At 44.7% G+C, this 288,358-nt stretch overlaps 1 protein-coding gene across 2 annotated transcripts; it reads right to left on the minus strand.

The window, feature by feature from the left end:
• Window positions 1-17,281: 17,281 nt before the first annotated feature.
• Dok5 (docking protein 5) lies at window positions 17,282-167,607 on the minus strand. Of its 2 annotated transcripts, XM_087910945.1 has the most exons (8): window positions 167,275-167,594; window positions 96,209-96,316; window positions 65,161-65,275; window positions 64,946-65,065; window positions 62,112-62,301; window positions 53,450-53,585; window positions 23,630-23,750; window positions 17,282-17,775 (listed from the first exon to the last, which is right to left on the minus strand). In XM_087910945.1, exons 1-8 carry the CDS (start codon window positions 167,338-167,340, stop codon window positions 17,711-17,713), a joined length of 921 nt encoding a protein of 306 aa, XP_087767071.1. In that variant the 5' UTR covers window positions 167,341-167,594; the 3' UTR covers window positions 17,282-17,710. The 2 variants fall into 2 exon arrangements, with proteins under 2 accessions (XP_087767071.1, XP_085553084.1); XM_085696958.2 differs by lacking the exons at window positions 17,282-17,775; window positions 23,630-23,750; window positions 53,450-53,585; window positions 62,112-62,301 and adding an exon at window positions 63,692-64,050 and having other exon boundaries at window positions 167,275-167,607.
• Window positions 167,608-288,358: the final 120,751 nt, after the last annotated feature.

Below are 288,358 nucleotides of genomic sequence, written 5' to 3' on the forward strand. Positions count from 1 at the left end.
TTGGAGTAGGTGTGGACTTGTTGGAGGAAGTGTGTCACTGGAAGTAGGCTTTGAGGTTTCAGAAGCTCAAGCCAGGTCCAATATCACTCTCTCTTCCTGCTGCCTGCTGATCCAGATGCAAAACTCTTGGCTCCTTCTCCAGCACCATGTCTACCTGCTTCCTGCCATGCTTCCTGCCATAACAATAATGGACTAAGCTTCTGAACCTGTAAGCCACCTAATTAAATGTTTTCCTTTATAAGCGTTGTTGTGGTGAGATCCAGACAGGATGAGTAACAAAGAGGGCTATAGTAGTTTGAATGCAATTAGCCCACATAAACTCATAGGGAGTGGCACTATTAAGGGGTATGACTTTGTTGGAGTAAGTATGGCCTTGTTGGAGGAACTGTGTTGCTGTACAGGAAGGTTTTAAAGTCTCTTGTGCTCAAGCTACACCCAGTATCAGTTTGCTTTCTATTACCTTCTCCAGCACCATGTCTGCCTGTGCATGCCACCATGTTCCACCATGATGATAATGGACTGAACCTCTGAACCTAATTAAATGTTTTCCTGTGGTCATAGTGTCTCTTCACAGCAATAATAAGACCTTAACCCTAAGGTTAAGGGTACATACAAGGATCTCCCTGGAGAATTTATGGGTAGACTTGGAGTGGGTGGGGTTGGGAAAAGGAAGATCAGGTAGGTGCTGGAGGGAATTGGGAGGCTTTTCAGGGGTGAGATGGAAAGCTAGTACAATGGAAATGCCATGAAATCTGAGAGGAACCCTAACGATAGGGGATACAGAGCCTGAACCAGTCATCTCTGTAACCAGGCATGGCCTCAAGTAAAGGGGTAGGACATCAACTCAGCCACAGAACCTTAGAGCTACAGTTAGTCCTGCCTGCAGAGTGTTCTGGGACTGGAGTTAGCAGAATTGCTATCAAAGAGACCAGAGAGACTTCATCCAGCAACTGATGGGCACAGATGCAGTCTTACAGCCAAACATTAGGTAGAGTTCAGGGAGTCCTGTGGATGAAGGGGAGGGAGGATTAGAGGAACCAAAAGGATAAGGGAGCCTGTAGGGGTCTGTTTTAGGTCCTCTGCATATGTGTTAATGACTGAGTAGCTTGGTGTTCTTGTGGAATTCCTAATGGTGGAGGCAGGCACTGTCTCTGACTCTTTTGCCTGCTTGCAAGACCCTTTTCCTCATCCTGCTGGGTTGTCTCATCCAGCCTTGATGTGATGGTATGTGCCTGGTCTTACTGTAGTTTCTTATGCTGTGTTTGGTTGATGTCCCGGGGAGATCTGTTGTTTTCTGAGGGGAGATGGGGGATGGATCTGGGGAAAAGGGGAAGTTGTGGGGGAGAGACTTGTGGGAGGGGAAGGAGGAGGATCTGTGGTTTGGATGCAATATAAGAAAGAAGAATATAAAGAAAAGAAAAAGAAAAAAAGAGTTGTTGTGGCTGTGGTGTCTCCTCACAGCAATAGAACTCTGACTAAGACAGTTACAGAGGACGTAGTTCAGTTGGTAGAGTGTTTACCTAGCATGCATGAAGCCCTGCATGCAATCCCCAGATCTGTACAAACTGGGCATAATCACACATGCCTATAACCCCAACACTGGGGAGGTAGAAGAAGGAGGGTCATAAGTTCAAGGTCATTGTCAACTTCATAGTGAGTCTAAGGGAAACCTGGTCTAAATGAGACCATCCTCCCTTCAAATGAATAAACAAACAAGAACAAGATTATGCTTTGTGGTGGTTTGCATGATATAGGCTGATATTGGTGGAACTGTCTAGGAAGGTGTGGCCTTGCTGTAGGAGGCGTGTTGCTAAGACATGAGCTTTAAGGTTTCTAAAGCCCATACTATCCCTAGTTCTCTTACTTTCTCTCTGTCTTGTGCTTATGAATCAGATGTAAACTTTCAGCTACTGCTCCGATGCTGTGCTTGCCTCTCTGCTGTGATGCTTCCTGCCATGACGGTCATGGACTCTAACCCTCTGAAACTGTCAGCTCAATAACTCTTTTCTATAAGTTGCCTTGGTTGTTGTGTCTTAGCATAGCAATAGAACAGTAACTAAGATGTGTACTAGAGAAAACTTACAATAATCTAACCAAAGACATCTTGTTCTTTTTCTATTTTAATGTGTGTATGTATGTAGGGTATACAGTGTGTGTATGTGTGTTTTTACATGTATTGGGTGTGCATGCACATGGAGGGCCAAGGTTGGTGTTGGGCATTGTCTTCAATTGCTCTTCTATTTTTTTCAATGAGGTAGGATCTCTAAGTCCAACTGAGAGCACACTGACATTAGCTACAATCTGCTTTGAGGAGCTCCCATATCATGCCTTCTGATGCTGGAATTGCAGGTGGGCCGCCACACTTACCCAACATTCACATGGGTTTTGGGGATCTCAGTTCTGGTCTTCATGCTTATACAGCCATCTCCCAAGAGCAAGAAGATCTTTTACACAATAAGTCCTTACCTAGGCATGCGTATTGGCATAGCTACTCATGGGCAGTCATGAAGGATCCAAGGTTCTTCTAACTTTCTCTCTGGCATCTTTACCAAGGACCTTTGTGCCCTGTAAAAACAAGAGGGCAACTCCACTTCCAGACATCTACCTGCATCCTACACAAGATGAAGGAGAGTGTGTCAAGGATGATCCTCCTGAATCTTAAGCAACATGAAGCAGAATGTGACAGGGAAGATCTCTCTGCATCCTATACAAGATGAAGGAGAACGAAAGATAGATGTCTCTGCCTCTAGAGGTTCATTTTACTGAGGAGGCTTCTTCAGGGACTTCTGCACACATCTCATTGGTCATAACTATCTCCATTACACTTCAAAGAATCTAGCAAACTATTTTCAAATAGAATCATTGCTTTCCCAAAACAAAATTGGGGTGATTTCTAAGGAAAAAAATCTAAGGAGAAGATGGAGTTAATGCAGACAGTAACGGCTATCTGCTCCAACCTCACTGTAAGTTCGACAAGACAAAATGAATCTCTGTTTCCAAGGCAGGATTGAAACTATCACAGAACCACTTAAGGTCAGGTCATTTTCAGGCTAGCAGGAGACAGAGAGAACTCAAGTGAACCTATTGAGATCATTCAGGCCATTCTGACCACTGGAAAAACTGGAAGACAAACATGACATCATCCACTTGATAAGAAAACCCTATCCACAGTGTCTACTTCTGCAGGCCATGTTTATTTATATAAATTACTTATTGTCTAGCACAAGAATCTGAAACTCTGTTTTCTAGGTCAATTTTAAAAAGGTATGTGGTTTACATCTCCTTTGGCTAAATCTTATCAGCTGGCTAAGCTTGACCTTAAGTCTTTGTCTCTCAACAGAAAGCCTTGTGCAAGTTTGACCCCAGGCTGAGCATACCTCTTGGTGCTGGGCTGGACCTGGAGCCCAGCTCACGGCTGCTTCTCACACTGCAGGATCGGCTTGGCTAAAACGCTTTCTACTGAGAAGTATTGTTAGTAATAAAAGGGAGTTGTCAGGGGATGGGGAGATACTTTACTCTGTAACGTGCTTACCTTTCGAGCTTGGGGAACTGAGAACACCAGGGCCCATCTTTAAAAAAAAAATGCCAGACATGATATGTACTTGAACCATCAGGACCCCTGGGGCTCACTAACCAACTAGCCAGCTTAGTCTGCTTTCTCAAAATAAGGTAGACAACACCTGAGGAGCAACACCCAAAGTTGTTCCTGCTCCCATCTTAACAGCACATGCACACACAGTCCCACACATACTCACCTGCACAGACACACACACACACACACAGCACAAACACACCAAGGCTAGAGCCAATGTTTATCACATGCCAACTATGGACTGTGTCACTGACAAACTCAGACAGCCACCACTCTGCTAGGCTCCGTGGTGTGTGGCTGGTGGTACCAGTTAGCCTAGGACTGAGTGTTTTATGGGATTTTTCCATACTAAACCAAGAGCTGCAGAGTGAATGGATCATAGTGAGGCTTACACTCACAGCATTGGCTCAAGGCCTATTTAAATCAGTATCCGTGTTGTGAAGCAAGACTCACACTTCCCTAGGTGGTAACGGCTCCAGGCATGGCCCTCAGCACTCCGTGTGTTATGCTACCGTCTTCACAAAGCTCTGAAATAGACGGATAGTTTCTATTCTTGTTTTCTAAATTAGCAAACAGGGCCAGGGTGTTTGCATAACTCATTATGGAATACTGAGTTAGAAGGGGCGCAGCACAGAGTCAACACCAGCAGTCTGGCTGCAGGACACAAGTTTAGTTCTGAGATTCAACATTACTTCTTCAGTCTGCCCTGAGGGTGCTGGAGCTACACACTGAGGCCCTTCAGCTGCTTGAACTGACGCTGCCCACCCCATCCCTCAACGGCTATGTTTCCTCTACAGCTATGGGAGGAGGATGCCATTTATGGGCAGGGACATTTTCTTTTATGCGTGTCCCCCAAAACACAGACCATCTGACAATGACTGGGCACACTCCTGGTTGTCCCTGTAGGAGGAAAAATTGTCACTAGCGTCTGGTAGCAAAAAGACCAGAGAGTCTGCTAACACCTTACCAAGCACAGGACAGCCGCCACCACAGAGAGAAGCCAGGCCAAATTGCCAGTACTGGCTGAGTAGAGGGACCCTGCTTTACTGAGACTCTGTGAAGCTGGAATCATGGTTAGTACTGACTGAAGTGGAATTTGGCCATCAGAGAGGTCAGGAGTCCAGGTTAAATAAGGTCAAGGAGCCTAAATAATGGGTTGGGAACTAGAATCTGGGTGTGACGCCAAAGCCACTTTCTTAGCCACATTACTTGGGTGCCTTCACATCCAACTGTAGCTTTCAGTCTCCTCTGACTTTCAATGTCCCACATAGGGCTGACGTCAAGTACTTAATATTAGCAGCAAGTTAGTCGAGGAGGGGTTGCTTGGTTACTCTTCTCCCTATACTTTCTCTTCCCATTCTTACCAACAGTCTAAGCTCATTCATGTCGAAGACTATTCCAGAATTACAGTGTGTGGATATGAAATGTCTCCTATAGGTTTCTTTGCCTGAGCATGAGATTTCCAGCAGGTGGGCTGTCTGGGGAGGCAGTTGAAGCCTCAGGAGACAGAGGAAGTAGGTCACTATGGGCAGGTAGGACTTGAGGTTCGACAGTCTGGCCGTGTTTCCTGTTTACTTTCTGCTTCCTTCAGCAAGACGTGAGTAGGTAGGGGATCCCAGTGACCTCACACACCACTGTAGGGCAGGTTGTGGTAATTAATGCCTTATCCCTACAGTAGATCCCCCCCAAAAAAACTATGAACCAAAATAGACCTTTTTTCCCTGAAGTTGTTCCTTTTCAGGTATATCATCACAGAACTAAGACCATCAATTGACAATGTGGTCAACAGGGGCACTGGAGCTCTTTCCAAAATGTATAACGTATAATAAGAAATACAGAATGCTTCCAGAAACACATACACTCACCTAGGACCAAAATGCTACAAAGAATACTCATCTTCAAAGTGTGACTCACTCTGGTACTTTTTGTCTTATCTCAGTGTGTGTGTGTGTGTGTGTGTGTGTGTGATTACAACCCATAATTTCTTCTCACCCATGGCTTAAAGAATCACTGAATGTCTCATGCCAGAAATGTTCATCATGTGGGGGTCACAACCACTCAAATTGGCTTATAGACTTTAAGGAAGAGAGAGTCAAGGTACAAATGCTTGGGGTTCCTTGTTAGAGCTATGCAATACAAGCAGCAGAAGGTAAGATTCAACCAGACACACTGCCCACTTGACCCAAAGTCTGCGACTGCACAGCCTAGAATCTGTGAGTGCATGACCCATAGTCTGTGACTGCAAGGCCCAGTCTGTGATTGCATAGCCTGAGCCTGTGAGGGCATAGACCACAGTCTATGACAGTATAACACCTAGCCTGTGGCTGCATGGCCCACAGCCTGTGACTGCATAGTCCAGAACCTGTGACTCCATGAGACATGGGCCACAGAATGTGACTACACGGCCCATCGCCCGTCTATAAAATCCCATAGTCTATGGCTGCATGGGCCTCCAGGGAAGAGACTCACACCAAGGAAAGTGTTTTTCCATTCCCCTTGAAGTTCATTCTCTCTCTCTCTCTCTCTCCCTCTCTCTCTCTCTCTCTCTCTCTCTCTCTCTCTCTCTCTCATTCTGAGTCGCCTGTCACCCACAGTTACTTGTCAGGGCTTAAGTGTTGGATCCAATCTGCCTCTACCACCTGAATATATCTTGCAGGTTTTGACAGATATTAGAGATTACATATCAAATAATGTTACAGCACAAAAGCAATTTCATATTAGTTTGGGTTTCTGTATGAAGGGTGATGAATAAGAAAAAAACAGAAACTGATTAAAGGGACCTTCACGAAGAGACCAAGGTTGCGGAATGTTCGGCGCATCCAGATAGCCACAGTCAAGTTCCATCTCATCTTCCATTTATTCATAAAATCCGGCAAAGGCATTTACTGGACTGTCAGGTCTATGATAAAACTTCCCACGCTGTCAGCTAAGGAGATGAATTCAGGCCCCGGCACTTTAAAGTCTCAGAGTAGATCAGTGAAGGTGGGGGATGGATGCAAAATATGAATTAATGAAAAGAGCAAAAAAAATTGAAGAAAGATTCCACCACCCCTCCCCCCATCCCAGGAGTCATGGGAGCCCTGGGTGCCACCTCTCCCAGTCTCTCAATGACATTAATGACAATGTACAATCTGTATAACCAATGGTCTTGGTAACAACTCAATTTAACCTGCGAGGTTTAATGTAGGGCCTCCCATCAACTTTGCTCCCAGACATAATTTTTCCTGTCCTTGGGTCTCCAAAAATTTACAGCTTCACAAGATTCTCTTTATATCTGCTTCTAACACTTAAAAGGGGGGAAATGCCGCACATCCCGAGTTCTTATACCTAATAAAACAGAAACACAAAAGCAAAAGCCATGAAAATCTGGGGACCCTTGGACCCACAGTTCCAGGTGTTAACAATGGTCTAGGTTTAAATAAATTCCCTAGCTAGACAAATGATATCTCCCCAGTGTCTGTGGACTCCCGTTTCCCTGATTCAACCTTTAGATTCCCAGACACCTTTTTTCCCCACACACACAGCTGGGAGTTCCCCCCTCCCCCAACTAAAGCTGCTGCCATGAACTGGAGACTTACCTGGGTCCTTGGGAGAGAGAGACAGCCTAAAGTTAGGCTCACTCCTCTAGAGCACCCTCTCAACGGAAGGGTGAGGGATAGCTATAAACTATGGATGTTTTACAAAGTTACACCTTGGAGGGTCCAAGTGAGGACACTGGAAGAGAAACCCCAAAACAGGGGCCTCCAATCTTGGTTCACTGAGGAGCACGTGAAAGGCGTTCTGCCCAGCAGGATGTAAACCTTGGCTGCGGCAATTGTGTTTCTCCTTCCTGGATGATAGAGCAAGAAATAATCAACCATATTTCATTACTGTTCGTCTTCACTTCAGGCCAGCTAAAATTGTTTCTTGTAGCCGCAAACTCGGGATGGATGTTCCAGGCGGTAGAGAGCTAGGCAGATTTATGATCCCAGGCTTACCATTTAGCTTTCGTTAGCCTTTGCTCTGGAAGGGATGGCTAGCAGTGTGGACAGTCCTCCATCTATGTTTTAGCTTGCCGTTCAGCTTGAAGCTTCAGCCCCTCTGTTTCACTTTCGTGCCAAGGACTGGGTGTGGTTCAAAGATGCTGAAATGCTCGTATCTGAAAGTTTAAAGTTGCCACTTCTGTCCCCTCTCCTAAGGCCTTCACACCTTGCCTCCCTCAGAGAGCCTCAGCTGTATCTCAGTACTAGAATATTCCCGGGTTGCCTCAAGAAAACCTCCCCTGCACGTTATGAGCAGAAGATGGGGAGGCAGTGAGCTCCCTGCTATTGCCACTGCTTCTGTGAGCGCTGCCTGAGGGCAGTTAGCAAGCATGAGGTAATTAAGGCAAAGGGATCCATCCCTAACTCGTTAAAGCTATTGATTCAACAGCAATCACCACCAAGCACTTGGCTTCCGGAAACTGCAAATAGAGCTGAGCAGCCTTTGTCAGGTACCGCGTGGTTCACACACTGTGAGGCTCCAAGGCCACTAAGCAAAGGGTGGGTGGACAGAAGCACACTGCATCAGCCTGAGGAGTTCCTCGAATCTTTTAGTGCCCCCCCACAACTAGGCTAAACCCACATCCCTGGCTTTAAGACAGAAAAGAATTTAGGGATGAGTCTGTAAGAACTGGAGTCAGAACCAGCTGGAGAGATGGCTCAGGGGTTAAGAGCATTGGCTTTTCCAAAGGACCTGGGCTCAATTCCCAGCACCCACATGGCAGCCCACAACTGTCTGTAACTCCAGCTCCAGAGGACCTGAGGATACGTTCACATAGACACACATTCAGGCAATACACCAATGTGTATATAAAAATAAATAAATCTTTAAAAGAAGAAGGAGAAGCAGAGTTGTCAGGGTTCATTAGAAAGAGATAATGTTCTGATCCTTAGTCTAAGGGGAAGTGGAGTATGCCCACTGGGGCATAGGGTGGCTCTAGTTTGCTAAAGATGTTTTAAACACAGGTTTGAAGCAGGAGGAGTCAGTGAGAGATAGGGTAGAGGGTGCAACTGGAAAGGAAGAGAGGCTTTAAGGGGACATTGTTAATTGTGCTGGGATTCTTGATTAGCTGGCAAGAGAGGATTCAGCCAAATTATACAGTGAGGGGCTCATTTTTCTTCTCATCCCCATAACCCTATTTTTCTATTCCGCCTCAGTTTGACTCAACATATATCAAAACGTGCACGCGTGTGCGCATACCCCCCCCACACACACACACGCACACCCCAAAAACCTTAAAGGACATCTAGAATGCATCAAGGGAAATCTCAACTGGTCCCTGTCTGACCTGCCTGCTCCTAACCTATGTTTTCCCCTGGCAAGAGAGGACCCGAGTTAGCAGCTGGCTTTTAAGCCTTGAGAGAGAGACTTCTGCTATCCTAAACTGCTCTTTCCTTCCTTGGCCTGTAAACCATAGAGTCCTCGGAAGTCCCATTGAAGCCTCCCGTGGGAGTCTGTGATTCTTATCTTCAAAGTGTCCTGGGCCTCAAACTGGAAATTTGCATGACAGCTAAAGTTGGGGGCCAGCTCCCTTTCATCACCAAAGCTCCTCTCCCTTTCTCTGCTTCCCAGGGCTCTCAAAGAGGCCCAGTGAGGAAGGAAATGAGTGCTTTGAGGAGCGCTGTGTAATTGCTTCAGCTGGTTTGAGGCACCTCCGAAAAATAGGAGCTACCCGGTTTCTGTCATCAGCTGAGGTCAATTAATAAATGGTTGGGCAGAAAATGATAAGAAGTGAAGACGGGTCCCAGGTGGGACACTCCCACAGGGGCACGAAAATGATTGACTAAGAAGAAGAAACAGGGCCCGTTCTTCCCTGGAACTTGCTTTAGCCTTAAGGAGCCAGTCTATCCCGGGACTGTTCAGGACTGCTGAGACCCAGCCCAGACACCGCTTAAGGGAAATCTGGGCTCTGAAACCTGCACTTACCTGGAAAATCCACTCCTGTGTTGAAGATTCTGTAGGCGGCTTGACTAGACTGCCAGGGTGGTAGAGCCTTGGACTATTGGAGATCCGGAAGCAAATGTGTCTTGAGCTCCCCATAGTCTGCCACTGCCTTGTATTAGCCACACCATATCTGGTGTAGCATCCTTTCCAGTGCCAATTAACTCCGCTGGGTCATATTCTATTACTTTTGTTTTACTTTTGAGATAACGCAGTCACGTCATTTCTCCCTTCCTATTTTCTCTCTCCAAACCTTTCCAGATACTCCTCCTTGCTCTCTTTCATATTCATGGCACCTTTTCCCACTAATTGTTGTTAATGCATACATACATACGCATTCCTAAATAAATGCAACCTGCTCAGTCTATATAAAGTTACTTACATGTGTGCTCTGAGGGCTGACCATCAGTACTGGGTAACCAGTTGGTGTGCTCTTGCCTAGGAAAGACTATTTCTCTGGCTCTCAGCATTTCTTGGTTACCTGTGGTTCTCTGTGTGGGACGGAGGCCTCATGAGCTTACCCTGTTCACAAGTCTACCGTTGTCCTAATTCAGCTCAGGTTTAGTCAGTGCTGCTGCTGAAACCTTATGGTGTAGTCTGACATCACTAGGAGATACAGTCTCACAGAAAGCTTCCTGGTCTCTTACAATCTTTCCACCCTCTTCTGCAATGTTCCCTGAGCCTTAGGTGCAGGGGTGTTTTGTAAATATATGCATTGTGACTGAGCTCTACAATTCTGATTTTGATTGTGTTTTTCTGTAATGGTTTCCATCTGTTGCAAAAAGAAGCTTCCATAATGAGAGGCTAGGAGTATACTTATCTGTGGATATAAGATCAAATATTTATAGTTCGGGTTGATATGGGAGTCCCCTCTGTATGCTGTCATTATCATTAACGAATAAAGAAACTGCCTGGCCTGTTGATAGGGCAGAACTTAGATAGGCAGGGAAAACTAAACTGAATGCTGGGCGAAAGGAGGTGGAGTCAAAGAGAAGCCATGTAGCCACTGGAGACAGACACACTGAAACTTTGCTGGTAGGCCACGACCTTGTGGTGATGCGCAGATTAATGGAGATGGGTTAAATTAAGATATAAAAGTTAGACAATAAGAAGGTAGAGCTAATGGGCCAAACAGTGATTTAAATAAAATACTTTCTGTGTGATTATTTCAGGTCTAAGCTGCTGGGTGGCCAGGAAACAAGTGGTGTTCCCTCCAACAGGAATTATGCTGCCTTCGGATGCTGAGGAGTGTAGAATCTCCTTTAAGACCCATGACTTCACTCTCTCTGGGCATTTTGCTAGGTTTCCAGTGCCAGACATGATTTTCCTCTTGGCGATTATGTCTCAAGTCCTAGCGGAGAGCTGCTAGCTACCCCCCAGGTATGAATGCCAGTATTACACATTCACAGTTGTCAAGTCATGCTGGTCTGGAGTTATCCTTAGCAGATCACTAGCCACTTTGGAAAAAAATAGATGAAGATAAGAATTTTGTAGGCAAAGGAAAGAACTAGGGCCTCTACCGTGAGCAGCAGAGAACCAGGCTAAAGTACAAAGGCATCCTGCTGCAGCTTTCTACGCACAGTGTCTAAATAAGCAACCATGGCTGTGTGCCAATACAACTTTTATTCGGAAAGCAGAGTGCAGGCTGGCCTAGGACCAGAGTTTGCAGATCTTTCCTATTGGGACCTCTGTTGGGTACAGATGGTCACAGGGACAAGTTTATGTTTAGACAACATGGTACGGATTTGAGTATCAGGCATGAGTCAGCTAAAACATGACTGCCATTGAACATCAGGTATGAGTCAGCTAAAACTGTTATGCCCAGATCACAGAGTCCCCCCTAAACCAACCAGGCAACTGAGTCCTGTATGTAAAAGCAAAGAGCCTTCATTCTTACACAGGTTTGCAAACTCGGACTCTCTGTGTGTCCAATGTACTGGAGTGACCAGAGACCCCGATCTCAGTTAGAGTTGGGTTTGTACAGTAGCAAAGGTGGGGGTGAGGGATTTCTAAGGTTCAGGACCCCTGATTGGCTGACATTTGTCTAGGGGTGTCCTGGTGAAAAACCATGGGTGTGTGCTGGCAGGTGATCCTATCTACAACGGTTAGAACATTAGAAATTTCCTTTAGATGGTCTGTTCCTAGATAGTACAGGTGTATGGCTTTTCCTGGAACCCAGTGCTGCCTGGCTGCCCTGGGCTCCACATGGCCTGGGCCCCATTATGTGTGGCCAGGCTGCCCTCGGCCCCACAAAAACATGACTGGCATGGAACATCATGTCAGCACAAAACAGCTGAGGCTGACTGTCCAGGGACCCACAAGGTCTACTGTGATGAAATCTGTTGCATAATTATTCTGGCAAAATGAAGTTTTGTAAATTTCTCTGTACAAATATGACTTTAAGGTCAGATGACTTAGCCTGTGTGTGGTTGTGTATGAATGTATGTGTGTGCCTTTAAGGTCAGGAGACACAGCCTGTGCGTGGTTGTGTGTGTGTATGTATGCGTGTATGTATCTTTAAGGTCTGTGGACTCAGCCTGTGTGTGGTTTCATGTGTGTGTGTGTGTTTGTGTGTGTGTATGTCTTTAATGTCAGGGAACTCATCCTGTGTGTGGTTCTGTGCATGTGTGTGTGTGTGTCCTTAAGGTCAGGGGACTCAGCCTGTGTGTGATTTTGTGTGTGATTGTGTGTGTGATTGTGTGTGTGTGTGTTTAAGATCAAGGGACTGAGCGTGTGTGTGTGTGTGTGTGTGTGTGAGAGAGAGAGAGAGAGAGAGAGAGAGAGAGAGAGAGAGAGAGAGAGACTGACTCACATATGTCAATGGGTATTTTCTGACTGCTGGTGAATAAAGTATGCCTTCATTCTCCTTAGCTTCTGGGAATCTCTTCAAACCCCAGTTCTTTTTTGATCCTCCTCCTTTCCTGGCACTGGAGCTTGGACCTCACAAACTCCATACCTCATCCGCACTCCTGTCGGGCCTAGGGAGTAAATACTGAAAAAATAAATGCTCAACCAGTTGATGAAGCAGGGTCCTTGACCCTGTAGGGTTTCTAATGTGAGCAACGCAAACATGAAAACGCCATAGATCTTCAAGCAGGACCAGTGAAGTCTTGTCAACACGTGGAGCAAAAATACTGTCCCGCAGTATCAGTGAACCTCAGCTACACCCGCTCTGGGAAGCGGAGGAAGCCGGCACCACCAAGAACCAAAGGCAAAGAGCTTGCTGCTGCGTTCAGGAGTGGGAGAAGGGAGGGGACCTCAGGCTTTGATGGCTGGTGGAGGCTCAGCACCTTCCTTAGCAGCAGTGCGATCCTCACCTCCTTCCCAGCCCTGCCTTTCCCAGCTAAGCGGTGCTTTCTCCAGAAGCTTCTCCTGGGTTTTCTCTTTCAGAAAAGAGCAGCGCAGGCAGCTTTGCACTTCAGGCATCTCGGGGCATCAAAGAGAGCCAAAGCAAGGCTCCTTATTAGTTGTTATGGCAACAAACACTGCAGAGGTACCGAAAATGCCATGCAGGTGACGCTTGGAGAGCCCGAGCCGTAGTCGCCACACATCTTCCTTGCCTGTGTGCGGCTGTGTACACTGTCTTCCCGGGACCTGGGTGAGGAAATTCTCAGCGCTCATGGCTAGAGAGGAATCCGGGGGCTCTTCCCTGAGTCCTCAGATCAGACTTGGTGTATCCAGCTGATACCCCCCCACAAACCCCCATAAGCATCTTGAATGGAACTTCAAGCTGGTGGCCTTTGAGGCTAAGTTTATCTGATGCTGACGGGCCCTCTCTATTTCAGTCGCCCATTCAGGTTCCTTAGAGTAGGGTTTGGTAACATTTACCAAGTGCATTGGGATTCTCTGGAGATGGGAGTCCAAAGGGTAGATTTGGGTTCCACCTCCATCCACGGAATGAATGTCCTAGCAATGGAGACAGTGTGAACGACAGCACCTACCTTCCTTTCTCACAGATTCAGCTAAGTGGTCAGCAGCTGGACCAAATCAGAGCAAGTGATTCAAGGAGGTTGCGTTGAAATGAGCTGGCACGAATGGTCAGACCTCACCCCAAAATTCAATCTACAGATCCCAGCACCTCATTAGGAAAGGGAAATAAACGTGTGTATGTGCTCTGGCTGTAAGGGAAGATTTCTCTAAGAGTTGGAACCTTGGGGGTGAGGAGATGACCCAGCTGGCAGAAGTGCTTGGTCTACAAATGTGAAGACCTGAGTTTGAACCCCTAGAACACATATAAAAAGCAAGGTGTAGTTGTGTGTGCCTGTAAGCCAGCACTGGGGTCAGAGAAGATAGGTCACTAGGGTCAGAGAAGATAGGTCACTGGGGTCAGAGAAGATAGGTCACTGGGGTCAGAGAAGATAGGTCACTGGGGTCAGAGAAGATAGGTCACTGGGGTCAGAGAAGATAGGTCACTGGGGTCAGAGAAGATAGGTCACTGGGGTCAGAGAAGATAGGTCCCACAAGCTTCTGCTAGAGTGAGAGATCCCATCTCAAGGCAGTAAAGTCATAATGGTGGGAGAAGATACCAACCCGTTCTGACCTCACCATCTGTGTCCACGAACCCCACTTGTATCACACACATGCACAAACACACATGCACATACACACATACACACACACATATGCACAAATTGTATCTCCTCTCTCAGTGAAATGTGCTTCCCCAGTAGCAGACTATCCCTTCATACAAATGAACATTAGTTCTAGTGTCTTTTCTTGGTTTCCTGAACAACTGATTTAAATACTGAATTCAGGAGCACAATGCGCCTAGTAACCCAGTGTGTGTAACATGGCGTGCCCACCAGTGAGTCTAAACTAACACTTAGTACCCGACTGAAGTCCAGAAATGCAATCCATTCCGTCTAGTACTTCGTTTTTGTCTGTGTGTCTCTGCTTTCAAGTGGATAAAAGATCTTTGCGACCATAGGCTGAGCATGCGAAGGAGAACAGCTCACCCTCCTGGCCTCCAGTTCTCACTCCAATAAACAACCCCTATGCTGCTTGCCCCGCTGGATGAGGAAAACACCGGAGGATCCCCTGGTGGTAGTCGCCAGATCCCAGATTATTGGCAGCACTGATGTGTGACTTTGAATTCAGTTTTAATTGTTTTTAAGCCTAGTGTTGCTCCTGCAACCATTTGCACTTGTGTACTCACTCTGGAGTGAGAGGTTCACCAAAACAAAATTCACTTCAAACCAACATTCCACTGGCAGAAGGGCAGACAGCAGAATGCTAACTGTCCCACGGCATGGTCTGAAAATCTAAAACTAATAAAAGACAATGTGGGGCTCCTGTTATCCAGCGTGGGTACAGAGGACAGCAGCCACAGAGCAGATGAATAAATTGCCCCCTGTGCTTAAGAATAAAACTTTATTGGAACAGCCATTCCTATGCATCGTTGCTGGATTTTGAACAGAAGGGCCTAATGCGCAAAGCCTAAAATATTTACATCCTAATCCTTTCTGGAAGTTGCCTCCAGGCTCCCTGTCGTGAGAGCTCACAGCACAGTTTGGGAATTTGGTGGCCTAAATCCTAATGTGAGGAGTCTCCCACCTAGTAGGTAGGTGATCGCGGATCTGGTTAGTTTAAGGATGCTGCTTGAGACGGGCAGGAGGCAGAAAGTGGGGATGCTGACTATATGGACTTCACTGAGCTGCTGGAGGAAGTAAACAACCCCAAAGGACTGAAATGCTCACAATGGGAGCCAGGCCAGAGTGCCCTAACCAAAGTCTCTTTCTTATCCACAGTTCTTTCCCTAAAAATCTCCAAAGAGACCCCGCTTGCTGCTAACGGTTCAGTAACACTTCTCTGCACGTCATTAGCTTGAGACTTGCTTTGGCAATTTCGACTTCATTAAAATTATAATTATTTCTTCAATTCCCTTTCCTTTATCTGCTTCTCAACTTAATCTCCTCATTGTCTGCCAAGGCCAAGGGAATCTGGGAGAATCGCTTATGAGACCGGCTGAAAAGCAAAGGAAAAGAAAAGCAAAGCCAGGTATAGTCAGAAAAAAAAAGAGAGCAATAAGAGAGGCACTAAATGTGCATGGCAAACCACATTCTCCAGGGATGAAAATGGATACATCCGGGAAAAGGAAGTGCACACATGACATGAAAAAGGCTAGGTAGAACCCAGAGAACATGCAGAGAACACAGAGAATGTGCAGAGAACACCAAGAGCGTGCAGAAAACATGCAGAGAACCCAGAGAACATGTGGAGAACCCAGAAAAAGTGCAGAGAACCCAGAGAGCGTGCAGAGAACACGGAGAATGTGCAGATGCATTCTGGGGAGGCCCTTAGCACCAAGCGACCTCTGTGATCCTGATCCACACATTAATTGTTAGCTGAACTCAATACTCTCTCCTGAGATCTCTCAACCCCCGAGAAAAGCCCAGACCAGTTGTGTCCTTGGGATCCCAGCTCTGTCCCTCACAGCAGGTTTAGCTGAGCAGAGCTGTATTTATAGCAAGGTCAAAGACACTGAGTTATAATTGGCGTCTGTCTCCCCTTTGCGCCCTTCTAGAAAGGCTCGAACATTAATGGGATTTTTAAGGCTCCTGGGGGCCTCTACAACTTTCTTTTCTGATATTCTAGTCCGTTATTTTTTCCCACGAAAAATAATAACTTCAGAGGGTCCTGATGTGGAATAGCATGCATGTGAGGTAAATACTCCTCCCTTATAGAAAGAATCCCATCCCCAGGTATTCCAAGCTTCTATTTTCTTCTGTCCTTCTCTTTCCATCTGTCCATCTGACACACATCTATCAGGGGTGCAGGCTGTGTGCCAGGCTCAGCTCGAGGACTGGACATTGTAGCTGTCAGACTCGGAGAAGGAACACACAGACCATCAAGGTCAATTTGAATTTTAGATATAAAATGGACACTGTCAAACATAACCCTGTCCCATGTGATATTTGGACCCCACTTCCAGCATAAAACCAGAAGCCCTGCTTACCTGAAGTTTAAATGTAATTAGGAATCTTGCCTTGTATTTTACTGGCAACTGCTATTGGATAGAGCGGTGGTGGTGGGGTGTCCCTGCTTGCTTGTCCAGCCTTGCGGGAACATAACCTCAAATACTTACAAGACTCAATTCCCCTCTGGTATCTCCCCAGTGACACAGCCTGGGGAATAGGATGACCTTTTCTCTAGAAGCCCATCGCCCTCAGAGGCCCCGGAGGAGGGGTCACTTAGTGCTCTAATTGCATCTTTATTTCCTTGATGCCCTCCTAGGGAAGTAAAGTTCCTGACAACAGAGCCTGAGTCCTGGTGCACATATCCCCGGAGTCCAGCAGAGCCCTGGGAACTAGTAGATTCTAGATCAGCTTAATGAATGAGCGAACAGATGTGCCCACCTGCATCAAACACAGCGCAGAACTCAGTCCCCAGGGCACCCACTCTCCAGAACCCTCCAGAAACACCAAGGACAGAGAAATTATCACCAGGACCCAAGGACCACATGCATAGCAATGGTTGCTTATTTTAAAATGCCTTAAACCAACATTCTACTCCAAAGAAAGGCTTTTGAGTGGAGAGGGGGCATTGAGGAATATGAGGGACTGTCGTCTTAGGAAGGATGCTAAAGGGTCCTTCGAAAGGACTCTTCAGCAAGAAGAATCAGTGAAGATGTTGATTTAACTCATTGGAAATACAGCCAAGAGGAGTTCACGGGTGCACCGGAGCCACACACTTTAGTCACTGAGGGATGGTGTGGAAAGAGACAGCAACTGATGAAGAGGCATTTTATTGTCAACATCGACTGTCATACAGCTGAAACATTTACAAAGGAAAAAGCACAACTCCACAAAAGGACAGACTCCGAGATGCGCAAGGGTGGGGGGCTTGTCTCCAGTAGAAAATCAGTCTGCAGCAGTGGCGCTGACTCCTTCCGTCCAGCTGTAAACACGGGGTGGGTCAATATTATCCAGCATGTTTTGGCGAGGCTAGGACTGTGTCTTTTAAAAAAAAGAAAAACAGAAGGGGAAAAATATATATCTACATATGTTGTATCGTAGCATTTCCCATGGCCACACACATCAGCAGGACGCAAAGCTGCTCTCCTTCATTCTGCTCTCTCCCGGGCTGTCCCTCTGTGTCCTCCTGCAGGGTCTACGGCTGGTGCTGCACAGACGTACTAACAGCTCTTGGCAGTTGCTGTCAGTGCTCAGACCGGTAGGTGGGAAAAGTCTCTGTCCGGTGAAGCTTCAGAGGGCTGGTGACATCTTTTACAAAAAAAAAATTAGAACAAAAAAAGAAACCGTTATTGCTCAAGAAAGCCCGTGATCATATTGGCTAGTAACACAATTGATTCTGTTTACCAGAATTCTTTCGGGGGGGGGGGGGGGGGGGGAGGCAGTATTCCCAAGGTCGCTTATAGTGATATGCAAATAAGCATCACCAGGGTGTGTGTGTGATTAACATGTCATTTGCATTTGGCCTTTGCAGCCAGCCGCCCTGGCAGTCTGTTAGCAGCTGTGCTAGTCCTGAAATTTTGGTCTGCAGTAGCGTCCTGGTCATAGTTCTCAGCGGGAATGAGAGAGAAACGCCGAGACTGGGGGGACTTTTGATGCGGGTGCTTTTTGCAAACCTGACTCAAAATGAGACGGTATCATGCTTTTTCTAAGGTCATTGTTAAGCAGAAGACTTTTTTTTTTTTAAAAAAAAAAAAAAACTTTCTTTACTTCAAGTTTAGTTTCCAGCCAAGTGTACAAGTCAAAATGCCCCTTTTTCCAGCTAACACAGGAATTGGCCCAGTTCTTCTATACAGGGCAGAGAGGAAGACTAACTACATGCCAACAGCACCAACGCAACCACAACGGAACACAGTGAGCGAGCCTAGGAATTACCATGGCAGTGATAAAGAAAATCAGGGATCAGGCTGGGCTGGAAGGGACCTGGGAGGAACCAAAGTTTATCCAGCCTGATAGCCACGCCCCTTTGATTATAGAAAACCAAGATGCTTTGCTGCCACCTGCTGGCGACAAGTGGCACAATGGAGCATTTCACATGGCTAAGCAGGTGGTCACAGAGAGGGGGACACAAAAAGAGGTGCGTGGATGTTCCATACACACATTCAAAACCACATTGTCCTAAACCGCGGAGCCAAGAAGACAAGGTTGCCAGTGCCAGGCGGCTCCAAGGCTTTCAGCTGACAAACAGCCCTGCCTGAGTCCTTAGGCCTCACCCCTCCCCTCACCCTGTCCCCTCGGACCTTGTACCCGAGTAGAAACACAGGTAATGACACGCATAAATGGTTTCCCTCTCCTACAAGATGAAAGGGAACACATTTGTTCCACCCGGTTCTACTGAGAATTAAGGGAACTGCCAAGGTCTTTGTGACTGTAAAAGTTTGCCGAGTTACCCGAATCACAGCCCCAAATTAAAACAGATCCAAAGAGAACCAAGGACCTGAGTCCAGTGAAGTGGCTCCGTGGGCAACTACCTCCAAGCCTGAGGATCTGGGTTAAACCCTCAGAACCCACATGGTGGAACAACAGAGAAAAACGCCAAAAGCTGTCCTCTGACCTCCTCATATTCATGCTGCCGTTGCAAATGTCACACACACACACACACACACACACACACACACACACGCACACACACACGCACACACACAAACATACACACATGCGCACACACAGGCACAACACACAAATACACGTATACATACACACACATACACACACACACACACACACAAATGTTTAATCAAAAAGAGATACAACGGTTTGGACACTTACAAGCCTCAAATCTGAACCCAAACCCAATCCCCAACCCACAGTAGTAATGTGGATGTTAAACTCTCCTAAGAGACCAGGAATCCCCTCTCTGTTCCCAGGCAATTTTCTAGTCTCTTTCTGATGCCCATACTGCAATAAGAAAGCATAGTATCCGTAGGAGGTTCTACAACTAAACATTCCGGCATGTCTTTATTACGATTTGGTATCTATTTCCTGCAGGGAGCAGACAGGCTGGACATGGTATCCAGGGAAAATTTGCATCTTGAGTCAAGTGTGAGGCCCTTACCAAGCAACTCCTTAAACTCCAGAAGCTTCCAGAAAAACTGACTGTTGCCAACCACAACTGGCAAGGGAAAGCCAGTGGCTAAATGGGCTTGAAATCTGGGTTTGGCTGAGGGACAGGAAATAAACTGGGGAGCTTTCTACCCCCCCTGTGCACGTGCAGCCCATGAGAGACTACAGAAAGGTAGCACCGGGCCTAGAGTCCACACCCAAGCCCCAGGACGCTCTGCACCCCCACAACATGGCTGACTGGGGTGGCCTCAGACAGCTCTCAGATGAATTTCTTACCTCATGTGACCTTGACAAAAGTCCCACCTTCTATTTTGTCCCGCCTCACTCACTTCAGGTCCCCCACAATCCTGAAGACATGAGTTGGAAGCCTGGCTTGTCATCTGTCCCCAGAACACAGGACCTAGTCTGTGGCATCTCTCCTAGCTGCGCACACCATGTCTGTACGAGGGTCGGCACACGCGTGCAGAAGACAACACAGATTCCCCGGCCTAGCCCCGGCTCCAACAATCTACCCTCCTGAGAATGGATAGGAACCTGAACAGGCTGGGCTCAGGCCCACTGGACACTCTGATCTCTGCATCGGGGCCTCTGACTCACACTGGGCCAGGCTCTCCTCTCACTGCTAAGGATCCTGTAATGAAACTGCCAGGAGCTCAGAACACGGGTCCCTTGCCCATTGCTCCACTACCAGTCCCAGGATCCTCAGCAGGAATTGATTGCCATGGGTCCCCAACCCTCAATTCTTTACAACAGAGAGGGTGAGGGTGAGGATGGACCACTCTCGTCACCTCCAGCCATGGAGGTCCCTGACAGAAGAATGAAAATAAGGCTATATGGTAGATTCCAACAGAGACACACCCACGACGCCATGATCTGGTTTACGGTCTGGGGAGTGACCACAGCCCTCTGTGTCTCCTCCAAATTGTTTTTCTGTCTCCAAATTAGTTCTGGTGGAGGCGGGGGGTTCTGAAAAATCCGGGAGCAACAGAAAGGCTTTGACGCGGCGGTGAGGGTGGACATAGTGGAAAGTCTTTGATGCTGGAAGGGTGGAGATGGTAAATGTGAATAATAGAAAGGGAACCGGGGCAGTGAGAGAGAGAGAGGCACCGAGCCGAGGCCAGACACCCTGCAGCTCGGAGTGAAGCCTTCAGGCTGCTTCTCTGTGCTCCTGTTTCTCTGCAGTATTAGAATTAGAACAGCAGTTGAGTCCAACACTGCTGTGCTCAGCACCCTCAACTCCCCATGTGCGGGCAAATCTTGATCACTGGCTCCCATCATCTGAGCCCTTTCTTCATGTGCCACCCCCCAACACCTGCTCATTTCTGTCTCGGGACCTTTGCATTTGCTGATCTGTCTAGGAAGAAGTTCTTTTCTTTATCCTCTAACCCTCCATTTGACTGCCTCTTCTGGGTTTAAAATTTTGGGGTAAATGCTGTGGACTCCGACAGCTCCCAATCTAAAGACCCTCACACGGCCAATAACTGTGCCTCTCGTTGTGTGAAAGGCTCTGTATAAAAACTGTAAACACGTTCTCTGTTACACCCACGTGCGTCAGCTTTGAAACCAGTGTCTACTGAGTTGTCATTCATGACGTTTCATTAGATGGCAAGCTGCCTGAGGAAAGATACACACCTGGGCAGGGGCCCCGGGCACCCTTGCCACCCAGCATGGCGCTAGCATAAAGTATGTGCTCAATAAACAGCTACTGGGTCAGTGAGTGGATAAGAAGCCAGAATGCCAGCTCCTTGCTGGGCAGCTGAGCTTGGAGACATCACTGACCCCTCTCATGACTGATTTCTTAGTAGCAGAAGAAAAGGGTGGCTTCCTAGGATGTTGGTTTAAAATCCAAGTGTGTTTAGGTGCCTCCTGGGCAGTAACTTTTTGTTTTACATTTTATTTATTTACTCCGTGTGACTGTTTGCCGTGTGTGCACATGTCACTACACACACGCTGATGTCTGAGGGAGTGAGTATTCTCTTCCCTCGTGTGGGTCCTAGGACACCTTGAATTCTGGGTCAGGTGTATTTACCCGCTGAGGTGCCTCGCTGGCCTGAGCACGGAACTGTCTTTGCAGGGGTGCAATTGTGAGCACTCTGCCAGTGTTCATATTGTGAAATCGCTGACACTGTCTACGACGTGAAATATTGTTATTAATGGTTTTATCTGTTGCGTTGTAGAGAGGCTCCTCTGGATACGTGGGCCAGCAAAATTTTGTGGACTGCTTCTCTTTCACGGCTTTCTCCCAGATTGTATGTTAAAGGGGCTTCTACGCATTGGCTTTGTATTCTCCTAATCATAGAAGGCTGTTCCTAGAGGAAAACTGGAAACTGTGGGAGGAGCTGAGAAGATGAATGGCATATACCTCCATGAATGTAGCACACAAGTCAAAGCTAACACTCCCAGATGATGGAGCCTCTGATAATAAAATTCTATTCCCAGGCTTACCAGCAGGGGGCACTCTAGGCCTAAATTTTAGAAAGTGAGGCTTATTTTTCCCAAACCAGATAGATAAATTCTTCAGAGATCTGTGTGATTCTCAGATTGACCACTAGAGATGCCAGGAAACTTCAGCTTGAACTCCATCGATGTGGGTGATTTGAGCAGTCAGCCCCTCCCCCGTCTGCTCATTCAGGCACTCAGGTCCCTGCTAGTGAACACAGCATGGAGAACACGGAGTCCTGAAGACTGGACAGGGCTGGGGAAGTGGTTCAATTCTCAGGCTGCTTGCCCGTCATACACAAAACCCTGGGTCCCATCCCTCAGGCATGGGTATCCCAATCCCAGAAATGAGGCTAGGGAGCCAACAGCATCAGAAGTTCAAGGTCCTTCGTGACGACACAAGGAGCTTGAAGCCAGCCTGGGCTACATGAGACCCTGCCTCAGGAAGAAGAAGACTCCCAAGCTTTCTCACATCCCACCTTTCAATAATGATGGTGACCCTATGCAAGATACAGAAGACAATAGGCAGACCAGCTATGACGAGACCAGCTATGACATGCCTGCCCTTCTGAACACAGTGCTTCCCAGAAGCGCAGTCAATACTAACAACGTAGCTACATGATTAAACAATGAAATTCAAAGTGTGATCACTGAGTCCTGTCTCTGCTCTGTGCTGACCAGGTACTTGAGTTCCTGCCTTTACTTCCCCTAAGTAGACTACAGCTTGCAACTGTCATTGACAATGACACCCCGCCCCCATGTTTCTCTTGATTACGGTATTTGTCACAGAAACAGAGATGGATCCAGGAACCGAGGATCAGTCCAGCATGAGACCCCTCCAGGGTAGGGGCTGACATATATCCAAGCCCTGCAGCCAGGGTGCCCCACACCGGTTTCTTAATTGGCTTAAATATCAGTCAGAGATGAGCAAGCTAATTTCCTCACTGTAAAATGTCAGAGGGCATATTTACAGGGATAAGAAAGGTCTTAAATCCAGTGTTAAACTGGGAAATCTCGTGATCTTCTGGTGAGCAGACCAATGCCTTACTTCACAGGATTTGCCTGGCTTCCCTGCCCTGCTCGAGGGTCCTGGAGCAATGGTCCCTACCAAGAATGTTCAGGAGAAGCACCTGGGTCTTGTGCAAGCACTGTAGCCTAGGGGAGCCCACCCCTCCCATTTTAGAATGTCGGAACAAAGTCCTGGAAGTCTGTACTGGTGATTCCCTAGTAACGCTGACCATTAGTCTTGATCCCAGAAGGTTGTTTCCAGGCCCTGGCCTCTAGCCCTTGGCCAGACTTTCCATGGGGGTCTCAAAATAGACGGGTTGCTGAGCCACTTTCTGGTACCTCAAGTCCCAGGACTGTTGTGGCCAGGGGCCCAAGAATCGACATTTTAGACAAATCCGTGAGGACATCGTAATAGATGCAAACCTGTGAGACTCCGGAATCCAGAAAGATGAACTATCCAGCATCCTGAGGCCTCCGAGGAGGTCCTCAGCTTGGGAGGGGACATAATAGCAGACCACAGCATAACCAGCCCCTTCTCTGAGCAGTCAGGCAGACTCCAGGCTCCACCCCCGCCGCAGGGGATGTGCCCGCTTACCTTGCAGGTGGTACAGCTGCCCTGTGCTATGCTGCCTCATGATGTGCTGCCAGTAGGCGCTGCGGGGCAGGGGTACCACGGTGTTCAGTGAGGCGGCCCGCTCACTCATCTTCATCTGGAGCTGAGAGCAAAGAGAAAAGAGAGGAGACCTGAGTGAGGGTGAGGGAGACGCGTGGCAGAACCAGCTGTCCACACGCCGAGGATCCATTCACAGTAGTGGAGTCTCCGGCTTTGCCTGCTTCACAGCTCCGCGCTCCATCCTGTTGGCAACACCCACTTCCCTTTGGGGGCCACACTCCCGCTCAGCTCAACCCCTCTAGTTCTCAGCAGGTGACCTTCTCACCCATTCTGGGGCTAGTGGGTCACCCAAGCCAGGCAGCCAAAATGACATAGTCCCCTGGGCTTTTAAATTTAAAATTTTATTTTTAAAATTTAGTCTATTAAATTTTTTATGGAACGATCAATAGAAGTAAGCTAAGGATTTGCGGCAATTATTTTAGTTGCTTGATCCTCTGGGTGGAGAATAATTCCCGACACATAGTAGGTGTGCAAGGAATAGCTGCTGGCGGAAGGCACCTTCTCGAGGAGGGAGGAAGAGAAGCAGAGACTGTCTGGGAGGAAAGAAGGAGGTGAGGGTGAACAGATGCAGAGGAAGGGAGGGAGGGCTAGACAAGCCTCACCATGTCCCAGAGGCCAACCCCAGACGGCTCTCTCGCCTGAGCCTGCCCAGTTTCTTGACTCAAGCTGGTTTGAGTCGGATGATCCAGTGCCAGTGTAAGAAAACAAAAGCAACCCATTTGCTTGTCCAAGGCACCTTCGCTCAACTGTCCCCTGTTCTAGGTACAGAAAGGTCAACACAGCACAAGAGTCCAGGATCTTAGGAGAAACTTAGTCCGCTCTGGCTCTGCCACAGCAGGGGGCCGGCCACGCAGGAGGGAAATTTCAGAGAACAGCAGCTAGCGCCACATGCACAAGAAGAGGTGCATGATGTGAAGCCATCCTCACACGCCTTCCCATCCGAGTGCTGGCCTCAGGCATCCGCAACGGAGCTGTCCCAAGCCAGAGCACAGGTGGCTCTTCTCTAACTCAACACCCCAGTGCCTGGGCACTGGGAAACCCAGTGTAGCTCTTTAAAACAGAGAAAATATTTATGAAGACGTGGGTTTGTCTGGGATATTTACCAGTGTATGTTTGCTTGCTTTCTTTCTTTCTTTCTTTCTTTCTTTCTTTCTTTCTCTCTTTTCTATCTTTTTGGTTTTTTTGAGACAGGGTTTCTCTGTGTGAGAGCCCTGATTGTCCTGGAACTAGTTCTTGTAGACCAGGCTGGCCTTGAACTCACAGAGATCCACCTGCTTCTGCCTCCTGAGTGCTGGAAATTAAAGGCATCCACCACCACCGCCCAGCCAGTGACCAGCAAAGCCTGGAGGTGAATGAAGCATCTCTCAGTCAAGGACTGAGTCGTTGCTCACAGACACAATAGGATACTTGATAACAGCTTTACCTGCAAAGAATTCAGCAACAGAAAAGGAAATGGGTGTATGTGTTGTACCATGAAGGAAGCACAGCAGATCACTGGGTGTCACATGTGGCCATGAGCCCCTGCCCTGCTGAGCCGCACAAGAATTTGATGAGAGGACACACACTTACCCTTGCCTAGGAAAACTAAGCATCGGGAGAGAGGTAGAGAGGACGGTGATAATGATGATGGCGGTGGTAGTGGTGGTGGTGGTGGTGATGGCGGTGGTGGTGGTGATGGAGTTGATGGTAGTGGTGATGGTGGTGGCGGTAGTGGTGTGGTAGTGATGATGGTGGTGGTGGTGGTGGTGGTGGTGGTGGCGGCAACAGTAATGACAATGATGGTGATGAAGAGTGGCAGTGAAGACTGTGACGACAGTGAGACAGTGATGATAGTGATAATGATGGCAGTGGTCATAATGATGGTGTTGGTCATGAAGATGGTGGTCATGAAGACGGTGGTTATATGATGGTGGTCATGAAGACGGTGGTCATGGAGACAGTGGTCATATGGTGGTGGTCATGAAGACGGTGGTCATGGAGACAGTGGTCATATGATGGTGGTCATGAAGATGGTGGTCATGGAGACAGTGGTCATATGATGGTGGTCATGAAAATGGTGGTCATAATGATGGCGGTCATGAAGACGACAGTGGTCATATGATGGTGGTCACGAAGAGAGTGGTAATGGTAATTATGATGGTGGTACCAATGATGTCAGCCTGCTGCTGAGAGTGATGGTTATCTGCATTTTTTTAAGAAGGTACTCTCTGTATGTATGCCTTCAGCCTAAGTGACTTCAAACATAATGTCAGTACATTCAATAAAACCAAATTATATTAAGTTTCACACCCAGGAGATCAAAACTCATTGCAGCTGATGAGACTTAACTTGCAATAAAGATAAGCAATCACTCAAAGATAATTTAATTTATATATGTTGCTTTACCGTTGCTGGATTGAATTTCTGGTCCCTGTCATAACTGCATAGTTACCAAAATATGTCCCCACATGACATTAGAAAGCACAGGCTTTCATGGGGGCAGTTTTCCCTAAAAATGGACTCTGAGATCAAAAGGTGAAAAGGGTGAGCACTGAACCCGGAAGAAGCCTCTGTGGCCTTTTCGAACCTCAACAGAAGTCCCCCAGAAAGAAAAGACAAAGAAAACTCAACTGCTGACCAGTGGCATCTGGTGACATTCAACCTCATTTGCATGCAAACTGAGAGATGAAGAAAGAAAAAAGATGAATGGAGAGGACACCCTGGTGATTTGATTGTCTAACATAAGATTATATTTAATATAATAAAAATTTTAATATAAAAGAAAACCTTGGGAAATAGCAGTCATTTCAAATTATTTGCCACAGTACTGCAAATCTGTTTAGATGGCCCAGCACACACAATCTGGTGGTATTTTTAGAAAGCTTATTTATTTAACAGCAAGAATGAAGTGACACCACTATTATGTTTTGTGGAGAACAGCACAAAGCCTGGCTTCTTATTCCCCCATTGACCCTTTAGAAGAATATCCAATTCTATGAAAGGATCATTTTTTAAAAAACTGACCTTGGAGAAAAATGACAAGAAAGGGTTTGTGTGCTGGACAATGTAAAATGACTGAATGGTCTTTTAAAGAGGAGAAGATTCTGGAGTCACTTAGAGACCGTTTGAGAGGGGAAGGCTCCCTTGTTCCTCCATGCTTCTGCCAGTCACTGTAGCTCACGGAGGCAGACTTCCCACATCAGGTGTCAATAACCATGTGCATGATTGACAGGAATATCAATTAGCAGCCATAGTGCAGGGTTGCTTTTGGGTGGATGGAGAAAATTAGAGCCTTCTCCTTTATAAGACACTCCCATACTCCTGTATTGTGCGGCTGCTTTTGACCGTCTCTCTAATATTTGCACATTAAAGAGTAAGAATCACCTCCAGCATTTCCAAACAAAGAGAATTTCTGCTAGGATGGGACAATGGCATTCCCAGAAAACATCCATACACAAAAACATGGAAGCATCAGATTAGAGGAAGGCCACTCAGAACCAAATGCTCATGTGCAGACAGAGTCACTGTACAGAGAGGCCCAGCTTGGGCAGTCCATGAAGGCTGTACTAGGTTTACAAGGTTCTGTACTACAGAACATGCAGAAAAAAAGCATTGCTTGAAATGACAGGTCTTAGTTGGTTTTCTTGTTGCCGTGATACAAATACACAGCTTAAGGAAGAAAGTGTTTACTTTAGCTCATAATGCAAGGTATACACCAAGAGTGTAGAGAAGTCAAGGAGGCAGGACTTGACATGACTGGTCACATCAAACTCACAGTGGGGAAGCAGGGTTATGAATGCTGCTGCGGCTTGGCTCACATTCTCCTTTTTATATTCTCCAGGATCCTTGCCCAGGGAATGGTGTCGCCCACAGTGGGCAGACCCTCCCACCTCAATACAACAAAGTTAACACTCCAGTAGACATGACCAGAGGGCCAATTCCCAAGTGATTTTAGAGTGTCAGCTTGACACTAGCCACCACAGCTGGCACCAGGAGGTCCAGATGATAGTGACAGAAGAAGCAATATCTCCAAAGGCAGGCACCAGCGGATGGGTGCTGTTCCTGAATGCCGAACTCATGAGGCACACTGGTTCAGGTTAAATGAAAAGAGTTGTCACTGGCTAGGGTGGGGACACCACACTCACGCTCTACTTTATTTTGCCATTCAGGTGAGCATGCATGCAGTCATTTAGGGCAGGCTGGTAGAAGGCAACTTCAGCTCTGCACATCTGTTCATCAGAGTTAGCACAAGATCCCACCAGGCCAGCGAGAGAAAGCTTCATAAAGTCAATCATGCGCCAGCCTGGTACTCCCACGCCCCAGCATCCCTTTATACCACAGTAAAGCAGGCAGGGCTCTTTCTAAACCAGCAGAAGAGAGCTCTGATGATGGGCGGTGCTATGAACTACTCAAGGCAACCAACCAACCTGTACAACCCATGGGGTTTTGAACGTACTAAAGGTACCAAGCTGCCAGGAAGTGTCCCCAAATCACTTGTCCCAGGTCCCATGCAGTCAATAAACCATAAACAAAATAACAAAAATATCAGTGGAGGCTGAAGGGGTGTCTCAGTGGTTAAGAGCACAGGCTGCTCTTGTAGAGAATCTGGTTTCAGTTCCCAGTACACATGAGAACTATCTGTAACTCCAGTACTGTGGGATATGGTGCCCTCTTCTGGCTTCCATGGGCACTGCATGCACATGCTGAATATACAGGCAGGCGAAGCACCCACACACATAAAATAAAATAAAATAAATAAAACTTTAAATTATCAGATTGTCATTAAAAAAACAAAAGCAGACCTGATACAGATGATCACATGTGTGAACCCAAAATAACTGCATTTGATGAAAGAAACAACTAAAAATCACATCATATTTCTGTGTTTCCATTTGTATGAAATTCTCAGGAAAGGTGAGTCCCTGGGGGAGGTACATATACCTGGTACACAAAGGACACAGGGTTTCCTTAGGAGGCAGGGGAAATATTTTGGAATTAATAACAGTTGTGAATATAAAGTGACTAACTACCTAGCTTTAAGGGGTGTGTATACAGAGATGATAAGGTAAGTTCCCGTCTCAAGGAAGCTGCCACCAAAGTCACAAAATCAATCAGCTGTGCCTACCATACAAGTTGCTAAAGAAGCAGAAGACTGTGGGTCAGTGCTTAGCTTCCCATCAAGCAGCATCAAAGACACCAAGAGCCTCGACACTGTCCCACCATCTGACACCATGACATGACCTTGCGATCTGCAACATTCAGACTAGAGTACAGTAAATCAAGTTACCGCTATGAAAAGAAAGCTGCAGAAATACAATCTCACAAAGTTTTACAGATGTTTACTGTATGCGCCCCACAGGCCCTGGGTTAGACACATCTTCTCTGGAGACCTGAGTGGCTGTTGGTCAGGTTATGTAAGGTTAGTGATAATGCCTTAGCGAAGTCATTAAGAATCCTCCCAATGCTTACAGTCAAGAAGGGGCTGTCTCCCAAGGTCCCCTCCTCTACTAAGAAAATCCTATCAGCCTCCTGGGAGAGAAAATGTTCTAACGATCAGGCTACTCAGCACCTGTACGACCCGGAAGGTAATGGCAGCTGACCTCCCCACTCCACAACCCACCAACATTTATGGACTCTGGATTCTTCCTTCCATCTTACTGACAGGAACTCGATCCCCTTGCCTTTTGTGAATCTGAGCCCAGAGGTGAACAGTGGCAGGGGCCTTAGCTGTAATCCTGCCCCATGTTGCCCTGCTCCCCAATCCCTCTGCTTATACAGTAGAGCTGTATTTGGTGAACGAAACGCTGTAAGATAATCCTTCTGTACGCTGTGAATATGCACTGCTCTCACTGGTTGAAGATAAAGCTGATTTGGCCTATAGTCAGACAGAATATAGATAGTGGGGAAGCCAAGCGGGGATACAGGGAGAAAGAAGGGCAGAGTCGAGAAGACACAAGCCAGCAAAATGCAAGCAGACCAGTGAAAGCTCTAGCCACACGGCAATACGTAGACTAATAGATATGGATTAATTGTAAGAGCCAGTTAGTAATAAGTCTAAGTTATCAGCCAAACAGTCTGAAATTAATAATAAGCCTCTGTGTAATTATTTTAAAGTGTCTGCAAAATGGGGCCAGACAGAGAAACCTCCATGGATAATGGAACAGCCGAGTCCTTACCTGCTTCAGTCAGTCCAAGGGAACAAACAAGTCAGTCCATGTCATGTTGTAACCTAGTTCTGAGCCTACGCAGATGCAAATGTGTGTCATCACCTTGGTGACTTCTTCTGACTCAAAGTCCTGAAATCATCCTTATTATATTAACTGACTTCCCTTGGTTGTGGCCAGAAGTAACCCAAGCAGGACTCTGGCAGTGACCAATGTATGTGCAAACAATATTAATATCATCATTGTCCATCTGTTCAACCTGGTCCTGGAAGGATGGCACCTGGATACTGTTCGACAGGAGGACTCAAATGAGTCAGGAGCCGTGTCTGTACCTGTGCATGTTTTCCAACTAAGAGGCCCCCAAAGTTTACATAATTCTTTTCCCTCTTTTCGTTCTTTCTCTCATTCTTTCTTTCTTACCTCCTTTGCTCACTCCATTTCTTCTTTTAAGACAGGGTCTCATGTAACTGATGGTGGCCTCAAACTCACTATGTAGTTAAGCATGACCTTGAATTCCTGGTCCTCTTGCCTCTACCTCCTAAGTGCCAAGGTTACAGGCATGTGCTACCTACCACACCTGGTTAATATGGTGCTGGAGATCAAGCCCATGGCTTTCTTCATGCTCAACAAGTACCCTGCCAACTGAGCTACAGCGTTATCCAAGCCTATGCAATGCTGGTTACACCCTCAGTTATGATTGTGTGCATATGTGTGTGCGTGCATGCTTGTGTGTACACGTGAATATGTGCATACATGTGTGTGTGTGTGTATGCTGTGCAGGTATGTGTGTGTACCATGTGTGTATGTGGGTTTATAACAAAGTTCCAGGATGTTTTAAACATAAACTATGGCAAAGTAGAGTAAGATGAGACAACAGTCTGAGAGAGAGAGGGGGAGGGAAAGGGGAGGAAAAGGGAGAGGGGATGGAGGAGGAAGGGAGAGAAGAACAACTCTCAGGTATCCCCTTTTCTTCGTCCATACTTATCTGTACAGATCTCTGGGCACCCCCTGTCCTGGCCATTGGCATCTCTATTTCCATGCATTTTCCTATACAGGACACAATGAGATTTCCTCCCATTTCTTCCGCTAACTCCATTCCCTCTGCCCTGTTAGTTCTGTTGTCAAACTGAAAAAAACTGTCCAGGGACAGGGAACCTCAGCTGAGTAATTGCCTCCATCAAATTAGCCTGTATATAATTTTTGGATTGCTGATTGACATAGCAGGGCCCAGCCTACTGTGGGTGTTGCAATCCCTAGGCAGGTGACCTGAACTGTATAAGAAAAAGTAGCTAAATATGAGCCAGGTGTGCCCAGGTAAACCTTGCTCTTTCGTGGCCGCTGCTTCAACAACTGCCTGCCAATCCCTGCTCCAAGTTTCCCTCAGTGATGGATTATAACCTGTAAGCCAAATAAACCTTCTCTTCCCCCAAGTTACTTTTGATTAGGATTCAGCCAGAGCAACAGACAGACACACGCTACGTAAACAGAACAGGACAGATAGACTAAAACGTTTCCGAAGCTCTTGGTGTACTTACAGAACAATTGCCGAAACGGAAGTGAACTTAAGACATTGCAGTATGCTTAGCTTCCATTCCTACCCCGAAAAGTCTTTATACACTCAAAGACAACTCAGTCTTTGGATGGGAAAATATTCCAATATCTGTGATATTTATGACCTGTTCCTAAGACTTGCAATATATTGTGCTCTCTCACACAATTGCTCTATTTCTGTCATGTTTAGGAAGTTCAGGAACACATCTAAGACAGATTTTAAATCACCTTCAAGCGAACAACAAAAAGAGACAAATAAAGGCTGTGAACATGCAGGTTTATTATTGTCTATCTTTTAAAAAGGTGCATATATAAGAGCTAAGGAGATGGCTCTGGTTGCTCTTCCAGAGGTTCTGAGCTCAATTCCCAGCACCCACGTGGCAATTCATAACTGCCCTACTCTAGACCCAGGGGCTATGATGCCCTCTTCTGGCCTCTCCGGGCACTGCACACACAGCATACAAACACATCCAGTCACAACTCATATACATATGAAGTTCTATATCCAGCACCCGCCATTAAGCAGCCAACGACTGCCTATAACTCCAGCTCCAGGGGATCCAAAACTTTCTTCTGGCTTCCCCGGTCACCTGCAAGTGCCTGTGCATACTGCACACAGACATACATGCATACATATGATTAAGAGTAAAATGAAACAAGCATGCATAGCATATCTGTGATACGAAACAGATGATAAAGAGGTGCAGTGAGGACAGCCTCTCTTCCCATGTTATTCAGCACAGACTTTGGAACACCTTTGTGTCCTGTGCTTACACCACAGCCCACACCCAGCACAGTAAATCATGCTGCTGTTGTATAACCATTTTTATTTAGCAGATGAGACACTGGGTTTTCACATGACCCGCTGTCCTTTCTAGCACCTCTTTTCTTGCTGATTTCCCCCACCTCCAGTTTTCATTCGGAGAGTCAATATAGAGATGATTGTTCCAATGACCGATTTTCAAACGGGTTTAAACTTTAATTTTAATCAGTACATTAAAATGGTTTTCAGCTGACTCAAAAATTACTTTTAAATGTTGCCGCTATATCACAAAAGCAATGAGTTGGTGATTTCATTTTTGTTCTTAAAGAGCTCACCTTCGGGTTATTGTGTAATAGACGAATCTATAATCACCAACAAGAAAAGAGGTGAGTCTTCAGGAAATTATAGAAAATGAATTTGAAGGTAAGGAGTAGTAAATTACTACCTAGGCTACAAGCGACAGCTTGTCACCGGGATGAATTTAAATACCATATAGCCATACTCTGTGCTTCCTAAATGCTAAATGTGTGTTCATAACTGCAATCTATCTATCTGTCTATCTATCTATCTATCTATCTATCTATCTATCTATCTATCTATTATCTAGCTATACACACATGTACATATATAGAACGCATATATATACATACATATATGCGTGTATACACACAACACACACACACACACACACATATATATATATATATATATATATATATATAGAGAGAGAGAGAGAGAGAGAGAGAGAGAGTTAGTCCCTGGCAATGACATCAGACACCTCTCTTAGGGAATCTTAGACTCTTTGAATGTATCCCCTGCAGGTACTCAGACAGTCTCATATTTGTGAGATGAATTCATTTATTAAGAAACATAAGGCAAATAATGGGGTGTGTGAGATAACTAAACATGGGAGAGATGCAAGGAGAAAAACTGGAGGGGCGTGGTCTTTCACACCATCCATATTTTACACGTGTCTGAACTGAAATGAATGTATCTTGGAATAAATCCTGCCCTGCCCACATGTACGCCATCCGGTTCCCTGGCTGAAAGAACTTGATAACCCTGAATAACACACTGAGGGCCCGGTGGGGATTGTCTCTCTCCCAGGAACAAGAAGGTAAGGTGGGTGGTCCTGTTCCCAGGAAAAGGCTTCAGCAGACAAGATGCCTTTGCATCCCACATAGCACAGCAGTGTGACAACCTCCCCATCCATGCCATTTCTGTCCCAGACATCCACTCTCCTCTACAGGACACTAGCAAATAAAACCAGAAGTTCAAAAGCTGCTACAACCGGGCTCTCAAGGAATCCAAACATATTCTCAAGCCTAATCGGGAAGGGGAGCCTCACTTATCTCTGGGTTTGAAACTGGATCTTAAATATCAGTTTACTTCTGCAGAATCCAGACCAAATGGACAACCTCAAATAAGACCAAGAGTCTTACACAAGGGGTTTTCTTTAAAAGGCACTGGAAACCAAGTGTGTGCTCTTGTAGTATATCTGACAAACTTGCATTTCTGATGCTCGCCCGATTCCCTAGCAGATTCTCACTCACGCATGCCATAGGCTCTCACTAGTGCCTCTCATAGAGTTGGGTCTGGCATTGTGGGCTGAGATAAACACCCTTACTGCTTTCTTCCAGGTTCTTCCCCCTGAAGAGGCAGGGTCATTCATACAGACGTTACCTGCTGGCCTAAGCGACAGCAAGCAATTCTGGAACCCAGGAGATGCAGATAATGCTAAACAATCTTCCCGTGATCTTTGTGTGGCAACCACATGGTGGTTGAGAATGGGGGTCAGTGGAGAGATAGCGAGAGGCACAGAGATCAGCGTCCCAACTCTTCGGTGCTCTCTCCTCCCTATGACGGCTTAGGTGCTAAGGGGCATTAGCAGGAAGGACCTAGTGCTTTGCAATGAGAAAACGCCCAACCTGCTCTTGATTCCCTAAGCACACAAAACATCATGAACATTGACGATCAGTATGCTGGCAAACACTGGCAGGTATCACTGTATTTAACCAAGTAGGAAACTGCCCAAGTTGGCACTCTGCCGCCTACTCAATGATGTGTGCACAGAAGGAATCCTGCGGCTTCCTGTGGGCTTTCATCCCTGGAAAGTGTATCAACGCGTGAAGGCCAAGCTCTCTGCAGCGCCCCTTAAACTCTCCGTGTTTGAGGCAATCTGCTTGAGAGCACATTTTCCCTTCTCTCCCAAGAAGTTGGGGCTACAATCCTGTGCCATCGAGCCTGGCTACATGCGTGTTCCTTAACAAGATTCAGAAGTTTCTAATCAAGAAAGAGTGTGGAAAACGAGACCCACCCAAATAACAGGAAGAAAGAAACGCAGGACTGAACGTGCATACGATCATAATTTTGCAGTTAGTTGAATTTTACATGCATGTGTTTGTGTAAACTACATTAAATGGGATTTAAAAACCAGCCCCTCACTCAGAGAAGGGTTGAGAAAATGGAGAGAGGGAGAAGGCGTGCAAACTCGCAGCAAAGAACCAGCTGCAACTGTTCGCTCCGGCTCTAATTACCACTCTGGCCAATCAAGTTGTCCAGCCCAGTGTTCTGCCCACTGCTCCCTCCCCCAGTCCCAGCTCTATGCATGGATTCTGCACTCTGAGAGCCACAGTTCATTCACCCACTCAATGCACGAGGGCTGGAAGCCTGACTTTCAATAAAAGACCATTTCTCTGCTCCTCTGTGCATGACAGGAGGCTGCAAGCCCAGCGTCAGCCGTGCCATGGTCTGTTTCCACAGAGGCAGGCACTGCTTTCTCTACAAAGGACAGCATGTTCTCTTCGGAGCAGCACTCTCCTTCCAGAGAGCAAAGGTCTCTTAGGTACGCTTTTAAACCTAGTGCCTTCAGGAATCCAGGCACATAGTAGGCACTTAATATAAAGGAAGTGGATGTTGAGTGCTTGAAGAAGGAACTGACCACATGTGAACGCTTCAGTAATCTGAAGAGAAATATCGTTTGCTTTCTCAGCATGCCCAGTCTTAGGTAGTGCTGGGAGTTGAGCACAGGGCTCCTATATGCTGGGCAAGCATTCTACCCACTAGCTACCCCCCGCCCCAGATGAGGAGATAGAATAATGGGGTATTATTATTCAGTGTGGACAGCTTAGCGTGCTTTTCTCTTTACTAGGACTTGGATAGCACTACCCAGAGAATCATCGCACCTAACCAGGTACATACTGACGTCGCTCGTACCCTTTGCGTTTCTCGTCATTGTGACAGTCGGTGAGTCTATTTATCACAGCACAGAGGCATGGTGGCAGAAGTGACTCAATCCATGGCAGGAAAACCGTATGGTGGACCACCTCACATGCTGGGTGGATCAGAGAGTGGGGAATAAGACTGAGAACAAGACTGAGTTATTCCCTTCAAAGACACTAAGCCTAGTGAGATTACCTTCACTACGCAGGCTCCCAACCCGCTGAAGATTTCAAAACCTATCAAACAGGGGCCTCAGCTGGGACCAAACAGTCAAACATGTGAGCCTTTGGGGACATTTCACATCAAAGCACTTACTTTACGAAGGGGGAGGCAAGTACAGGGGAATAACTTGTTTAAAGATGTCACAATGGGTAGATGAGGGTACAGGCAGGATTGAAGGGCTGGCCCCTGATACCAGAGCTGCAGTTCATCACATAATCTTGTCCTTCCTTCATAGATCCTGAAACTGGACCGGGGAGATGCCCTTGTCAGTAAAGTACATATCTCAAGTGCACGGAGACCTGAGTTTGATCCACAGAATCCATGCAAACTGTGGGGTGTGGTGGCTCATAGTGCTTGAGGGAGGATGACAGGAACATCACTGACCAACTAGTCTTGCCTAGTGAGCGCCAGGCTAATGAGAGACCCTATCTCAAAGGAGGTGGGCGGCAGCATTACTGAGGATGTCACCTGAGGTTGTCCTGCTGTATACACACACACTACACACACACTGCACACATACTACACATACACTACATACACATTGCACACATACTACACACACACTGCACACATACTATACACACTGCACACATACTACAAACACACTGCACACACTCTGCACACATACTACACACACACTACATACACACTACACACACACTGCACACATAGTACATAACACTGCACACATACTACACACACACTACATACACACTGCATACACTACGTACACTGAACACAAACACACACACAATGCACACACACACTATCCTGAGGATATCATGAAGACCCTAAAAGATGATTGCACAACAGGAATCTGAATTTCATTTTCAAAGCTTAGAGAAATGGCAACTAGCCAACAGGGTCAGCTGCTGAGAGATCGGACTATTTCTTCTGTCTTAGGAACAAGTCATGAGGACTCTGTCCAGACTTACGTGCCTCATTGCCTAGGGAACCTGCTTCCAGCCTGAAACTCTGTATCTGCAAACACAGGCTCTTCACTGGCTCCTAATGGGATCACGCTCACCTCACAGAGTACTGAATCCCGATTACACCTCTGACCATGCTTAGTGGAAACCACCAGAGGAGATGCCTTCGCGCCTCTTGCAGCACTTGAAGTGAAAACAACGGATGTTCTTATCATCAAGAGGCTCCAAAGATGGCATAAGCTCTTATTGAACTGCCTAGAAAACACAGTGTTTGGAAGGAGGGAAGGGAAGGAGGGGAGGAGAGGCAAAGGAGGGAGAATTGGAGAGGGCTGGAGAGACATCAGCCTTTAAAGCATGGACTCACATGCATGTAGATGAGCTTGATCCCAGAACTTAACTGAAAAAGAAAGTCATGAAAAAGAAAATAGCATGGTGGGGCATGCCTTTACTCTCAGCGCTGGAGAGGAAGGAGCAGGCAGATCCCAGGCAACTGGACAACCCAGGCTGGACTGAGGAGCTCCAGGCCAATGAAGAGGTCTCACCTGAACAAAACAACAACAAAAATAACCAAGGTGGCCAGTGCCTGAGGAAGGGTAGTCGAGACTGACATCTGGGCCTCCACACATATGCTCCCACACATGCCGCCCAGGCCTATGGATATATATGCCCACAAAGGCACAGAAAAGTAAAGAAGGAAAGGGAGAAAAAAAAGAAAGGAGGGAAGGAAAGGAAGAGAAGATGAGGATTGAAGGAAGCAAGAAAGGAAGGAGGGAGGGAGGAAGGAGGAAGGAGGAAGGAAGAAGGAAGGTTGGTTTCTTTCCTGCTTTAAAAGAAAGAAAAGATAAACCTTGCCCAGAACACAGGACCTGGTGAGCAGGAAGCTGACGGAGACAAAGCCCCCATTGTGGCTTACAGCTTTGACCAGCAGACTGCTTGTGAAATCAACCATTTTGGGCCAAATTGCCAAGTGGCGCTCTCTGCCACGCACCAGATGCGCTCCAATGGTTATTTTCATGGGAAACGAAAGTGATTCACATCAATTTATTCAGAACCATATGAGTCCTCAACCACATGCATAAAACACAGCCATTGCTCCCTTCGTTTCGGGAAACTGTTTGCCTGCTGACTGAAGAAACTCTCTCCACCTGCCCTTTGGAGGAGGCGCCCTTAGGAACTGGGCATCCCATGCCTTTTAAAGCAGACCTGCCTGAAGCCTCACCCTTTCAGGGGCATTGGGAGGAAGTAAATTTGGTATCTAGCTTTATTTAGAGGGGTTGTTTATTCTTCTTCCTTCCTTTCTTCTTTTTCTGTTTCTAATGTAATATTTTGCCCATCCAACAAAACACTGAGTCTTAAGGCATACACCGAGTTCATTACAGAGAAATGGGACCTTGTCCTTGGCAATCAGAAGTTTGTGGATTTGTGCATCAGCTACTGTTTTTAACAGAAGGCTTCTAAAGTTAGCACATCTACGAAGACTGGAAGGATTGCACAGTTGTTAAAAGTGGGTACATCTTTGGGGAAGACCCAAGTTCATTTCTCAGCACCTGTGGCTCACAACCACCTGGAGTTCTATCTTCAGGGGAAACAATCTTGGGCACTTGGAACCAGGTTCTTCTCTCTGTGTGCATTGGAGGACATCAACAGCAACCCAGGCACGCTCTCTGCAGGCTGTGCTTTGGATCACAAGTACTGACAAGCAAAATTGATCTCCAGTTATTGTGACGTGTCTCCTAGTAAATAAACCAGGTACTCAAAAGAACCCACAGTTTGGAGTAACTGCACATTCCAGTTTGTCCAGCTACGTCCTCTTTTTGTGCACTTTATTGTATAGGCAGCGCTTTGACTGAGGTCAACTTTGTGCACACACGAGGTACAGAGTCCCAGGATGGATTTGATGCTCAGAAGCTGCAATCATGAAAATCTTCATAGCTTATTAACAAGGACCTTCATTTCCATTTAGGTCCTATTCACTACTTGGCCAAGCATTATTCTTTTTTTCATATGTACATACATGCTGTCATGTGTGTGGTCGCATGTATATGTATATGCACTTGCATATGGAAGCATGTAATTGAAACTGAGTGGCTTTCTTGACCACCTCATATATTGAGACAGAGTCTTCCAGAGAACTTGGAACTTGGCAACTCTGTCTAGTCCAGCTAGCCAGAATGTTTTAAGGATCCGCTCCTCTGCCTTCTGCGTACTGGGATCACAGGCAGGCCACCATGCCCACCTGGCTTTTCCATGGGTCCTGACCATCTGCAGTGTGGTCCTCACACTTATGTGGTAAGTGCTTCATCACTGAGCCATCTCCTCAGCCTACCTTGTTATTTTTAAATACATTTTTAAGATTATTTCATTTATGTGTGCGAATGCTTTGCTTGCATGTATGTCTGTGCACTGTGTGTGCCGCCCTGATGTCTGTGTAGGTCAGAAGATGGTATCAGGTCCCTTGGAACTAGAGTATAGATGGCTATAAACCACTGTATGGGTTTATAAAAGAACAAAAGAGAACAAATGCTCTTAACCACTGAGCCACCTCTCCAACCCCACTCCTAATCCTTTTCTTGATGGCGTCAATTCTCAAAAGTATTTCCATTTAGAACTCAATTTCTATGGTCATCATTTTGATCAGACCTAACAGGACCTTTAGAAGATTATCATACTGTTTTGTATTGTGAGTTGAAGACTACAAAAGTCCTGCTTTTTCTCTCAAAGAAGAGCACCCAGCTAACTGCTGTCAGTGATTAAGCTACTATTCACACACACACACACACACACACACACACACACACACACATACACACACACAGAGGCACACATGCACGCACACACTTCTTGAGGTCTCGCGTAAATTCTTGATATAATCTGACACTTCCCAGAAAGAACGAGCCTGCGCTAGTAAATTAATAACCACAATCTTCAATGCAAAAAGATATTAAGAAAATGAACAAGCTGCAAAAAAAACCCCACAAAGGACAAAAAAGATATGATTTATTCCCTTTAAACGGGGATTGTAAATTTGAATGAGGGATTATCCATGCTGCTTATGTGAGCAAAAGGTCAAGGCTACTGAAGCAAAAATAAATAATAATAGTGAGAAGCTGAAGATCGCCCACCATTTCAATGGTAGTTAAAGATACTCTTAAGTCGTAGCTCTGACAGACCCAGTGTTCATCAGACATTTTGACTTCGTAAAACATAGCGATCTCTGTTTCTTGTGGATTTCTCCAGTCTAAACACTGATGACAATACTAGTAAAAATTAGCATTATCTGAGCCAACCCTTGGTGAATCAAACAAAAACTGGCCTGTATATGGCAGCTCAGAGCGCTCTGCCCAAGCTTCAGCATCCAGTCGGCCACTGGAGACATCAATCAGTGTTTCCTTGCTGCCTGCACTGGAGCCAGATGAGAACATTTCACCTTCCAGGATGGTTTCCCAGTGGAACAGAACTTGCATTTCATGCTTGGACAGATTGGTAAATACTTGGCTAGAAAACCATTACATGGCCAATTTCCAGTTCTGCAGATGCCCTGAACTGGATCACCCCCAGAACGTGAAATCTTGATAGCTGGAGACAGCCAACTGAGCTCGAACTCCAAAGGCCTCATCCATGGTGTTCTGGCAATCAGTTGCTGGTCGTGTCCCCAAGCTGTGAAAGACAAAGCCTTTTCCCATCGGGGCATCCGTAAGCGAGGACTTCTTCTGAATGGAAAGTCTAAAATGATACCTTTAGTATCTCTACAATGAGGGATTCTGATTAAGTCCTCCGGGGCCTCAGATTTAACTACCAGGTACTTGAGATGTTTACTTTTGCCTTTGGAAAACCCTTAGCAGGGGAAACATGGGTTGGAGAGGAAGGATTTACTAAATAAGCACATTTTTATTTAATGGCCAAGAACCAAGGCTCAGAGCTGGGGTCAGGTCAGGGATTTATAGCCTGCTAGTGAAATCTCAGTATTTTAAGAATAGATTTTATGTGTTTAAAATTTAAAAGGGAGGAACTAGAGGGCTCAGTGGGTAAAGGCACTTGCCACCTCTCTTAGGGTTTTGATTGCTGTGAACAGAGACCATGACCATGACAACTCTTGTAAAGAAAACATTTAATTAAGGGAAGCTCACGTACTGTCTCAGAGGTTAGTTCATTGTGATCATGAAGGGGAGCCCGTTGGCATGCACACACATGCTGCCGAAGCTGAGAGTGCTACATCTCGCAGGCAATAGGAAACTGACTGATTGTCATACTGAGGGAAGCTTGAGGAAAAGAGACCTCAAATCCCTCCCTCAGAGTAACACACTTCCTTCAACAAGGCCACACTTCTTAATAGTGACACTCCCTTTGGAGGCCATTTTCTTTCAAGCCACCACACCACCAAACCCAGTGACCTAAGTCTGATCCCTGCGATGTATATGGTAGGGAAAGAAAAACAACTCCAGTAACTTGACCTCCACAAGAATGATGTAGCAAGTGCATTTTTGCATACTCAATAAATAAACTAACTTAGAATAAAGTAAAAAAGGAAAGGAGGGACTAGACAAGGGACAGCAACAAGAGACGGCACTCACCACTCTCAAGACCTGAGATATTTTTACTATTTAGCCCTTTAGAGAGGAGTGCAAAGAAATTGTTTATTATTGATGTCTCAAAATAGATGAAGAACTACAAGGAGATGATTCCATTCATCCTTACTGTGTCCTCATCACCATTCCCATCTTGAATTTTACTGTGATTGACATTAGAAAAGCCACATTACAGGTCTGTCTGGGGTATCTATCCACGGCACCCACAAGTCTCTGCTCTCGGGTGAACAAATTCAAAAGAGCAAGGGTACGGCATAGGACCTGTGTTTGTCTTATCGTCCTCAGGCCTCCTGAATAGCACCTGCCTATGGAGACACCTCGTAAGTGCTGAGAGCCAGCTTTTGAGTCTAAGGACAAAGATATAAGCTACTGTTAACTGTTTCTTTTGCTAGAGAAGTATATACATGAGATGAACAAGGACATGGTGGTGGGTACTTACAGTTGTGGGACACCATTGTGTGTGTTCCAAGTACTTATGATGCTGAGGGGGCTGAAGAATAAATGTTCACACAATGGGGCATATATGTGTGTGTGTGTGTGTGTGTGTATGAGACAAGGGTCACAGTAAATTTAAGCAAGAACCTTAAGTTTCATCAACATCTACCATATCTGAATTAATTCATCTGTCTTAACTATTTACTTAAAAAGAAAGATTCATTGATTTTTATTTTATGTGTATGAGTGTTTGCCTGCATGTGTATCTATGTACCATGTGTGTGCAGTACCCATGGAGGCCAGAAGAGGGCACAGGCTCCCCTGAAACTGGAGTTATGGAGGTTGTAAGCCACCATGTGAGTACAGGGAACTGAACCCAGATCCTCCCCAAGAGCAGTCAGTGTTCTGAACTATCACTGCAGACCCTTAAATATTTATTTTTAAAGATGGAGTAAATCCATATATCTTCTATTGATTTCTAAGGAATTCATGTTGAACTCGTATGTCTCGATTCTATTTTTTTTTTTTAACTTTAGCTGAGCATGCATGAAGCAGGGCCTCAAGTGTGTGTTGGAGACTGTAGTCACTCAGTTTAAATTAGGGTTCCGTCACTGCCAAGATGTGTGTCCACCCTTCAAACCCCAAGACCTAAGAGCATATGGTACTGCACATACCTATGATCAGGGAGAACGTTAAATGTTAATAGATGTCTATTTCTTGGAACAGTTCCTCACACACTATAATTCTCAATGAATGTCACAGATGCCACCATTCCCACCAGCAGTCAAGGAATGAAGCTAACCTTCTAAAACGCAGCTCAGGCTTACCGTGCTTCAGGAAGATGCTCTTGGCCCCTCACGGAGCACCACACCCTGAACAACTTCCCTCTGAATCTTAGGCCAATGATACTTTGTTGTCTTTCTGCTGCTGTGATAAAACACTTGGACCTAGAGCATTTGTAGAGAGGAAAGGGGATATTTGACTTATACTTCAGGGTCGCAGTCCATCACTGTGGGAAGCCAGGGCAGAAGCCACAGAGGACCACTGCCTGCTGGCTACCTCCCCTGCTCCTGCTTAGGTAGCTTCCTAATGCAGCCCAGGGCCACCTGCCTGCCTCACATAGTTCTAATGTTTCCAATAGTAGCACCTTTTCTAAATTTCAAACTGTTTAAAGATGGGAAACAATTTTTGTTTGTTGAAACAAGATCTCACTATGAAGCACAGTCCGGTTTTGAACTCACTAGGTAGCCCCAGGTTGACCTCAAACTCATGACCCTCTTTCATCAGCCTCCCCAGTGTTGAATTACACACACGAGCCACGGCATCCAGATATAGATGCAGAAGATTTTTCTTTTCAGTTTAGTTTTAGGGTATGTTCTTCTTAAGACATATCTGTCACACTGCTCTGCAGGTAGTTGGCAGAAATTTTATACAGTTTTTTTGTATAATTAGTATGTCAGGATATAAAAAGATTTTAATTTGGGAGAGAAAAAAAAGGTGATAATTGCTTTAAGCAGCATGTTAAAGTTAACACGCTTAACCAGAATCCATAAATAGAAGAGGTAAATCTGATCTGGGGAGGGGAGGGCAAGGCGAGGACAGCAGGGGGTGCAGAGTATGAGAAAGGGGTTCACACATAGAAAATCCACCCCAACATCTACTTCAGTGTCTGCAATGTCAACCAAGCTGATTGCATCAGTTTTTAAAATCCCCTTGCTCCCCTCTCTCTCTATATGCCTATTGTATATATACATATTAGGTATATATGTGTATATATAATATGTAACAAAATGTTTTTACAATTATACTAAATATAAATTGATTTGGTTTCAAGAGTTGAAGGAGATATCACTTACATTCTATAAATTCATTAGAAAATTTTACCTGAGAAACTACATTTGCCCATAAATCAATCCATTAAACAACAACAACCAAAAACAAAGTGTGAAAAGCCATTTCCAATTTTAGGTTCAAGCCTGCGTGTCATGAAGGATTCAGCTTGTGTGGGAGAGGCCATCAGAAGACTTTAATGCCACCCTGAACAGAGCCCATTCTGTGGTCCCTAAAAAGCTCTGCTAAGTAGCGGGCCATTTCCACCCTGGGGCTCACGGCCTGAAGAGAATTCTGGAATGACAGGTCTCCTTATGGAATGAGGAGCCTTCCACAGGCTGCCACTCCTCATTCCAAAATTAGACTTTATCACAGACACAGATCTCAGAGGTGGCAAAAATATCTGACTGCGGCAGGGAGGTCCCCAGTTGCTCACAAGTGCTCTGCTCTGTCCCCATCAAGGCAGCTGGAGGCTAAGAGCGACGTCATTCAGTCATCCTGGTCTAACCACCTCAGATGACGGGCAAGAATGCACTGACTTTGAAAAACATGAAGGTGCGGAAGGATTATAAGGCATATGGCCCCCAAGTTCGTAAAAATATATTCGGATTTTTTTAAACCCACTTTGTGTGTATGAACTCATGTGTGTGTGAGGGGGCGTGTGTGAGTCCAAGGACACCATGCTTGTACATGCACCTGTGTGGAGGTCAGAGTGTCATTCTATGGTACAACCCACCTTTTTAAAAGGATAGGTTCTTTCCCTGGCCTGGACTTTGCTAAAAATGCTAGGCTGGCTGGCCACCAAGGCCTAGGATCCACCTGTCCCTGTCTCCCCACGGGGGGTTCTGCACTTGTCCCAGTACACTGGGATTCTGTTTCTGAATGTGGGCTTTGGAGATGAACCTCCAGTCCTCAAGCTTGCAAGTCAAGCATTTTGCAGCCCGAGGCGTCTCCCCGGACCTCTTCCCCCCCCCCCCCCCCCCCCGTTATGTGCAGTTGTTTGGGGGAGGTGCTGTAATATTAAGGGAGATTTGGACATGACATGATTCAGATATGCAAACACCAGCTGGAGTTTAAATACTTCAAGATAGTGAAGAGGGAGCACAGGGGAGTTGGAATCACACAAAACTTCCCAGAATGCCTGGTTCCGACAACACCCAGCCTCCACTGCTGCAGGGGAGTGATTCTCGGTAGGCTTAAACTTCTTTCATATACGCAGCAGTAGGGGGTAATTTATTTCTTTCAGGATGAATAAATGAAGCGATCTCATCTAGTGTTGGTTCCAAGGGACCATGGGGCTCACTGACTATCTAACCTCATAATCTGTAGGACACAACACCACATAGTAAGTCCTCAATAAACATTTATGAATAAACAAGTGACTGGGAATGAACGAATGATTTACTGAGGTGCTTAGGGAAGGCAGGTCCAGGCCCTGGCTTGCTGCAGAAGGCTTAATAAATGGTAGTAACGATTTTCCTACTGACCTAAGCACCAGGCAGTTCCTCACTAAGTGAATGGAGTTACTACCAAACAGAATAGGAATCATACTAGGAAAGCAGCATCAAATCATTAAATAAATAGTGGTCTAAGAAGCAGATGCTAAGGTAGGTCTATTGTCCCCACTTCCTGAAGTCCCGTGTAGTTGTATAGTTAATCTCTGCGTGACTGTGGCTAGGAGTTGGAATTTGAAACAGAGTATGTAAAAAAAAAAATGAGGTGGCATTTTTATTATTGTCCCCAGTGGGATTGTGGCATCCACCTTGCAAGAAGACTCTGTTGCTGAATTTGATGAAGGAAGTGCCTACATTGTAGAGATCCATGTGTCAAAGAGCTGGACACTGCCTCACGAGCAGGAAACTGAGGCTCCAAATTCTACAGCCACCAGGAGACACCATTCCCCAATAAGCACGTGGCCGTCGGGAGTCACTGCTTCCCCAATCTCACCTGCAGATGTGACTGTTGCTCCAGCTGATGTCACACAGCAGGGAAGACACTGAGGCCCAGGGATCCAGCTAACTGAGCCCTAAGTCCACTCACACTGAGATGGTACATGTGTGCCCTGTGTCCCATCCCCGGCAACCCCGATGAACACGTATGTGTGCTGTTTCATGGCACCTGCACACTGGCATCTTGTTAGGCGGCCATGGAAGACGACTCACTTACTAATCCAGATTAGAGAGCACCTGGCCACAGTGGGGGCAGAAAGTCTCCTGGCCGAGGGTGACGACCGAGAGCAGGGCCACTTCAGAGAACAGAAGGTCCTGAATCTGCTGCAGATGGCAGGCACAATTGGCCACTGTTTGTCATTTTGAGCTGCGTGGTCACGGTGGCTTGAGCCTTTCCCTGTCCCTCATAATGCAGAGAATGGAGTTTGGGGTGAGACCTTTTCATTTTTACATATCGGCCCTTCATTTGGAATGTTCAGAACCACGGTCACCTCAATCCCTACAGAGCAAGCAAACGTGCCTAGAGTTTGGCCACGGGACTGTACAGTACAAGGTGGGAGCATCCCATAAGCCTGTTCCAACTCAGAACCTTAATACTTTTTATTAATTCTCAGAGAATTTCAATGTCATTTTATCATTTTCACCTTGTCATCCAACTCCTCCCAGACCCACCCCCTTTTCTCTACCCACCCTATTTTATGTCCTCTTTAATCGTTAAAAACACATCAGGTCCGTTGTGCACTGCCCAAGTTCTCTTGGCTATGTAGCTATCCTCTGGAACATGGGTGACCTCGCCTTCTAGGTCACACTCTTAAAAACAGTAATAATAATAACAGAGTAATAATGGTAATAATAACTCCCCCATCCCAGTGTCTTATCAGTGGCCAATAATTCCTCACTGAGGGTGGATCTTTGAGTCTCTGCCCTCTCTCTATGCTGGAATTTGCTCTAGGCTGTGCATGCTCTCGCAACTGCCCCCATGCTTCCTGAAAACATCACCATTTTCTTATAGTCACCACTGTCTCTGGCTCTGGTGATCTTCCTGGACCTCTCCCATAACGATTCCCAAGCCTTGGGAGGGGCAGGTGTAAGCAAGATGCCCATTTAGGGCTGAGCACTCCACGGCCGCTTGTCCCCTGCACCTTGTTCAGTTGTGGGCCTCTGCCTTAATCACCACTGACCGCAAAGAGAGGCTTCCCTGATGAGGGTTGAGAGATGTGCCCGTCTATGTGCACAGGATGAGTCATTCTGAGACAGTTTATTCTTCTAAACTGCTGACCCTGTGCCTTCAATCCAGGGGTCATTTGGAGGGTTCAAATATACACACAATTCTCCTGAAACGGGTTACAGAATAGAATACACCATCCTTCTATCCTCAGTGATGTCATTAGGCATCCGAATTTTGTGGCTGTGGTAACCAACTGACACAAATTGATGCTTCAAAAATCATTTCTATTCTGGAGGCCTAAGACTGAAGTCAACTTCTCCAGGTGAAATTCAAGATTTTTTTGTAGGGGAATGTGTCACAGCTCTGGAATTGCAAGGATATCTTGACTTATCAGGAAGCCAGGCTATACTTAGAGCCGCAATAGGACTGCTCTGGAGGCTGGAACGTGCAATAGGACCACTCAGCCCTAGAGGAAAGGTGTCCTGACTTCAGCAAGCCAGGCTACCTGAAGCTGGGGTGCGGTGGGGGATGGTCTCCCCACAGGATATAGCAATCCTGCTCTTCTTCTGGAGAGCAGCTACAGCTGAGCTCTGCTCTGTTCCCTAAAGGGAACGCCCTAGCAGAGCTATTGGCTTCTTCTCAGGCCCAGGATGTTACTTCTTTTGCTAATCTTCTGCTAAAAGGGAAACCCCTGCAGAAATGTAGCAATCTCCTCCAGCTCCGGGGAAAAGTTGTTAACTTTCTCTGCTCAGCCTTGCTCAGCCCGACTCCCCAACCCCTGTAGTGAGCAACCAAGGTTCTTCTGTTCTGCTCCTCCACCTTGTTCAGCCCCACTAAGGGAGTATCTCTGCAAGGTTCTACAGTTCCGTCCCTAAGGGATGGCCCAGCCAGGTTCTTTTCTGCGAATGAAGACTGTCACCCAAGACTCTTTTGAGAAAGATTTATTTGGGAAGGAGGAGTTCAGGGAAATGGCTAGCCTCTAATTGAACAGACAGAGAGGCTTACATAGGGCTTCTTAGGGGTGGAGTTTTCCCATGGAGAAGGGATTGGTCAGTTTTCCCTGCTTAGGGAAAACTGGTTAGTTTAGTTAGGGGCAGAGATGACTCTGATTTCATGGCCAAACTGTATTTCTTTCACTGGTCCTTTTTTAGTCTTTTGACTCTAATCTTCGGACCAGGGCACATTTCTTTCACTGGCTCTAACTCTAGAGACAAAGTGTGTTTCTTTGGCACTGGTTTCAGAGTCGGAGCATGTTACTTTGGTCCTGGGTCCAGGGATAAAGATGTTTCTTTCCCTGGCTTGAGTCTCAGACCCAGGGTGTATTTCTCTCACTGGCTCTGGGTTCAGAGTCAGCGTGCTCAGTGGCTGAATGGTTTCCTGCTCCAGTTGTCCCTTTTACCCTACAGTTGTCATGGTTGGTTCTTCTGTAAGCTGTGAGGACAGTCTCCGTGCTTTCTCCAGCTTCCAGAACACTCCCACGCCCTTAGTCATGCCCTGGCTGCCACTTTAAAGTCAACAAAGTACCATCTTGAGTTTCTTTGTTCCCCTCTGCTGTTCCCATTGCCACCCGCGACTGGATGTCTATTTTTCTTTCACCAGCTCCTTGAGATGACTTTGGCCCCATTTGGCTACTCCAAGCACTCTTCCCATCTCAAGGTCCTTAACCTGGCCATCACTGAGAAGCCCCTTCCCCTCTAAGACACTAGAGATAGGCTGGTTAAATGACCAGTTGGGGGTTTTAAAGAGTGGATATCACTGGAGTGTCATAAGTCAGTGTACCACAAAAGCTGTTACTGCTGTCCCACCCACAGTCTCCTCTTGACAAACTCTGGGGTCTGGGGTCACTGAGATGACCCAGACACTCTCTCAAGGATATAGTTTCCAACTAGAGTGGGTCTCTACTAGCCCTATGGTGAAGCATCCCTCTGGGTTTAGTTGCTGGGGCTTTACAACAGCAACCATGAACAGAGAGTTAGGATTTCCGAGCAAAGAGGCTATGGCGAGAGGTGACTGTCACCACCCCTTCCAGTTAAAACCGTGGTTTCTTCAGAAGCAGACCAGCAGTGGGGGCAAAGGTCACCGCTAATAGAGAAAAGTGTTGGTTCTGTGCGGCTCCACCCTCAGGCCAGGTGTGGTCTCTCTCTGGTTCACTGTATCACGGGTGTCTTTCCTCCCCGAATAGGGTTCTGATTAAAATATGCTAGTGTTTGGCTTTCCACAGTCCCCAGCGTAACTGCAATGTCACTCCGCTCCCATTTGGACACTTACTCATTTCATCTGCAACAGGAAGCGCCTGCTTTAAAACAGCACGTCTTTCCTAGAACTCGCGAAGCGCGCCGCAAATTAAGGGCAAATGACATTATTTTCTAGTTAAATTTTCTGAGGGATGATCTGAATGAATTACTCATATCCCTGATTAATTTTAGTGGAAATAATGAGGAGACAGAAAATGAGGAAACATGTACGCGCACATCCCTGCCTGCCTTTCCAGAACCAATTTATGCTAATTAAGGCTTTTCAAATAAGGTAATCTCACCAAAACTTCCTTAGGACCTGACAAGCCTCTAATGGGAAGGCAGCCAAGTGCGGGGCAGGGGCATGCTCCCCACTTGGGCTGAAGCAACTTGAGTTCTGCTTTGCTGCTACCAGTTTCTCCATCTGTCATTTATCCTTCTGTCCATCCGCTGAATTATCCTTACTGCCACACATAGAATTTGTAAGTATAAAAATAGACAGATATACTATGAGACTGTATGTGTCAAAAGAAAGTTGTGTTGGAAGGTCTTTTGGAACCCAAATCAAGTCTGTTAAAAGATCTGTAGCCTCTGATTCAATATTTAGACTTTAAGAGTCGACACTAAGTGATCCCCAGTGCAGACGGATTGAGCACTGCACTAAACCATGGCTTTAAATATGTTTATTTTATTTTATGTGGACAGGGTTTTTACCTGTGTGGATGTCTGTGCACCATTTGCATGCCTGGTACCCATAAAGGCCAGAAGAGGTATCAAATTCCTTAGAACTGGAGTTTCAGATAGTTGTGGCCACCGTGTGGGTTTCAGGAATTGAAACCAGGTCCGCTACAAGAGCAGCCGGTACTCTTAACTATTGAGCCATCTCACCAGTCCCTAAAGCATAGTTCTAGAAATTAATGGAATATCCCATATAGTGCAGCACTATGCAACTGTGCAACAGGTGTTTGCTATATAAAAACATGGATGCTGTTTAAGGCCTTTTCAAAAAGATAGCTGTGGGCCAGGGAGATAGTTCAGTGAGCACTTGTTCTGTTAATACTCACAAAGACCTGAGTTTGGTTCCCCCAGACTCCATGGAAAGTCGTGTGTAGTGAAGAAAGTCTGTCATCCCAGTGTCCTTACAGGAATAGGGAACTGGAGACAGGAGACTGCCTCAGAAGTTCCCAGTCCAGCTATCCCGATGCATGCATCCACAAACAAGAAACCCTACCTCAAGCAAGACGGTGAGGCCCAAACAACACTCAAAGGTTTTCTCTTTTTAAAAGCAAACTGTAAGTCATATATTCAATACAATTCTGCTTGTTATACCTACAAGCTAAAACACCAGAAGCTCCACATCCAAAAGTTGGCAATGGGTATCTGCTGTGTGGCTGGAGCAAGAGGCCTTGCTGTCTCTGGTCAATGTGCCTTTGTCTGAAGCTCTTCACCAATGCATGGTTTTTGTAGCAAACGTGGCTCTTCCTGAAAATTTTTCCAATCGTCTGTGATCTAAACCATCACACTTCATCACTCTCTGTTCCTTCCAAATGCCATCTTTAGGTTGCCTCGACTCAGACACAGACAGATAGACAGACAGATGGACAGATGAATGGTGTAAGATGCAGCTGTTGTTGAGAACAGCCTGAAGCAATGGATCTACTCAGCAGTGGGCTGTGTTCAAATACGCTGTGAGCAGATTGCTGTGGGACAATGATCTGAACCCTGTCAATTATATTTTAAATAAATGCTGATTTGTCAGGCAGGAAATATAGGCGGGGTGACCAGGCAGGAAGCAGAGGTGAGGCAATGAGAACAGAAGAATTCTGGGAAGAGGACTGCAGTCTGCAGTCATGATCCAGACACAGAGGAAGCCAGATGTGACTGTCTCACCGAATAAGGTACCAAGCCACGTGGCTAATATAGACAAGAATAGTAAGTTATAAGAGTTAATAAGAAAAGCCTGAGCTAATGGGCCGATCGGTTTATAGCTAATGTAGACCTCTGTGTGATTTATTTGGGACTTAATGTCTGCAAGACTGGGCAGGACAGAAACCTCGGTCAACACAGATCTCATGGAACGTAACTTTTTACTGCTCTTCTCATTCTGGGAAGCAGAAAACTGGAGCTTAGGAGAAGCTAGAACTTTGCTCCGCTCCACAGAGCTGGGATGGTGTAGTGCTGGTGTTGGAACCAGGCTTGGCTACCAGGCAGCACCCATGAGCACAATGACAGTGGTGGCCTGTGTCTGCATTATCTGTGCCTACCCCATGCTGGTTTGATTAGGCAGGGAGAGATGAAGAGAGAGGGGGCGGGGAGAGGGAGAGAAGGAGAAGGAAGGAGGGAGGGGAAGAGGAAAGGGAAGGGGGGAGGGGAGAATAAGGAGAGAGGAGGGAGAGAAGGGGTGGGGAGGAGAGATGGGAAGGGAGAGTAGAAGAGGGAGAAAGATCATGAGAAAGGTGAAGGGGTCTCGAGCTGTCATATGAAGGCCTGGCATCCAGAAGCACTGATGGTGTGGCTTCAAGTCTGACTTTGAGGACAGCAGATCAGAGTGCACGCTCAAGACCATCACGCAAAGAGAGGAGACTCTTTCTCCTTTGGGCTGTCCAGGACTTCATCCAGTAGAATGAAGCTCTCTAACACCCCAGAATGCAAATTTGCTTCCTCAAATTACCAATTAAAATATCATCTCATGCAGAAACATCCTCACAGCTACACCAGAAAAATGTTTAATCAAGTGCCTGGCAAATCATCTCCTGCACAGGCTGGCTCTCCCACCCCCTTCATTCCCACCAGGCCCCACAGCGTGTACATCCCCAACCACCCCTGAAACGCACTTGTACTCATACATCCAACTCTGCTCCAGAAGGTGCAACTCAGCCCTGACTCTCCCCTCTTTCCACAGTGAACTCTGGCCCCAGGAAGGCCACTCTGAAAACAAAGTTACATCCACATTTCAAACTGTAATCAAATTCCCTGAATCTTATCATACCAAATGAGCTTCTCCTCATGTTACTGGTGTCTCCAAGGCATATTTTATAATATTTTGTGTTTCTATTTAAGATTTCTTGATATTTGGGTCTGGAGAGACGACTCAGCAGTAAGACGGCATACTGCTCTTGTAGGGGACTGGGATTCAGTTCTCAACATCCAATACCTATGTTGGACTATTCATATTGCCCATAACTCCAGCTCCAGGGTACCTGATGCCCTCTTCCGGTATCCATGGATACCTGCTATGATCATACACATGTACCCACATGCAGAAATACATATGTACACACATAATTTACAAATAAAAACAAAAGAGCCAGGCTTTGCCCTTAATCCCAGCACTTGGAAGACACGGGCAGGTAGATCTCTGTCAGTTGGAGGCTAGCCTGGTCTACATAGTGAGCTCCAGGATAGGCAGGGCTTCATAGAGAGACCTTGTCTCAAATTAAAAAAAATACAACCAAACACATAAATAGATATCTTAAAGATTTCTAGAAATGCTTCTCCTTCTATAAGATACTGAAGAGTCATGATAGTTTCTTTAAGTCAGAGTCCCTAGCAGCGTGCAATGCAAAAAAGAGGTGTTTCAAACACATAAATGTAACTCACGTCATGGCATCTTCATATGATAGCGGATGCGTGGCTATGTCTCGGACTTTGACTCAGAAAGCATTTTAGTTACACTGTAACTCGTTGCCTGTAGTTATTCACTACACGTTATCACGCGGTGGCTCAAACCCTTCATTCGAGCCTGGAATATTCCTCCCCAGGTTCCCTTCGGCCTTCTTCCATTTGTATTTTCTAGGCTGGAAATAGTCCCATCTGCTAAAGATGTGCACAGATATGCAGAGGCAGGCAGGCAAGCCACACAGCCGAGTCTATAGATGTTGATACACAACCCGTGTCAGTGTTGATGCTGTAACGTACACGGCATCAATGAACTGTCCCCTGCTGCTTATGCTTACGGAGAAGTCCCATCCTCGTCAGTCCCAAGCATGTTTATCTCCAAGTGTCCTCTAAAACACCCTGTCTGGTGCCCGCGCCCCCATTCTCTTATGGAGAGAGGGAAAGAACAAGCAGCTAATGGTTCATTGTGTTCTTGGGAACAGTTAAAAGGCAAACCATACCCGACAGACATCGCGACTGTTTATTATTCCTGGGTGTAAAAATGCCAGAGGTAGAAATAGGAACAGAAACTCATCCACGGAGAGAAAAGGCTCAGCTGGACGCCCCAAATGGGATTTCCCAAGTGATTTCTGCTGCCTGTAGCATACTTCAGTTTGATGTTCTTACCTTTGCTGAGCAGCGCAGTTACCCAGTCTTCTCTGGGATGTTCTATGTACCTGACGTGACAGTTTGCCTTTTGTCTGCGCTTCTCTCTACCTGCTTCTCTCTGTTTGCTTTCTCCTTACCTATGCTTACGACACGCTTGATAAACTCACCCACTTGAAATTGGAAGGGCAGCTGTCAGTGAGCATCCTCCAGACCATAAACGACAATACAAATACCCATGTGTAAAGGCTAACGATAAAGCAGATGGCTTATCAGTTGTTCACATTGAGCATTCTAGGGACAGCGTTCAATCCGTGTCCTACGATGTTAAGTAAAGAAACAATCCGACTGCCTGTGTAAAGTGGGCCATGTTGTTCGGCACGCACATTCCCAGACCACACTCTGTAGTAGCATGTGCTAGGCAGCAAGAAGACATTCCCAACGTACCATTGAATTTTTCACGCTCTGTAGCAAGCGCTCATGCTGCTCAGCTATGGCCAAGGCCGCAGAGTGGACCTTCTGGTAGATGGCCTCGCCGTCTCGAGTTTGAAAGATAAATAGCCCTTCGCCAGTCTCACACATCCTGTGAAGACAAAAACAAAGAACTTCTGGAAACCCAGCTCTCAGAACATCGGCCTGCCAAGATTTCCCTCATTTATTTTTGACAAGGGGGTCTTGCTATGCGGCCCTGGCTGGTCTAGAATCTAGGGAGCCCACGTTGACCTCAAAGTTGCAACAGCCCCTCTGTGTGTTGTCTCCTGAGTGCTGGGATTACAGGAATGCCACCACACCTGGCAATGTCCCAAGAGCTTGGGTCCTTTTATTCTCAGTGTCATTAGAGCACCTGTTCACATTGGCTACATAAAATTAACCTGACCAAAATGGTCAGTGTCCAGTGAATTATTATAATAGTGGGGAGGGAAGCAACACTCCTGGTTGATAAGGACTGAATGGTATTTTGTTTGGTTTTTTATTACGATTAAGGTAGGAGGTAAGTACTGTTTCTCCATCCTCAGTATAACGCTGCACTCCAAAGGGGACCGTGTGGCACTGATCCCTCCTCCACCCCATCTTCCAGCAGAAACTCACCACGTGGGCTGTGAGCTCCAGGGTGAGAATGGGGCTCTGTCTTTCTTCAATGCTACTCCAAATCCCTCCACAAGTGACAGCCCTAAGGATTCTTTCATTTCCAAAGCCCCATATCAAATGTTGATCCGGGTTCCTGCCAACGTGCTGGATACAACCCATCACCCTTCCTTAAGGAGCAGGACTCTGCTGAGTTAATGTATGAGGCACATGGAAAATTCTTCAAGGAAAACAATGTTTGTAGGTTTGGGAACCAAGGTCAAACAATGAAAAGAGGGATATATCCACCCCAGATCACAAAAATCTAGAAAGTAACTGATAAGGGGAGCTGCCAGGCACCATTAGACAAGCACAAAACAAATTCTTTTTAGTTGTATACATTTTTATATGTGTGTATATACAGATATATTTAATTAATACAAGTATTTTTAATTTTAAAATATTTTCATGTGTGTAAGTGTTTTGCTTATAAGTATATCTGTGCATCACATGCATGACCCTTGGAGGTCAGAAGAGGACACCAAATCCCCTGGAACTGGAGTTAAGACCTGTTATGAGCCATCGTGTTTGTTCTCAGAATCAAACCTGAGTCTTCTGTAAGAGCAGCCAGTACTTCTAACTGCTGAGCCATCCCTCTAGCCACTGCTACCGATATTTTTAAGAGTTTGGATAAGAGCAAGCACAGCAACCCTGAAAAGTTCTTGTATGCATACATGAGAACAGTAGGAGCTGTATATGTTTGATTGTTCTGAAGGCACTATCTAAAATCCTCTCTTTCTGCTTCAGAATTTCTTGCTTTTAGCATGAACACTGCATTACTTAGTGCCTGAGTTTTGCTCATGTCTGAAAAACTATACAACACAATAAAGAAGCTAAGGAAGTTTCCAGCCCAAGCTATTGTTGCTTTATATTCTTGTCCAGTAGGTACAATTAATGCCATAAAACAAGAAAGATGTACCCCAGTTTAATTTTTCATAGTTGGCCCAGTACCACAAACATATCGTGGGGCCAAAATAATGCCTGACATGGCTTAGCTTAAATTTCATCCAAAAAAGTACTAAAGCTAAGATTCAAAACATTCTTCAATTAAGTTTATTTCATGAAGACATCTTATGCCATTTCAAACCCGGCTCTTACCTCTTTTAAATGTATGTCACCAGACAATCATGAAACCACCTTTTGCTACAAGGCTTTGTGATTTTTCCACATCTTTTCTCTAACAAATTACATGAATTTATTAAGATGAAGAATGAACCTTAACCGATTCTTTGAGGGGAAAAAAAATCACCTGCTGTTTCTCTTATGATCGAGGTCATTGCTCATTGACTTACTTAAATGACTGCCCTGTCCCTTGAGGCCAAGAAGTCCCCTGTTACTCAGAACTGTCCAGAGGGTGCTGAGGAGCAGCCAAGTTTGAAGGCACACTTCTTAATCCTGGTGCTCCTAGGGCCCTTAAAGGCTTGTTTTGTTTTGACTAAAACTCACAGTAAGAAGTATAGTTTAGATTCTGACCAAATGCATTCATCTATTGCTATATGGGTTGATCACATATATATTAACATGACAATGCTGTCCTCCCTCTCTCAGCATGTGATGGTTGCATGGCAGTGCTTCCTGTACATCATGACTCACTAACTAGCAAGAACAACTCCTAACAAAATCGCCCTTTGGACAATGCCTGGAGTTTTACTTGTTTTGAGATAGGATGTCTTCATCCTATTTGGTCCTTCAACCCAATATGTACCTGAGGAAGGGCTTAAACCGCTGACCTACCTGCCTGGACCACCTGACTGCTGGGTCTACAGCTGTGTGTCATGATGAGCGCTGGGTCTACAGCTGTGTGTCATGATGTTTGGTTTAAACAGTGGTTGGAGTCAAACCCAAGGCTTTGTGTATGACGGGCAAGCCTTCTACCAACTGTGCTATGTCCCCCACCAGCCCCCAATGTCTCCTTTTAAAAAGGAAAATGCAGATCCTTTCTTTAATGACATCATTTAGATCCCTCAACTACTATGATCAAAAACAAAGGAAATCAAATTGGCTATAGCATCAAGCATTCTCTCCCAACACTCACCTGAAGCCAATGATTTCAGAGACACACACAGATGATACACAGATACACACACACACACGCACACACACCCACCACTGCCACAGACACCATCACAGCCACCACTTACCACCTATAGAAAGAAACAGGGGTCACATCCCTACCATCACAGCTCAGGGAAAGAAACAGACTTTCTAGTTGGACCCCCTTGGGCACACAGAGGGGCAAAACATGACTAATAGGAAGGAAATTTCTTTTTTAAAGATTTTTCGCCTGCAGTAGGCTAGTTAGGTATTTATATATACAGGGGAATCCAGTGTATTCGTTGCTTCTCATCATCTAAGACAAGTAAGAAATTTTGAGTAAGGCTGATATTAGATGTCAGCAACCTGTTCCATTATTTATAGTTTGTGCCATGAGAGTCAAAATGGCTTGATCTACCAGAGATGGCCAACAGGTTTCCCACTGTGCAATAAAGAGATAAGATCCATGAAAGAACTCTCAGTAGAACAGGCATAAGGCCTCTGGTTTAAATGTTGGGATTGTCTTGTGTTTTCTCCCCTCCACACATCCTCCCCACAGAGGGGAGGATGGACAAAACCTGGCCTTCTCATGCAATTCCCTTCAGCCTCTTCTAAACCTGGCACACAAGCCCTTCCATCCTACTTGCTTTGCCTGACTGATTGGCTCCGAACTGTTTCATGAGCGTCTCAACATTAAAATGTTACTATCGGCCTTGACAAACAGTATAATGGTGAAAGGCCCGAGGCAATAAAAATAAAAACACATCAAACTGACTAATGGCTTTATATAAATCAGCAGGAAGTGCAGGCTGGTCAGCTCTTTCGAAAACACAAGAGAAAAACTTCCTCAGGGGTTCACACGTGGAAGAACAGGAAGGCATTTTTGTATATTGTGACCCCCCCTTCCTTCTCTCTCTTTTCTTTATCCATTGTTTTTACTTTGGATGCTCTTTGAAGGATGTCTCGGATTGCATCTTCATCTCAGAGGAAAGGTGGAGACCACATCCCAGAACAACATCAAGGATGTGAGTATGACTGGAGATGGTGGAGATGGAACATGTCTCGGGGAGAACAAGACACCAGACCTTGGCCTGAACTCACACTTGGGATCCGAAGTAAGGGAAGTCTCGGGGACAACTTTTGGTCAGAGCATTTTACCATGACAGAAGGAAAACTAGGACACCACCTTTTCCATTTTCTGGTGGAAGAAGAGGAATTCCTATCTATCTCCTGAGAGTCTGTGCAAGACCCAGCATTCTGTGTGAATTTCTTTACTCAGTATAGTGAGAAAGGAGATACTCTGCCTAAATTCTTTTTTTTAAAAAAAAAAACTTTTTTAATGATTTGTTTTTATTTTATGTGCATTGGTGTTTTTGACTGCCTGTATGTCTGTGTGCGGGTATCAGATTCTCTGAAACTGGAAATACAAACGTTTGTGAGCTGCCATGTGGATGCTGTGAATTGAACCCGAGTCCTCTGGATGAGCAACCAGTGCTCTTAACTACTGAGCCACCTCTCCAATACTTTCCTTCCTTGAGAATAAAGAAGGAACTGTTCCTGAAAGATTCAGATTTTAGAGACTGTGCAGTAGCTGGAAGCAAGAACACAAGTCGGGTATCTGCAGGAGACAGCAGCTCGGCTTCCACTTTACTTGCGGACTCCAGGTAGAAGAGAGTCCAGCCTCCTGGCTGGAAAGCCACCTTACCAGCTCGGCTGCATTTAGTGTGAACTACGTTAAAAGCTACCGTTTCTTTTCCAAGTCTGTATAGATGGCCTTACAACCCAAGCGAAAACTCTTCGCATAAATTTACAGGAAGCATTTGTGTGTGGAAGTCAAGCTTCCGCCTTTCTTGGCAGACCCAAAATTTCTTTGCAAATGATGCCAAAGGCACGAGAGAGACTCGCCCTCTCTGGTCAGTAAAGAAAGGCATTCATGTGTGGAAATAATTTAGCAGGTTCTGCCAAAGGTCTCCCGAGCCTCTCTCACTCCTGCAGAGGCAAAGCCCAGGGTATTAATTTAAATCAGTCGGAGGTGAGGCAGAGTTACACTGAGGTATGTGAACCCGGCAGCCAGCTTGAAACATAAAAGCGAAGCTCACTGGACACCTGCCACCTTCTCCACACAATAGCCCTTCTGGAAAGGCTCCATGGGAAGGTAGCTGCCTGGAGAACGCCCTGCCTGTTGGATCTTCCCATGGAAAACTCTTTGACAGGTTGATCTGCACGAGTGAGATGTAAGGGCTCCGAAGGAGAAACCAACAGCAGGCTGAAGACAGACACCTCAGACCAAAGAAGCGACGCATCTCTAGGTCTCCAGAATAAGTCAATTATTGCTTTTTATCCCCAGGGACAAACCTTTGTACAGTTGCAGTTTATTACAAGTTTTATGTTTCGGCTCTGAATCTCTTCAAGGGAGAGAAACAACAACAACAAAAAAATGGCTGTAGAGTTAGACCTACTTATCCCAGGAGATGAAAGCCAGAAACACACATAGACGGTCCTACCAGGCTAATCCCCACCCCCACAGCTGCCTGAGAAAAGGTAGAAGCCTCTGGTTCCATGTGCCCAGACTACAAAAGAAAACAAATAGGGGTTCTCAAAACTGAATTCAAGCTAAGAAGTTTACACACGAGCACGTAGCTTAGGAAGAATACCAAATTAGCAGTATCTTCATAAATCCATGACTTCTGGTGGAGGCTATTCTTAAACATGACACCGAGGTAGCCTCATAAGCAAGGTCTGGCATGCTGACAAGAGTGCATGATACGTGGGCTGCAGAGATGCCACAAAAGTTCAGAACGCTTGCTGCTCCTTAAGAGGACAGGAGGTTGGCTCTTTGTGTCCACATCAGGTGGCTCATAACCACCTGTTACTCTAGTTCCAGGGGATCTGGTGCCCTCTTCTGGCTTCCAAATGCATCTATTAACACACACACACACACACACACACACACACACACGCGTACGCGCACACGCACACGCACACATGCGCGCGCGCACAAACACACACACACACACACTAATCCCTCTTGGCCTTTATTACTTGGAGCAAGTATATGCTATGATGGACACACTCTGTTGTTTTGAAACCTCCTATCTTTCCCCGTTTCAAAGGCAACAAGTCCCACTCTGTGCTTTGGGGGACTTTTCCCATTCCTCTCTCGTCCCGTGAGCTTTGTATGATGTGCTCAGTAGAGAGCCAGGGTCTCACATTGCCTAAAACAGGCAACATACTGCATTATCATCCAACCATCTTCCGTTGACTGATGTATGGGAAGGCTTTAAAGATCCCAGAAGTCACCAAAACATCCAGCGAGTAGACAAGCTAGAAGAAGCAAGATTCTCTGAGTTTTGTCAGCTGAGCACTGAATCAAGCCATGTATGAAGCCATCGCTACTTCCAGTCTAAGTCATGACAGACAGTGAATGTCTTTGCCTTGCCATTTTGGGCTACTTCAACTGCCTACTGTTTGCCAGGCTCTGCCCCAGGTTTCTCCCATGTGTCTTTATTTACTCTTAATAATGCTCCAATAGATGAGGTTTATGTAATCCAATGAGCAGGCAGCCATAGAAGCTTAGGTCCCATTGTTCTCAGATCCAGTACAAAGAAGAAATGAAATTTTATTTCATAACCTCCAATTTGTAGTGTGAAAACAGTGTGCCTGGTGGGAGCCTCACTCCTGCTTGCTTCTGCAAGAGAGTGAGCATGCTATACTATCAGTTACTATGAAACTGCCTTGTTTTGAAGACATCCAAAAATAACCGTGAAGGAAATTATCTTTACTAATAAAATAAGGCAGATATGAAAGCGTCACACTTGGGGGAACACAAATGATCTTATTATCCAGCATCCTGATGGTAATGATAAGAATCCATCTTTATTTGCATTTCGGAGAAAACATGAAGTAGTATAGCATTACCTTGTGTCTCACTTTCTGTGTTCTGCAGGCCCTCACCCTGCTCCACACATCCTAACAGAAGCTCAGAAGTCTCAAAGGAGGAAGCACATCTATCCAACCAAGCAACCTCTGAGTTTTCCATAAGGATTTTCCTTTAAACATAGTAGACTGGTCATTGAGATAAAGGAGGAACACACACCTGGATGTGAAGGTTTTATCTATTAATGATGTGAAGGTTTTATCTATTAATGCTAGGACCTTTGCTGTCCAGGAGAGTAGCCAACTCCCTTCTCTATCTTTGAAAGTAAAAAAGCCTAGGTCTGTGGTACACATCTGTCTTCCTATTACTTAGGAGTTGGAGGCAGGAGGATCAAGAGTTCAAGTGTGAGGATAGCTTGGGTTACATGACACACCATTTCAAAATCAAGAAAACTAACCACAAAACAAAAACCAAAAGAAAGAAATCAAGAAAGGAAGGGAGGAAGGGAGGAAGGGAGGAAGGGAGGAAGGGAGGGAGGGAGGAAAGGAGGGAGGGAAGAAGGGAGGGAGGGAGGGAGGGAAGGAAAGAGGGAGGAGATAATTAATTAACTAAAAGACTATATGTGGAAGAAAAACACTTTTTCAATTTTTTTAGAGTGTTGTGAAAACATTAAATTGATCATATTCCCCAAAAGTACCTGCGAAATACTCAGGCTCTGATTAAAATGAGGTAAACTGACTGACTGGAAGGGAGCGTGATTCTCCATCTATTGACTTGAGTTAGAGGCTTGGGCAGTGTTCAGAACTTCTGTCTCCCCCTTTAAATCAATATCACCCCCTGTAAAAGAGCTATCAGATTTAACCCACGACCTTCAATACTCTAACCTGGCTGTTAGAACTGCAGTGTAATTTTAAGGCCCACACAGACGGCCTTATACTCCATTTTTAATATAACGCTTTTATCAGTTCTTTGAGAATTCCATTCATGCATTTTGATCACGTTAGCTTCCACTCCTCTGGATACACCCCAGCTCCCTCTCTCCCAACCTACCGTTCAACTTTGTGTCTTCACCCTGGTTTTCTGTTGTTGTTGTTTCTGGTTTTGCATAGCAATTAACCCACCACCCAATGTGTGCTCTTTAGATGCTCCTGGGCGTTAGGGGTCTCCCTACCGGAAGCCATGCCCTGAGAGAAAACTGACTCTCCCTCCTCCAGAAGTCATCTATCACCGCAGCTCTTCAGCGAGGATCACGGTTTGTGAAGCCCTCTCCATTCTGTGCTAGAATGTTGGTAAGTTTGATGGGCTTCTAGTTCTTAAAACTTGAGTCATTTGAAATTTTAAAATACAAAAAGGGGATTGGCTTTTTGTTTGTTTGTTTGTTTAGTTTGGGGGACTGGGGAGATTTTGCTTTGCTTTGTTTCGTTTTGCCTTTAAAAGGAACCTAAACTCAGGGAGGAAGCGCTGTGGGCGGGCAGGTAAAATGTGGCACTGCCCAAAGGGATCTCTTTGTAGGCCATGATGCCCCCCAACTGGCACCTGTATCCCCTTCACTCCCACATCTGCCTCTAATGGAAGCACGGGGACCCTGAAAGGGCTCAGTGGGGTAGCAACAAGCAAGCTTTAGAACAGAACACTTCCAGCATGTCTGCCATTTGTTAAATAGTAAGCAGACTGCAACCTGGAAAGTGTCGAGGGTCCGTCCTCACATGTACAATCTACCCTGTCAGTTCACAAAGAGCAGTGAACCTTAAATTACAGCAAGGAAGCTGCTCACATGACAGGGAGCAGGCCTCTATTCAGCTTAACCCGGTCCATGGTACAGTTTACCAGCTCAGCTTCAGTTTGGTATATGCCATCAAATCAAGGAATGAAAGTTCACGTCATATCTGTGAAGTGTTAGAGTCCTGCCTAGGAGTGAGGGCATTCTGGCTGCCCGAACACCATGCTATCATCTTTCCATAAGACCAGAGTTTATGAATTTTCTGAAGCAAACTTCCGGTCCAGTTCCATGACCTGAACCTGGAGAAGGGAAGCAGACGCCGGACAAAGATGTATGAAGAGCCACACACTTACCTCCCTGCCTCAAAAGTGAACCACGTGGTGTCACGTCCATACCGCCGCAGGGCACTTAGCGGCCAAGAGATGAGTTTGACTCTGGGATTCTGGATGTCCCAAAGACAGATGTACTCATATGTTATCTGCAAGGCACATTCGCCATGTACATCTAAGTTAGGAGATGGCATCAAATACACATTGAATCTCTCTGGGAGAGAAACAGAAGGTTAGTCTAAAATCCCCAGGAATAAAACAGCAAACACATCGTAGGAATACAGAAGCATTTAAAAAATATGGACATGCTACGGTTTGGTGGAACATTCAGGGAGATAAAGGTTATAAATGAGATTTTAAATGCAGATGCTATTATATAGCATAATGATAGACGCTGCGTGTTGACACACACTCAACACTACTGACGTGAGCGAAGATCAGTTTTAGACATTTTCAATTTTTATCATTAAAATAAAATGTATACCAATAAAAGGCCAGAGCAAGGAAAGCACCCAAAGCAGTGTTTCCCTGCTGAGCACACGTTAATTACACCTACACCTCTGTATGCAAAAAAGGTACAGGAGTGTAAGGATGGGCCTAGGATGTGGGATCCTAAAGAGCATTAACCAGTCTGCAGTTTCGATAATCAACCGAATAAAGCTGTACTCCGAATTTTTGAAACCACACTTCACAGTAACAGCGTACAATTAGCTGACCAACAGCTGTGAAGATGCCAAGGGAGATACTTAAAAAGAGTTTGAACAAAGAACTTTGTTTAGTCAACTCTGGGAAGAGATAGCCATTTGTTTCCTGGAGTGACTGTTGACAACGTCACCAAGATTATGGAAACTAGCTGGTCACTATAGGGAAGATCTCCCCTGAACAGTTACACTGTTTTTATTATTACAACTTAGAAAATTCATTAACAAAAGAGTTAGCAGAGTCAAACATCTCTACGTGAAATATGAACAAAACTATTATGACATTTGCTAGAACAATTGTATCTATCCATCCTAGAGTGGATTCCAAACATCTAACAAGACAGTATGATGCTAACAATTTTCTATTAGGAATGGTCTAGGTTAGACATAATAAAAAAATCATCAAAACGTCCATATTTTATTTGAATTCAGCAAATAATAATATTAAGGCTGTATACATAAATGGGCTTAGGCCCTTGCGATTTAAGTCTTTTGAATCTATTTTGAACTGTCAATAGTCAGATGCTGAGTGCTTTCTAGAAACTACCATGAAACAGCTATGCCCCTCGAGAGTTTTGGACCACGGATTAAACTGTTTTCAGTAAGTAAGAGGTAAAAGAGACCATCGTTAATGGATTCTGTTAGAGCCAAATTGATTCGCTATAAAAATAAATTAGTGGGGGCGGGAGAGAGGTCGGCGGTAGAGTGCTTGCCTCACATGCATTTGGTGGAGAAACCATTGTAAGTGCACGGATTTGAACTCCTCAAAAATCAGATTATAAAGTGCTTGCAAAGAACGGTGGAGGTTTGTAAGAGCATGTAACAGGAGAAAACCCGAGCACACAAAGCTGGCAGGCAAAAAGGAAACCTTAGGCACCGTTCTCAGTTTGACTCACAACCCTGTGCGTTTCTACTGTGTCACAAACACAAACGTGTGAAGGCCAAGGGCTGATCCAGCCATTCTAAAGGATAGCAGCCATCAATCCCCGCCATGCTTTCCGTGCCCTGGCCTGTACCCCCAAGGCCCTGGCTACCTCTTCTCTGCCTGAGTGAACCACAGAAGGAAGGTCCAGGCTGGGGTGAATGGCCTTGGTAAATGGTTTCACCCTGTGTTGCTCCAGTTCCCAACCTCACTAGAGGCTGCTCCGCCCTAGCCAGCGCTTCCAGGTCCTGATCAACAACAGCTGGTATGGTGACATATCTTGGTCGGTACCATCCATTCAACACCGGCAAGACCATAAATGTGTCATGAAGACATAGCTCTGCTGGGAGGGAGAAGAGTCTTAACTCGCAGCTAGATGGCTCGCAGAGTGCAGTTCCAACTCTGCTATGTCTGCTATCAATCCAGGCAACCCAGACTCGGACAAGTGCTCGTAGGTCAAGTCGGGCTTTGAAGCAGAACCCTGCGATCCAATCAACCCAGTCGCTAGGTTCAGCTATTTGAAGATGGAGCGATTCTTCTAGGCTCACACTATGAATCAACATTGATTTTTGCTAAAATGTTCATGAATATTTTGGTCATTATTATTTTAAAGGATTTATTCCTAGATGGTGTGTTGAGCTGAGTTGGCTCAAGGGTTGAATTTTTCTCATCACAGATTTTTAAGTGGGTTTAAACTCGATGAAATATTCAGGGGGATTAAATTCTATTAAAAACACTGGAAAGTGTTCAAACATACTTTAAGTGGAAAGGCAACGGGGAAGTCATCCCACTTTAAGGCTCGTGCATTATAAATAGAGACCTGTGATCATAGTCTGGATTCAAACACTAACTACTTACTACATTTGGAACAAGAACTTTAGCTCTCTGAGGTTCTGGCTTTCCCTGTCTATAAAATGGGGGAATGTCCTAATACTTATGGGGTGGGGCTCCTCCGCAAATGTCACAGTTGGATATTCACAAATCACCTTCCATCCAGCAGATGCACAGCGTGGTTCTTAAAATTGCTGACTGAAATCATTAGTGTGGGTTCTTTTCTACATCCCAGAACTTTGGAGGACGCCATTCACTCAAATAGTAATGTTGAGGGCTACTAGAACTCACTTCTTCCTAGTTTTCATAACTCACAGTTACGTAGAGTGAAGACGCCTTGTGCTTTCTCACAAGGGAGCGAAACAGGCTATGAGAGAGACAAGAGGTGAGGAGCGCCCACGTACCACTCTGCTCCCGTTCCACCCCCGTAGCCAGTAAATCAGGCTCTCCGAGGCTGATGTCATTGATTCTGGTCCCCACACACTCCATCTGGAGAACTTTGCACCACTCGTCGGCCTCAAGATCTGCGGAAGTGGCAACGACCACGAAAAAGATATATACATATATACATATAGGTATCGAAGGCCAAAGACCCCTCCCCCACTTGCCGCAAGCAAACCTGATTCACAAGCAAAGGTCTTGGAGGTGTCGTCATTGAAGTAGATCCCTATGGCGTGTTTCTTGGTGCCCTTTGGCAATCGGGCAACATTTTTCACATTGTTGAGTTCTGTAACCTGAAAAAAAAAATTAAGATTTGGAAGTCTGGTCACATGATCTGCATGAACACTTCCTACCTACATCCCCAGAGGTGAGACCCAGAGTGCAGTGAGCCCATGGCCTGCGAGCCTCGCTTCACAGAACAGATCTGCGGAAATGAAGGCTCAGCATGAATCAGAAGGATGGGGGGTAAGGAAAGGTTCTCCAATCCATCACTAAATTATCACATCCAAGGGGAAAGGTCTGGAATCTCAAAAATTGTCCCCATGTTCAAGAGTCAAGCTATATATCACAATTCAGAGAGACCCCGTCACAAACTTGGTTTCATCCTCTCTGACTCACCTTGAGCTCCTCAGAGAACATGGGTCTTGGTCTTAGAGTATGAGAACACCGCACAGTACCACCCCATTCACATCAGTAGCAAAGCTGTCCCATTATACATTGTGCCCCTCCCTGTATCACAGTCTTAGCTATTGGCCCTTACAGAAATCCCTCCCTGCCATAGAGGATGCTAATTCGTGGTGCTTCTACAAGGGAAGTTCTGCCGGGATGAGGTCCTGTCATCCTGGAGGGGCCTGCAAAGAGGAAGGCTTACATGGCTTCCTGGTAAGTATTTATTTACAAGATAAATAAGCCTTTCACAGTGGCAAGCTTAAACTCCCCTTAACACCCCCTTAAATGTTATACAAAAGAATAAGCCTCCCATCAATCTTAGCCTGTAGTGATGCTGGACCACCTCTCCCATCCATTACCCTAAATTCAATAAATGCCTGACTTAAGAAATACCCAGGAAGAAAAATAAACACCCTCCATGGGCACATTAATCTGATCATTTCATTTCCCGGCTTCTTAACCTCCAGTGGCCCTTCTTATAGTATAAATGCAAATTTATCAGCATGAAATGCCACACAGAGATCCTCGGAGGCTTGCCAAACCAGTATCTCCAGAGATTCTGCAGGATATGGCTTATCCTCCATCAGCAACAACCCTCGGCACTCACTACACACAACTGCTGATCTGGTGTGTGTGTTTATTTTTGTGCCAGAACCTAACATAAACCACTGACATCTTTCTATAATTATTTATTTGTCTCCCTACTTCCCCTTTAAACCCCAGGAATTCGCTGTGCAAACAGTGCATGGTCTCTGGACCCTCAAGGTTTCATTCTGGCATTTTTATGCAGGAAAGTCAATACCACTAAGATTTCCAGTTACATTTGGCACGAAAACCCAAATCCTGGTGTGCAAATGGACATGACAGCCCTCCATGCCTCCTCCACACTTAACTCTCCAATACACTTCCACCATGTCACCAAGCTTTCTATGGCCTAGCCAAACTGGACCCCACTCTGTTCAAGAACAAATCATGCGGCTTCCAAGGCCCAGAGCATTGCCTCCTCTGCAGTTACTGCCCTCCAATCACCCCCAAATCTTAATTTAGATCTCAGTTACTCACTGGTTCCCTCCTGGAAACACCACCCCAATATTCAAACTCCCAAGCTACTCAATTCCATGGCTTCCCTCTTGACCCTCCACCGGCTACATGACCGATTGGTTTAGTTTTTCTCTTGCCTAAGGAGAGTCAGTTCCATATGGCAGGCACTGCACTTACGTTCATCATTGGTTCCCAGGTCTAACACAGAGCTCATCCCAAGGAACTGAGCAAGACCTAAGTGAGCTAAGATCCCAGGGAATGTATACCATTGACATGAGCACAACCATGCCCAGAATGAATGTCACGGCCTCCGACTCATGGGACATTTGCAAAGTCAGTTCCCTATATGGGCCAGGCTCCTGGGGGTTGCTGCAGTTCTCAGGGGTCCCATTATGAATGTTTATAAAGGAGTGACCATTGTACACAAAGACTAGCAACTGTAGCTAGTTCCTCCTCCCAGATGTTTGCAGCCTGAGACTGCTCCCCTAAAGAGACCTTCAGACCAACTTGTTGCCTTCTCCAATGATGTGTTATTAGACACAATGAGGCTGTAGGTGCTGAGGTAGTCAGAACCCCTACCTGATCCCACACAGTCTGTGCATCTGTGTGCAATTTCTTGACTCCCTCACTGCCCCTATTGAGGGTTTTATGACACAGATCTTGTCCTCTGTGGGTAGTCACTCAATATACGGGCTCTATGAGCAAAAGACCAAGCTTACCCACAGATATATCTTGGAAGTCTACTTTTCCTGGGAAGACTACCCTGACCCCCATGTGAGTTTGTTATTCCCTTCCCTAAGCTGCCATACATGGGACTTGAAGCTCTACCTGATTTTCTGCTGTCATAATCTGTCATAATTCCTATCTCTCTAACTCCCAGAGAGACCTGAGTCACTTGACAATGACTTCTTGACAGATGGAATCAAAGAAAAAGGACCAGATCATGGGGCAGCACATACTGAACCTCCCCATAAGTCAAATTCTGGCTTGAGCATTTCCGGATAGCATGCCCATTCGAAGCATCATCAAAGTCTCAGAGATAGGAGTCAGTATTATCAGCAATTTTTAAAGGTAGAAACTAAGGCTGAAAAAGATTAAAATCATGCAACCAAGTTTGTGGCTAAAACTGGCAGAACTGAGACATGGGGCAAGCAGATGTGGACTCTCATCTCACCTCGAACACGGGCCAACACTTGAAAGCCTTGAGTCTCCAGAAGTCACCTCCAGCCTGCAAGTATTTGTCTTTTTAACACGGCTTCTTGCCTTGGGGAACCAGGTAGGGCATGCATGTGCCAGCCTTGAGACTGGCCCTCCACTGAGACATTACTTAAGGGAAGTCTGAAACACAGCCATGACTTTGAAATATGTTGCTTCATTACATATCCATTAAGGAGCCAAGAGGAAGACATAAGTCACCGGAAGCAGCCAGGAAATGCAAGGGAACTGCATGAGTCAGAACACAATTACCCATTCTGGAAATTGGTTTTGGTAATAAGGAAAATGACACCGCCCCCGCTCACGGCTCCAGGGAAGAGGGTGAGTGTTCGCGGGGCAGGCAGGGTCAGGACAGCGCGTGACAAAGGACAACTGGCTTCCAAGGCAGTCGCGTATGCCAAGCTCAGAGCCACACTTTACTGGGCATGTACACACCCCCACGCACACCCCCATGCACACCCCCACCACATACATAGATGCCTTACTTTCAAAAGAGCTGCAATCTAGACAAATTCATGACCGACCCTTGCTCAACATACATGCTAAAGACTATGATATCTACCATCCACAGACACCTTTCTGTCACATGAGACTTTCAGAAATGCATTTATTTCTGAAAATCTTCCTCAACAAATGACAACACTGAGGCAAAAGGGACAAATGCGGTCCCTTTGACAAAAAAACTCTTTGCAAGTATGTAGCTCTATTGGCAGAATGTTTACCAACATGCCTGAAGCCATGCATATGATCCTTCGTCATGATAGAACCCGAATGTGGTGGCATATGCCTGTAATTACAGCACTTAGGAGGTAGACATCAGATAATCAAAAATTTTTAATGCATATCAAGCTTATGGCCTTCCTTGGCATGATGAGATCTTATGACAAAATAAATGTATACTTAGGAAATAGATAACATAAGATATTGTTCATATAGTTTCTCAGGAGTGCGTTAGAAAGAAAATGTAATTTATAAAGAATCAGAGAAATGTTATGGCTTGCTGGACACAGAGATCACTGTAGAAGGATGATAGGCCAGTATCAGAAGACAATGATCGTGCAAATGTAAAAATGAACACACTGGTGCCTCCATGAAACTTACAAGATTGATATGTGCCTGTTTTGGGAAAATTTGAATCAAAAAAAGGGGAGGCATTACAGTGAAATATTCAGAGAGCACAGAGGGATTGATTATGAGGACAGAGTAGTGATGGCATGTGGGGGTTAATTAATGATTCTTGATTCATTTCACTGGTAAGCCTCACAGTATATTCAAAGCAAGAAAATATTATAAGCCTGAAATAAAACTTGACAATAAACATTCTCATCACAGTTGCATTTAAAAAAAAAAACTCTTTGCGCTGAATGAATCAGTTTTTTGCCGCAAGGATGGGTTTTGATAAGGTCGCAGGGTATTATTGGATATAACTGCTATTTGACAATGGAGCTCCAGACCTGTTCCTAAACAGCCAAGGTTACTGCACAGAGTCATAAGTCACCTCAGGGAAGACTGGCCACAGAGCCTAGACTAGTGATGTGACTCATTCCACTAGCCTTCAGGGTGACTTTCTTCACTGTCTGTATTAGCTTCCTTTCTGTTGCTATGACAAATTGCCCTGACAGAAGCAATTGAAGGGAGAAAGGCTTATTCTGGCTCCTGGTTGCAGAAAGGTTACTGTCTACCATGGTAGACAGGGATGATGGAGCCTGAGGCCAGCTCACAACATTGCTTTAGCAGCTCAAAGTCAGAGAAAGAACAGGAAGTACAGTCTGTCTGTCAAACTCCAAAGCCCACCCGAGAGTGAACTTCCTCCAGGCAGACTCATCTTCTAAATGTCTGTAACCTTTCCAAATGACACCGTCAGCCAGGGACTGAATGTCAAAGCACATGAGCCTATGGAGCATTTTCACATTCAAACCACAGCCCAGTCATTCAAAGTCTCAGGAGCTGTGGATCTCATTCTTTTGCAGCAGAAAAGAACTTTCATATTAATCGAGTTCTCTGCTGAATTAACTATGTGTGTGGTATAGCCTTTGTGTATTGATCGTTAGATAAAATAATTTCTTCAGCATGTAACAGTATCAAGGAAGACACCACTCAGTTTAGCTGAAGAAGAAACATGGCCCTTCCCTAAGCATCTTCCTGGCACCCATCCATGACCCACACTATCTGATCTTTGGTTGTCTCCTATCCATCTGCTCATTCATTATTTTTAGTTCTTAGCACTTATTCTGAGTCAAATTTTGGTGGCAGGTAACATTATTCCCCTCCTGGAACTTAATCTTCCATAAGTAAAGAAACATGGCAGCTCCTAAGGATGAAAATACGCTCTAAGGACACGGGCTACCAAGTTGTGATCTGTGCTCAGGAAGCTTCTTTTGTTCTTTTCCCTTTTTAACCTTTTATTGGTTCTTTGTGGATGTCACATCATGCATCCCAATCCCACTCCTCTCTCCATCCCCTCCCTTCTACCCTTTGTCCCTGCAACACCCACAAAACAAAATTTAAAAGTAAAAACAAACAAAACAACAACAAAAGTAAATAAATAAGTACGAGGATAAAATCTAGGCAAGAAAGCTGTCGTGCAGCCCAGGAGCCCCTTTGGTCCACACGCCTTTACCTCTCCACATCCACCGCAGTGAGTCATCTGTCTGGTTCAAGGCTTCCGGCTTCTGCCGCACTCTCTACACTGGGCCCTCACTGGGACTCCTCTTGAATTCCCTACTGTTGCCTGTGTCATGGAACTTTGCACCTGCATTTCCGGCCCCTTCACATGCTCCAGAAGTTCACAAATGAGGTGGGTGTTGGGATGAGCTACCTGGCGGGCTCCCGGAGGATACACAGAGCCCTGCCCCAGGTCTAGAGACCTGGAGTGGGAAGACTTCACCCATGAACAACTCAGTGTTTTGTCTACTCTTCTTTTATAAGGAGTTAAAGATTTCTCTCTCTCTCTCTCTCTCTCTCTCTCTCTCTCTCTCTCTCTCTCTCTCTCTCTCTCTCATTTATTTATTGATTGATTTAAGAAGAAAATACTGAAACAGGGACCCAAAGACCTCATGAGATGGCTCTCATGGATGGTTGAGGCCAGGCAGGCAGAAGATAAGAAACAGCCAGTTTCCCTGAGGTAGGAACCAACTTATTTGGCAAGAATAATCCAACCTCACAGACACCCTGCATGTGCCCGCAGAACTTCCTCAGAGGGCAATGCAAAACCAGCAGCTCGGACAACATCTCACACCCTTGTCCCCTATCCAGTCAAGACTCCTGTGGTCACATCCTTTTGTGTCACGTGGTAGGAAAACATAGCATGCAAATAAATGTTCAGTGTAAAGCCGCCTGGATGTGGTCCTGTTTAGGAAAGGTATGGAAATTTGCATGCATGTATAGACTAATATATTTATTCCTAAAATAGGAGTGAATCCTATACCACAATGATTCAACAAAAATAAGTGTGAAGAGGGGGTGGAGTAGGTCTATCTTGATCATGGACATTGAGCATTTTATATTCCATTTAATGTTTTAATTCATTTTGATCAAGGTAAGCCTGATATACAAGCGTCAGATAAATGCACTCTAAACAGGTATGTGTGTCCTTTAAAATTACTGCATAAATTAGCTGTTGTTCTCCTACATGTGGAGTAAACCCATGCCACGGAGTTCTGAAGTCCCCTGTCAGCTAACAGCTTAGACCCCTCCCCCTTCTAATCACACCCGCACTCTGGTGCTTCTGTCATGGCTGCCACAATCCATGTCCAATTCTTGTGAAATAGCGCCCTGATTTCTAGTTGTCGCGTGTCCTTTCCACGTTGTGTGTGGTACACACAATTGGCACAGCTGCCAGTAAAGCCTCCCACTTTCCCCTACACATCTGAGAATGAGACTCTTGCCTGGGGCTTTAGACACAAGTAAAAAAATAACCTGATTCATATTGCAGCCCTGAAACGAGGGGAAAAACCAACAGTTGTCATTAGATGGGTTCTCAGCCGAAGGTCCCCAAACCAGACACCGGGCTCCCCCACAGAGTATCTTCTCACTCTAGGTAACCAGCGCCAGCCTCTCTAGACTATGAGCAAGTCAGAAATGCCCAGCATCCTTAGGCTATGACCACAGGTAAGCCACATGTCCCCTCTGGAATCGCAGTAGGAAGAGCATTTCCCCATGACTGCTTCTCATCCCCTCCTGCCCACAGCACCATGACTAAGCCTAAGAGCTAGTCCCAGAGTTATCTCCCACTTCATTCTCCACACTTCTCGTTGATTCCGAAGCCATACTGTTTATCCTAACAATCTTCCCTAACAGAATTCTAGCTTAAATCTGCCAAAACCTTCACAAACTCCTAAGGCTGTGAACACTCATTTCTGATACACTCCTTGTTCTAACTGATGTGTAATTATTCCCAGTGGAGACGGAAGAAAAGTTTAAAGGACAAAGCCACTCTGTATGCTTGTGTTCTGTGGTGTGGTCTCCACTCAGTCCGCTTGATTCTGTTTTTCTCTCACTTTTCAATGACACTACAAGTTAGGGTCAGGGGATCCAAGGCGATTCTCAATGCAGGAGAGACATCCTGAGGTCATCTGCTAATGCCTTATTCCTCAGGGGGAAGGAGACTTACTCTCAATTGGAAACGACTAAATTATGTTTGCATGCAGGAAAGATTCCCAGTCACATATCCAGCCACTTCTTAAGGCAATAGAGAAGATATTGAGAGCTGTTGAGAGTGAAGTAGATAAGCAGCGAAGCCCTGCAGGCCCTTTTCTTTGTGACACACCAGGTCTAGAGGTTACAAGACAGCCCCATTCCCCAATCAAAGAACACCAGGTCCAGAGGTTACAAGACAACCCCATTTTCCAATCAAAAAAATACCAGGTCCAGAGGTTATAAGCCAACCCCATTCTCCAAATCAAAAAGCACCAGGTCCAGAAGTTACAAGACAACTCCATTCCCCAATCAAAGAACACCAGGTCCAGAGGTTACAAGACAACCCCATTTTCCAATCAAAAAAACACCAGGTCCAGAGGTTACAAGACAACCCCATTCTCCAATCAAAGAACACGAGGTCCAGAGGTTACAAGACAACCCCATTTCCCAATCAAAAAACACCAGTTCCAGAGGTTACAAGCCAACCCCATTCTCCAGAAATTAAGAAACCAAGCAAAGGCTCCCAGGTCTCAAAAGAGTGCAGACCCCACATACACACTGAGGCTAGCAGGAGCGTGCACGGTATTTCTTCACCATATCCTTTCCCACAGCTCAGCAGAGAGTGACAGAAAAAAAAAAAACAACAACAACAATTCCAAGCACCCACTTCCCCTTGAGCAAGAAGACAGAAGGCTGCATGAAACACAGACAAGACATTCAGACTTTGGTAAGGGAAACAGGAGAGACTAACTGCTGATTGTAGGGTCCGAGGAAACACGGAAGGAAACTCCAGACTCAAATAGTATGGAATAGCAAAGAGCGTTTATTATACCACACGTGTGTAACGTCGTTCACCTGTACAAAGTGGCGAGGACGATGAGAGGAACGTGCAGGATCCTTTGAAACATAGCTAAGGGAGTTTTAGGAGCAATCTGGTCATCTCAAACTTAAATGGTTAAGCAAGCAGCAGTTGCATATTTCTATCTGGTTGAGGTTTAGTCTTATCATTTTGGACACATCTGCATAAGCTTAGATGTGACCCAAAAGGGGGCTACTGGGTTCCATGAGATACTGTGAGGCTGACTCAGGCCCCCTTTTTTATCCCTGGCCCCTGAATGTGAAGTCTTTGTTGGAAAAGACACCTGTGTGTCCTTCTCAGAGAGCTGCAACTTGAATTCAGTTGTAAAAGGTGGAGAGTTTTTTCTGTTCACTGATGCCTGGCCCACTCCACTCCCTAACAGGGTCTTGCACACTCTCAGAGTGCGGAGGCCAGAGAAAGCGTGAGCAGGAGAATGGAGTGGCTCACCCATTTCAAAGCACCTTCAGTGTGGCCATCAGACACCAGCAGGTGTGAACAGGTGCACAGGTGCAGGCGCCGGAAAGGTTGAGCACTTCTCAGGCTGGAATCTGCACATACAAGTTCACAGGAGAGGAACCCACGGAGAAGGTCGGAAAGATCCTCAGGATTTCTAGACTGGCTGCCTGAAAATCATTCCCTATCTGAAGGCTGATTGTCAAGACGCAGGGAGGCGGCTGCTTTCTCCAAGGTGCTGAGCCCAACACGAAGTTCCCAGGCAAGGAAAGAAATAGACCCCAGTCAGAGGTACACATTACATCCCTGCAAATGAATGCTAAAGAAACAGAGGTATATGAATCACCTGCTAAGTTACTAAAAATAAATACCTTACATGTGTTCAATGTTCTGCTGCAGGGGATTCATGAGCCAAAATAAAAATAACAATAAAATAACAAGGAATGGATAGAAATGTTGGAAACTTGGAAAATAATCATTGAATGGAGACATTCACCAGTGAAGATAGGACAGTTAACTTTTGTCACCTTGAGCCAAACTACAGTCACCTGGGGAGTAAGAACCCCATCAATTGAATTGCCTCCATGAGACTGACCTGTGGGTGAATCTGTTGGGGTGATTTCCTAATGAATGATTAATATGGGGGTGGTGTCACCCCTGGACAGGTAGCCTGTGCTGTATAAGGAAGCAAGATAAGTAAGCCAGGAAACAATACTCTCTATGGCCTCTACTTAAGTCTCAACCTTCAAGTTCCTGCTTTGAGTCTTGCCCTGTCTTCTTTTGGTGGTGGAGTGTAAACCTGAAGCCAAGAAAACATTTTCCTCAGTCAGGTTGCTTTGGCCAGTGAGACAAAGCCACAGCCACAGAGACTCAGACTGGAACAGAAGTTCAACACAAACTTGATGGAGAAGACAGAATAATTAATCTTAACACAGGTCATTTGAAATTATCCAATTCGACTTGAGAGACACCATCACTCAGCCCAACTTGTTCAGTGAAGAAAGTTCCAGAAAGCAAGAAGGGAAGAACTGAAAATTTATCTGAAGAAAGATTGACCAAATCCCCTCAGTATAAGGAGAAGGAAATGAACATCCAGAGCAAGTAAGGTCAATGGATGTTAACTAGCCTAGATACAAGCAATGCACAGCGGGACACTTTACAACAGAAAGCCCTATTATAATCTCAAGGGCTAATGGAAAAAAGAAAATTTTGAAGTCAATAAGAGAAAAATAAGCTGGACCACTCCAAGATCACAGGTTTCCTCAACCTCGAAAAAGAATGGAATGATACAGCCCAAGATGAAAAGAATAAATAAACTATTAAACAACAATTTGGTATCTGGCAAAACCATCCTCCAAAATTAAAGGGGGTATAAAGCTTATATAAAAGCTGAAGAGTTAACTGCTAATTACCTTGCTAAAGGGGTTTTCCAATCGAAAGAAAACTAAACAAAACATAAATGTATGAAATTTGCTGATAAAGGTATAGATAGACAAATATATACTGCTCCAATAATGCAAGAGTGCATTAATAATTAATTCTAGTGTAGAAGCAAAAAAGCAGAGAACACTATAACCATAAAATACATTAATGTGTACACAATATAAAAACATGTATTTTTAAACATTAGTTTTATAAAACAGAAGTTGAAGAATATAAGAGTTACATGGTAATATAATTGAAGTTATTGAGTAAAACATAGAGATTGCAGCCAAAATACTTTAAGCCCCATCATCATCACACATGCACACACACCCATAGGAGATACACAAAAGACAGAAAGAAGTATGTCGTAGCAGCAACAACAAAGAACTTCTCAACAAATGACAGAGACAGCAGAAGTTAGCCAGGACAAAAGAGTCACAAGACAGACACAAAGTGATGATTAAGCCTCACGTGTTGGCAGTGACTTTGAATGTAAATATGTTAAACTCCCTGATCAAAAGCACACAGTGTGGCCTAAAAGACAAAGTCCAAATTAAAGAGTCACTTCAGACTCAAGGACACAGACAAACTGAGATTGAAAACTGCATTCCATAAAGAGGAATGTGCAAAAGGAAGGGAGGATGGCCGTACTTACATCCTATAAAACAGACTTTGACTCAGAAAAATTGCAAAACACAAAAGACACTGTATGATGGATGATAAAGGATCGGTCCCCCAAACACATCACTATCGTAGATACAGGTACCTCACAGTGGAGAGTGCAATATCGGGAGTACCCCACTTTCAACAATGGGCAGAGTATTCCTAAGGGAGCAGAGTGCTTGTGTGTCACTGAAGAACAAATGGCACCAACAGATATCAGCAGAGGCTTCCACCAAACACATCTCACATTAAGCAGAACGTTCTCCAGAACAGGCCATGAGTTAAGGATTAATACCCGCAACTGGGAGGGGTGAGGCGGGAGGATCACTAGGGGCTTGAGGTCAGCATAGATGACAGAAAGCTTAGGAATAAAAATTCCCAAACAGGTAGAAATGAAACACTGCTCTTAAACAAATAATTATTCGAAAATGAAATCAAAAGGAAAATTTAAAAGTGTCTTTTTAGATAAATTAAAATGGGAGCACAGCACGCCACATGTGTGTGCTACAGCCACGACATATGTGTGTGCTACAGCCACGACATATGTGTGTGTTACAGCCACGACATATGTGTGTGCTACAGCCACGACATATGTGTGTGCTACAGCCACGTCACACGTGTGTGCTACAGCCACGTCACACGTGTGTGCTACAGCCACGACACACGTGTGTGCTATAGCCACGACACACGTGTGTGCTTCAGCCACGACACACGTGTGTGCTACAGCCATGACACACGTGTGTGCTACAGCCACGACAGCACTGAGAGGACAGAGGGCAGTGGCAGAGCCGCCATTCAAAGAGACATTGCCATGCACACCAACATTTACCATAAGGAGCCAAAAAAAGAAACGGAAAAACTAAGCCCAAACTAAGCAGATGGAAGCTATAAAAATTATGGTAGAAATAAATTCAGTAGTAAGTAGAAAAGCAATTTAAAAATCAATGAAACTAAGAGTTGATTTTTAAGAAAATGTCAACAAAATTGAAGATTCTTAAACACAGGGGAAAAAAAACGGCTAAAATAAATAAGGCCAGAAATGAAAGGAGACACTACACCTGGTAAGCAGAAATAGAAGGGACTTTAAGTGTTCCAATAAACAGTTAAATACAAAACTGATTACAAAGGTTAATTATGAAAAAGTAGAAAATCTGAGGACATATAATTAGTACAGAAATATAACCACTGGTAATGATGAGAAAAAAAAAGAAAATGTTTCAAAAACTAACGTCCAGCACCAGATTACTATACTGGTAAATTTTATAAAATATTTAAGTGAGATGTAAATTTTCAAGATCTTTCAAAAGCTGTAGAGGAAGGAACAATCAGAGTACATTTTATGAGACCTAACCCTGAAGCTACACAAAAGTATTACAAGGAGACAGACATATAAGTCAATGTACTTGGTTGGTATAGATATAAAAATTTCGACAAAATACTAGCAAACCTTTAGCAGCATAATAAAAATATCACAACTCACACATTCATTATTCAAATGGGATTTATTTCTGAAATTCAAGGAAGACTCATCATAAGAAAACAAATCAATAATAAACAAAAAATCATCACAATAAATAATTGAATATTTGATAAATAATGGAAGCATTTGTTAAAACGAATATATCCTCACAATAGGTAAGAAGAGAAGTGAACAAGCTAAGAAAGGAAAGAAATCATCTCAACGTAATTAAAATAGAATATGAGAACCCGTATCCAGCAGTATGCCCTGTGGTAAAAACCTGAGAGCTTTACCTGTAGGTTCAGAAACATCCCCAGATTCCTCAGACTCAACTTTTAATGTGGTAGAAAGTATGTGTGAACTATCTACCGGACAAGGGATGAGTGTCTAAAACACATGAAGAACATCGACAACCCAATAACAACAACAATAGAAGTCATGTTAAAAGTGGGCAAAAGGCAAAGAAGGAATTTAGTGGAGAAAAGATAAATCCTCTCAACATCACTAATCATCCTGGAAATACAAATTAATTGAATAAACAATGAGATGCCATGCTCATTAGAATGGCTGTCATTTAAAAAGTTAAAGCTGAAAGGTTTTTGATAGCGATGGGTTCAATGGTAGAAATGCAAAATTGTTCAGCCACATATGGAAGACATAGGGACCCTTCAAATATTGAAAATTGAATTTCCATATCCAGCACACCTACTTTGGGGTGTCTATCCAAAGGAGTTAAAGATAGAATTGTTGAGTTTGGATGTCTAGTGTCAAACAGACTGATAACCTTCAACACCTGCCCCACAGTAACCAGCATCCCGTTGGGGCTCACTTCCTTAAGGTTCACACAATTCCCTCAAATCACTACCAGCTGGGGACCAAGCATTCAAATGAACAAACCTGTGGGGGACTTTCTGCCTTCAAACCACAGCGATCAGGAAGCAGCATTGCCATTTCTATGCCCAGGATACCACTGCACCAAACAGCCAAGTGCAGACCGTGTCTTTCGAGAGATGAATGGACAGAGAATATGTGGTGTATACATAAAACGCTACTCACTCCGAAGAAAGGGGCAAACCTTGTCCAGTGACACAAAGAGACTGAACGTGTTATACTGTCCTATGTGAAAGGAGCTCATCACAGCAGACAAATGCGACCTGGTTCTTCCTGTCTGAGGAGTCTACAACAGCCACAGGTAAATGCAGAGTGGTGGTTGAATGGGGCGAAGGGAAAGTGGGAAATGACTGTTTCATGGGCCGACTTCCAGGCACACGCAGACAACTATAGCAATCTGCAGTACAATATAATTTACACGCAATTAACCACAGTGCCCTGCACATCTTAAAGCCAGGTTAGCAGCACAACATATGTGAGTCTTTGAGTTTGGTCTCTAACACCCTAAGAAGAGGGGAAACACTGAGAGGATACTTAACATTTTATGTCTGTGCAAACCTACGCCTGTTTTACCACATATGCATTCCAAACAATACTGTCGCTACAAAAAATTGAGAAGCCATAACTGAAAATCGTGCTTTTCACTGCATGTTTTAAGATTTAAATTTCATTTGATATGTGTATGAGTGTCATGCTTGCATGTATGTCTGTGCGTGTGCTACATGTGTGTGCCAGAATAGGGCATCAGAGTCCCTGGAACTGGAGTTACAGACTGCCACGTTGGTGCTGGGAACAAGACCCAGGACCTTCAGAAGAGCAGCTAGTGCTCTTAATCTCTGACCCATCTCTCTAACCCTTCATTTTACTTTTAATGCTTATTTCGGTTCGTTGCAAATGACACTGATTTTCAATTAATGGCCGTAATATTTTTTTTCTTTTATAAAAGTTATCGAAAAGGCTTTGGCTATCTAAAGCATAGCGTGACACAAATAAGCATCAAAGTGACACAGATGTGCAAAAAAAAAAAAAAATTCAATCAACCACAAGTGATAAAACTTGAAGGGAAACATCCCCAAACGGCCCCTGCTAGTCTTGCTCAGCCATTACAAAACTGATCTGTGTCATTTATGTTCCCCTGAGTCAACAACCCAAGGGGTGACCCCCGAGATGCGATCACCACTCAGAGCCGTTCTCCTTGGCAGATGGAAACCAGCAGGTTTCCACAGGCACATGGCAACAATCCAGTTCCCGCTCGGTACCCCAAGGGTCACCACTCAATGGGACCATTTGTTTGGTGACATTGTGTCCATTTCATAACTGTATTTCCCTTGTGAGAAAGACAATAAGATACATCAAGTTTCATGCCCCAAATCTGAAATATCTGGTAAGTGTGGCTTACAAGACAAAGCAATTACAGAAAGGGGACACTAAAGTGACCGCACAGTGCTGTCATTACTGCGAGGGATGGGGGGGGAGCGGAAATAGTAGCAGACTTTGAGATCAATGTCACATAAACACATTTATAGACTTTAAGTAGTCTTCAGATTAAAACAATAACTGGCAGCAATGAGAACCCTTAAGTAACTTCTGCTTAGTTTTTGGGTTGTTACTGCCTGGTTGGTCTTTGCATTTAATAATGAGACACCATTGATACCTTAAGTTTCTCTCCTTTTTCCAAAATATATTTGAGGTCATCAACTCCAGAGATACTTCTCTGGAAATGGAGCCAAAATCTATAGCAATCAAGGAAGACCAGAACCATCTATGCTACTTACTGGAGACATCAATATGAAGACATTTGAAAAGTTTGATTTTCTCTGTAAATTCGGAGTTTCCTTTAAAATGTCCTACATTTGGTTTGATTTTGGATAACCTGGGGGTGAATGACCAGGAACTAAATTGGAATTCACAGAAGACAGAGGTTTGTTGAAAATTCAGTTGAAATCTGTGTAGGAAGTTTTCCTATGCGTAAAGTATTTTCCTGAATGTGGAGGTTGTGCAAGAAAGGGCTAAGATATGGTTGTGCAAAAATAATTTTCTCTCTCTCTGACATTGGGAGGCATTCAAACCAAACCAAAGGCACATTTTTGCAGCTCACATAAAACTTTATCTTCAGGCACAGATTGGGTTATTTATCAATAATGGTTGACTTCTTCTAAACCCTTCCAACTGGTTTCCAATGGCTTTAGACTTGGCCACCCAATGTGCATTAATCAACAGCATGCGAGCTAAGCCACATGTGAGAGGACCTTTGCATGTCTGTGTAATTAGTTATCTTCCTTCTGGAGTTCCAGCTCTCCAACACAGGGAAAACCTTCTCCTCCTCCTCCCTAGGTCTCAGCAGGCTGTTGATTCAAATCTGAGTCAATCTATGCTAGCGTTCTCATGCTACCCACAGCCAACCAGATCCCTGGCCAGATCCCTGATGGGACCAAAGCAAAAGATAAACACACACTGCAAGCCACCCAGAGTTTGAATTATCACTATAGCAGATGTGGCTAATATGGCCTCTATTTGGTTTCCTTGTTGCCAAGACTTTTCAGAATTTTATTCTCAAATATCATACCAATATTCTGTAATGCCATTGCTTCTTCTGTTTAGAAGGCTGGATTCCCTACTCAAATAAAAAAAAATCAGGGGCTGTATTAAAACTTTGGTTATCAGTTCTATTTTAGACGTTGAATAATTTAATAAGATTTTTCCCAAAAGAAATTTCAGTGTGCTGAAGAGCTATTCTAACTCAATGAAGACATGAATCCCACCCTACTGCTTAATCTCAATAGTGACAATCCTATATCTGTAACATGAGGGCCAGCTTGTTGGGGTATCTGTCCTGCCCAGTACCCCACAGCCGGCAAGCCCCAAAGAAAATTACACACAGGACTCCATAAGATTATAAACTGATTGGCCCATTAGGTCAGGCTTCTAATTAGTCCTGTAACTTACACTAATCCATTATCATTATCTATGTTAGCCACATGGCTCAGTACCTTTCTCAGTGTGACAGCTCACATATTGCCTCTTCGGTGGTCTGGGCTCCCATTCTCTTTGCTTCACCTCAACTTCCTGTCTGGTTTTCCTGCCTATACTTCCTGCCTGGCCAATCAGCATTTATTTAAAATATGATTGACAGAATACAGACAATCTCCCGCACCATATATCTACTTCCCAGAACGAAGTCTAGTCATTCAACCACCCCCCAGAGCGCTGGATGATTGCCACGGGACTCTCCATTCTCTCAGGGATGTAGCATCCTTAGTACCACTGATAAACAAGATACAGAGATAGGTGTATTGAGAACCTAGAAGTAATGTAGATAGAATTTCACAGGCAGAGGCAGGTCTGAACTCAGACTGGAGCTTCTGGCTTGGAAATGGCCGTTTCTCAGAACTGCAGACCAACAGCATCCACTTCTTACAAACAGTGAGTGGGTAACAGAGTGAACATCTGAAGATGTCAGCAGCTAGACACAAGCGAGAGTGCGGATGCTTTTGGAGACAGGGTGGTAAAAGGAATGCCTTCACGCTCTAAGATGCATCTTCAGAAAGGTTCACTCCAGTTCAGGATATAGCTCAGTAGCAGACAGCAGGCTGACTTGCAGAGGCGGGGCACATGCAGAGAACCATCCTCTGAAGCATGGTCAGTCTGAAGAGATCACACCCCTAAAACAAAACCCACTCTCCACCCCCAGAAGCCACCAACAGTGAACCCAGTGAGAAAATAACTGAAACACATTGCCCAGGAGTAGGGAAGTTTAAGAACAAATGTGTCAGCTTGATCCACCTCCTTAAAGTACGCAAGAGAGTTTGTTCTCTCAACGGCCTTTTCTTTGATGTGCACACACTCAGCAGTGTGGTTTTAAAGCTCTGGCCACCACAAACATCACATCCTCCCTGTCAGGTCTAGCAAAGGCCCATGGACCAATCACAATTTGGGTGGGGGACCTCAAGACTGCAATCCTTTGAGTCTTCACCTGTGTGCACACATACCTAGATAGGCACCACCCAGACCAATGGATGAACATAATCACCGTTCCCTGGCCAGAACTTCCCACCGACCTTAACACCATCCATTGGTCTGCCTTTTAAAACAGTAAATAAACAAGGAAACAAACAAAACGCTCCTACAAGTAAATGCAATCGATCACACCATGTGTACTCTTTGGCTTCTGCAATCTTTCATCTCTTAAAAGTCTTGTGGTCAAATGCATAAGAAGCTTTGGTGATTATTTTCCAAACGCAGAACTTATTTTTACATACAATTTTATTAAGAATTTATTAAGAATCTCACGCATGTCTACATTTTTATCACATGTGCCTGCCATTCTCCTTGCTCCAATTCATCTTAACTCTTTCCTCATGACTTCTCCCAATTTAATGTCCTTTATCAAAGCGTTATTATAACCCACGAAGTACTATCAGCACACCCATTTCTATAGAACTGGGGCCATCCACTGACACATGGCCTAATCCATACCCCTAAAGAAACCTTAATCTCCACCCTGGGCATCCATCAACAGTCAGTCATCTTCAGTTAGGAGCGCAGTCTCATGAGCCATTTCCCCACCCCACCCCCATCCTCTGCTAGATGTCCGCTGGCCTGATCTTGTCCAGGTCTTACGCAAGCCGCCATGGCTGTTCTGAGTTCATAACTACAGTGGTCCTCTCTTGTCCAAAAGACACTGTATTGTCTCTCTCCTCCCCAGCCCCTGGCTTTATCAGGCCTTAGACCCCTCGTTGTAGGTACAAGGGATGATACAGATGTCCTGTTTATGGTTGAGCATTCCACCCACACTTGTTTTCTGTATCTTGAGCCTGTTATAAAGTCTCATAGTACAGGTTTTTAAGAAACATACAGTTGCACTGTATTTAGGCCACACCTAAGGCATTCACCTTACTATAGCTGTTAAATGTATTTAAAGTGGTGCTTTCAACAGCTGTTTGAGGAATTACATCCTCGTGAAGTCTGTCTCCCTTAAGTCCTTTACTTAAAAATGTGGCTGGCATGGTGGTGCACAGCTTTACGACAACACTCGGGATCCAGAGGCAGGGGGATCTCTGTGAGTTTGAGGCCAGCCTGGTCTACAGAGCGAGAGAAATGTCTCCTCTGCTTTCTGCCATCTGGTATTTTTTTTTCCACTTTTCTGGGATTTTTCATTTACAGTTTCTTTTGCAGAGATTTATTTCGAATATTTCAACAAGCACGCTGAAAGACAAACATGGTCATGTGTCCTCCACCTCAAATCAGCATTAACCTTTCCCACCTGGATTTTATTTGCGTCATCTCTTTCTTCGCAGGCAGATGTGAGGCGAGTTTGTGTGCAGATACTCATACAAACAGCCACTGGCGGCTGGCAGCTCTGAAGGTAAATTATAGCTATTCACAGGATCCTCTCTGCAACTCCAATAAGAATTCCGTACAAATAACAAGGTTCGCATCCCTGAACTGTTATCTTCACAGTTAACACAGCAGACAAGAGCTCCTCGGGCTATTTCATTTCTATTGTGTGTAGAAAGCTCCCGAAAGTCCTGACTGCTGCTTCTCAGTGCAGCGTCTATGCCCACATGCATCACCCCAGTGTCGGACCCAGGAAGGTTTTGAAAAGGGCATTTGTTCTTGTATCTCTGGGCCTCTCAGTTTCAAAGAGTCTCCCACATTTAGTAAATGATGCCTGCCTTCAGAAAAGATCATGTCAGACCTCTTATGGAATGTTTCATGCGCTAGACTTTTTTGTTTGTCCCACAATGCCTCTCTTCTTTTATAATGGAAGCTACACCTAAAAGTTTAGGACAGGCACTGGAGATGTAGCTCTGTGGTAGAGCACTTGCTTCGTGTGTACAAAATGTTATACTCTGTTTCCAGAACACAGGTCAACAGGTAGGTTGGTAGGAAGGTAGGTAGGTAGGAAGGTAGGTAGGAAGGTAGGTAGGAAGGTAGGTAGGTAGGAAGGTAGGTAGGTAGGAAGGTAGGAAGGTAGGTAGGTAGGTAGGTAGGAAGGTAGGTAGGTAGGAAAGTAGGTAGGTAGGTAGGTAGGAAGGTAGGAAGGTAGGTAGGTAGGTAGGTAGGAAGGTAGGTAGGTAGGTAGGAAGGTAGGTAGGTAGGTAGGAAGGTAGGTAGGTAGGAAGGTAGGAAGGTAGGTAGGTAGGTAGGTAGGAAGGTAGGTAGGTAGGAAAGTAGGTAGGTAGGTAGGTAGGTAGGAAGGTAGGTAGGTAGGTAGGAAGGTAGGTAGGTAGGAAGGTAGGAAGGTAGGTAGGTAGGTAGGTAGGTAGGTAGGAAGGTAGGTAGGTAGGTAGGAAGGTAGGTAGGTAGGAAGGTAGGAAGGTAGGTAGGTAGGTAGGTAGGTAGGAAGGTAGGTAGCAGATAGATAGATAGATAGATAGATAGATAGATAGATAGATAGATAGATAGACAGATAGATAATAGATGGGTGTACATGCTTGAGATAACATATCCATCATGGGTCTTTGTACAAAGCACAGGCAAGAAACAACAGAATGCGTTCTAATGTGGTCCAGCTGAATCCACAGACTCAGAAAACACATGTGTGGAAGAAAGCCACATATTCCTACATGAGAAAGTCACATGTTAATCATGTGGGAAAAGCCGCCCTTCGTCTCCACACTAACACACTTTTTTAATTGCAATTGGATCTGGGAGATGCTCCCCCATCACTCAGTCATCTATTTCCAAACACATTGCCACAAATGTTCTCAGTCTCCACTGAAGGCCTCTGCAGTCAGATGCTGTTCTTTTAACCCCATTGGCTTGTCCTGCTAACTTAAATGATAGAGCTGTGATTGACGCATTCTAGACAAATACTGAGCCAATCTACTTTTCCTGTTCCCACATCACAATGCTTTTTGTTAAGTTAGTTTGGAAACTTAGATTCCAATTTTTGCAAGTCTCACTGGAAAACCATGCATAGCTAATGAATTTTATCAGGTAAGCAAGTTCCCTTGTCTGCGTGTACACTGGCATAAATGCCCATCACACAATCTTCTCTACACATGGGCATCCTCCTCAGGCTTTTGCTGGTATGTTCTCAAGTGATGTGTGTGTGTGTGTGTGTGTGTGTGTGTGTGTGTGTCGGTGGGTGGGTGGCTGCATGCATGCACAAATAGCCTGCTGAGGATGGGGACCATATTTGTGGATTCTAAGCTACCACGAACCTCTTATGGCCATCCCAGCCAGCATAGCCCAAGCAGATCACAACCGTAAACTGTTCTCTGTAGAACAAATATTGATAAGCTGGTACAGGTGGATAGGAGGGTCCCTTTAGCTTACATTTCTGATGAGATGGAAACAGGTAATTCTCTGCCTCTCAAATCATTGGATAAGTCTTGTACTCCAGCACGAGCCAGGCCCTGTATCACCGCATCTTCCCTTCACCAGACTCTGGGCAGATGGTGTGGGCTGGCCAGCTTGCCTTTCCTGAAGCAATGTAGGAAATAACAGAAGGCTGCCTTGTCGGTGGCACGCTTTCTGGCTCCACTGTCTGATCATGCTGGAAGGTACTGCCTGAAAAGCCACTGAGGAAAAAAATCCGATTCCCTCATTTCAAGACCTATCCCACCAGCAGGCTTTCCTCCCACACTCCCCGGATACCTCTCAGAGGAACGGCTGGCTCTCCTTTCACTGCTGGCAGTGGCAAAGCTGCACCTGAGGACTGCCTAATGGGCAGTCCCTGGAACTTCCAGAACATTCTTACACACCTCTCTACAACCCAGCCGTATTGTCAGAGATAATTGTCTTGAAGAGACCTAACTCCAGCTAAATGAAATCAACACCATGGCTTTCATCATTTGAAAGCATAACCTTATCTCGAAAACAGAACTAACTGGTATCATTCAAGGCACCTCCAATGACCAGCCTATGCCCTCTGCTTCTGTCTGTTCCTCACGTGACCCAGCACACTCCCATGCCCCCTCCGTTTGTACGCAGGGTCTCCTCAATAGCACCATCACTGATTGCCCCACTTAAAACCATGGTCCAGCTCTCCTAGAGATAGAGACACAGGGGCTCGCTCTCCTTTGTGAGGCGGGGCCAGATGTCCAGCTATAGCAGTCAGCAAGGGGCAGAGCCAGGTCTCTCAGGGCCATCAAAGGGTGGGGCCAGCACCTGGCCCTCAGATTTCAACACGCATGATTCACATCCCTCCTCCCCCCACTGCCATGGATCCAGCCCTAGACACCAACATAGCCTCAGATGGCAGCCCATTCTCTGGCATCCACATGACCTTTGGTGGTAACAGGAGCCACATGCATCCCCACCCCTCACCACAGACACAGGAGAGCTAACCCCAATGGTAGAGGGGTTCAGGAGAACTAGCTCTGACCCTTGTCTGATGGTGGTGGTTCCAGGAGAGGCCCAAATTGACCAACTCAGCTACCACCCAGGTCCATGTCCAGTTCTTCAAGTTGGCCCACCTCAACATCTACCCTATCTATGATCTACTGGAGCTCATGAAGGGACGGGACTGGCCCTGTGGAACCAGAGCTGCAGGATCTCCATGACTTGAGGCAATAGCAGGATACCTAAGAGGAGTTTTAGTGAGAGTATACCAAAAGCCAGAGGCCTTGAATCAGACCAACAACTCCTTACAATGAACAAATGCAAGTCAAGCTCTTTGGACAAGAAAGCAGACTGTGCAACACACTGCTGATGTGGGATTCCCCTCTGTATGCGGTGAATACCATTGGTTAATTAAGGAACTGCTTTGGGCCTGTAGCAGAGCTATAGGGGAACAGAGCTAGGTGGGGGAAACCTAAACAGAATGCTGGGAGAAAGGGGGCAGAGTCAGAGAGAAATCATGGAGCCTCTGCCGGAGACAGACGTGCCGAAACTTTGCTGGTAGGCCAGGACCTCATGGTGATGCACAGATTAATAGAGATGGGTTACATTAAGATGTAAGAGTTCGCCAATAAGAAGCTAGAGCTAATGGGCCAAGCAGTGATTTAACTAATACAGTTTCTGTATGATTATTTCGGGGCTAAGCAGCCGGAAACTAACTAGTGACTTCCTTCAACACACTGCAGCTTCCTAGGCCACTAAGATGAATGAAGAGATGACGGAGAGTGGAAAGATGGAAGAATGAAGTAGATTTTTGTTTTCTTTTTGTTAATTAATTTGTTAAATTTTCATTTGTGGGCAGACACTGTGAGGATGAAGGGCAGATATCAAGGGACTAAGAAATGAGTGGGGTTGAGGTGTGTGATGTGAAATTCCCAAAGAATCAATAAAAAATATATTTTAAACAAACAAACAAAAAGGTCATGGTCCTCTTTGCCCATCCTTGCCACTCCCTTTCTTGACTACTTTCTCTCTGGCATTTACCATGTACGCCAACACTGAGGTAATTTTCTTTATAGATTTCTTTGCATCCTCTCCCTCACTAGAGCAGTGACAGGGTCATCCACCCGGTTTAGCTTTGTAATATCAGTGCTGAACACTAACTAGGACCGGTATGAAATAGAACGTACTGAAGGACTCATGGGGTGGGAACTGTCCTTGGATCCTGCGAACACAAGCAGAATGACAGCCATCTCAAAAATGTGCTCATGAATGGATAAAGAAAATGCAGTACATTTATATAATGGAACACTACTCAGCAGTAAAAAGTAATGACATCTTGATATTTGCAGGCAAATGGGTGGATCTAAAAAAACCATATTGAGTGAGATAACCCAGACTCAGAAGGACAAATATAATGTATACTCACTCATAAGTGGCTTTAAAACACTACAATCCATAATTGCAGAGAACCTAGATAACAAAGAGGACCATAAGAGAGACATACATGGATCTACATAGAAAGGAGAAAAATATAAGATCTCCTGAGTAAATTGGGAGCGTGGGAAACATATGGGAGAACAGAAGTGGAGAAGGGAAGAAGGGAGGGGAGGGGAGGAGAGGGGAGAGGAGGGGAGGGAAGGGGAGAGGAGGGGAGAAAAATGTATTTTGCAAGAAAAACAATTTTTAAAAAGGTGCTCAGGGTTAGACTATTCCTAACCAGTGGTGGCGACACTGGACTGTGCTCCAGGCAGGCAGACGCCCAAGAACTACATAGATCAAGTCTACGTGAATAAAAGTCGAGGCGGAGGGTGTCCAGAAGTGTACCTACAAAGATCCCAAAGCTCCCAAAGTAAGGAATGGACTCTCAACCTTGACTGGGGCCACCTATTATGTATTGTAAGGGACAATATAATGAAGTCTTAGTAACAATGTCTGTGCCTACATTTATCTGATTCCCACTTAATACACCAAGTATTGAGTTATAACTACTTCATATCAATATAGCCGTCAATTCTTTCATCATTTTTATATTGACTAGATAAGAAAGTTGAGCCTTAGGATGTTAACTGGTCTCCACACTGGTAAAGAACAGACAAATTCAAATGCTGATGAGTAGCCCACTCTGCTAAGCTCCCCATACCATCTGATGAATGTAAAGCATCAGAGAAGCAACCGTTCTTCAGTTAGGACTAGGGGATCCCATGGTGGAGTTTGAGGATGGGCAGGGGTTCAACAGGCAAAGAAAACAGGTGGATTTCCAAGCAAAATAAATTAGTCAGTCTTGCACTATAACCTGTAAGCTGAGGTTAACTTTTTCTTCCTTCAAGTTGCTTTTGGGCAGTGTTTTATCACAGAAGCTGAAAGACAGTGTGTGTATGTTGGGGAGGGGGAAAATCTGTGTGTGTGAGTGCATGTGTGTGTTGTTTGTCTCTGTGTGTATATGGTGTGGGGTCCATTTATGTGTGTATGTATGTATTGTGTGTTTGTGTATGTGTCTGTAAATGTGTATATGTTGTATGTCTGTAGAAGAATCTGCGTGTGTATGTGTCTGTGTGTCTGTGTATGTGTGTGTTGTGTGTCTGGGGGGGAATCTGTGTGTATGTGTCTCTGTGTGTGTGTGTGTGTGTTATGTGTCTGAGGCAGAGTCTGTATGTGTATGTATGTGTGTCTGTATATGTGTGTGTGTATTGTGTGTCTGTGGGGGCTCTGTGTGTGTATGTGTCTGTGTATGTGTGTGTCTGTGTGTGTTATGTGTCTAAGGTAGAGTCTGTATGTATTGTGTGTCTGTGTATATGTCTGTATATGTGTGTGGGTGGTGTATGTGTGTCTGTGTGTATATTATAGGCGTATCTGTGTGTATGTGTGTATTATAATGGTTATTGTATGAGTCAGGGGTTTCCAATGCAATGAGCCTGCAGGACCATTGGAATCTATGACAAATGGCATGAGATGGGAGCTGTGTGTGGTTGTAATGACCATAATCCATTTATTGTGGCCTTCATCTCAGGGAGGGCAGGAATCAGAGCAGAGGACAAGAAATGCCACCAGGAGAGCCCAGCAGGCACTGGGCCAATGAGTGATTGAGATCTCCACTTGAGCTGGAGTGGTCTAGGGAACAGACAGGAAGAGACTTAAGAAACAATTGATGAGTATCCACATTACTATAGGTCCATGGAAAGAAACACCAAACTCTCCCAAAGCCCTGACAAATCTTTAAGTATGCCACCGACTTAAAATAACCCAACATAGACTGCAAATTAATTTGTCTGTTTCAAAGTTACAGGCCAGATGTCTTATTCATCATAAATGATGGCATTCATTGAAATAAATGTTTAACAGACAGCAATTAGCAAAGTGGCCATACTTTCCAAGTTTAATTTGCTGCTAAGAGGGTTTTGCAATAGCAACTTGGAAAACAATCGCAAATTGCACAATTCAATTTTCCAAATGGATTATTTTGCAACTAGATGAAGAAACGGTTGAAATTTCATCTAGCGTTTCAACAGGAGATTCACTCAATTGGATGTTCAAAGGCATAGTCCCTTGAGGAACAGGGATATGCATGCCGGAATTATGCTATTGGTGGACACTGACTGGGAAGAGCCAGCCCTGCCCTGGTGTGTGTGTGTGTGTGTGTGTGTGTGTGTGTGTGTGTGTGTGCTGCAGAGTCTGAAGCCATTTAGAAAACCAGAACCTGACTTCCAATCTCGCCTGTTTTCTGCTCATGGTAATTTACAGACGATGATTTATTTATGTTTACCAAGTGAAAATGAGACCACTGCCTAAAAGGCATTTTTCTGCCTTGCCTTTGTTGGCTGAATCCTAATTATTTTTTCCCTTGTGGGACCGAATGAATTAAGTGAGCAATTCACTTTGTGTATGCAAATTGCAAATCTCTGCAGAAGCCTCAAATTCCTTCATTCCTGGGAAAAATGAAGGCCATTATCCTGCTGAAAATGGAGAGGCACAAACCCCCTTTGCTTTTGTAGGTCATCTTTAAAATGAAGACAGTATGAACCACCCCTTTCTTAACCCATCACATGCCCTGAAGTATTACTAAGTAACCCACCAAATTAAATTATAGTTAATATTACTACATAATTATGGTGCTTCAAATTTTAGGGTACTCTTATAAACAATTCTATTTAAAAAATTTCAAAAGAGTTTCATGTAACGTGTTCTAAAACTTTTTAACTTTTTCCTACTGCCTTTTCTATAGGAATAAGAATGGCTGAAAGGCAGAGACAGTGTTTAGAAAGGACCCAACACATCACGGCATGCTCAAGTTGAATGCAAAGTCCCGAGGACAAAGCATTGTGTTCATTCACGGGTCTCTGCTCGCAGCCTCTGAACACAGTGGTTTTAGGCAAACGCTTTCTAAAAAGCTTCTGAAGAAAGAACAAGTCTAGACAGTTGCAGCCCAACCCCTGTATTAGTGGGTTTTCTGTCTCTCCAAAAATACCCCTGTGCCCTTGGTCATTTAAAATAAACTGGACTTGGGCCTGTCTGAGTGACAGATTTGAACTGTCGCCCCCAGTGTGGTCTTTGTGTGCACTGTGAAATAGCAGGAATAAATGCATTTGTTCTGTGTGTCTCTTTTTACAGAGGTTTCTGAACTGTGGGTGCGACGGGCATCTGATGCTTGGAGAAGAGATTCTGGGTGCAGGCAGGTGCATGAGCAGATTCTGCAGTGCAGGTTAGCTGCATCAGTTGGCTGTGGTTGGGAGGAGATTCTGGGTGCAGGGTACCTCATAAGCCGGCAGTGGTTGTGTGACCCCAGATAACCTTTCTAGAAATGAATGAAGCAGTTAGCATGGTTTTCATACCAAGGAGATGCAAGTTCTTCATGAGGATGGAATTCTTCTCAACGAAATGTCAGAAACCCTTCTGTGTATCAATTTGTTGAAGGAATTGCGGTGGAATAAGAGTAGTTTATACTCCGGAGTTTATTAATGAAGTTTAACTATAAAGTACCGGCTTAGCATTGTATTCAAGAGACAGGGAAAGGAGGACTGGTGTGGCCAATGCTGCCATACTACTTACGTCACAAGCCAGAATATTCTGAATATCAGAAGAATTGTCAGTACAACTTAAACACAACACGCTAAGAGCATGAGAAAACCTGGGTTTGGAGTCTTCCTACACACAATGCCAGGGAAGAGACGTGCTCTATTTTCCATTGGAAATTACAATCTACATGTGTATGCAAATGTGCTTCTATACGTTTTATAGGGCAAATGGTCGGAAAGGCATTTCTTATTAATCTGTTAGCCATTTTTATGAAGACAGAGACTCAGGCCCAAGGTCAGATTTTGCTTCTTGTTTTATTATAAACTTTTCAGAATTGTTGACACTTATTCCAAGGAAGATGTGCGATTTTACAAAAACCTTAAAGCATAACTTCAAGAATTGTGAAGAGTAAGGGATGGAAGCAACGTCTCCCAACACAACAGCATGGGTCAGTGTAGCAGGGCCTCCGTGCAAACTGACCCCAACAGACTAACTCAGCCTGGATGCAGAGAGCCACAGGGAAGGAGCCCACAAAGCACAGATTGTGAGAGACCATCCCTTTTCTCCATGTGGACCAGGAAAGGCAGGGCTTCTGCACAGAGGGAAGACTGAAAATTTGACCAGAGGCTGGGAGTGGAGGGGAGAAAGAAGAGAGAATCCTGGGAGCTTTGATGCCTCTGCTGTGAACAGCGGCATGGACCTAGGTGCCAAACCACAAGTCAGAAGGCCACAGAATGGAATCCAGCTCAGGTGGAGAGAGAATTCATTCGGTTCAAGCATGCTCTAGGGAATGTCAGAACATGTATCCCCTTGCCTACAAAATCAGTAAAATGAGGGGCTGTACCCCAGTTAACTTTCTCTCCAACTCTCCCTACACCCAGAGCTGTGAGTCAGGAAGGGCTTCCAGCTGTAGAACACATCTACACACGTGGATAATTCAGTTTGTGGAGATGTGAAGTCACACTCTCTTTCATGAAAGGAAACTTCCAGAATATGACCTGGGAGGTAATTTCCTGTATGACCATAGGACAGCTACACTGGGAATACCTGACTTTTGAAAGAAAAGGTTAGGATATTGTCTGAGATTTCGAAAAGACACTGTAGCCGGCTACATCAAAAGAGGAAGTATTTAGAAGAAGAAAAACTAAGTGAAAATAAATGGATCAATTCATTACCACAGAAATAATTCTGACACAAATATGTACACAGAAGATTGGGGAGGGGCATGGAAACAGAGAGCAAAAGAGGGAGAGAAGGAGACAGAGAGGGAGAGCAAGAGATTAGACTGGTTGCAGAGAAGTGATTTTTAGAACGTTAGCCATTAGGTCACTATGGAGAACCTAGAGGCCCATTTTCTCAAACGCCAAGAACAGAGTCTGACTTGAGTCTAGTGAAACACAAGAGTCAAGTCAGTAACGAGGATGGAGGCAGAACAGTATGCCTACAGGGGTTTGATAAAATGGCAAAGCCATGCAATCAGGAGGTCATGGTTCTTAAACATTCACGTGTGTGGCTGCAGTGGGGCCGTCAGCCCTCACTGTTCTCCGTTGACCCAGCAGTGAGTCCAGAGGACACTGGAAAATGAGGACACACATAAGAGCAGCATGTTCCGGCGGGGTTGGGAGAATTAGATTTATTTGTTGTATGAAATTCTTGGAATGGAGAAGAGCGACGAGGACAGGTAAAGAACATGGGAGGTGTAGAAAAGGGAAGAAGAGAGAGAGAGAGAGAGAGAGAGAGAGAGAGAGGAGGAAGGAGGGAGGGGAGGAGCGAGAAAGGGGGGAAGGGGGGAGGGGAGGAGCGAGAAAGGGGGGAAGGGGGGAAGGAAGGAAGGAAGGAGGGAGAGCAGGAGAGGGGAAGTAGGGATCCAAGAAGTAAGGGGGTGGAGGGGAAGGAGAGGCTAACAACTACATATGAGATGTACAGCATGGCAGACACAGAGGCAAAGCCAGAACAGGACCCAGGCCTCCCAAACAAGCAGGTGACCTGTCCCTTCCACCCTAGGGTCTGTCCTGGTCACTCCCCACCCCCACAAAGTGAAGCATGGAAAGAAACCCTGTGTCCTGCTGGCCAATGCCAGCCACTTTCCTTCCTGAATAAAGACAGGAAGTTGGCATTTCAGAAGCAGGACAGGGACCCTGTCAGAAGCCACTTGAGTCTTCACATTGTCACAATTACAGTTAATCAATTTCATGGCTTCTCTGGCAGCTCGGGATGCTTGAGGGGAATGTCAGGAAGGAGACTAAGACGTGAAAGATGATTTCTTCCCTGTGTGTCTTGTAGTCATACATTTCTTTTTCGTTAACACCTTTAGCTATGTGCTCAGTGAAGCATGCACTGAGGTTTAAAATTCTACAGTCAACTTTTATGTTCAAACGCCAAAAGGATTCAGACACTCGAATCTGGCATTTTGAGAAATAACATTCTAGACAGTGAAATGCACACTCGCAAACACCATAGGCTTCCTACCAGACTCCATGCCGTGTCTGTGTGGATCAAAGAGCACAACACACATTTGCTGGTGTCGCTTAGAGATCTCTTTATTTATATCGGAATAGATTCTGAAAACTGATCACGGGGTGCTACTTGTAACCTTGGTATTTTATTATCAGGATTCATAAATTACCAGCCTTTAGATAAAAAATGCACGTCTCAGAATTACTTATATGCCCTCAAGAGATTAATATTAAACACGTCAGATTTCAAAGAGTAAAGAGAAAGAATGGGCAACAGTAAGTCATCAAGGGCTTGGAGGCTTAATGGAGATAATTCCTCCTCGGTGCCAGGCTTTGAACTTGGGTTAATGATGATTACAGATGAAAGAGAACTCAGCTTACCCAGTTCCCCAAAGATTTGCACATTAAATCACATACCAGCAGGTAGAAGTCCAAAGTAGGGCAAGCAAGTGTGTCCTCAGCCTCCCTGTCCCCTGTCACGTTCAAGGGAGCCTTTTTAGTCCAGGCACATGGAGTTCAAATCTGTTCTAAAACTTCCAAGTCTTGAAATTTTCTGGTCCCATCGCCATGCCCACCCATGTCTTCCAAATCAAAATTCCTTTTCCTGGCTTCAGATGTTTCTTTTGATCAGTCTTTTTCTTAACACTTAAAAAGTAAGTGTTAGGAAACTTAAGGACTAAGTTTCCTGTCCTTTCTTAGACACTAATCATTGAGACACATGCCCTCCTGTGCCTGCAATCATCCACACAAAGCCTATTGTCGCTGCGGGCCTCGGTTTATGTGGAAGGGGGAAGCACCAAGTCAGAACATCACAGTAGTGAGCGCTAAGGAAATGGAGGAAGAAGAACGGGAAAGGAGTGCTGCCGTGATGGGTTTCACTAGATAACCGGGTTGAGGAGAACTATTACCTACAAGAAATTTGAATAATGCCTGAAGCAAGTAAAGAAGTGGGCTGTGTAGGAGTAACAGACTTCCAGGAAAAAGGGAAAGTACAGACAAAGAGATGTGTAAAGACGTCAGGAAGCCAAGGGCCCCGGAGCACGAGAAGATGAGATTGCACAAACTGACCTAGGAGGCTGCACAGGAATGCAAAAGCTGAGATCCTACAAGCTGCTGTAAGGACTGGCTAAGGGAAGTGGTGTCAGACCCCACTGGTCCATCAATAGGTGGCCCAGCCACTTGGTCCCCAGAAGTGTCAGTAGTGGCTGTGAGAAGTTTCTGGAGTCTCCACACACTTCAAACACAGAGCTTTCACCGTGCGCTGATGGACAGGATTGGGAAGATCCCTACAGAGTTGTCCTCACTTGTCTCCTGTTAGGTGCACTCATGCCTTCCAGAAAAAAATACATCCTATTAGTCTCTTTCTCTTGGATTTTCCTACACCCAGAAAGGTAGTGCAGGGGCTCGTAAAGAATGAATTATTCCTGGAAATACTTGGAGCTTTATACACCCAAGGAAGGATAGAAGGGCATGGGTGGTCACATACAATGATCAGATAGGACAGATATCTGCTGAATTATAAAGCAGAGCCTGGCTGAGATTCTGAAGAGGTCCCTAGGTAACAGATGCTGACAGATATAAAAATCTGTGGGGGTACACACCCCTACCCCTCATAATCAACATCTTAGGAAACCAGGAATTAAATTACAGACCTATGGTGGCAGTCAACAGAAGGGGAGTTTGCCCAAGAGACATGGCCTCCAGCATGATGGAGAAGGTCACAGGAATACTGGCTAGTGTAGGTTTTACAGTAAAGAGCAAAGGCGGCCAGTCTCTCTCTCTTAAGAGTTTGTTCTTCATCTGCAGCTGACAATCTAATTCCCTGTACACGAAAGCCTCCTTCAGGGAGCCCTGACAGTTCTGGAGGCTTTGGAAACAGTATAAGCCCTGCCTTTGATGTAAACCATGACAGTGGTCCCTCAAGCTCAGAGATCCACCTGCCTCTGCCTCCCAAGTGCTGGGATTAAAGGCACGCACCACTACCAGAATTAATCATTTTTTAAAAAATAAGCAGTAAGTATATTACATTACTGATATTTTGTTCACATAAAAAACACAATCAGGACCTGGGTCAATATTCTAGATGTTTGCCCAGTAAGTGCAAGTTACCTCCTTCCAAGCCAAGGTCTGGCGCGGTGCGGCCACAAGCTCTTACCTTGTGGTAACACCTGAAGTAAGCAGCACGCTCATCTGAGAACTTCTCCAGTCTCTTTGGACCCTTGCTTGAAGCTTTCTTGAACACCAACCAGCATCGTTGATAAATCTAGGAGGAAATGCAGCAACAGTTCAGCATTTCAGACTTGGTAGCTCCTGATATTGGCACTTCAACCTTTCCTCTTGGGGTTTTCACCTGAGCAATGCTCACACGCCGGAAATGAATGGTAGTTCCGGAAAGTAAGAGTCTCGGGGAAATGGGCAAACTATATCCTTCTGACAATTACTGGAATCAAATACACAAGTACATGAGGGCAGACTTCCCCATGTTTTGATATGGACCATGAGTACATTTCAGGAAAAATTCCAGAAATAAAAATCCACTAGTACCTGGCAGAAGAATGAGCAATCTGGGCTTACTACTAACTGTCAGGAATCTTGCTATATACCGTTTATCCATCTGTCCCAGGGGCTTAACTACATCATTGTCTCATTTCAGGTGGGATGCTGAGATGATTCCTCCCTTCCCCGAAACTTAGAGCAGGACATAGAGTCAAGTTGGGTCTGATGCCACTGGATACACAGAAGGACACTGCTAAGTGGGGTCTATGCCACTGGATACACAGAAGGACACTGCTAAGCGGGGTCTATGCCACTGGATACACAGAAGGACATTGCTAAGCGGGGTCTATGCCACTGGATACACAGTAGGATGTTGTTACTCGTAACAGCAAGAATTAGAAACTATCTGATATTTGATAATAAGGAGTGCCAAAGTTATGACGCTTCCCTTTTGGATAATTTAACCCAACTTATTCAGGTAGATACAATGGACTCTGGGAGAGAAGCTCTGCTGATGTTTTCCTAAATGGTCATGTTGTCAAAGTGCTTTCAAATGTATTTGTACTCAGATCTGGGCTTCTCTCAACCTTGGCAAGAGAAGTGTCTCTCCGCAGTGAACAGCAATGCAGCAATAAGAGACTACTGTATCTTCAGTTTCAAATAAGACATCTCTATCAATTGCCCTGCCCCCACAAGGTTCAGGAGACATCACAGAAGAGGGGGTGGAAAGGTTGAGCATAGAAGAGCGCGGCGAAATGCTGTCCTGTGGACACAACGTGGCTGAGGCACTCATGAGTTCACAGCAACTGTGGTCACCTGCATGAGACCTGCCCACAATCAAGCCAGCAAGACCTGTCAACAGTCTAGCATGCAGCACTAATTGGGCTCGGAGAGTGACAAAATGAAGAGGCATGAAGGTGAGTGGTGAGGATATCTTTGAGACACAGTTTCTAAATGGCCCAAAACTCATAGATTGTGCTAGAGTGGATAAACAATGGGTCTTGGGAATCTGCCTCTCTCTGTCCTCCACCCCGCCCCAGACACTGTGATTATAAGCACCTCTTTGAGCACAGGATGTGAGGAATTTGATGGCCACATCACAATTTTTACACCAGCTGGGGATGGAACTCACACCGTTACCCTTGAACAGCAAGTGCTCGGTTGGTGGAATTCCCACCAGTCCTACAAATTCCCTCCTGCTTAAATACCCAGAAGGCTTAGCACAGCCAAAGCCAGTTCTATTAGCTGTCATCTTGCATAGTTGCTGAATCTTCTAAGTAATATAAGAAGGCGAAGATAAATTGGAACAGCAACTTGACAAAGTAAAAATCACCTTTCAACAAACCGTATGGACCATTTGGACATACACAGAGAGAGAGGAGAGTGGAGGGAGAAAGTGCAGGAAGGGGAGAGGGTGGGAGAGCGTACAGGATGTATATGCATGATTGTATGTCGTGTGTGTGCTGGTGTCTGAAGAGGAGTGAGAAGAGAGCACTGAACCCCCTGGAGTTGGAGGTACAGCCAGCTGTGAGTCATCTCTCTAGCCCAGAACTTTTACAAAACTGAAATGCTTGGGAATCCAGGTCTGTGCCGAGGACTCGCAGTTGACGTCAGAGGCTTGGTGCATACAAAGATGGAAGACTGGGCTTCGTCAAAATTAAAACTGTTTGCTCTATGAAGTCCATTAAAGGAGGAAAACAGAAGCCAAAGACTGGGAAAAGAATGTGCATGGCATGCATTTGATCAAGGAAGAGATCAATAATTTATTGCTTAACAAGAAAATATCCAATGATCTAATGACACAAAAACAAAATCCAAATGAGCAGAGGACATATAAAGATGTCGTTAGAGTAGATACTCAGGCAGTGCAGAAGAACCATCCCTGCACCCATCAGACAGCCCAGACGGACCATCCCTGCACCCATCAGACAGCCCAGGACCATCCCTGCACCCATCAGACAGCCCAGGACCATCCCTGCACCCATCAGACAGCCCAGGACCATCCCTGCACCCATCAGACAGCCCAGGAGGACCATCCCTGCACCCATCAGACAGCCCAGGACCATCCCTGCACCCATCAGACAGCCCAGGACCATCCCTGCACCTATCAGACAGCCCAGGACCATCCCTGCACCCATCAAACAGCCCAGGACCATCCCTGCACCTATCAGACAGCCCAGGACCATCCCTGCACACCCATCAGACAGCCCAGGAGGACCATCCCTGCACCCATCAGACAGCCCAGGACCATCCCTGCACCCATCAGACAGCCCAGGACCATCCCTGCACCCATCAGACAGCCCAGGACCATCCCTGCACCTATCAGACAGCCCAGGACCATCCCTGCACCCATCAGACAGCCCAGGACCATCCCTGCACCCATCAGACAGCCCAGGACCATCCCTGCACACCCATCAGGCAGCCCAGGACCATCCCTGCACCCATCAGACAGCCCAAGACCATCCCTGCACACCCATCAGGCAGCCCAGACGGACCATCCCTGCACCCATCAGACAGCCCAGGACCATCCGTGCGCACCCATCAGGCAGCCCAGGACCATCCCTGCACCCATCAGACAGCCCGGGACCATCCGTGCGCACCCATCAGACAGCCCAGAAGGACCACCACTGTACACACATCAGGCAGCTCAGAAGGACCATCCCTGCACACACATCAGGCTGGCTGAAGGAAGACAATGAGGACGACAAAAGCAAACAACAAAACATCCCCATCGAATCCTCAACAGGATGTGAAGAATTTGCTTAAGCAATACACTGCTGATGTTTACAATGAGATTAAAATGGCCCAGTCACTGTGTAAGAGAAAGGGGTATTGTCTTTAAAAACCACAAATAAAAAATGACCAACACCTGTACTCTTGCTCCATTTCTCTCTCTCTCTCTCTCTCTCTCTCTCTCTCTCTCTGTGTGTGTGTGTGTGTGTGTGTGTGTGTATACATGCACAGGAACACATACACACGTGTGCTGGGATACACATGTGGAGGTCATGGGACCTGCAGAAATTGGTTCTCTCCTCCATTATTGAAGCTCCAGAAATTGAACGCAGGTTCTTAAGCATGGCAACAACTGCCTCTGCCCCTAAGACACATTTCCAGTTCAAAACAAAAACAAAAAAACAACCAAAAAAAACCACCATTTTTTACTCATTTTGAACTCTTGTACTGTTAGGAATTTATCACACAGATATGCACTTATATATTCACAAAAAATAAGCTGCAATGTACATTCACAGCAGTTCTGTTTAGAACAGCTGGAGTCTAGGATGAACCCCACAGACTTCGGTGGGCAGCTGGTTAAACCACAATACACCCAGAACATGGAGTACTGCTTAGCCATAAAAACAACGACCTCATGTTGTGTGCAACAACCTAAGTCACTCTCCAGAGGAGGAGGCTGGGTAAACGAAACAAAGCAGACTGGGAAGGTGGCTCATTGGGCAAGGGCACTTTCACACTTCCAGTGTAAGGATGAGGGTCAGCGTTCAAATCCCCAACATCCTGTAAAATGTGAGTGTGGCATCAGGGGTATCTGAAATACCAGTCCTGTTGGGGGTGAGGAGAAGAGGATTCTGGAGCTTGCTGGCTGCTTGCCTCGCCACTACTTGAGTGAAAAACTCTTCCTCAAGGGTATAAGGCAGGGATAGATAAGGAGCCCCAACTCTGATCTCTGGCTTTAGACATGCACATCTGTACACACACACATGTGCATACACTATGCACGTGCACACATACACAGAGAAAACACAAGTTATACCACAACATTTTATACTCAGCTGAAACTGACACCTTGTGCATGCCGAGGAAATATCCCACCAGCAAGTTATGTCTTGCTATCCACATCCTTACCAGGACAAAACTATAGGACCTGGGGACAGCTTTGGGGGTTGTTGGAAGTAGACACAGGAGGTGAAAGGAAATCTGTGTGGCCCCGTAGAGTCTGGTAGTAAGGAACCGCCCTGAATTTTCATCGTATCAATGGCAGCAGTTTGTTTTTATTTTCCTGTATTTTAGGAAGAGACTTAGCCAGGAAAACTAGGCAAAAGATAGCGAATCTTAGTGCAGTATAAATCTACAACTGAATGTATATATATCCTTACCGCAAAAAATGTTGATAGGCCTGCTAGCACACACCTTTGATCCCAGTGCTGGGGAGGCAGAGGTAGCAGATCTCTGTGAGTTCAGTGTGTGTGTGTGTGTGTGTGTGTATACAAACATACATGTATATATACATATATATTATATACATTGATCAATCAAGGGAGTACTAGGCCAAAGGGGGGTACAGAGTGAGACCCTGAGTCAAAACAAAATGTTTAATTGCTAAATGAGCAGTGTAAGAATGTTTATAGCCCAGTCTAAATCTAATGGCTGCCATCTACATTTTTTTCCAGTTCCCCCCTTGCCCTCACTCCTGCACCCTCTCCTTCTGGTCATTAAATCACAATCTAACAAAACACCAAATAAGCATAAAAAAGACAATTTAAAGCGACAGGTAAGATTTATGCACAAAAGTCCTTTTCGGGATGAAGACTCCCCTATGAAAATTAGCATTCTGGGTGCTTCTGTTGGCAGAAGAGCCTCATCAACATCCCAGCTAAGTCTGAAGAGCAGAGGAGGTGACTGGCTCCCGAAAATTGTCCTGCCACGAAGGACTATAATTACAGCGGCAACGACTGTCACTTGCTCGTTCAAATCAAGTGTGTGGAAAAGGTTTCTTACTTATTATCAGCAACCTCCTGTTTCTGCACATGCCTCTGAAATGGGCTCAGAAATGGAACATTCTAGAGGTACGTAAAAATAAAAATAAAAATAAAATACCCCGGCTGCAAGAAAACGATACTTTCCCAAAGAAGGATATTTCAAATTTCCTAATTATATCTCCACTTTTCAGGCCCACTTGTTTTTAATGAGAGCATTTTTAACTTTGGAGATCTGTTCACTTTCTTCCCAGGCAAACTAGGGCTTGCCTGGCTCCTCTCCAGAAGCTGTTGCAAGCAAGCTAAAGAGCTCTCCGCTTCAGCACCTCTAATGAGCGCCATCTTTGACCCATCTGTATGAAGCTTAGTGGGCTTTTGTTTCTCACTCTGTGCCTCTCTCTTCGTTTTACTAAACACTAAGGCACAAAAGTGCAATGCTATATCAATATGACAGCAAAAATAATGTTGTATAAGTTATACACAGGAGCTGGAGCAACAGCTCAGTGGTTAAGAGCACCTGCTGCTCTTGCAGAGGGGCTGAGTTTGGTTCCCAGCACCCACATCAGGTGGCTCACAACTGTCTAGAACTCCTGCCCCAAGGGATTCAACACCTTTCTTTGGTGTCCTTGGGAACTGAACTCATACACACATACCCAACACAGAGACATATATATATATATCTTTTTTTAAAATGAAAACTTAAACAGAAAATAAACTCAATACAGCCTGGACGTAGGCTCACTGTGAAGGAGATTGAAACACACTTGTCATTCAGGAAATGAGAACAGTCTGACTTGGCATAAGAAAGAGCAGGTTGGAATGACAAATTTCACTGTGCAAACACCTGATACGTAACCAAACAGTACAGAACGTCAACAGGATTAGGGCATAACATATCCTTCCTCTGTTTCATTATCCATCAGTGGCTCCAAGTGTGGTCTAGCCTCCCTCATGAGAATCCCTCACTATGTGGAATCCTAGGGAGAAGACTTATGTCTACTAAATCAGTACCTCCTGGGATCGGGCCATATAAAGTCACTCTTCAGGGTAATGCTCTTTCAGACAGTGCAGGGTTTACTCCCCTGGGACTGACAACATGGAATTTCCCAGTAAGGGTTAGTGCTGACAGGATGCTGGTTCACTGGATAAAGGCCCTTGCTGCTGAGTCTAACAACCTGAGTTTGACTCCTGGGACCCACACAGTGGAAGAAGAGAACCGAGTCCTGCAAGGCTTCCTCTGGCATCCTCACCCATGAAAAAAATTAAATTAATAAATGCAATAACAAATTTTACAAAAAGAGAATTGTCCAATCATGATGAGACGCTGAGATGAAGGGAGGTTGGAACAAGGGGCAGTCTATGATGTTTAATACAACATGTTAGTTGTCATCTTGAGTTCCAGAGAAAGACACTGAGCTGAAATATGATATGTGAGGGCTATTAAAAAGCTGAGCTTCCATTTTCAACTGCTGCCCTCACTCTGTCCAGAGAACATGACACTTACCTGAGTAGGTTCACTGGCCATAAACAGTTAGTAGTTAGGGATAAATGTATTATTAGCAGAGAATCTGGGGTCGGAGATTTCATGTTGAGATTGAGATATCTAATATCAATGTTTTGGGTTGCAGGAGTTCTCACCATGTGTCTCTGGCTGATCTCAAACTTCTGAAAAGTCTTCCTACCTCTGCCTCTTAAGGGTACATTGTTGACTGAGATTTCTGTCCCACCTGGTCCCGCAGCCATTCAGTCCCAAAGAAACACACAAAGATCTACATTAATCATAAAATGGCTAGCCTATTTGCTCAGGTTTCTTATTAACTAATTCTTACATTTTAAATTAGCCCATTATTCTTGTCTATGCTAGCCACGTGGCTTGGTACCTTTTATTAGTGAGGCATTCTCATCTTGCTTCCGCAGGGTCTGGATGACAACTGCACACTGCACCTTTCCTCTTCTCCGAATTTTCCTGTTCTTGTTGCCTCGCCTATACTTCCTGCTTGGTCACCCTACCTATACTTCCTGCCTGGCTACTGGCCAATCAGTATTTTATTAAAATACAAGTGACAAATCTTAACAGGGTACAAGACCATTGTCCCACAGCAGTAGATAAGTCATTTTATTTATTTATTTTTAAGGAGGGGACTATCTGTGCTATGTAAGATAGCTACCAACAGTTCTGGTCTCCATCTACCAAATGTCATGGTGGCAGCCTCCCTCATCCTGGACAACAACTAGAGTTGTCAGCAGGCATTACCAAACTTCTTCAAAAGGAAAAAGATGGGAGTCGACATGTTACAGACGGAATATGAAGTGTGCTTCACGTGCTTGCACACTGGGCCCTTGGTTACCAGCCAATGGGCTTCTGGGAAATGACTGACACATCAGGACTTGGCCTCCATTAGTGAATTAAGCCCTGTGGATTCTCCATTTGATGCCGTCATTCAGAGATGTTGGAAACATTCACAGGTTGGCCTGGACTACAAGAAGTGAGACCTTAAAGATTATATCTTGCCTCAGCTTCAGCCTTTTAGAGATCTACCATGCTTCTGTTCACCATGATATGAGCATCTCTGAATTCCCTGCCTTCTGGCCCCATAAGGTGAACATCCTCTGTGACACCATCCCACTGCAGTAATGCTCTGTTCTCACCACAGACAGAGACAGAGAGTTAAGCACTCATGGATGGAGCCCTCCAGAACCATGATCAAGATCAGCCATTCTTTTACATTCTTTTAGGCACCTTTCACCACAACTACAGTAATGGAGATTAACGGGCCCGCTAAGATTCCAGATGTGAAGACGACAAACCTTTGGAAGTGTCTTCAAAGCCCCTAATTTGGAGGTGATCATTTGTAAACTGCACAGCATGGGCGCTGACAACCAAAGGCAGGTTCTCTGGAAGAGCAGCAAGTGCTTTTAACTTCTGAGCCTCAACTCCAGCCCCAACTTCCAGACTTAAGCCGTGAGCCACATTTGGGTTGTAAGCGGCCTGATTTACTAATCTCTCCGTGATAGAACTTTTCAAGTCTTAGCTCTGGGCCATCTTTGATGAACATAAAAAGCTATCTGACAAGTTCCTGCTTGGGGACACAGTGGGGCGGATAAGCCTCATCTAAGAATCCCATTTATTCCCCCTTTTGCCAAAAGGAAAATCTTACTTCACTAAACTTATATTAAAATGTTAGCCTGAGGCTTCTTAAATCCCTTCTGCCAAATTTCTAGTGTCCATACTAAGGCTAGAATTGCTGTCCCATACTCAGTGTAGATGCCATTGAAAATAGCCTTCTTCAGAATGTGGGCATTACTCTTTAACCTTGGGATGGTATTGAATTTTTCATAACTCTCCTGTTCTAGGAGGCTAAGCACCCACCGCATGTAGGGAAGGGGGTAGGTCATGGATGCCTTCCATCTTACCAGCACATATTTCTTACATGCACATTGACTCTCTCTTCCCCAGGCAGTATCCTCACTATAATCTCAGCCATGTACTCTTGACTTAAGTCTCTTTTCTCCTACCCTTTCCCAATCTTCTGAAAGTTCCCCAAAACAAACCAAATAATTTTCCCCATCAGAGTATGAATACCAACAGCTAGCAGGTGATGTAGGAGGATCATCTGTCTATGTGTTACTTTCGTTGGTTAATAAAGAAACTACCTTGGCCTTTGATAGGACAGCAGCTTAGATAGGTGGAGTAGACAGAACAGAATGCTGGGAGAAAGAAGCAGAGTCAGGCAGAGTCAGAGAGCCGCCTGCCATGAAGCTGCCAGGTCAGACATGCTGAATCTTTCCCAGTAAGCCACGACCTCATGGTGACACACAGATTATTAGAAATGGGTTGAGTCAAGATGTGAGAGTTAGCTAATAAGAGGCTAGAACTAATGGGCCAGGCAGTGTTTAAAAGAATACAGTTTCCACGTAATTATGTCGGGGGTAAGCTAGCCGGGATCCGGGCAGGAACGCAGTCCGCTGCTCCTCACTACAAGCAGGCTCTGAATTTCTCCTCTTCCTATTGCAGGAAGCTGAGCCTTCTGAATGCATTATTTCGATGACTCCCCAGCAAAGCTGAGGCATGAGAAGTATCCCACTGCATTACGAAGACAGAGACACAGCAATAGTGAGCTTAGGCATCTACCTGAGTCCTGGAGCTACCCAAAACAATCCAGAAGCCAACTTCATTTGCCATGCTCTGGAAAATGAACTGTTAACATGGGCATCAGAATTTCCCTAGAAAAGTTAAACCCCCGTGGATGCACAAACTGGTGTGAAGGGTCAAAGTCCCTGTAGGAAGTGAGCATCTTGTTTACGGGCTCTGAACAGAGACATCTCGCTGTAATAGTGTGTGCTTTCATCTGGACCACTGCTTCCCAGCTCATCTATTTCAGTGTGCAGTTCAAGTTTTGATTTTAATTCACTGGCATCAACTTTAGTCTTATGAGAGTGTTTCTGAAATCAAGGTCCTGAGGACACTAATCCAGGACTCTAGAGTGTGTAAGAAGTGTTTGCGCTGACAAGGCTCTCTACTCTAGCTCGCTCTCCTTCAGTCCTCCAGGATTCTTGGCAGAAATCTCAAAGTCCAAGCATGCATCGCTAATGACTTGGGAAGTACCACAGGCAAGTCCTCCACTTTCCATATCCTCTCTCACCTAACTCTCAACTGGCAACAAATTTTGGGTCCAGGCTGACAGACTCCTGGCACACTGATCACTTGGGCTGGCCGTGAGTGGCCTGCCCTCCACTCTAGCTGACTCTACCCTCCCAAAGTCGGGTCCTCTGTCCCTCTGAGACAGATAAAATGCCGAAGTCTAACGATTCCCCAACATTTATAGAAGGTGTCATTGGCCCATACAATGCAGAAATCAAGAGAGAAGAGTGTAAGCCGGCCGGCACAAGGATAGGGTGAGCGAAGCAATGGGTCCTTTCCGTCCTGCTGGCTGGTAACTGCACATTCTCGTGTGACAGCAGAATAGCACTGGCCTGGCACACATCTGAGAGTAGGACAGGTAAGTGTCCAGGCCTGTGAGGACTGCAGAACGTTGGGCCTTGGGAGTATGCTATCTCAACTCCTCCCAACTCGCCAGTGAGGAGCCTCAGAAGCTGGTACCTGAAGCTTACCAGAGGGGGCTCTTCAGCATTCCCCCAGTCCTAACTTTTTGGCAGCTACCAACACCACTTTACAGAACAACGAGCTAGTTCAGAAAGTTGTATGTGGTAGTTTGAAAGAAAATGGCCCTGAAAGGGAGTACACTATTAGGAGGTGTGGCCTTGTTCAAGTAAGTGTGGGCTTGTTGGAGAAAATGTGTCACTGTGGAGACAGGCTTTGAGGTCTCATATATGCTCAAGTCACACCCATTGAGACATTCTATTTCCTGTTGCCAGCAAGCCAAGATGTAGGACTCTCAGCTCCTTCTCCAGCACCATGTCTGCCTGCATGCCACCATGTCCCACCATGATGATAACGGACTAAACCTCTGAAAATGTACACCAGCCCAATTAAATGTTTTTCTTTTATAAGAGTTTCTATGGCCATGGTGTCTCTTCACAGTGACAGAAACCCTAACCAAGACAGTGTATTTTATGAAGGAAAAAATTATTACAGAAACAACAGGATTTCTCTTCATCTATATGTACCATTTGGGTTTTAAAGGAAAATCTAAATTTGGAGAAAACTGCAGTGTGGGTATCAAGGTATTAAGCTCACTGCAAAGAAAAATACCAGCAAAATAATAGGGTAGTTAATCATAAAGCAAAGTGTGTAAAGAGAATTTGAAAAACTTAAAAAGAATCCATAGGCAATAAATTAGCAGTGGCACCACAGCCCAATGATATAAATTAACACAGCCGTTCTAGATGCACATTGATGCCTATGCTTTGACCCCAAAATGAAACTTCTGGGACACCCCAGCCCCTAGAAAATAATTCAAGAAACATGCAAACACATAGGCACGGAGTTCTCTGAAGTAACCAGTAGCAACACACAGATGATGCAGGTGGCTGCTTCAGCCATGTCCTCCCTACAAACTGAAAACAATCCATCGTTATAATGATAACGTCCAGCAGTACCGAAGCAATGATTAAGTGAAAAAAACTAGTCACCCAAAAATAAAATCACTGTTTTTTTACTCCCAAATTACATACTCATATGTTATCATATATATTAAGTTAGTAAATAGGTTTAATTCGGCTATTCATGCAAACTCCTAAGCTCTCTGATTCTTTCACACACACACATGTAAAATAAACCTTTAAAAATAAGGTAGACAATACAAGAAGACACACAACATAGACCTCGACCATGCACAGACACATGTACTCACACATACACACACACATACACACACACACACCACTTTCTTTTCTCAAAAAGAGAAAATGCTGTCTTTAACACAATACACAAACTCTATGCACTTTGCTCTGTAAGCCAAGCCCAGGTTGTCTTTATTTCTCTGCGGGAGTCGGCCACTCTCACCTACACCAGCGGTGTCTGCAGTTCTGAGTTCTCTGTTTTCGGTGTAACCTCTTTAATCTGCTTTCTGCCTAAGCGCTGGGGCATCTTTAGACGCTCACGTGACCACATCTTTGTTCTGTCTAAAGCCCCTGCCACGTATTCCTAGTTCCTTTAAGGAAAAGCCAAAGATGTAACAAGGCATAACAAACCTGCAAAAACTGGCCTTCCCTATCATGTGACATATTTCTCAGCCTTTTTCATTGCATAGTCTCCACTTATGACTATGTATCTAAGTGTGGAGCTGTTCATACAACCCAAGGAAGCATGTAGCACACCTGTCTACCGCACAGAGGTGAGACCCTAGGCTGGATCCCCAGTCCCATCAAAGCAGAAAGCTAATAATGACAGTCAGATGTTGTCTGAAAAGAGCTTTTATGGCATTAATATCCACCATGAACTGCTCTGCTCACTCTTGCTGACAGAGGAAGCCGTTCTCTGGTGGGTGCACAGCAGACCAGTAAGAAGAAAGCAAACCATTGTTATGTACATTTTCCAGCTTGTTCTTTCCTTTCTGTTCTCAGACATACAGAGTGGAAAAGGAGGCGCATGGGGGGAATTGCAAAGGGGAAACACAGGATGAGTCAGAGAGGAGAGACTGGGACAGCTTGATCAAGACATGGGACATGTGTGGGGCTGGAGAGATGGCTCAGGGGTCAAAAGCACTGGTTGCTCTTCCAGAGGACCCGGGTTTGATTCCCTGCACCCACACGACAGCTATAACAACCATCCTTAAATCCAGTTCTAGATAATCTGGTGTCCTTTTTTGTCAACAGTGGGGCATTCCCCCCGCCTCGACACTAACAATCACACAAAAAATTTATATATATATATATATATATATATATATATACATATTACATTGTCAAAATCATCAAATAAAATAAAAAATCTTTCTTTTCTAAAAATTATATAAGCTGGATTAATCTAGCTTCTATTTTTAATGAGTTGCATAGCAACAACAACAACAAAACAAGACAAGGAGAATCTAAACAGTTGGGTAGGCTCTGAATTCAAACACTGACTTCAAGCTGATGCCATTCATTAATTTATTCAACAAATCTTCATCAGGTCCCTGTCAGATATTAGACACTCTCTAAGCACAAAGGATATAAACATAAATAAAACGGAGAGAATCTAATGCATTCACTGGGCTCCGGTTACCATGACCCATGTGTCTATGTGAGCATGTTTGTTCATGGATGTGTTATTCATCTTCTACAAACACTACGGCCTATGGGGTTAGGGGCCATGAAGAAATGTCAGCCCAGGAAGTGACTTGTTCCAGGTACGGAGACCGGGAAGAGCTGTCAAAGTAGCTCTTAGAAGAAGGTGGCAGCTGGACAAGGGGCTGGCAGAGATGAGCACAGCAAAGGGAGGTGCTGGGCATGGGTTGCCCTGGGCATCCTTGGCCTTTTTGAATGAGAAAGAACGTGAGTAGAGAAGTTTAGATTGGGCATGACAAACCAACACACTAAATGCACCACAGTGTGGGGACTAGCAGAAGTAGAACGGCTAGTTAGGACGCTGCTGCAGACATCACACGAGACCCAAGGGTAAGTCTTACAGTTCGGATGCGAAATGTCCCTCACAGACTCTTGTACTTGAACATTTAACTCCCCCAGTTCATGACTCTACTTTGGGAAGTTGAGAAACATTTAGGAGGTGGGACCTAGATGGAGGAAGTGATTTCCCGAGAAGCAGGAAGAATTTTGTGGTTACACCACAGGTCCACTTCCAGGTCAATCCCATTCTGCTTCCTGATCCACCACAATGGAAGCAAGTAGAGGCATTCTCCTGCCAGCAGCTGCTCGTACTGTCGTATCTCCCTTGCCAGGGAAAGTTGTGCCTTCAAACAATGGCATAAAACAAATTCTCCCCTGCTTCAGATGTTCTCTGTAAGAAAAGCAATGGGTAAAGTGACTTCAGCCAGGGTGGATGGAGGTAGAGGAGGGCACAGGCTTGCTGAGAATGTGGAGATGTCATCAAAAAGTAAGCAGCAGGATTGGTTGATGGAATGGGAGATGACGTGTGAGCAAAGAAAGAGTCAAGGATGATTCTAAGATGCTTACTCCTAGCTGGGTGGTGGTGTTGCATGCCTTTACTCACAACACCTGGGAGGCAGAAGAAGGTGGATCTCTGTGAGTTCAAGGCCAGTCTGGTCTACAAAGTGAATTCTAGGAAAGCCATGACTGTTTCACAGAGAAACAATCTCTCTCTAAAATAAATAAATAAATAAATAAATAAATAAATAAATAAATAAATAAATAAAGGAGAGAGAAATGGTTTTCGCCAACAAAGGGAAAGATGAAATTACCAACAATGTGCATTATTGGTGGAATACCAAGTACACTATGAGGGATAAGCTGAGTTTGTATTTGCCATACCTATTAGCCATCTAATTTTAATTTTATATAAACTTAATCTTACGAGTTACAAGTAGGAAGTTATGTATACCTTGCATAGATGAGTCAATATATACAAGATGTTACTTGACTATTGCTCTAGCTTGCTTACAGCTACTGTGATGAATGCTCTCACCAGAAGCAACTTGGGGAAAAAATTGGAGAGGGGTCTAGAGGCAGGACCCATAGAATAATACTGCTTGCTTGATCGCTCTCTGGCTCTCTCATCCTTGTGCTCAGCTAGCTTCCTCAGAGCCCAGGCCCATCTGCCTAGCTGGGCCCTCTTACTGCATTTAAAAATCAAGACAATCCCCCACAGACCTGTCAACAGGACAACCTGATAAAGACAATTAACCAACCAAGACTCTTTTTCCCCCATGGGATTCTAGGTAGCAAAGTGATGATCATAGGACAACTTTTTAGAATATATTGATAATACTATCTCCCCTATATGCAGGAATTTAGCACCTTTTAAGTATTAATAACACAGCTCAGTATGCAGCAAGTGATCCATAAGTGTTAGCAGCTTGGACTATCCATGAGGGAGGTGACCTCACGCATGCAAAGACAGCATATACATTTTCTTTCATTCCTTCAGTTCGGCAAGTGTTTCTAAGAATCAGCCATATGGTAGGCACCATACCCCTGGAGAAATCACAGTATACAAAGCAAAGCCCACAGATTTCACTTTCTTGTGTGCAGAGACAGAACCCCAGTTACCCAGGATGCATCAATAACCCTAGTACATGAGGATGACTGTAGATGTCTTCTGAGGACACAGTCCTTTGGTATAACTCATCCAGTGAGGATGGTAGCATTTAAAAAGAAAATGATCAGACTGGGATGTAGCTTGATGTTGGAGCACTTTCTAGACTCAATGCTCCTTGGCTTGAATCATAAGGATTGTAAGTTCAAGGCTGACTACAAAGTGAGGTCAAGACCAGCCCAAGCAATTTAGTGAGGGCCTGTCTCAAAATACAAAGATGAAAGGAAGACCAGGGCTGTAGTTTAGTGAGAGAGTGCTTGCCTAACAAGCATACATTCACAGTTTAAATCCCAGCAACCCCCTGTAGACACAAAGATATACCTCTCAAAATGTTCTGTTCCATAACCAAGGATGAAAGAATATACCACCAGACTGTCTTCCCTATTAGTTCTTATGTCTGATACCTTCCTATTCTTTGGGTCATAGATAGAATTTCTACAACAGTTAGTTAACTACTGCTGTATAACAAATCACCCCAAATCTTGGCAACTTCAAACAACAAATGCCATCACTTCTCTCAATACCGACAATGATTGCAATTTGGTGGTCAGTTGTTTTAGTCTGAACTGGCTCCATTGATTACGGTTGGGGTCATTCACGCATGAAGAGGAAAGCCATGGGTTATTTTGTGATCACACAATAGTATGATCTAATGACTACAAGAGGCTGTTCTCTTGAAACAAGCAAGATCCCAAGAGAGCAAAACATTTAATTAGTCATTTTTAATGTGCATGTGTGTAATGTGCAGGTTTATGTGTTCACATATGTGGGGCGCACTTATACATATGTAAACATATGAATGAACATGCATGTGGAAGCCTGAGGTTGATATCAGGAGTACATCATGATTGCCCTCCACCTTATTCATTGAGGCAGGGTCTCTCACCAAACCCAGAGCACGCCAATAAAGCTCCAGGGATTCCCAGTCTCTGCCTTGGCAGCGATGAAATCACAGGCAGTAGCCGTGTCCACCAGGTCTTTTCCTTGGGCTCTGGGGATCCAAGCTCCAGTCCTCCAGAGCTTTCATGGCAAGTTCCCATCTTTCCATGCCTAAGTAACCATTTTCATTGAAGAAAATGAAGGACTTTATATACAACAGTAGAAAATACCCTGGAGGAATCCTGCATAGCCTTCACTAATATCTCTTAGAAAGAATACCTTGCAAATCTGAGACCAGAGGCTGGGGTGGTTGAGGATATTCAAACTGAGTTTGGTTCCCAGCACCCACATCAGGCAGCTCACAACTACGTGTGACTCCAGCTCCAGAGGCTCACACTCCATGCTCTCTGATGCCATCATCTGGCCTCCATGTATCTGCATATACATGGTGGACACACACTCACAAGGGCACACACATACAAAAGCAAACAAACAAACCCTTAGCAGAATATCCCAGCCAGGAGACACAGCGCCATGTGGGGTTCCCATCACTACAGCAGCCCTCACCGGCCCTTCATGGCCATCCTCTCATCCTCCAGGCTCCATGGTTTTGTGGTTCCTCAGCAATCACTCATCCCTTCACCTATCAAGCAATTGCTACATTTTGTGCCTCTTGTATAAGCACAGTTACACAGCAGGCGTCCTTTGGGCTTGACGATTTGACTCAGCCTAATCCCCTGTGGTGGCTTTCCAGGTGTCAGTGTGTCACAGTTTGCTGTCGTTCAGTACCCCAAGGACCTCTGGCTTCTCTCCAGTTTCTAGATGCTATGAAAAAAGCTTCTGTCAACATTCACATACAGATAGTTTTTATGAAAGTAAGTCATGGTCTGCCTGGGATAAGCGTCACGACCTTGAATGGCATTTTACTTCAACTGTTTACGTGTGCCTTAAATAATCCCGATGTAAACATTTAGAACTACATCAGGGAATGTTATGGTTTTTTCTTCAATCGTCAAAGATAACTTTCAAAACTTCAGAAAAGAAAAATCAGTTCAATCCACCCATCTATTTCCTTACTGAGGTCTTCTCCTTTGATGTGCCCAGCCCTCCTTAAACTGTTTCTTTTCTAGTTAGAAAGCTTCCATTAATTATTCTTTTGAGGGAGATCTGCTGCTGGCAAGTTCTCATTTGCCCCATCTGCCAAAATCTTAACTTTCCCTTTGTTCCTGGAGGTTGTCTTCCCTAGACATGAAATTCTGCACCGATGGCTCATTTTCTTTTAGTATGTGAAGGGTAAATTTCTTCACAGTCTCCAGGTTTCGTGGGTACCCTGTCCAGCCATTTCCTCTCCTTGGTAGTCTAATATTATGAATTTTTTATAGCCCTGAGCACAGTGAGATTTTTTTAGATCTGTGTTCTCTTTGTTTCAACTGTTCTATAATTTCTGTTTTCTGTGCTTCTTCCACTCACCCACCCTGCTGTTAGCGCATCCATTAGCTTTTCCATCCCAAGCACTTATTTTTCCAGTCTAAACTTTTCTTTGGTTCCTCTTTATGTCTCAATTCCCTGAGAGAAATTTCCACTTCCTTACTGAGATTATTGATTTTTCCCCCGTGTGTTTAAGGTATGATTGCAATTTCTCTCTGGGTCATTTTTATCGTTGTTTTTTAAATGTCTGTCAGGTATTCTATCACCTCTGTTCTCTCTCTCTCTCTCTCTCTCTCTCTCTCTCTCTCTCTCTCTCTCTCTCTTTCTTCTTCTTCTTCTTCTTCTTCTTCTTCTTCTTCTCCTTCTTCTTCTTTTGTTTGTTTGTTTGTTTATTTTTCAAGACAGGGCTTCTCTATGTAGCCCTGGCTGTCCTGGAACTTGCTCTGCAGACCAGACTGTCCTTGAATTCACAGAGATCTGCCTGCCTCTGCCTCTGACTCCTGAGTGCTGGGATTAAAGGCGTGTTCCACCACCACCCATCTCGGTCATCTCAATGTTGATAACCTTTTGGGTTTCTGAGACAGGATCTCAGGTAGCTCAGAATGACCTTAAAATCACTATGTAATTTGTGATTTGACCTTCTGACCCCTCAGCCTGCACCTCTGCAGTACTGGGCATACAAGAATGCACCTCCACACTTGGTGCTTGTTAAGATCTTTATATAAAGACCAGGTTTTGTACTGGGACATCAGTGTGGGATTCTGGATCTTAATTAAACTGGTTTCAGTCAGATCTCTCTAAAACTGCTGCAACGGGCATGGTTAGAAAACATGTCTCTCCATGACATGATAGAAAGTGTGTGTGTCCCTCACAGCTGATGGAGAAATGCAGATTTTTCTCTTAGAATCAGTGATGCTTAAGGAGGCCCTTCTGACTGCTGTGGAGGGGGAGGGAGTTCCTTCTGACCTTATAGTGTTTGCTCTACCAGTTCCTCACTGTGGGGAACTGTCATCATTTTGGGGTGATGCCGACACCACTGTGTCTTCTCTCACACACCCCTCCCTGTAGGAGAGTGCTTCTTTGGTTTGGGTTGGGGAGAAATCCAGATTCCAATGCTGTGTCTAGAACCACTACAGTAGGGAAGGCTCATCACTAACTGGAGGAGATGACAGCCCCAGGTCCCTACATGGCCCTCATGGACCCTACCTTGGAGGGATGCTGGAAAAATTCATCATTGTCTCACAGAGATTGAAGACCAGGTTCTTGGTCCGCTATCACAGGTCACAGTCGGTTTTGGTCAGCTGGATCAGATCAGTTCCTACCTTTTCTGTCTTGCTTGGCTTCTTGTTCCCTTATCAGTACACATTTGTTGGTACATCCTTTCTGTCTGTTCCTATTTTTGAGTTGTTGGTGTCTTCAGCAACATGGACGAACCAGCTTCTCCATTCTCTCCATGTTTCCGGGACCTCTCCGTTTGACTTATGCACAACGTCCTTGGTACAGCCATAAGGAAGATCCAGGAGAGCACATTACTGTCCCTGCCCGCCAGTGGAAGTCTGAAGTGCTTTCATGGGCCTTTTCTTGTGTAACCTTTGCCTACGTTTGTCTCACGGAGCTATGCCTGGAGCTAGATCGGATGATTCTAGAAGTAGCTGAATCTAAAGCAGCAGTTCTCAACCTGTGGGTTGTGACTTCTTAGGGGGCCTAACAACCCTTTCACAAGGGTCACCTAAGGCCATCCTGCATATAAGATATTTAAATTGCAGTCATGAAGTAACAATGAAAATAATTTTATAGTTGGGGGTCAGCACAACATGAGGAACCATGTTAAAGGGTCATAGCATTAGGAGGGTTGAGAACCACTGGCCTTAAAGCATCTCCATTGTCCACAGTGTCACCTTCTCAGAAACACTGCCCCAACCTCATCTACAACCACCCCAGGTCTAAACACCGTGACTTCAGATCAACATCGGGAGTCATGGTTACTGGTCCAACTGCAGCCTCATTATCCAACCCCTTCTTAGAGGATAAAACACACATCATCCTCTCTTAATCATGTCAAACGCTTTGAGGCCTCAAGAGGTTCCCGCTCTCATTTCTCTATATCTGAGTGGCTAAGTAAACGAACCAACCAACAAATAAATGAATCATGAAATACCATATTACAAACTCACAAAACTCCCAGAATCTCATAAACGATGCTTGCAGATGTCAAAGAGCCTCGGGATGCAGCTGGCGTTTCCAAGCAAGCCTTGATATAATTACAAAAATGGGGGCAGAGAAAGCAAGCAGCCGGGAGAAGTCTGAGACGCAAAGAAAGCGAACGTTCAATCACACGGAGAGACATGAACCAAAAAGAACATCATCTCAAATGACCATATAATACATTTTTCCTTTAAAAGTTCCCTTCATGGAATGCCCTAAGACCATGGAGAAAGGCTTCTATACTGTGGAAATATCCCTCCTCGATGGCAGCCATTTGTCATACTAGTATTCCCAAACATTGGTTGGTTTTGTTCTAAAGCTAGGGAACGTCCACCTGAACAAAACCCCAGTTATGCTGAACAAGCATATTGGGGTAATTAGGAACAAGTTCTAACAACGCTGGAAGCACCTGTCTGCTGTGGCAAAATGTTAAAATCCCAAGTCGGAGATATTTCATTTGAAAAGGCCTTCTCTAACGCAAACGGCTGTGGGGATCTCAGAGGGAAGAAGTGTCACCGGGGCTTAGATTCTAGGCGTCCACATTACTGGAGCAGCTCCGAGGAACAGCCATTCTGTGTGAGGGCTCGGTATAGAAAATTAGAATGTCACTCTCCCACAAAGGAAGAGAAATGAATTCCACGGTTGAGAAAACACTGTTTAAATAAATAAATAAATAAACTCCCCAAGGAACAGATGTCGCTGGGAAAGGGCAGGAAGCTAAAAAGGTAATAGGTTGCAAAGATTCAGGAGAACAAAACCTGCCCGATCACAGAGAACAGCTGGGTTCTCACGGACAGTTTACAGGGAGGAAACCTGCAAAACTCCATTCTTAGGTGAGCAAGACGGTCCGGTAGACTGCCAAGGCTGATAGTCTGTGCTCTCGATTTCCGGAACACACGTGGTTGTCCTCTGACCTCACACATGTACACAAAAGTAAGCAATGTAACTTTTAAAATAAACAATTGTTTTCCTAAAGAAATTTACACATGCATCAAAGGAATGGGGAAGGACAGCATCTTCAAGGTGATTCTGTTTTGCTCGTTAAGGATGAAAGCAATTAAAATATGTGGACACATTAATTATTAATGCTGTCAATATTCCGTCATCATCATCAGGAGCTCCCCCTGGCTCCTAAGCGGCAGTCAGTCAGCTGTGTGCAGCACATGTACTTCCTCATTTACGACTCTCCCAAGACTTGTAAGCTCACAACATTTTATGTCCTTGGGACATGAGTGGCAAAGAGACAGAATTATCACACTATGAAGTCAAGCCCTGATCCCTAAGGTTGTGTCGCCAACATTTAGTCCAAGGAAAGTCTTTGTGACCATGGGTTTTCAAAGTTAATCCTCTAGCTACTGGTTATTCATGTGCAAGTACAGTGTGTAAGCAGAGATCATGCTTTGGTTTCCCAGCCACGCAGACCTGAATAATCACACAGAAACTCTATTAATTGCAACATTGTTTGGTTGATGACTCAGGCATATTCCTAGATAGCTTTTACATCTTAAATAAGCCCATTTTTATTAATCTATATATCGCCACAAGGCTTGGCCTACTGGTAAGTTTCCAGCATCTTTCTCCTTCAGCAGCTATATGGTTTATCTCTGACTACAACTTCTTTCTCCCTGCATTCAGTTTAATTTTTCCACCTGACTCTATTCTGCCCTGCCATAGGCCAAAGCAGCTTCTTTATTAACCAATGGTAATAAAACATATAAACAGCATACAGAGGGGAATCCTTCATCAGTGGTGTACTTGTGTTAACACATGTTGGAGAGTACGTGTTCATGTATGTTTGCTTATGTGAGCAGAGGCTGATGGAGGATGTCTTCCTCAGTCATGTACTACCTTATGCTTCTTAGTCAGGGTCTCTCACTGAACCTGGAACTTGCTAACTAAACGAGACTGGCTGGCCACCAAGCCCAGAGAACCTCTTTACTTTTCCTCCATAGCGCTAGAATTACAGGCTCCTGCAACCAGGCTTAGCTTCTCCATAGGAACAAGGGGATCTGGACTCACTCTTGTACTGCAGGCATTTTAGCAAGTGAAGCATCTCTCTAGCCCTGCAAACTGGTCCTTTTCTCTCTCAATTCCTTCGTTTTTGACAGTAAAAGAAAGTTTCACCAAGTTATTTGTGGAACAGATGAAACGAGACAGAAATCAAAAAGGCAATAGCCGACCACTGTATGTGCCCATCACTGCCTGCAAATAGCCGTCAGCATTTGGGGAGAATATTTTATCTAAAATTACAATAGTAATCAAAGAATACAATTTTCTTCTTTTGTTGTTGGCTTTTATGTGAGAAAAACAACCACATACCTTGTAGAGTCAACTGAATAATAATCTTCAAAATATAAAAATTCAGTTTTCTACAACACAAATTTAATATTAAGAGAGATACAGCTCAAAAGCTGGAGTTTTATTCAGTTGGTACAGTGCCGGCCCGGAATATATGATGCTCCAGATGCTAACTCCAGCACCAAATCAGCCAGGTGTGTTGGCATGCACCTGTAATCTCAGCACTCAGCAGGTCAAGGCCAAAAGATCAGTTCAAGACATCCTCAGGTACACAGGAAGTTCAAGTACAGCCCAGGACACATGAGACCGTGTCTCAGAAAAACAAAAGGCAGAGGGAATGAACGGGGGAGGAAGAAGGAAGGAGAACAAGAAGAGGAGGAGGAGGAGGATGAAGGGCTCTTACAAAGATCATTGTTTTACCAGTTACTATTTGTCTCTTACTTGAACGCTTTATTATTATTACTACTGGTACAGCGAGATCACAGTACAGACACAGCAAGTACAATCCCGAATCCCTGAAATGCTACCGAATGTCTTTGTTGTTACATCATCCAGGTCATTGTTAAACCAGGTTAGGTGGCGCACCTTTAATCCCATCGCTTTAGAGGCAGAGGAGTGGAGCTCTGTGAACTCAGTGCAAGCCAGGACTACCCAGGAAGACTGCCTCAAAAGACTGCCTCAAAACTCAAGAGACAAAAGACCTCCTGAGGCCCCAACTGTGCGTGTGGAGGGTCACATTTCAGACTCTTAGCGGATGTCAGCAACCACAGATGGTACAAAATCTCGGTGGTTAGGAGCACTTGCTGCCCTTCCCCAGGACTGGAGTTCAGTTCTAGAACCTGTCAGGTGGTTTACAACCTCCTATAGCTCCAACTCCAGGAGATGCATCATCCTCTTCAGGATTCCATAAGCACCACACTCCCATGTGTGCAAATACACACAGAGACACATACACACATACATAAAAACAAATCTTTTCTTAAAAAAGATTTTAGAGTGTTCTACCGTTCTGCACAATGTGAGATGATGCCTAAGGAAAGCACCTGACAGCTTCCCTTTGGCAGGTCTCACACCAACATCACTGCCCTTGTTCTCGGGGCTCTGATTAAGGGAACAAGGGTGATGTGAGCGCAGGAAATCCCATACCATGACATACATCTGCTACCCCTATGGCTCGTCTCCACCATCAACTTGAAAGCATCTAGAATTTTCTGGAAGACAGGTCTCTGAGCATGTCTTATGTTCATTGGTGTGGAGAGGTGTGCCCACTATGGAGGGGGCACCATTCCCTAGACAGGGATCCTATATTCATGAAGAAGAAATGAATAGCACTGTATTCATCTCCCTCTGGTCTTCATTGTCGATGTGATGTGACAGACCACCTTGGCTTCCCCCTGACCCAGGAACTAAAATACACCCTCTCTCCATTCAGCTGCTTTGCCAGGGGTTTTCTGTACAACAATAGAAAAGAAAGCTTAAGACAGCGCCTATGTGAATGAAGTGGCTCATAAGTGTGCCGTGTGTTCATCATGGATATGTTCAACCAAGGGAAGATACGTGCTCTGGGCAGCAACAGAGTAGATCCACTGGCCTTGCAAGATCTTGTTCATTACTGGGGTCAGTGCACAATTTAAAATTCATGAATTATTTATTTCTGTGACGTGGGATTCCCCTCTGTATGCTATGAATATGTTTTATTACCATTGGCTAATAAAGAAGCTGCATCAGCCTATGGCAGGGCATAATATTGCCAGGCTGGAAGTGATAGAGAGAGTGGGCCGAGTCAAGGAGATGCTATGTAGCTGCCAAAGGGGAAGGTTGCCTGAATGCCGGAACCTTACCACAGCCTCGTGGCAATATACAGATGAATAGAAATGGGTTAATTTAAGATGTAAGAGTCAGTTAATAAGAAACCTGAGTTAATAGGCCAATCAGTGTTGCAATTAATATAATTTATGTATGATTATTGGGGTCTAGGCAGCTGGGAATGAAAGAGTGGTCTTGGTTACATTTCTGGAATTTTCATCGAATGTTTTAGAATGGAGGCACAGAAATAGCGAGCCACCATACATATGAATGGCACAGAGCTGATGACAAATGCTTTCTTGTGACTGGATCAGAAGTTCTAAGTAGCAGAAGATGCTGCCCTCCAGGGCCAAGAGACAATGTCTAAATACACATTTGCATGTGACAACGAGGGAGGTACTGCAGACACCTGGTATGAATGGGGGACAGGAATGTTGTTAAATATACTGGCAGCCACAGGGCAACCCTCATTACAGAAACGAACCACCGTAATTTAGGGCTTAAAATTGAGGCTAAGAAGATGATGAACAAAAGCAGCCGCCTCTCAATTAAAGCCTGCAACCCAGATGGAAGAGGAATCACTGACGACAGGTGTGTCTACCTGGGGAGGCACTAGCAACAGACTCCTCTCCTTGGAAAAGAAGCAAGAGGATGAAGGAGCACTTCCGACAAGGCCAGGGCTGCTTGAAGGTCAGGCTCATGCAGACACCAGCTCGCTTTCCGAGTCCAGACTTGCCTGCTGTCCCCAGAGAAAATATTCACAACTTCAAAGACTTTTCAAACTCAAGTGGCAGCAATTAGTTTGGGCCAGGGGGTTCCAACAAAGCTAAAGGAAATGCCATCCAAGCCTCAGGTCTCAGCATCTGCTGGCATCTTGCCCGAACTGGAAAATGGCTAGAAAAGTCAATGCCAGCCACCAAGATGTAACACCTGTGTTACTCTCTATGATACAGTTCATGCTACTGTACTGTCTGCAAGCCGGGCAAGGGCCTGGAGATGAAAGGAACACATAAGAGACGTGGGTCATTCATGAGGAGAGAATGTCGAATGTCATTTATTTAAACTAAGGAAAAACCTTACATGCTTAGCTGCTGCCAATGGCAATCCCCCCAGGCAGGTGGAAAATTACCAGGCCCAAGATGGAGTAAACAACAGACCTATAGCTAACCACCATGAGGGCAGAGAGAGCATAGGGACAAACAGGATGTTTAGCCGGAAATTGCAACAAGATGTTTGGCCAGAAACTGTCCTCAAGATGAACCCCAGAAAGGGGTGTAGACCTGTGAGCCCTACAGGTCCCCCCCCCCTTTATATAAATTACATGACTAGGCCTGTCTTGAGTGAAATTGGATGTTAGGTAACACCCTTACTCATCATGGGAAAGTGTCCAGGTCAAAACACATTTTTGTTTTAGGTTGGGGCAGTCCCCCAAAAACCTTTTTTGTTATTGGTTCACTAGTCACCCACCACTAAGTTTAGCCAGATTTGGAATACAAGAGAGAAAGCAGCAGGGTCAGGGGCAGTCAGTAGGAAAGGAAATGGCAGATTGGAGTTGCGGGTATATGAAGGCTCAGGTCTGCATGCAACTCAAAGGCTTCGACAGGTTGTGACCCAGACCCACATGGAACCTCCAGTCCTATCAGGTTCCTCCTCTTCCCTCCTCAGTCTCCTCCTCCTCCTTCTTTTTCCCCTCCTTCTCTTGAGGAGATAAGGTCACAGGTCTCCTACAAATGGCTATCAACTCACTCCATAGAAAAGATGACCTTGAACTTTTGACCCTCCCTGCTCCACCTCCCGTGTTCTCAGATTACACATAAATGGCATTATGCCCAGTTTATGCAATGCTAAAGATCAACCACAGGTTGCCTGCTTGCTAGGCAAAACTCTACCCAAGTAAGCTGCATCTTCATCCCCCTGAAGACGGGACTTTCTGCCTGTCACACCTACGTCAACATATGTCCAAGCACACAGAGAAGACACATAATACAAGCCAAGAGCCTAGCATGCCTCACCTCAAAGGTTGGTAAAATCCACGTGCTGGAGCTCAAGAGATAGCTGAGAGCCACACAAACGTGAGGACTGGAGCGCAGATCCCCACGCCAGGTGGTTGCTCCCCAGTGCTGAAGAAGTAGAGACAGAGCATGCCCAGGACGAGCTGGTGAGCTAAAACAGTGGAGCCACCAAGCTCTGGGCTCACGGAGAGAGACCCTATCAGTAAATAGAGCGGGTAACAACTGAAGAAGACGTCGGCCATCAACTGGCCTCGACACACTGATGCACAGAGGCCTGCACACATGCAAACACATACATCATACACATATACACGGGCAATGAAATAAAATAAGTGGTGGCGCACGCCTTTAATCCCAGTGCTCAGGAGGCAGAGACAGGCGGATCTCTGTGAGTTCGAGGCCAGTCTGGTCTACAGAGCTAGTTCCAGGATGGCCAGGGCTACACAAAGAAATTCTGTCTTGAATAACCAAAAGTAAATAAATAAAAATAAAATAAAAATCCTGTGTGGACCTCACAGGTTATCTAACCTCTCTATCTTTTCTGGGCCAGCTATGATAGTACCTGCCTCCTTGGCTGGGAGACTCAAAGGAGCCCCAATAGGTACAACATCTTAGAACAATGTCAGGTGACTGACTAATTCAATACAGCTGCCGTGACTGTACAGGGAATAAAGACTGTTTGTCTATATTCCTCATTGCCCTCTCCCCAGCTCAAGCCTAGTGCCGCTCATACTGTAGGCAGTCAATAAATATTTGCTGTAGAGATTGCGTATGTGGGAGGCCCCTGAGTCTGCACTTGGAGAACACTGACGCTTACCCCCATCGTAAAGAAGCCATGCCCCCACAGTGACTGCGTAACAGCCTCTCTGGAGACTTGGTGCTGCCAGGGGTGAGGCCTGCCACAGGCTCTACTCCCTCATAGTAACTGAGTGGTGTTGGATAGGCAGAGACGTAGCTCCCGAGTGGCGTGGAGACACAAAGGAGAAAGTGCGCTTGAGCAGAGCCAGCAGCCTCCATATAAATCCCTTCTTTGTGCTTTCTTGGAAACTAGTCTCCACAAAGTCTAGCTGGAGCTGCCCTTGCCTCCAGAAGGGCTGTGAAGAAGGCAGGAGCTTTTTTGCCAGACACTAATTGGACCATGGTCCCCGGTGACTTTGTAGGAGAGAGGGAGCCGAGTGCTCAGCCTCTTCCATCCCCCAGCCGTGGGGTGAGAAGCAGGCAGCTGAGCAGGAAGCTATTGAATGTCGCTGGACCCTGAACGCATCAGTACTCCGGTGTGTCATGAAACAAAGAAAAGCCGGCTCTTTCTGCCCACCCTCGTATCAGCTTATCCTTCGGAATCTCACGACTGTGTCAAATGTTGCTCTCACTTCAACCAGAATTCAAAGCTTCCCTGGCTGGCATCCAAGCTGTAGCGCAGTTAAAATCTTCTGGTCCTCTGGAACGTGAAGGTCCTACAGCTTAGACGGGAGTGCATTCAAGATTCATCTGAACCCAAGCATTCTGCTTCAGTGTGAGGTTTATACAGTATGACTCCGCGAGCATTCGTGGAGTGAGACTAACATAGACACCAGTAATACCATTTTAAATACTTATTCATGGTGGGCCACAAGCGTGGCTGTAAGCAAACAGCAACATACAGACCTGATGAGATATGAGTCATGTTTTCCATACAATAAAAATAAGCTAATTACAGGGGGGAGGTCACTACATTCGCTAGACTCGGACTGGAAAGAAAGTAACCTCAGGGTTTTCAGAAGAGATGAAAATGTGGTTTAGACCACCTCCATGGGGACAACTGGAGACCTAATCAAGCTGTTCTACTTAGGGAAACTGAAGTTTTCTCGAGCACAACAGAAGGGCCATGTCCATTCTAGGGCTATCTGAAATAGGAAAAGAGGCGATGCAATTGAAATATTTACTACTAGGGGACAATTGAGGTAAAGCCGGGTCATCTTTGACTATGCAGGGGTCAGGAGACTGGAGGGCTCTGTATCTGTGAAAAGGCCCCACTCTCCCCAAGGAAAACAACCACATACAGAAGGAAGCAAAGAAGAGCCTGTGCGGCCCTGAATCCTGCACACAGCACAAATCCGAATATGCACATATACAAAATAACTTGATTCCACAGTCCACAAAAGGTGGAAAGTAGTTGCCCTGCTTTGAATGTGAAAGGTCCCCCAGGGTTGGTGCCCAACTGGCTAGGGTTGGTGGTCTATAAAACCACTGCCTTCATAGAACAAGAAATACATGACTGTGTCTCCTGTTAGGCCCAGGAGCAGCTTAGTCCATGGTACTTTCAAAAGCGACCAATCTCAATAAAGCTGACCTCAGTCTCCTCTTGAATTCCCACCCAAGTCTCCCAAGGGGCCACTGGGCACTGCAGCAGGTCAGTATTCCCTACTCCCTCCCCTGAAAGCCCTCTTGTTCTCAGGTCTTTCTTAATTTTCCTTAATAAATCTATAGTCATTCTGCTGAATCTTGGTCTATGCTTATTCTTCTTCAGGGAGAGACCACCTACTCAGAAGCCACTGCTTGGGGTGGGTGGCTTTGGTGACTGTCAGTCATCTGGCAGACTGGCTCCCCAAGATAAGCTAGCTCTCCAAGAGCTGAGAAAGATTCTTCTTCTTTAAAAACAAAATACACAGATGTCATATCATACACAATGTGTCAGTCTGAAAGTGATTTAATTTTGTACTTACACTTAGCATAGCTACTGTGATAACCAAGACAAGAGTGAGTAGCTGGGGGGGGGGTGTTTCCTGAGAGCAATGAAAGAACTGTGAGACCCAAAATGCATTGCAAGGACTTGAAAGATGACTCAGTGGTTAAGAAAACAGGTATGCAAGCAGAACACCCATACGTGCGTGTGTGTGTGTGTGTGTGTGTGTGTGTGTGTGTGTGCGCGCGTGTGTGTTATGTATTCAACAACAAAGACCTCTTGTGGCTAGGGAGGTGACTCAGTGATTCAAGTGTTTGCCAGGCATCCAAGAGTTACAATACCCAGATCCCACAAACAGCACGAGCGTCCAGCAGCCCAACTATAATTTTGGCCTCAAAAGGTGGAGACAGAAGATCCCAGAGCGATCTAGCAATGGAGAGTAGCCATATTTGTGAGCTCTGCCTTCAACTGTGAGACTCTACCTCTAAGAATAAGATGCAGAGTGACCAAGAAAGATGCCCCTAGTCAATCCCAAGCCTTCGCTGGAATGTGCACACATATCAACATGCACATGTGTGTCCAGGCATGCACAGGCACACACCTCATACAAATGCACATGAAAAGAAGAAAATACACAATACAACAAGAAATAAGCAAAACAAAGAGATGAGAGATGTTAAAGCGAATATCCAGGGGTTGCCCATTAAAACCAGGGCAGCAATTGTTTAGATAAGAAAGCCTTCATCTATCACACGCAGGCCAAAGGCATGTCTTCCTTCAAGCCATGACGGCCTTCCACTTTACAGAGAAATATTAATAAGAGAAGCCCCATGGGTTCTTCCTCCGCTTAAAGTTCAATTATGTTATTGTCCTTATCAGACCAATACAGAAGCCTTAACTATTGTGAGCCACCGCTCGGCAAAACAATAAACCAGGCAGACTGGGCCTCAGTAAACACTGTCTATGTCCCATCAAATCTCATTATTTCATAGACATTACCTGTTTGTGGCAAGCAATTGATCCTAACGCGCCTCTGCTTCTGAATACAGAATTGCCCTGGCCTTTCAGGATAGCGTTTAACAAAGAAAAGGGAGGACAAGCCGCTTTCCCATAACAGACAACCCTACTGGGTGCTTTTCTTTTTCTCTGGGAGTTTAGACATAGTTTTGCGTGAGGGGGAAAAAAACCTGTCTATTATTGGAAGATGGAGCCGCTCCAGGTATTTCTGGAAAACACAATTTAATTTAATTACCCAGCTCTAGGGAACTTCCAGCAATTGGGTGTCGTTTTTGTATTCTCAAGTTGGTTTTCTGTGTGCTTTATAACCATGCATTCTTGCTCTCTGCCAGGCATTTATTTGGTTCATAATGAAATCAGAAGTCCTTAGTAAGAAAGTTTGAATTCTGAGGAGACAACTGTGATTTCTAAGGTCTTTTTCAGGGGACTCCTGCCCTCCAAGTTTCCTTTCAGTCTGCAGCCAGCACCCCAGGTGGCCAGCTCCGGATCAAAGGCACATATAGAATTCTGCCCTGAATATTCACTAGTTAAGAGTGTTCTGTGGATCTGGTGCCAAGCTGTCCCAAACCCATCACAATGCAGAGAAAAGCCCCTCAGAGGCAAGGTTCTGTCTAAACAGCTAGTCTCTCTCTGGCAGCCTTAGGCGAGGAGAGAGAAAAGGGAAGGAGGCGATCCTGGCAATCCTGAAATCTGACTCGAGTCAAGCCTAGTGGAGAGGAATGCAGGGGAAAGGTTAAAAATGAGCCCCGTTTTGTTTTCATGCAGGAGACAGATGGGGCAGAGCGAACCTTAGTGAAAGAAACAATAGAACTGGTGGGGGAGGGGGACTTAAAACCTGGATTGATGATGCTTGCAGGCAGGATTCGCTCCGAATGGAGAAATCACTCAGTGTCTTAAAAGTTGATTTAATTTGTAACCTGCAGATAAATCATCAACACACATCGAGTCAGAAAGTCTGAATGCAACATCTGATGTACACTTTTGTAATTTCAGCAGAAATGAAATCATGGCCTTCGTGGCCTTCTTTTGAAAAAAAATGGAAAACCCTTTCAGATTTGTGGGGAAATTTTTTTAAGGAGGCTGGCAAAGGGAAAAAAGACATCATGGGTGAGAACTCCGAGTGGACATCAGGAGCAGCCCTGCCCTTCCCCAAGGAACATGGAGTCACTCATGTCCACCTCTCCATGCATTTGCTGATGTCATCTATTCCCTTATTTAGGGACCTGTTAACTGAGCAACACACAGATGTTCTGGGCGGTGAACACTCAAGAAGCGATCCGTTTCTCTGGGGTTTAATTAGAAGGTGCAGAAAGATGACCTAGTATAGACACCTAGACACCTCAGTATAATGAGAGTCAGGTAGACTGGGGTGATGTGGTAAGAGCTGCGTAACCCACTTTGTCCCCAACTCCTGGTTCAGAGCTCCTAAAACTCCTGGAACTTCCTGAGTGGCAGGAGATTTAAAAGCATCCCTCATTGCCGATAACAAGCCCCTTCTAACCTCATCTGACACTTGGTGATCAGGGAACCCAGCTCTATCATTTGAGGGGTGGCACCCTCAGCCCCAGCCACGCCTTTCTGGGTGAGAAGAGATGGAGATCGAATTCATCACCAATGAGCAATGACACAATCACTCGAGCCACTACTGTGATACCTCCACAAAACTCTTAAGTGACGGGATTTGAGAAGCTTCTGGGCTAGTGAACACACGAGGTGGAACCCCAAAAAGGACTTGGGACGTCTTCTATAAGCCCCTTCTTCAGACCTCGCCCTGAGCATTGATTCCACTCAGCCACTCTCGAGTTGTGACCTTCCTAAGCATCCAGGAACTGAAAAGGAAGAGTGTGTCTCCTGAGCCTAAAATGGGGGAGACCAAGAGATACCCCTCCCCCATTTGAAGGAAGCCGAGCAGCTACATGGGCAGCCTGGAAGCCCCTTTGGTTGTTGCCATCTGATACAGTTTGGACAGAACTGTTTGTTTGCAAGATCTTCCCGGGAAGCCAGAGTCGGAATCAGAACAGAGCTAGGGCTCCAGGGGTTTCAGAGGGTTTACCTGTTACAGACAGCATGTGTTTATCACTGGAAGTCACGTGCTTGAGAAGGAAACAACAGGCGATAAGTGACATGAAGTCAGATGACAGAGAACAGGGGCCAGGAGAGGACTCACACACCGTTTCAGAGAGAGTCCATAGAGGTTCTCTGCTAGGTATTAGTCAACCAGGCAGCCAGGTGACTGAAGGAAAAACAGAGCCCTAAATAGGAGAAAAGTTTGTAACGAGGCACCAGAGACAAATGCACCTGCTATGACAGGAAGAGGTGAAACAGACCAGAAGGGGAGCCGTATAGGAGAGGAGCCCTAAGAAGCAGCCCACAGACCCCACACTTTACTCTAAATAGGATACCAAGTGTGTGTCATCTTGAGCAGAGGACTGGACTCGAAGGGTTTCAAACAACATCTTGACCAAAACTGAGCAATGGTGAAAGCAAGGGAACAAGACAAGCTGATGTCCAACCTTGTCCAGGTGACAACTCATGAAGCCATGGCCCAGTGCAGCAGTGAAGAGCTGTCCTTGGCTCAGATGGAAAGAACATACGTGTTTAAGAAGAGGGGTTGGGAATTCCACGGAGATGTCATTGGTCCAAACGACTGCTTCAGGAAGAGGAGAGGCCCAATGACCCACGCACAGAGATGAAAACTCAAATGTACAATGACAGGACTGGCCAAGTAGCTGCAGAGGGCAGGTCTGTGTACCACACTAGTGCAAGGACGCTGGGTCCAAGACAAAAATGTTCAACGAGGCTGTCTCCTGGGAACATGGAATGGGGGTGTTACTGATGCTCCGGGTCAGGCTCGCTGTAGGTAATCTGTAGTTCTGGAGGTACCGCATCTCCCTGAAGCCAAAACAAGTATTCATTCCAAAGGAAAAGAGAAATTGGTTATTTAACAGCATTGGGGCAAATTCTCGACTACGATTACAAACCTATCATTTATTTGAGTCCCATAAGGGTGTTGCAGACTTAATGACATCTTTTCAAAGTGCAAACGAATTGTCTGAAAAGTCTGCCAACAGGGTTACACTCAACCTTGAGCCCTGACCCAAGCAAGGAGTGTGCGTCTGCCTAAGAGAATGCTAAAGAGTATCATCATTCCCTTATGTTTGCAACATAGTAACCAGCAAATTTTGTATCCTATAGAGAAGAGTGGATCATTTCATAAATTCTGGGCCATGATATGTGTGTGTGTGTGTGTGTGTGTGTGTGTAAATTTTAAAGAAAATATTAGAAACAGAATCATTTAAAATGATGATTGATCGATAAAAAGGGCATAAATCTAATACTAAATGTCCAGTAGTTTTTCCAACATTTGCTGTGAAACAGACACTAAACATCCAATATCTATCGTCTCCACTTCAAACAGATGAGTTTGCTTATTCGTTTGAGGGCACCACAGCATCGTTGTGCAGGTCAGAGGAAAACTTGTGGAAGTAAGTTTTCTCCTTCCGCTACGTGAGTCCCAAGGACTGAAGCCGGGTTATCAGGCTTGGAGGCGAGAGCCTCCCCCCCTGGGCCGTCTCACTGCTGAACCCCATTGTATCTCTTTTAATTGTTGGAACGTCCATCTCCTCCATATAGGGGAATGAAGGCTGGCGTACACAAGAACAACAAAAGCTCTAGCTAATGTATGACATCTTTGAAAACCTGTCAGGTTACTCTGGAGACCTAGGGAGGTTGACTCCTACCTGGGTGAACTTGAACTAGATCCCAAATTCCTCACGGTGAAGTGGGATTCTGGTAGCAGCCATCACAGAGGGCCACCAAGAACATCAGGAGGACAGTCACACGGACAGCCTACTGGAGGACCTGCTCCACACGAATATCGGGGAGGGGGCCCTTGTCTCCTCAGGCAGCCATACCAGAAGCCACTGACTGAGCAGCTTACTGTTTACTTCTCGCAGTTCCAGGGACTGGCAAGTGTGACACAGGTAAGGAAGAGTCCCTGGCCTCCTTCATGAGGACTGACGTGTTTCCAAAGGCCCTTCTGTTCTAGGAACCATCCGACAGCCCCGTATCCCAACACCATCGTCTTGATGATCAGGATTGCAGCATACACATTAGGGAGTGGGAGGGTGCGTTACAATTATCACAGAGCCATCTGGACCACCAGGGGCATCCCAATGCCAGCCCCACATACTCAGTCCTGTACAGGAAAGTTTATGATTGCTCCATCTTACCAGCAAAGAGATTAAAGCTCAGAGATTCAACATGAATACTGAAATACCCACAGAAGCTTCTGAATGGCCAAGCCAGAATTTAGGCGACGCCCATGTAACTATGAGATATTCTCTCTCGTGCTGCCTAAACCATGCCAAAACACCAACCTTCTATTTTGTGTATAAACAAAGTAACATCTGATACCTATCAGGACCCATACCTCTTACCTCTTGTTTCAAGTAAGGAAATGGAGTCCAAATTAGCTCCAGTGAGTTAATACAGTGCCAGCAGGTGATGGCGAGAGACAGAAGGGTCAGGACGCCAATCTCCACACTCATGGGCAGACAATGTACATGGCTGGGAATTCAAATTTTAATCAAGTACATGCTGCTAACTCCTTAGGGATTTTATACTCTATAATATTGTTTTGGAATTCTCAAGTATGAAGAACTTGGAAGACTATTATAAACATATGATTCCAGAGGTGCGGTAGGATTTAGAACTGATAAAAGGTTAGAAAATAGGAAGGACCTTCAAGACCAGGAGAGAATTAGGGGGAAAAGAGCCACCTCTGAGGAAAAATGGTTTTAAATGCAACGGTACAGAATGGTGCAAGAATGCTAAAGACATCATTGTTAAGTAGGACATGGAGACTTACTCTCAGTACTTAGGAAACTGAGGTAGTAGGGTCATAAATTCAAGGCCAGCCTGAGCTATATATTGGCTTGGGCTATGTGAGACCCTGTTTCAAAACTAACAATAAAGATCTTGGTGAGCCGGGTGGTGGTGGCGGAGGCAGAGGCAGGTGGATCTCTGTGAGTTCGAGGCCAGTCTGGTCTACAAGAGCTAGTTCCAGGACAGGCTCCAAAGCTACAGAGAAACCCTGTCTCGAAAAAACCAAATAAAAAAATAAATAAAAATAAAAAAATAAGATTTTGGTGTTAGATAAGATGTGGGTCTACTCTAGGCCACGCCTTCTTTGAGAGTAGTCTATATGTTCCAGTCTAGTAAAAAATATTGACTTGCAGAATGTATAACTTGACTGAATAAGTGGATAAATATCTCTATTAATGTTCGCATCATTTACTGCTCAGCTACACGTTAAATTAGTGTGAACACACACTGAGCAACAAACCATCTTAGCCGGATAGTATCTCATCTCTTGGAGGGACTTGAATTTTTGTGAGGCTGAAGACTGCCTTAATGATAATGTTAGAAAAGCAAGATCAGCCTGCAGGACAACTGCACATTCTCCGTAAGATGTAAGAAAATCAGAACGCGCCCAGAGAAGCTGAGTGTTTCCAAGGGGTTAAATTTAAACCCAGCTCCTTCCCTTACTGGTGTAGCTCCATCTGCTGCAGAGGCCTCTATAAATATGACAGAGCTGCAGAACACAGCCATACTATCTCCTAAGATGCAAGCATTGAAACAACACTGCTCAGTTGTTCTTAAGACTGAATTAAAATCCCGATTTGAACAAAACCAGCCCCCGCATCATCACCACATCCGTCGATATTCCTACCGCAAAGAAATATGTATTCATGGCTGACAATGGTGCCCTGCACGCATATTTAAGTGTAGCTCCCTCCTCTCCTCGCTCCAACGGGATTATATAACCACATACACTTCCACCCTCTCAAAGAGTCGCACACAGGGAAATGCGGAGATGAGAGCCGCATCCTGAGGTGCTGTCACCTTTAGCCTACAGGTGCATGGCACATCACAGTGGACGTTTTACTATGGTGTCCACATCTCCCCATGCGTTCCCTGTCTGCATGGAGGGTGAGGGGTGAGAAGAGTCGGGAAGATGAGTTGCATTGGGAGCTGCTAGCAGCCAAAGCAGTCCCCAAGGAGTTCAGCACCACGGGACAGCAACAAGCCTGCTCTGGACAAACCCAGAAGCTAGCGATCCTTGGGGCTAGCCTGGACGTGGGGGAAGCTAGGTCTACCCTAGAGACACTGATCATGCTCGAGTTTACCTTGCTGTACATCCTCTTTTGTGGACTCTCATCCTTGTCTGCTGCCAATCAAGAGATGACTGTTTTTCTTAGTGAGGAAACTAACTTTCTGAAAGGTCAAGCAAGAATCCTTGCTTACAGCTTTCTTAAGTTGGTCTCTGAAGTGTAACTGGCAGGAGACTTTCTGTGATAAGATCTCAAAGGACAGTTGAGTCATGAATGTGCTGTGTGGTCGTGGGCAAGAAAAGGTTCTCCTCAAAGACATCCATGTTCTAATTCTAGACGGGGTGAAGGTGGTACTCCATCTGTTATTAACCAAAGTTCCCTGGAAAAGCCACTTCTGTGTTGAACATTCTGCGGACAAACGGGCTGACTTGAGCCTCATGACTCTTAGTCCCTCAATAACCATTTATCACCCACCCCCGCATCTGACCTAAATCTTTGTGACTACTTAGGTAAATTTTTGGAATGTATTAACTTAATGGACAGCTAGGTTCCTTCTACCAATCCCAATGCTAAGGATCCCAACAGATAGTGTCAACAGTGGAAGGAAGCCTTCAAGACAACTTGAGTCTGTTCCCAGGCTATTGTCAACTCATATCTGGCTCTGACTTGGAGCAAGAGCTGTGTCTTACAATGACAATGATAAAAGATGCTCCACAGGTGGGATTTGGTTGAGGGTCATGAGGTGGAGACTGTTCAGGGTTGTCTGGTCAGGTCCCCTGTAACCACAAGTGCTCTAGGAAGGAGGAGAGAGACAAAATGAGCAAAAGACACCAGACTGTGAAAATCATTGAGCTACGCCAAGATGAGGAAATGCCTTGATGTCAGTTTAACTGATGGTCATTTAACAACTCCTCTTTAACAGATGGTTCCAGTTGCTTTTCTGTGTCCGTGACAAACACCATGACCAAAAACAACACAGGGGAGAAAAAGATTTATTTGGCTGAGGGAAGCCAAGGCAAGGTGGTGTGGGAGGTCCTTCTGCCTATGTGCTGCTTTTATTGGTTAATGAATAAAGAAACTGCCTTGGCCTGTTGATAGGGCAGAACTTAGGTAGGTGGGGAAAACAGAACTGAACACTAGGAGAAGGAAGGCAGAAAAAGAGACGCCATGGAGCCACCGCTGGAGATAGACGTGCTGAAACTTTGCTGGTAGGCCATGACCTCGTGGTGATATACAGATTAATAGAAATGGGTTAAATTAAGATGTAAGAGTTACCCAATAAAAAGCTAGAGCTAATGGGCCAAGCAGTGTTTTAATTAATATAGTTTCTGTGTGATTGTTTTGGTTCTTGGCAGCCGGAATGAACAAGCAGCTCACCCCAGCAGCAGGGACTCAAGGAAGGGCAAGCAGAAACCATAGAGGAAGGCTGCTTTCTTGTTTGTGATCAGGTTCAAGCTAGCTTTCTTATATAAAGATCACCTGCTTAGGGGTGACATCACTCACAGCGGTCTGGGCATTGTTATATTAACCAGTAATCAAGACAATCCCCCCAGATATGCCTGCAGATCAATCTGATCCAGACAGTTCTCTAATTCCCAATCAGATGGATCTCAACTGTGTCAAGTTGACGATTAGAGCTAACGGGGTCACAGACTTGTACACTGTTTTGAATTTCTCATTAGTACAGTCACACAGTAGTTACCCTAGTATAGAGCATACATGTAATTTCCCTCTATAAGTAAAAAGACAAACACAAAACAAAGAGAAAAAAAATCTTCTGGAACATTCTAGAAAGGATGTCTCTTACAAAAAGAATGCACATACCAATCCAGGAGTGTGGATGTGGACTTACAGTCCTAGCACACAGGAGTCTAAGGCAGGATTTCACATTCTATACCACCCTGGGCTACATAGCGAGACCCTGTCTCTGGTCAGATAAAAAGAATACATAGTCCAGATGATTGTATTTCTAGGGATATGCACATTTATATCAGTCCCTACACACCCTCTGTAAATACATTAGGTAAACGACAGTGAGCATGATCACCAAGGAGGAACAGAAGCTGAAAGTTATCCAGAGAGATGCCAGCCTTGCCATTTACGATATTGCTTTTTAGCCTCTGCGGTGAGAATGAGCCACACATTAATTGTGGATGAAGGGTAATCATGAAATACCAGAGCAGCATATGTTCCCAGTGTGAGTGAGGAGACACTACCCAAGCAGAGAGCCGGGAAGATGCCAAGAGAGAACAAAAGATACCAAGGGCTAGACCAGTGATGCACCCCCTTCTGAGACTCCAGAGAACATCCCAGAAGAGTGAGGTTTTCCCCCTATGAGACGGCAGCTGGTCTTCCCTCAAATGTGCTATGTCTGGGGCATGCCTAAAACTGCCAAGATCAGCCAAGCCCTAGAAAATTACCTCCTAAAAAGAAAAAAACTGTAGGGTGTTCAGGGTTCACTGCCCTTTGTTACTAGAAGACTGAGACTTTAGTTACCTTGGAGGGAACACTTTAGAGAAACAAGATGGGTACTGGGTGATTCAAGCCTTTAATCACAAACCTCTGACGGCTGTGGCAGGGGTGTTGCACTGAGTTTAATGTCACAATGGGCTACATAGTAAATTCCAGACTATCCCCAGGCAACAGAGTAAGACTGTCTAAAAAAAGAAGAAGAAGAAGAAGAAGAAGAAGAAGAAGAAGAAGAAGAAGAAGAAGAAGAAGAAGAAGAAGAAGAAGAAGAAGGAAAGAAATAAAGAAAGAAAGAAAAGAAAACAAATCAATAATAATTAATCCAAAATCAAAAGCCTGAAATCACACCTGTAATTAGAGGTTTCTCTCACCTGCCAGTTCCTGAGTAACCACTCAGTGGCTTAATATTACTTATAAGAGGTTTGGCTGGTGACTCAGGCTTATTATGAGTTAGCTCTTACATTTAAATTATTCTGCATTTTTAAAACTATGTTTTACCTCACAGTTTATGGCTTGTTACTTCATTTTCTACATGTCTTGCTTCCTCAGAGGCTGGATGGCATCTCCCAGGCTTCACTTGTCTCCTGTATCTCTGGTTTGATTTCCCACCTGGCTCTATCTTGCCTTGCCATAGGCCAAAGCAGCTTTATTTATCAACCAATGAGAGCAAAACATATTCACATCATACAGAAAGATCATCCCACAGCACACACTTATGAAACACTGTGTGACCTGTACCTTTAAGGAAGCAGGATCTACCGGAGAGATGGCTCAGCAGTAGGCCACATGTGGCTCTTGCAGGGAATCCTGGTTCATGTCCTGGTTCCCAGATGGTGACTCACAACCATGCATAACTACAGTCCTATGGCATTTAATACCCTCTTTGACCTCCCTAGGCACAGGCATGTGGTCCACAGTTGCTCGAGCAGGCACACATGCATGAACATGAAATAAAATAACCAATTCTTTGAAGGAAAGAATGAAGGTAGGAAGGAAGGAAGGAAGGAAGGAAGGAAGGAAGGAAGGGAGGGAGGGAGGGAGGGAGGGAGGATGGAAGGAAGGAAGGGAGGGAGGGAGGGAGGATGGAAGGAAGGAAGGGAGGGAGGATGGAAGGATAGGTGAATGAAGGGGGGAAGAAAGGAGAGAAGGAGAAAGAAGAAGGGATGTTTGTTCTGCTCACTTCAAGCACTCAGCAGAGCTAAGATTAACACGGCCCAGAGTCCCTGGAGCACACGCCTCCTGGCCACAGACAGGGACCTCACATCAGATGTCCTCTGTAGCAGCAGTTTTAGGTGACCTCCAGTCCTTCATTTCTTCAGGAACCTTGTCTCCTATGCCCTTTCCTGATTCCCCTTCAGTAGCAAAAGAAAATACAAAACTTCTCTCAGAAAGCTATGACACTGTCGTTACCAGGCAACCCTCCACACATTTTAAAATAACTTCAAATTCTTTGGCAAAAGGAGAAAGAATATTTAAGATCCTATTAAGTTTTGATTTTTTTAAAAGTACACCTGAACCCTAGTTAGCATGAAAAGGTTTGGCTGCCATTTCTGAAACCCTTGGAATTCCTGCTCTGCTTGTAAGCGGAAGCTGGGACCAAGGACTGTTCGAAACACTTGACATCATCTGACAGTGGAAAGGGTGAATTCTTGTGCCTCGAACAGAATTATTCAGACTAATGAAAGAGGAAAGATATGTCAAGTTAACATCTGTCAAGCCAGAAGACATGACTTCCCGGGGGAAACACCACCATGAGGCTTGCATTTCAAACCAGGTGTCCAAGTCCTGGAACAGTCCTGGCAGATGAGGGGCAGAAGTGATCCTGTCATTCCATCAGCACCCACACTTACGTCATCATCGTCCATTGCACCCTTCAGTGAGGAGCAAGTGCAAAGAGCTGGATGCAGCCATTGAGTAAGCAATCCCAACTGCAAAATCTCAGCTGGGGGTGGAGTCACTCCTAGGTCATCAAAATCCATGGCAACCCGCCTCCTCTACTCACCTGCCCTCGTTTGAGAAAAGTTAACTTCACAAAATAAGACTTTCGTCCAAAACAGAATGATTCCTTCTCATGCCTCTTCAAAATGTTACAGTGTCTGAAGTTCGTTTTCCTTTGTAATATTCTTTGTAATATTCTCAAGAAGATAAGTCCTGCCACCTAGCTGGAAACAGCCCGCCCCTCTACAACCTCGATCGCCACTTTCTCGTTCCTTCTTCCGCTGACAAGCTTTTTTTCCAATCTTCCATAGTTCACTTTTGACTTATCATCAACCTTCTTACCACAATTCATTGAATGAAGAACTCTAAGGACTAAGTATTTAGACAGTCCCCTCTCTGGGGATGTTTGGGGGTTTGGGCCCTCAGAACATTAAGACAAGCTTTAAATCAAATTTCACATAAAATCAGCTGTCCACTTTGCTTTCCAAAATTGGAAAAATTGACAAGCCCAAGCACAGTCTAGTGCCAATGTAAGAAGCACCTGCTTCGCTGTCACGGAGCAAGACTCCATTGCAACACAATCCCTACCTAGCCCTCTTCCTACATTTGTATTAGTTAATAACCCAAAGATGTTTGGGCTTTTGATTGTTTAGAATAAAGTCTCCAACAACCACATCCCATTTCTGAGCAACCACCAAGTGTCAGCCATTCAGATTTGGTACCATCTGTGATGCTGTGTTAATCACCCATCAGTTTCCAAGCAACTAACAACATCCCAGTTTGTTAAGGATTGTGGTCATTCGTACTCCCTGGAAGGGAAGTCCTGAGACTAAGTCGCCCAACTAGGAATTTCATCACAGGTTCTCTGACATAAAAATACTGCTTTCTTCTACGCTGAATGATGATTCCAAATGGAATAAAGGGTTTGCCAGTGATCTAACTGACGACGAGCAGAGGCAGTGAGCTCTTCCAACCACTAGGTAACTGGTCCGTGCTGGGGTTGACCCTGCTGACCCCGGAGGCAACTGTGACCTGGAGATGCTGACCAGTTTGGAGACTGCTGACACAGGGCTTCAGCAAACGTCTGTGTTCTTCACTCTACTCTCGGGCTTCTCCTGAGCTGGGAAAGAGGTCTCCACATTTCTAGAAGCTTCAGTTTGTGTTTGTTTGCTTAGCTTATAGTTTCACTCAATTTTACTTACTCCCATAACACAAACTCATTATAAGAAGTAAACTGCATCTTGCTCAAGAACAGAAACCGCGAGATGGAATTACCCAAAACAGCTTCACCTCAGACTCCTCATGTGTAACAGAAATCATGCTGCAAGCATAGACAGTGTGTTTGTGGCAATAACTGACATGAAATAATGAACACAGAGATGTAGCACTGTTTGGCAGATCACATATGCTTCAAGAAGGCCAGTTACTCACCCTCTGTGGTATTTTACTTGCTAAGAATTATGTACCTAAATGTAGCAGAAATGTAATTAATGTGGCTTATTGACTCACAGTCCCAGTATGCTCCCCTTCCAGGTACATCCTCTGATATACCCTGGGACAAAACAAAGACTGCCAGCTGTTACATTTGGATGTAAAATGTCCCCAGTAGACATGTAATATCCAGCTAATCGCGCTTATTGGGGAGGTCATGGAACACGTGTAGTGTGAGGCCCAGCTGAAAGAAGTGAGTTATGCTGGTCTAGCCTGAGAATAAAGGACAAGTTTTAAAAGTCAGGAAATGCAAACTATAATCCTTAAAGAACACGGATCTCCTACCCCACCTCACCCAACTCCTCAGCTAGGGCTGGGAGCTTCTGTCCCCCTCCTCAGTATGCTGATGAATAGATGCGACTTTTTCTACTTGATTTGTTTTGGCTGGATCTTTGGATGAAAGTCTTTGTGAGCAAACATGAATGTGCTAAACACATTAGCAAAACAGCATCAATGATGTTTATGTAACACTTATTGTACACCAAGCACCACCATACTTAGTGAGTACAGCAGTTCTAAAACAACCTATCATTATCCCATTTTAAACATGAATCAGCATGAGCCTCCAGGAATTAGGCCTTTTGGTCAAGGTCATGGAGCTAAAAAGTCATTAACTCAATACTGTTAACCTTGGAGAGGAGGTGTGGGAGCTTCCTCAGGCTGGAAGGAGGTGCTACCAGCTCCTGGAGTCAAGGCAAGGATGAATAAACAAGAAAATGTGGGTGCTTAGCTCGGCCCCACACTATAGAAAACACCCTGTTCGTAAAGACTGTCACTGTGGCTGCCATTGGTGTCAAAGTGTGAAAATGGAGTCCAGATCTAAACAGAGAACTCTCAACAGAGGACTCTAAAATGGCTGAAAGACATTTAAGGAAATATTCAACATCCTTAGTCATCAGAGAAACGCAAATCAAAACAACTCTGAGATTCCATCTTACACCTGTAAGAATGGCCAAGATCAAAAACACTGATGACAACTTGTGCTGGAGAGGTTGTAGGGAAAAGGGAACACTCCTGTATTGCTGATGGGAATGCAAGCTGGTACAATCCCTTTGAATGTCAGTGTGGTGATTTCTCAGAAAATTAGGAAACAACCTTCCTCAAGACCCAGTAATACCACTTTTGGGTATATATCCAAAGGATATTCAATTGTGTCCCAAGGACATGTGCTCAGCTATGTTCATAGCAGCTTTGTTTGTCAAAGCCAGAACCTGGAAACAACCTAAATGCCCTTATACTGAAGAATGGATAAGGAAAATGTGGTACATTTACACAATGGAGTACTACACAGCAGAAAAAAATAGCAACATCTTGAATTTTGCAGGAAAATGGATGGAGCTAGAAAACAATATTTTGAGTGAGGTAACCCAGACAAAGAAAGACAATTATCACATGTTCTCACTCATAAGTGGTTTTAAAACATAAAGCAAAGAAAACCAGCCCACAAATCACAATCCCAGAGAACCTAGACAACAATGAAGACCCTAAGAGACACTTACATAGATCTAATCTACATGGGAAGTAGAAAAAGACAAGATCTCCCGAGTAAATTGGGAGCATGGGGACCTTGGGAGAGGATTAAAGGGGAGGGGAGAGAGAAAGGGAGGGGAGCAGAGAAAAATGTAGAGCTCAAAAAGAAAATCAATGAAACAACAACAACAACAAAAAACAAAGTGTAGTAGCTTTGATTGCCATTGGAAAAGATGCTGCAAATGGCAGAAATGAATATATTCTAAAGGGACACTTTAGCTATCAGACTATTAAAACAATAGGTCGCAAGAAATTGGAGTTTCCTCACAAATCTCATGCTGGGAGAACAAAAGTGTAGTCAACCAGAGCAGAATCCCTTATAATAATGGTAACCCCTTGTAATAATGGGAACCCTTTATAATGATGGCTCAGTAGCAAACACCTTTGGCCAGGACTGCTTAGATGTGTGCACACCCCTGCCTTTTTTTTTTCTCTCTCTAGTATGAGAGAGAATGTGTGTGTGCGTGTGCATGTGTGTGTGTGTGTGTGTGTGTGTGTGTGTGTGTGCTTTTTAGGTTTATTTATTTTCATTTTATGTGTATGAATGTTTTGCCTAAATGCATGAATGTATACCATGCCATGCCTGTTGGATCCCCTGGAACTGGAGTTATGGCTGCTTGTGAACCACTATGTGGGTACTGAGAATCAAATCCAGGTCCTCTGTAAGAGCAGCAAATGCTCTAACTGACGAGCCAACTGTCCAGGGCTTCTCTATACATCTTTTAATTTCACTTGAAGGCCCTGAAGATGAACTGGATGGGGTCACTGTATCTCGCTGCCCCTCTTCCCAATGTGGCCACATTGAACTAGTCTTTTTCTGCTTTCTACTATTAATTTAACTGCTGTAGTTGGCTTCTTCAAGACAGGTAACTAAGCCTGGCTTCTTGGAATCTAAATTTTAAGCCTGAGTTTAGCCGCAGTGCTACTCTGCCCTCGCCTTACAGAGCACAGTGGGCAGAAATGTTAATCCAGTTTTGCTGAGCCCACGGACTCATTCCCAATTGAAGAGTTGCTCTCTCTCAACTCCAGAGACCCAGAGTAGAATCAAGGAACTGCAGTTGGAGGTATGCTACGTTCATGGCTGGGCAGATAGAGTAATGCTAGCCCATTGAGGACATAAATCCTGGCAGCCTTCCAATACCACGCAAGACCCCCAGGGTGATGTAAGAGAAAGCAAGCCAAGAACAGAGAGGCCGGATGGGCTACAGATCAGAGACTGAAACTGGTTCGCTCTGAAACCAGGCCAGGGATGCTGTGTAAGCCCACTGTGAAAGCTCTCTATCATGTCTCCCTGGTTTCCGTCAGATCTGCCACTTTCTTAGTCATTATTATATGCCGAGATTTTGGACTCAGACAAAGTTTGAGCTTTACAGTTTTGGCTGATTCAGTGAGATTAGCCACAAAATACCCATAACCATCACCAGACATTTAACATAAAATGGTTTTTTTCTTTATTTTTCAATCTATTAAACTAAAATCTGTACACGTACAAGGTTTAGAATTGGCAATCGAGATATAAATACATATGTACATATATACATATATATGCATATATGTACACACATACATATATATTGGTGGGGGGGCTAGAGAAATGAGAAATAAATCATCAGTTGAGATCACTGCTCTTCCAGAGGTCCCCAGTTCCATCTCCAGCACCGACATGGCAGCTCATAACCATCTGTAACTCTAGTCCCAGGAGACCAGATACCCTCTTCTGGCCTCCACACACACTGAACACTGTAGTATACAGGCATGCATGCAGGGAAACACTCATACTTATAAAACCAAAAGAAACTTTTAAATACTTTCAAATCCAAATATACATCATTTGACATGCATGTATTATTATAGGACTAAACAGAAAGTGTGACTGAACTTCTGAACCTGAACTCATAGTTAGCCAGTCCCTTCCCCGCTAACTCTCTTTGTTTAGGAAGGGAGAAGAAAAACCCTCCCACAGCAGAAAACCGAGCCACTCTGTTTCTGGGGGCAGAGTCTTTTCCAGAGAGTTTCACGAGGAGCCAATAAAGAGTGCAAACAAAGGAAAACAGAACTCAGTCATCTTAAGAGAATCGCACCGTTGGCTGAGAGTTCCCAGGAATGCACGGTTTCAGATCTCGGTGGAAGTAGACCGTGCTCAACAGATTGGCTCCGGGCCGTGTTCGTCTCCTGCAGAGGAGGCAACTGGGGTCAGGGAAAGTTGGCAAGCGGTCTGTCCTGAAGGAAATTTCTCTCTGTGATTAAAGCTTGGCCTTTACCGGCATATGCCTCCAACTTACAGAATTTAATTAGCGAAAATGGAAAGGACGGAGAGGAGACTATTCCGGCCTGTGATAAATGTCCGCGTCACCAGCTTGCTTCAAAATCATCCATTTGTTCTCACTTCGAGGGTGTGAAAGGCGAGAAGGATGGGGAAATGAATGAAAGGAGCTTCCTAAAGTACTGGACACCCTCTCTTGCATACCCCGCTCCACAGCCCCTCTTCACATGCAGAAATACATGGAGTTCCTCCCAGCAGCCTTGCACAGCACCCTTGAAACAGCTTGGACACCCCTCATCCCCCTATGCACGCAGCCCTCTGGGAGTCTCGGGCTTCCGCCCTACAACCAGGCTTTGCTGGATCTCCAGGCTTATTCATGGAGGTGAGCCACTCTGCCTACAGAGTCTGTCCCATAACAGATCAGTGAAACGAAGAAAAACAACTTAAATTTGGCTGTGCATAGGTGGTAGTGTGTCTGGAATAAAAGAAAGTTTCAAAGGCTGAAGAGATAGCTCGGTTGGCAAGCATCCCCTGAGTCACCTGAGAGCCCTGATGTCCAACACCCCAACCATGGGTCACACAGATCTTAACCTGACAAGTGTCCCCAGCAACACTAATCAAGCCACTAATAAAACACCCATGGTGTTTGTGAAGACTTAGAGGGGGGGAAGTGTAAATGCTTTACACATAGGTTTAACAATTCTCACATGTTCAAATGAAAATATTTTGGTTGCACTCGATTAAAAATGCTATTAAGGCAAATTTCGCTGATGTCACTTTGGTTTCGTAACGTGGCTTCTAGGAATCTAAAGCTGCAGCCATGGCTCCTATGTGTGGCTTCACGTTATGCCTCTCCTGGCCCTCCCTGCTCTAGACTATGAGCGTTTTGATTGCCTCTATAATGCTCAGTTCTATTTCCATCTCTGCCTGCTGCCATCTGCTCCCGCTTCCAGCCCTGCTAAGCTCTCCAAGATGGGATCTTTCTCTGTGGTGTGCACACCCCCATCGTCAGTGCGACGGAAGAAGTTCCTGGTGTGTGGTGTGCTGCCAGCAAGTGCGTGTGAAACTAATAAACAGTGTTCTAGAATCTTTTATACTAAGAGCTAACGTGGAGTGAGTGCCAAGCTGCACTATGCAAATAATGTTGATGCCTCTACTTCATGGACAAAGACAAGAATATAGAGAGATTAAGGGACCGGGAGACAGTTCAGTGGATAAGGCATCGGTATGCAAGCGTTGGATCTAAGTTCAGACTCCCAGAAACTACATAAGCCAGATGAAATAGGTGATATATATGTATAATTCCAGAGCTAGTACAGGGGAGGGGGGGAGCATCCCTGGGGGCTCATGGATCAGCAAGCCAGTAGGGAACCAGAGACCCTTCCTTAAATAAAGACAGACACTCAAGGTTGACCTCTGACCTCCACACACACTCATCAACTCACACACAGATGCATAAACACACATGAACACAACCCCACACATACACACATACCTACACAATCTCACGCATATATAATACATATACACATACTCACATAATCACACTGAAGAATATATAAAGATTAAATCATCTTTAAATGACAAGTGTCGAAAGAAAACCTACAGTCTACACCCCGGCATCCTGTGATCCACTGGGGTCACACTGCGGGGCATTTCCCTTTCACCCCGGAAGTCCCGAGGAAGGAACACAATCAGCATTTCATCTCTAGTGCTGACACACAGTAGGTAGAAAACAAACCACTGGCTGGAGAAGTCCTTGGCATCAGCACCAGCCACGACAGTGAAGCTCCCTTGAGCATTTCCTACAAGGCAAGCATTGCTGTTCCTCGCTTGCTCATTCCCAGCTAGGCGTCTAACAGGAGTCTCTGAATTACTGTGATGCACTGGGGATTGTCCCCCTCACTTCAGGAGCATCCTGCCTCCATGTCCTCATGTGAGTGATGGCCGTCTCATTCCTCCTGCTGACCAAGTCAAAGCCTTGACATCGTTCCTGATTCCTTCTTTCCCTCCCAAAGCGTTCTTCACCTGCCAAGAAACCCTGGATGTTTGCTTTCACGGTCTATGTCATACCTGGCTCCTGCTGGCCACAACTTTGGTCAAGCAGTCATGAGTGCTGCACTGGCCACTACAGTACTCCCAGTCCCCACGGTGACTTTCTGAGAGCCAATGGTGTTTTCAAAATATTTATCTTTAAAACGGCATTTTAAAATGTACTCCGCAGCGTCTGAGTTGCCCACTCAGAATCCTCCAGTGTCCTGTCGCTCACAGAGAACAAAAAGCAATGTCCTCTCAATGGCTGAGGAAATCCCTCCCCACAGACGGCATCTTCTGAGGCTCCCACCACACACTCTGCTTCAGGCAGATTTGCTGGCCTACCATCTGGTCCTCCACACTGCAGACACACTCCCACCTCAGTTCCGTGTCTGTGTCATTCTTTACCTTCCCACACGTCTCCATTTCTCTTTCTTCTAGACATTGTGCAGCTGTAGATGTCACTGTTTTAGTAAGGGGGAACCCCTCATCACTCCAATTTAAACCTTGCTCACCCTGCACATTCACGTGTGTGTGCGTGTGTGTGTGCGTGCGCATGCATGTATGTGTGTGCATGTATGTGTGTGTTCATGTGTATGTATATATATATGTGTTGCAAGAATGTATGTGTGTGTCCGTGTATATATGTATGTGTGTGTATGTGTGTGCATGTATATCTATGTATGTATGTATGTGTGTGTATGCATGTATGTATGTGTGTGTGCGCATGTGTATGTGTGTATGTTTGTGTGCGTGGGCGTATGTATGTGTGTATGTGTGTGTGCGTGTATATGTATGTATGTATGTGTATGTATGTGTGCGTGCATGTGTATGTGTGTATGTTTGTGTGTGTGTGAGTGTATGTATGTGTATGTGTGTGTGCGTGTATATACGTACGTGTGTGTGCATGTGACGCGCTCACACACCTTCTTTCCCTCTTCTCTTTACTCCCATCCTAGTTTCCTCTCCCGCTGTGCTAAAACACTGACCAAAATCAACTTGGGGAGGAAAGGGTTTATTTACCTTACAGATTCTACCCATCAAGAAAGGAAGCTGGGGCAGCAACTGCAGCAGGAGCTTGGATTGAAACCCCTGAGGCATGCTGCTCCCTGGCTCGCTCCTTCTGGCTAGCTCAGCTATGGTCTTTTTACACAGTCTAGGTTCAGTTGCCTAGAGATGACACTGCCCACAGTGGGCTAAGTCCTCTGCTATCCAATAGCAGTCACGGAAACACCCCACTGGCCAATCTGAGAGCAGCAATTCTTCAGCTGACTGTCCTGGTGTGTCATGTGCACAGTCAAGACTAACCACCCCATCTCCATAGCGCTTAACAACCTAACAGTCTTTGCGTCTGTTTTCTTTGCTTCCACAGTTGCCTCCAGGACGGTAAGTGTTATAAAACAAGGGATTCCACCCCTGTTTCTGTCTGCAGTTCTCTCCTCAGTGTCTCAAAACGACAGCCAACAAAGGCATGTGGCCTGAATGTATCTGCTTTAGCTCGTTTGCTCCAGGCTCCACCAACTATCTCCATTCTGTAGGGCTAAAGGGTTTGCCACGTGCATTTAGCACAGAGGCAGCTCCCAGACAACGTGTAATGAGTGTTGCAGCGCACCACAATGAAAGTCTGCCTGGGAACACAAGCGGGGGAGGGGGAGGGGTCAATGGGGTAGCTGGCTCTGGGGACATAGTGTTTCTCACCACTACCGTCTGATTCAGCAAGAATCAGGTCCCATGGTGAGAGGACCTCAGTATCTTGTCTCAGATCAAGCTGCTGATGAGCTGCAGAGCCAACTCCAACCCGTGGGTCAGATGAAAGGGCAGCACCAACGTGAGGATTCAGAGGACTCAACGACGCCTCATGCAGTGACTCTAGGGGAGGGATGGCAGAGAAGGATCTAGCGAATTCCCTCCACAGAGCCCAGAGACTCAGAACCACGACACTTGCACAGCAGCCTGCCCCAGTGCTTTCCTAGATACAAAGAGAGCCGACAACCCTTCAGAGCTATGAGCCAAGCCATGCTTTCCTTTCCCGCCCATTTCTTCAAAGCCTATGAGTCTTCGCTGTCGACAGCCTTTGTCTTTGATGTGCGGCCAGCCAAGCCTTCTGTCATGTGAGTATGGAGAGGGACAGTCTGAGATTCTGGGGCTCTGATCTTCCCTCTCCTGCTAACATCTTAATCTCTGCCTTCTCCTTCCTTCGTTCAAAACATAAAGATGCCAAGGAGACCATGAGTGCCAAGCCTGGGGCAGAGCCAAGGACAGCAGTCCATCCACTTCATGGCAGGGATTTAAAAGCGCCCACCCCCCTTACCTCCCCAAACATTGCCAATCTTCTTTTTCAGTAATGGAGACCTTGAGTTTGGTCCCTTCACGAAGCAACGCATCTAATTGGAATCTAATCATAAAGTTTGGTTTCCGCTGTACTTATTTTTATAGTTTTCTACTGTGACTGATTTCATTTCCATCAACTCAGTGAAAGAGGTGGGGCTTCACATTTTGAAGAAATATCTTCCCTGCATGGGTCATAGTATCCCACAAGATGCAGAAGACGGGAGAGAAGTGACCGTGCCGTTTGCACAGCTGGAGAGGTCCCTGTCATGCACACCACAGATGTTCAGATGTTATTTGCGTTGCCTGGTTTGATGGGTGACTGGGTTATCATGGCCCCGTAATGGAGCTGCAGCTGCTCCAGTTCCTGACACAGCCCTAAGAAAGCTGAGCCAGGTACCGCTTACACTCCCTACTGACAAGCACCTTCTCTCTGATGGGCGTCCCATGTTGGGCTGGAGGTTCTGAGAGGTGGGTGCTTGCAGCCATCCACAGGGCTTCCTGTTAGTCATTCAGCCCTGCTCTGGAGGTCTAGCTGTGCTTATGATGCTGGGCCAGACACTAGCACATCTAGACTCTGTAAGATGACCCCCACCCTCCCACACTCACTCGGTAAGCCAATTCCCTACCCTGACCTTACCTACCCCTCAACCAAACTCCCCCACTAAATATCTCCAAGTGGCTCAGCTTCTCCAATGGAACCTCACCTAGCACAGCTCCAGTGGCTGGAAAACTTCAGGTTGCTGTGGAAGAGTCCTGCACCAAAATTCCATCAGAAATAAAAGCAAAGCATGTAAATGGAAGAAAAATCAACCTGTAGATGTTACACAACCAGAGGGGCTGTGGGAGTGACTGAAAATTGGAAGAAAGTTGCTGTTTTTTCATTATCCATGAAGAAGCAGGGATAGAAAACAAGTAGAATCATCAGTGCTCGAGTCTCATGGCCAGGCCATGTATATGGGGTGTGTGTGTGTGTGTGTGTGTGTGTGTGTGTGTGTGTGTGTGATGTGCACCCGCATTCAGATACCAAAAAATCCCAGGTGTTCTATGTCTCTGTCCATCACTCCCCTCGAGACAAGGTCTCTCACTGAGTCTGGGATTTATCATTCTGACTGGTAACCAGCAAGATCCAGGGAATCCTCCTGTCTACACACCCCACCACATACACACAGTGCTAGGGTTACAAGTGCATAAGCAGCCAAACCTAGGTTTTTAAATAAGTGTTGAGGACTGAACTCAGGTTGTCATGTTTGTGTGATAAGCACTCTTACCCCACCAAGCCATTCCCAGTGGCTGCTTCCTGACTTTCGCAGGTCACTTGGTGAGATTCTACTTTTGTAGACGGAGACTGTGCTTTCGTTTTCTGGACACCTAGACCCGAATAATCACACAGGAACTATATTAATTACAACACTGCTTGGCCAATGGCTCAGGCATATTCCTAGCAAGCTCTTACATCTTAAATTTACCCATTTCTATTAATTTATATATTACCATGAGGGTGTGGCTTACCGGTAATGTTCTGGCATCTTTCTCCTTCAGTGGCTACATGGTATCTTTTTTTATTTTGCCTACTCTCTCTCTTTATCTCTGTTCAGATTTCCTGACTGACTTTTCTCTACTAACCTATTGGCGAAAACATCTTTACTCATCAAACAATTAAAGCAACACATATACAGAAGGACATCCCACATCATCTTCCCAATACCAGTCTAAAAATAATAAAACCTTAAACTTTTTAAAACCATATATTGAAAATGGCAGTATAACAGTAACTCGTATTTTAATTTTTAACTTTGTAACTAAAGTAAAGGAAAGCTTTTAAAAATCAGTAGAGCCACACAGCCCTACATTCAAAATTAATTCAGAACCACCTGCAGTCTGCTTCCCATTTCTTCATTTCCCACCTTTGTACCAGTGTTCCTCGCTGAGCCACTCTGTATTTATCGGTTCCTTGTGCAGCTCGGGGGCAGATATACATGGGAACACACACCTGGATCGAGGGTGCGGATATACACGGGAACACACATCTGGATCTAGGGTGCAGATATACACGGGAACACACACCTGGATCGAGGGTGCAGACATACATAGGAGCACACACCTGGATCTAGGGTGCAGATATACACAGGAACACACGCCTGGATCTAGGGTGCAGATATACATGGGAACACACACCTGGATCTAGGGTGCAGATATACACAGGAACACACACCTGGATCGAGGGTGCAGATATACACAGGAACACACACCTGGATCGAGGGTGCGGATATACACAGGAACACACACCTGGATCTAGGGTGCGGATATACACAGGAACACACACCTGGATCTAGGGTGCGGATATACACAGGAACACACACCTGGATCTAGGGTGCAGATATACACAGGAACACACACCTGGATCTAGGGTGCGGATATACACAGGAACACACACCTGGATCTAGGGTGCAGATATACACAGGAACACACACCTGGATCTAGGGTGCGGATATACACAGGAACACACACCTGGATCAGGGTGCAGATATACACAGGAACACACACCTGGATTTAGGGTGCAGATATACATGGGAACACACACCTGGATCTAGGGTGCGGATATACACGGGAACACACATCTGGATCGAGGGTGCAGATATACACAGGAACACACATCTGGATCGAGGGTGCAGATATACACAGGAACACACACCTGGATCGAGGGTGCAGACATACACAGGAACACACACCTGGATCGAGGGTGCGGATATACATAGGAGCACACACCTGGATCGAGGGTGCGGACATACACAGGAACACACGCCTGGATCGAGGGTGCGGACATACACAGGAACACATGCCTGGATCAAGGGTGTAGACATACACAGGTAGATACAGCACATCTCTCTCCACAATTGCTTCCTTCTACAAATTAGGGTGTCGACCTGCACAGGAACAAACATCTGTATCTCTGTCCACAATGGAGACAGACATATCCCCAACACTGTGCATCAATATCACCAAACTATCATTCGAAACTATTTTCCAATAGCCATAAAAAGTCACTCCCTTTAAACTCATGATTTCAGTTATGAAAAAAGAAGAAACCACACACAAACATACCTATTCCAATGCTGTGTTCAATAAAAATGAAAACATCATAAAGACTTAAAATGCATAGATTATTTAGTAAACTAAATACTATGGAGCTGGGGGGTTGATCTCTGTGTAGAGAGATTTTTAAGATGCTTTAAGTGAAAAAGAGAAAGAATGGTGTATACAATACATGACACTGAAGAAAATGGAATATATACACAACCCACATGTAAAAACTTACGTGTGTGTGTGTGTGTGTGTGTGTGTGTGTGTTGACATAAGTCAGAAATGTGCCTGGAAAGATGTGCAGGAAACTAACTTGGGCTACTTCGGAGGGAACTGAATGGCTTTTTGAAAGGAAGATGACAGAAAACATTTTTCACTGTGTACCTTTTTTTAAAAAAAAAAGCTTTCAGCTTTATAATTTAGAGCCATGAAAACTGGATAATTATGCTTCTTGAAATAGTATCATTTGTTATAGAAACAATAAGGTGATTGTTTAAATGAGTGCAGGTCACGGAACACCCACCATTCATCTATTAATGGTTTATTGCGAGTCTGAGTTATCCATGGTACCAAAATCTGAGGCTTAAAGAGTAGTGCCTCAGTGACCAAAGGGAACAAAGGATGCTGGGTGAATAAATGAATGAATGGAATCTATGTTTCCACAGAACAAATGTAACTGCATTAGGTATTATAAACTACTAGAAAAATCTGGTTGCTGGCAGAGTGACTATGAAATTGATCTCTGTGGTTACTGTGGTTTCTGACAGTGTCAGGAGTACCCTACAGAGAGCCAGGAATGCCTGCCCACTATGTACAGACCAGGAGCACACTCTGCCAATGAACCTTCCCAGCCTTCAGTACACACACACACAGTGTGATCAGCAGGGCATAAGTCACAAATCCAAATCCAATGCCCCCGTCATCTGCAAGCTTAATGAACAAATTACATTTGGGGCATTCATTCAGGCATTGGAATTTGCTCGAAATTCATAAATCAATACCATATGTCTTCTTCCCAATTCTGGAATAAATAAAGTCTGAGCGCTCACAGGAATCATTTAAGGTGGATTATCAGTAGTGCCGAAGATGGCACTGCTCACCCTTGTAAGGTGTGCTCTTAATTTTCCTCTGGCTATAATAAAATTCCTAAGTGAATGAAAGAATTAACAGAGGCTCTAAGCCACGGATGTCATGAAACACTGCGTTTGCATGCACATGCGTAGTTCACGCTAAAGTCTAAAACACACAGGAGGATTACAAGGATGGCTTGGTGCTATTACTTGGCCAGGAATGCTGACACAACAAATGTCAGCTTCACCATGATTCTGGGAAAACACACTTACAGCCAGGAAGGCATTTACGTATAAGCATTGCTATTGCTGGCCACTGAGGGATGACGACAGTGCTTGTCTTTAAAGGTTCTGCAGAATCTCACATAAGCATCAGTGATGCCTCCAAAGGAGACACACATCTCCCTCGAGTGAATTTCGATTTTGGTGAACTCACTGGTCTGGGAGATTTTTCTCTTAATTTTGTGGCCTTTCTCTTGGGTGGCAGAGAATGGATTTAAAAAGCAGTCAGCTGTCAGTCACACTGTGGGAAGAAAGATGTCCTGCTCATCTGCCCACCTCACTGAACCCAGTTTGCAGGAGAGGCTTCCTCCCTTCAGCCATGACTTTCAGATTGTATGTGTTTCTACTGATACCCTACTGCATTCCAGGCTTTTCCTTTTCACTCCTTTCCTATTTTCATGTGTGTGTGTGTGGGTGCTAATTTGTGTATGTGCACACAAGTACATGCGAGCTTGTATGTGTGGGGGCTTAAGATTAATAATCAAGAGTCAACCGTGACCAATACTTCACCTTATCCACTAAGGCAGGGTATCCCACCCAACCCAGGGTCTCTCAAACCAACCCAGGGTCTCCCACCCAACCCAGGGCTTGGTGACACAGCTTGTCTCATGAGCCAGATTGCTCTAAGGCTCCGCAGTCTCCCCTTTCTGAGACCGGATTTACAGGCAGGCTTCCAGACCCAGCATTCATCTGGGTTCTCAGGATCCAAACTCTGGCTCTCATGCTCACTCTGTAAGCATGCTAGTAAGTGAGCTGTCTCCTCAACCCCAAGAACTCTCATCTGAAACTTTAATATTTATCCCTTCAGATGGCATGGGCAAGGCTTTCAATGGCTATGACCCCAAGGCAAGTTAACATAGTATGTCCCAAGGATAGAAAATACCCAAACTCTCTAGGCCCTAATCACACCACCCCAAGTCAACATTATAAAGCGTGGTCTATGTTGAACAGCCTCAGTGTTCTTTCTCATGAGGGATGATTTAAATGTCTTAATTATCAAGCCAACGTAGACATCGTAATCACAATCTGAGAGATCACGAGAGCATCTTTGGAAATGACAGAACACAGCACAGCTATTCCTCAGTATCCACAGTTACTTTATGTGGTAACACAGATATCAAGATTTGTGGATGCTCATACCCTGAGAAAACCATGATGCAGAACTTGTATCCAACCTGTGCACAACCGCCTGGGTACCTCAGATCACCCCCGGATGATGCACAGCACGTAGCAAGACGCAAACGCTGTGTAAATAGTTATTCCAGATTGTTTAGTAAGTAACAACATGAGAAACACCTGCACCCTTTCAGCACAGGTGCAACATCCCATCAGTCTCTTGGGTTCATGGTTGATTCCATGGATGAAGAACCCAAAGCTATGAAAGACGGGCTGTATGTTTTCAAGCAGATACTGTTGTCGGTGATATTCTACATATGTGCTACTCACAATCGTAATAGATTTTTAACATCTAGGAGAAAGAGGATGTACTAAAATAATTATCTTTTATTACTGTCATAGGCATATGCAATTCTTAACATGGAAAATGCATGAATACTCTTGGGCTGTGACATGTGCCTGTGTAAGCACATGAATCCAAACCCTAGCTTTCCTTCCCATGTAATCTGATCCTGCCATTGCTCCCTTGATGAACACAATACGTAGAGAAACGGCTCACTATGCCAATTTATGATATTGACAGAGATGTCACTGAAACCCCAAGCTACCAGTGCTCTTAATTAAAGCAACATTAACAAGTCCACTAAATATAAAATGATACAATTTGTCTCAGCCATCAAGATAGGAAAATGTTTTAGACTGAGTAACTACACTATGGTGCCTCGTCACCTTTCCTGCTAAGGAAAACATCAGAAGGCTGTGACAAACAGGAGAATATTGCGTGTGGATGAGCATGCCTCGTCCTTGTCCAAGGTCCCAATAGACACATTAAGAAAAGGCCAGTGACACTTTTGGAGGCAGTCTTTTAGAAGAACCCAAGATATGACTATATACCCATCCCTCCCTCCCTCCCTCCCTCTCTCTCTCTCTCTCTCTCTCTCTCTCTCTCTCTCTCTCTCACACACACACACACACACACACACACACACACACCAAAATTAAAAAATAAAAAATCTTGGAGATGTTTTTCTTCTGTATTATTGAAAACACAGGTTTACTAATAATCATTATGTCTTAGCCCATGGTCATAATATTCCTTTTTAAGGCACTACAAAAAAGGGAGTGCCGACTGGGAAAGCAAATGCTCTGATGACAAAACAAGTAAGAGAGAACTCAGGGCTTAAGAGCAGGGGCTGCACTTGCAGAAGAATGGAGTTCGGTTTCCAGTACCCACGTCAGGCAGTCCACAGCTGCCTATAACTCCAGCTCCATAGACTCTGATGTCCTCTTCGGGACCCCGTGAGCATCTGCACTCACACATGCACACACACCAGAAAACCAAAAAGAAGCTAAGATAGCTTTTGTCACTTTTGTGCAGCCTCTACCTTCCACCATGGGTGAACACAGCATTCCTTCCCTCCGAGATGCAGCATCCAGGTGCCATCCTAGAAGCCAAGCCTGAACCAGACATCAAAAACCTTCAGCATAGAACTGCGAGAAGTGACTTCCTTTCGGGTGCACCCCCCGGGTTCTGGTGTTGCTCCATCCGCACTAACAGACTAAAGCAGCGTGCCACCCCAACATCTACCTCTATGAGTATCTTATAAGAAGATGGAAACAGAGATTCAAAATCTGAAGTACTTGCATGTTTTTCAAATGCAAAGCCTGTTTAAACTCGAGATCTTAAATCAACACCAATCTTAGCCTGGGGCTGACATGAAGTCTTTGGTGTGGATTTTCCCCCTCATCGTTCAGTCAAGGCACAGTAGGTTCCTGGTGGTACACACTCAGGAGCCCCGGTGACTAGTCAGTGAGAACGCTGAGCTGGAAAATCTGCTTCTGGAAATCACCTATAGGCTATGAAATGCTCCGCTTTGAGCCTTTGGTTCAGTTGTCAGAACACCCCAGCATTTCACCTCTCTAAGAGAAGAAACATGTACAAAACACATCCAAAGAGCTGTCTGCCATGTCACAGAGGTCTGTGTCCTGAGGCCAGGGTGACAGACTGGATGACTTACAAACATGGGTCCTGGGGCTGAGGAGACAGCTTTATGGGTAAACGGCTTTCTGCGCAAACATGGAGACATGACCATGTTTACATCATATTACATATTATAGCAGAAAGTCGTGCCTGGTGACATATGCCTCTGGCTACAGGGTTTGCCAGGTAAATTCAAGAAGATCCTGGGGCTCACTGGCCAAAATAATGAACTGTAGGTTTGATGAGATACCTGTCTCTAAAAACATAAAGGAGAGCAACAGAGAAAGACATTTAATATTCATGTCTGATTTGCACACATGTCCCACACTGTGCAAGCATGCCTCCCTCACACATACATACATGGATACACATGTACAACACACACACAAATTGAGGATTGGTGAGGATGATGATGGCAATGGTGATGATGCTGATGATGCTGATGATGATCGTGATAATGTCCCTAATAACCACTGTGGAACTCTACAGAAGTCAGGAGGTCCTGGCCCCAGCTTCCAGAGGATTCACATCAATCTCTCTGAACTGTGTCCATTTCTGCCAGTGATCTGTACTCTCCCTTGACTTTAAAACTTGAACTCATGGCACTGAAACCCAGTGAAATCTTTGTGGCATGTGTGTGGAAGAGGAGTAGGGAGCCCTTAACAATAGCTCCCGTAGCCTCTGCCAGCATTCGAATCATGTGCTGGCGTATTTCTCAGCTTGAACCTTGAAGCAGATAAAATGAGAACCGTTATTTTTGAATTCATATGGCTGACACTTATCTAAGATCAAAATTATAGAGGCTCTGGAACACACGACCTTAACGCACAGGAAACTGACCCATTTGTTGAGTTAATATTGGAGCAACAGACCAAAAAATTTTTTTCATTTTATATTATTAAAACTTCATCTAAAAAATCTCTGAAAATTAAACTTCAATATTAAAGGCCAACAAGATATCCAGTTCTCCTCTCACACGCTTGATCCTGTGAGTGACTCTCCTGATGAAGGGCATTTGACTTCAGAACTGTATTTCCGTATATTGGAAGAACTCCTTTAAGCTATGCACAGAGTAGCCAATCTCCCTAAAAGGTCACGCAGTAGCGTAGAAGACACTTCCACCTAAGGCTTTAATCTATATCAAAACATATTCTGGGCAGCACACCTCTGTAAATCCAACTGCCTACTGATGTACGAAAGTTCAAGCCTGAGAGTCAGAGTCACCCCAGGCACCCACAGTTATGAAAAGGAAAAACAAGTCAAATTTTCTCATCTCAGTGACTGGCATACTTAATAGTCAAATGCCCTGTTAGGAGGAAACGGAATTAAATCCATGGACAACACCGTCTTCTTGTCCTCGGGCTCTCAGCAGGACAGTCGGACAGCTCCATGGGGAAGGTGCTCGCTTGTGAACCGGAAGACCGAAGTGTGATTCCTGGAATCCACATGTGGAAGGAGAGAAGAATCTCTCAGAGGTTGTCCTCCGATGTCACAAGCATGCCATGACACACATAATTAATCATTTTAATAAAGATGAAGTTAGTAAAGAGACTGGTGTGCTTTAATAAAACAGCAAAAAAAAATAAGCCCTTTTATTTCTGTCTTACAAAAATTACAGCACAGATAGCTAGATAGCTAGTTAACCAGTAGCAGGTTCGGAGCCCCATTGGGGATGGATTCTTCTTAACGACCAGTAGCATGTGAAGACAAAACCTGGCTGCAAGATTGTGGTAAGGCAGAAGAATGGGACACACGGGAGATGTGAGGCTCTGAAGGGCTTAGAAAGCCATTAACAGATAACCATCTAAATCTTCTGAGATTCTGATCTGGCTGGAGGCTTTCTGGTCAGAACAGGAGATACCATCCCCTCCCTCTCATAAAAGTCAATCAAATGAGCCCACCAAGCATCTGAATAGGAAGATGCCCCTCAAGGCAACCCATCTGGAGAATTCAGAAGAGCAGAAATCCTTAACACACAAGTTGGCACAGCAATCTACCTGACCATTGTCCACTCTCATCCCTTGAGAATGTTCCACTCTCCCCGATGACACACTCCACCCTTCCTCTGCCCCATTCTCCCCTGCGTTCCTTCGACAGAGATCAGAAGGGCTGGACAGCCAAGGGGATCCCAGAGTGGCAGAATCATTTCAGTTGTGAAAATCCTGTGTCAAATACAGGGAGGAGCCACAGACTTGCAGCTCAGTCCTGAAGTCAGAGAGAGCGCCCAGTGCCTCCATAGAAGCATGAGTCAGACCGGTAGCATCTCAGCTGCTCAGCAGCCTGCTGGGGATTGATCTTGGAAAGCAGACTGACGTGCGAAGACACTCACTACCGAGCACTCTCAGAATAAGTAGTGCCTTGGAAGCAGTGGGGTGCATGGATCGGTTATCAAACACTCTACTGAAGTCTCCAGAGATCCTATACACCACCCTTAAGTTTACACACTCGCAGAGTTGCTCCTGACTGGGGTTGTCGGGAGCAGAAGATGTGTGTCCTGGAGGCACACTGTCATACACACCCCGTAGGGCAGGGCTAGTCACGGTGGTCTGTCCTTGCACAGCTGGGTAGTGCACTGTGTGATGGCAACCTCAGGGGAAGGTTAAATGTTTCCAGGTGATAATGGTGAAAGACCAGTCTTTCCTAATGGGAATACTGAGGAGAACATGGGGTAAAAGTATGCAGTGGTTGGTCCTGCTGTAAAGGCCTGCTGGACACTAAGGAGCAAATTTCATAACCATGTGTTACTGAATGACTACATGGGAATAAAGAAGTTAGAGAGAACCCCACTGAGCCCCTGTGGAGCTCACAGCCTAGTGAAGCGAAAATCATCAAAACATATCATTTAGGCCATCCATCAATGCTCTACAGAAATGATGCAGGACAGCGTTGTCCAACAGAGCTCTCTACAGTGATGGAAATATTTTATATATGTGCTGTTGGTATGGTTGCCAATAGAGACTCTGGGGCTATTTATAGCTTCAAATGGTTAATGTGTCACAGAATTTTTTTGAAGTACTTTTTAAAAAGGAGATTGATGGATTGAGCAATTGAGTGAGTGGGCGATTTTGTGTGTGTGTGCGTGTGTGTGTGTGTGTGTGTGTGTGTGTGCGTGCGCGCGCTCATGTGAGTTTTGTGGGCTCCGCATGGATTCAGGTGACGTCAGAGGACAGAAAAAGATGTTGGATCACCAGGAATTTGGGGTACAGGTAGTTGTGAGCCACTTATTGTGGGTGCTAGGAACTAAACCTGGGTTCTCTGCAGCAACAAGCAATCCCAACAGCTAAGTAATCATCCCAGCTTCTAAAAACCAAGGAAAAGAAAACCTTTAACCTGAATTAGTTAAATAGCTACAAGTGGTCAGTGACCACACCCACCTAGGTGGGAGATGGGGTCAGAAACTCCAAGAGAAACCAGCCAGCTGCATGCCCGCTGGGATGATCAGGATGGGGAGCCAGAGAGACAAACACTGAAGGGCAAGAGGTTTCTACTCAGAAGGAAACTAAGGGAAATGATGAAAGAGAGTTGACTCTCTGTGGGAGCATAGATAGGTTCTTCCCCATTGGTGCTGGAGAGGGCATGGTGTCACGTGGCCAGTGACGTCATGGGGTCTGATCATACAGTGCCTTGAGTACATGTGCAATGGGAAAGATTAGGAGTTTTACGTAAAGATGGGGAAGGATTTGGTTTAATTTAAAGTATTAGTCTGGCGAAATCAGAATAGACGTCGAGAGTGAGGGAATAAGCTAAAGAAGAATCAAACGTGTGTGCGTGTATGTGCGTGTGTGTGTGTGTGTGTGTGTGTGTGTGTGTGTGTGTGTGCGCGCGCACGCTGGGGAAAAGCATACCCCAAGCCACAGCTTTACATCAGTAAGGACTAACAGCCAGTCATCGGTCCAGAGTCCCAGTACGGTCTGGAAGAACTTAGGCTCTAATCACACAATCTATAAATGTGCTTGACTTTGTAAGAGCAGCTTTCTGGTTGCTGTTCATCTCATCAGCGTGTTCAAACACGCCACCCTTTGTGGTCTAGGGGGGGAAATAGAAAGTCACTGAAGATGCCTATTATTAGTGGACTAATTAAAGAAATTGGGCAGATGGGGCCGACAAAATGGCTCAGTGGATAAAAGTGCTTGAAGCACACTCTTAAAGATCTGAGTTCAAATCCCAGAGCCCATGTGAAGTGGAAGGAAATAACTGACAGCACAAAGTTGTCCTCTGACTGTCACAGGTATGCCATAGCAATGAACACCAGGCGTGTGCGTGCGCACACACAAAGTTGTCCTCTGACTGTCACAGGTATGCCATAGCAATGAACACCAGACATGTGCGTGCACACACACAAAGTTGTCCTCTGACTGTCACAGGTATGCCAGAGCAATGAACACCAGGCGTGTGCGTGCGCACACACAAAGTTGTCCTCTGACTGTCACAGGTATGCCATAGCAATGAACACCAGGCATGTGCGTGCACACACACAAAGCTGTCCTCTGACTGTCACAGGTATGCCAGAGCAATGAACACCAGGCGTGTGCATGTGCACACACAAAAAATTAAGAAATGAAGAATTAATTTATAGCCAAATAAATTAATATTGACACCATAACTTTTTGAAAAGTGCTTTAATATAAGTAGAAGGGGGAATAATAAGTTCCAGACATAAGAACAGAGTCTATGTGTAGAGCAAAAAATATGAACAAACTTTTATGTTGGAGAAGGCTGCTTGTTTGTTTCCTGGCTGCTCAGCAGCTCAGACCCACAATAATCACACAGAAACTGTATTAATTAAATCATTGCTTGGCCCATTAGCTCTAGTTTCTTATTGGCTAACTCTTAACATCTTAGTTTGACCCATCTCCATTAATCCGTGCATCACCACGAGGTCGTGGCCTACCAGCAAAGTTTCAACATGTCTCTGGCTGCGGCTTCATGACTTCTCTCTAACTCTACCTCATTTCTCCCAGCATTCAGTTAAGTTTTCCCTGCCTACCTAAGTTCAGCCCTGCTGGAGGTCCAAAGCAGTTTCTTTATTAATTAATCAGTCATATTCACAGCATACAGAGGGGAATCCCACATCACTTTTATGTTTGTTTATGCTGGACAAGTTTGTAAGAATCTGCTGAGTCTGGCTGTCCTGGAGGTGAGGCAGATCTGCAGGGGTGGGGGTGGGCTAAAGGTAGGGGTGGGGGTGGGCTAATGGCAGGGAGGGGGCAGGGGGGACTCCTTTTCTTGGATTTATATCACACACTTCATGTGTAATGTAAAGTATTAGCTACTTAAACATAACATCCATGTGAAAGCCATCCATTCTTTCTTGTGAAAAAACGAAGTTCATCCCCCTTTCTCTCCCCTCCTCTCCCTTCTTACTTTTGTACTTTTTCTTTTTTTTATTTATCATGGTCCATTTCTCCCTTTTTTGTAATATAAAGTAACTTTATGAATTCAAAATAAATGATAAACTAAGAGTTATCAGCCATCATTTAGGGTTGGACACAAATCAGAGCTATTTTGGAGTAAAATCCCAGGATTTCTGTGCTGTTTGGAAAACACATGGTAGACAGACATCCACACAGGCAAAGCACCCATTCACATGATACAAATAAGTCAATAAATAAGTAAGTAGAGAAATAACAGCAAATGAGTATTAGCTGAGTACCGACTATGAGCCAGGCCCTGGAGTAAGACAGAGAAATGGTTCTTTTTGAGAAACTGAGAAGTATATTACCAGGCTTCTTTTTGTATCTGAAGAGGTTTAAAAGAAGAGAAATTAGATGATTGGTGTCAGTGTCAGTAAGCAGCCAAACGGAGACTCAAAGAAAAGATCCGAGTGAAAAATAAAAGGCACTTGGTGATGAAGATGCAGAAGGACGATGCACTGCTCCCAATAAGCCTTCTTCTTGTGGACATATTTTAAAGTTGATACCGAAAGATAAAGAAATTGAAGTCGCGAACCGTTTTTGATAAAAAAAAAAAAAAGAGCTATACCGTACCGTATGCCTACCTCTCAGACATACATAGACATCCCATGGCATGTTCGCAGGTCTATCGGACAACCATGGACAGAACAGAAGACTCAAGGATGGGCCTGAGTGAGTACCCAGTGAAGAAGATGCAATTTCAGAGATGGCCCTAGAACAACGGGACATCCACACACAAACAGGAACCTTGCCGTATGCTTCACTGAAAGGTAAAACTTGTCCTAGGAAAGACCACGCTATGGGCTGCTGGGCCGGCCAAAGGACTCATTGTGTGAAGGCGCTTTCTCTGGCGACCTGAGATCCGCCCTGAATCTGCGAGATGGAAGGAGAGAACTGACCCTTTCAAACTGTCTTCTGATCTCCTAAAGCTTTCTCCCTCTCTCCCTCTTCCAGCCCGCCCTGCACACAGGCACACAAAAAATAAAATTAAGAAAAGAAATACACGGTTATGATGATGAAAGGGAACATTACAGACTGTGGGAATCTATCACCAGCCACATATCTGAAAAGACATTTGTATGTAGATTACATGAAGAACTCTCCAAACCTAACAGTGAAAAGACAAGCCAGGCATCTTCCTTACATATGTACACAATGGCAAAGAAGAACACCACTAGGCAGTCAACAGTGCTCCCGCTCAGAGAAATGCACACAAAAACCGTAGGCAGCACCTCTACACACCCACAAGGGTGGCCAGAGTAAACTAAAGGCACCATCAGCTCCTGAAGGGGATGCAGAGACGTGGGTCACTCACACACTGCTGGTATGAAGGCAGAAACAGCAAGAGTGCTTGATGCTTGTCAAATCAAGAGGAGTAGGAATTACCTAGGAGACACACAATGGCCTTAAACATGTGCGTGTACGTGGTCACACACACATTTATATTACATTATATATTATATTATATTATATTATATTATATATGAACATGTATATGGATAAACACATATACATAATTCTATTTTATTCTGTTCCAAAGAACCCTGCCTAATAAAGTTTCAAACAACCAAATCTACAACTACCACCCAACCTGGTGACGGTACTCCTGAGTATCTCAATGCAGTTATGAAAACTTACATTCATACAATATCCTGCACACAAAAGTCTCTTCAGCCTTCTCTATCAACCCAATCTGCACAGAGCCCAGAGGTCCTTCAACAAGTGAAAAGTCCAAAGGCCCTCCGACCCATCGATACCATAGAGCACCACCTAGCATCCGCATCATCCTGAAAAAACTGAATGACTCCCCAGACAACGACCATGACTCAAACCAGGCCCTTCCCCAAAGGATTCCTAAGGTTTCCTTCTGAAAATAACAGAATTATAGAGCGGATAACATGTTGGCAGTGTCAAGAGTTTGGGACCGTGCGGGGAAGTGAGAGAGAGCCTTGAAGGACTCTGTCATTGGCTGGAACCTCATGACATTGCCAGGCCTCCTCAGCCTCCACCTCCCATCTCAGCACACCGGGATTACAGGTATGAGGCACTGGGCCTGGCTTTCTCCTGTAGGTTCTGGGGATTTGAACTCAGGCCCTCACTCTTGCAAGCAAGGCCCTTTACCCATTGTGTCAATTTCCCAGCCCTCCACCTTGATTCTTTACGGCTTCATGTGAGTCTACAATTACCTAAAAATAAAAGTCTCCACGGAAAACAAATGAGATCATGATTTTTCTTGGACAGGGTCTGGGGTCAGCCTAGGGCAGGAAGGTTCACAGGTGTGACCCATCACTGCAAAGAAGTTTGCCAAATCTCGTTCCCTCAAGCTGGCTCAGAACTCCATCATGGCACAACACACCCCAACTCAGAGGCTTAGAAGTCTAGTAAAGTAGGAGGACCCACAAACGTTCCCCAAAACAGCTTCCAAATCCTTACCCAAACACCACCCGGCCGCATGCTAGAGAGAGGAGCTATTTTAATTCCTGCGCTCACACGCGTCTTGTGGCATTTCAAAATTCACAACTTCATTTTAAATCCCACAGGAATGGGGGCGGAGGAGAACGGCAACCTCATCTTCTTCTGGCTCAGGCTCCCCAAAGGTTTGAGCTCCATCCAACTGGAGCCAAAATTGTAGAGTAAGAGGAAACTCCAGCACAGCCTCCTGCATTCCCCATGTGTGGGAAAGTGGGACTATCTCTGCCTATCCTTGGGGATGGGGGCTATCTTTGGCTATCATTGCCACCCATAGCTGATTGATCATTCACAACAGTTGACCTTTGAACACTGTGAATGTACAAACGACTAGTTAACGGTACAGGCTTTGAAGTCAGACCATCAGTTCGCAGAGGACAATGACCGAGCTGTCCAGTTTGAAGCGGTTTGCAGGCAGCCACAACACTGGGGAGCACTCCGTGGACATTTGGCGGATAATAATGGGCACAGATGCCTCTCCCCTGGGAAACAAATTCTTAAAGCACCGAAGGCAAATTACTCCTCGTCAAAAATGGCAAGGTCGCCTAAAAATAAATATTGCTAGTCACCTAATGGATATAATTTTAAAAACATGCTGGCAGATGTCTGGATATCATTGTATCAGTAACTTGGTTTATGTCTCCATACAAAGCCATTAAATCGGTCATTCATTGCTAAATCTATCTGGGTGATGAAAATTAAAAGCCAAGTACATGCGCAATTAATCATATCTTTCATGAGGACCTAGATGGCAGCTGGAAAGCTATCCTTATGTGGAAATCATGTCAGGAAAACTGAGTTAGACGGAGCCAGAACACTGAAGGATTTTTCCCACACTGCATACAGAGGGTCTACCTGAACTTTCATTTCCCATCTGGCAAACCTCCCCCAAAAGCCCCTCTGTCCTGTAAAGAGCAAACTATTTTACACATCTTCCTGGATATTATATTTGCATGGGAACATGCCTCAATACATATCAGAAAGTCATCAGGTGACCCTGATTTATTTATATGATCTTCATGTGATAATCCTTAGTTTTCAAGTATTATCGTTTAAACGGGAAACACCTCCACCGACTCATTTGTGAGGACACGTGCCCCAGATTGGAGCACTGCTTCCGGAGGTTGTGAAACATTTGGGGCTATGCGGCCAACTGGCATTAGGCCTCTGAAGGCCCAGCTCCACTTCCTGACTGAGAGCCTTGCTTCCTGAGGCTGCCTCTTTTGAGTTTCTGCTACTACAGGCCGCTATACCCCAGCGACCATGCCTCCCTTGCCACTGCGGACTGCAGCCTCTGAGCCAGGAGCCAAAATAAATCCTCTGTCCCCTGAGCTGCTTCTGTGATTTGGTCCCAGTGGCAAGAGATCATCAAATATATCTAGGCACTGTAACAAGTGAGTCAAAAAAATCTAAAAGTCTTAATGAAATATGAAATGCTCTGTGAGATAGCGGGCCAAGTGAAACAGAACAATGAAGGGGTGATAAAATACTTTTCCCCAAAATCTGACCATTCCTTGTCTGCTTTTCAAGACACCCAAATCAAGAGAAAAATCTCCTGGCCCCGCAGGTTTATTCAAACTGGCATTTCAAGAAGAAGTGCATTTCCTTTGGAGGCATTCTGGGCATTTACGCAAATAATGTGGAAAATTGTCTAACGGCAAATGTTCCTTCTGTCCCTAGCACCAGCGGCCAGCAGTGTTTGTGCTTGTACATAGACTATCCCTTGGATGGTAAATGTGTTCTTCTACCTAAACAATAGCTTTGAAGAGAAGACGTAGTGCAGTAAAGGCTAGGAAAATAATAACGCCCCAAGTGCTGCCATCTCTCCCAGCAGTAATTGGAGGCCTGAAAACAGAGCAGTAATAAATATTAATTGGGTTTTCTCTGGGCTAAGTGTTGTGTTGAGCTCCTTATGATGATCACGTATCTGATATCGCTGGATATCGAGCGTCTCTGTTCTTACAGAATAATCAGGCTGGTAAATATTTTAAAGCTCACACAAAGTCCTAGTCATCCTGCTGGGATTTTTAATGCACCCTTATATCAGAGGCAACAACCATAGGAACCTTCTTCAATCCACTCTCTAAAAGTCTTCATTGAGCGTCTGCTGTAGTGAGCAGAGAGAGAAATCCCATGACCCCTGCTGGAGGGGGAGCACAAGTAATAAGTAATATACAGGCTAAAATGTGCAGGGTAGTAAGACTTGAAAGAAAAAAGTCTACAGCTACAGATGCAGTGAGGGAAAAACGAGAAGATTTGGAAAGGTCTCACTGAAAAGGTGAGAGCCGAGCACGAGCACTGGAGGGGGCGATCCAGGGAAGCAGCATGAGGGGCAGGTTGGAGCAGGGAGGAGCAGGGAGGAGCAGGAACAAACACAAGGTGGTCAGTGGAAGACTCGGCTGCAGGGGGCACAGTGTTGAGCAAGAATGGAATGAAGATATAGACTGGGGATGCTGTAGGCAACTACTCCAATACTATAAAGAGGAAAGAACGGAGCTTCGACCAGAGTGGTATCTATAGACAATTAGATGCTAGGAGATAGAGTCTAGATAGATCTCAAAGACTGAGCCCACAAGGTCTCTTGATGGGCTGGCTGTAGTAGTGCAAGACAAGGGAAAAACAGACATGGTGTCCAATTTCCTTGGTTTCTGGCTTAGGGTTGATTTTGCCAGAGCAACCAAAACGCTGCCTAGTGACTAAGAAGAAGATAATGTTAGCGGAAGCAAGTTACGTGTAAGTCAGTCAAGGTTGTGAGTGCAATAAGCTTAAGACCTCCTAGGTGGTCCGCTGGAGATGTGGGCAGACAGAGAACTGGCCAGAGTGGAGCTTAAGTGGTCTGTGCTGATAAGTTGTTAGATATGGGGAAAGAAAGGTTATTTAAACACTAAGTCATTGAGGAACTGCATGTACACAAAGAAAATAGGTCTAAATTTAAGCTCTGAGAATTGCACTGCGGATCAGCCAGGATAATAATGGATAGAAAACTCTCTCCATTGCAAAGAAACCAGCCAAATGAAGATGTGAATGTAATCCATCTAAATAACACACTTAGCGGGTTAATGACGCAGACACCGCCCATTCCACTCATCTAAGAAATCTCGAGTATCTTTGGAGAATTAGGTAATTATAGATAGCTGTTCCCCTCCTCCTCCTCAACTCCCCAAATAGAAACCTCCACATTCCTGAACAAATATTGCACCCAGGGCACAGCCTGAGACCTGGAGGAACCAGCGCAGATGACTCTAGGGACAGACATGAAGACACAGATAGCTCTCAATTAAATGAGCTGAATTTCATTTGGCTTTCTGATGTTCAAAGCAAGGAGTAGGTTAACACCTACTGTGACTGCTTAGGATCAAGTTTAGGACTTTCATTGAAGGTGCCCCCGTCTATGACCCACTCATAGAGGTTAGCTTGCTTCCTGTACATTGACAAATTGCCTAGTTATAGCTTCCTGTCTTATTTACATTATAAACTATATTACATACATATTTATTTGCATATATTTTGTAAGAACATTATCCAAATGAAAGAAATATCTATAGCTAAATAAATTCTGCCACAAAATTTTTTTCACCGAATGAGGATAAAGATATTTACCCTGATTTAAACATTTAAACCACAAACAAATCGAAGCACAACATGATACCAGAAATATGGACACTTTCATGTTTTGATGTATTCATTAAAGTAAATTTAAATGTAAATAGTAATAATGATAAAATATGCCTTTGGACACAATCGGATAGAAAAGTAAGGAAATCAATGATCCTTAGAGGCATCTGGCGGCCTTAACTCGTCTTTGTTTACATTAAAGATAACACCGCAATCAGAATCAATGCCATGCACTTTCTCTGCACGTGCACATTACTATCTTAGTTCATGGTCCCCAGACCATCTCTAATCTAAGTAGCATACACTGTATAGATTGGAAAATTGAAGCCAAGGCAGGTCAAAGGCCATAGACCTAATGAGTCCAACAAGCAGAATTCATTCCTATCTTGTTATCGCATCTTTCCCCAAACCTGGGGACATTCTTTGATACAACAGCTGCTTACCATGAAATGCAGTTTACTTGTTTAATTATAAACACTCCCAGACACGGCTCTCCTCCACAGACGCTTGTCTGGATTCCATTATTAAGGCCATTGTCATATTAGTTTACTGACTGCAAGGTCATCCTTCCCTGCAGGGTCCCTGGGTGTGCCAACATATACTCTCTGCCTGCTGACTAGCTCTCTGGGACTCACACAGTGCCTAGAAAACACACGTCGAGTACTGGTCCAGGCTCTAGACAGTCTGGCTTAACACTACCAGCATGCCTGACTTGGGACACCGGGTCCTCATTGTCACTTCCCACAAGAAGCCCCCACCTTTGCAAGGGTCATTCTACCAAAACTTTAGTTGGCATCCAGTTCTGATGACAATGTCACCGGCCTTCTTTATAAATTATAGCAAAAATCATCTTAGCAGGCTGGTCTACTGGTTGAACCAAGGTTGACAAACAAGGCCTGTTTTACACAGTCTTAGTCTGACTTTTCTATCTGTGAGTGAAATCAAAATGCAGTGAATATTCTTGTGTATATTTGAGTAAACACAGCCCAGATGACTCCATCTTGAGAAACTGGACTACCCAAAATACTATAAATATAAAACGAATGTAAACTAGACTCTGTTTCCTCTCCTTTTGCCTCTAATATCCATCCAAAATTTGTTGGCATGCCCACAATACTATACTGTGTCAATTACAGTAATATAGGAAGAAGACACGAAAGTGATGTTAACCAGTTTTTCCTATAAATCACCCTTGTCAGGATTTGGAGTCAACCCTGATCCTCATGAATAATTCATATCCTGTGCATTAATAATGCATGTCCTCTTCCTGTTGGAATGCTCTCTAGCATGGAATGAATGTCTAGTCCCAATCCCTTCCATTGACATGACAGAGGAAAAGCAAGCTAAGGATGTGTCTTTCTAAGGCTCTCTTTAAAACTGGAACACTTGGCTACCCACCAGATCATAAAGAGTATGATACTCTTGGGATGTCTTCAGCTTCATGTGGAAGTCACTCAGCTGAGGACCCCAAAGAGAAGCAATGAGACTGTAGTCAAACCAGTAAGGTCAGTTAGTTCTGTTACCATCCTCCTCAGTGCTGCACTTACAACAGCCACAAGAACTTTACTGTTCAAACAGAATAACCGGCAAAGGGTGGGGGAAGCAAAAAAAAAGAAACAGGCCAAGGGAACCAGAGTTTTATAACAATCCGGGATGTTTCTCCCCAGCAGACAATTCTCTCTAGCGATGTTTGCTGCTGAGAAATTTCTTTTCTTCTCAACCAAATTAAAGGCATATGTCTTTAAAGTCCAGAGACCAAATAAAAGAATGGTAGTGAACTTCACATATCTGTGGAGAAAGATACTGAATGGATCACTCACTCAAGTTGGGCCATTGACACTTGCGCTAACGCCAGCCATCATTGCTAAGTAAACTTATTTCCCATCCCTGTCTCAAACCCAGCCTCTGGCGAATGAAAACCAACAAAAACAAGCCCAGTATTTGACACATGGCAAAAAGACATGTGGCAACACACACACACACACACACACACACACACATGTTTGTATATTCCAGTATCCTCCCCTCCCTAAAGATGGTACCATCACTTAAAACTCAAAGAAAGGCGGAATGGTTTTCTCCTAAAGTGCCCCCAACAAGAGAAAAGAAAGGGAATCTTAAAAAGGGAGGCACTAGGATTTCCTTCCTTCCCTCCTTCCTTTCTTCCTTCCTTCCTTCCTTCCTTCCTTCCTTCCTTCCTTCCTTCCTTCCTTCCTTCCTTCCTGCTCCTATTCCAGGATCTCTACACCTGCACCATGTTCCACATGAAATGCTCTTCCAATGGGACTCAGAATGTGGATTCTAAAATGCAGAAACCCACTGCCCAAGCTCAAGAGGGACCTGGTACCAGGGAGTTGGCCCTGTCCAAGGCCAGCTCTCTCCACCTCTGCTAACACCTGAGCCAAAGAGCAGAGTCCCTGAGACCAGAGAGTCACTGTCCTTGATCCCCCTCAGGGCATCTGCCCTCGGTCCTGGCCTCCATTCACCCCCTGGAAAAGTTAAGTTGGCGCGCGAGTGAGACGCGGGTAGGGGACATCCGGCAGGCTCAGCACCATGCCGGACTTTCCAGACACAGCACCCATGGCTACCGGGAAATATTTATTCCAAGTCAACTGGCTCCGGTGGCCACCGTTAGAAAGTCAAGCCATCCGAGAGATAAAGATAGCTCCATGACATACCCAGATGCTGGCGCTAGCGCCGCAGTCACAGTAGCCTGGGATGTTGGCTGCAAGAGCCACCGCGCAAGGCAAGTCCCCAGCGCGGGGGATGCTGGCTGCAGACCCAGACCCTGAAGTCGCGAGCAGGGAGCACGGAAAGGATGAATACGTACCCCTAGGCGTCTGCTCCGGATCCTCACGTACCCCTGCTTCACAATGTCATTAAAATTGGAAGCCATCCCAGACAGACAGCAACCCTGCTGCCTCCAGAGCCTGCACAGCACCCTGAGTGGCTTCGAGGAGGGATGTGGGGAGGGTCAGGACAGAGAGTGAGGGAGTGAAAGTTGACAAGGCGATGCAGAGAGACCGGACGTCAGAAGGCGCACATCGCTTCCCTGTCTCCCCAAAGCCTGAAAGTGGGCGGCCGCCGGCGCCCACCAGCCACTTTGGGGGAGAGTGGCGGGGAGGCGAGACTGGAGCGCGGCGTCAGCTGACTGGGTGGCAGCCTGCCAGGAGGAGGAGCCGCTCCAAGGAGGAGGAGGAGGACCTGAAAGGAGGAGGAAGAGAAAGGAGGAGGCAGAGACGGCCCAGAAGAAGGAGCACCGGTGTCCCCTCCCGCAGCCTCCGCCCACCTGGCCCCCAGCTGCCCTGATCCCACCTCCTTTTCCCAGGAGCGTGCTCCGCCCTCCCAGCGCGTTACTGCGACCCCCAGGGGCGAAGCTCCCAGTCCCGGCCTGTCTTTAGACAGACGTTGGACTCTTGAACCAGCTGTGTGTGCCCCAACCTGTCTCTTCAGCCCTATCTTTTCCCCAGAAGAGCTAGTTAAGGGTGTGTCTGTATCCAGGGAGACTGAGCTGAGTGGTTTACCTGTGACCTAGAGAGAGCCTTCTCTGAGGCTTGTGTGCAGCTCTTCCATGAGGACCCCCTGCTGTCTAGCCCTAGGCTTCTATCAATTGTCCCTATCTCTTGTTTAAGTCTGCCTTCCCTTTCAGGCTGTAAGTTTCCTCGGAGCTGAGATTCTTGCCACTGTTCTGCCCTCAGACCTTGGCTCTGTGCAAGTGATCCATAAGTCTTGGAACTTTAATAAGGTGGCTAGCATTTAGCACACACTGCTCTGTCTTTTGTATGCATTGACTCCGTTCAGTCTCCCTGAACCCATTAAGGTGTGGCCCCTTTATGTAATTATCAAGCTCCCAGGTAAACCTCCGTATCCTGACAATACAGCTGCCTGGTAAACATTGTAAATATTCCGAGAACACTGAAATGGATGGGAATATGAAGGATTTGAGTCCTGCTTCTGATCTCATGACCTTCTTTAAGCAAGGTTGCAACATTAAACTGACTGTTGCTGATACTCTCCCAACATCAATCTGCTGGGCTTTGCTAAAGGAAGAATAATCAAGGTTTTAGCAACTATGTTTGGCAGAACCTGAAGCTGAGAAGAGCCACACCCTGGGGATTTGCCCACCATCCCACAGCTGGCCACCACAGGGGCCAGGACTACGGGGACAATGTAGTGTTGCAAAGTACCAATGTAGGGCCAATGTCATTATCTTACGGTTGCTTCTTGATCTCCAAGGTAGAACTTTCTTATCCCTTACTCAAAAGTTAGACCATTCTCAGTCATCAGCGGTGACCCCAGTTCAAGCTCCTGAGCTGGGCGACCTTCAGTGAGAGTCGTGGAGGAAAAGTCCTCTATTTCACAGGCCGTTAGGCCGGACGACAGTCAAATCCTCTCATCTCTAAGATGACATAGGACTGACTTCCTTTCTCTGTGGGAAATCTCATTTTAGTCATCCGAGTTTGATGGGTATTAGTCAGTCAAAGGAGAGAAATCACCAAGAATGTGTCATAGAGTTGAGACTGTTAGAACCAGAAAGTGGGCATGCCGGTGGGGAAAGCGCTTTGCTATATTGTAACCCATCTGCTCTGTCTCCTTGTTTCCATTCTATGAAAAATAAATGTTTTAAGAGCCAGTCCTTCACCCAAAGAGGAGAAAATGGTGAAGTCATTTGAAGGGCTGCTTACAAGAGCTGGCACTATTAGCCAGTACTGCCCATGGCAGCTGTGAAACACAGGTGCTGGAGAATGACATCTGTCCAGTCCTCCACCTGCAGACCAATTACGCTGTCACAGGAACAGAGGACGCATCAATGAATAAGAAGCTTGAAGTGAGTGACTCACAATAACAGAAGCCATCAATGAGAAAAACAGGGATGGAAGACAGGAAGATCGAAGCAGACTAGATTGGGAGAAACATATGATTTTTTTTAAAGTTTATTAAATTATAAAAGTTTCCATTTCCGCCCCTCCTCCCAACACCCTCCTACTTCCCCCACTCCCTCTCCTCCTCCCTCTCCATCCCTAAGAGTAGTCAGGGTTTCCTGCCCTGTGGGAAGTTCAAGTTCCTCCCCCCTCCCTCCAGGTCCAGGAAGGTGAGTATCCAAACAGACTGGATCCCAAAAATCCAGTATATGCAGAGGAAACAAGTCCCAGTGTCATTGTCAATGGCTTTTCAGAAAGACTCCGGGCCAGCCACATCCAGAGAATCCGGCCACATTCACAGAATCTGGTTGGATCACGTGCTCGTTCAGTTCCAGTCCAGCTGGCCTTGGTGAACTCTCATTAGATCAGTCCCCTTGTATCAGTGGGTGATGGCACCCATCGCAGTCCTGATTTCTTTTTTCATTTTCTTCATCCTTCTGCTCCTCATTTGGACTGTGGAGGGTTCCGTCCAGTGCTCCAATATGGGTCTCCGTCTGTATCGCCATCCAACGTCGGATGAAGGTTTCCTCTGCTCTTGCCTTCTTTGTTCACGTTCTCCTTCCTTCTGCCTCTCGTTTGGGGATAGCATCTTTAACAAATGGTGCTGGCATATGATTTTTTTTAATTGCAAGATCGAATGCAGTATATGCTTTTGATTGGTTGGACAAAAAAAATCAAACTGATATCACACACACACACACACACACACACACACGACTGGGGTATGCCAATCAAAGTGCAGCCCCTAATTCTTCTATAGACTAGGCAATGTCCAGTGGTGACGACAGAAGGAGACCCATAGAGATGCAGAATCCAGTGGTGCTTATGGATTTCTTGGGTACCCATCATACATGGCTAGACACTGCCAGGTGCAGCATCACAGGGTCGTTCCTTTCTCTCGAGAGAAATCTACCATACATCAAAAATAGTGTTTTAACTCCTGCTCTCGGTTCAACTTCAGCATAAGACTCATTTTTATAACATACAAACATGTTCCCTTTGCTGGATTCTCTTTAGTTCTCAAATTAAGTAGGCTTGCCCTCTGCTCCCAGGGCGGGTATGCTCTTTAGTACACTGCCTTCATGTGTGTGTGTGTGTGTGTGTACACACACACGCACCCACACGTTCACATGGATGCAGATGCCTGTGGAGGCCAGAGACCTTGCGAGCTGTACATGTTGCTTGGCTGTCTCTGAGACAATCTTTTCTAGGCCAGTGAACCCCAGGCAGCTGCCCGTCCTCACTTGGCAGCACAATTACAAGCTTGTACCACCACAGCTTTTCTTACGTGGGTCCTTGGGATTGAACTCAGGTCCTCGTGTTTATACTAAACCTACTGAGCCTTCTCCCTAGTCCTGCATCCTTTTCCAATGAGTGGTGTTCTCTCCAGATGTGGCATATGGTTTCGGCTGGCTGGTCAGAGTTAATTGGCTTACACGTAGGAAGCACCCCCTTGGCTGCAGTTCTCTCAACATGCCAAGCTCTTTTCTAGTTCTCAATCTTTTTTAAAAGAAAATACTCATTTTATGTATTGTTTGTCTGTCTGTCTTGTGGTGGGCTCTCATGTATTTCAGGCTATGCTCTTATAGACAAGAACGAACAAGAACTTCTGATTCTCCCTCCTCTACCTTCTGAGTGCTGGGATTATAGCTCTGAGTCACCACTCCTGGTTCCTGTAGGACTGGGGATGGAGCCCAGGGCTTCATATATACTAGGCAGTAAGCAGCATTCCACCCAGTGAACTAGTCACATCCTCGCCCCATCTCAGCCTTTCAAAGCACAGTGTCTTAGCTAAAACCTCTTTGATGGAACATGTTTCCCCTGATGCATCATCCCACAGAAGAATCTCATCTTTCCTGGCTTAGCTTGAAAGAAAGCTTAAGTAAGAAGTCTTCTGTATCCCCGAAGTCTCTGAAGGCTTCCAATTGGTCCCTATAGTTGATTTTCTAGGTATCACCATCCCTAGATATTTAATGAATTATTGATAACTTTGGTTTATCAGTATGTGCACACACATGCAGGTGAAAGACACTTGTGAATGATCCATCCTTCAGCATGTACTTCACACACACACACACAGTACACACACTTGTGTTTTGTTTTTTATCTGTGTGTATAAGTGTTCTGCCTGCATGTATGTGTGTGTCCTAAGTGCATGCCTGGTGCCCACAGCGGTCAGAAGGAGGTGTCAGAGCCCCCAGAACTGGAGTTATAGATGGTTGTGAGCCGCCATGCTCAGACACTGTTGACCACAGAAAGGCAGGGATACAGCAGAGCATACCTGGAAAGCAGAGCTATCCCAGGTCTTCTTCCACCCGATTGGGTGTCACTCCCGAGTCACCAGTCTTTATTTAGTGAAGGCTGGTGGAGCAGTGACCTGGTGCCGAGCAAACTCCTCCCAGGTGACAGCCAAGTGACTTTCATTAGCGTCGTCTCACCTGCCACGCCAGGCTGGGTGTGCTTCTGTGACAGTCTGCTGAGAGCAGTAGGGGGTGGGTGGAAGCTCAAGCTATTTTTGGTGAAGGTGTTGGACAAGTGCCACGCAGCCTCAGCCTCCGTTTTCGGTGGCCTTTGATGAAAGTGTCGAACTTACGGGAGCCTATCCTTTGTTCTAGAAAAGTCCAGAAGCCTCTGAAAGAATAGAGGCTGGGGAGAAGCCTGAGTTCAGGTCACCAGAACCCGAAAAGGCAGGGGGTGGAAGTGTAGGTGTTTTTGCTGGGAGGGTGTATACAGACTAGTAGACCTGGGAGTCACTAGCCAGCCAGCCTAGCCAATCAGAGGAATCCAGAAATCAGTGAGAGACCCTGTCCCCAAAATAAATAAATAAATAATATGAGGTGGAGGGCTAGGTAGATGACTCAGAGGTTAAAAGCACTTATTGCTCTTACAGAGAGAACTGGGGTTCATTTTCCCATACTCGTAAGGCAGCTCACAAGTGCCTATAACTCCAGTTTCAGAGCACCTGACTCCCTCTGCGGACCTTTGCAGGCTCCTACATTTATGTATTGTACATAAACCCATGCATGCTAACACTCATACTCATAAATTAAAATAAATAATAAATAAATCATCAAAAATAATAAGATGAAAAGCAACCGAGGAAAACACCTGGCATTGACACCTATCATTAATGACAATTGCAAACACAGGACAAGAGTTGTCTATATGTTCTTGCTATGTTGTATCTGCCCTGAAGCAGGGCAGATATGTTCTTGTTATGTTGTATCTGCCCTGAAGCAGGGCATGTGTTTTCTTGCTACATTGTATTTGCCCTGAAGCAGGGCTTATGTCTTCTTGCTACTTTGTATCTGCCCTGAAGCAGGAGGGTGTGTGTGTGTGTGTGTGTGTGTGTGTGTTTGCTACATTGTATCTGCCCTGAAGCAGAGAGCCAGCTGATCTGTGTTAATGTCTTGCTCTGAAATGTTACAGTTAGAGATTTCTATTTCAGTGGCTGGAAATATGACTCAGAGGTTAAGAGCACTGGGTGCTCTCCAGAGGTCCTGAATTCAATTCCCAGCAACCACCTGGCGACTCACAACCATCTGTAATGAGATCTGGTGCCCTCTTCTGGCCTGCAGGCATACATGCAGGCAGAACACAATATACATAATAAACAAATCTTCAAAAAAAAGAAGTTTCTCTTTTAGTGAATGGTAGTTCTGCATCTTGTCCATACAATGTGCCTATGGGAGTCAGAGACCAGCACTGCTGTCTGGATTCTCTCTGGAACCTGCCCCTTCCTTTTTAGCAAATACTTTGCTATTACAGGCAGTGCTGTAATAGCAGTGCTTCTACAGCTTGCAGAAGTGATTTATGTGATTTAAAGAAATATGCCTTTTTGGGGTCTTATTGATGACAGCTCATTACTCACACAGCTCTGACATTGAGAACCTCCTTAAATTGTATGCCCTAGAACCTCACTTGTGCCCCCTACTGCCAGCTCTTGGCAATGGGCTCAGTAATTCTAACCAAAATGTACTCCTACGGATGCCATGAAACTCAAGAGTGGCTGGTAGCACTGGAATCCACAAAGTGATTCTAAGTCTAAATCTATTTCCACCTCACTTTCTCCTTTTGCTCTCTACCAGATTCTCATTTTGGAAAGTGCTAGAGATTTACTTGGAATTTTCTTGAGTCATCTGGGATTACTGAATCAAGTTAGGAATTTTGAAACTTCTTGTTCAGTGGTTCTCAACCCAGGGGGTAAAACAACGTTTTCACAGGGGTCTCTTAAGATCATCCTGCATATCATATATTTACATTATAATTTATAATCATAGCAAAATTGCAGTTATAAAGTAACAACAAAAATAATTTTATTGTCTGGGGTCACCACAATGTGAGGAGCTATATTAAAGGGTCATGGCATTCGGAAGGATGAGAAGCCTAGTTCTAGTAACAGAGCCATGGTGTCTCCAAGCAGAGTTCCTTTAGTGGCAAGTGGCAGTATGCCTCCGTGTTGGGTGGTTTAAACGGGACAGAAGTGGCATGGTGTTTTAGAAATTAATGACAAGCCCAGTCTTTACCAGTGTGTGTTGTATTGGCACAGACAGTCTGACGGAGACATGATGGTGAGCTATTGAGATGGTTCCCAGAAGACACAGGAAGACACAGATAGACTGACGGAGACACGATGGTGGGCTATTGAGGATGGTCCCCAGAAGACACAGACAGACTGACAGAGATATGATGATGAGCTATTCGGGAGGGTCCCCAGAAGACTCTCACTTGTGTGAAGCTGAAGTGTCCAGACAGTTGATCAGTCACTGGCAGGCAACTGGATCATGAGAGCTCTGATTATCAATGATCGTTTTGTAATTCATTATTATTGGCATTATTGGGAAGTGCTAGAAACTTTTGGATACTGGGTCTGGTTGGAGAAAGTGGGTTCACTGGAGATGGCTGATAGCTTGTCCTGGAGCCTTCATTTCCTCTCTCTTCTTCTGATGCCTGAAGTGAGACACTTGGGCCTGCCGTTCAGCTATGATGCATTTTGAATCATTACATCCCATAGACAATGGATTCAGAGCCCCAGCCATTGGAGCCAGCAGACACAGCACACCTACCCGCAGATATCTGTCAGAGTGAGGAAGAGCTGCCAGAGGCAGTGCACCTTCTGTTTCCCAAGAGTACCTGTGGCCACGTAGAGCACACTGGTCTACAGGATGCAAGAGAAGGGTGTTGGCGACACTGTGGCCACATTCACCATGAGGCTGCTCTTTCTCCATGCTCTCCTTCCCTTTCCCTGGATCAGAGACTAGACTCAAGGATGAAACATATGGACTGAAGAGTCAGAGGGACCCATGAGCCTAGTTGTTGGACGACCTCATGGGACCGCACCTGTGACTGCCCAGGACAACTTACACAGCCAGGGGTGTTACCTAAGAAATAATTAAACTTTTATGTAGTAAAGGCTATTACATTTGGAGGTCTCAATTTCGCTCCAGTAGCATAGCATATCCCTCTGAGCCTAACTGGATGGGGTCTGGTTTAATCTGCTTCTTCTTAGCTCTTCTTGGTTCTGCTTCTTCTGCATGCCCCTCCCACAAGTGCTCCCCTGGGGTCTCGTGATGGTTCCCTTAGCTTTTGGTGACTTTCTTTCCACATTCCGCATACCCAACCAGCAGGGTAGGAATCTTTGTCCCATAGAGGACAACACGAGAAACGCATCCTGGAGACATGAATGAGAAGCAGGTTCTCTATCCCTGGGGACAGCAGGAGGAGACAGGGTTTCCTGGAAAAGGAGGTTTCACGGAAGAGTGTCTGGTCTATTTATTTAAGAGTTAGCCTATCTGATCAATGGGGAAATTAGTGAAAATGGGTTTTAAAATGCCTTGCTTTTAAAATCAGTTAATACTATATATATGCGCTTATGTATATATGCATGTGTGTATATGTATGTGCATATCATAACATATGGGAAGAGACCAGAGCACAGCATACATACCATGATGTGTGTGTGAAGACAAGGGCATGGCATCCATACCTTTACACACATGTGGAGACCAGAGCACAGCACACATACCATGATATATGTGTGGAGACCAGAACACAGCATGCATACCATGATATGCATGTGGAGACCAGAATACAGCATGCAAACCATGATAAACATGTGGAGACCAGGACATGGCATGCATACCATGATAGACATGTGGAAACCAGGGCACAGCATGCATACCATAATAGGCATGCATAATATGATAGACATGTGGAGACCAGAGCTTGACATGCATACTATGATAGACATGTAGAGACAAGGGCACGGTATGCATACCATGAAAGACATGTGGAGACCAGGACACGGCATGCATACCATGATAGACATGTATAGACCAGAGCACAAGTGTGTGGGGTTGGCTCTCTCCCTTCAACTTTACATGAATCCCAGGGACTGAACTCTGGTCTCCAGCATTGGTCAACAGGCCCTTTACCCTCTGAGCCACCTTGTCAGCCTCTCAAAAGCCTTTAGCAAAAAGGACTAAATGCTGTTGAGAATTTGAGTCTGGATCTATTGCCAAAACCAAGCACACATGTCACCAGCTACTGAAGAGAGGAAGTCTCTGGTATCCAAGGGTCTTGACAGCAGCAGTGCCTGCTCTGGAAATGTACCCTGAGGCACAAAGGTTTAGTTATGAGTGTGTGCACTGCCCTTGTGCTTGCTTCTTGACCTGCAGATAGAATGTGTTTGAGTTCTTCTTTCTGAAAACCTCTCATAGGTGGCTCAGGTCTTTGCTGTAGAATGTTCTCTATGATAGGGGAGTTCAACCAATCACATTCTGCTTTGGGGGCGTGCCGCCCTCAGGCTAAAGCCTGCCTATAAACCTAGTAAGCACGCTCCGCTAGCTCTCTTTTTCGCCTGGCTCCTGCACCTGGACGGATCGTTTGAATTCTGGTGTAAGCTGTTGTAAGTCTTACTTCTCTTTATTAAAGCTGTATATTTTGTATTAAGATAGTCTGGGGATTTTTCATTACCAATCGCCCTGTGGCATCATCTCTAGAAGTTTCCCACTGCCAGACCTTGAAGTCTTCTGGCTAAACAAAGTCAAGTGAAAGTCACCATGGTCATCCGCTAGAAACAAAGGCTAAAATGGGTATAGAAGAGCTCACCTGTTTGCTGATGAGGCAAGTGTGATAAGAACCAGGAATGGGAAGTGGGGTAAGTGGATAGAGACATCAGACTCTCAGTCCTGGTGGAGGTGGCCATCGATGGAAGCTAGAGATGTTATAGAACAGATGAATAAGTCTACAATTATCCACAGAGAAAAGTCCCGTGAGGCTGTGTGGGAACAGACAGGATAGCTTTGGGAGGTCGGAAATGACAAAACTAGGGGCTGAGATGGAGAGAGGAAACGCTGGTGTACGAGCAACAGTAGACAGGGTGGGGCAGGCACAGAATAACCTGTCACCCAGGAAGACATGGGTGCAGTGAAGCCAGAAGAAAGGTGAGGGTAGGATGTGGCGAACAGGAGAGGGGGATCCATGGTGAAGCCAGAGCTGGTAAGTTTGGTTTTGTGTATATCAACCAACATGCCATGGGCTGTCTTGCTGTTTATACAGAGCAACAGACAGGAACTGTCTATGCTAAAATATTAGCAATGGTTATTATTTGTTGCCAAGAACACTAGAGCTTTTCATTTTCTCCTGTGTTTTCTTTACCAGTGTGTTCCGAAGGCCATTTACAAACCCCAAATGACTTCCCTTCTGCGTGGGTGGTTGTCAAGTCTTAAGTGTCATATCTAGGGACACAAAAGCAAGCACACCTCTAGGTAATGGGAGGACAGAGAGAAACAGGCTTGTGACCACAAGTGCTCCCAGATAGCTTCTGGGCTGTGTTTTTTGTTTGTTTGTTTATTTGTTTGTTTGTTTTGGTGAGGAGATCCTTCCTTTCTGTAGATCATGGCAAAGCTGCCTTGAAAAAAAAATCTAGGCCAGTACAGAAGAAAAATTGCAGGGAGAATCAAGTCGGCAGCAAAGGCTTGCTGCCCCGCTGACATTCCTCACACTGCGGCATGCAGCCAGAGGTTGTTACAAGATTAGATGTCAATCTTGCCAAGACATTGCCTGGATGATCCCCCCACTAGCAAGTTACTGTGGACAGGCCATTTTCTTCTTGCTGCCTCATAACCTGGTGCAGAGACAGACCAACATACTTGACGCAGTATACCAGAGGAGTGCCAGGCTCCACTCAAGGCCCTCTGCCAGTATTCCTGAGTCCTCACACTAACTAGGGGCCCTGTGGTGGGGTCCACATTCCTCACACACAAAGACCAAAGACTTGTCCAATGGCACCAAGCCTGCTTCTGGGGAGGGCTAGTAATTAAGAATAAGCATTTCAAAGTCACTTCAAAAATACCATGAAATTCTGTCTGCAAGCGGTTTCTTTTCAAAATTTTATTTCTGTGTTAATCAATTTTAGAGATGGGAAAATAAACAGCCATATTTACGATATAATGATACAGACCCATTGGCAGTTTCAGGAACCATTTTGTGAATCCAAGGGTATAGCTAGCAACATACACATCAGTTCCATTTTTATCACAAACACGGGAGGAAATCAAGCTTTCTGGGGAGCACCCTCTGGTTGGATATCTGTTGCAAAGGAAGATGGGATATGGTGTAGAGAGTGGATCAGAGGCAGTCAGAGAAGAACCATAAGAAGCTAGCAAGGCCCTGGGTTTCATATCAGCCTCCAGCAGAATGAATTCACCTTGTTTTTGAATGCCTGGGGATAAATTCAGGGCCTCACACACTCTGGGCATGTGCCCATTTTGTGGTTTTCACTTTGGAAAAGATTCTAAGTTATCTATACTGTCTTGCAACTCATTTCATAGTTCAGGCTGACTTTGAACTTGGTGTTCTCCTGCTACCAGGCTTGACATCAGAATATCCTAATCTTGACACATCTGAAAACAACTTCTGTCATCTAAACATCATCCCCTAGGAGTCGGCTCTGTTACGTCCCAGCCACCAGAGCCTCAGGTCAAAGGTATTTATTGCTGTGTCTTATGGTTCCAAGACATAAGATTCTTAATACCCAACCCTGTTTCACACACAGGAGATAATACAGCAGACTAGACACTTCTTTGTATCAAGTAGCAATCAAATGTTTTAAAAAGTAGCTTTATGATGTGCATAACCAGTCTACACACATAAAAAGTATAAAACTGTGTTAATTTTTACCTAATTATAGGCTGGTAAATTATTACCATAAGGAAAATAATGAGCTCATCCATCTCCCTCTGTCTGAAGCCTTGTCTTTGTCTCACTCAGAACTCCAGTCTCTAGCAGCCACTCTGTCTTGCGTGTCTGTAAGTTACTTGTTCATGTTCTAGCTTTTTACACGGATAGAATTGAATGGAGACATTCCATCTTGTCCGTATTCGTTCAGCATATCTACACATTCTGATGCTGGCCCATAGTGCTGTGTAATAAAAGTTCCTTTTTAACGGTGTGGTAGTATTCCAGTGAATGAATATGCCACAATGTGCTCGCTCTTCTTCCTATTAATGGAAGTTCAGGTTATTTCTACTTTGAAATAGGATAAATTGTTCTTTCCCTCTTTTTTATGATTTCCACTCTTCCTTTCTTCAGCTTACCCTTGTGTATTTTCTCTCTGTGTGTCCCTCCTCTCACTCCCTCTCTCTCTTCTCTATCCTTCTGTCTCTCCATCCCTTTCTCCTCCCTCTCCTCTCCTCCTTCTTTCCCTCTCTCAACATGGAAGCTAAGCTGCCTGTAGATATTCCTTTCTGTCTGTTTTTAAAGGGTTTCCTAAATTAATTCTATGGGTATGGGTGTTTTGTCTGCAGGTACTAGGTACATGTAATGCCAACAGAGGCCAGAAAAGGGCATCAGATCCCCCTGGAACTGGGGTTACAGATGGTTGTGAGCCTCCACGTGGGTGCTGGGAAACAGACCCATGTACTCTGGAAGAGCAGTCAGTGTACATTAACTCCTGAACCATCTCTCCAGGCCTGTTTCTTCTCTTTTGATATTGGCTTGCAGCATTACAGATTTTCCTGTAATTACTGCTGGATTTCAGTGATATCCAATCTGTTTGAAATATTACATTTTCTCATGTTAAATTGAAAATGCTTTCTGTTTCCATTTATTCTTTGAACCTTAAATGAGGCACAAACATTACATAGTTTGAAAATTTTCCAGGTATCTTTCTGCGATTGGTTTCTCTTTTAATGCCATTACTGTTGCGACTATTTTGTATCTTTGAGTACATTTTCTTTACTAAGACCTATTTTCTGGCACAAAATACAGTCTTGCCTTGATGGAAATGTATATGGCTTTGAGAAGACTGTCCCTTCTGCTGTTATTGGAGACAGACGTCTAAAATATGAGGCCAGGTCAATGTTTCTCTGTCAGCTTGCTGTATTGACTATTGGAGGGAGAGTATTGAAGTTCCGGGCTCTCACTGTGCAATTGTCTGGGGTTTTTCCCTTGATAGTTCTGTTCTATGTGTGCTTGATAATGCTGTTACTGGCTAGATAAACATGCTCAGACGGTCTTAATGTGATGTGATTCGTGTGTTTGCCTTTAGGTCTGTTATCCTGGTTCCCTATGTGTTTCATTCATTTTTCTCTTTTCTTTCTCTCGCTTTTATTACTTTAATGCATTTGCGATCCTTTTATTTTCTCTGATGACTTCTCAGCTATAAATATTCATCTTCTTATTTTAGAGGTTGCCGCTCTCCTTTTGGTTGAGAACAAATATATCCCCCTAAGGCTTCTGATGTGTGCCTCTGACATATGTCGCAGCCTCTGGCTACAGGGAAGGGGGATGGAGAATTGACTATTTGGCTGTATTTTGCCTCTGTAATTAAAAAGCAAAAACTATACTAGGTGTTGGTTTTGATGAGGCTGGGGGTGTAGCTCACTTGATCGAGTGCTGGCTCAGCATGCACGAAGCTCTAGGTCTGGCCCTCAGTTCCCTATAAGCCAGATGCTGTAGTGTATTCCTGTGATCTAAACGTTCAGGAGGGAGAGACAAGGCTTGGGAGCTCAAGGCCATCCCCTGTATGTGGTGTGTGCAAGACCAGTTCGAACCTTGTTTGTTAGAACAAGGAGGGTGGAGGGAACAAAGAAAGAAGAGACAGGGAGGAAGAGAGGGAAGGAAGGAGAGAGAGAAAACAAGTTAGACAGTAGTCAGTTTCTTTTAAATACACATTCTCTGCCACCATCCAGTTACTCATACAACTCAGAAAGTGCGGGAAGCATCCAGATGTTTGCATCCAGATGTTTGCCTTCCTCTACATCGCTGCCATCAACTCTGCCATCAAGTATTCATCTACAGTCCTCAGAGATTCCTTAGACGCCTGCCCCTGGCTTCTATGCTTCCAGTTCCGTCCACTTGAGCACCATGCCTGCGTCTTTAGCTGAGCTACTGACGGGGGTGGGGGGGAGCGGGGGTCACTGATCTGACCAATCAGAAGTCCACTCTCCATGTACACTCTAGGGGTCTGTGTTTCCAGCAGTCAGTCTAATACCTCCCGGTTCTCTCTAAAATAACCCATTTAAACTGTTTCATCACAGTGAGAACGAGACAGCTGATGAAGGCCCTAGCTTTGGCCTGCATCCACAGCAGGCAGCCCAAGGCTTCCCCAGGATGTCTCCTTCCGTTCCACCACATAGACCTATCTGTAGTCCTGAGGTCACCTGACCCTTCTCCACAGCAGGTCTGTGACAGGCACACTGCTGTGTGCAGGGCTGGCTTTGTGACACCTTCCAGCTGCCACACTGTAGGATCTGCAGTGTAGGCTCAGCAGTGACCCCCTCCTGAGGGGGCTGCAGCCAGATGGGAAAGCATTGCTGCAATCAGCTGCTTTCTACTGGGACCACTTTTCTTCAGCCTCTCCTCCTGCTTCCCCCCACTCCCGCCCGATCTCTTTCTGCTTCATTTTTGCCAGGTTTTGATTGAAACCAGAGGACCATGCATGCTAAGCAGGTGATGCACTATCAGGACATACCCCCAGCCTCCCAGCCTCCTAGCCCTCCAGTCCCCCAGCCCCTCAGTCCCTGTCTTTGTACTTCTTCGTTTGAGATAATGTCTCCAAGCTGCCCAGGCTGGCCTTGAACTCACTCTGAAACCCAAATGATCCTGAACGCGTGGTTCCCCTACTTCAGTCTCACAGCTAACTACAGTCACACAGCTATATTACAAGGCCTGGTCTGGGATACTTTTAAATGCTCTACCTTGTTCAGTTAGGAGTCATCTCACTCTTCTCCAACTCCTCTTTTACACATTGGAGCCCCACTAACCTTTCTTCACAGAAACTCCGGCCTGACACCATCAATGTCTTCCAGCCTCATTTTGTGGGGTCACTGTGCACCTCTCCCAGGTGGCGCTGAACACAGATGTAGGCTCTATGATGTCACATTTCTATCTCGTTAGACTCCACATTGTGGTCATTTATCTTTTTGCCTACCATGTTGTTGTGTTTTATCTAACTGTGATGGATCACGTGCGTTGCAAACTTGACACGATTTAAAATCATACAGGTGACAAACCTCTGCTCATGTCTATAAGGTGTTATCACAGAACACAAAAGGATCACCTTGAATGTGGCGAGCCCCATCCTATGAGCTGGAGTACCAGACTGAGTGTGAACAAGGGAAAAAAAGCAAGCATGTGTATGTAATTAAAAATAAATCAAATGGGTAATAATGAGTAGTGAAATCAACGCAGGCAGCAAGAGGACACTGGAGCCTCTGGAACTAGAATTAGGGACAGTTGTGAGCTACCGTGCAGGTTTTGGGAAGGGAACCTGGATCCTCTGCAAGAGCAGTAAATGCTTTTAACCATTGTGCCATCTTTCCAGCCCTGAATCATTTTCAAAAATTACCTTGATGAAAGCAACTGAAGGAAGGACAGTTTATTCTCAGTCATGGTGCCTGGGTACCAGGTACTGCCATCTGTCACTATGGTGAAGCTACAGCAGTAGGCATGTGAGGTAGTCACAGACCATCGTCCATCCAACCATCAACACACTGTCCACCTGCACACAGTCCACGCGCACACCGTCCATCCGCATACCGTCCATCTGTCCATCTGCACACCATCCATCCACACACCGTCCATCCACACACCATCCATCCGCAGAAGAAGCAGACAGAAATGCATGCTTCTGTTTGGTTCACCTCTCCCTTTTACACAGTCCAGGATCCCATGTTGGAAGTGGTGTTGTCCAAAGTGGGCAGTGATGTGGGATTTCCCTCTGTATGCTGTGATTACCATTAATGAATAAAGAAACTGCTTTGGACCTATAGCAGGGCAGAACTTAGGTAGATGGGGAAAACTAAACTGAATGCTGGGAGAAAGAAAGGCAGAGTCAGAGAGACACCATGTAGCCCTGCCGGAGACGGACGCCAAAATTTTAGCCAGTAAGCCACAGCTACATGGTCATATACAGATAAATAGAAATGGATTGAATTAATATGTAAGAGTTAGCCGGTAAGAATCTAGAGCTAAGGGGTCAAGCAGCGACTTAATTAATATAGTTTCTGTGTGATTGGTTTGGGGCTGAGCGGCCGGGAACTAACTAACAGCCTTCTTGCCAACAGGGCAGGCCTGCCCACTGCAGTTCACCCAATTGAGATGAACCTTCCAGACATGCTCAGAAATCTGCCTCACAGGTGAGTCTAGAGCTCACCAAGGTGATCGCTGATATTAAGCATTGCACCAGCCAAGCTAAAAACCCCTCCAACCCTGTCTCTCTTAAAGAGAAGCCATGGAGGTGATTTTGTGTGTGCCTTCCCAATGCTTCATGAGAGACAAACTGTATATACGGTTAAATCTAAAATTGTAAGTTTCTATTAGGACTCTCCTCCCTGCGTTCCTTCTGCAGAGATGCGGACAGACTAATATATGTAGATCTAATTTATTAAACTGCTGAATCGCAGTCCATCACATGACAATAACTTTATTTCTTCTTCCTCCTTGATGGATGTTTAAATTATTCTCATTGTATTCCCATAACAAGGCAACAGTCTCGAAGTTGTTACGGCTACACTGTGAAATGAGAGCCCTGCTGTAATAATGTCTTCCTTAAAAATCTCTAACACCACTGGCAATCACAGATATAATATCAGGTTTGTAAGGAATCCACGTGCTCCTGGGCTTCTGGTAAAATAAAATAAAAAACTCCACAGGCTTTCCAAAGAAATACTGCAATAAAATCAGTCTGTTTTGCAGAAACTCTGCAGGGAGAATCTAACCCAAACTAATATAGTTTAAATATTTCTTTGATTTCCCATGTAAGCTTCAAGCTCTCATCTCACATCAGCCTATTTAAATAATCATAAGAAGTAAAACTGTCCCCGACAGAAGTGAGAACATTCTGGGCCTTGCATTAGCATTTTAGCTGAATAAAGGTAATATTTGTTTTTTTCTAAGTTTAGTAGTATTTGTATGTGTGTGTGTGTGTGTGTGTGTGTGTGTGTGTGAGAGAGAGAGAGAGAGAGAGAGAGAGAGAGAGAGAGAGAGAGAGAGAATGCCTCCTGTATACCTATGTCCACGCAAGTCAGATGAAGGCATCAGGTCCCCTGGAGCTGGAGTTACAGGCAGTTGCCGGGGCTCTGCAAGAGCAGCAGGTGCTCTTCACTGCGGAGCTACCTATGGGTCCTTATGCACATTTTCTTTTTGGAGTCTGGTGTGACGATTCAGCAGGTTGAGGCACTTATTGATGCCTGATGACCTGAGTCCTATACCTGGGACCTACATGCAGAAGCGGAGAACCGACTCCTACAGGTTATTCTCTGATTAGCACTTGTGTGTCATGGTGCGTGAGTGTGCATGCATGCTGGTGAGTACACGCACGCCCATGCACACACACAAGTACATTTAAACATTTTGCGCTACATTCATTTAATGTCTGTGTGAACACGCATGTGTGGAGGTCAGACTTACTGGTCAGGGCTCTGGCCTGCCGAGTCATCTCACCAGCCACACTGTATCCTTTTGGAGTTTTGAGGTCTAGCTTTGTTCCTTGATTCCCAGCTATGTTGCCTTGCTGTACATTGTAGGTAACTTATGACAAACTCCATCCCATCTGATAGTTTCCCCTTGTCTTCCCTCCCATCTGAGGAGAAGCCAGAGTGTTCTTCCTCCAGAGGAACATGACCTTAAGAGCGGGAGGCATGCGCTCTACCAGAGCCCTACACCCCAGCCCAGGCGCCTCTGTGCTGTCCTGAACGAACTACAGCATCAGCCTGGATCCTCTTATCTGTGAAATAAAATATCAGCACATGCTCATTTGAAATCCATTCCTGCAGAAATTATGATTAAATCTTTTCCTGAAAACTTTCCTTTAATAATGGTCAAAGTTGTCTAAACATCCTTCCTTGTTTTGCCAGAACAGAGGTGGGTCTAAAATAATTTTTGTTTTCTTATAAATAACTTGACTTTTTCTATACAGTTATTTTTACTCAACCATGAAGACTGACACACCATCATAGATGAATGTTATTGGGTTTTTTCCTATAACGAAAGTTGAACACCACTAAGTGTTTTTGTTTTGTTTTATTTTTTGTTTTTTTTTTGCTATATAGCAAGAATTGAAAATTACAGTAGGTAGTCACTAACTTAAGTCAAAGGCCAGAAAATTATTCTGATAATCTTTCTGGGTTTAAACTATCTGGTTGACTGAAATATGTTAAATGTTATCAAACACTGTTAAAATTGTAACAAACTATGCATTGGAACAATTAAGCAAACTCAGTGTTGGACAAGGAAGGCAAGAGTCTAGTAGGCCGTTCTCTCATGTATTAACCTTTGTACATAATTCCTGTCAGGTCCATTTAGAGCCATTCTAATTGTGCCGTTATTATCTCAAATTTCAAGAAAAGAATCTGATGCAATATTATGTTATTTGTGTCTAAGATCTGTTTTTCAGATACCATTGAGATTGCTCTCATATCATCCAGGCTGGTGTGTCTCATAATGACGCTGTTTATAGCGTTCCGAGGCTTCCAGCGTCACATACATGGCACGCTCAGACACTAAATTTAAAGGAGCACTTATTTTTAGCAAACAGATGCAGGGTTTCAGACTTGCTGCTTTCCTCATCCACTTGGACATTTCTGCTTCCATTTGTCACTTAAAATTGCCCTTCATAAAAAGGGAACTGCATGTTTGTCTCTGTGAGTCACACGACGTGCTGAAATACACAGGGATGAAATTATTCTGGAACTTCCAAAGGTCGAAGATCGAAAGTGTCAGCAAAGGCTATCTTGATGGTACCCAAAATTCTGGACCCAGCACCTCTCAAGGTGACATCATTTAGAAACAATGTCGCTGGGAAGGCATTTGGAAATCTCCCTAGCGCATGGTGTCACCCACAATTCCTGAAGACATCAAAGAGAATCAATAACGGGGTGAATTTTTAATGGAAGCTTTTAAAACACTTTAAAGGGTAAAAAGAAAGGTAGGGCTATGGTCAACAAATGGCTTGCAAGCATGAGGACTCAAGTTTGATTCCTACAAGCTGTGGGAAGATGCTACATCTGGGGTACATGCTTGCAATCTCAGGAAGAGGGAGGTAGAGACAGCTGGGTCCCTATGACTCACTGGCCAGCTGGCCTAGCCTAATGAGTGAGCTCCAAGACAATGACATGATGTCTCAATGCATGTATGAGTATAAATACACATACAGGTATAGACATACCACACATATGAAAGGGGTAGAGACTGGAGAGATACGCATACCAGAGAATGAGTGCTAAGTGAGCAAATCCCAGAAGTCAGGAAAGACAAGAGGGTTGCAATGAAAACATGGCTCTACAGATGCCCCAGTATCCAGAACTACAAGATCACGAGTTTCTGTCTGGCTGAGACTACCCAATGTACAGTATAGGCATGTATTATCTAAGGACAGAGACACTCTATGGGAAACTCATCACTAAGGGAGCCTGCCTTGCAAACCACAGAGAGAGTGATGACACCAATTTATACATATACTGTTATGATAAATAATACATAGATGCTAGACAATACATGGATATGAATAAGTTGGAAATAGATGATAGATAGGCAATAGGTATTTAGAAAATAGATAGATAGATAGATAGATAGATAGATAGATAGATAGATAATAGATAGATAATAGAGAGGAAAGCAAGAAAAAAGGAAGGAAGGAAGAAAGGAAGGAAGAAAGAAAGAAAGGAAGGAAGGAAGGAAGAAAGGAAGGAAGAAAGAAAGAAAGGAAGGAAGGAAGGAAGGAAGGAAGGAGGAAAGGAAGGAAGAAATCGATAACATAGACTCAGGTAACTAGCTGTGTGATGAATGCATAGTTAATAACAATCTTCGGCTGTGTGGCATGGCTCCCACTCTATGTGAAGCATCTTTCCCCAACTAAAACACTGTAAGAAAGAAAAGTGCTTATTGGCTCACAGAACCAGATCAGTTAGTCACTGTGGGGGAAGTAAAGGCAGGAGCTTACATATCATAGTCGAGAGCAGAGAGCAGATAAATGTCAGAATTCTCGCTTGTTCTCGGCTCACCTTCTCCACTGTTACATCGCTGAAGGCATCCTGCCTGGGGAATGGTGTGGCCTAGGTCATTCTTAAGGCTTCCTAGGTGGTTCTTATATCATGTTGATGGTGACTACCCAGTACACCTTTCCAGACACACACTGGCTATTTTGTTGCATCGCCACACATATTAAGGCACCTTGGTAAACTACGCACACAGGGGAATGGAATCCCCTTCCTGGGATTTTATACCCACCTAAGTCAGCCTCTCCTGTTCCCTGGGTCAGTCTGTCACTGAGCGGTAACACTAAACTGTCCGATTAGAAATCTCTAGTTCAGTCTCCCGGTTCCCCTTAAAAGGTGACTGCAGCCGCTCCATCCTCTAAGCTATAGAACATGGAGTGTGGGTTTATGGAGATAAAGACTCACCTTTCTCTTGATCTTCCATTTAATCTTTTGTAAGGTAGATCTTGGAGTCAAGAACACACGCAGCAAGGTTAAGCTAGGCTATAATTCCCCATTAGCTTTCACGGAACCGCCAGTCTGTCCTGGCATGCCAGAAGTAAGATTTCAGCTTATTAACCTGTCCTAAAAAGCATGCCTGACTTTTTGGTTAGAAGCTAGAATATTAGAAACAGTTACCTTAAGTGGACATGCTTTTTACGGCAAGGAGTGTGGCCCTGTGGGTGTTCTTTTCTAAGTGGTTAAACCTGTTACCAAAAAAGAAGGAAGAATGGGGTTGGAGCAAAGGAAATGAAATGTCCCAGTTTAAAAGTAGGGACAGACTTGAAGGCTGACAAACGTGCAGCTTTTGTAGTTCGCAGAGCACAAACCCTGAGAGGGCCCTGTTAACAAGGAGGTCCGATGGGGAGTCAGATAGATCATTTCCAATATCCTGACTTTACCCTTCAGCCACCTCAGAGACTGGGTGATGCATTCAGTCTATGTATGGCTGGCACACCTGTACAGTCTGATACACCTGTCCATTTCTCTGGCCAACTGACTGTTATTTTCATATTTCAAACAAAGTGTATTAAGACTGCCTTCCTTATATCCTATAAGATATATTAGAATCAAAATTCAGGAGGAAAAAAATGTACTTGTGCTTTCACTAGAGTCCATACCATCAAAAATCATTTCAAATCCATCCCAAATGACTACAGCTCAGTTTTATGAAAGCCAGTGGCAGCCTAACACAAGTAACCAGGAACCACAGCTGACAACCCATAAGCTCTTGCTCTGTGCTGCTGAACCACTTCCCTAACCTCTTCACACACACTCTTTAAATGCTACACTTTTCCAATGTTACAAAGATCATCTCTGTCTCAGGAGCCTTAGTGGGGAGTGGTAGCAGGTCCCATGCTTAGTAAACTAGAAACTCAGCTTTTGGCTGCAGATCCTGAAATGGTAGGTGCCTTTCTTTAAAATGGGAAGAATAGATCATTGGATACAAACTGATAATACTGATATGGTGATGATGACGACAGTAATAAGAATGCGATAGATAGATAGATAGATAGATAGATAGATAGATAGATAGATAGATAGATAGATAGACAGATAGATAGACACATACATATAAGCAGACAGGTGATAGGTAGGTAGGTAGATAGATAGATAGATAGATAGATAGATAGATAGATAGATAGATAGATACACACATATATATAAACAGACAAATGATTGATAGATGATAGATAGATAGATAGATAGATAGATAGATAGATAGATAGATAGATGATAGATGGATGGATAGATAGATACATACATACACACATACATACATACCTATAGACAGATAGACGATTGATAGATAGATAGATAGATAGATAGATAGATAGATAGATAGATAGATACACACATATATATAAACAGACAAATGATTGATAGATGATAGATAGATAGATAGATAGATAGATAGATAGATAGATAGATAGATGATAGATGGATGGATAGATAGATACATACATACACACATACATACATACCTATAGACAGATAGACGATTGATAGATAGATAGATAGATAGATAGATAGATAGATAGATAGATACACACATATATATAAACAGACAAATGATTGATAGATGATAGATAGATAGATAGATAGATAGATAGATAGATAGATAGATGGATGATAGATAGATAGATACATACATACATACCTATAGACAGATAGATGATAGATAGATAGATAGATAGATAGATAGATAGATAGATAGATAGAGACAGATAGATGATAGGTATGATAGGTAGGTAGGTAGGGAGGTAGATAGAAGGTAGGTAGGTAGGTAGAAAGATAGACAGACAGATACATAGATATAGAGATACAGAGATAGATGAGAGATAGATACATATATTCATGTATAGATAGATGATAGATAGATGGATAGATAGATAGATAGATAGATAGATAGATAGATAGATAGATGCAGATGAATGACAGAGCTATCCCTAGTGCTTAGAATGTATTAAGCACTCAATACAGATTTATTATTAAGGTCATTACAAAGCACAGTGGCCTTGATCTCATGGACGGGTCAGCAGTAGCAGAGTTTGTATATAAGCACAGCACTCAAAATCTGGGATTCAGGGATCCGAACAAAACTAACTTCTAACTCTAGCTGCAACATGGGTATTTTAAAGTAGGCAGGTCACCACACTCCAGGAGAGTCACAGCACACCACAAGTCTTCACTGCGTGGAGGGCAGTGGGCTGAGCCAGCCTTGCTTGCTTCTGAAACAGAGGCATGCTGGTCTGTCTACGCAACACCTGCAGCTCCTTGTGTGCTGCAGTGGTGGAACTGAGGAGTTGCAAGGCTTCTCGGAGCCACAGCAGAATGAGCAGGGTTAGCTAGTGTCTGTCATGCAGCTGGATGGACCCTGGAGGCGAGACGTGCATAGAGAGAGCAAAAAGTTGACTATGGGGCTCCTCCTGGGGGAAGTTTGCTCTGCTATGCATGTGTCAGTGATGTCGGCCACAGTTCCTCTCCATGGTCTTCTTCAGCTGGTAACTGAAAGAACCCGTGGAAGGCACCCAGGGGACTCTCATCAAGGGTCAGAGCAGCCAGACACACTGGTGGCAGACAGACGCTCTAGCTATTTTTACTTCTTCTCGAATCTGAACTATTTCAGGTGGGGCACGGCTAGAATTAACAGCAGGCCTTGCCCTTCTTTTCTTTCAGTTGACTTCCACTTGTCTGCCTACCACAGCCACTTCAAGTTGAACACATCATTCCTAATGCCAGCTTTTGCTTCTTTTGCTTTTAAGGGTTTGTCTGGGAGCTCATTAATTCCCCTTGGTTCTTATTCTATCTCCAAATTTCCTTCTAAGTAAGAGTCGACGAAAGTTGCCCAGAGTAGAACCATCAGATCACTGGTTTAAATGAGTTCATTGTTTACACTACTATTAGCGCTTGTAAAGGAAGAGTAACTTTTAGTGATGGGGAAGGACAGCCTTCCTAAAAAAGAATATCTGAGCTGAACTACCCCAGTAGACAGGGCCTCCAGTTGTTTGCCAGTGTGCATGTCAGGCCAACTGACCAGGAGACTCTGGTGATTCTCCTGTCTCGACCTCTCACCCCCCACAAAGAGTATTGGGATTATAGATGCACGTGAATCCTGGAGATCCAAACTCAAGGCCAAACACTTGTGTAGAAAGCATTTTATCTACTGAGCCTTCTCCTCAGCCCAGCTCAGGGAAATATGAACCAGTTTCCCAAACACACAACCTTGATTTCATATATACATATATATATATGAACTCTTTTATATATATATATATACATATATGTGTATATGTGTGAAATAGAAACACATACATATATATGTTACTTTTAAAGATTTTCTACATGCAAACACACACATATGCATGTACAGGCATAAATGCATTTGAATACAAACATTGTGCACATATGCAAGCACACAGTTTATCCACACAAAAACATGCCTATCCTATGTACAGTTAGGATCTCTAGCGAAATCACAATAATGGACTCTGTGATAAATGAGCTGAGTTGGGCATATAAAACACAACCAGAGTTTCTTAAACCTTTAAAAAAATATAGACCTAATAGCATAAAATAAATCTCCATGAAAAATATCCTATGATTACAAATCTGAAGCCTAACCATAAATTCTCAATGTTGCCGTTGTGGTTTCAATAGGACGGCAGTTGCTTTACACACAAAGCCCTTGAGATATTCACAGACACTTTGATTAATGTACATTTTTTGTATGAACCCAGGTGAGGTGGGGTTTTTTTTGTTTGTTTCATTTTGTTTTTTTGGTCTTGTTTGCTTGTTTGTTTTCGAGCAAGGGTTCGAGTGGGACAAACAAAGAGATGACTTCCATAGGAACAACATGTGTGAATAAGAGAAAGCCCCACCGATGACTCCCAATGTGGGGAAACTGAGTGAAATGAAGGAAACAGCGTTGACCAAACCCATGAGACAGCACAAGCTGATCACAGGCTGTGGGACCCACCGAGAAACACAGGCTGCACCATGCTTGTCTGGAATGTCCTCAGTAGGTGCCACACTCGGAACAGCTTTCTCTCTACTGCCTCCTGCTCAGAGCCACTAGCGTCATATGCCAGGGAGAACTCTGGAGAACACGCAGCTTGAGTCTGCTTATAAAATAATCCCTACAGCGCTCATGGACATGGCACCTAGCCAGGTTGAATGGTAGGTTCTATATCTATCACCACACCATGCTGCATCGAAGCCCAGAGCCGTCCTCACCATTATTGGGGGAGACAACGGCCTCCAAAGTCACACTGACTTAGAGATCATAGCAATCCCATAATCCTTCTCTCTCAGGGGCCTTGTCTAATACCAGAAGGTGACTGGTGTAGAAGCATACCCACACCAAGGACCATTTCTTATGTGTTTGTAATTGTGCATGTATGTTCATGTGTGTGTGTGTGTGTGTGTGTGTGTGTGTGTGTGTGTGTGTGTGTGCCAGAGTAGTGCACAGAAAAGGTTTGGGTGGGAAACGCACTGAAGCAGAAAATAGATTAGGATCCAAACACTGCCTGCTACAAATCAACTTCAAGTATCATTCCTTAAGTATTATCTACCATTCATTTGGGACAGTATCTTTTGATGACCCAAAACTCCCCAAGGAGGCTGGCCTAGCTGGCCAGAAAGCCACAAGAATCTCCATGTCTCTGTCCTTTCAGTGTCCTGATGACAAGCACACATCACCATGCCTGACATTTTTCACATGAGTGTGGAGCTCAAACTCAGGTCTTCAGGTTCATGGACAAGCGTGCTGCCAACTGAGCCCATGCAATATCCTTGTTCTCCAATCTCTGGATACTAACTTCCAGGTTCATATTCAAAATGCCGGGGTTGAATCCTGACCACCCCCACAATGACATTACATCACTCCGTAGGGCCTGTAAGAGATGATTGGTTCCAAGAGCGAGGCTCATGAAATGAATTAGCATCCTCCAAAACAGATTGGCTTCTTTTGCTGCCCCCACCAAATGAGGACGCAGCAAGAAGACCATCTGTGAGCCAGGAGGCAAGCTCTCAGTCCATACCAAATGGGCTGATACTGTGAACTTGAACTAGTCTCCAGAACAGCAAGAAATGGGTATGCATCATTTCTAAGCAAAGCAGTTTTTGGTGTTCCATCATCAAAGCCCTAAGGGCTGAGACACAGAACCTCTGTCTATTCCTGGGGCTAACAGAGCCCTTTAGAAAAGACAAAGAATTCTCTACCTATTAACACCCATGTGGCCCACACACGGGCACTGAGACGGCAGTAGAAATTCCCCAGTGGCCTCTGGAAAAGTGGATTTGAATTTCTGCAGAGAGCTGGGCATTGAGAAAGATACAGGGGCAGTCAGTTTCTCCCATCCTTTGCAAAATTGTAGGACAATGGCATTGCATATAGAAGGGAAGTTGAAAGGATTTCAAGGAGACTGGCCCAGAGCCTTCATGTTGCTGAACCACTGACTCATCAGCAAAAAGCATTTCTGTTCACAGAGTCAGGAAATGTGTGGTGGAGGTGGTGTGAAGTGGTGGGAGAGGTGTGAAGTGGTGGGAGAAGTGTGAAGTCCTCCAGAGCCCAACAAGAGACTGTCTCTCACAGCATAGAACGTTCGCACTCACACCAGTGTTGTTGGCTTTTTTTTAAACTCTTTAATTTTTGGGGACCTACCACCCAGCTCCCAAATAAATACACAGAGACTCATTCTCTCTTATGAATGCCCGGCCTTAGCTTGGCTTATTTCTTACCAGCTTTTCTTAAGTTATCCCATCTACTTTTTGCCTGTGGGCTTTTAGCCTTCTCTGTTTCTGTATATCTTTTCTTTCCTTCTTACTCTGTGGCTTGCTATGCAGCTGGGTGGTTGGCCCCTGATGTCCTCCTCTCCTTCTTTTTTCACACCTCAATTTTCTCTTCCCAGGTTTCTCCTCCTATTCATTCTCTCTGCCTGCCAGGTTCCTCCTATTTCTCTCTCCTTCCTAGCTATTGAACATTCAGCTCTTTATAAGACCAATCAGGTGTTTTCGACAGGCTAAGTAACACAGCTTCACAGAGCCAAACAAATGCACATAAAAGAATGCAACTCATCTTTGCATTTCACGATGTAAACAAATGTAACCAATCTCCAACTAATATTCCACAGCACACCAGTGCCTTGCTTTCTTGCTTTCTTCTGTGTTACTCTGCTTCCTGGCAAGGCAGTGTAATAGTTGTGTTGGATTGTGTATGAATTCCAGAGAAGTGACTTTGCGATGATAGTCATTCTGCCTCCCTCTGGAGAAAGCCGGAGGTCTGGGGTGGAGGGGTCCTGGTCATGACCCTCAATGCTCCTTTAAGTGCAACAAAGTCATCAGTGACTTCTCTGTGCCCAGATCACTTGTCAGAACTATTTGAAATGAGGGACTCCAAAAGGTGAGGTGTCATTCCCTCTTACTGCCCCAACCCCCAAAACATGAGGATCCCAGCAGCCACCAACAGCAAAAACTTTTTAATCTGCAATTCTCCTCCATGCAGTGCAACTTGCCTGAAGACCTCTACGTGGAAAACCTTTACAAGCTCCATCCTCCTACATGGAGGGCGGCAGAAGCCAACGGACTCCTGGCTCAAGCCCCTTGCTGCACATGAGAAAGTCCTTTGCTTCCAGCCCAAAAACCTCCTCTCTCCTGCCAACTATAAAACGTGTTTTCAAGGCTGAGGAAATGACACTTCAGTTGGTAAAGTGCTTGTTTTTCATGCATAAGGGCACGAGTTCAACCTCCAAGAACCATGTGGAGGAAACCCTGTCATATGTGTAACCCCTGGAGGAAACCCCGTCATGTGTGTAACCCCGTCACTAGGTGGGTAGCAGAAATCAAGTCTTTCCTGGATCTGGCTGCGTCAGTCAGCCTAACCTAGCTGCCATGTTCCAGGTCAGTGAGAGAGACGATCTCAAAAGTAGGGTGGAGATCAGAAGATGCTCTTGATGTATTTTCTAACCTCTACATGCACACACACACACACACACACACACACACACACACACAAACCCGTACACCTGCCCACACATTCACATACATATACATACACATGAAATGTTCAAAGACAAGATAAAATCTCAGACTCTAGCAGACTTAATATGATCTGGAGCAAAATGCTCCCTTAGCTTTGGCCCCACCATTCCTCCCATGAAAACTGGCACTGAGTTCCCTGAAAGTCATGATTATGCCACCCAAGAGCACTGCCCTTTAAGGGTGGACTCACTCGGTGTTGCATCTGCATGTCCCGACTGTGTAACTCGGTGTGACTGTTGAACCCCTCAACTCCAACATCCTCACTTGGAAAATAGAGACAAAGACCCCCCCCCCCTTTCACAGTGCAATCAGGAGTGGCTGCATTCCAGCAGCACAAATGTGAGACTCAACACTCTGTAAGCCTCTGGTCTGCACGGCTTCTCCATCTGAAAGGCCGTGGTCTCTGTCAACTGATTGTGGCGATAGTCTCCTCATAGCTTCCCTGATTGCAGTCGGCCTCTGTTTTGATTCATTGCCCACAGTGCAGTCAAAACATCGCTTCGGAAACCAGAGCACGTCTTCCCGCTCCAAGCCCTGTGAAAGGACAGGATCCCAGGACAGGTGGCTTCTGCCTTGTTTTCTGCCTTTCTTTTCTCAATGCTCAGATTGCCCTGCATTTCATTGTCCTTCTTGCGTAAGCCAAGAAGGCATTCTGCCTGCCGTTCCTGCTCTGGAGAATGCTGTCTGTGGAGGTCTGCAGCTCACACTACCACCCATGGTTCAGTTCTCTGCTTCAGTGTTCCCTTCGCCAGTCTTGGTCACTCTACCAAGTTTCATCCAAGGACTACTTCTTATTCCATTTTTCATGGAATTATCTTATGCTAGTACTTTTTGTTTGCGTAGGAAGCTTTCTTTCTGATTTTCACCTTTTGGTAGGAAATGCACTATATATTTTTAGTTTTTCACTTATTTATGTATTTATTTGTTTACTTAGTGTACTTATGTGTGTGTGTGGATGGGAGTATGGCACAGCATACATGTGCAGGTCAGAGGACAACTTGCAGGAGCCATTTCTCTTCTTCCTCCAGGTGGGTCCCAGGACTCGAACTTAAATCCTCAGGCTTGACCACCAGTGCCTTTACGCACGCAGTCCCTTGACAGCTCTGTGTGTTCTATTTTTAACCACTCAAACTTTTGCATTAAAAAGAGTGCCAATGATTTTTGCTGTGTTGCTGGACAAATCAATAAATGAGTATTCTATTGACAACAGGCATTAAAGAAGCAAGGATGTAGACCCATTATATACCCAACTGCAAGAAACAATCCCCAGGCTTTCCTGAATGCATGCTTATTTCTTGAAAGCCAGTGACTTGTGAACAACACAGTTTCTTACCCTCTTTCCAATGTTCAAACTAAAAACAGCGCTGTGGTGTTCTCTCAACTTTAAAGATAACCCCCATGAACTCGGCAGAGGGATCCCTGAAAATGAGGTGGTTGCTAATCACAGCCCCCTCTCCCTGGCTCCGAAGTCTACTTTCTTCAGAGCTCGGCTCCTTGATGTAAATTAAAAAAACAGCACAGGAGTTGAAAAGGACTGCAGCTCTAAGAAGCCCACAGAGTACAGAAAAATAAAGAAATGAAGGTGTGCTGATAACTTTTGGATTAATGTGTTTTTGAGATGTGCTCGCAGATGTTGATGGTTCAACCTGACATTTCTGATCTATAGAAATATAGTCCACAGAAAATGACTCATTTTGGCACAATCATCTAAAATGTGCTTTATCATTTGAAAATGGATTTTTTTTGTAGTGCAAAAGGGGCTTTTAAAAAATCATGATGCCCTAAAAGGAGCATACTTTAGGCTCAGTTCCCTCTAAATATGAAGTGCAGATAATGTCACTAATATCTGAGAGGAATGCTACTCTGGTGTTTGCAATATTTCTGCACTCTGGAGCCTGCGGGCGCAGATGTATAATATAATGGAACCAGAGTGATTGAGACTAATGGCAGTTTATATGCAGCCTAAAAGAATTACAGTCTTTGCTAGCACGTTTATCACATCTTGGGTGGATGTCATATGCTTATTAACATAAATGTATTGATTGGTAAATGTATTGATTATAAAAGGAAAATACTTTTCTATAAAAAAGTAATTTTAGCATTAACTAGTCCCATAGGAAAAGAACCAGATTTTGGTTTGGGGGCAGGGATGGTGCAGTCTCATTATATATCCCAGGCTGACTTCAAAATTGATACCCTTCTGCCTTAGCATTTTGAATGTGGGAATTACAGACATGGGTCTTCATGTCTAGCTTTGGGCAAAATGCTTATATTTTAAGAAGTTTATCAGATAGAAAAGATTAAGAGGGCAAAGGAAAACCTGGAAGTTAATGCATGGCTTTATTTTTGCTTATCTGCTTGTTTTAGTATGAGGCCTGCAGAAGAGCAACTCTGGAACTGCATGATCCTGTTTCTCCGTGTGGTGCTTCCTCATGGGTAGTTTAACCCTCACGATCACCTCACAATAGTTAAATGACTACTGTGAGTCTATTCATCGTATCTGTATTCCAAACAAGAAAGAAAAACAAAGAGGATTTGGTGTGAGAAGTCCTCCTGTATCTGTGTTGCTCTTATTGGTTAATGAATAAAACTACTTTCAGCCAATGGCTTAACAGAATATAGACAGGCTGGAAGATATATATATATATATATATATATATATATATATATATATATATATATATATATATATATATATATATATATATATAGAGAGAGAGAGAGAGAGAGAGAGAGAGAGAGAGAGAGAGAGCGAAGGCAGAGTCAGGGAGAAGTCATGTAGTTGCCATAGGAGACAGATGCCTCCACTGGAGCCCACCAGAAAGAACCTTGCTGGTAAGCCATAGCCACGTGGCGATACAGAGATTAATGGATATGGGTTAGTTTAGGATATAAGAGCTAGCTAAAAATATGCTTACAATATTGGCCAAACAGTATTGCAAATAAGATAGTTTCCATGTGATTATTTTGAGTCTGAGCAGCCGGGAAGGAATTAGTGGCCTCTGCCAACAGGAATCTAAATGAAGCTGTTGAAGTCCTGTAAAAATTTTCTATCTCCTCTCTCACTGGTCTAAATTTATGGCATTGTAAGCTTTAACTTAGAGGTATAGTGAAAGTCAGACTTCTGATACAGGTGTGGGTTTTTTCCCTCATCAGAATCATGGCCTGCCTCAGAGAGAAAAGTTGAAGAATGATTGGGCATAGGACAGTGGAGGACACACATCCAACATTTACAAGCATGCATTTCCATATGGTCTCGTGTAACATGCTGACCCCATGGGTTTGTTCCCAAATGCTCTGAAAAATTAAACACCCATGTTCAGGCCTTTTGATCTTCTCGATGGGAATGGGACAATAGAATGTTCAAATATAAATAATGTCATTTTAGCAGTTGAGCACCAGCAGTCACTAGATGATAAATGTCTTACGGTAAAAATTTGATGGCTGATAGGACACTGTTGAACTCCTAGGCACTACCTCACCTGATGAGTTAAAATGTGATTTAAAAAAACAGATCACATGATAAGAATCAGAAGACATAGTTTTGAAAGAGGACCATTATTCTGACTGTCACTAATGGAATGATGGTGATGGTGGTGGTAGTGGTGGAGGAAGTGGTGGCTGATGGTGGTGGTGGTGGTGGTTGGGGTGGTAGTGGTGGTGGTTGGGGTTGGGGTGGTAGTGGTGGTGATGGTGGTTGGGGTGGTAGTGGTGGTGGTTGGGGTGGTAGTGGTGGTGGTGGTGGTGATGGTGGTAGAGGTGGTGACGATAACTGTGATATGGAGTTGGTTTGGTTGGCGGTAGACATAGCCTGATGTGTAGACACATGGTAGCCTGCTGTGTGCCTAGCTGTCTTCTACGATCTCACCGACTCCGTTCCACTGAAATCTTACATCCTTCCTGTGAAACATAACATTTTAAAACTCTTTTTCATAAATGAATGAAAAGAAGCCAAGGATATTGGGCTAGCCAGAATTTAAAGATAAATATCAGAGTTGTCTCACATTACACCATTTGTGAGAAAGGAAGATGGAGAGGAGGCTCAGGGTGATGCAGGAACTAAGAACCCCCAGTTCTATCCCAAGGCAGCTCCACCTAGTTTCGTGTCCATCTTGTTTCACCCTCCCTCAGAGATCCCATCATCCTTTGCTGTCCAGGGTAACAGAAGACAGGAAACTGCACAGATTGAGCCTAGCCCAGGACAAGTCTTTAACTGTGTGTCAGCCAGACACCACACACAGAAAGAAGGACAGACTAGCAGAACCCAGTGCTTGGACCTTCCTAGGGTACTATTGTATTATGTGAGATAGCCAGCAAAGAGCTTTCTACCCTTTCTAGTGATTTTCATATGCTTACAGTATCCTAGAACCTCTGCACAAACTACAGTAGCCCTGAGACCTGCACAGGCACTAAGCAGGAAGGACAGGATGTTTAAGTGACATTATACTTTGAGGTAACAAATGCTTTTGTAATGTAATGTCTTAGTTTGTCTTAAACAACATGGCTCAGTTAAAGAGTTCTTAGACATGAGATAACAATATCCTAACATGCAAAAGGAATAATATGGAAATGTTGGGATTTGTTTATTTTATTTGCTAAATAAATGACTATTTTCTATATTATTGGATATCCTTACACACTACATACTTAGTAATTTATACATATTCTGTTTTATTGAAAAGTGTGCTGTACTGTATTTCCTCTTGATATTTCTAAGGTCTATGATTCTAAGAAAGTCCATTGTTATTTATTTAAGGAGTGTATCATATTTGTAGTTAAATCTTTGCATACATCCTTAGTTATTTAAGGTAAGAAATTTATGAAAATAGGATTATCATCCTGAAAGCTTGTGTATCATCATAGGAAAAACATTGAAACAAATAGGTTTTAATTAGCATTTGCAGCCATGCGTGATGGGGCATGCCTGTTTTCCCAGCGCTGGGGAGGCTGGGGCAGGAGGATGAAGAGCTGGAAGTCAGCCTAGGCTGCACAGTGGGACAAAGTTGTAAGAAAAAAAAACCAAGACTGTGACTGAAGAAATGTCCCAGCAGTTACAAACACTCGCTGCTCTTGCAAGTGAAGACTCCAATTTAGTTTTCAACACCCACATGGTACCTTACAGCTATCAATGACACGAGCTCCAGGGGATCCGGTGTCCTCTCTAGCCTCTGGACTCTAGTCTCTGTGGACGCTAGGCACATACTTGCATGCAGGCGATACACTCATGCACATAAATAAATAATAAACACATCTTTAAAGAAAATGAAGCATTCACCAAGAGGCAGTCTTCAGAGACCGTCTCTCTGAAGTCACGTGTAAACCGCTGCAGTCATGTGGTTTCCTGACCCTCTGTGTTCTTCAGCTCTTCAGCCCCAGCGGTGGGCTCTCCTGACTCAACATAGAAGCTCCTCCCCACAAATGCTCACCTGTGAAGGTTTGCTCTCCACATCACAGTCTATTTCATCCCACTTCTTAGGAAACCATTTCTATGGCCACCAACTCACCCCTTTCTCTGCTGTCTTCCTTTGTCCATTTATAGAGCTCACTCCTTCCCTCACCACCAGCTGAAACCTTTGCTGACAGTGGACCACTGAGGAGGTGCATTTCCCTGCGTACTTCAGCTTTGACAGCTCAGGGGAGTATCCTGCTTATGTTCAAATATCTCTCCCCCCACTGAGTCACATTTGTGAGTCGTAACTTCTCTCTGTCCAAGTGTCTCATCTTCTCTCCCTGTCTATACCCTTGCCTCACACAGAAGCCACGAAAATCCTGTTTAGAAATACACCAGCCAGAATACATCATTACTCTAAGTCTGAAACCACATAATTACCCTGATTTTACAGTAAGTAAAATCTGTCCTCTTGACTGTGGCCTGAGACATCCGTGCACCATTTTCATGGCCTATTTCTGTCCATATGCATACTGGCAGGTCACAGGTCATAGCTCCAGCATCTGGAACAGACATCCCCCCTTGATCTCTCTCTCCTGACATCTTCCAATCTGGGTGGCACATGTAGCATCTTCTCCCAGAGGCCTTCCCCTACCCCCACATCTATCTTTCTTTGTGGTCCTCAGGCCTGCTGCTGTACCTTTATGAAATGGCAGATGCCTGCCAGGCATGCTGGTTGACTGCTGTGATCCCAGCACTTTAGAATCTGAGGCAAGAGGATTGTCACAAGTCTGAGTTCACTAGGGTTACAAAGCAAATTTTAGTCTAGCTTCAGTTACAGAGTGAAACCCTTCACCAAAATGATGATGATGATGATAATGATGATGATGGTGATGGTGATGGTGGTGATGGTGATGGTGATGGTGGTGATGGTAGTGATGGTGGTGATGGTGATGGTGGTGATGGTGGTGATGATGATGGTTGTGATGGTGATGGTAATAATGGTGATAGTGACAGTGGTGATGATGATGACGCAGTGATGATGATGATGGTGGTGATGATGATGATGGTGATGATGGTGGCGATAATGGTGATGGTGATGGTGATGATGGTGATGGTGGTGATGGTGATGAGGGTGATGGTGATGATGGTGGTGGTGTTGGTGATGAGGGTGATGATAATGGTGGTGATGGTGGCGATGATGGCGATGGTGATGATGGTGGTGGTTAACAGTGGTGATGATGATGGTGATGATGATGGTGGTAGTGATGATGGTGATGATGGTGGTGGTGTTGGTGATGAGGGTGATGATAATGGTGGTGATGGTGGCGATGATGGCGATGGTGATGATGGTGGTGGTTAACAGTGGTGATGATGATGGTGATGATGATGGTGGTAGTGATGATGGTGATGATGATGGTGGTGGTGATGATGGTGATTGTGATGGTGAAGAGAGGGAGAGAGAAAAGGGGAGACGGTACACACCATGAAATCTGAGGCTCTTTGTTTGCTTCCATGGTGACCAGTCCCTATCTGTCTCTGACACTTCAGACTGTCAAATGATCCCTATGGATAAACAAATGAGGTCATGGCTGTCTACCTAACTGGGAGCCTTCACCTACATTCACTTTATGTGTTGACAGTCTTGCCTTCTGTACTGTTATCATTAAGATAATTGTCATAATCTTTTTATCCTATAATGCAGAATATACCACATACCTCCTAGAGATGAGAAGACTGCCCTTCTTCTCCACGTCCCTAGCTTAGGGATGAGTCAGACACATCACAGCCTGCACAGCTCTCCTGTCAGGGCCCTCTCTTCCTCCCTTGTGTCCATTACGGTGATGTCACTGCAACCAAAACACCTGAGAGAAACAACTGAAGGGGAGAGGAGCTGTTTGAGCTCAGGATTTCAGATTCATACTGTCATGGTGTGAGAGCAAAGTTTGCATGGTGTGAACAAGAAGTCAGACAAGAAACAGGGATGGTATTGGCAGGAATCCAGGCCAGAATCGGGCAATGGTGTGGACAGGAAGGCAGACCAGAATCAGGCAATAGTGTGGACAGGAAGCCAGGTCAGACACAGGACAGGCCAACTTTCAAAGGCTCACCTCTTCCAACTTTTTGCACAACCCAGGTCCCACAACTTCAAAACTATCACTAGGGACTTGGTATTCAGACCTTGGGCCTGTGGGGAAACATTGCAGACTTGAACCCTAGCAATCCTATTCTGCAGGCCAGAAACAGAGGCCCAGCAGGGTCAGAGAGACCCCAGACTGGTGGACGGGTCAGTCATAGCTTGTACTTCTAGTTCCCACACCCCGAGTCTAGGGATTTCTCCTTTTAGCCTTATTCTTGTCCCCATCTCGAGCTGAGACATGTAGCCATTTCTAACATTAAGCATACCCTGTGGGACGTTATGATTGGAATCCTGGGATCCTTTAATTTGTGAGACACTCGGAAGAAAAATATACTGTTCAAGTTATAGCCCACAGATGGGTCTTTTTAAAACTCACAAACTACCAAATTAACAAAGCAGAACAGGGAAAGCACGCTTTACAAGGTGCCCTTATTCTCTTAAAATAACTTTATTATTTGTATGTGTATGAGAGACAAAGGGGGGAGCTGGGGAGAAAGGGATGAGGAGGAGCATGTATGACATGGGGTGTATCTGAAGGTCAGAGGGCAGAGCTGTGCAGTCTGCTCTCTCTCCTGCCACTCTACATGGGTCCCAGGGCTCAGACTCGGGTCGCTGGGCTTGCTCCATCTCACTAGCCCAATCTTAATTTCTTAAAGAGACAGTTTCTGTGAGTCGCAGCAGGCTGCCTGCTCGTTCTTGATAGAAGAAACTGTAAACTAAGCCACAAAGTGCTGGTCTGTGAGAAGAATGGGCTATTTTAAAATTACAGACAGTTTCAGCTTTGGTACTAAATTATTGCTGATTGTGTTCATCATGGAGATAGCTCCAAATACACCCTAGCTGGATCATACCCCACATTTCCAAATCTCTAATTACATTGTGATAACATCAGTACTACCCCCTGCAAATGCTTAACACTTCATAATTCAAATTAGTCCATGAGGAAAATTCTAGAAATAGGGGGAAATGTGCCTGAAGGCATAGCCCAGAATCAAAAGAAAACATCCTAAGAAACAACTACTTAAGCATAAGGGATTATAACCAATAAAATTTTCCCTTCTTCCTTTTCTCCCTCCTTCCCTCCCTCCCTCCCTCCTTTCATCCTTCCCTTCCTTATTTTCTTCCCTCTTTTCTTCCCTCCCTCTTCTCTCTCCCTCCTTCCCTCTCTTCCTTCCTTCTCCCTCCCTCTTTCCTTCCTTTATTTTCTTTTTTATTTTGAAACAGGGTCTCAATTAACCCAGACTGACCTCAAACTCAATATGTAGTCAAGAAAGATTTTGAATTTCTGCTTCTCCTGCCTCTACCCCCCAAGGACTGGGATTACAACTGTGCACCACCATATCTGGCTTCTTTCTTTATCAACTTTCTAGAATAATCTGGTATGTTCGTGACTCTGCCATTTCACCTACATTATTATAGATTATCCAGTAACTGTGAACAACTGAAGAAACCACACTGTGGCAATTCCCATTCACCTATCAGTATACACAAAGCAGGGAGAAAGAACAAGAACCATGTCAGCTAATGGATGGATGGATGCATGCATGCATGAGTGAATTCCCAGGTCAGTTAATGAATGAATGGATGGATGGTGAATTTCCAGGTCAGTTAATGAATGGATGAATGGTGAATACTAGGTCAGCTAATGAATGGATGGATGGATGGATGGATGGATGGATGGTGAATACAAGATCAGCTAAAAAATGAATGGATGAATGGTGAATCCCAGGTCAGCTAATGGATGGATGAATGGATGGATGGATGGATGGATGGATGGATGGATGGATGGAGAATACCAGGTCAGCTAATGAATGACTGGTGAATTCCAGGTCAGCTAATAAATGAAAGGCTGGTGAATTCCAGGTCAGTTAATGAATGGATGGATGGATGGTGAATCCCACAATATTTATAGATTACTGAGATCAAATAACCATCTGTGATACAGTGACTAAGACTGATCATAAACTTGAGAGTGTAGAGTAATTAGCACAATTGTGCAACTTGGTAGCAGGATATTGAAGCTAAGCCTTTGGTGTCCCTGGGAGACAGATAACAAGTCCCCTATCTTGTTGTATGAACTCATTAATGCTTCCTGAAACCTCAGCTGTGGAGTGACTTTTAAAGAGACACAGTTCAGTCATGTTGCCTGGATTGATATGTCAATCCTGGGCTCAAATGATCCTCCTGCCTCAGCCTCCCACGTGGCTGAGGCCAAAGTCCTGTAGCACTAAACCCACTAGACATGAAGTAAAGTTTTAAAATACATCTCTTTCATTAGACATCTGAAAATATTTCTTCATTTAAGCTAGTGAAATGTTTGTTTGTTTAAACATATCTGATCTAATTGAATAATACTGCATATTTACTTATTTCCCATCCCCAAAAATCTAATAAACAGGAAATTAGATAAGTGAATCTGATAAAGTGTTGCAAAGATGGCACTTAAATATCAAAGTTTCTAGACACTAATCAGAAAGTGATTTAATAATGCAGTATAATACCAAATTAAAGGCATGTAATGTCTAGTATTAGGAAGAATTTCTTAGCTCTATAACATGAATTCTATGAAATGAGTTCAGACATAAACATAGATATTCAAATAACTGCAATATTAGTCAGGAGATTATTGCATTCCAGGCATGACTCCAAGTATTTTCCATATTTTATACCATTTTATGTGCACAATAAAGTTATGAAATAAATAACAATTACTGTTTTCATCTTGTGGCTTAGAAAATTGTGACACAATAAAGAAAAATATCAGAACTTAAGACTTTTTGAAAAACAGGCAAAGCTATGCCTGTTTTCAGATGACATTTATACATTTGGAAAAGCCTAAAAAATACTTATTTGAAAATGTTTACAAGAGGTAAGATAATCTAATAAAACAGCAAGTATAAAGTCGGCAGCCCAGAGCAGTGGCCTTTACACATGTAGTCCTCGGGCCGGTCGAGTTCTTGGAGACGGTGGGAGAAAGAGAACAAAAAGGAACGAATGAATAAACACGCGCTTGGAGAGAAGTGTTTCGGAACCATGCAGAACACTAGACAACACTTCCAAGAAACATGGAGATGCGCTTGAGCTAGAGAAAAGATGTGACTTCTTAGGAGACACAGCACCATAGAAATATCCACCCTCAGGGACTTAATTACACTAGGACAATTAATGTCCTAGTACGTTTTCTCAGAGCTAGACAGGGTATTGTGCCATTTGTCTAGCAGAGATAACAGGTAAACGCAGTCAGAATGATAGTGGGATGCAGAATGGCTGGTTCTTACCACGCACTGAAACATTACCTTATGTTGCTCTTTGTTGCTGGGATGAACATCATAAGCTACAGTATCTCAGCTAGGAAGCTACAGCCTATCATCAGGGAAGCCAGAGTAGGAACTCAGGGCAGAGCTTGAAGCAGATGCCAAAGAGGAATGCTGCTCATTGACTTGTTCTCAGCTCCCGCTTGACTGCTTTGCTTGTACTTCTCAGGTTCACCTGCCTAGGGATGGCACCACCTGCCTGCCTAGGGATGGGACCGCCCACCTGCCTAGGGATGGGACAGCCCACCTGCCTAGGGATGGGACCACCCACCTGCCTAGGGATGGCACCGCCCACCTGCCTAGGGATGGTACCGCCCACCTGCCTAGGGATGGAACCACCCACCTACCTAGGGATGGCACCACCCGCCTGCCTAGGGATGGCACCACCTGCCTGCCTAGGGATGGCACCACCCACCTGCGTGGGAATGGCACTGTTCACAGTGGGCTGGGTCTTCTTATATCAAGAAGCAGTCAGAAAAATGCCCCCACAGACATGTCCACAGGCCTGTCTTATGGCAGCATTTCCATGGATGAGGGTCTCTCTTCCCAGGTGTGTCAAGTTGACAGGCAAGGTTAGCCATTACCCCTATGTAAGGCTTCTAAAATAAAGTAGCATGGTATTGTCATGTAGGCATAAAACAACGAACCCTAAAACGAATCCAAATATGGGTCCAATTATTTATGCCAATTTGAGTACAAACCCCTCAGTTTTCACTGCATTGGGTAAAGGTGGACATTTCAATACCAGCTGTTGAGATAATTGCAATGTAATCTATGGAAAGATAAAATCAACTGTCATCTTCACGCTGGATATGATGATTTCCAAATGACCAAAAGTTTCTATGTTAAGAAAAGACAGAACAATGCAGCTACCAGGAGGGAAGCTGGGAGAGTATCTCCACAACTTGAGCCTGCAGAATGTTTTGCTAATTATAATTTAAAATGCAGACGCACACCAAAAGGCAATGACTGGTGAATTTGACTACTTAAAAATAAATGCCTGCACTATAAGCAAAGTAAAAATAAAAATGACAAAACAGGGGAAATTATGAGCAAATTAGACTAAAGAATTAATCCCCTTAAGACATAAGGAGAAACAAGGAGGGGGGAAAAAGAACCCTCCACAATTCTATTGGAAAAGTAAAACATAGCACTGAACAGATGGCCCACAGGAAGAAATGCTAATAGACCTTGAATATCACATAGCCTGTTCAACCTCACCTCACAGGAAAGCTGAGACTGGAGGTATGGCTCGGTGCTATCTGGGATCAGGGCTTTCTGCCCAGCATTGAAAAGAATGTGAAAGAGAGGAAGAATCAGTAGTGGGTCTGAGGCTGTTTGACTCTCAGCTGCAGAGTTCCTCAAAAATACCTTTTAATTTTGTTATACTAATTTATTTGTGTATGTATCTATTACTTTATTTCTGTATTATTGTACGTGTGCACACACGCGTTCACATGTGCATGTGTTCAGGAATGCACACAACATGGTGTGCTTGTAGGAGTCAGAGGACAGCTGTGAGAGTTTGTTTTCTCTCCTTCCACCATGCGATTCCCAGGGATCCAACTCAGGCCATCAGACTTAGCAGCAAACGCCTTTACCCTCCGAGCCATCTTCTCAGGCCAGCCCTCCTTTTAAAGACAGCGCTCCAATGCTGCTACATGTGTCTATGTTTCTGCCTGGTTTGCTTAGGTTGCTTAATATAAATAAATAGTTTACAAGAGAGAGAGCTGCAGAATGGAAGAGGGGTTTTATGAATTCTTTCCCCCCTTGACTAAGAGGGTACCGAAACGAAATTGTTCCACACTCGGCTTGCTCTGAGCTGGCATTCGTCTTGCCCTGACAATGAAACGTGTTCCAGTGTGAGAGAGATTATTTTTTGGAAGCCGCCTCTGACGATTTGGGGCCCGTCCAGAGACTCACCCTGTGTCTGCTGCTGCTGCTGCTGCTGCTGCTGCTGCTGAATGTGTTAGTTCTGAATCGTCAGCATAGCCTGGCCTCAGGCAGGAACTACGCTCTGCTGAGGTTGCTCTGACCAGCTGACATTTGGGTTAAAGGAGAAGTATTGCTTACGGATTTGCTCGGCAGAAATGATCTGTCGGTGTTGCTGTGGGAAATGAAGGATGATGAGAAACTGCTGTTCACAAAATAGCCTGTGAAATGGAGCACTGGGACCCTGGGGTGCCAGCGTGCCTGATCTTTGAACTCGCTCAGTGGCTTCTGGGGAACTATCCAAAAGGCACACCCGCCCAAACGTGATACACTGTGGACAGGCAACCACGCTTAGTTTCTTTTCCTTCGGCGTGACAAAAATGCCCTGCCCAAAACTGAAGGAAAAAAGGCTTGCCCAACTCATGATTCTAAGTCCATCACAGCGGGGATGTCAAGGAGGCAGGCGCTCGAGGCTGCTTGTCAAGACGCCGCCGGAGAGTGAAGAGTTCGCGCTCTGCTCACTTTCTTGGTTGCATACATACAGTTAAGGACTCCAGAATAGAACATGGTCCCCACATCACCCCAGTGAAGATGGGTCTTCCCCACATCATTTAATATAACGTTTAAAAATAATCCTTTGTGAGCATGCCTAAAACTAACTGGTCCCTGGGCGTGCCTAGGCTTGCCTTCTAGATGGTTCCGGATTCCGTCCGGTTGACAACATCAGTCATTGTATAAATAACTGCAGCCCAAAAGCCCACGAGTGTCCAGGTTATTTAATAACCAATGGCTGTCTGCACTGTGGGATTCTGGGTGATTGTGAAGAAAACGGATGCCATGAAGTGACCCCTGGATATATCACTAACTAGAAAAGCAAGGTGTGGAATGTGTATGTTCACATGCACACTTGATCTAAGGGACGTACCTTATAAACATGTATATGTGTTTAGTGTGTTAGGGCTCGGCGGCAATGCAAATGGGGCCACTGAAAAGGGCATGCAGAGAACATGTTGAGAGTCAGGTGGAAGCGAAATAAATAGCTGACTGAACTATAAAACAAAATAAAATAAATTTTGGGGAAATTCAAGCAGCCTTTAAATGAAAGTGTCATAAAATAAATAAACAGGAGATGTGGGGTTTCCCTCTGTGTGCTGTGAATATGCTTTATTACCATTGGTTAATAAAGAAGCTGCTTTGGCCTATGACAGGACAGAATAAAACCAGGTGGGGATATAGAGAGAGAGTAGGCAGAGTCAAGAAGACACCATGTAGCTTCAGAAGGAGAAAGACTCATGGAAACCTTACCCATAGGCCACAACCTTGTAGTGATACACAGATTAATAGAAATGGGTTAATTTAAGATGTAAGAGCTAAATTGGGCATTGGTGGCACAAACCTTTAATCCCAGCACTCGGGAGGCAGAGGCAAGCAGATGTCTATGAATTTGAAGCTAGCCTGGTCTACAAGAGCTAGTTCCAGGACAGACTCCAAAGCTACAGAGAAACCCTGTCCACTACATGGGTTCCAGGTATCAAACTCAAGCCATTATGCTTGGCAGAAGCATTTTTAACTACTAACGCACCTCACCCTCCCCTGAGAGAAGTTATTTTGAATGATTTTTAAATGTGGTAATTGAGTTGTGTATCTTGAGTAGAACACATTATTAAGGTAAAACTCTAAGAACATCGGTACTATATTTTTACACATACATATATACCAATATGATTAGTAGTATATGTATAAAAAGATAATATATGCATGCAAAATGTAAATGAAATTATTTAGGCACATGCATATACATATATTTTCAATAATATGCATAAATATGAATAAAGTTAAAACAAATCCCTGGGGGCTTTATGTTCAGCCTCATGACTATAGTTAATAACAAAGTTTGTTTATCTTAAATTTGATAAAAGTAGATCTCAAGGGACTGTAGAAACGGTTCAGCAGTTAAAAGCGTGTACTGCTACTGCAGAGGACCTGAATTTAGTTTCTAACACACATATTGGGTGGCTCACAACTCCCTATAACGCTAGCTCCAGGGGCATCTAGTGCCCTCTTCTGGCCTCCTCAGACACCTACATGTATATGCAAATACACACAGTCACACACATATATACAAATAAAAATAAAACCCTTTAAAAAAATAGTAGATCCCAAGTGATCTTACCATCAGAAGAAAAGACATGGAAGTGTTGGGAGGGGTGGCATACTGATCATTTCATGGCATGTACAAGGCAAAATGTTGGGCTTAGGCTGCAGAGAAGGCTCCAAAATGTGAGAAACTGAGTTTAAAAAAAAAAAACAGAACACATAAAGGCAGCTATGGTAGTGTGGTGTGCACCATAATATAGTGCTCACAGGGGAGGTAGGAGGTGGAGACATGATGCTCACGGACCACCTAGCCCGGTGTATGCAGCAGTGAACAACATAAGATCCTTTCTCAAGTACGGTGGGAGGCAGGAACAAACACCCAAGGCTGTGCTCAGACCACATGCTTGCTGTGGCATGGACAGGTACACACACGTACACACTTCCACACACACAAGTATGGACACACACAGGTTTTCTAAAAGTCATGCTACTGCGCACTCTGATACACACAACTTTTATTTGTCAAATCAGACCTCAATCGAGCTGAAGAAGAAATAAGCCAGATCCGTTATGTTGACACTACTAAAGCCAAAGAATACAAAACAGATCCAAATGTTGAATCCAAGATATTAAGTAAAATCTGCAACCATAAATTCAAATGGATAATAGCTGTATAAAGCATTGCGTGTGTGTCCATACAAAACAAGCATATTTACTGTCTCTGCCCGCTGTAAAAGGAACTAACTGACAAAGGCCAGCCGTGTATGGCTAAAAGCCTTGTCCGCATTGTTATCTCTGTTATGCTCCCAGTTTCTGCTCTGCAGAGCCAGGCTCCCTGGAAGAAGCAGCGAGTCCCAGAATCTGGCAGAAGACAGAACTGGCAGAGCTGGGTGGAGGAAATATTAGCCACTAAGTGAGCCAAGCACCCTAAGGGACAGACACACCTTCAAACCTCCTCCCTTGATCTGCAGCTAAACTCTATGCAGCAAACTGAGATCGTCTGCCACTTTAATTGCTCAAATTATTCAATTGCCGGCTCCATGGTGTTGACTGAGCATGCTCAGGAATGTGCGCAGGCCCCCTGAATGAAAGCCCTTTGGAAATGACTCCATATGTTCTTGCCTGCTGCAGGGTTTTTTTTTTTTTTAAAAATCCTTCTCTTTTTAATGGAATATCAGGTTTCTCTAGTCAACAAATTGCAAGAGTGGGGTGTAGTAGAAGAACATGAATATATACATTTAAACAGACTTAGGGAACATTGGTTAAATTGTTGGTGTGTGGAGTTTGAGCCCTGAGTTGAAAAAAGAAAAATTATCTAAAAATAAAATATAAGTCTGGTGTAGTGGTGTCCACCTGTAATCTCATGAGACCAATGCAGGGAAACAGCAACAGGTATGAGGTCATCTAGGTCTGCAAAGCGAGTTCCAGACTATCCAGGGCTACAGAAGAAGACCTCCATCTCAAGAGGAAAAAAAAAAAAAAGAAAAGAAAGACAGAATATATATCAAATAAAAGAATTCAAGCACTGGTAGTTTTGTAAAACTAAAGAATTGTCTGTTTTATATCATGGTGACTATATTGAAATTTTGACATACATAAAGAAATGCTGGCAGGTACAAGTACTAAGATAAACAGGATTGAGTCAACATAAACCACAGCTAAGGATGAAGAGAGCAACCAACCCACATTTGACCATGGTGGTAAAAATTGAGTCTGGTTCGTGTACTAGTCTCTGCAGTTTTGTGTATGTTGGCAAATTCACACACACATACGTATACACATACACAAGCTATATAGCTATATAGCTCAGGCTGACCCTGAACTTGTAGCAATCGTCCTCCTGCCGCAGCCTCTCAGGATGCTTGTATTACAAGACCATAACAGCAGGCCCACCTGAAAGAGACTAACAATTCTGTCTTAAGTGTTCAGGTCTTCGCAGGAGGTTGGTATATTAAAGTAATCCATCTTGAAAATCCAAACTTCATTAATCATTTCCCCTAGTTGTGTATCCAATCATGCAATATTGCTCTATGTATTCAGCTTTCATACATAGTAGGATCTAGTAATTTGTTTAGGAAAATATGTTCGGTGAATCCGGTTTAGAGTCCTGATGGAGGGAAGCTTTGGCAGTTCAAGGATCTTCTGGTACAGCCATGTCTCCCACACACACTGTGGGGCACACAGTCCACCAGGGGCCCAGCTGCTATGATTCTGAACTTGAGCAGCAGGAACCAAAGTGGAATATGGGGCTGGAGAGATGGCTCAGCACTAAGAGCACTGGCTGCTCTTGAGAGGAGTTGAGCTCTGTCCCTAGCACCCAAACCACCTGTGATGCCAGATCCAGGGCGCCTGATGCCCTCTTCTGTCTCCATGGGCACCTGCATGGATATATATAACACATACATATACACATAAATAAAAAATAACTTTTAAAATCTTTAAAAGTGCAAGATTTAAATTAGTCCACTCTTAAAAAACAAAACAACAACAAAAACACTTTGTGGGGGATTTATACGCCGTGTTCTAAATGTAGAGGTCAGGGGACAATTTGTGGGAATCGTTTCTCTCCTTCTACCATGTGGATTATGGGGATCGAACACGGGATTTAGCAGATTTAGCATCAAGCACCTTTATCTACTGAGCCATTTTGTTGGCCGCATCAAATCCTATTGGTTCTATACTGAACCTCAAAGCCTGTATCACCAAAGACACATGGCAAGATATTTTCTGTAAGGAGGCTGATTTCATGTGTTCCCCCCTCCACTTCCCTTTTCAAACTGAACACATAGTACAGGATAGTCCTGCAGACCCCAGAGCCCTGTCCTAGAAATTCCTTACCCACCTAAGTCCTGTAAGACAGACCTCATCTTCCCTACTGCCACTGAGTATATGTCACAGACTCTGATAATAATGACAAACCCTCAGATCATGGGTAAAATGAAACGGAGTGATCTGAATTTATCAAAAATGCTGTCAGACGTAGTAATGACCAGGGCGACAGAGACAGCTCAGCGGTGAAGAGCAAGCGCTTCCCATTCTTGCAGAGGACTTGAGCTCCATCCTGGTACCCACATCAGGTGGCTCACAACCTGCTGTAACTCCAGCGACAGGGATCTTGAGCCTTCTCTGGCATGCAGGTGCAGTTGTCAGTGAAGCTGCTTGATGCGGATGCTGGGACCTGAACTCAGGTCCTCTGGGAAAGTAGCCCATGTGGGCTGTAAATGTGAAGCTGTCTCCCCAAGCAGTGCCACAAGCGCTTCCTGTGTCACTTGGTGCTCAGGCTGCAATTGAATTTCCCCAGTTGTTTCCAAGTTACGGTTTTCAGTTGACTTGTTAAAAATCGGACTAAAGGGTGGTGCACAACTTGCATTCGGTCATGCGTCTTTAAATCTAGAAAGAAAACCCCTCCCCCACTCCCTTTTCTAGATAACATCCTAGATGAGGTTGTGGGTCTGACGGCCTGGTGTGTTCAGCCTGCTCAGTATCCATTTAAATCCAGTGCCCCACTGTGTGGGAGGCTGTGGCTTCCACATGAGCTTGCCCTTCTCTGTCCTGATCTCCCTGATGAATCATAGAGACTGACGTGACAGATGGATGCTCGGTGTTGTCGAGAGACTTGGGGAAGGGGCGAGCAAATGAGTGGCTGCTTACTAAAGGGGCATTGACAGAGGGCTGTGAGAACGCAGAGGGCTCCCTGCGGACAGCTCTCCCTCTCAGACCACCCAAGGGCCTGAAGAACGTAGGTGGCAGGGCTCCTTGTTTCTACAACCCCGTTTCGAAGGAGCGGCTTTTCAAATTTACCTCAATGACTGTGACGAGTGCGAGGAGCAGTGACCCTCCAATGGTTGGCGACAGCTGCTATTCACTGGTTGTTGTGCTATTGTCTCAGAGGATGGGTGGATGGATGCGCATGCTCCCGCGTGTGAGCGCTGTTGCGTGTGCTGCAGTGTTCATGTGCAGGCCCGAGGACATGCACGGGTCTTGGTCCTCATCTTCTCCCTTGTTTGAGACAGGACCTCCGGTTGTTTGCCACTGAGTGTGTCAGGCCAATTGGCTATGAGACTCTGGGGATTCTCCTGTCTCAACTTCTTATCCCCCCCTCCACCAGAGAGTACTGGGATTACAGATGCACGTGAGTCCTGGAGAACCAAACTTTGAACACTTGTATAGAAAGTGCTTTATCCACTGAGCCTTCTCCTCAGCCCAGCTCAGAAAAATATGAACCAGTCCCCAAGCACATAGCCTTGATTTCACACACACACACACACACACACACACACACACACACACACATTTTAATGTTTTCTATATACATGCATGCATTTACATGTATGCTTTCATGTATGCACACAAATTTACATGCGCATGCATGTGCATGCCTGTCTGAACCCGACTTCTTTAGAATCACACCCCTCTTTGATGCTCAGAGGTTTATTCTCATTCATCTTAAAACCTTCTCCCTGAAGACAGAATGAAAATCCCAGCACTAAGGCACAGAAACAAATCTCTAAGCTTTGGAAGAAACCCCATCCACTTCGGAAGTGCGAGATGTCCCATAGATTTCTGAAAAGGGACGAGTCATGGCTTCCAACTGCCCCCTTCTCCGGCCATCTCCCTCATTAGTTAGACATAACTGATTTAAGACGGTTCCTGTGGAAGTTAGGAAGAATTTAGAGTCGGAACGAGCTCACATTACAAGCTGCACAGCCTTGCACCTCCCGACAGCCCATTTCCCTGATATTAAAATTTAACGTATCCATTGCTCCTCTTTCTCCATGTGGCGTTTAAAGATGTAAGCACTCGTATGGCCAGGCTCTCTTTAAACAATCCTGCAATCTGCTCCACTTCCAGACCCTTCTGTGGACTCAGGAACTTTTTATTTTTCTTTAACAGGATCACTGGTGCTTTTCAGTTTGACAAAGTGCAGGGGCTGGAGGAGACGTGCACTGCCTGCTCTTACAGAGGGCCTGGGGTCAGTGCCCAGCTCAACATGGTGGCTCACCGTCGCCTGTGACTGGAGTGCTAGGACATCCAATGCCTTCTTCTGACATCTACAGGCCCCTGAAGGCATGTGATGCACATACATACACTTGGGCGTGTGTACGAGTGTGCGCGCACGCGCGCGCGCGCACACACACACACACACACACACACACACTAGAGAATTATGAGAATAAAATAGTGTGCAAGGACTCTGTATTGCTTTTCAAACGGACCAACTAGTGAGTGGTAGGGAGGTGTGGTGAGAGAGGAGAGTTGTGAATGCTGAGGGAGGGAGGGAGGGAGGGAGGGAGGGAGGGAGGGAGGGAGGGAGGGAGGGAGGGAGGGAGGGAAGGAGGGAGGTTTGAGAAGAGGAGGGAGAGGTGTGAGCAGAGGAGGTGTGAGTGGCTCTGTGATGTTCTTTCCCAGCAATCAGGACTTGGCAGCCTCACCAGAAATGCATTTTCATACTAAACATCCTCCCACTCCCAGCCCCAGAAGGAAGACGTGCGCTGTTGATTGGTCAGTTGGTTGGGTTTTACCACCCGTCATCCATTCTCTATTCTTTAGTAATAATCTGCCCTTTCTTCTTCAGAAAGAAATCTGCCTGAATGCAGTCTGCAGGGGTTATATACAATGGAATCTATTCAGTTGACTCTGTGGAGTCATGAGACTAAGGTGTAATCAGTCAGAACATTTCCAATTGGCCACCATCTTTGATTCAAGAATATGCATCTGGTTCCATAGGTAAAGCAATTACTATGCAAACCTGATGACCTGAGCCCACAAAAAGGCCGAAGGAGAGAACTGAATCCACAGAGGTGTCCCCTGATCTTCATATGTGTGCCACGGCACACAAACACAATGTACATGGATAAGCCGATCAATAAGACAACCTCAAAAGATTTTAACAAAATCGTGGGACAAAAGAATTGTTCTTCCCATCAGACTTGATATTCTAGCAGGGTGTGTCTCAAGCTGATAGAAATTATATGACTCCATGAATCAAAAGCCTCACTAAAACCCAAACCGAAAAAATACCAGACAAACCCCTAAAGATATAACCTGAATGCCTGGACTCTTCTATGCCTGGAAGATGACCCAAACTTTTCTGGTATATTAGCTTATCTGTTAAATATGCCTTGCTGAGCACAGTCAGCACACTGGTGCCAACATGCCATGGTTGCCTCAGCGCCGGCCTAACTGAGAATTTAGGAACACATCAGGTAATGCATAGCTACCTACTTAAAACAGGAATATGATATGCTTATCCAGAGAGAAGGATTTTCCAGGAAAATTCATGGGGAATTTATTTTTGCTTGGGACTGCAGTGTGCTTGCCTGGCACATGTTAAAGGCATAGGATTTGATCTATAGGACTGAACAAAAATAAAACTTCAGTCATTTTGGAACAATCTCATCCTATAACAGAAGGCAAACAAGACACTATTTTCCTCGGGAGTTGATTTATCGATGGGTGTCCGGAGTGAAAGCGCACGTCTGGAAGAGGTTCCTAATGGAACCAGTCTGCACACAGCTCTATTTATCTCCTTCACATTTTTTTGCTGTTTGCTTTTCCTCGATTCCCATTGCACGTTCCAGCCAAGTCTTACAGATTGCAGGGCTGATGCCATGCACAGCTAAGCAGTCCAACCTTTTGCCAGCCTAGCTGAGGCACCGCCTGCAGCAAATGAAACTCGACTGCTTCGCTGTCTTCAGGAGTCCAGTCGAGGCCAAGGTTTGGGAGGAAGAAAACCAATCCAGAAGCTCGCCCTCCCCTAAATCACTCACATTCTGGGGACAAGGAGAAAAAGAGAAGAAAACGTCCGCCTTCCAGTGACAAATGACCCACCCAGCTTGCACGTTCAGCGAGGCTGACTCGACCATAGCCCAGGAGATAATTTCAAGGAGTTACTGAATGAGCTTGCCCATATCTCGCACTGACTGGGACATGAGGCAATAAATTCCACCCATGCTCCACTGCCCTGTAATAAGTCACCCACTAACATCACCCTCAAACTAGCTGATTACTGGCCGAGTGGCTGGGTGGCCGTGATCTAGACTCCAGGCGTCCCGCAGCCCAAGCATATGCACTGGATATGTTTTCCTAGCAAGAAGACTGGGAAGGATGCAGGTGACGGCCCTGAACTCTGACCTTCAGGGAAACTGACATCCTTGCTGTCAATCACAGCCCATTATTTGTAGGCTGCGTCACTTGCAGATCATCTTTAAACATATCAAGAATACTTACATTTTATCTCATTGATGTTCGCCATTCCCCTGATGGAGAAGAACACCAGGACTGATTGACAGGGTGGAGTGACAAGCTTGACCCAAATCACCTTTGTTCTGCAAATGAGGACCTCACAACACAACACAAAATGGGAGGCTGGCAGCATCCCACGGACTAGGTCCTCTGTTCAATAAAAGGGAGAGAGTGCAGGAGGAAGCAGAATCCAGTTCCCTCACTGCTCGGTCCTGCAGATTCACTGTGACTTCCGGCTCCGGTTTCCATGCCTTCCTCACCATGGTGTAATGTAGCCCTGTAAACTGTGAGCCAGGATAAACCCCTCCGCCTTTAAGTTGTCTCTCATCTGGCATTTAATCGCAGCAATGAGGGGGAAATGATGCTGGATCTGCTCCCTGTGGGCGGTCCTGGCCTCCAGGGTTTTTGCATTTAGTGCTACTCTGGACAGCCCCTTATAAACAGAGAAAACTAATTTGCAGTAGCTGCTGAGCAGTCTCCATTATGAATGCATCATACTTAGCTCAATAGTCTCATCATTAGTGGGTGTTGTGGTATTCTCCTGTGGGTTATTATTCCCCCAGTGATTGATTCCTTTCTCTTCCCCGTCTTCCTTCCACTCTCCTCCTCCAATTTCTCTGTTTTCATCCATCCTCATCCCCAAAGCTGAGTGTAAGAATCTGTACCTAACAATTCTACTGATTTTTTTTTCATTTCTCTGAAAAATATTCCTAAAAGTGACAAAGACAAAGACAGAGTCAAAGGCAAATGTTTAACTTTAACCTCGATGTCTCGAGATATAATTTCTTCTGAAGTTCACTGTACCAGTGATATTCTCATCTTGCTTTTGTGAGGGCCAGCCATGATAAGCTAAGTCTGGGCAGGTCATCCAAAGGAAGTTTCTTTACTTCCAACCATTATCACCTGGGACTCTGGCCATCAATAAATTTAAATGGAGTCTAGAGTCTCAATAGTTTACCCTGAGACAATGCCTGGCAGGCTGAGATTACGGACTCCCACCCAAGAGCAGACCATTCAAAGGAAATTCCTCATTCCAAGCACTGTAAATAAAAACACCTGCCAGCACTTCATCAAGACACCTAGACAAATGTCAGCCAATCAGAGTAACTGAACCTCAGAAACCCCTCACCCCCACCTTTACTACTATAAAAACCCAATTCTAATTGAGCTTGGGGCTCTCAGGATATTCCAATATGTTGGACATGCGGAGAGACTGAATTTACAAACTTGATTAAAATAAAGGCTCCTTGCTTTTACATATGAGACTCTGTCTCCTTTGTTGGCTTTTGTGGGGACCCACAGATTTGGGCATAACAGTTGTGACCAGTTTATTTATATTTACACCTCTGCTTTTACTGAGAAGCTCTTTGGATGGTGGGAGCCTGCTATAAAGAGTTGGGAAAGTGTTATTATGATTGTGAATATACCAGCATCTAACTGTAGCCCTAGCCTGTCCTGACCCTTATAAGTGCTCTGTGTGTGGATATATGCACATGAATGCAGCTACCAGCAGAGGCCAGAAAAGGGCAGTACATCACCCAAAGATAGAGTTTCAGGTACTCATTGACTGCCCAACATGGGTGCTGGGAACTAAACCATCCACTATAAGAGTAGCAAATGTTTTGTAGTTGTTTGAACGAGAGATACATACCATAGGTTCACATATTTGAAGACTTGGTCCTCGGTTGGTTTCACTATTTGGAGATATTTTGGAACCTTTAAGGAGGACAGCCTTGAACTATACTTTGACACCCAAAAGACGTCAAGAAATAGAGATTGAATTTAGCAACTCTACATTAGCACTAAAATCACATGGAGAATTGAATAACAAGACAAACATCCGTGTATTTTCCTATTAGAAGAGGCCATGCCTCATTCCTTGAGAGTTGAATGAGTGGGGAAGGGTATCAGGAATGACTATGGACTTATTTCGGTACCCTGAAATATAGTCTTATATATCCCAAGTTAGCCTTAAACTTGTGATCCAGCTGAGGATGGCATTCGACTTCAAGTACTAATGGTCGGTGTCACCACATCTGTTTTCATGTGGTGCTAAGGAAGAAACTTAGAGCTTCATGCATGGTCGACAGACATCCTGTCAGTAAAATCCAGCCCAAGAACCTTTAAAATACTCTGAGGCCAGTCACTGAGACACTGGCATGATGGGAAGGCTGTTTCTTCCCCATGTAACAGTTGCCCTTAAAATGAGGCAGGCCAGAATTACTCACCAGGAGGGTTTACTAAAACAGTGGTAGGGGCTCTGTGGTTAGGAGCACGAGACACACTTCCAGAGGACCAGGACTCCATTCTTAGCACCCACATTAGATGACTCACAATTGCTTGTTAACTCCAGCTCCAGGAGATCCAATGCCTTCCTCTGACCTCTGCAAACACCTGCACCCATGGACATACACACACACACACACACACACACACACACACACAGACGTAAAAACACACACAGACACACAAACACACAGACACACACTGATGCATAGTTAGAATTAAATACATTTTTAAAATGTATTTTAAAATACATTTAAATACTCTCTAAAAATATAAGTATTTCTGATTCGCTGCATCTGAAAAGAAAACTATTTAAACAAATTTTTATATTTGTAACAAATAGTTATAAAAAAATTCCCCAGTGAGGCTAATGCTGCTAGCCTGGGAGATTCGTTTGGAAACCACTGAGAATTTTTTGATTTCTTTTTCTTTGTTTGGTTTTGGTTATTTTGTTATTGTTATTTGGTTTTTGAGACAGGGATTCACTGTGTAGCCCCAGTTGTCCTGGAACTCACTCTGTAGACCAGGATCACCTGGTACTCAGAGATCTGCCTGACTCTGCCTCCCAAGCGCTGAGATTAAATGTATGCCCTAACACCACCCAGCTTCCATGAGATTTTTTAACTATTTAATTTTATTTTGTACTCTGGAAAGGAGGATGATGCTTGGTCCATGCCCAGCAACTTTGTGTTGGATGAAGAACCTGAATTCTCTCATATTGGAACCACCTGTTTATTCATTCCCTCCTCACCCCAAAGCTAGCCTAATTGCTGGTACACCATACACATTACACCATAGACATAAAACATGGAATTAACGGATGATTTCTACCTTGCTGTGAGTGAGAACTGACAAGGGAGTTCCCAGTTTTTCAATTACATCATCTGATTTGAAATACGACTGTGTTTGTTGAATTTGCTAAGACCATTGAGAGTCCCACCTGTCAAAACACCAGATAGAACAGGAAGGCGACGCAGATGGTTAAGTGCCCAATTCACAAGCACGAGGACCTAAGATCAGATCCCTGGCTCCCATGTACAGGCCAGACATGCGCTTGCATATCTGTGACCCTGATACTAGGCAATGGGAGACAGTCAGTTCCCCGGAGCTTGCTGGTCAACTGGTCAACCCAGCTCTGGATTCAGTGAGAGATCCTGTTCCAAAATGAAAACATAGAGACCACAAAGGAAGACACTGGTATCAAACTCTCGCTTCCGCACATGCGTGCACACCCTCACAACAACAAGCACACTGGGTGCTATGGCGCAGCACATTCATCCAACTGCTGATTCTCCGAGGCTACGGTGTAGAAACCCACCTCATCCCACAGTGTTCAGATAATGGAAATGAGTTTCCCACCTTCACAGGAGCAACGCTCAGTTCCTCCGTAGTCCTCCTCTACCCAGCCACTTTAGCTAAGCAGGTGTTTAATGGTACATAATTATAGCTCACCACTGTTTGGGATGGGGGAATTAAGAAGCCAATTTGCATTTTAGGAATAATTTGGGAGCCTGAAAGCTAATTATCTGAGATCGGATTTTGGCCAAATAGAATAAGCAGGTTACCATTTGATGATAAAATCTCCCATTTACCTAGATAAATCCAAATATAAAGGCGGGACCATTTGTGAATGAAGAGTTTGAGGTGGAGGTTACAATGTTATTGACTACTCACGTCCAGCCCCCTGTTCCCACTGAGAGTTCTTTTGCTCCCCTGGCATGTGGTCTTGACAGTAGAGTGACTCTAAGGGTCGGATGCCCCTAGGAATCTTAGGGCAATGCATGCTGTCTTCTAGGCATGGGACAGCAGTAGCTGCCTGTACCACCCACCTAGCAAAACTAGCAGTTGCTTCTGCATGCTTTGTTAGCATCCGGTGTGTGTGTGTGTGTGTGTGTGTGTGTGTGTGTGTGTGTGTGTGTGTGTGCGTGTGTCCTGGAGCCCATGTGTGAGTCAACCACCAGTGGGAACTCCCTCTCAGAATTACTTCTCAATTTAGAAACAGAAAGAAGAAACTGTTGGGCTGGAGAAATATCTCACTGGGTCAAGCCCTTGTATTTAAGCTCGAGACCCTGAGTCTGAATCTCCATAACCTGCGCAGAGCTGAGTCCGTATCCGTAATCTCACACTCCTGTGGTAAGATAGGAGACGGAGACGGGAGAAACTGTGGAGCAGCTAGCCTGGAATACACAGTGGTGAGTATCAGAAACCTGCTCTCAAAGCAGAAGGCAGGGACTGAAACCCAACGTTGTTCTCTGACCTCCACACCTGTGTGTGTGCACTCGTATTTACACACATGGATGCACACAAAACTTTTTTAAACAAAATGTTGCAGGCACCGTAGCTCCAACTCATTCGTGGTTGGTATACGGTGAGCTAAGCCTCCTGTACCCCAGCTGTGGCCCACGCTTGCTGCACTGGTTCCCGGTAGCTCTAGGACGACTCCTCCTGTGACATCACTCTGTGACAGCATTCTGTTTTCACTGATCTCCATTTCTGCTGGTGCAGCATTTGGCTTCTGCTGCCGCAGCTATGAAACCCCTGCCTAGCTCGACTCTGGCCCAGGGGAGCTTGTCTTCCATTTTTCTCTCTTACTAACTTCCCTAGTCAGCTCATTTGGGCCATTAACTGGGACTTTGTATTTTCTAGCTACCAGATTTAAAAATTAAAAGGAAAACAAAAACATTTATTTTATTTTATTTTTTTTAGTTCTTCTGAGGTAACAGTTCCTTCCAAGTGTTACCCCCTGCCCCCAGTTTTAGGGTGTAGGGGGACTTATCTTTACCAGCCACGTTGACACTGCATGCAAGGGCTTGTAGCTGGCTATGGTGGTGTGTTCCTACAACCCAAACATTTGGGAGATGGATGTAGGAAGTTGCTGCACATTCATGGCCAGCTTGAACTACTTAGTGAGTTCTAGGTTAGCCAGGGCAACATTGTGAGATCGTCTTTCAAAAACAACAATGATAATACACTGGTGTGCCCGTGCGAGCACACACACGTGCACAGACACACACACACACACACACACACACACACACACACACACCGAGAGAGAGAGAGAGAGAGAGAGAGAGTCTAAAAAGAAAAATTGTCTTCTTACGCACTGATATACATCAATGGCCTGAGTACTTGAGTCTGAGGCAGAAGAATTGCTGTGAGTTCAAGGTCACTCCAGGCTATAGAATGATTATCAGGCCAATGGTGGCTATGTTCTCTAACTAATTAAATGGATAAATTAATAAAGCCTGAGCACACATATTAGCTACTGAAGTTTGGTGGTTAACACTGTCTTCATAAGAATATTTTTATACTAATATCAGTCATTCCACGGAGGAGCGGGTATGTTCTGAATTCCATGGCAAATGCAGACAATCATTTCAAGAAAACAAATACAAACTATACAGGTCGCTGGAAGAGAACAGAGATCTGGCACCTGTCCAGGATGTCTTTCCTTAAGTGGCTGAGTGTCCTTTCAGATGGACATTTTGAAGGCGTATTAAAGAGCATGGGTATTACATGCTCCTTGACCATTGAGAAAGTGGAGTTGGAAGCTTCTGATTTGATTGCTCAGGGACACCCAGAGGCTGCTCCTAGCCAAACATAAATTTTTAAATTTATCTTTATCTTATTTAATGGGTATAGGTGTTTGACCTGTGTGTATGTCTGTGCACCATGTGTGCCTGGTGCATGCAGAGGTCAGAAGAGGCAGTTGGAGCTCCTGGAACTGGAGTTTAGGTAGCTACAAGACACCATGCAGGTGTTGGGCACGGAACCCTAGTCTTCTGAAGGGGCCGCTCAGCAAACTCTCCAGCCTCCACAGAACCAACACGAACCAAGAACACAGGTTTCGGGTCCTGCCAGATTTGCACACTGCGCACCTCACTTTACCTTGGACACTCGATTCCCTCAAGCTCATTGTGTCCATCACAGCATCCGTCCGTGTGGGTCAGCACACCAGGGGATATGGTGAGCGTGCCACACAATGAGAACCCATAAGCAGCACCTGGATTCCAATGCAATGGAGCTGCTAAGCCTTCCTATTCCTTTATGGCTTGACTGGGTTGCCTGCATGGCCCCAACTAGAATTCAGGAACTGTATTATTATTGTTGTCTTAATTAAATGACTACGTTTAGGGACGTTAACATCTTGAAAGACCATGTTAGGATCACATGACAAGAAAAAGAAAGCATACCTAGTGATTTCCAAGCAATACAACTGCCTAAGTTACTTTGAAGATGGCTCCTGATCATTTTTGTTTATTCGTTTTATTGAGACAGGGTTTCTCTGTAGCTTTGAGGCCTGTCCTGAAACTTGCTCTGTAAACCAGGCTGGCCTCAGACTCACAGAGATCCACCCACCTCTGCTTCCCAAGTGCTAGAATTAAAGATGTGTGCCACTACCACCTGGCTACTGATCAAATTTGAAAATAAGATAGATATAGAAAACATTCTGTGTTCAGGTAGTAGGAGAAGACAAAGTGTCTCCTGCTTTGGAGGAGATCAAAAACATCACAGACAGCAAAGTTCGGCTCTGGTGGCCCAAATTTGACCCCAGACAGGTTTGTGTAAATAAATATTTATTGAAACACTGCCAAGATCTTTCGTAGATATCATAGTCGATGACTGCTTACCTGTGAACACAACTAATGGAGACAGGATGTGTAACCTACAAATCCTAAACTTTTCACTAACTGGAGAAGTCTGCTGACCCTGGAGCCCGTTTGTTCCCCCCATTCCTGACACTTCAACATCTGCAAAATTCAGATTTAGTGAAATACCTCATGTTTTGGTCTAGAATGACTTTCTTTCTCCCATGTCCACATTCTGACTCTCACACAGCCCGTTCACACTCTCACTAGAACTAAGTTGTCTTCATATGTGTGTGCATTGTGTGTGTGTCTGTGTGCATATATATTCAATTTCTTTAGCTCCTTGTGTTAAAACACCCTATCATTATGGCTAGAGAAAATAAGTAGATTTACAAACAGAAATAAGTAGAGAATTGCTTCCTGTGGGCACTGTTAGCTGAAGACGCTACATACATGTAATGCAAAGTTCTGGAAAAGGTCGAAGTCGGGTCGCTAAAGAACGGAGCAAATCAGAAAAGTCAATTCTAAAATTCATGCCAGGTTGTGCTCCCTGGCAGGGACTGTGACTATGTTGGAATAGTTTTAATCTCAGGCTGACAGGTGTCCTCTTCCATATTGCCACATAGGATAATTATAACAGAAGAGAAATGACATTAAAGAATAGCGACCTAGAGAAAGGATCTCTGTGGGCAGTGGCTCACGCACTGGCAGAAACGCCAAGGAAGGAGTACAATCGCGGGTTACCCCGCTAGAAGGACATCCGCTAAAAATTCAATTTAGCAAATGACCGGCATGCTTCGAACTAAGCAAAACAAAACACAATCCGAAAAATTCATGGTAGCTATCTAGATCAAAGGATTTCTGTGGAAACCATACTCTCTTGATCGCCCAGTGAGTGTGGGTGCCTGTTCATGAAAAAGGGGGCTTGCGGGTCAGCAAAGGCACTAACAGAATCCTCATACGTGAGTCATGGCCATGGTGATCACACAGAAGGCAGGACTGTTGTGGGATGTTTGTACACCGTGTGAAGATATGTTGCTCTGATTGGTATCATGAAAAGCAGAGCAGTCAATAGCTAGGAGGAGGTTAGGCAGGACTTCCAGGGACAGAGAGGATTCTGGGAGAAAAAGAACAGAATCACCAGTCAGAAGGAGAGGAAACAGGAGGTGCAACATGAGAGAGGTAATGCCACACAACAGAATGTAGATTAAAATAAATGGTTAAGTTATAAGAGCCAGTGGGAAAATCTTAAGATAAGGCTGAGCTTTCATAATTAATAAGTCTCTGTGTCATTATTTGTGAGTTGGCTGTCCAAAAAAAAATCTGACAGTACAGGACCAAGAATTTATCTCACTGGTACTTACAAAGATTGGCAGGGCACTTATGACAATAGTACCCCAGGGTGTCAGATTCCCACATCGAAAGACAACAGCCAAGCCCACCATGATGAAATATACAAGATTAGAGTAAAGCCTACTAGAAACCCCTTAGAACTATGTGGTGGGAGACAAATTACTAATAGAAGGAAAATTAGGCCTCTGAGGTCTGCCAAAATGTGGTGACTTGGATATTTTTGTGCAACTGAAGAATGCCCCAGTGAGCCTCCAGAACCCCAAGGAAGCAATCTGGGGTAGGAAGTTCAGCAACTCTGCAGCAACCTCACTAACTTAAACTTTGAAAGCTTAGTAGATGAGGCTGGCCCCTGTGGCCACCACTCTATGACATATCATCTTAGTGAACCGCAGAATTTGGGGAAAGCTTTTTAAATGTTTGTTTGTCTGTCCATCTTTGTCTAACGGTGGCAGGATTTTTTTATTTCCCAGTTGAATACTTCTACAGCTGTGCACCTGTGTATGTGTTGGCGTCTGTAGGAATGGTGAAAGTGCCACCTGCAATTCTGAGGAAAGAGGAAGCTGGTGAGGGAGACCGCAACAACTTAACAAAGCATTGGAGTCCTGTGTTCAGATAATGTGGTATTTGCCAGAGTTCCATGGAACTGTCTTCTTCCCAAGGTCAGCATGCGGCAAGTATCTGTTTACTGAGCATACACTGTGTGCCAAGCATTGTGCTATAGTCCTGTGTGGGATCTCACTCAGTCTTTACAACAGTCCAACTTATGTAATGTGGTTTTGTTGGGACTGTCTCCCACAGCCTTGGTATTTGAACACTCAGTCCTCAGTGGGTGGCACTCTTTGGGGATGCTGTGAACATTTAGGAGGTGAGGCCTTGCTGTTAGAAGTCTATCACTAGAGTCTGGCTTTGAGGATTTGCAGCCTCGCCTCACCTCCAGTTCACTCTCTCTGTTTCATGTTGCACTATGATCTCTGTTTTCTCAGTTTCCTGATCATGCTACCAATTGCGGCCATTCTTCCCCACTTGGGTGGACTTGGATGATGGTGATGATGATGATGATGATGATGATGATGATGATGATTATAGAGATAGCCCTGGCTATCCTGATACTAGCTCTGTAGACCAGGCTGGTCTCAAACTCACAGAGATCTGCCTGCCTCTGCCTCCCGAGTGCTGGAACTCAAGGTGTGCACCACTGCTGCCCAGCTATTAGCATTATTATTAAAATATAATTAGCATCGTTTTCCTCCATTCTCTTTCCTTCCTCTACCTTCTTTCATAGTCACCTCCAAAACTTCTTCTCAAATTCATGGCTTTCTCTTCTTCAGCTGTTGTTATTACATATACACATATGAATTCATAAATATAAAAATACAACCTGCTTAGTCCATTTGGCAATGCTTGCATGTCCATGCTTTCAGGGCTGGCCACTTGGGACTCTTAGACACCTGGAACCATAAGCAAAATAAACTCTCTCTTCCTTAATTTTCCTTTGATTGTGGTGTTTTATCATGGCAATAGAAAAGTAAACAACGCAGTAAATAATATCTCCATTTTATAGGAGAAAAGACAAAAATTGGGTAGCTTAATTAACCACCAAGGTTCACTTCCTAGTAAGACACATATCTAGCATAATAGCACTGATTTGGCTAGTCCCAAGGCCCAGCTCCTGGCTCCTATGTCATTAAACACCTGAATAAAAATTTTGGACAGTGGAAATTAGTCAATACAATTTGAGAGTTGATAAACGATAGTGAACGAACCAAATTTTACTCCCCATCTGTGACAGCTTTTGAGATAAGACCAACTGAAGGTTTGAGGGGTTGGGGCCAAGACTGTATGGTTGGTAATGCCTAAAATTTCCTCTGTTTTCCGTTTGCTGTCTCGTCCAAATTTATGCTGTGAGTACAGCTGGACATCAATGCTTAGGCCGGCGGCCACAGTAGTCAAGATTGGGAAAATGAAATGTCAAGAGTCACAGAAAGCAAAGACAATGTCTTCTGTCTTCCTGGGGCCAGCCGAGAGAGTAGCAGCTGTAGCTGCCCGATGTCGCGTCCTAGCCATCCTCGCCGTTCTCTCTCTCTCTGGGTTAGAAATATCGCTCGCTTCAGTTCACAACCCAGTGGAGCAGTGAGGCAGCTCTGGGGCTCCTGCGGCCCAGGACTACTGTGTGAGAAGATAATGTGGTCACGTCCTTGCTTATTGAAGCTCAGCCCCGCAGCACAGTTGGGAGGAAGCTTAATGAATCGATAGGTAATGAGACTGACTCATCCTTCAGCAAAGCCTACCAGGGCAGCTAGCTGCCAATCACTGTAATAACAGCTCCTATTTGTGAGCATGAAACTCTCTCTGGAAAAAATAAATACTGTAGTCAGAGTGGCAGTGTGTGTGTGTGTGTGTGTGTGTGTGTGTGTGTGTGTGTTTCCATGAGAAAATTACTAGACACACAAAGTCGTAGCCTGAAAAGAAGTCACCCCTTACTGGAAGACTTACAGTCGGCATCAGTAGCATTTCCCCTACCTTCTCCTTGTTATCAGTTCCTTTCAACAACATGCCTATTAACAAATCCGCAGGTGCCTTGTCTTGTTACCTTGGGAATTCACTCAGTTCACAATGCTGATAAACTAGCCAATCAGAACCAGGGTTATAATGAGTGGGCGCTGACTCAGATCGCTTTGTCTCATTTTAATTTGCATTAATCCAACAGCCCAGCCTCAGCTCTCCTTTATTCTCATCTTACATTATGGTCCTCTGAAACATCTTGCTTTTTATTCATGCTTAGTTCGGCTGCTCTGCATCTCTCTGAAGTTTACCTGTATGTATTAATCTCTCTTCTCATTTTTTATATCATTGTAACTTGGACTTTTACCCCACAGTATTGTTTTCTAACACCACTTTTAGAACATGGAAAAGTGACTGATTTTTGTCGACTTGTTTTTATTTAGCATTTTATGGCATTTACTCTAAGTTCAACTTTTTCCTCACTTAGATCTTGAGGATGAATAAATCTGAAAAAAAATCTAAAAATCTGATTTTATCTTCTATATCCTAATGTTGATAAACCATGTTTCATTCTCTTTTTAAAAAATTTGATTCTTTTATATAAATCACCAACTTACAGAGTCTGGTTTTGATTTGTGGTTTGTTTGTTTGTTTTAATTTAAGCCAAACAGAAATAAACAAGCAAATTCTGCTTAACAAAGATGTCTGGCTGGAGTCTTTTCTCCAAGTCTCAAGTTCTCCACTTGTGAAAGGGAGGCAAGAATTCACTACATCTTATTTCTGATGTTTGATTTCACTACTAGATAAGTGCAACAAACTAATAAATCTATCCTCATTCAAGAAAGTTATCAAGGCATTATAGGAAAAATACAGCGTGTCCACAGTTCAGATGGTGTACTCAGGGCTGCACATGCCTGCAATCTCAGACTGGGGAGGCAGAGGCAGAAGGATCGCAATGCGAGCCCAAGACTAGGGTGGTCTGAGAGCCTCTGCCTCACTGACCCCTGCAAACTAATGGTGGCATTCTTCTGAAGAAGGGCACCACACTCTCAGAGATGCTATCCTGACATTGTCAGGACGACTGCTGAGCTTGGAACACTCTCTTATGCAAAATTTCTGAAGCCAATAATATACTAATTACTTTTTTGTCATGATAATCTTTCTTTAAAAGTTTTGGATAAATTGCTTGTTTGACTCTCCATTCCCAGTGGTCTCCTCTCTCATCCTGGATGAAGTCTTAGTTGAAGGTACAGACTTCTGATTAGAAACTCTCTAGAGCCTCATTTCTTGGCTCATTCTGTCTCCTACTGTGACTGTTCTGTTCTTTAGCCTCCCACATCCTGTGGGTACTACCCACATTGGGTATCATCTAGACACCTAAAGGGATATATGGCCTATAAGAAGTCCCAGTCCTCTGCCATGACTTGTCATTGTCTTTTATGGCCTACAGCTTTGTGCCCATATTGAGTTCTCGCTCACAGGGAGTAAGCATGACATCAGGGACAACGTCATTTACAACCCCAAGTCTCCCAAATCGAACCTGCCATACATAATTCCTAACCAGAAATAAAATAAAGTCATTGCTAGTTAAGGGAAACCTATTTTCCTGTTGACTTTGATAACAAGGAAGAGATTTCTGGAGTTGACCACGATGGAGTAAAAAGTCTTCAGTAAATAAAATTAGGATGCATAGGTGTCTCAGTGGTGCGGAACAGCAGGAGCAGGAAGGAACGCTTACAGAGGACCCAGCTTTGGTTCCCAGCCCGGCCTGGAAGCTAACAAACAGCTATAACTCCAGGTCCAGGGAATCTGGTGCCCTCTTCTGACCCTCGCCGGACACTGCACCATGTAGCGCTGCAGGCGTGCATGCAGGCAAAACATCCACACACATAAACATAAAACTTTTAAAAATAAAAATAAATGAATGGTACAAGACATCTGACGACGCAGGTGGCGCATACTCCTGCAGGGTCCTGAGGTTAGGTCCGAGACGGTGCAACGTAAACTGGAGAAGACTCTAGTGGGTTCAGGACGCTCGTGGTTATCCTGAGTAATTGCTTTCAAAACATAGTCCAAAGAACAGACAACACCAAAGAAAACACAAAATCAAATAGGAGTTTAAAAGCCTGTGTCCGATTCAAAAGAAAGTAGAAACAGAAGAAAACAAAATCAAAGAAAAGTGAGGCAGAGAGAAAATGAAGCAAGTCAGTAGACATAAAACAAACCGTGTTAATAATTGAGTTATGTAATGCTAACAATCTAGATGCATCGAACAAAAGGGAAAGACCAATTAGATGACATATTAACCAAGCAGGGCCCAACTCTGTGTTATTCACAAGAGACACATGTTCAAGACAAAGACACTAATAAAGTAAAGGGAGGAAAAAGTAAGAGTAACCAGGCCAGTGAGACAATTCAGTGGAGACACTTGCTGCCACACGCCCACTCCTCCTGGGAGGCGTTGGTGGAAGGCGAGACCTCTGCAAATATAAGACAGCCAGCTGTTTCAAGTTCTCCTCTGACCTCCACGTACACACTGTGGCCTATACTCACCTGCACTCACATATACATCTCTCTCTCACACACATGCACGCGCGCACACACACACACACACACACAGCCAATAAGCACACTATATATACTCATTATTCATCAGGGAAACACAGAACAAGATCACAGCAAGATGTCCCTGTATGAATCCAATAATGCTGAAACAGGGAAAATTGACATCATCAAACACCGAAAAGGCCATGGAGCATCTAGAACTCCCATTGGTGTCTAGGGTAGGGAAGTAGTGCAATTATGTTAGAAAATGATTCCCATGTCTCATATAAACTTGTGTGCACCCCACCATGACCAGGCAATTCCACTTCCATGCATTCGCTGAAGAGAAAACGCATACCTACAGGACGCATGCCGTGATTTCTCACTGCAGCTTGTCTATAACAACCCTAAACCAGAAACAACACCAAAGTCCGCTGATGAGAAGATGAAAATAGAAAAAAACAACGTATGCAATGTAGTACTTCAAACACTAAAAAGAACAATGAACCGCTGCATGCAATCACACTTCAATCTCAAAATGAGGCATTTTTGTGGAGTGAGGGGCAAAAGAGTTCACTGCCAGATAGGCAGAAGTTTGGCAACAGTCATCCTTGTCTGATACAAGTGGAGGGTGGGGACTGACTGGGAGAGAGCATGGTTTGGGGATGGCTCACAGATACAAGCCTGTGTCCTGGGAGACTGATACACTGAACGTCTAGCCATTTCCTTCAAAGTCCATTAAACATTAATGCGTGGCACTGCATAAATGCATACTTCCAGTGTGTTTTCTGTCGCTGCTAATTGTGTGCAGTCTCTTGCTAACTCATGAACATTAACTATGAATTATTTATTGTTTTATAACTATATATGGTAATACAGGAATCATTATATGCAATTACAATTAGCCACATCTTAATCCTTTAAACATAGGAAGTGTTAGTATATATCATTAACGTGGCCTATGTTCACCTGCTTGGACGCCACTCGGCTCCAAGCACTCAGTAACAAACAAATGTCCCAGTGTGGCAAATGCACTCACTCCATACAGCTTCTCCAAGAGCAACAAAGCCCTGCTCAGTCACATGCTCACTGAACACTCTATGTCAATGAACGTTAACTGTTAATAACAGAGCAATGGAATTCCAGAGATTGGTGTCCGGGCTGCCCAGTGGCGAGCAGCTGCTGAATAAATGAGCTAGAACTGAGCGCTGGGGGAAAGAGCTGTGCTATCAATTCAGGCTTTAAGCTACACAATTTTACATTTTTTTTTCATGGCATGATGGATCACACCCAGGGCCATGCACAGATACATGCAGCAGGCAAGGGCTCTGCAGTCAAGCCACATTCAGGCCTGGATTTTTTTGAAAGTGGGTCTTGCTCTATAACTCAGGCAAGCCTCAAACTCACAACCTAGCTGTCTCAGCCTCCTGACAGCTGGGATTGCAGTCGTCTACCACAAGCCCAACTCCTTCTTCTCAATCCACAGCTGTAGTGTGTTACAGAGAGACATAGGTGGGGGAGGGGATAGACTGCTTTAAGGTGGTTAGCATCTATCATCATGGATTTCGTTGATACAGTTTATGAAGCAGTTTAAATCATTTTTTATAACTCAAAGAAAATCAAACCTATATTAGGCTAAACACTAATCATTACAAGCATCAACTCAAGGGCTAACAAAAACATTTTATTTGAGTTTAATTCCTAGTAAACATGGACTATAAACCCAGCAATGACTGTGCTTAGACAAACTACCTTTAACTGAGGAATTCCACACAGAGGGTGTCATCCCCACCTCTTAACAGCGCACTGTGCTCCTTTGGGAGACTTTAGGAGCACGAGGCAAGACCCCTACCAGATGACAGGAGTTTGCGGAGCCAAACTGAATCCCTGGACATCACCCCAAGTCTTAATGAGCATGGCTTTATCTGCGGCTAACAGAAGGACAATTTGTTTCCTCGCTCCCTGCTCTGGTGACAGTCTGATTTCCAGATGTTGAGCCCCGTGCAGCAGAGGTTTGGCAGCTCCACACATTTCTTAACAGATAGTTCTGTTGTTTCTGCCTTGCCTTGCGGGGGAACGAATATGAATGGGTAAGTTTACAGCCGCATCTTTCCGAGGGAAACGAGGGAGGAAGATGCCCTGCATATTTACAAAGCTGTTGGTTACAATTTTCCTCATTTTTGCACCGTTTTCAAGAGCAGGCCTCACAGGGGTGCAGAAGAGAGCGGAATAAAGGGACTGCGATCCACAAAGACCCGCTAAAGGCTTGCCTTTGGCTTCTCTGGACTTCAAGCCATCAAATGTAAAACGACACTACTGTGCTTTTCCTAGGAGAGAAATCAGAGGCCGGCCATTAATCTGGGGGAGCCATGTGCCTGCTGTAATGAGGCAGAGTTTATGTGAGAGCTGTCTCTCTTGGCTTTCCAGAACCTCTCCCTCTCCTCTCGGCCTGGCTTGCTCTCTGGGACTAAGCTCTCTGGCAGCAGATCATTCTGTCTTTCAAACCCAGCTCTTTAGAGTACTAAGGCATTCTTTCTTAAAAAGAAAAAAAATGAGCAAATACAATATATCTCAATCCCAGAGAGGGAGAGATCACTGGCAGAGAAACCAGTCAACATTCCAGAGAAAAGCTGGGTTACAGACTTGGTTCTGATACTAACTTAACAAACCAAAGAGATCTCACTAACTCAGATTTGGGACTCTAGAATCACAGACTACAGTGGCCAGGTGTGGTGACGTGTGTTTGTCAGTCCAGCTACTTCGACATCTGAGGCAGGGGGATATTAAGGCCAATCTAGGCAACATAGCCAGACGCCATCAAAGAGAGAGGTGGAAGAAACAGAGAATAGTCTAGGTAAGGGAAAGAAGACATCCGTCAACGACCCTGGGATAATGGCCTATTTCAGCTCCCATGTCTATGAGCTGTCAGTGTCTCTCCCTGTGGCCTGGGATTTTTGCTGTGCCTGCATCATGGGATTTTCACAAGGACTGAAGAGGGTCCTGCCTGGGAAGCACTTACAAAGTCCGTGCTGTAGAGTCACCACAGAGTAAGGGACAGCCACTGTTTGGCATGCACATGCACACACGCGCGTGAATGTGTGTGTGTGTGTGTGTGTGTGCGCGTGCGCGCACGCACACACACTCATGCACTATTTAAGGGACCTTCTGACTTACATAATGACTGCTGGTTTGGGGGAATGGTGCGGGACAAGCATCATGGGTTCTAAGACATGTAAGGCAGACAGGACCTGGATGGTTTCCTCCGATGGGCGTTGCTATTTCAGCAGAAATGTGCGAAGAGTTTGAAAAACAAACATCTAGCGTTTCTTCTGGCTTCAAAGGCTGACTGAAGCCCCTCTGTGTTTCTGTCCATGTTCCTGAGGTGACATAGCCTTTCTTGTCTTCAAAGCCTGTTCATCAAGGCTGGGAAACAAAGATAGAATGAGACTCTGAACATGACTTATGGGGCCAAAGGAAGGGGTCCCTCTGGTGATGAGAATTAGGACAGATTGATAATGGAGGCGACAGGACAGTTGTCATGATACAGAGGACAGGGTCGAGTAACCGCTGAGGACACACTGTGTGATGTGTAGAAGCATGATGCCGTTTTGACATTGTCACACGACATTGGGCATTGCCATGCACAAAGTCCAAGGTATAGACCCGGACAACTGAGTTGAGATAATAACAGAAAAAGTCCTGATGCTTTAAGTAGGTTTATGGTTTTATCTTGTTTGATTCTCTCAAATCCTAACCACCAGGCTCAGTTTAGTATCAGCACTACCCCAGATCGGGCACTCACGTCTGACCCCGGGCACTGCGTCTCTGCACCCTCATGGCTTAAGAACAGCCCCTCTCTCACCCCACAATCTGAACTTATTTCACTGGCTTAAATCCCCATTTTGTCTCTCAGCCATAGGACACACACACTGATATCTAATCACAAACAGGAGGTTCGTAGCAGCATTTGAATTTTCCTAGGGGAAAGGAAAAAACACATAAGACAACGGTGTTCCTTAAACGCCAAAGATATCTTGGGTCTGGTGAGGGATGATGATATTCTGTCTAGAGCAAGAGGTGTGACGTCCAGCACATGGGAAGCACAGAGGGACGCGGCATACACTGTTCCCAGGGAACAGGACAATGACAGAGGGGACTGTGAGAAACGGTGAGGATGGTGAGCGTCAGTACAGAACAGAGACTCTTGCAGATATTTCTTCCCCAAAGAAGACTAATAGGGGCATTTCTCCATTGTCCTAGTGATGTGACTTCTATGTGCATTTCATAGAGATAGGAGGGCAACTCGAGATGCAAGCATTTCCCATATGAGCCCAAGGTCACAGGACCTCACTACACCACACATATGCTATAACATATATAATGCTGGGTTATACTGTTTATGAATTTCATTTCATTATAATTACTTTATAAACATGTGTTTTTAGAAACTTAAGGAAGAATTAGCATCTTCATGTGTTGAGAGACACCAGAGGAAATTAAGATTTAGATATCTGGAAAGCGGTCAAATTTTAAGACAATGAGATGGGATTTTTTTTTTAATTCCAGCATTTAGAAAATTTAGAAAATACTGAAAGGGTATTAGTAATAAAACAAGCACTATCTATAAGCCGCCGAGAAAGAGAAGCTGTTCGTCACCATGGCTTACTTCCTACATATGCATGTTTGCGTGTATGAGAGCAGGTCAGACTTACTCTCTTTCCCCCCATGCGGAGCCCTGTTGCTAATTATGTCACCATTTTAGTGGCTGTTTAATAATTGCAACAACAGTGACTCCAACCAGGCCTGGTGACACACACTTGCTATCCCAACACTCAAGATGAGATACAGAGGCAGGAGGATCAGGACAAGGCCATTCTCGGCCACTTAGTGAATTCCAGACCAGCCTGGGATGGATGAGATTCTGTCCTAACAAAAGAAAGAGACAACCTACCTATTCTAGGATGTCCTCTGAGGAACAGGTCAACCTTTCTGTGTCTTTTTTTAGGAAGTGTATAGTGAAAGACTTGTGGTGGAGAAAGGGGCTTTAGAATGTTCCAGGTTAATCTTGTATAATACACACGAGAAAATGCAAGAGCACGAAGGAGAAGTTGAAGCCACTTAGCAGCACAGTGCCAACTGGAATCCTGCCCCTTTGCTCCAACCCACATTCTTTGTGTTACCCTACGGTGCCTTCCCCGATCTGCCTCCTTAATGAATTGACCCATGACTGGCATCTCCAGGCTGTATTTAATCACTTATTCTATGTATTGATTTAGCTCTCCACGCAAACAAAAGCTGGACATTCCGCAGGGTGTGCGGCTAAAAGGCAAGGCTTTCCACTTGGGGAGTAAAACATTCACATCAACAAAGAAAACACACCCTAATGTCCGCTCCCAGCAGGCCACAGCGGGAGTTCCTTCTGACTGCCGCTGAAATACTCTATGATTCCCAGAAAGTTTTATTACCAGAAGCATATGGGAGCATTGATTTTATGCCAGATCATTCTGAGCTATAATAAAGATAATAACAGCTTGACTTCAGCCGTGACATGTAAACACACAGCTCTGGAAATAACGGCCAGCCCGTGAGTTCACAGTGGCGCAGCTCAGGATGCCACTGGCTGATAAAGACCTCATCTATGACCTTGAATCTTAATGTTGGGGGTGCATTGGTGGTCTCTTGTGCAGACACAGTGGGATGCATTCGGGAAATGGCCCATGCTAGTAAAGGACAGATGCACAGCGTAGGTGACACATGTTAGGTTTGGTCTGGGGGTCATGTGGCCCATGCTTACCCGGAACGGTATTTTCCCCTCTTTACCCTCGCAGCTACTGTAAAAGAGATGTCAGCATCCTACTAAAAGTCTCCCTACAAGCCTTCAATCTCCTCTTCAAAGAAAGTATACCAAGTACCTTAAGCAAGCTGGGGCTATGGGTGGGGCACCCTGTTTAAGGTGTGCACATTAACTAAAGAATGAATCTTTCCCCCTTCCTCTGTCATTTGCACATCAGAGCCAACCTGAATGCAAGTAGGGACAATGGTTGTGGTGGCTTGAATCAGTATGGGCCCCATAGACTCAAGTGTTTGAATGTTTGACCCAAAGGGAGTAGCACTATAAGGAGGTGTGGCCTTGTGGGAGGAAGTGTGTCACTGTGGGGGTGGGCTTTGAGGTCTTCTATGCGCAAGGTATGCCCAGTGTGGTAGATAGTTTTCCTTCTGCTGCCTGCAGATCAAGATGTAGGACTCTCAGTTCCTTCTCCAGCACCGCGTCTGCCTGCACACCACCATGTCCCACCATGATAATAATGGACTAAACCTCTAAAACTGTAAGCCAGCCCCAATTAAATGTTTTCCTTTATACCATGTTCATGGTGACTATTCTCAGCAATAGAAACCCTAAAACAGTGGGCTACCTTTCAATTAAATGACATGGGTCCCCTCCTCCCACCCTCTGAAACCTCCAAGAAGCAGCCCCTACTTTGCTTCATGGATTGTATACCCCTAGGAGTCCCTGTCATGCTAGCTCTCCCTCTTGTAAATCACTTTCCTAATAAATCTCAGACTCAAAGAATAATCTATCTTAGTCTCCCTTTTGGATCCCAAATTTTGAGAGTCATATATGATATGAGTCATTGAGTTGGAAAGGGAAAGGAATAAAACAGAAGGAAGATAACAATTAGTGACAACTCAGTAGAAGACAGAATGGGATGCTTGGCTAGGAGAAACCACCCACTATGGAAATCCTTGGGTCACGGATTGCAGATCAAGCCATTACCAACCCATTGCTAATGAGTGCAGACGTTGCCTGGCTCTGCCTTCTGCTCCCATGCTTGTCCTCCGTGGTAGGATGAGTTAGGACAATGGGAGGCAGAGAGCTCAGAGCCAACATGTGTCCTCTGCTTCATTCTCTGCCTCAGTAACCTTAGAGACCCTGTGACCTAGATGGAGGACACCTGCTAATTGACATTAGACTGGGACCTCCTAAGCATGAAAATGTGTTATGTTCTGACCCTGAGCTCTGTTTGGGTTGTACAATACTCGTTGCTGAAGCATCACTTAGCTTATCCTGACTAGTTTTGGATACTACCTCATGCCCTGCAGAGAATCTGCATTTAGTTGGAACCAATATTCTGTTCTGTAAATAGTTGAACATGGGCTAGAAAAATGGTTCCACTGGTCATGCTTGCCAGCAAAGCTTGAAGCCTTCAGATTAAACTCCCAGAACCTGTGCCAAAAAGCTGCCTGTGGTGGCCTGTAGCCTAACTGCTGGACAAGCAGGGAAAAGAGGATTCCTGAAGCAGGCTGGCCAACTGGCCTAGCTGAACTGGTGAGCTCGGGTTTAGTGAAAGAGACTGCCCCAAGATAATAGACTCAGTGCTAGAGGAAGACACTAAATATCAACCTTTGGTTTCTAAACACACACACATGAACTATTACAGATTCATACACACACACACACACACACAGAGAGAGAGAGAGAGAAAGAGAGAGAGAGAGAGAGAGAGAGAGAGAGAGAGAGAGAGAGAGAGATCATCTAGGGAGTCATATCCAATCTCAACACCTCTCAAATTACATTATTCTTGATGGTTCTCTAGAGTAGCCATTCCCACTGAAATTCAGCTTTGAAGGAAAGCTGGTTTTATTTGACTGTTTCACTAAATGTTTTCCCCTCTAGGAATTACAAAGAAAATTCAAAGACGCACCCTTGTAAGATGTTTCCCTTAATTATTGATGCGTGTAGCTAAGGCCAAGATCAAACAACTTAGCTCAGCTCTGCTAAGAGAGGAGACAGCTTGTTGCAAACCCAAACGGGAACATCTCTCCTAACATGTCTCTTAACTCGGGTTGAGTATGAGCATCCTGGGGCTGCCCCTGGCTATGGAGGGAACAAGGCTGGCGGGCTGCTGAGGATTCTACACTGCTGGTCCCACTGAGAGACAGTAAGAGGGGGTTGAGGGGCAGGAATGATCACAATGGCAGAGATGCAACAATGGGGATCCTGTGATAGCTTGCTATTTAGAAATAACCAATATACTAAGCCTCTAAAAACACCGAGGAAACGGTTTCTGGCTTTACAGTGTGTTTTGTGGTTCTCCAGGCCTTCAGCGGCTGATTGGAAGTACCAAAAGCATCCAGCCCTGTGGACTGGGAGCCTGGATTCTCCAAGTGTAGATAGAAATTGTTGGACTAAGCCAAATCAGTAAATCCCATCTCTCTCTCTCTCTCTCTCTCTCTGATCTTCGATAACTCTAATACATATCTTTAATGTACATCCAATCACTGTATTTATTGAGCATCTACTATGAGCTAGGAAATGATTTCATCCTGGCAATTCAGCAATTAAAAGAAAAAAATTTTAAGTGTGTGTTTGTGTATGTGTGTGTGCATGCGCATGTATGCAAGAGTTCATGAAACTTAATGTTGTAGCAAAGTGGAGACAAAATAACTAGGTAAAAACTTGAGAATGTGAAGGGTTTTAAGATGTATTAGCTACATCCCCAGATTATTCTCTGGACAGAGGAGAGGGTGCCTGAACCGGCCTTGGCCCATAACCATACTGATGAATATTTTGCTTATCACCATAGATCCTTCATCTGGCGTTGGATGGCGATACAGACGGAGACCCACATTGGAGCACCGGACTGAGCCCCCCAAGATCCAAATGAGGAGCAGAAGGAGGAAGAAAATGACGAAGGACTGCGAGGGATGCTATCACCCACTGATACAAGGGGTCGGATCTAATGAGAGTTTACCAAGGCCAGTTGGACTGCGACTGAACGAGCACGTGATCCAACCAGATTCTCTGAATGTGGCCGGATTCTCTGAATGTGGCTGGCCTGGAGTCTTTCTGAGAAGCCATTGACAATGACACTGGGACTAGTTTCCTCTGCATATACTGGATTTTTGGGATCCAGTCTGTTTGGATACTCACCTTCCTGGACCTGGAGGGAGGGGGGAGGAACTTGAACTTCCCACAGGGCAGGAAACCCTGACTGCCCTTAGGGACAAAGAGGGAGGAGGAGAGGGAGGGGGGGGGAGTGGGAGGGTGTAAAAAAAAATAAAATAAAAATTAAAAAAAAAAGATGTATTAGCTACAAAAGAAGAAGGAATCAAAGAGGAAGTTTCCTTTTTTGAACAGGATTACTCAGAAAGTCTCAGGGAGAAGGCAGAGTCTGCTTGAGTCATAGGAGAAACATCGCAGGCCTCTGCAAAGTGGAAACCATGTAATCTGGTGGAATGAAGCAGAGGTTCCAGCTAGAGAAGTAATCATATCTAAAGAAGAGCAATGGGGAAGGCCATGTGGTTCCTGGGGAGAAATGGAGACTGAGAACAGAACCGGGCCGTGACAGACAGCAGCCTGAGACTGGAATTGGTGGGGTTTTTCCCAGAACAAGTTGGATGGCACAGATTCCTGGCATCCTGGGCTACACATGCCTCTTAACTAAGAGACCTCAGCCCTGTCGCTGCAACCTGGGAGCAGTCACAGAAAACACTTAACACAAAGAAGTGGCCAAGTGCCAATAAAACTTTATTTGTGGATGCCAGTATTTGAATTTCATATCAGTTTTACAAGCCACAAATGTTCTCCACTTGAGATTTTTCCAGCCATTTGAAATGTTTTGTGTTTTTTTGAGCTTGCCAGCTGTAGTGAAATGAGCAGAGGCGGGACTGGGCCATCAGGCTGACATTCGCCAGCCCAGGGCCTTGGACCGTGTGGATCGTAAGGCAGCTTTGTTTCGATTCTGAGTGATGGCAAGGGAGGGTTGGGGGAGGCTCCAGTAGAGAGAGGCAGGGCCTGACTCAGATATGTGGGTAGCAGAGCAAGGGCTGTGCCGGGGCTGAGAGGTCTGACCACTAACCTTTATCGCCATCCTCAACAGATTTAGACCCACCGTGAGAGATCTGACCACTAACCTTTATTGCCATCCTCAACAGATTTAGACCCACCGTGAGAACAAGTCTCTTGCTGTGTGTGTAAGGACTTTTCTAGACTATGTTAGCTGAGTAGGAAAACCCACCCTGAACCCAGGCATCATCACGCCATGGATGGAGTCCCCAGTCTGCATAACAAAGAGAGGATGTGCTGAGCACTGGCATTCTTCACTCTCTGCTCCCTGACTATGAGTGCAGAGTGACTGACCAGACACCTAGCACCAGCTACCTATCTCCACCACCTGTCTCCACCACCTGTCTCCACCACCTGTCTCCACCACTATCATCAGCCACCTATCAATCACCATCACTTCTCTACCATGATATACCGTATCTTCTGGAATGGCAAGCGCCAACCAAGTCCTTCCTCCCTAAGCTGCTTCTCGTTGGGTGTTGTGGGATTTCCCTCTGTATGCTGTGAATATGTTTTATTACCATTGGTTAATAAAGAAACTGCTTTGGCCTATCGCAGGACAGAATATAGGTAGGTGGAAATCCAAACAGAGACACAGGAAGAAACAAGTTGGAGTCAGGGAGACACCAGCAGCTACCAGAGGAGTAAGATGCCAGAGAACTACTGTTAAGCCACAGGGCACGTGGTGATACACAGATTATTAGAAATGGGCTAATTCATATGTAGAGCTAGCCAATAAGAAACTTGAGCCACCAGTCAAACAATTATAATTAATATTAAGCCTCAGAGTGGTTATGCAGGAACTGGTGGGCAAGAGAGAAATCTCCAGTTACAGTTGAGTATTTAGTCACCACAAGAAAACTAGGACATGGCTGGAGAGGTGGCACAGCAGTTAAGAGCACTGGCTGCTCTTCCCAAAGATCCTGGGCCAATTCCCAGCACCCACATGGTGGCTTACAACCACCTGGAAGTTAAATATGAGGGGATCCAATGCCCTCTTCTGACCTCCGTGGGTACTGCACACATATAATGTAACATGAGGGCCAGCTTGTTGGGGTTTCTGTCCCACCCGGTACCCCACAGCCGGCATACCCCAAGGAAAATCACACACTGGACTCCATAAGATTATAAACTGATTGGCCCATTAGGTCAGGCTTCTTATTAGTCCTTGTAACTTATATTAATCCATTATCATTATCTATGTTAGCCACATGGCTCAGTACCTTTCTCAGTGTGACAGCTCACATGTTGCCTCTTCGGTGGTCTGGGCAGGAATGGCGGAAGGAGCTTCCTCCTCCCTAGCCTTCTCCTATTCTCATTCCCCCGCGTCTACTTCCTGTCTGGTAGACCCGCCTATACTTCCTGCCTGGCCGTTTTATTAAAATACATGATTGACAGAATACAGACAATTCTCCTGCACCAATATGATGTCCATATGCAGATGCAGGCATTTATTCACATAAAATAATTTTAAAAACAATAGTTGCAAATTATATTTCCAATTTTCATGTTTGAGATTGGAATGAACATTGCCAATTCGGAGCATACCTTGTCAGTTCCCACTAAAGGACGATCAGCATTTATGATGTTTCCCATTATAACCGTGTGTAAAGTAAGTGTGTATTACAGAGAAACACACCCACTGGTCAAGCAAGAGATACAGGAGAAACATCCAGATACTATTATTTATATTTCCTAGCATTAGGGACACTGTATTGGAGGAGAAGAGCTCACCTCTTCTTTCTATATGATTTTTATCTGACTCCAAAGCTCTTTGGTCACGTTTTAGTGTTGTTGCTGTTTGCATTTTCCTAAAACTCAAAGCTGATGGGCAAGTTCCTGGTTCATTGAAAATGTATCCCCTAATGCTCACTTGCTCTCTCCCTCTCTCTCCCCCTTCATTCATCACCACTCCCTCTCTCTGACTCTCTTTCTCTTTCTCTCTGTCTCTCTTTCCTCTCTCTCTCCCTTCATTTACCACTCTCCTTCTCTCCCCCCTTTGTCTGTCTGTCTGTCTCCCATTCCATTCCCTGCCCCCACCTTCTCTATATCTTTTACTTTCATGATCCTGGATTTTGTACTGAAAACTGGGAAGGCTGTTGCGACCATATGATATATATACAATAAACATGATGAAGTATAAAATGACTTCATTTGATACGGATAATTATATAACTGGATGACTTTGGTCCAAAGCCAGAATCCTTTGCATAGCCCTGGAAACAGTGCTATTCGGGCAGACCGTGAGCAGATGAGTAACTCTTCTAACCGGCTATCCTTTCTTTTGGTCTTCACATTGGAGAAGGCCATTGATCTGGAACTGTTCCCAATACAAGTACCATTTTCCTTGTTTGTCTGTGGGGGCCAAGATGTTTTCTTCAGAAATGGGAGGGATTGAGGTTGGGACTCAGGTTCATGGCACAGTGTTCAGACGAGGTGTATCTGTGCATATATGAATGGCTCTGTATGTGCGTGTTAGTGCTTGTGCATGTGTGTATGTTTATATGTGTGTGCCTGTGAGTGTGTATGTATATGTATCTGTGTGTGTGCCTGTGTATGTATTATCTAAGTGTGTGTATATGTGTGATATGTGTATGTGTCTGTGTGTGCTTGTGTGTGTGTGTGTGTGTGTGAATATCTGTATGTGTCTATGTGTATGTCTGTGTGGTGTGTGTGTATGTGTGTGTGTGTTTGTACATATGTACATGCATGGCTCTGTGTGTTTGTGTGTATGAACATGTGTGTTCTTGTCCCTGAGTTTCTTGGTTGTTGGGTTTCTTTTTGTGTTTGGTTTTGCTTTAAATGCCAATCTCTCAGGAGATACCAGCCGAGTCCAGTCACTCCCTGCACTGGTTGGATTTTCATTGTCAACATGACCTAAAGTCACCTGGGAAGAAGGAACCTCAGCTGAAGAACTGTCTCAACAAGATTGACCTGTGGTCTTGTCTGTGAGGGAGGCGGTGTCTTGATTAAGGATTGATGCAGGAGGCCCAGCTCACTGTAGACAGCACATTCCTGGGGTGGGTGAGGAGATTGGGGGTGGGAAGGCAGCTAGCTGAGCACCAGCCAGAGAGAGACAGTCTGTAGTGCTCCTCCATGGTTCCTGTTTGAGGTCCTGCCCTTACTCCCCTCAGTGACGGATTGTGTCCTAAGAGTATAACCCAGATAAGCCCTTTCTTCTCTACCCTGCTTAGGCTGATGTCAACTTGACACAACCTAGAGTCATTTGGGAAAAGAGAGCATCTCAAGTGAGAAGCCGGAGGCAAGCCTATAGGGTGTTTCCTTCATTCATGACCTATGAGGAGGAGCCTAGTTCTCTGAGGACAGTGCCTCCCCCTGCGTTAGTGGTCCTGGATAGTATAAAAAGGACAGACTGAGTAAGCCATGGGAGCGAACCAGTGAGCAACCATCCTCCACGGCCTTCACATCAGTTCCTGCCCTGACTTCCTTCCGTCATGGAGTGTGACCAGAGAACTGTATCCTGAAATCAACCCTTCCCTACCCAAGTTTCTCTCGGTCACAATGTTTGTCATAGAAGAAACATAAAGCAAACTAGAAGGCCACCACAATCTCATGAAATGTCTCAGACACACAGTCCTCAAAGTGGGTTCTGTGACAAGGAATAAATGGTCATGAACACACATTTACCAGAAGAAATGTCACCTTGACAATACTTCTCATCCAACTGGAAGGAAATTTCAAAAGAAAGAAACCGTCCCCAGTCAAACCAGTTCCCCTACTAAAACGTACCCCTAGCAGCAACAACAACAATAGCAAAATGCAGTCTCGTGGTTGCTCCTCCACTGATGACCTTCGCTTTCAGGACACTCTGTGTTCTCCTGGCTTCTCAGTGATGCAGAAATGAGTGATGAACTGATCCAATCCAGGATCCTTGCTGGAAAGCAGCCATGGCAACTGCCTCTGCCGGTGGAGTAGTAAGCAGAACCAGATCCAACAGACAATAGGGTGTGATATTTGTGGGAGCTGGACCTGAGTCCAGGGTCTTTCTGAAGGAACATTTGAGTTCTCTAAGAGGCTCAACAAAATATTAAAATAAACATAGTTTTCCTCCTACAAGCTGCCTAGCTGCTCAAAGAAAATGACAAAGAGTAGCCCAGTTAAAAACATTCTGGGAGAAGAAAAGAGGAGAAAACTTCATAATTTACCTGAGTAAAGTAAAAACAACACAGGCTGGAGAGAGAGCCCATATTGTATTCATATAAAAAGAAAGAAAGAAGGAAAGGAAGGAAGGAGGGAGGGAGGATAGATGGATGGGTGTCGTGGCACACTTGTAATTTCAGCATGGGGAAATAGAAACAGGCAAACCCTGAGGATTGGCTCGCAAGCTAGCCAGCCTAGTCTACTTGAAAAGTCCTAAGCCAGTGAGAGCCCCTTTTTGAAACTTGTAGGGGGTATGTTTTCTTCATGAATGTGACCCCTGAAAGGGTATCCATGCACCAGTAGATGGCCCTACACACATGTACTTACAAGCAGTATATGTAGGCTCACAGGGGAAGAAAGCAAAAGAAAACACGAACACATAAAGTTGGCAGGAAAAGGTGGTGGAAGGAAGGGAAGGAATACAGGTGGATTTGATCAAAACCCAATGTGCATATACAAAACTCTCAGCTTAAAAGTAATAAACATGGGTGGTGTTCAAGGTTGTCCTTCAGCCTTCACAGACAGATGTACATGTGACATACACACTTTGATAGTGTCAACTCTCAATTTCCAGAAGATGGGTTCCTGAACATGCCTGTGAGAGAAGATCTTGACCACATTAATTGGTGTGGGAAGACCTGTCTTGATTGTGGGCGGGTCCACTGCGAGCGGGTCCACTCCCTATGAAGGAGATCCTGGACTGCAGAAGGAGAGCAGAGGGAGATGAGTGCAGCATTCATTTCTCCCTGTGTGGTTCTGGACTGTGGATGTGAGAAGAGCGGCTCCCCCAGGTTCCTGTAACTGTGACACCCTGACCATTGCAGACTACTGTCTGGACCCGTGAGTCAAACCAGACCTTCCTCCCTGAAGTGGCTATCGTCAGGGAAGCAGAAAATGAAACTGAGACATGTGTGATCACGAACACACACATGTTCAAACAACAAAAGCCAAAGCCGTATGGGCCCTGATTCCAGCTCTCCATGATCATTCATGCTGCTGCCGGTCTGTCCACGGCATTAGCAACTTGTCATAAACTCATTACCTGACCCACAACACTCCATCTTGGTGCCCCCTTGAACTGGTATCGGAGACCTTTCAGAGACCTCTCAATATTGTGGAGAAGCACACACTGCAGACAGCGGATAGCGGTGTCTTTGGCTAAAAGGCTGGCACCCTGAAGAAGTGCTTATCTGGCAAAGGCACTCACTTCAAAATCAATATAAATACCCTAAGCATCCATTAAGCCAGCAGAGACACAGAGGCAGTGATCAATTCTCTACTGTATGCAGAAATAAGGAGACTCTGGTGGAGTTGGCTTCACCTGATATCAGTATTTGAAGCGAAAAAAAACCTACCTACAGTGAACTGGGAGGCCACAGCAACAGTGGCGGCTTGAGCAAGGATAGGCTGTGTGGCATAGAAGCTCCCTGGTAAGGTCACATAGGTCCAGTCTCGGCGAGACATTCAGATGGTGAACTTGAGGGATGAAATATGAGACCTGCACAGAATTTCAAATTTTTTTTAATAAAGAACAGATAATTGTAAAAAAATTTCTGTGTGTGTGTGTGTGTGTGTGTGTGTGTGTGTGTGTGTGTGTGACATGAAGGTCAAAAGACAACCTACAGGCATCATCTCTCCTACCATGTGTATCCAAATCAAACTCTGGTCATCAGCTTTGGTAACATACATGTTTACCCACTGGGACATCTCACCAACTCAGAACAGACACTTTTAAATTATAAATAACACTTAGCAAACACTGGGGCTTACATCTACAGGCAGGTGGGACAGGAACTGAGTGGACACACATCCGGTGTATTGCAGAAACCAGTTAGCTACTCAGTATTTGCGTTTCCAGATCACCTTGTCAGAGAAGTCTTCTCCAGCCGTCTTGTCTAAGATTGAAATCTGTAGCCTCCACAGTAATTCCTCGGTGAGTCACTTGTTTAAAGAAAAATAAAATAAAATACAATTTTAAGCACACTAAACTTCAGGGTTTATTTGCACAGAGAATGACTCATGAATCAGACAGAAGAGAACCAGGAGAGGTTGGGAGAGTGTGAATAGTGACCTTCTGTAGGCTGGACTCCGATGCACAGTGCCGACACCACCTGATTGGGTGCTGCTAGGCATCTGAGAGTGGTGTGATGGGCTCTTGCCTTATATGGGCATGGTGTGGTGTGATGACCTGGCTGGCTGTGATTGGCTGACACTCAGCTCTTTACTGCACCTCCAGGTTAAGCTTCAGTTTACCCACTGTTGAGGTTGCTGTTTACTGTAGGAACTTAGAGTATGGATCTGGCCTCAGGCTACCAGGCTCCAGCTTATAGGACTTTCCACTTCTCCAGACATGTTAGACCGTGTGTTCATCTGTTCACTGTCTGTCTCCCCTTCGGGAATGCTCAATCAGGAAGTGTCTGTTTTGTTCACCGTTGATTGAACGGATGGAGAAAACAGGGAGACACACAAAAACAGAAAGCACACATATTGAGTAGAGAACACCTTGTAGCCTAAAACATCTAAGGATGAGTTCATAATGGAAAGCGTGAATCCAGAAACCCTCAACACATGTGTTTTGAAAAAAATCACAAATCCTATAGGGTAGCAAATCTCTGATGCTCAGCTCTTCCAGATAGGAATAAAAATTCAAGAAATGCTTGAGCAGGTGCTGAGAGGATACGGCCACGATGAAGCTGGGTGAGCGTCCTCAAGCAGGGGGTTCAGAGGCTGAGAACAAGGCGGTGTGTGGTCAGCTGAAGGAAGACAAGCAAGGACTCGACAAGACTCCAGGCTTCATCTGGGGACTATCTGCCTACGATGCTCTCTAGGTCAAAAAGCCAGAGGAGGCTGTCTGCTTATAGCGTAGGGTAACTGCAGGAAAGGGGGAAGAGGCAAGACAGAAGACAACAGCTTGGTGGGGTCATGGAGAAAGGAAATCAGGGCCCACATGGCTTTGCTTTTGGGGTGTGTGCGTGTGTGTGTGTGTGTGTGTGTGTGTGTGTGTGTAAAACATCTCAGATATGGGGAGATGGTAAAGAAGAGGCTTCAGTTCAATGGGACAATTCCCTTAAGGCCTGTTTAGATATGGGATCTATTTTCAACTTTTCACTAGGGATTATGAAAATTGGAATGATGATGGAACTGGATTGGAGAGCATTCAGCCCTGTCTTTTTGTAGTGTCAGAGAGCTTGGAAAGGGTGAAGAGAGGAATAAGCCAGGAAGGCTTCATGGGAAAAATTGGTACATTTACAAAGAGCTTCGAAGGAGTTCATCAGAAGAAGCTGGGAGGCCGTCCCTCCTCCTGCCTCTGCACCCTCAGAAGACAGGGGTAGGCCCTCCTTTTTGCTTTGTGGTTAAGGCTGTTGAGGTAGGGCAGAAGAATGGCGGATTGGGAAAACAGACAAGGGAATAAGGAACTCCATGAGAGGCTTTTGTTTGGGAGAAAAGTCGGGGGGCAGTTCTCTGCTGTAAAAATCAGAGCCCAGTGTTGCTTACAGACCAGAGTAGTTACACAGAAGGAAGGGGGAGGGATTGAAAAGCCTCCTTTTGGGGTCCCTCGTAAGCCATTGCTAGTGGTAACCATGGAACAGTAAATTAAAGAATGTTAGGTGATTGATAGCTATTTCCCCTGGCTGTCCATTGCTGGCAGTCCAGAGGACAGGAAGGGAGGAATCTAGAGAAACAAATTACTTTGGTCCTGCAAACCAAATTATTGTAGTTTGGGGAACTGTCATTGCCCAACCGAAAGGGAAGAACATCAGAAAAACATTGCATGAATGTGGCTCAAATAAGATATACTACTAGGAAGGCTACTTGACCCCCTGCCTCACCAACAAAAGAACTCAGATTTAGACCTGTGACCCGACATCTCCAAATGACGTGTGGCAAACCATGGTAGCAAAGTGAAGCATAGAAGAAGACATTTATCTGCACGGTACTCGATTATAACTAGACCAACCTTTATTGTGAGCTGGTATTTTATGATCCTGCCTATAATCATAAAAACTGCAAGTGCTTTGTACTGTCCCTCTGTGTCTCAGGTTCATTTGCAGGCTATAAGAATTTAAGATGTAAGACACTGTTCATAATTCTGTTGTATCCTTATTTGTTTTTAATGTTTTAAGTTTCCTGACATCGAAGAGCCCAAAGTCTGAGCATTAGCCCGCCTACCCAGCTTCTTCTAGTGCTTGACCCTTGCCCCATATTCTCGGCCACAAGAAGAATAGTTGGCTAAAAATTAAGACAAGACCCTAGCTGCGTTAAGATAACCACAGACTTGTGTAAATAGGCTTTTACAAACACCCTGTTAAATTTGCACAAACACCTTGATATTACAAATTGTGCTACTAATAGTAAAATGCTACCACAAGTTGTAAATTCACAGAATGTACCGTCACCCAGGACTTAATCAAATTCTAAAAATTCTCTTTCTTACATCACTCCTGACCTTCCCCCAACACACCCTTGTGAATTTTGTTTTTAAAAGGACCTACTCCCTCTCTTCAGGGTCACAGTGCAGATCCCAACTTGCCTGTGGCCCTAACTAGTTAGAAGTTCTGGTACCCTGTGGTGACAGAATAAAGTTTCCTCTCCTCATCTAACTTTGGTGGCCTTGTCCTCAATATTTGTGCAACTCTCAGACCCAACAACATATTATCACACGGGTAGGATATGATACACAATTCCCCCAACTCTATCCAGCAAGCCCAGATGGCTGTGTGCTTCTGTGGGATCTTTGAGAGCCCCTTCACAGGTCTAAGTCAGAAAGCAATGCTCCACAATCATGTGGTCTTCCAGTGATATATTTTATATTCCACTGAATTTGATTCAACTGTCTCCAGTGGATAATGACGCATTATTGTTCCTGCTGAACATTAGGACAGCATCTCCAAGGTGAGAAAGAGCAAGAGCATCCTCTACTACAGGCTGAGTTTTAAAGCACACCCACCTTTCCTACCCCGTCTGTGTCTATACATCTCTTGCAACTGCTTCTAAGGGCCACGGAACCTGAGCCCTTGAACCTGGCCCTTGAACCTGAGCTGACTTTGTGATGGCTGAACCGGCCAGTGCAATATAGCTGATGTTACAGATACGCTTCTGAGATTAGGACTTAGGAGCCTCCGTTCACCTCTGGCATCCTGCCTCCTCTATTTAAACAACCTCAACCAGACAGCCGGCAGATGAGACCTCACATGAAAAGAGGGCCTATTGCTTGGGCCTAGGCCACTTTGGACCAACCTAAAGCCAACAGCTTCCCTAAGAACTGGAAAAAGTGATCAAACAGATCACTAATGAAAACAGAGCCATTGGGTAGATATACAGCCAATACAACATAAGGCAACTGAGATTCGTTAGGCCCCACACCTTCCTAACACTCAGCTGGCCCACAGAGCCATAATCAAGAGATATACACTAAGCCACCAAGCTTGAAAGAGAACGGTTACCGACTGATGTATTGGGATATTACATAAGTGAAAATGTTGAGTGCATCCTAATAAAATTATTCGGGATCTGACACACTCATCTACTACCTCTTTAGCCTCTCAAAGAAATTAGGGAAGAGGCATTTGGCAGTTAGAATGTGTCCTTCCAATTACTTTCCTCTGAGTAGCATTTAATAACATTGACAAATGATGCCGGGAAACCATCTCATGTTTTTGTTCGATGCTAACTGTTTGCATACTATTGTAAGCCATCTCGCCTGTGTCTAAGGATTAATGTGACTGGCAGGCTATAAATTCTTCCAAGTCTTCTAAGTGTAGGGCTGAAAACAAGGCCCCTTTCATAGCAAACGTCACTTCATAGACCAGAAGGGCTTATCGGGATTTGGTTGAAGGGGTGGAGGGGGGGGGATTGAATAGCAATGCCCAGAAATGCTATCTTACTTGGATTGTGTTACTACGACAACCGTCCCACATGGCTCTTTAACTCAAGTTCATTCTTTTAATTAGCAGACAGAGATTCCTCCTCCACCACCACTATTTCCCCTGGGAAATGTTTCCAAACATCTCTGGCTCTTCCCTAGCCCGGCTTCCTGTGGAGGAGGCCAGGCTTCTTCCGTGGAGGGAGCTGCTAATTAGAATATCTTGGTGCTCCAGGTGGCCTCTGGAGCTGAGCTAACAAGCACGGAGAAGGTTTTTCCTAAGAGCTGCCCCCACCCCATCCCACCCCCGCAAAGGGGTCATCTTGGTACCTGACTTTGCAGCCACTCTCATGTCCCTGTGGGGAAGAGAGCCTGGCCTCGGGGAGAAAGGCAGAGTGTCAGGCTGGCAGGAATGGCTTTGAGGGGGTGGATCTATGCTGAGCTGGGCTTCACCTGTGAAGCTGAAAGTTACTGTGTGACCTTTACTAACTTACCTACATATGTGCATATGAATAATGACTCTGAAAGGCCTACTGCTTAGATCATATCACCATGGCAAACATCACACACACACACACACACAACACACACACACACACACACACACACTGGCCTCTAACTCATGCACTCATCCGGCCTCAGCTCCTCAAGTGCTGGGATTGCAGATGTGAATCACCAAACCTGAACCAACCCATGTATTTTAATGTGATATGACAAAGATTGGAGACTGATAAATAAAGCCCTGTTTTCATAAACTTTGAACCATAAACTACAGGATGTGGTCCTCAATAGAAAGACAAAATCCATAGAGTAAGGACCTCTTCAGACCACATAGCAGAGCCAGAACTAAGGCAATCAAGGGGCCACAGCTTGCCCAGGACTGGCTAACTATACATCCTTCTTGCCTTCTTCCCCAAGCCTGCCTGTGTGTAGGTTTAGTTTTCATGCCAACATCCAGAACAGACTTGTACTAATTTATCTCTTCCTCTTTCTCACAGGGGCACCAATCTGCCCGGTTCTCTGGCAGAAAGAGCAGGGACAGAACCGGACCCGCCAGACCCTCCCTCGGGCTGAGTGTCCGACAACCCAGCCCTTCCTCTCTGGCCACTGGGGAGAAACACACCCAGGAAATAAGGAATCTGCCAAAGAGAAATCTTGTTTAATTGCATCAGGCAGGAACTTATATAGGCGGAGATGGGGGTGGAGCAAAGAACAAGAGCCAATAATATTCTGCCATGTCTGCGGTGGCTGGGCAGAGGTGGGCCTAGGTTGGGTAGCCAGAGACAGGTCTCCACACTTGAACTAGGCTCAGGAAGCTACACTGGGCCTCACCAAACTCAAGTTAGGCTTAGGAAGTTACACTGGGCCTCATGCCCAGGCATCATAAGGTCCAACATCTCCTCCTTTTATTTTTGTTAAGAAGGAGAATGACCTCATCCTAGGGTCTTTCTGAACTGCAGGGGGCTGAGGGATGTGTGGGTCTCCAAGGAGAAGAAACCAAGGGAACCATTAAGCCAAGCAGCTACAAGAGAAGTTCTTAGAACACTGAACTAAAGCTACCTTCAAGTTCCCACCCCCCAACTCTAGAACATTTGTCTTATGGGAGCAGCCGAAGAACAGGACATGGAAAACAAGGGCAAGATAGAAGAGGCGTTAAGAATATTTTAGAGCCTTTAGCTTCTTCTGCCTAAGGAGGCTGAAATGGCCTCATCTGTGAGCATCTGACGTGGACCAGCAGCAGCACCTGGAACCTTGTAAGCAAAAGGTGATGGTTAGCACCTGGTCCTCAGTCAACACCAGGATTCGTACCTATTCAGTGCCTGCACTTAAGACAGCCAAAGGGCACAGGAGAAAACAAGGTTGCAGTCTGGGGTAAACCAGAGACCCGATGCTCTCTTCCCACCACAAAACAGCAGAGCGCCCCTTCAGTGGCGTCCCACACCTCCAGCCGGCTGACAAAACCATCAATAGGCACAGAGGGTTTAGGCTTTTGGGCTCTCAGAAGTAGCCTAAGAAGGAGTCAAGCCACAACGTAATCAGTATGGTCCCGGGGCCAGATGCTCTTCCTGATGCAAAATCAGGAGGGTAGAGTAGAAAGCCGTCACTAGAAAGAGTAATGGGGATGGCTCGCCCACTCCCTGTTGTCTCTTCCCGACTAAGCGCGGCTTCTCAGAGTCACTGCCCGTATGGTTTGCAAAAAGACTGGTCTTTTGCTAGGCTGCTGGGTGTAGGGATCCTGGGATGCTTAGCCCAGCCACAGTGGCCGCCTCAGCTCGGAGCTCCTGGTCCAACACTGGGTGAAGATGGAAGTGAAGAAGAGTAGTCGCTAGTGTGCCGGCCCTCCCTCCCCCGTTACTAGCCTGCCCAGCTACAGGAGTAGAAGGGTTTGCATGGCCTGGTGAGCTGGGCAGGGACTTGCAGGCAGCCAGGTGTTGTTGCACAAAGTTAACACCTTCTGGACCACCTCCCGGGAGACCCGTCAGTATTGAGCCTGTTGGTTGCAACAGGTCTCATAGTAGCTGTAGCGTTTTATATCTTAGAGAGCCCGAACTTCGAGCATTATTCATTAAGGAAAGGAAGCACAGATCCTGTTTAGGGCCCCAACCAGAGCCAGGGCCAGACCTCCTCACCCTTCCCGCAAAGGGAACTCAACTGCCCATGGCTCACAGCCTGAAGCTCCTCTCATCCTCCAGGCTGAAGACGGAGATGCAGAAGATTGGCCATATTGGCTAAGTCTCTTTTATAATTTTGCTATTACTCATCTTTCTAGTTGTCACATTAGAACTGGTGGCTGAGCCTAGCAGGTAGGGCTACTGCAGCCCAGACCTTTGCCCTGTAATCTGGTTGAATCACAGAGTCTTTGCTGGCAGTAGGGGAAGCTGTGGGAAGAGGAACTTAACTGTCCCAAGCCAGCAGAGTTGGAAGTAGGCGCTAATTCAGCCCACCTACTGTGTTGCCTGGAATGCACTTAAGTACCCAATACTTATCAATTTCTTCTCATTTTCCTGAAGTTCTAAACACAAAAGACTTTTCTAGATGAAACAGCCTGATGCAGCCAGCCAGGAAATTAGATTTTTATTGACCCAATCAATTTGGGATCAGCCAGTAATTTCCTGGACCTGAGCATAACTGGATTTTAAAGAGAATTTTAAACAAAAGGGCAACCATACACAGGTATATCTAAAAATGTCATTTACAAGAGAAAAAAGTAATGGTATGTTCAGATTAACAGCCTTAAAATTGCAGACCAGGCTCTGTAGAAGCCTCCAGAATGCATTGGAATTCTGGAAATAGCCCAATAAGACCTTTATCACTGCAGGTCTTTCTTTCTATGACATGCCATCTGAATGAATATAGAGTTCCTGCACCACAAAGGCAATGTCTGTATTCCTGAGGACAGAGTCAATTATGTTGTTGTAACAAAGAATTTTGAGATCCTAGGAGGTTGATGTCTCAGTGTAGGGCACTTGTTGGCCCTATCTGGCAGCTGCATCACTTGTATAGGATGTCCAATCAGGCAGCTGGAAAGGGCCACAAGGACCTGGTCTGATTCATTCACATCCATTCGTAATTCTGTCATTGCACCGAGTTCCATGTGGTGGCAGCTGGTCTTCCTGTGCGCTTCACGATGGGGAAGAGACTGAGTATTTGGTAGCGATAGCTACATCACTGTGAATCTGAGCACTGTCTCCTCTCTTGTTAGTACCAGTGTATGCCTGAGATTGTTTTGAAGTCAAGACACTCTGCTTCAATTCTTTCCATAAAAAATGAAAATGGAAATCGGGTGGTGGTGCATGGCTTTAATCCCAGCACTCAGGCATATCTCTGTGAATTCAAGACTAGTCTGGTCTACAAAGCCAGTTTCAGAATAGCCAGAACTACAAAGAGAAACCCTGTCTCAAAAAACCAAAAAGAAGAAGAGGAAGAGGAAGAGGAAGAGGAAGAAGAAGAAGAAGAAGAAGAAGAAGAAGAAGAAGAAGAAGAAGAAGAAGAAGAAGAAGAAGAAGAAGAAACGGCGGAAGGGGCCAAGGAGATGGCTCTGTTGGTAACGTGTACGGGTGCAAGGACCTGGGTGATGTTCTCCAACACCCACACAAAAAGCCAGGGGCAGGTGCAGCACAAGAACCTTTAATTCCAGCTGAGGAAGCTGAGACAGGACCCCCGAGGCTCGCTGACCAGTCACCTTAGCTAAACAGCTGAGCTCCAAGGTCCATGAACGTCTTGAAGAAGGTGGAGCTTTGGGGTTGGTTTGCAATTTTTTTTCTCAGGTCTCCATAAGACCCCCAAAAAGGACAGAACAAATTGTTCTCGATGTGACCTTTATCCTGCCCCTCAAAACCACCCTTTGTCTCTCTTCCATATCTGACTTCTAGAACCAGTAAAAGGACTTAATTCCACTTAGCTATATCAATACTCATGGTCCTGTGTAAAGAACATCACGATAATAAAATATAAGAGCATTTTCTAAAATGCCAATGACTTTAATTTGAGGTTGACAATCAGGACTTCAAAACACAAAGGCTCTGAATATAAGTGTGTAAACTGATCTCAAATGGACCATCTTTCATGGCAAATGCTCCTTTCCTGCTTTGCAAACATCAAAGGCCTTTTGGAAAGCAAGAGTAACAAGTCATTCTCTTGGAATACCACTGTCTCATCTCACAGAGCCTCCATCATGACAGAAGAGCCGGGTAATGAGTTCTGTCCCCAGGTTAGAGTTTTAGATAGGACTTTCCAGGCCAGGAATTCTGCTCACCATGCTGAGACTGGCATAACTTTGTGAGTAAACCCAGCCTTCAAGAGGGGATTGGTAAGAATGCAGCAAATGCCTCGTCTCGTTCCCAGCCTAATTTTCAAATTTGATTTTCCAATGTAAAACTCAAGGCAAAACAAAAACAAATCACCCAGCTAATTGCTGTGAAAGACAGAGACAGCTTTCTGCCGATTTATTCTGTAATATGATTTGGTTTTATTTACCTTCTGATGCACTCAAAACATTACAACTTGTTTATTCTTACAAAAATGAATGATAAGCAGTCTTAATCTGGTGACTAGAGAATCATACTTCTTTTGGCTTGCTTACAAAATGATCTTCTCTCCTCCCTCCGGCAACAAACACACAAAGTGTGCTCTTGGGGCAAATGGTGAGCAGCCTCTTCTAGACAGGATGCCAGGGCTGGCCAGGTGAGCCAGTTCTGAATGCCAAGTTGGTCTTCAAGAGGTGGGGGGAGGCAAGATGATTTTGACTCAGTATTTATATTTCTTTCTTGAAACTTAACCAACTCAATATTCTAATGCTACTGTGTTTTAAAGTCTCTCTTGTCCTTAGCCACAAACACTCCAAATTCCTGATTTTTCTTTTTAAATTAATTTGAAAAATTCTAGGGCCAACCACAAAAACACCCAGGAGTCTATTTCGTGCTGGGCTCTATACATGCAAATGAGGAGGAAAAATAATGATGATTCCCTCCAAAGTCATTTAAAAATAGAAAATCCTTAATGAGCTCTGCTGGGAGGCTGCCAATCAAGAGACATCAGCATTTCCTGGTTACCAAGGCACATACAGTTTCAGAAGTCCAGGGTGAGGATCCAGAGGCTCAGCCATTGCCACCCAAACGCTGGAGAATTATCCTTCAGCCAGTGTCCGCTGCGCTAGAAGATACCAGCGGGTTTGTAATGTGGATGCTCACAGGCTGGAGAAGATCGTCCGTGTCTTAGAGAGAATGGTGGTCCATCGTAATAGTTCAGAAAAGGACCTTGCTTGTTCACCCTCATTCCTCTGGGCTCCATCCCTAACAAAAACACCACCCAGAACCTGCTAGGTGCAGGGGAGGGGGGCCTCAGGCCTCATGCCCTGGATGCGTCAGAAGCCCTGGGAACAGGGCCAACAAACTGCACCCCAGCTCTCTGGGTGAGGATGAGAAGTACTCAGATTTGAGGGCATGTGACAGACACTAAGGGAGCTCCTTGTGAAAGATCTAGGGAGGCTGGGAACCTGAGTTCAGATCCCCAGCACCTCCAGTTTAAAAAAAAAAAGTAAAACAAAAAAAGAAAAACATAAACCAGTGTTCATGTACAGTTGTGGTCCTAATGAACAGGGGAGACAGGCAGTTCCCGGAGCTCACACACCAGTCAGCCTAGACAGCTACGAGACCGGATCCAGTGACAGACAATGTCTCAGAAGATAAGGCGGAGAACAATCCACGACTCCCAGCAGTGGTCTCTGGCCTGTGCCATGTACACACGTGTCTGTGTACATCCACTACACACGCAGAGGCAGCCACGGAATTATCAGGAGGGAGAGTACTCCAGCAAGGGAAACCAAATAATGCAAACCCTGAAACAAGAACACAAATGAATTCAAGGAGAAGCAAAACAGGTCACGGTGGCTGGAGGAGGGCCTGGGAAAAGCCAGAGAGAAGTCTCTTTTCTGGCTTTCAAAGATCTCTCTCTCTCTCTCTCTCTCTCTCTCTCTCTCTCTCTCTCTCTCTCTCTCTTTCTCTCTCTCCCCAGACCCCGCCCTCAGAAAGCCCGACAAACAGCAGTTCCTCTCCTGGAGCCACTCAAAGACTGTGCCTACTGGGTACATAAGGCTCCTTGGGAGCAGCAGCGTGATTTCTCTCCTGCTTCCTTTCCCCAAGAGTCACCTGTGTGGTGATATTTCATTTGTATTTTAATAAATAAAGCTTGCCTGAAGTTCAGAGAGTAAAACAGGAGAACTGGCCAGCCTTACAGACCAGGCAGTGGTGACACACACCTTTAATCCTAGTAGCCACACTAGTTTGCCATAGAAACTGGGGAAGTAGTGGTGCACACCTTTAATCTCAGCACTAGAGAGGATTATAAAATGGGAGGAGACAGCTCTCACACACAGTCTCGTTCTGAGACTCCTGGAAGTAGGATCGCCATTTCGGACTGAGGTAGAGGTAAGAGCCAGTGTCTGGCTGTTTTGCTCTTCTGGCCTTCAGGTTGAACCTCAATTTCTGTCTCTGAGTTTTTATTAATTGTGTTACACATCCAAGAGTTGCTTTGATCAGATTAAACCTCGTCTTATTAATTTGGCTTGATTTGGCTTATTACATCGGTGTAGAAACCCACTAACAGGGATTTCAAAATACTTACTAATATAGTCAATAAATTCTTTACACAAAGAAATATTTTTTATTTCTTTTTCCTGACAAAATACACTGACTTGTTACTTTGACGGCTTCGATTTGTAGAATGACCTGGGGTTCTAACTTTCCATGGCAGTTGAAGGGACCCTGGTTTGGAGAGAAAGGAGCCCAATGGAACTCATCCCTGGGTAAGGTTCTTAATCTTCTGAGTTTGGGGGAGTTTTTTCCCTTTCATCAATCCTATCAAGTTTTCCTGGCATAACAGACTGTAAAAAAGTCATCCATCAGAGGTTCTCAACCTTCCTAATGCTGAGACCCTTCAGTACAATTCCTCATGTGGTGGTGACTCCCAACCACATATAACAGTAATTTTGCTCCTGTTATGGATTGTCATATAAATATCTGTGCTTTCTAACGGTCTTAGGTTGCCCCTGTAAAGAAGGCCATTTGACCCCAGACTGTCAAAGATAGATAATGAGGAAAAGATGGTAGTCTAGTCAGGAAGAACAAAATAAGAAATCAAACATGACACATTTTGTTTCTATAAGGAGAACCAGTTCTGGAACCTGGAGAGGAAGCAGAAAGACAGACACCACCAACTAATTGCCATTTTTAAACATTTTTAAAGGTTTATTTTATTATGTATGTGTGTATGCCAGAAGAGAGTGTTGGGATTAATGAGTCCTGACCTTCAGCTGGATGTTGGGACTAATGAGTTCTGGCCTTCAGCTGCTCTTCCCTCCTAGAACCTTCTAATTAAAGTTACTAGAAACTGTGCCTAGTTTAGAGGATCAGAGGATGGGATTTTCACCTGTTGGCCATTGACTACATGGTGTTAATAAGGGGGGCTTTCTGAACCAGCGTTTGGAGGTCCGTGTGTTGGTCTGTCTCTGTGTATGTCGGTTTGTCTCTGCGTGTGTGTTCTCAGCCTCCAGCCCCTTGCCCAAAGCTCGCAAACTGGGTTCTAGCGCACAGAGCGCAGACACGGGGGCAAGGTGTGTGGCAAGAGAGAGCACACAGATATCATTACAAATGGTTGTGAGCCACGATATGGTTGCTGGGAATTGAACTCAGGACCTCTGGAAGAGCAGCCAGTTCTCTTAACCACTGAACCATTTCTCCAGCCCCTTATTGCCATTTTTTAAAGAAAATATTCACATATACCTGATAGTCTCTGTCCCATATTAATAGAAACCCATCTAACATACATATTTGCTGGGAACTAATTTATGTTAGCATTCAATGCCCCCACTTCCCTGTGCCTTCTGTAATTATATTTCGTCAGTGTGATCTTCCAAAGCACAGCATCTCTTACACAGTAGAAGGCAGAATGGGGACAATTTATGAAGCTGGAAATTCTCATTTTATTCTGATAGTTGTGTTAACGAATAATTTACATACTAATGTTAATTGGGTGGATTAATAATTTTTCTTATGTGGCAAGATTTTATTAAAATAGTTCATCCTGAGGACATCAGGCCATTCCTTCACCACTCAAGCTCGTAGTGTGTCAGAGATGCTATCCATTTGTGCCTCTTGTCTCCTTTTGAGATCTGACATCCATTAAAAATAAATTCCAGCATACATTTTTTTCTCCCGTACATTTGCATGTAAATTAGAGTTTTCTTTTGGTAGTAGAAACCTTCTCTCCTTATACCCTAATTCACTGGCCTGTTAATAGCTTCCTACGTATTTATTTTCCAATCGACATCTCTACTCATTAAAAGTAAAACCACAAGACCGTATTTGGTTAGAGCTAACTTCAGAAAAAAAAAATCTGTGAAAAATACTGTAAGGTTTTAAAAGATGGTTTGCTTGATCGGAACACAACAGAAGTCTTTTAGAATTTCCTGTTTTCAAACAAAAATTCAAAAGTGAAAATGGAACCAACCTATTGGCATGCAAACCAGTTCGCTTACTGCCATTACCTACTTCTGCTAAGGACCCCATTAGTGTTTCATTAGCGTTTTACACTGTCTCCTACAGTTATCTGAAAGGGGAGCCCAGTGCATTAAGACTCTCCGTTTTCCAAGCTTCATTTTATGACGAATTAACTGATTTCTTGGTTGCCCTAACAACAAGAACCATTCCTGACTCTGAGTTATTTATAAGCTGATTAGGGAGAAGCAGCAATTTTTAAAAAAATAATGAACACCACGGTGGAGGGAAGACAAATAAGGCCTCTTGGTGTTGGCTTCTGTGTGTGGCTGACTTCTGGAGTCAGGAGAGTGCCCGAAAACCAGAGTCTCATGCAGCATCCCATAGCCAAGTTACAGACTCTCTAGGAGGGCAGCCCAGGAATCCATATCTTTTAAAGACATTATTCTGTAAGTTTGTGTTCAACCACATGTTGTTAGAAAGCAACCATAGTGAGACCTCAGGAACACATACCCTCCCCCACAAAAAAAAAAAAGCATTTGTTGTTTAAATCTCTTTTCTATTGCTATATAATTTCTAAACCTGTTCTGGGCTGAGTGAGGTTTAGCTCAGAAATAGAGACCCTTGGTTCAACTTCCAACGTAAGGAAAGAAAGGAAGGAAGGAAGGAAGGAAGGAAGGAAGGAAGGAAGGAAGGAAGGAAGAAGAGAGGGAGGGACAAAGGAAGGAAGGAAAGAAGGGAGGGAGGAAGGAAGGAAGGAAGGAAGGAAGAAGAGAGGGAGGGACAAAGGAAGGAAGGAAAGAAGGGAGGGAGGGAGGGAGAGAGGAAGGGAGAGAGAGAGGAAGGAAGGAAAGAGAGGAGTGAGGGAGGGAGAGAGGAAGAGAGACAGAGAGAGAGAGATTTAAAAAATATCCAGTTCTGTTCTAGTCCATGACCCACTGTCCTGAAGCTCAGGGGAAGCAGAGCCTTGCTCCCATCAGAAGCAGCCCTCCAGGTCATCAGAAATAAACCTGCATTCCAGGAGAGTCCTCCAGGGAAGGGAGGCTGAAAAGGGCAGCGACTTCCACTACGCCAAGGCTGGTGACTGACTCATCAGTGACTGTGGAGAAGGGGAAATGGCACAGCCCAAGCCAGGCGCTCCGAGTCACTTTTGCACACACACCCCAAGGAGCCATTAGTGGCTCTTCTGAAAGTGCTCTCATGCCTTTGTGACTATGTCGGTAAACGCTCTGGAACAGACAAACAGAACACCAGTCTCCACCAGTCAGAGGGCTGGGAAGGCAGTCACTGCTTCTGATGTTTCCATCAGTGGGTTTGAAAAGTGTCTTGATTTTTGATTCCCTTAGATGTGATACTATAAAAACCTCACAAAACCATTACCAACTTTGGAACGTGAATGGACTTGGGGGGATCCTGCATCTGTGCTCCTGGGCCTTGGTCACCAATATGTGGCTTCAGAATGAAAACTCTCATCTCTGTTGAGGTGAGTCTGTCTTTACACAGACACTGGGAAGTACAGGAAGTGGGAGCATCCTGGAGGGAACACCCAGGCGGTGTGACCTGGCTGAGTGCAGGCGGTGCTGGGCGTTGACACAAACTGGGACAAGCACTTTGGATCCTTCTGTTGGCCTGGAAGCACCAACACACGACAAAAGCCTATTTTGCTTAATTGCACACTTAACTTGAGCATATTTCTAATTCATCCTTAGATGTAAAACTTAGACATAGTGTAACAAGTACAACTAGTTCCCATAATCCTGATGCTCAGGAACAACCACCATTGCTATCCTGCCACATATCCAGCATGCATGTTTACCTTTCTAATTTAAATATACTCTAAAGAAAGATAAAATTGTATTTGTGATATCTACTTAAGACTAAATACGATTATCTTGTATGTGGCACACATACATGAATCTGGCTGTACATGTATGTAAAGACACATGTGCATGTGTGCCCAAGCATGTGAAGGTCAGGGGCAACCTTGGGTCATACTCCTCTGGTGTTCTGCACACTTTTGTTGAGGCAGAGTCTCTCACTAGCTTGAAGCATGTTGGTTGGGTGAGGTTGCCCAGCTTGTGGCACCCCCAGGAGATCCTCTGGTGTCCACGCCACCCCAAGAGCTAGGACTACCAGTGTACACCACTTCACCCAGCATTGTTCACATGGGTTTGGGTTTTGGGCATAGAACTCAGGCTTTATGTTTGCTCAGCAAACACTGGACCTACTCTACCATTTCCCAGGTCCATGGATACCTTACTAGCAATAAAAACTATGGTAGCAATTACATTTAATTTCAATAAATTCATGATCAAAATGTATTAACCAATCTCATATCAATGAGAAGCAGATAATGCTTAATATTTGGCTATGTTAGCCATTTTTTTAAAGTCAGTTCTAGGGACTGGAGAGATGGCTTAGCTGTTAAGAGCACTGGCTGCTCTTCCAGAGGACCCAGGTTCAGTTCCAGCACCCACATAGCAGCTCATAACTGTCTTTAAGTCTCATCCCAGGAGATCTGACATTCATTACTGACCTCTGAGGGCACCAGACACACAAGTGATGTATAAATATATATATATATATATATATATATATATATATATATATATATAAAATACAGGTGAAACACTCATACACATAAAATAATCATACACACACACACACACACACACACACACACACACACATAAAGGTTAGCGCTATCCAGGTACAGTTCACATATTACCCAACTTTAAATTCAACATGTGACAAGTTTTGATAATTTAAGCAAGTGTTCTCAGTTGTAAATTTGTGCCAGTGAAAAAAAATTATTTCCTTATAATAAATTTCTAAAAATGAAGTCTCTGAAAAAAGTGCACATGTGTCAAAGTGTTTTTTCCAAATCATTAAAATTTCTATTGTAAATATTATACAAGGGGCTGGAGAGAGAGTTTAGAGGTTAAGAGCACCCATTGCTCTTCCAGAGGACCTGGGTTCGATTTTTAGCCCCCACACGACAGGTTGAAACAATCTGTAATTCCAGCCCCAGGGGACCTGACTCCCATGCCACCGATACACATGAAGATAAATAAATTTTAAAAACATAAATAATAGCTGGCCAGTAGTGGTGCATGCATTTAAGTCTAGCACTCAGGAGGCAGAAAAGGTGGATCTCTGAATTCAAGGTCAACCTGGTCTACAGAACCAGTTCCAGGGCAGCCAACACTGTACAGAGAAACCCTGTCTCGAAAAGCAAAAACAACCCCCCCAAAAAAACATGGATAATAATACTTAACATTAAAAAGAAGAAGAAGAAGAAAAAAGAATGTGTCTTGCTTTTATATAGGACCCAAGTTTGATTCCTAGGACCCAAGTTGGGAGGCTCATAACTATCTGTAACTCCAGAAGGAATCTGACACCCTCTTCTGGTCTCAAGGGTGGTGCCTGCACTCACTTGCACACATCCTTTCACACACTTAGAAAAAGCAAGTCTGAGAAACAGCCGTTTACACCAGTATGCCCATTTATGGCCAGGTACCACTGTCCTGGAAGACAACAACCCATTCGTACCTTCCCGAGGCTAACAGGGACTGTTTCCATCTTCCTATGTCTGTAAACGACTCAAAAAGAGAAAGGGACTAAGCATCGTGGCAAGTTTGGAGCAGTCTCCATGCCAGTGCAAGGTATAACCGAGAACAATGCTCTTCAGTGAACATCTTCTACTGGTTCAGCACATCCATACACAGCTCCCTCTTTGTTGGCAGCGTGTCCTTCCAAACTCAGAGAAATACCTGTCACTCGGTGCCAGGCTTTGTCAGCGGTGCCCTCGAGCAAAAGAAAGCAGCTGCTGGCATTGTGTGACAGTCTTTAGATTGTCTGATTTCACATGTTTAATGATAAATAAATAAATAACCCTGCCGCAGTGGGCTCTAACTTAGCAAATAATTATAGAGGGGAAAAAATGTCAGCCTTCCTGAAGAACGTGACAAGTTCCATTAGCTTGGAATCTCTGGCTATTTAAAATCTATGCAGTGTAGGGAGGTAGTTATTTTTATCCACTTCATGTTCAGAAAAAAAAAAAAAAAAAACGTCAAGTATAAAGCCCAACTGCTCTAGGACATGACAAACTGACAAACTACTCCAAAGTTTTAAACTGCGCTGTACAAAACTGACCTTCTGTGATGTGGGCAAGGTTGAACACAGCCTTTGATCATGTGATACAGGCCAGGGTTAACACGGCATTTGATCAGTTAGACGGGACCTACTTCTTGGGCTTTTGAGGTGGTCATCTATGCCTGGTGGCACCTTATCCATCTAGTGATGATGACCCAGCTGAAAGGGGGTCATCACCAACATGGCACACAGCTCCCACCATGAACCACAAGAGCAGATTTACGTCCTGGCAGTGCCAAGTCCTGGACAGCAGTTCATCTTCCTGCCTGGAGCCTGGGAGGAAAGGTCAGGGTCTGCTACCTCAAAGGGCTGAGCTGTCATCATAACTCAAGGCCACCAATCTTACTCACAGTGGCCACAGAGCATCCTTACAGGACGCATTCTGGATCCAATAGGAAGAGAAACCGGTAGCTTCCCCCATACGTTTTAATGGGTAATCACAAACCAAAGTTCAAACCAAACAATAATAGCAGTGACCCTTCTGAAAGCGCCAGTCCAACAGGCTGTGGGGCTCCTGCCTGGAATCCCAGTCCTCAGAAGGGGGAGAGCAAAGGATTGTTTTGAGTTCCTCGTGGGCTACGTAGTGAGTTTAGGGTCATTCTGGACTACAGAATGGGAGTCTGTCTCAAAACCAGACCAAACCAAACCCGTGTCTGTTATGTGGAGCCCTGGAGTTTGTTACGTCATTCTGAAAACATGTCTGGAATGCTGGTTTGATGGCTCAGTGGGTGAAGATACTTGCTGCCAAGCCTGAAGACCTGGGTTCTCTCCACTCCATCACCACCACCACCCCAGAACCCCCAAGGTAAAGAGAAAACACATGTGACCCCACATACAAATAAGTGTAGAAGAACATAATGTTTTTATAAGTATTAGAAGATACACATTTGCCTCTCAGATGATGCTTGCCCAGCTGCCTGGGCACCCTTATTCCAGTCAGTCACAGAAATTAATGGCTGCCCTGCCAAATACATAGAACGCAACTACTTTTTAAAAGCTTTGGGATAAGCCTTTAGTTCATGCAGAATCCGTTATCTCCCTATCAGCAGATATATCTAGACCTGACCTTCCTCTCCTCCTTCACTCTGGCCAGCCAGGCCTCTCATCCCTCTCTGTCTGCTGAGGTCCACAGTGGCCTCCCCACTGAGCGCTCCACTGGTGCCTTTGTCGCTCTGTCACCTGCTCCCCATTGTGCAGGCACTGGTGATCAGAGAAAATGTAAGCCAGATCACATGGCCGCTCTGCCCAGACACCTGCCATTCTTTCTCATTTCATGCCCAATAAAACCCGGTATCGTTCAGTCGGCCAAACAATCCCTGCATTCTCAGTCCCCTCCCCCCGACACCTGTGGGCTTTCTCATCTTTTCCCAAGTTTATTTCACTCTACGCACGGCCTCCCTGCTGCTCCTTTAACACTGGGCACTGCCTGACTCAGGACCTTTGCTGCTCGGTCCAGTCCTCTCCATCCGCCTGAACGACTTCACCTCCTGCACTCACCTCGCAACCCCTCCCTATCCTACTGGCCTTTCGGCAGTGTCAGCCTTCAGCACGGCCTGCCCTGACGACTTGATTTTATATAGCTTTATAAAACTCTTCATGCCCTTCTCACTATTTAACGTTATTTATTTTCATCTCCCTGCTTATTTCTTGGAGCTGCTGACAAGAACACAAGTCCAAAAAAAAAAAAAAAGTGGAAGTTAAAAGGAAGAAATAAATGAATAAATGATCAAATAAAAAAACAAATGCTGCAGCTTATTTCTCAGGCTACGATCCAGGTACAGCAGCAGCACACGCCGTAAGCTCAGCTCTTGAGACTCAAAGGCAGGGTTGTCGCAGTTCAAGGGCATCTGGGCCTCCCAGCCAAGCCCTGTCTGCAGATGCATTGTTAAGCGATGTGCAGCAAATAATGGAAACACGATCATCCTTCATGTCCGCCTTTCCAATTGTTTGCTAAACATTCTCATTTTCTGATGTCGATTCTCAAAAAAGAAGGAATTACTAGTTAAAAGTAGCTTTAGAAGTTCCTAGAACGCAAACCTCCAAGAAGCCAATATCAAAAAAATATTTAAAAGCGAGAATGAGCCTGAGAGAAAACCTGGGTCCTGAGGAATTCACAGAATCGGTACAGGTGTGTGGTTCATGCTGGACACAGCCTCTGGTGATGGCACCAGGAAACCCAGTAGACATCTGCCATCCTCAGGACGATGATGAATTCAACAACAGCATCTCTGGAGTAGCTTTTCCTTGACTCCCTTATCACCAGTGGAGAAAGCCAAGAAATCAACCAGAAAAGAATTGAAAGGTTAAGAAAACAAAAGTGTAAGCAATGAGAAAAAAAAAATAGAAGTGCATGTGGTCTCGCGGCCATGGCTCTCACAGCCCAGTGGCGATGGCACTGCCAGCCCTGTGGCTGTCATGAAGGTACCAGCAGAGACTCTTCCTGGGGAGGGCACACGCCATCCTTGGCATATTCATGTCTCCATCCTGTCCAGGTAGGACAGAGCATCCAAGTCATCAAACCATCCACTTCAAAGAGATCCAGTGTCAAATTCAGGACTGTGCAATTAAATATAATTAGAGGAACTCAGCCCCAAGCCAGTCCCACGATTCCAATGTCAAAGCCATCAAATGCTATTACAGATGTTAGTGGTTAATTGCATAGCAAAAACTGCTTCAGGTCTGTAACCGAAGCACATACCCATATATGCAGGTACATATGCACATACATGTATGCATACATCTGCCATATATGCCCAAAACTTGTTAGACAACCTAAAGATTTGTCTCTCTCTTGAAAGCCACAATCACAGCTAAAGTACAGTCAGTGAAATCAGGATAGACAAGGTTCTGGTGGTGAGCTGTCATCTTCAAGAGTTTATTCTGAGTGGAAAAAAATGAACTCTTGCTATTTCTCCATGAGGAATTGCCCAAAGTAATATTCACCATCGACGCCATCTGGATATTGTAATGTCTACAACACATCTTGAAAACTCAAAGTTTTCTTTCAGGATTGGAACCAATGACACCAGTCTAAAGCGGAGAAATGTCCTTATTCCGGTCAAGCGGGTCAGGGCAATCAGCCCCAACATGTGCCACCTTGGCACAAGGGTCGTTCTGAGCAGAAGGCGATGGAGAGCAGTGGGGGGGACAGAAAAGTAAGCTCTCCCCACACTTGCCTCTGTTAAGATGTCTGCCTAATACCTGTAGATATCGGGGCTTAGTGGGCACCCTCCAGAAATTCCAGTTCTTGTATCTCAAAGAACTGAGACGAGACACACAGTTATGGCAGAGACAGAGAGAGTTTCTTAGGATATGTTTCCAAGGGAGGATATAGGCTGGAGCAAAGAGAGAGAATTCACCAGCTCCAACGACCCATTGCAGCAAGGAACTGGGATTTTATGTCACATGACTTAATGTGAGACCTTTGCTGTCATTTGCATAGTCAAAGCTTTGGGCTCCTTTGCATAGTGTGGGCATCCTCCTGCTATACAGCTATACAGATAGCTATAAAGCTTTGTCTTATTAGCATCTTAAATCTCCACCCAGGAGCATGCATTTTAGTCGCACAGTGAGCTAGAGGCTGCCTACAGACCCTGAACTACCTCTGCACTTGTGCCAGTGGCTGGATCTAGTGAACATTGGTTTGGGGTGAGGTTCCAGCCTTCCTATTTGCCAGCTCTTTTTAGTTTGCATATGCTAATTTTGGGAGCTTCCACAAAGGGTCCCTAGACCCCAGTCTCCACCCAATTCTGTTTCACTTGTCGCCTGTCTCCTGAAGGAAGAAGGAGAGAGATGATTCTCAATGGCAACAAGGTCACTAGACTCTCAAAGGGTCTGGGAGAAACCTGTAGAACACCCTTTGCTACATTAACCTTTGTGTTAACTTTGTTTCCTGTGATAAAATGTCCGGTGGAAAGCAAATGAAGGAAGAAAGGGGTTTCTTTGGCACACAATCCGAGGTCTCCACCCAACACTGCAGGGATCTCTAGACAGCTGGACCTGGAAGCAGCACGTCATGCACACCCACAGGCGAAAGCAGACAGCGATGAATGAATACTTGCATGCTTGTGCTCAGCCCGCCTGCTCCCCTCTCATGTAATCCAGGATCCCTGCATAGGGAATGGATGTCGCCCACGGTGGGTGAGTACTCCGTCTCAGGTAACAAAGATTATCTCCTACATCCAATGACCTCTTGGCCTCCGCAAGCACCCACATGCACATGTCACACACACACACACACACACACACACACACACACACACACACACACACACTAAATAAATAAGAAGCAAGCAAACCTAGAAAATTAACCATCACGGCACCTACCTTCCATGCATTTTCCCATTATTTACCCTCCCAGAGTTCATCTCCTCTACAGGCTCAGATCCTTCCTATTCTGTCCGTAAGCTCTCCACAAATTCACAGTCCTTTGTCAAAATGGGCCCTAAGCCTCCAGATCTGACTGCACCTCTCGGGATTCCGCATCTGCGACACTTCTCTTCTGATGAGATGTCTTTCTCCTGGTGTGCTGTCTTTCCTCACTTAGTTCCTCAGGCCACAGAACCTAAGGGGGGAAGTAGGGTTCTGGTTTTTCCATTTCTTTTGTATTTTGTCTTCTCTGTCACAGGTGCTTGCTTTTCCCTAGTATCTGAAAGTCTTCTTCAAGGCTTACCAAATGCCTACGCAATGGATCTTGGAACCCAGCCCAATTGAACTGCTCAATGTGGGGATATGAGTGATGTAACCACTTTCTGACCCAGTTTCCTCATCTTTAACCATCTACGTTTACCCTGTTTCTGGGTTAATGGAATTATTTTTAACTCACATTTACTAGAGGCAAACACATCCATAATTCTGCTGTTTAATTCTCCAAACAATTCAAGGCATATGCTGCCGGTATTGACCAGGGTTCTGTTAGAGTGATTTTTATAATAAAAAGGTTCATTAGATTGGCTTACACAAGTCAGTTTAAGAAGTCCGATGATGGCCACCTGCTCTCCAGAGTAGCCTCTCAGCCCTAGACTCCTCAGTTGTCCGGTCTATCCCTGAAGGACTGGAGGGTTCCTGGAGAAGCCCTGGTTTTCAGTCATCATGGGAAGACTGAAGAGACTGGGTTCTGATGGCAGCAAAGAATGGAGGCCGTGTAAGGGTAGATGCCCTCATCATCTACATCATCAAGAGTCCAGGTAGTCAGGCAAAGGCCACAGCTTCCCCCAAACCTCACTATATGCTGTCTGTCATCAGAAGGTGCCTCCCACTCTGCAGGAGGGTTTTTCCACACCTCTCTCAGTTAACCGTTCTGGGAAACACTTACCCAGATGTGTATCTCATAGGTACTGTCAGAGGCAATCAAGGTCACAACAAGACTAACCAAACACTACAACACTTCCATGTTATGCCCTAAAATGTAAGGTACACTGGAAAATAAATTTTTTCATTATCATCATCATCATCATTACCATCAACAGCAGCAGCAGCAGCATCATTACCATCATCACCATCACCACCATCATCATCATCATCACCATCATCATCACCATCATCATCACCATCACCATCATCACCATCATCATCATCACCATCATCACCATCATCATCAACACCATCATCACCATCACCATCACCATCACCATCACCATCATCATCATCACCATCACCATCACCATCATCATCACCATCATCACCATCATCACCATCATCATCACCATCATCACCATCATTGTCACTCTCTAGAATTCATTTTCTCTGCCTACCTTACAAGTCTGTTTTATGGATTTCCTACATAATATCTTCTAAATGCAAAGAGTTCTTCCTATTTTTTTCAGTCAAACTTTACCAGGGTTGTTGTAACCAAACAGTATCTCTGGGTTGTCTTGTTTGTTTGTTTTGATCCATTAAAAATATTCCTGAGGGCCTAGAGAGATAGCTCAGTGGTTAAGAATGCTTACAGCTCTTACAGAGAACCTGGGTTCAATTTATACCACACCTATTGGGAAGCTCAAAATCACCTGTAACTCCAGCTACCTGGAATCCAATACCTGGCCTCCACAGGCACTGCACTCACGTGCATATACTCACAGATGCATATGTGTACACACAATTTAAAAATTTAAAACCAACAAAGACGTTCCTGAGCAAGCTATTTTTCTGGACTTTCAGACTGAGGCTCTCTCCTGATCCTGCATTCTGACAAACATATCCCAGGAAACGTCTCCATACCTGGTGTTTGTTACTGAGACTTACAGGCAAAAAAAGACCCCTTCAGTTCAAAGTATTACAGATGCTGGAAACAAGTTTACTATGAGTCATTTTTCTCCAAGATGTGTTGACTCTGGGAGAATCTGACATGAGCCACACTTCTTTTTGAGGCAGGGTCTCATAAATCCCAGATTGAACTTGAACTCACTGTAGTTGAGGATGACTTTGAACTCTTGATCCTCTTGCCTCTATCTCTAGAGAGTGAGAATTTACAGATGCATGCCACAATATCCAGGTTACACTGAGCTGAGATCAAACCTATGGCTTCACACATTCTAAGCAAGCATCCTACCAACTAGCCCTAAGTCATACACTTACAAAACAAAATAAAACTCTCCTTTAGTGTTGAGAACCTCCCCTATTGGAGAAAAGAACTGTGCATTGCAAGACCCTTACCAGTGTCTCTGCTCTTCACCTTCTAGAAGCCAGTAACAATGTTCTATTCCTACTTGGGAGAAACAAACAAACAAAAAATCTCTCTGGCCATTGCTGAGTCCCCTGAAGGAGCAAAACTGCCCCACTGAGATTCTAGAATGTCACCTTGAGCAATTACTTAAGAATAAATATTTGTAAAGCTTCCTGTGCTGTTCACTATTAACTATATGTTTCCACAAATCATCAATGGAGGTTGGAGTCATGTGATGTCTTGACAATGCACTCAAATATATTACATTTTCCTTTAGGACTTGAAGCTGTCTTTATAAATGTTGATGCCGAATCTTTACCACAAAGTGTATGACCACAACCTATTCTACCTGATATGGACACAGAACCAATTTGTTGCCGAGTTTGCAATCTGTAACATGGGTCAGGTACTTCAGATACGCCTAGAATCACACAAAGGTGCTCTCCCACCTGGTCTGAATCAGGCTTCCTGCTGTTACAGGAAGGATCCATAGCCTTCTTTGCCACAGACTAGGAACGTGAGGTCCACACACAGTGGCCCAAAGCCACACAGGTGAGCATTGTTTGGACCCAGAGAAGCCCCAAGGACAAACCAACAGCCGCATATGCAATAGTAAAAGCACTTTATTAATTCTAATGCTGGGGTGGCACATAGAGACCCCCCCAAAGAAGGTCACAAGCTCTTTTAAGGTGGAGTTTTGGGAATTTCAGGGAGGAGAGATTAATCTGAGGCTGATTGGTGGGAAGATTCTAGTGGTTAGGGGCCTTCCAGCCACAGGGTAGGAAAAGCTATCTTTAGTTGTCAGGAGCCTGGATGTGCCTGCTGAGCCAGCAGAAGGCTGTGGGGCACCTGCTGACTGGTCACTCCTGAGTTGCAACTTTTCTGAGGATTGGCTGCTTAGCTCTGTCCCATTTTAGTCAACCAAAACTAAGACCTGGTCTCTGTCAGCCTACTAGGTGAGCCTGTCTCAGCTCTGGTCTGCCCCCTACCTCAGTCCTCTCAAGAACAAGCTGAGGGCAAAGGGTCAAGACCCTCACTCTGAAGCCAGTAACAGCTACTAATTTATAGTACTCAGTTATAGTATCAGTCACGGCTGAAGTAGACCTGACAGGTAACTCCAAAGCTAAGCTAGAATGGACAGGCGTTCATGGCAGGGGCATCCTTTCTTTTATGAGTTGATATTTAGGTAGTGCACGCCGTTAATCCCAGCACTCAAATAGATAGATAGATAGATAGATAGATAGATAGATAGATAGATAGATAGATAGATAGATAGACAGATAGACAGACAGACAGACAGACAGACAGACAGACAGACAGACAAGTACTTTCTGTGTGTTCATGTATATAGCTATTCCCCTGGTCACAGGCTGACAGACAGCAGGAGTTCAGGCTGCAGTGCAGAACCTGCATCGCTGTTAATAAAGTGTGCAGGAGCACTGTCCTGTCGAGAATCTGCCAAGTCCTAATACAGATACATGGTCATGCTTCGCCTCCATCCCCCTTGCTTTGAGGATCCTGTAGACCTACAATAATGCGTGTGGAGAAGGCTTGGTCACGCAGGCACCATGCAAATCTCAGAACACAGTCCTCCTTGATCTTAAACACCAGACCTGAGAACTCTATTCGAGCATCACCCACAAGATTTTCTCCTTCTTCTCAGTCTGCAGCTTTGGTGCTATATGAGACAGCGCTACTCTCCCTTTGCTAACACCAGCAGATGTACAGGATACGTTTGGTCCAGGATTCACTCAGGCACGGAAGCCAGGAGCCACACAGAGCATTTTATACGCCAGCAACAGAACCTCATCCTTCTGCAGGCAAAGCTCCTTTGACATCAACAGAAGGCTGGAATGAAAGATTAAACAGTGGATAACACATATCAACCCATCCCCTACCAATGGCATAGAAAGAGATTCCCTGGCAGCAACCTGAGTTTGGCAGGCAGCTAACTAGAAGAACTTTGATTTGTCCATCCAGCGACAACACTGCCAAGGAATGAGAAATGAAAAGAAGAGGGGAGGGAAGGAAGGGTAGGAAGAGATGAACGAAAGAGAGAGAGGGAGGGAAGGAGAGAATAGGGAGAGAAGAGAGAGTATATGGTGGAGGGAAGGAAGGGAGGAGATAGTTTACCCAAATACCTTGGGAATGTGGTTCACAGATTGTTAGCATTCAAGCACAAGCCATCTCGATGGCTTTAAAATGCTTTGTCAACATTTTCATGCTTGCTTAGGGACTCTGTGGTGGCAAAGGGGGAAACGACGCCCTCCCTAGCCATCGCTGAAGAAAGCTGAAATTTACATATTTATTGCTGCAGGAGCCTAACTTTCTTTTTATGGTGCTTCCTGACACAGATGGGGCAGAAGTGCAAGCAGTAGGGAAGCCGTTTGTTTCTTCCACATTGGTTGAATCTCTATTCAGGAAGAACGTTTTCCGGCTTTCAGGAGACATCAGACAGGATTCACAACTGCCGCCCCAGGCGAGTGGGACTGTCTGCCGGGATCACGCTTGTGCCACTTGGCAAACAGATGGTGCAAAACAGCTAAGTCATCGTTTCTTTACAGACATTCCAGAACGAGCTGGCTGCAGGGTAATATGCTCGACAGACGTATAAGTAGAGAACTCTGCCTACACTGTGGGCATCTGGAAAGGCGCAACCATGCTTGTACCTAAGGTCTCTGAAAAGAGTTTGATTTTACTTCACTGAAACGTTTTTTTCAATTCTGTGTGAATACAAAACATTGTTCAATGACCCATTAATGTTTTTAAATTTCAATTCCTCTACTATCTTTATTTTTGAGAACTTCATATGTGTTTGCAAAATATGATCTTATCTGTTCACCATTTCCCCCTTCAATCCTCCCCATATTCTCCCAGTATGCTTTCTCCAAAACTTCCCGTCTTTCTCCTATAGCGTTCCACGTCCAGTGGATACTGTTACTATGTGCTTGATACGAGGCATTCATTGGATTGTGGGAAACCTTCCAATGGCCGCATCCTCAAAAGAGAATGACTCTTTCTACCCTGTCAGCTATCCGTGGCAAATAGCTCCTCGGTAAGGGCTGGGGATAGAGGATTGTCTGCTGGTTTCTGATGAGATTTAGGCTGACTTGACCCTGTATCATTCTTGTACAAATATCACACCTGCTATGAGTCCATGAGCATGGTAACAGAATCATGGCCTCATGGCCAAGGACAGCATCTCACAGCACCCCTCCCGTTCTCTGTTCTTTGTGTTTCTCCTGCTTCCTCTTCTGGAATGTTCACTGACTCTTGATGATGGTAGGGTTGATACGGATGTTCTTCTTGGAACCAAGGACTGTCTCTGATTCATTTTTGCATGAGGTCCTGAGTTCTGTTTGGCAGACATAATCACATCCTGAGGTCCTGGGAATCAGGCTGACAGCACAGGACTCTACTTGGGTCATAATTCAGCCCTTAAAAGCTTAGCTACCTATTGCTGGCTCTTCTTGTTCTTTAACATACCATGTTGCTCAACAAGTATAAATGTCTTTCCACTTAAAAGCCATGCGTCGGTCTCCTCTAATAGACACATGTGCACTTCTGGGAGACAGATGCCCAGAAACTTGCTGTTTGTTTTGTGGATTTGGATCAGCACCCTTACAGAGGCAACTCAAGAAGGAAGGATTTGCTTTGGCTCATGGTTTGAAGGACACAGCACATCATGGCAGTGGGTGCTTGGGCAACAGGTCACATTGTGCTCGCTGTCAAGAAGCAGAGAGGGGTAAATGCTTATGACCAGCTTGTTGTCCCCTTTTTGTTCAGTCTGTGACCCTGTCATATGAGATGGCACCACCCATGTTTAGCACGGGTCTCCTTCCTCAGGTAAAATTCTCGGGAAGCACCTTCAGACATACAGGGGTATATCTTCTAGGTAATTCTCCCTGCAGTCATGTTGGCAATGATGAGGAACCATCATTTAAAGCTATTAACATATTTTGGTATTTTGGAGGATCTTGTTTTCATATCAACACAAGCAGACCTATTTTTAGTGATCTATAAATATGGAGACTAAAATATTGAGATTTAAAATAGAAAATGTCTCAGTTAGGGCATATTCATCTTTATTCTAACATAAAAGCAAAAAACCAGTGTGTCTTTAATTTCAAGGAAGAAAAATGTACTCTCGTCAACCTAAGCAAAAGGAAATACACCTACGAGGTACACATCTGTGGCTTTCCTCTTCCTCTTCTTCCTCTTCTTCCTCTTCTCCCTCTTCTCTTCTTCCTCCTCCTCCTTCATTTTCTTCTCCAAGATAGTCTCACTATGGATCCCTGGAGCTTTCTATAAATACCAGGCTAGCTTCAGACTCACAGAGATCTGCCTACCTCTGCCTTCTGAGTGCTGAGATTAAAGGCCTGTAAACACCACACTCAGCTGAAAATGCTTTTGAAAAACTGAGACGCGTTTGTAGTGATGAAGACTTTTTGTCCTTATGTCCCAACATAACATCTATTTACAAAGCATTCATATTTACTAGATTATGCTCATATCCACACCACACCTCTATAAATAATCTAGAGATGACGCAAGATGGCTTGGCTACTCAGAGAATGTGCCTGGTTGTGTATTAATTGCTCCAGTTTTGCAAGAAAGGGCTTAAGCATGAATGGATTTTGACAAACAGAAGGCATCTGAAACCAAACTCTTACAATAGAGGGATGACACTATATTAGAAACTAACAAGGACATCACTTGCTCATTCTTCTCAATAAACAGACAACGTCTACAGAAATTAAGAATTGATGAAGTTCCCTGTATTGAATAAACCCTGACTCTACACTCCCAGGACTGGAATCAGTAAATTTATATGAAAATTAAATATTTAAGTGAGGCTTGTATGAAAAGTACAAGAAAATAATATAAAACACTCAATGAATCCTAACTAAAATGATGATTTAAATGATAATGTTTAGAATATATTAGGCTAAATAAATATGCCCCTACAATGGCTTCTCGTAACTTTTTTAGTGGTTATTGTTGCCTGCCTTGTTTTTCTGCTTTAGTGCTTGCCTGCTAGACACATATTTCCCACCAACCTCCAGAACATTCCCTATAAAACATAAGTTATATCGCATCATTCCTCTCCTTAAGGACCTCCAAGGTACTTTACATCACTCAAAGTAAAGTCCAAGGCCCCAACCATGACCTTCGGCACCATAAATTATTCAGAACCTCGCGTCCATTCCTTCTCATAATGACCTATCCTTTTCCTCGTGCCTGTGTGTGCGCTGTTCTCCGCGGTGCTCTTCTGATGAGTACGGAGCATGCTCATATCCACACCTCTATTCTGGCACTTCCTCCTCCCTGGAGCTTCCTCCGTCCGGAAACATGTTTTGTTCCTGTCTTCATTTGAATCTCCCTTTCTCAAAAAGAATGTCCCTGACTGCCACGTTCATTTATTGACATTTTAGAAAAAATAATGACTAATATGATTCATGAGATGATGCTTTGTTGACTTTAAAATGCTAATGAACAAAAAGACCAAAACTACTAAGAGATACTAAATTGTGCGAAAAAAGCTACTAAATTAAACCAACTTGTGTATTTTAAGAATATCTTAAGTTTAAAATGGAAGACATAAATATGTTGCACTGGGAAGAGGTTATGCCTTTGTTTCCACAGGAAACATAAGCTACAGATTTTTTCAAAATTAATAAAGATGAATTGACCAGGGAGACTCCTGAGGATCTTGGCCACAGACATGAGGGGAATATCTGGGAAAGAATGCAGGACCAGTGATGCACATACTCATCACTAAACATGGGAACAGCCTGAGACAGGATGAGACATGATAAATCTTGTTGGTTACAGAGTCTTCATGACCTCTTATTACATGCCATCCTTTTAAATGATGTGAATAAAGATTTATATTACAGTTTGGTTATGAAGTCCAAACATACTTATAAAGTTGACAAATGCCTTTTAGCTGCTCAAAGACTAAACCAAGAATCAACCAAATATTCCATACTAGTGTTAATACAGATATTGTTACTTTTAAAAGTTTGTATGTTTTCAACAAAAAAAAAACCCTAAACACCAATAAAGATAAGTAGTCTAGCTGATCCAGCCTCTCAGAATGCCTCTGTTACAGTTTCCTCAAAATCCACATGCAAAACAACTTCAAAGCTGTTACCTGAGATAGTCCAGCCTCACAGACGACTCTAGTCAGGACTTCAGATAAACTCTACACTTTTCCATCACACAAAAACTAAGCAAACAATACAACAAGGTCTTTCAGGACTTGACCATTATCCCAATTTTCTCAGGGTTTCCTAAAGATGCTCTCACCCCCAAACAACAGAAAAACAATCTACAAAATACAGTGCTCACATTCCCAAGAGGTGAGACGGGTGGGTTTTGGTCGCTCAGTGGACGTTTGTCATCATTTAGGAAGGTTATAAGGTGTTATTGGTCATGGCCAGGGAAAAAGAAGCTAAAGAGATTAAATTCAGGGGTGTCATTCTGAAAAGAAAAAGAGAAGATACAAAAGTGATAGAATGAAAGGGTAGATTATTGAATCTACTTTCAAACTAAAAAAGCAACAACTAGCCTCAAATATTTTACAATGGTATGGATTTTTGTATATTGATACAAACTTAAGATTATTTTAGTTATACTGTATCTATGTTTCTATTATTGTTTATGGTATTGTACCTATGCAGCTCATTTAAAATATAATATAAAACTACAGTCCTTAAAAGCTACTTAGAATAATAAAGAAAGACAGGTTAGTAATTCGTCATATTTGACAATCAAACTTATCATCATGTTAGGCATATTTTCAAGGTCAAACATATATAAAATAAATTGTTTTCAAGCAATTCAGAGACATACAGAATATGGCATTTAAAATGTTTTTTATAGAATAAGGCTTTTCATGACAGTGAGACACGTCACCTCCTGGCATCACCAATTTACTTCAAAAAAAGGATGATGGACATCAAAAAACCTCCATATGCAGTTTGCTTTCAATGCAGTGAAGCTAGCCATCTGGGCAGGAAACTGCCTTTACTTCGACTGCTGACAGTCTGCTGTCTAAACTGGACCAGCGGGACACAAAGGAAGGTGATTGCTGAACTTTGCCAAGACAGGATAAGACAGTCCCTCAAAATTCCTGCTTCACAGAATAGTCTGTCAGATATTCTAGGCCTGGAAGTCAAAGATGAATGTTCCAACCTTACAGAGGAATCTTGAATAACTGTCCAGGCAGCCAGATGTCTTTGCTGTTTCTATAGTTTTGAAAGTTGTTTGTTCTGCACTTCTGTTTGCTCAGGTAATATTTTATTCTTCTTGGATCTCTAATGGGGTTGAAGACTAGATAGGTGCAATTATAGATTTTCTTGTTAGCATATTTGGAATAAAAACTTACATAAGAGATGTAAATTTTATAAGTTTGAAAAACATAATAGCTTAAGTTATTTATCTAAAAAGATGTTTTAAGGTATAAAAAGATACTTTTTAGGATAGTAATACAAGTTATGGTATAAAATGGTTTGGGTATGAAGCATTAAACTCATCAAAATAGGATAGATAATAGAATGTTTTCTCCAAATATACCAAATACAAATGGATTAGATATTATGAAAGTAATTCTTACCTAATAATTGTTCTTACTATATATACCTTTACTGTTTTAGAGTTAAAACCTTTCCTTTTTATTTAGTCAAAAAGGAGGAAATGTTATGGGATATTTGCACACTAGGTGAAGATGTGTTGCTGTGATTGGTGTAATAAAAAGCTGAATGGCCAATAACTAGGTAGGAGAGTACAGGCAGGACTTCAGGGCAGAGAAAGAACTCTGGGAAACATAAAGGCAGAGTCACCAGCCAGATGCAGAGGAAATAGGATGGGCAGTATGGAGATGAGGTAATGAACCTCCTTAAAGAATGTAGATTTGAAAATATAGGTTAATTTAATTTATAAAAACAAGTCAGTGAACCACTTGGTGTTTCTAGGCCTGGCAGGCTCTACAGGATGAAAGAGTATGACTTGCTACATTGTTGTGTTGTCCAAGTAGACCTCTAACTAGTGATCATCTGTCTCTACCTTCTTTTATTTTTCTCTCTTTCTCTCTCTCTCTCTCTCTTTCTTTCTTTCTTTCTTTCTTTCTTTCACTTCTTTACTGGTTTCTCTGTGTAGCTTTGGACCCTGTCCTGGAACTCGCTCTGTAGACCAGGCTGACCTTGAACTCACAAAAGTCCACCTGCCTCTGCCTCTCCAGTACTGGAATTAAAAGTGTGTGCCACTACCACCCAGCCTGCATCTACCTTTTAAGTGCCAGAATTGAAGGTGTCTGCTACCGCAACTAGCTACTCAGCATGCTTGATCTATTTTCACCAGATTGGTTCTGTTTGCTACTGTATTCCCCCACACACACCCGTGAACATGCTACTGCACTGGTGCTAGCACATTGATCTGCTTACCTATCTTAGTTGTTGGAGGTCCTTTGCATGGCTTGAATGTAAATTCTATTAGAAATGAGTTTCTATATCTCATTGTTCATTGATATATCCTAAATGTCTAGAAAAGATGCCCAGCACATAGAAGGTTTTCACTAATTTGTTAAATGAATGAGCGATCATGCAAAGGTCAAGAACCTGTCTTCAAAGACTTCGTAATGCAGTGTACCTAGCTTTGTAGATGCTGATCCCCTTTAGGATTTATTTTATTTTTAATTATGTGTATAAGCTCTCTCTCTTTCTCGTGTGTGTGTGTCTTCGAGACAGACCAGCCAAGGTGCTATTAGAGACTGGCTATTATTCCTGATATTCAGACATGCACGCAGGTGTCTTCGCAGTACAGAACAGGGTCTCAGATCCCTGAAATAGAGGAATCGGTGACTGCAAGCCACTTGGTGAAGAAGCTGGGAACTCAGGCCCTGTAAAAGAGAAGTCAGTGATCTTAATCACTGAGCCTTCTCTTAGGTCCCAGGAATCTCCTTTCTTATCTAAAGTGGCCATCTCCTTAACAGTTCAAGAAAGGAACTGCTCTAAGTCACTTGAAGAAGGAAATGGGAGACATTTATTATCTCGCTTACTAGGAGGATATCTGTTGACTTTTCCTGGCTCCTTGACTGGAAGTAGAAGTTGTGGACCATCTTCCTGTCACATGAGCTGTTAAAACATCCGACTGCAGTTGAAAGCAGACAATGACCTACTTCGTGACTACATCGCTTCGTCTGCAACACGGAGGATGCCTTCACATTTTATGATGCCCATTTCACGACCTTACCATCTGTTTCCGTCTGTGGAATATTTCAAACGACCAAATAGCATTAAATTCATCTAAAGGAGTTTCTTTATTAGTTATAAACTTTTACAATTCAATTTAAAAAGTTTATAGTCCTTAACGCTGTGGGAACCGCCATTTCCCCAAGCGCCATCCGGCTCTTTATCACTGGGGGCTGACAGCAGTTCTGACCTTTGTGAACATCTTCACTGAGAGAGGAAGATTTGAAAACTTATAACAAATGGCCAAGGCTCTTATGGATATTCTAATGTGCAATAGTTAAAACAGGTTATGGTTATTAGAGCCTGGCAAATGATGCCTTATTGCTTATTTGATTGCTCCCCAGGAGCAGGTGGTTTTTACTGACAAAACATTTCCTTGTGAGTTTTAAAACTCACAGAACCAGTGAAAGTGTCCAGGAGGACCCTGGACGACACCTGCTCAGCACGTCCTGGAAGAGACACACAAACTCTGGTGGAGTCGGCTGATGCCAGGGATGGAGGAGCAGAGCTGGCCCCGTCCGCTCCCAGAGTCTTTCCTGTTGGGGCTCCGGGGTGGGGGTGCGGGGCAGTCTAAAACACCAACTGCATTTCCTGTTGGTTGTAGCTAAGGGAATACTAGCCTGAGAATTTGTGCAAGGGCAGCCTTGCCCGTGCAAAATCAAGAAACAGAGAGTTAGGAAGACAGCTCAGTGGAAACAGTGCCTCACAATTAGGAAGACTTATCCCCAGCACCCATGCAAAGATGGGGTGTGGTAGCACTCTTCTGCAATCCCAGCACAGGAGAGGCAGACACGGGGGGACCACAAGTCAAAAGATCCAACGAAAATGGTGGGCCCAGCCTCAGTGAGAGCTCCTGTCTCAAAACGTAAGATGGAGAGCGCCAGACAAGGCCCTCGGTGTGGACATCTGGCCTCCATCTGCGCACACATGTGAGCATACCTCACACACACACATGTATTCATATATGTATGCCACACATGAAGGGAAAAAGACAAAATCAAAGTTTAAGTAAAAAAGAAACATCTAAGCTCCCATATAAAATGGTCCTAACGTTTGGGAGGCTGAGGTAGGGGGGGTTGCTGCAAGCAAGAGATGAGTCTGGGCTACATTGTCAGACCCAGGCTAGTCAAGGGATTCAGAGTATGTTTCAAATAGACAATGAGAACACTATGACCAAGAGAACAGAGAGGAGCTCTCACCTCACAGAAAGCTGCATGGCATCAGCACCATTCTGCAGCCCGATGAGGGAAGCTCAGACTTAGACATGAAATCAGGTGATGATTATCTCATGATACCTAGCCACTAAATCCTGTTATGCCACATTATTAGAAATGTCTTTCCGAAACTCGTACTGCAAAATACAGTGACATCTATGAGGGATCACCAAACACTTGTTTGCTCTGGGTCAACAAAATTAAAAATAGTTTATTTATATAAATTTAACTTCTCCTTAGACATAAGTTTATTATACAAGATGACCATACCGACAGCAAGCATAAAAAAGTACAAAAAGGATCAATATAGTGCTTGACAAATACATCATCTGTCCTGGCAAGAGAATATTTCATTATCTTCACTGAAGACGTAATCTAGTAATCCCTAGGTTCTGCGGGTTGGACCCAACCGTTCTGGCCAGTTTTCCAGGAGAAAGCTGTAATCCTACTTGTGACTCTGATTGGCTGCTGGGAACCTGGGCTGTTTTTCAGGCACACAGCTTGTTTACTTCTTGGAATAACAAATGCTTTGCATCTGTGGCAGAGAGAAATTCACAGAGCCCATCTCCAGAGAAAGTTTATTGGAAGAAATAATCTGTGAACTAGATCTCCGATTCCAGGACCCTGTGGGAGTTGAGATTTATATTGGATGATTGGATAAGCATTGGCATTTCCACTTTGTTTGCTTATCAGTCTGATACCATCAAAAGAAGAAAACAAAAAACTCGATATTGGGGATGGGCCAAAGCTTCTGAATAAATGTAAAATATAAAGTCATAAGGCAGAAACATCATTTGAATAAAAAAAAAAACCCTAGAACCACAAGATAAAAAGAAACAAGCATATGCAAAATAAGCATTCTTTGAATATATACAGACGCCTTTTATTAAAGCTCACTATGTACAATTATAAACGTTAGTCATACAGTACATTGGCTTTAAAACTAGCATTCTTTTATTAAAAGATTTTGCATTTAATTATGGGTACATGTGTAGGTATATTGGGCGTGGAGCTGCAGATGGTTGTGAGCTGCCTGGCGTGGGTGTTGGGACTCCAACGAGTCCTCTGTGAGAGCGGTACACTCTCAAGTGCTGCACCCTCTCTCCAGCCCCAAACTAACATGCTTCACGCTTTCCTGAATTTCATAAAGCAAAGATGCTGCCTATCCTAGGACAAATGATGGATAAGTCATAGCTGAATAAAGACACAGATGCAAAGAAGACAGCAGGTTAGGCTAGATAGGAGGTGACGAGTGGACAGAAGGAATAGGGTAAGATAAAACAGATGTATGTATACACGCTAACAACAGGATTTGTTAAACAGCCTGCTGAAATCTGATCGAGGTAAAAATACATTCCTTTGAGGTTTCTGACTGACACAGGACATGGAAGCGATGTGGTCTTGCTGGGGACACTGAGGAATACAGGAGGACAAGGACCATGGAATGCTAATCCCTGCATTTACAGAATTTCTGCAGCAGAGTGAGTAAAATTCCCCAGAATGCAAACGGACATGTGGTGATCTCCCTGACGCCTTAGGACTGGATCGGCAGCTGCTGATTGCAGGCTCAACAAGTGGTGCGCTTACCTCTTTGAAGCACATTGATCACTATGCTCCTTTCCGCTCCTCAGTAGACATAAGGATGCTGTAGAGACCAGGTCTCCAAGTATTTTCTCTCCACTGCATTTGTTTCTTTTCCAAATTGGCCTCATCAACTCATTAGAAAAGGATTTTTAAATGATCTTCTCATTTTAAAAAAAAAATCTATATTTAATATTTTTTGAGACAGGGTCTCATGTAGCCCAGGTTGGTCTCAAACTCCCTGTGTAGCCAAGGATGCCTTGAACTGCTGCTGCTCCAGCTGCCTGCTCCTCCTAAGCCCTGACTTGCAGGCACTGCGTTATTGCATCTGGTTTCTACAGTGCTGGGATTAGAACCGAGACCTTCATGCATGATAGACAAGCCATCTACCAACTAAGCTACATCTGCAGCACTCTACCCGAAATCTTCATTGTTAATAAATACTCATTGTCGCTCCTCCACGATCTGTCCTTCATCATCCACTAGAATTACTAATGAGCATGCATCTGTCTCAGCGCAGTGGCAGCACCTCTTGGCGGCCATAAACAACTCAGTTTGGCTTAGTCTCCTTTAGGACACTCTAGGCATTGTCAAGGTCCAAAGGTGGCTTACGAAATAGGCCCACGATGTTCCCAGGCCCCGACTGCTGCACCCTTGTCTAAGGTTACAAAAGGGAGGTGCACAAACTCTCCACAACACCCCCTGTCCAGCACCAGCCTCTGATGCCCTATGCCTAGAGGTTTCACCCTCTCCTACGAACTTCTAGTTTTTACCATCACACCAAGAGGTCTAAGCTTCCATGGAGCTTCCTTAAAGAGCTCTCGCCTATCTTCAAATGCAAAGGCACCCCCACCCTGCCTGGATGCAAGCCACTCTGTCCCTCAAGCCACTTAATCTTCTGCTTGTCATTTGTTGCCGTCTGAACACCAGTGGTTTCTATCTTTGCATCCTTGTTTTCTTGCATTTCCTTTATCGTTGAAGGGCAGCACCCGAAGCCCAGGGCCTCACCTCCCTATTCAGCTGCATCTCACCTGGAGCCCAAAAGGCTGGCCAGGAACATCTGCTTCATAAGGCCAGGCATTCAGTCAAGGCGCTCTGACTGGACTGCCCTGTCATCACCCGTCTGGAATATATCATGAAGACCACTATGCATGGATCCCTGTGTCAAGCACAGACTTGGGAACCCACACATGAACATTTTTCCTCTTCTTAAAAGTCTCCCATCGACCCCCAGAGAGAGACTCCTGGCGACCTTTATAGATGAGCTGTAACATGAGGGGGGGCTGTATGTTTGTTGGGGTTTCTGTCCTGCCCGGCCCCCCAGCTGCTTAGTTCCAGAGAAAAATCATACACAGATCTCTGTAAGTTATAATGCTGATTGGCCCTTTAGGTCAGGCTTCTTATTGGCTAACTCTCACATTTTGATTAACCCATTTTTCTGATCTATGTTAGCCATGTGGCTCAGAACCTTTTTCAGTGGGGCAGATCACATCCTGCTGCTTCGGTGATCTGGGAAGGAGTGGGAGGAATCAACTTCCTCCTCCCCAGAATTCTCCTGCTCTCCTTGCATCATTTCCATGTCCTGTCTGGCTTTCCCGTCTACACCTCCTGCCTGGCCAATCAGCGTTTATTTAAAACATGATTGACAGAATACAAACAATTCTCCCGCACTACTTCCCCCTCTTTTTAAAAAGAAAAAAAAACAAAGGAAAATATCCATAGTCCATTTTTTGGGAATGTGGGCGCAGTATTCCAGGTTACTTCCAGCTGGTTGGGGGCGCTGATAATCTTATGGGGACCTAAAGAAAATTTAGAGTTATGATCAAGTCCTAACTGAAGTATCCTGTGAGTCTTGATCATCTCAGGCAGCAGTCTTGAACATGTTCTGGATGAAGAACTCAGACATCTGGGCCATCTGTTCCTACTGGAGATTTCTCAGGTGGTCTCCCTTGGTTAAAGATGATTTTTCTTAACTCTGAATAAATCCAGAGCCTCTCATTTTCTGTGGAAACAAAATCTCTTCTCCAAAGTAACATACCTTTTGACTTCAATTTTGAAGCCAAGGTATTTTCAAAATACCTATCTTGGATTAATTCTGCAGCATTTATAAACAAATATCTTTTAGCAGCTGTTGCTCCTTCCTCAGCATTTAAACAATTCAAAGAGAGCATAATAGCATACAGTATCAAGATTCTCTGTGTATTTTTCATCTTTATGTGGCTTTACTTTAACCTCTATTTCTTATATTTTTACTTTTAACTTTTGGCTTTTTGAGACAGGTTCTCTGCATATCTTTGTCCTGAAATAACTCTGTAAACCAGTCTATCCTTGAACTCCCAGAGATCCGTCTGTCTCTGCCTCCCAGGCTACTTGTTCTTTCTTTCTTTTTTTTTTAACTCTGAGAACTTTAACCTTTAGCCTGTATATATTTTTAACACAAAGTAAACCATTTAGAGGTTTTCTTACTCTTTGAATCTTTCTTTACTGTATATCTCTCTTTTTCTGACCCCATGGGTCTTTAATTTGCTAAGGAATACTGAGAAGACAACACTCAAAAGCTCTTAAGTAGTTTCAAGGTCTTTGCCAGGAAGCAAGCTGCAACAGTGTTTCCATAGTCCGGACTGCCTGCTTGAAAGAGTCAGAGTTTTCCCTGGCAGGACTGCCCAGAAAGCCGACATTTTAAAACAGCGCAGCTTTTTTCCTGCTACGGCTGAAAGCCAAAATGCTTTAGTCTAGTCTTTCCCATACTTTCTCAGGCTTTCTGTGGATGCAGTTATCCACGTGGGCGCCATTCTGTAACATGAAAAGGGCCTGCTTGTTGGGGGTTTTCTGTCCTGTCCTGCCCCCCAGTTATTTAGTCCCAGAGAAAAATCACACAAAGAAACCTCTCTAAGTTATAAAGCTGATTGGCCCATTAGGTCTAGCCTCTTACTGGCTAACTCTCACATCTTGATTAACCCATTTTTCTGATCTGTGTTAGCCATGTGGCTCAGTACCTTTTTCAGTGAATCAGCTCACATCCTACTGCTTCCGTGATCTGGGCAGGAGTGGGAGGAATCAACTTCCTCCTCCCCAGAATTCTCCTGCTCTCCTTGCATCATTTCCATGTCCTGTCTGGCTTTCCCGCCTACAGCTCCTGCCTGGCCAATCAGCGTTTATTTAAAACATGATTGACAGAATACAAACAATTCTCCTGCACTAATGAGCAAACTCAGGCTGAAGGGGAGGGGCAGCTAGCACAAAGCAACACTAGATTCTGTATTCTCTGTCCCCAAAAAGTGCACGAAACTCATCCACAAGCCATTCCCCAAGGAAGACCAAAATAATTGTAAGTTAACCCAACAATAATGAAATGAGGAAGACTCACAATAAAATCTGTGAGACTCAATTCAAAACAAAAAGGTGGAGTCCTTTGTCTGGAAGACAAGGGTTAAAATTATAACAGTAGAACATTATACTGGGAGGGGGTTGCCTTCTAAGCACAGGGTGATTGCCCATACTGTCTGCCCATGGAGGCAGCCCTGGAAACATGGGTTCATCCTTCATGGCAATTAACTCCAAAGGGGGGTTGCTCATGGGAGCCTGTGAATGTTTATCAAAAAATTATGCAAATGCCTTTCTGATAGCACCACACGCTGCTTCCTCCTGGCATGTCAGCCATGCTGATTAAACTCCGCAGGGATTTAAAACACAGTGTTCTGCGGTCACTGGGCTCCTTCTAATTCCACTAAGTTTCCAATTTGGAAAAGGAAAAAGAATAATTTGATCACAGGTCCTTGGTCCAAACACTTTTGCTTAAGCAAGAGAAAAAGTGTATGATACACTCACTGTCTCTCTGTCCCTTGGGCTGGAGCCCCTAGCTGAGGGGATCTCTGCCTGTGATGCAAAGCCTCTTAACAATGAAGAAAGAATGGGGTGGGTGGACTTGTGTCTGTTGATGGCCTCTCCTCTGTGTAGCCCATGTGTTTCCCGCCTGCTAGAATGCCATCTCCAGCCTTCCTTCCTAGCTGGGCATCCTTCTGGAACCCTGAAACACAAATATATCCCCAGTTCTCTTCCAGTAATAGGTGTGTTATTCTTTCCTGGTTGCTGTGACAAAGCGTTTAACAAAAGAAAATTAGCAAAGAAAGGGTTGGTTTGGGATCACAGTTGGAGGGTACAGTCATGACGGCGGGGAAGGCTTGGCATCAGGAGTGTAAGGAGATTGCTCACATGGCATTCTTGGTCAGAAACCAAAAGAGAGCACTGGTGCCCAGCTTAACTTCTCCTTCTGTGCCAAATACATGTTGACTGAGTGACTGGGAAAGTCAGGGGGTGGGTAAGTATTCAATTATATGTCAATAATTAATATTGACTGTCAAATTTGACAGGACCAAGAATCACCCAGGAGACAGGCCTCTGTGCACATCTTTGAGGGAGGTTTTTTTTTTCTTTGAAGTTGGGTTAACAGACAAGATGACTGTGGCCGGCACAGTTCTGTGGGCTGGGATCCTGAACTGTGTAACTCCTGCACAGCACCACTAGTGAATTGCATCCTCTCCCAAAGACTCAGCCATCAGAAGCAAACAGTGCCTTCTTTGGAAGAAAAAAAAATGGGGTCTTTGTAGATGGAATTAAGTCAAATTGTTGAAGTGCTACAGGTGAGGACCAGCATAAGACATAATGGCCTATGGTATTATAAGACTCTGAAAAGCAAAAGGCAGGCAGAAACACAGCCAAGAGAACACTTGAAGATAGACGTAGATGTGGGATTCATGGGGCCAAAAGCCAACCACTGTGACTGGCATGTGAACTGTGCCCCCAATGGCTCAAGCAGTTGAACACCACTGGTCCCCAAATGATGACACTGTTGGGAAAGGTTGCAGAACCTTCAGGAAGTAGAACTTGGCTGAAGGAAGTGGGTCACCAAGGGGAGGGCCTTGAGGTTTTACCTCCACTTCCTGTTTACTCTCCACTTCCTGACTGCAGATACCACATGACCAAAACTTCTGCTGTCATCCATTTCCTATCATGATAGCATTTCCCGTTGACATATGAGCCAGGATAAGCCCTTCCCCTTCCAGTTGTTTGGTGCTAAGGTCTTGTCACAGCTATGAGAAAAGGAACTGATACCCCTAGGGGGCGGCAGGAGCCAGCCAAGCCTGGAGGCAGCAGGAAGGCTCTTCTTTGGAGACTTTGAACAAAACATGACTCTGTCCACACCATGATTTTCAGCTTCCAGAATTGAGAGAAAACAGATTTCTGTTACTTTAAACCAGTAGATAAGCAAGCCGTTTGCAGTGGCATCCCCTACAAAGCCAGCATGGTGCGTTCTCTTAGAATGAGCTAGAATGAGGCTCCTAACAAAAATAAACATTCAGCTGATTATGTACAATAATGTCTAGTTACTCTCTAAGTTCTGTAATCTGTCATCTGATATAAATTGTTTAACACTCAAATCTTTAAGAGAGAGGGAAAAGCAAATACATTTCTAATATAAATATTTTCTCAATGCAGAATGAGACATAATTTTACTGAAAAATAATTTGGTTCTTTTATCTGAAACCTAAAGTTAACTGGACATCTTGTATTTTATTTGTATAATAATATGCCTCAGTAATAGAGAAAGACAAAGCAGGATTTGTCTCAGGTAGGGAATTGACAGGAACGCCTTCTCTAAAGAAGAGATATGTGAAGAGGGAGCTGAGCTGACCAGAGGATAAGTCTGCATCCTCCAGGACAATTAGTGCCCCAAACCTAGAGAGGCTGACTACAGAGCTAGAAAGGCTGACTACAGAGCTGTGACCCAGGAATGTGGCAATTCTACTGAGCTTCAGTCAGTAATACAGTGAGAGAGAAACTACGCTCCTGAAATCCACGGCATCCCAGCTAGAATTCTCAGTCTGTGGGTTGCAACCCCTTTGGGAGTCGAACAACCCTTTCACAGAGGTCATCTAAGACCATAAGAAAACACAATATACATTATGATTTGTGACAGTAACAAAATTAGTTATGAAGTAGCAATGAAAACAATGTTATGGTTGGGGTCACCACAACATGAGGAACTGTATTAAAGGGTCTCGGCCTTAGGAAGGTTGAGAACCACTGAACTAGATGGTAAGTAAGAAATCTGTGTTAAAGTCTTTATCACATTATTGATCTTGGCTTTAATGAGCAGGACTTAGACTATTTAGGTGTCAAGCCCATCTGGAGTCTTGCTTTACGATGCCCTTAAATAACCACGGGAGAGCCAGCGGGCGATAAAACAACACAGAGTGGTGCACAGTTGCTGGAGGAGGAAAGGCTGGGGTGTAATGCAGCGGAGGTCAGTATTTATGTGCTTCCTCTGTAACAGATTCATTAAAAACATCATAAGCTACTTTATGACTTTTAAATGTTGCTGTTGGCATCCATTCAAAATAAGGGAGGTTTTATTTGATTTTTAAACTTTTCTTCAACAATCAAAAACGCTCGCTTGGTCATTAGGTCAACTTCACTTAAATGTTCATTATGGCATTAATTATAATAGAAAAAAGTAGAGCCAGGTATGATGGTACATATCTCTAATCCCAGCCCTCTGGAGGTAGAGGCAGGAGGATTGCATTCCAGGACAACCTGGACTGCTGGGATGAAAGCTTTATGTGTACTTTCAGGAGAGAGGCTTAGAGTCTCATTGTGTCAAGGAAGGAATGGTGAAGGGAACAAAAAACTGGCTGTTCATATCTCCCCACAGTTTGGCATCTCATAAAGTCAAGAGCAAGTGCATGTATGTGCACATGCGTGTTTGTATGTGCCTATGTGTTCATGTGCCTATGTGTGTATGTGTGTGTGTGCATGTGTGTAGGTGTTCTATGCAAATGAGGCTACG

Source organism: Myodes glareolus, chromosome 10 (assembly GCF_982192425.1).
Source record: "Myodes glareolus chromosome 10, mMyoGla1.1, whole genome shotgun sequence".
In the NCBI taxonomy this organism is placed as follows: Eukaryota; Metazoa; Chordata; class Mammalia; order Rodentia; family Cricetidae; genus Myodes; species Myodes glareolus.

Coding starts and splice junctions, on each gene's coding strand:
- Dok5 (XM_087910945.1), bottom strand. CDS start 167,340: ATGGCTTCCAATTTTAATGACATTGTGAAGCAGGGGTACGTGAGGATC. Junction 23,751..53,449: donor AGAGCGTGAAAAATTCAATG/GTACGTTGGGAA, acceptor CTTTGCTCTCAG/CTCCAGATGAAGATGAGTGA. Junction 17,776..23,629: donor GCAGCTGTACCACCTGCAAG/GTAAGCGGGCAC, acceptor TTTTTGTAAAAG/ATGTCACCAGCCCTCTGAAG.